This window comes from Chaetodon auriga, chromosome 17 (assembly GCF_051107435.1).
Source record: "Chaetodon auriga isolate fChaAug3 chromosome 17, fChaAug3.hap1, whole genome shotgun sequence".
Lineage (NCBI taxonomy): Eukaryota > Metazoa > Chordata > Actinopteri > Chaetodontiformes > Chaetodontidae > Chaetodon > Chaetodon auriga.
Genome location: NC_135090.1, coordinates 5994051 through 6282408, shown reverse-complemented (window position 1 = coordinate 6282408; position 288358 = coordinate 5994051). Strand labels below are relative to the sequence as shown.

At 42.0% G+C, this 288358-nt stretch overlaps 7 protein-coding genes across 11 annotated transcripts; 2 read left to right on the top strand and 5 right to left on the bottom strand.

Annotated features, from left to right (window-relative positions):
• Window positions 1–14140: 14140 nt before the first annotated feature.
• Window positions 14141–42072, top strand: slc66a2 (solute carrier family 66 member 2). Of its 2 annotated transcripts, XM_076754453.1 has the most exons (6): window positions 14159–14461; window positions 14716–14942; window positions 15648–15781; window positions 19039–19089; window positions 29543–29759; window positions 39655–42072. In XM_076754453.1, the coding sequence occupies exons 2-6, from the start codon at window positions 14734–14736 to the stop codon at window positions 39863–39865; spliced, it is 822 nt and encodes a 273-aa protein (XP_076610568.1). In that variant the 5' UTR covers window positions 14159–14461; window positions 14716–14733; the 3' UTR covers window positions 39866–42072. The 2 variants fall into 2 exon arrangements, with proteins under 2 accessions (XP_076610569.1, XP_076610568.1); XM_076754454.1 differs by lacking the exon at window positions 19039–19089 and having other exon boundaries at window positions 14141–14942.
• Window positions 42073–43774: 1702 nt separating this feature from the next.
• kcng2 (potassium voltage-gated channel, subfamily G, member 2) lies at window positions 43775–71204 on the bottom strand. The gene is made up of 3 exons (XM_076754452.1): window positions 70640–71204; window positions 63584–64484; window positions 43775–47278 (listed from the first exon to the last, which is right to left on the bottom strand). Exons 2-3 carry the CDS (start codon window positions 64370–64372, stop codon window positions 46451–46453), a joined length of 1617 nt encoding a protein of 538 aa, XP_076610567.1. The 5' UTR covers window positions 64373–64484; window positions 70640–71204; the 3' UTR covers window positions 43775–46450.
• A 19170-nt stretch (window positions 71205–90374) lies between these two features.
• On the bottom strand, window positions 90375–153476 carry ctdp1 (CTD (carboxy-terminal domain, RNA polymerase II, polypeptide A) phosphatase, subunit 1). 2 transcript variants are annotated; one of them, XM_076754572.1, is made up of 13 exons: window positions 152966–153476; window positions 151339–151422; window positions 150416–150509; window positions 149877–150005; window positions 149009–149159; window positions 147901–147991; window positions 147358–147524; window positions 142413–143471; window positions 139226–139367; window positions 138854–139084; window positions 135982–136135; window positions 121189–121424; window positions 90375–92529 (listed from the first exon to the last, which is right to left on the bottom strand). In XM_076754572.1, exons 1-13 carry the CDS (start codon window positions 153259–153261, stop codon window positions 92352–92354), a joined length of 3012 nt encoding a protein of 1003 aa, XP_076610687.1. In that variant the 5' UTR covers window positions 153262–153476; the 3' UTR covers window positions 90375–92351. The 2 variants fall into 2 exon arrangements, with proteins under 2 accessions (XP_076610687.1, XP_076610689.1); XM_076754574.1 differs by having other exon boundaries at window positions 142413–143468; window positions 152966–153471.
• A 1714-nt stretch (window positions 153477–155190) lies between these two features.
• Window positions 155191–161462, top strand: adck5 (aarF domain containing kinase 5). Of its 2 annotated transcripts, none has more exons than XM_076754337.1 (15): window positions 155191–155359; window positions 156844–156935; window positions 157016–157165; window positions 157380–157455; window positions 158217–158417; window positions 158500–158640; window positions 158807–158920; window positions 159032–159163; window positions 159255–159338; window positions 159428–159509; window positions 159692–159770; window positions 159839–159930; window positions 160074–160326; window positions 160452–160568; window positions 160657–161462. In XM_076754337.1, exons 1-15 carry the CDS (start codon window positions 155336–155338, stop codon window positions 160757–160759), a joined length of 1740 nt encoding a protein of 579 aa, XP_076610452.1. In that variant the 5' UTR covers window positions 155191–155335; the 3' UTR covers window positions 160760–161462. The 2 variants fall into 2 exon arrangements, with proteins under 2 accessions (XP_076610452.1, XP_076610453.1); XM_076754338.1 differs by having other exon boundaries at window positions 155194–155359; window positions 158222–158417; window positions 160657–161461.
• A 53-nt stretch (window positions 161463–161515) lies between these two features.
• cpsf1 (cleavage and polyadenylation specific factor 1) lies at window positions 161516–173208 on the bottom strand. Its single transcript, XM_076754336.1, has 38 exons — window positions 173030–173208; window positions 172111–172275; window positions 171989–172016; window positions 171753–171886; window positions 171577–171657; window positions 171292–171443; window positions 171043–171189; window positions 170758–170897; window positions 170515–170625; window positions 170310–170403; window positions 170139–170226; window positions 169788–169943; window positions 169602–169653; window positions 169449–169522; window positions 169283–169357; window positions 169090–169170; window positions 168665–168760; window positions 168373–168546; window positions 168129–168270; window positions 167854–168032; window positions 167456–167595; window positions 167184–167364; window positions 166882–167088; window positions 166678–166767; window positions 166443–166589; window positions 166178–166330; window positions 165915–166031; window positions 165500–165590; window positions 164938–165022; window positions 164169–164310; window positions 163934–164086; window positions 163646–163822; window positions 163277–163343; window positions 163144–163191; window positions 162903–163058; window positions 162113–162242; window positions 161830–161968; window positions 161516–161751 (listed from the first exon to the last, which is right to left on the bottom strand). The coding sequence occupies exons 2-38, from the start codon at window positions 172252–172254 to the stop codon at window positions 161704–161706; spliced, it is 4419 nt and encodes a 1472-aa protein (XP_076610451.1). The 5' UTR covers window positions 172255–172275; window positions 173030–173208; the 3' UTR covers window positions 161516–161703.
• Window positions 173209–173672: 464 nt separating this feature from the next.
• Window positions 173673–183034, bottom strand: parp10 (poly(ADP-ribose) polymerase family member 10). 2 transcript variants are annotated; one of them, XM_076755294.1, is made up of 11 exons: window positions 182918–183034; window positions 181482–181657; window positions 180877–181119; window positions 180536–180766; window positions 179413–180440; window positions 179062–179274; window positions 177184–177304; window positions 176079–177092; window positions 175537–175670; window positions 175289–175463; window positions 173673–175204 (listed from the first exon to the last, which is right to left on the bottom strand). In XM_076755294.1, exons 2-11 carry the CDS (start codon window positions 181654–181656, stop codon window positions 174906–174908), a joined length of 3633 nt encoding a protein of 1210 aa, XP_076611409.1. In that variant the 5' UTR covers window position 181657; window positions 182918–183034; the 3' UTR covers window positions 173673–174905. The 2 variants fall into 2 exon arrangements, with proteins under 2 accessions (XP_076611409.1, XP_076611410.1); XM_076755295.1 differs by lacking the exon at window positions 182918–183034 and adding an exon at window positions 182543–182618.
• Window positions 183035–185242: 2208 nt separating this feature from the next.
• On the bottom strand, window positions 185243–241900 carry LOC143335705 (CMP-N-acetylneuraminate-beta-galactosamide-alpha-2,3-sialyltransferase 1-like). The gene is made up of 7 exons (XM_076755282.1): window positions 241625–241900; window positions 208387–209046; window positions 205318–205511; window positions 192018–192197; window positions 189978–190023; window positions 188985–189104; window positions 185243–188852 (listed from the first exon to the last, which is right to left on the bottom strand). Exons 2-7 carry the CDS (start codon window positions 208675–208677, stop codon window positions 188679–188681), a joined length of 1005 nt encoding a protein of 334 aa, XP_076611397.1. The 5' UTR covers window positions 208678–209046; window positions 241625–241900; the 3' UTR covers window positions 185243–188678.
• Window positions 241901–288358: the final 46458 nt, after the last annotated feature.

Sequence of the window (288358 nt, the reverse complement as noted above, 5' to 3'; positions counted from 1 at the left end):
GTTTTTTTTGTTGAAGACTGTGGGGATGTGCTCAAACATGCTAAACTGGACGAGCTGCAAGGAAAAATGTGCTTAGATAAAGTTTACGCTCTTCAGCAGAGTTTGGATGCTCATCAAGCAGCTTTCACAGACCACATTCTGACAGAGACAGTGTTCTGCAGGTGAGTTTTGTGGTGAGCGAGCTAACAGCTAAGAAGCTGAAACCTCATTCAGAAGGAGAATTTGTGAAGGAGAGCCTTGTTGCTGCTGCAGAGCTGCTAGAAGCAGAAAAAAGTACCATTGTCAGTTTGTCTGGAAGCCCTGACTTGCAAACTCAGTAATAGCAAGTGTCTGTGTGATTTGACCTTCATGGTGGACATTAACAAATACCCCTCAGAGCTGAACCTCAAGCTCCAGCAGCTTCTCTGCTCTCTGCTTTCAAATGTGAGAATCACTTGAAATGAAATTAAAACTGCGGCAACAGGAAAGAGGAAACACTGAGCATGTTTCTACTCTGCAAGAACAAAAGCTGCTGTGACATCTGAACATGCTGCTGAGTGTGAAACTCCTTCAGGCGTTTGGTGACAGGTTTCAGGACATGAAAAGTAAACAAAAGGAACTGAACATATTTGCTGTTTAATGTGGAACCAGCCCATGAAAATTGAAATGGCCCTTGATAAGAAAAAGGTTCCCCACTCCTGCTTTAAGGCATCTTTCACTTAAGACACTTAAACTACGACCAAGTCTACTGACTCTACGATGTTGGATGCGGAGGGCCTGTGTCCGACCTTTTCTGTAACTTTCCAAAACCAATGATCTCACATTCACAGCCACATCACATTGTGATTGTTTCAGCTGCGGGGAGCTGAGAAAGGAGCCAGGGTTTGAACTCAAGCTTGCTTTTTTCATTAGTCACATAACTATTTCTGTCTCCTTTCAGGTGCACAGCCAAGTGCAACACAATGACTGAGCGCCTGAGAAGACAGCAGGCAGACCAGCTCATATCAGAAATTTACTGGACTGAAATAGTTTTCAGTGGACTCTTCACTGACTACAGGAAGGAAGCAATAGTTTCCTTGTTGTTGTGAAGGCCTCTGTCACGCTGTAGCTACAACACCTAACATCATTATTTATCTCACGTGTTTTCCTGGGTTTTAGTGTGTCTCTGCCGGATGGAACTGCCATCAACACTGCTCTTAAATATCCAGCATCACCTTAGGCTTTCTTCACAGATATTTCATATTACATGAACTTTTTCTCTTTCCACTTTTTTTCCAGACAGCAAACGCCGCTCACCTCTCTGTAGATGGAGTTCGCTGGTGTTAATGACCCTGTCTTTTAGCAGACCAATGGATGTACCACCTTGGGCACTGAACCACTTAATCATAAGGGGACAAAAAGGGAGCAGACAACAGGAACAGATGAAGTGTGGTGGTGGTGGTGGTGGTGGGGGGTCGGCAACCATGACGATCACCTCGAATTGGACAATGATTCCACTCTGGTGGCTTCAGAGAGAGAGCAGGGAGAGGAGGACGAGGTAGTCTGACAGATCCTTAATTAACTGTGGTAATGAGTAAGAGAGGAGAGGGGGAGGAAGATGGGCGGGAGAAGGTGGGGAAACAGTAGGATCCTAAACACTGTAATGCATCTGAAAGGCCACTAATCAAGCAGGCCATATGCCTCATTTTGTTACCGCTGCTACGCCTGTCAAGCTTTCCATCCACACACATGCAGTTTCCAGTGATCATGGCAGATTCACCATAAAAACACATTGTTGGGTTCTTGATTTCAGAGAGGTACAACAGAGGTAGACTAAAGCAGGCTTCTCCATAACGGCAATTGATTGTGTTTTCTGAAATGACAGTTGTCGCTGGCAGAATTTAGCAACTGTAACTAGCTGGCAAATGAAGCTAATGTTAGCTCCAAGCGTTGGGTGAAAAAGCTTCCAGCGTAGCCTGTAAAGGGGTCTTGAATACCCGCATGATGGCTCCATAAGTGACATCATGTTGAAAGTATGTTCCAGGAAAAAAGTCAGTGTCCTCACCAGCTGACGATCCCATGAGAAGACACTGAAATAAAGAAACAGCACTGTTCTTGTATTCCACTGTAGAGCCTGTTATTCATAATATGAGGAGGGGAAATTTAGGCTCACACTATTATTTTGTTCTAATATAATCCTCCTTGGCTGCTTATCTTAAATACCTGTGAGTACTGAGAAAAGGATGAACTTAACCTTCTCTCGGGTAGCATTTGCTTGGGTTGCTGAACTGTAAAAGCTTGGAAGCTAGGACAGTGGGTAATAAGCTATTTAGCCAAGCATGCTACCGATAGCAGCTTACATTAGAGCAGTTAAACACACTGTTGAAACCACCCCATACATTTTTGCTCTTGTGTTTTTTCTGTCTTGTGGACTGCAGCTCCATGTGCACCACTTCAGCATGAGGAGAAATCCAAAGCTTGACAGGCCTTCCATGCCCAGCTACAATTGCTAAGATATGACTGGGCACTCACTGTTCATGGGAGGAGTTTGGCAAATGGTCAGTTGTAGGTGTTAATGTCAGTGATGGACTATTATTAGAATTTCAATCATTTCAGCGCAATGCAGAATTTGAGAGGAGTCAATAGAATGGTATGCAATGGTTTGTCATTATTAAAGTGCAAAATTACTCTGATGTCAATATTATTGTAATGAATTGACTGAATTGACCATTATAATTAGAATAATTTGATTCCCATGTGGTGTCAGTGTCCTCAGAATTTACTACAGGGGGCACCAGAGGAGGTGTGACAGGCAGTAATGGCCAGCATGGTAGACCAGCTACCGGTTCAGTTACCTGAAATGACTGATATTATGTCACCATTATAAATAGAACAATGTGATTGCCATGTTAAATTAATATCCTTAGAATTTACATTCTACGGCAATATGTGCCTCTCGTGCAGATTTACACATGAAAACAAACAAGCACACATACACACACCTGTTCACACACATGCTTTTCATCCCCCTGGCATGTCTATTTCCAGAATGCCCCCAACCTGCACACACATGTCGCTGCCTCACACGCACACACGAGCGCACACAGACACGCGCGCAGATGCACGCATACCTGTCGCAGGAGAGCACACACATTTCACTGCCATGGCTACCGTGAAGCTGACTCAGTTTCCATGGTGACAGAGACAGGGTCGTTGCTGGCTGCTGATCCCCAGGACACACCCATTTGTCAGTAATACAGAGAGAGGCACGGAGAGATGGGAAATGAGACAGAGAGCTGCAGACAGAGGAATGAAATGATGAAATAGCTGAAGAGAGGCAAATGGAGAAAGATGAGGGATAAAGAGGTAAAAGAGATGGCAGGTTGAGAGGGGAATGGGAGAGCACTTCAAAAAGAGGGAGAGAGGAAGTTGGACATGAGGGCAGAACAGATTGAGAGGAGGGTTTGAAAAATAATGATTAAAAAAAAAACTGGTGAAAAGTAAATAATCACAAATATGACAGAGTGGCAAACTAGACGATAATCGGTAAGATTTAAGTAAAAGTAAAATCATATAATAATACTCCACTAGAAAGTACATCCTCCACCATATACTTGCATTAAAACTTCAAATGTGTCCATCATCTGCATAAACATTCTGTGTCCTCACAGAGATGCATATAATCTGCCCGTTCCTGAGTACATTTTGAGTTTGCATGCATATACTTGACACTGGGAGTTTTCAAGTGTTTAAGTTATTCATGGTTTTGTACAAATCTTAGTGATCTAGAGTAGTGAGTTCCAGCCTTTTTACCTTATACCCATTAAAATAAAGCAATGTCTACTTGCAAAGCCACTGTTGTGTTTCACCGTTTACACAACCAAAATGCACACATTTAGAGAGGACATGAGATTTGAGAAGTTAAAGTCTTTAATTATGACTGAGAACAGAACTGATGATTTAATGAGGAGGACTTGATGGGGGAAGTAGGCCAGACGAGTGCAGGCCAGACGCAGACAGACAGGGAATGGACCGAGACAGGTGAGGGCAAAGCACCTGAGCACATGCAAGAAACAAGAGTCAGGAACGCAGGCAAGCAGTCAAGGAACAAGAGCAAAAATATGCAGAGGCATTTCCTCAGTTGTTGCCACAAGGATGAACAGACAATTGGACGAATACTGAGTGGAGAGCTGGTGCGTTTACATACTGTGGTGGCAGGTGAGACTTGATTGAATGATTGAGTGCAGCTGTGCTCAGGGGAGGAGGAGGAGGCCGAGCCCGCTAAATCCATTAACAGCATGTAAGGAAAACCAACTTAACATAATACAATTAGTGTGTTCACATTAGCTCATAATCATTTGCATTTGCTTTGTTAGCATTAACTAAAAACCATCCATCCAGCTAGAATTGATTGGTCTCACCTGATTATTGTTTTGCTAACCTGCTATTTGTGCTCGATTTTAGATAGACAGATGTATGTTGTTTTTATACTGTACATGACTTAACAAAGCTTCTGTTCAAAGGAAAAAAATGAATTTGACATCTTGGGAGACACACTTGTTTGTTTTCTTGCAGAGATTTGATGCCACTCTCATGTCTGTACGCCAAATATGAAGCTGCATCCACCAGACCGCTATCTTACCATTAAGACTGGGAACTGGGAGAAACAGCTAGCCTGGCCCTCTTCAAAGGAAAGAAAATGTGCCTACCAGCACTTCTGAAGCTCACCAATTAAACCGTTATATTTCAGCTGTTTAATCCGTGCAGGGGGTTGTGTGCTCAACCGTCTCTCTTTCATCCAACTCGCAGCAAGAAAGCAAATAAACGTTTTTCCCAAGATGGTGAATTTTTCCCATAGGTTTCTTTTTCCTAGGTCTTGTGACAGATTCCTTCCAAACAGATGATATTTCCCTCCTGTGTGTAATTCATGAGAGGTTGTAATGGTTAAAATATGAAAAAAAAATGCATTGCCATTTCTCCCCTGCTCCTCTGCAGACCCTTTCTGTTGGAGATCAGTTTCTATTCCTGTAGATATAAATGTTTTACAGCAGACAGACGGTGATGTATGTTACAAAGGCCCTAAAATAACTGCTGGGGTAAATTTAGGCGCGGCTCGCCTCGGGCACAGCAGAATAGAATAGAATATATCAATGAGAGCTGGGCCCTCGGATGAGCTGCGACTCCGCATTTACTATGACAAAGATAACAGGTGGTGGTCATTTGTGATTTGTTTGTGTGTGTGGAGAGAGTGAATGAGAGAGAGCGAGAGGCGAAGGTGACAGGGATTTTCATTTCAAAGGCAGGCAGGAGCACAGCACAGATTAAAGCACACCAGGAATCAAAGGGCCTCAGGTGGTCTGCAACACACAGGTGTCCCCCATATGTTTGTGTGTTGCTGAAGAGAGAACCCATCTATTTTTACCTTATCTCTCCCAGCACCTTTCTTGGTCCTTTCTCTCTCTGGTTCGTCTGTCAGGACTTTCAACATGGAAGTGGTGTTGTCAGAGATGAAGGACAGCCTCCCATAGACGAGAGGTGCTCCCTGTGCACGGCCCCGTCGACATCCACAGAAGATACGATGTTTGAGGAACCTTTTGTGGTGTGCAGCACAACTGCCACTCTTGGTAGTGCTTGTGCAACTGCTGTTACTGCTTCTGAAGTAGTGGAAGGCAAATTCAGACCTCTACTTAAGTAAAAGGCCCAATGAAAGACCATCTTACAGACAGTAAGTATAAGAGCAGAAGAATTATAAATAACATTTGCTCAGATATTAAACTCATGCACATTGTTTTTGTACTAATAAGGGTTATTTAAATATGGGTTTACAGCATCATAACCAGTAAATAACAATTGTAACAACAAACACTCCAAGGAAATTTGAGGAAGTCAAACTGTGTCACCAGCCAACCTTTCTGACAGTGCAGGGGTCAAGGGTCACCCATGAATTTGAAATAGCAAAAAAGGGCCACCGAGGATCACCATCAACAATGACACCAACAGAGTTACAAATATGAATGCAGCATTTTAATGTTCCACCTGGTTGAAAAGGAATTTGATCTGGTTTATACACCTGTGGTCATCTATGATTATAATACATCATATTTTAGAAGATGATATTTTGAAAGAAATGAATGGATGAAATATGCAGAAGTAGAAAATAGAATAAAATGGAAACACGAGTAAAGTACAAGTCACAACATGCTGAACTGCCAACAACCACCACATCAGATTGAGGAGTGGAACTGACTAATACCTGGTGTCCATTGTTTCTCATTGTCCTGTCTCATGGGAACACTGTCTCCTGGGTTCAGCAAGGGTAGAGTGCAAGTGCAGGGGCAAGTGTTGTGCTTGTCTCTGCTTGGCGGCTGCATCGCTTCTTCCACATCTGACCAGGCTGGGTCAAAGTTCTCACACAGGATGGGTAAAACTGAGAATTTTCTGACCTAACAGCAGCTCTGAAAGACTGACTGCAGTAGAGGAACAAGACGTGGGCCTGTATATCATCAGAATCCCTTTTGCTACCAATACAGCACTCTGTAATAATGCAGACTAGATGTAACGTGAAAAAAAATCTGTAGTCTCTGGAGTGCTCTGACCCCACCACATAAGACTTTCTCTTGTACCCACACAGATTTACGCCTACCTTTTGCCATCTGTCTGGTACCTTCCAGACAGTGCGCATGCATGTTCATTTCACACAGCTGTGAGCTTCTGTTCTCTCTGATTTGCTTTTATTATTATTTCGTGTGAAATTCTTGGCCATAGCCCTGACTGGTTGGCTCTTTCTCTGCAGTTCACTGACCCTTGGTGACCATTGTGAACCTTTCTATTATCTCTGCTCTAATAGAGGTGGGAATCACAATGCGGTTACTCCTGACCACTAAACCATCCAGTTCTGTCAACATTCCTCTTATCGTGAAGATGTCCCTGACCCTGACCCTTTTCCTGGCCAGCCTGACTGGATGAACTGCCTCACTACCTGGAGCAGGGGTCTGTGGCTGCACGGTCTCTCATCACTTGCATTTTCTCTCATGTAGCCAGGGTGTGGATAAGGACTGACTGAGTCCTGAATTGTTGGACATGTCAACCCCAAAGCACTGGACCCTTTGAGTATCAGCTTCTGCTAATGTCTTTCCTGGTGCATACAGCCCAAAAGCACGAGTCTCATCAGCAGCCTGTAGCACCTTATCAGAACACTGTCATGGTCTTTACTGTTCATTAAGGGTACTGGGGTTTGTGGTCAGTGATCAGTTTGAGAACATGTACCTGTTTGGACTTCAAAGTCCTCACATGCCCAAACACTAGTTAAGTATTCTTTCTCTCTTTGATCAAACCTGCTCCTTGAACATTTCTGGTGTTCTTGTTCTCCCAAATGGGAGTCGGAAGAAATCATACCTCCCAATCCTTGTGCAGGGGAATCTGGTAAAATCTACTGGAAGCATCCAATGATGTGAACACTTAAGATGCTGAGAGCACTGGCATGATTTCATCTAATGATATCACAAACTTAACCAGTTTCACTGCACAGTTTAGCCTCTTTCAGTCTGTACAGCACTGGATCTCTTTTCTGTTTAGGAACAGAACCATAGCAGCACACCAATCTAGTAGACAGTATACATGTGAGCTTGGCCCCTGGACCAACAAAAGGTGTTTCTGCAAGACCCAGTCTGTCGACTTTAGAGAGTGTCAGGAATCACATCTGCCCCTGAATCTATCTTAAAGGTTAGGTGTGCTTTTCCACCATCAAGAGTAACAGTCTATTTATCCAGACTTGCTTCCTCATTGACGACCCCAGTAAACTGAAACTGTCCCACACTCACCGTGAACTTGTTCAGTATTTCGGAATAATGCACTCCGTGCAATTATTCACAGTCCTTACCTGGACATTAAAGAGAAAGAACTGTTATGTTTGACCAGAAACTGTCACTATATGGCTTTCACCAAAGCCACCCAGCTTGACATGTTGGAAAATAAAATAAGCCACTATACATGCTACATCATCTCACATTGTGTCTTTACACAGGAACGTGCGATCATAATGCGAATAGAAGCAGCCTGTACACAGTGCACTCTCTGCCATCAGGCTGGGTCAGTAATGTCCAGCAGATCATTTAATGGCAGGAGAAGAATGGAGGCAAAAGGAGTGTGAGCACTGGGAGACAAGAGTGGAAAGAGAGCTGAGAGGAGGATAACTACAGACAGGCAAAGTGAGAAGTGTGAATGGATAAAGTAGGGGCTGTGTTAGTACATGTCCTTAAACAACACACCTTTTAAATGTATACTTTTCTCAGCTCGTCCCTGACAGAGCTGACGCATCTCCTGCTCTGATGCATAGCTGTTTACTTTAAATACCAGCCTGATAGATTGACATTCTCAGCCGCCCGAGGCGGCCTGTTTTTCCTTACATACTGCACAAATGCACAAGCATCATCATCATCAAATGTGCACTGTCCACTGCATTTTCCAGCCATATTTACTGATGTCTTTCCCATAGATCTAAATGCAAATGTCACTTTTGTCACTGTTTCTTGATACACTAGCCAGTGGCCATTGATGCCATCAACTGGCCCTGCTAAGTATATTAGTTTTCCTTTAATTTGCAATTAGATAGATAGATAGATAGATAGATAGATAGATAGATAGATAGATAGATAGATAGATAGATGGTGCAAGGATCCATAGATAATGAGAGAGGAGAGGAAGCCACTTTAGACTATTGACATTTACTTTGTGTTTCACCTCGTAAGTGAAGTGTGCAAAAGTAGCATTAGGGAGAGGGAGAAATAGGGCGGACAAGTGTACACACCCACATGCAGTCACACACACACACACACACACACACACACACACACACACACACGCATGCAAATTCATCCATACTCCCTGAAGTGCTTCCCCCTATCCAGCGCAGAGTGCTAACCATGCAGACAGCCATTAGAGCCTCTCTGCCCCTCCCTCCCTCCCAGAGGAGAGCACCCGGCGTGGGCCACAGGGCTGAACCTCTCAGCCTCCCCTCTCTGCCAGCCGTGGCTCTCCACACACCCACTCAGCACTCCACCATGGGGAGAAGAGTGTGTGATCTCCATTTACCGCCCCAACTGCTTGAGTAGTGTTGTGCAATGCTAAAAGAGTCTCCGTCGCTCGCACCCACACTGTTCAAGAACGGAAAATACCAGCTTGACACTTTTTTCCTTCTCCTCTCTCCCCAGTCTTGGCTGCCTCTCAAGTACACAGGGCCATGGGCAAACACATAAATACACACACACACACACACACAAATACACTTAAATGTACACAAGCTGACAAGTATGTGCTTCAGCACAGGTTGCCATAGCAACACGGTCATCAGCATTCTTGCTCTTTGGCTTCACCGTGCGTGACAGTGAGCCAAGTCAGTAACTGAAGTGCACGCACACATGCACACATGTAAGCTCCTCTTTACATGCACATGCATTAGCACAGCATGCGTGTTCAGTTCACACAGATCCGCGCATGCATGAGCTGTATTCTCCTTAGGACATGTGTGACAATGTTAGTTTTATTCATTTGTCATATATCTGCTGGTCTTAAATTGTTTTAAAATGTGAAGAGAGCAGCGGTGTCAACATTAACAAATACTGCCATCTGCAGCACAAACACTGGGAATGCATCAACAACCAGTGACCTCATAACATGTTCATTATTTGACTAAAAGTATGTGAACACCTAAAAATGACTAAAAAAAATGTGAATGTATAATATCTCTTTCCGAAGTATTGAGTACTAATGCGCTGCTATAACCGCCTCCACTCTTTGCTTTCAGGCTTTTCCTCCACATGTTGGAACTGCAGAGATTTGCTCCTATTCGTGCACAGGAGCATTAGAGAGATCCATCACTGATGTTGGGTTGGGTGATAAGGTCTGCTTCACAGTTAGTGGTCCAGTTCCTCAAACTGTCACCACAGAGTACGCTATTTATCACTGTATGCGGTAGCTTTAAGATTTGGAACAAAGGCGCTTAACCCCAAACAGTGAAAAGCAGTGGAGTGACACAAGTACACAAAAATATGAGGGTTGTCCAAATACTTTTGGCTATATGCTGTATTATTAGTATTGTTGTTGCAATGAATGCTACATCCAGTTGAACAAAACTACTGTTTAATGAATTCTCATACACAAATACAGGCATTAACAGGGCACAAAAACTTCAGGACCATGGTCAGCAACACAAACTCTCAGCAGTGAGCACATGTGACCACTAGAGGGAGATACAGCTCCATGTGAGCCGCACTACGACCACCAAGAGGTCCCAGCGTTTCCTGTGTGCGCTTTCTCGTTGGCGCTAGAATTTTAATCCAGTTTAAGGGTCTTTGAGGAAGACACTGAACCCCAGTTCTCTCCTGGGAGGCTGACTGTGACCCTTGACCTTTCTGAGAAGTGGAGCCAGAGAAAAGGAAAGTTGGGCTTATCTATAATGCTAAATGATACATGACAAACAGGCATTTACTTAATCACATGAATAGAGAAATGTCCTCTTCACTAAAGCTGTTAAATTTACTCTGACATCCTCTCAGTGCAGGTGTCTTTGTAATTAGTATCTCAATAAATGTTCTATGAAATGTCAAAAAATAGTGAATAATGCCAGCTAACATTTACTAAAGGCCAAGGTGATGCTATGAAATAGCTTGTTTTCTTCTACTATCAGTACAAAACCCAGGGACACTCAGTTTTTCATCATATAGAACAAACAAAATCAGATAATCCTCAACACGATGTAATTTCTAAAAGACACATCAGCATTGTTTTAAAAAACCTTTATTTGGCTGTTCCATGTTAAGTTTGGTGCACAGTGATCAGCAGTGATACACTCCAGGATCTACCAACCATGAAGTCGATCTGAAGGCTAATCTGAGTCTACACAATGTGCATTAAACAGTGGTTACACAGGTAAGAGAACAAAGGAAGACTATGACATACAGCTGTGTGTTACATGCTATAATATGCTCAGAAATTGCATAGATGTGATAAACAGCAAATTCTCCCAGATATCCAGATAAGTTTAAGTCATCAAACAATACTACATCATTGCTCGCAGTGTGTCCACTCAGGAGAACACAACTATTCAGACCCCTGTAGTGCAAATGACACAAGATCAGATATGAATATGATGAAAACATTGAATTTTGTTGAGTGTTTGACCACTAGAGGCACTGTAGAGCACCAATGCATTGTTTGCATGAGGACACACATCCACATGGTGTGCACCTATGCATGAATGCAGGGCAGTTTGGGGCAGTAAATGGTGGAAATGTGCCAGTAAAATAGGAGGAGACCACAACATGTGCACAGTGCCAGTTTCAAAACATTAAAAAAAGGCTTTGAAAATATTAAATGAGGTAGTAAATTGTGTGAATTGTGTGAAAAAAAAATGTGTTAACTACACCTCAAGGGTGCAAACAAGATTTTTTTGGTTAGAAAACACTGAATGTAAAGAAAGCAATGTTTGTTTACTTCTCTACTTGATAGCATTAAGCACCTTGGTCAGCTTCAATCTGATTGGACAAGTTTTGAGAAAAAAAAATGTTACAAAAATAAATAATTTGTTGACATGGGATTCCAAGGCTAAACTTTAAAGCAATATGTCAACTCAGAAGTCCCATTTCAAGATATCTGATGAATGTGTGGAAGTTTACAGTCACCACTGAAGTGACATCACAGTTGGCAGAACAGCTGGAGCGGGCAGTCTTTGGATGTTACACAGCGAGAGCTCAGCCGACAGATGAACTGCAGGCCGGCTGTCACTTTGAAATGGCCTGCTCCTCCATGCCAGCCTGTGTCATGAGCTCAGCCACGTTCTTCTCAAGGTCATCAATGCGGGTTCCCATCTCATCTAGTGCGAAAGTAAAGGAAAAACTGGACAACTGGACATTTTTAGATTGACCTTATATCAATGATCAACAGCAATGTGTATTATACCACATCAAGAGATGTCATCCTAAGAAAAAGGAACTGTGCCTCTTAAACTCTTTACCTTTCCCATAAGTGTATTGTGGACAACATATAAATTAAAGGGTCACACGGAGAATGGTACAGAACATAGTAGTGTGAACCACACTAGCTATACATACTGGTTTGGCCAATTTACGTTTTAACATGCAAAATTAGAGAAGCACATGAACATTAGCATCTTCACTTGGCGTGGACCTCTGCTGTGGTGGACTATGGTACGTATTTTGTCTGGACAGGTGACATTCACCTGCATTCACGCCTGTGCGACGGCACCCTTAGCCTTAGTACTGTTTAAGTTTTTTCACTCACTTTTTTTTAATATAAGCTGAATTTGATAAACGAATATCTCAGTTGCAATATACGGACAGAATGAAGATCCCTTAGGTTTACAGAAGTTGAAACGTAGCGCTTCGAACTACGTACGAACGCCCCCCACTGGCCGTTACCACGTGTTACCACAGGTGAGTGTTTAACGGGGGACACAGCTTTGATTAGCAGGCGCTCTCAGGTGGCATGACAGCTTCCGGTCGCGACCGCAGACCGCTCCTTAAGCTCCCAGAAAAGGATATTTTTGGACTCCAGCTGTTCAGACACAGCCTGGAATCTGCCTTGAAGTCGCTGCATTGTTTTCTCCATCTAAAGAGAAAGAAAGACGACTGAAAAAAAGTATTTTACGGGACAGAGTATTTCACAAGACACATCGAACAAACTTACCGCCTCTGTCATGTCTGCAGCTGCTTTGCTGTCTGTTTTTGACATCGCTGGAATCTAAATGTCGGCCATATAACCTGACCACGTTTGCTTATTTGCTTTCACTGGGATGAGACAACGAAGATAAGAATCCCAATTTAGCTTCCCCTCTGAAATGTTAGCTGTAACTCCCATAACTTTGCGGTAAGTTGAGTCGTCAGAGTGAAAACAATGTGACTTCCGCTGAGGGAGTGTTCATGATTTCAAAATAAAGGTCACTTGACGAAAAGCTCGCTCCAAGAATACAGTTTTGATGCTATCTGTTGTTACATGTACGTTTTGGTGATATCAAATGTAATTATTCTAATATAACCTTAAGACGGGGAAATGGGTTTACAATGATGCAATAAGTGTCGGTACCTATTTGATTAGTCTTCTGCAACACGCGACGTTTTAGCATGTTATTATGAAGGTAAATGTTACCAAATATCCGGTTTCGTGCCGACTTACTATGACTACCTTGACTTTGGCATCCGTAGCGATATGTATGCATGGTTGCATATGGGCAGAGCATTTTTGTTAACTCTTTGTAAACCGGATTGTCCTGTCACGCAGGTCACTGTGTGTACTGTGTGATGAGATGAGAAGGAACAACGCCCTGTCCCCAAACTGAAGCTCTGGTGTTTATATAAGAGATTATCCTGGATAATAGTGACAGATGAGAGATGAGAGGTTGTCTGCCATGAAGGTTGCGTAACGGCCATTAAGCCTTTATAAATCTTTATAATCTGGATTTTGTGTCAGTGACAGTCTGTGTTCCCTCCTGCTGAATATGTTCAGATTTTACTGTGTAACATAATTAGAAATGCCCTTTGGTCTGAACTGCAGCACTGGGTGTAATTTGCATGGCACTGATGTGATGTGCAAAGCAATAACACAACTATAATAAACCAGGTGCATGAAATATTTAAGATGTAGCTTTACTGTCAGAGCAAAGATCAGGCAGAGTGAGATTCTTTTGTTCCTTTTGGCCCCTTCTGGAATGGATGTTACTCTTCAGCATATGTTTTTTACCTGCAGCAGGGCCAGATTACCTTAGAAGAGGCGCCCCATGGCCCTTCCTCATTTCATGGGAACTTTAAAGTGTTTTGGTGCATAAAGATATAGGAATTCAGCCATCATTCATTGTATTATTTACCCTATGCTTTTCCTCCTGTGAAGTGTCTAAATGTCTTGCATTAAAAGGGTCTATTGCGCAAATGAAAGCAAGAGCCAGCTGACAATATTTAAACACATATTCAGTGATATATGATGATATACTAATTTTTCAAAGGTAAAGCTAAAAAAAAAAACATATATATTCATACTGTACCAGACTGCTGTCACAGTAAAGCAGCAACATTAGAAATCAGACGTGTCGACCACTCACACGCTAGCTTCAGGAAGTGTGTGAACTATCTTGAGTCGAATATCTTTGTCGTAACGCTCGACGTGTGACGTTCCAGGAAGTGTGGGCTCGACCATAGAACAGAAATACACTGAATATCGGCCAGTTACTGAAGAAACTACTGAAATATAGGGAGTCTGTACAACAAAAGCTGTTTTGTTTCAGGCGAATTTCAAGGGCATTTATACTATTTCAGGAACGTTGGGAGTTTCCTCTTCTCAGTCTAGAGCAGCCTTTCGAAACAACGCCAGCTAGCATCAACAGGAGTGGAGTATCAGAGAAATGAGACGTATGGAGCAGATCAGTAGCTAACAGCTACAGCAGCCTCCTCCAGAGCAAACACTTCGGCTCCCTGTGTTGAACGCTGTTATCCTGCCGGTACAGTAACTATCACATTGATGCCCTCAGCTGTTGCTGTAACGTGAGCCCCGAATCGTCGTTTCTGGCTTGTGATGGCGTGGCATTAGCCGCTTCTTTGTGTCATCCGTGTCAGAGCTATGCACGAGAAACACGGATGTTACTCTGGTTACACTGTCAAAGTTGCGAGGAATCCACGGAGGAGAAGCACCTTATTATAGTCTGCATTGAGGCAGTGGCTGCTAGCTGATATCACTTCACAACTTCTCGCCCAGGTGTTGACTGGTGAGCGGATGAAGATGGAAGATGAGGTGTTTGACCAGATCGTGACCGTGTTTAACAGCCTGGTGTCGTGGGTCGCTGCCGGGGCTATGGTGTTCGGTGGGGTGGTGCCCTACATCCCCCAGTACAGAGACATCCGCCGGACCCAGAATGCAGAGGGCTTCTCCACCTACGTGTGCCTGGTCCTCCTGGTGGCGAACATCCTACGGATACTTTTCAGGTAGTAAATCATGCCTTGCCTGTTGCTGCAGTTGACTGGTGACGAACCTCCATTCAAAAATCTGTCAATTTAATACTCCTTTGCTTATCAGCCAAAGTATATACCTCACTGACCAAGACTGAGGATGTTTTAAGAGTCAGTGGGATGTTCTTTAAGATTTGGCTTGAAAGAGATCTTCTTAGATGCTCCCGTTGCATTTCAGCTTTAAATGATGTTCTTGTTTGTTGCTGCCACCTGATAAAGTGAGGGACACAAATTATGAGCAGCAGATGAACCACGCAAACAACTTAACTCTGACACAAATTCACTGAATAACAGCTGCTGCTGGAGTGGATGAATGCTCAGTCAGCTAGTGGTTGATCTTAAACTTCAACTGGACTACTAACCACATATGCAATGGCACAGGCCTGATAAACAAAAATAAACAAAGAGCTGGAAGAAAACAGTCGCTGAAAAATACGTTTTCTTACCCACCAAACTGCATTCTACTGCAGCTATTGTTAAGACACGCCACTGAGCAGCTTTCACGTAAGTATCGTTTGTGCAACTAATCTAATGTAACAGGTCCTTGGTGGGTATTTGAGAGGGAGGAAAGACACAGGGGGACTGCATGTGTGGTATGCCTGGTGCCGAAGCTTTCACTCAGTTTCACACCTGCCACATATTACATGTAAGTTCACCCATTCGTCTGTTTTTCTCCATCAGATTTGGCCGCTACTTCGAGACCCTGCTGCTGTGGCAGAGCATCATCATGATCGCCACCATGCTCATCATGCTGAACCTGTGCACCAACGTCCGCATGGCCACTGAACTCAACACCAAAAGACGTTCCTTCATAGGTCAGAAACCCTCTGCGGGGCCTCCTCACAGTGCAGATAAAGCTTGTTTACATTCATAGTGTGTGTGTGCGAGAGCATGCGCTTTTGAGTGCAGCTTCAAATGTTACGTGCCTGAAGTAGAGTGTGTGTGTGTGTGGGAGTAAATGGTGAGACAATGTGTGATGGAGATGTGTTTGTGTGTGAGAGTATAAAAATATCTTGAGTGCAAGCAGGAGTGTGTGTGTGTGTAGGCGGGTGCGTGTGTTGAGCGTTTGAGAGAAATGTAAGTGTGTGTGAATGAACGTGCACGTGAGTGTGTGAGCGTGGTGTTAGCAGGGCTCCTTATCTCTCAGTGTGAGTGACCACCGGGTCGCTCTTTAAGTTGCTCATGTTTGAGTAATCCAGTGAGAACCTGCTTCCACGCTTTGCACAAGTGTTGCAAGCGATGATCAGAAGTGAACTTGGCTCCTGAACCAGACTGCTGATTGTTGCCTGTGACATGATGTGCACGACATGTTTGTTAATGGATGATTCCAAAGGAATTCTCAAAAATCAGCCTCTTAAGGAAAAACACTGGCACCTCAAACCTGTAAATGAAATAGTTTTCTTACTAGGGCTGTACCGAATGTCATACTTTAGAGCTCTCTGTGAGAATCTCAGATGAGGTATGAGACTCACGAGTGTCCACACTGAAGGCTGCTGAGCCACAGAACACGTTGGAGTCGCTCCAGTCTGCTGTGAGTCGAAAGGCGAGGCAGCAGATTCAACTGAAGATGCAAAAACAACACAGTCTTGTGTTGTGTTGAATGTTGATTTAGAATTTGAAGGTCAACATTATGAACAAAGCTTCAAACTTTATTCAGTTCAGCCCTATTTTCTACTGCTACCATTTCAATGAGTAGGCAGGTGCCAGTTTCAAAGAGTTCATAGATGCCTCATTTATTCGTCCAGTACTAATATTGATGATCAGACATCCTGTAATAATACAGGTGGTTTAGTAGGGAAAATATAGATTGAAATGTTTAGAAGGGCATTTTTTGTTGATACAAGTACTTAGTTTGCAAAATAAATAACCAATCCACATCTGTGGGATTGTTATGTGCCCTGAAGAAGCAGCTGAGATAGAGAGAACTAGTCCAAAATATCCACAGTCCAAAGCCTGCTGCCATTTGCAATATAGTGAACAGAAACTGAGATGCCACTGTTCCTGGAAACAGAGCGTGCCTTTCATAACAGCCCCAGTCACGTCAAGCCAAATTTAGTTATAAAAGGCCAGAATCGCAAATCACATGTTGCCTGAAGGGGCTTTACAGTCCGTACAACATACGATACCCTCCGTCCTTATTAATGTCCTGTGAAGATATTCAGCGCCATACATGCCGACGCATCAGATCCTGTTGTTTCATGTGCATCTTTTTGTACATGAACTGACAAGACCAGGCCCTCTGTGCTTTTATGTGTCACGTGTTGTATGCGGTGTGGGAGTTTTCCACCCAGGCATACTGTGTCCTCCTGCTCCTGGACTGCTCCGCTCTGCCTCCCATCCCTGTGGCGGTCTGAAGACAGCGGACGGGAGGACACTTGAATAATGAGCGCTAATGTCCTCAGGCTCGGCGTCACATGAGAAGATACAGAGGAACAGTGAAAACTCTGGAAGCCAGTAGAGAAAGCACTAAAACTGCAGTCTGCTTTCAAAGAGCAAAACCTGGATCCTCAGGCCAGTCGGCCATGTTGGCAGCCAGGGATTCAGGCACAGTCCAGCATTGAAAAATTCATTTTCCAGACAGCTTCGAGACACACTTTTGTATTGAATGCTATGCCATGGAGGTTCTTTCTTTGTGTATGTTGTTGTATCTATTGTGTACAAAGCAGTTCTGATGCCTTACAGTTTTGTTAGTGGAGAAAAGACACAGTGCCGGTCAGACATTTCAAAACTTCTGTTTCGGCTGAGCTTAAAGGAATAGTTTGACATTCTGAGAAATGCACTTACTAGTAGAGAGTTAGACAAGAAGACAGTTATCAGTTTTATACAGCCAGAGCTAGCAGCTGGTTTTCTTATCTTAGCATAAGCAGAGAGTTAGCCTGTCTCGCTGTCACATTATATCCTGTTTGTTTGACCCAGACAAAATCTCAGGACAAATATGTAGAAGTTGTAGTCTCACAGGGTTCATGTGCAGGACTGTTTCATGGCTGTGAGTGGTAATGTCATGAAGTCAGTGTGAGGCTATTCCCAAAATGTCAAACTATTGCTCTGAAAACTTGGTTTCGAATCGTCCGTTTTTTTTGTTTTTTTTGCAATACCGTCTGTATAATTAAGAATTTACCATTCAAAAACTGAAGCTGATCTGCTTCGTCAGGACTGTGTGGGCGTGCTCTGACTAAGTGACAGTGACCTGGCCGCAGACCAAACCACAGATACACAAATCTGCCATCTGAAATACCCAAAACTCTTCAGACCGGCAGAAATTTTGTCCGATTCCCAAAAGGAAGGGACGTTGTATAAAACGTGGATAAAAACAGAACGCAGTCACTAAACAAGCTGTTACTGACAGCAGTTTTCCAACATGTCCCTCAGTCCATGTAATGATATCCTTCATACAGTCATGTGTTCACAAAGTGGTGAGCCTCGCTCCATCCTCGCTTATGAACAAGTCAGTCTTTCCAGGATGCCCCTTTATACCCAATCATGATACTCTCACCTGTTACCAATCAACCTGTTTACCTGTGGAATGTTCCAAACAGGTGTTTTTGGAGCGTTCATCATCTTTCCCAGTCTTTAGTTACTGCTGTCCAAACTTGTTTGAAACATGTTGCTGCATCAGATTCAGAATAAGAACATATTTACAAAAATCAATGAAGCCAATGAGGTGAAACATTCAGTATATTGTCTTTGTACTGGATTAACAAGTTATCACATTCTGTTTGGTTTATGTTTTACACAGCGTCCATCACTCGTAGTAAGAAGCTGATTGGGAAAATATGTTTTCAGCAATACCAAGAATATTTGAGCTAAGTCCTTAATGAGTGACATAACTTACGAGGGGATCAGACACTCAGTCGTTCTGCAGTGTCTCTGATTACTCGCAATGACCTGAAATGTCTGACCGACTGTCGCACAGTATCACAAAGCCATGGCCAACACCAGTAACCTGAGATATTATGGGTCACCTCCAGCTTTGCTGAAAAAAATGAAGAAAACCAAGCTCTTTTTTTTTTCTTTCCCTTCCTGTCCCTGTTGTTTTTTTCTTTTCTTTCTTTTTTTTTCGTTTTGTCTGTAGCAACAGACAGTAAGGACGAGGAGATCAGAATCCCTAAGAGGCTCTTTCTGGGTATGTACAGAACTTACTGTGTCTGCCATGAAACACCAGTCGTAGCTCATCTGCCTCTCCATCTCTGTGTGTCATGCATGATGCCCCCCCCCCCCCCCCCCCCCCAGCCCAGCCAGCACTAACCGATGACTAACTCCACCTGCCACATGCGCGGATGAAGCATGATGAGCCCATTTCACCCGCATGTCGTCCTGTCGTTGCATTCACGTGTGATTCATGGAACATATTATCTGTCCGTCCACGGTGGATGTGATGCCGTCATGCATGTTACGCTTCACCCTCACTGCGAGTGAAGGGTCAGCTTTCATTGGAGAACCTGTGTGGATGTGATTTTGCATGTGTTATGTAGATGAAATGACAAAAGCTCATGTATTGTGAAGTCACATAGACTTTACTGTAGACGTAGCTTGTTGATAGTACTTACTGACATCTCATAGTTCAGGTTTTTCTAACTGAATGCTTTTGTTTCTGTGGTTTGAAGTGATTGATGTGTTTTTGTGTGTTCAATGGCCCTTAAACTGGTGCATGCTGATTTGATCCTACCCTGGAATGTGAATGCAAAGCATCCTTTAAATGGCTGATCTCTGCAAAGTCAAATGCTAATGACGTTTAATTGATGTTGTCTTCTAACCGGCTTTTTTCAAATCGTACTTTTGAGAGACACTTGTAGCTGCAATTTCAACAGGAAGCATTGTCTTAACACACCCACACACGTTGTTATCTGTCTTTGTGTGCGTCTGTGTGTGTGTGTGTGCGTGCAGCTGTGCATTGAGGCAGATCTTATCTTTGTACCATCAGCAGTTTGTTGTTGAAAGGGTTCATCAGTATGATTTTTAACTGTGGTCGTAGTTACAGTTCTTACACAGTTTGAAGCTTCCCGAGAGGATAATGACAATGAATTGATCCTTCTAAGAAGTACTGTGTGTATCCAAAGCCCGGTATATCTTATCCACCTGTGCCTTAGAGCTTCTTTGTTGTCCAAAAACTATTAAAACATATCAGTTTTCATTCGGATCAAATGGGCTCGGAGCTGAGTGGCACAGCAGAAAAGGAAATAGGAGAATACCTTCAGACAGACTAATGCATGTGTTGGTTTGGATCTTCTTAATGAATTTGTTGACTGAAACGGCTCACTGTGGGTTCAAACTGTCACGTTGTGGTCAGTGATGTCACAGCATGAGTTGCTCAGCTGCTTACAAGCCTTTTTCACAGCGCATATTTTGACTCGTCACTGTTGGCAAAGCGTTGTGTAATAATGACATGTGATGTAAAAACATTAACGACGGCGCTGCTTGATTCACCCATCCTAGTAAATAAGGCCGCTCGCTTATGGCAACAGTCATAACCGGGATTATTTTGATCAATACTGGCATCACAAGCATTTATCACAATTACTCATCGACTTTGGAAACATCATGCATTTGTTGAACAAAAGAGAAACATCACACTAAACTCAAAGGATAGATTGAAAGCTTAGCTGGCTGACCCAGTTCTTAACAATACACCGTATTTACTACACCCAAGCAGGTTTCTATTATGGAGTGAGTTCACACTGGAAAAGTGACAAAATAAGTGTGCTTAACAAACGTCAGTGTGGGTGAGCTGTTTGTGTGCACTGCTGTCACACAATGCAGTACACAAAGGAAATGTAGAGACGACAAACAGCTGCAAAACATGTTAAATCAATACTTTTTTTGTTGAAGTTTAACAGATGGTAGCGTTCTAAAATTGAAGTTGATGTTTGATGATGCGCGTGTTGTATTATTTCCTGTTTGTATAGAATTGTTAAGTATGTTGATACATTCTATAAAGCACTTAAAAGATTATATGGTGCACACTGTTTACAATATAAGAAGGGGCTGTTGTTCTGGGTTTGTCCACCAGATGGCAGTAAGAAACAATATTTGTATGATGTGAGCTGGCACATGTATTCTTGGCTCAGTGTGTTGTAATATATTAAAAAAAATCTTCTTCTTGGGACTGACTAATGGACACTAGGTGGCTTGTTATTGAAGTGCTGTTTTGTATCCTTTTATTGGATGTTTTCAATCATTTTAGGAAAAGCAGGAGCAGAGAACCAGAGCCAGTTTTCACCAGGCTTCTGTGGTTCAGCCTGCTTGTCTGTTTCTGACATCTGGCATCAGCTGTTTTTGCCCACATGTTGACGCTGGCTTTTCAACGCCGGGGGCTCGAGCCTCTGTGAACGGCCATCGATCAGTGAGCTCTGCCAAGCGTCATTAGAGCTGACAGAAAGCAATGTTCTTTCATCGCAGCTTTGCTGGTCTGCGCCTGCTTATTGATCCGCTAGTGGAAATATCAAGCATAAGCATGTCGTCTAACGATAGAAGGATGAAAACACCCAGGTAGAGGAGGGAGAGATGAGAAAGTGCTTTGCGTTGGTTAGACACGCGGCATCACTTAGAGGCCTGGAGCAACTGTGGTAGGTGTCAGGGCGGATGCAGCAACGGAAAAGCAAATTATAGAGTTAACAGAATAACATAGAGCATCAAACCGGTGTCAGTGTGCAGCTGTCGCGTGGAACAGCTTCACATGGTAGCTTTCTGCAGTAACTCACAGTAGTGTTTAGTCAGCAGGACAAAGTCTCAACCCATGCATTTCTTTGATTATTCAGCCTGTTCCCTTTATGTCTAAGCCTTCATCATATGTATGCATTGTGTTGTCACAGGAGCAGCGTCACTATCTCAGCAGGCGCTTCCATCAAACAGCTGGCAGTTTGTATCCAGAAAGAAAAACACAGTGTAGCCGACTTTTAATAGAACTTCCCTGGGCGGCCAAATAGGGCTGTGTAAGAATAGATGTGACCGACTGTGAACATTATATGTGGAGAAATTGTACTTCATAATGTGTAATTCGCTGATAACATCGTGGGCTTGAGAGCACGCAAAGGCTCAAAGACCGCCTGTGGCGCCTCAATCACACTCACAACTGGGGCGGCTGTGGCTCCAGAGCGGTCGCCCGCTAATCAGAAGGTCGCTGGTTCGATCCCTGTCCTCGGCAAGATACTGAATCCCAATTTGCTCCCGATGCTGTGCCACCAGTGTGTGAGTGCTTACTGCTCCTAGCATTGTAGCCTCTGCCACCGGTCTGAATGTGTGTGTGAACGCTGTAAAGCGCATTGAGAGGTCAGGAAGGCTAGAAAAGGATAAACGCAGTCTTATTACAGCGTGTCCTTTGTTGTCAGCTGTGTAGTTTCACTTTCCGGATGGGAGAAATCGTGGCGTTATAGCAGCTCGGTGTGATTTATGTAGAAGACTGCCTGCTGCAATCCTTTAAGGAGATTAAAAGATCAGATCATTTGGCCGTGTCACAATCTGAAATGCTTGCGATCACTCAGGTGGAGGTAAAAGGGTTTGGAAGGAAAAAGTAAGATGGAATATCTGTAGAAAAAGTTCTGCCGGTGGCTGTGGAGAAAGTTTCACTTTGTCTAATGTGTGCATGAGGCAAACTTTACTGTTAGTTATTTTGAGGACCTGAAAGAGGAAGCTCTGATTGGATTTTTCAAAAATCTCCAGCAGCATTTAAATGAGAGCCATCAAGCAGGGCTCTGCTCCATGATTGAAAATCCTGTATGCAAACTTTCAGGCTGCGGCTTCAGACTCTGGGCGAGCTCGCCTGTTTGCTCCAGAGGCAGCAGCTCTTTCTGTCACAACCACACTCTCATTCACTTTTTCTCACAAGTAGTTTTCGGCACTTCAGCTGTAAGGAGCCTGTGGATGGAAGTCTGGGAAGGGACACAGAGGACAATATTCTCAGAAAGGTCCGCCATAACTGCTTATCCTTTAGGGTCCTGGAGCCAATCTCAGCTGGACAGACAACCATTCACACTCACATACGCACCTATGGGCTGTTTAGAGTTCCAGATAACCTACCCAGCTTGTCTTTGTGCACACTGCCTTGTTGTTGTGAGGTGAAGGAGCGAACCTCTGCACTACACTGCAAAGCAAGTCAGCTACCCTCCTTTAATACCTTATCTCTGTTCATGTGGATGATGTACTCTTCTGAGACCTCTCTTGGCCTCGGTAACCGTTGCAGATTCTCCTCCGTGACAAGTCTTGGATGGAGCTAAACACTGGCATTCTGTTCTGTCATTAATGATAGACGCCAAGCTCAAAATAAAATTCTGTGAAATGTTCCATTGCTTTATTTCCAGTCCATTGCTTTTTTTTTTTTTTCTCCCCAAAAATCACTAAGCAACCAGGGAAGTACATTTGCCAAATTATTAAAGTTTTGCATTTTCAATCAATCAGAACTTTTGTGGTGGAATGCAGACGTAAGTGTTTTTTTATCGCTCCCATTAAAAGTGTTTTCCTGAGCCTGCCTCCCTGATCTAAATGACTGACTCCGCTCTGAAGATAGAAAATCACAGTTGAAACTTTTGGACAACTGGCTTATTGGAAAAGCATCCACAAATTGATTACCTTTTTCCCACAGAAAGTCAAATCCACCCCTGCGCTCGTTGTGGCGCGTTCAAAGACGATTTGATTGATTACGCCACAATGGCTGAGTGATCCCACAGAGATGTCGGCCTAACGGTGTTACATGGCAATACAACAGATTTCACTTTCTTTCTAACGTTTGGTCATGACTCATCGTTCTTTCTGGTCCCATGGGGGTCTGTACCTGTAACTTCATTTGGTTTGTCAGCTCGGAATAAATCACTTTATCCTGTAGGCGCAGTTATCTGCCCCCAAAGGGCAGGTAGAGACCTAGCTTTTAGCCTCAGTCCCTCAATCAAAGAAAGAGCCTGGCGTCAAGGTGGCAGGGCAGAAAAGTTGCACTGTTTTGGCAGTGAAAGCCTATTAGTCATTGTGAAGTACCTCCCTGTCTTAGACTTCAGAAAATGAAGCTTGTTGGGAGTCTGAGGTTCAATTTTCCGGGTTGTTATAACTGTCTTTCACAATAATGTTCCTGCTTCTCCCACGGGTGCTTTTGAGTGACAGCAAGTCATTGTTTCAGCTGCCCCCATAGACAATTCCAGGACCGAGCTGAAGTTTGCAGGGAGCAGTTGGTAAACAAGAGACTGAAATCTCTAACTCTGACCTGTCTCTTCCTACACATGTACCACAACTCTGTGGGACTTCAAACCGAGCTGTGCACAAGACGTTTGGCCACCACAGGGAATCTATTGTATGCAGCTCCAGCCTGTTCCCACACAGTGCTGCCGCGGCTGCCACACAGCACAGGCATTAAAGAGGGGGAGCAGAATGCCCCGGGGTACACGAGTGGCACAGCAAGTCAGAATGTACAGCTGGCGTACAGTACTGTGATAAACATCCCATCATGGTCAGTGTGAAATGATTTGACACGCTGCAAAATGTTGTTTTTTTGCATTTTGCTGCAGAGTTGAAAGCAGATTAGTGTGCATCTTCAAAGCCTGCGCACACAGGATTAAGAGATGATGACACTACAGCGCTGGCGTGAAGGAGCGTAATTACTAAAACATGAGGCTGAGACGAGGCCTGCACAAATAATTGAAACACGTCAGAAGAACAACCTTTTTAGTCGGAGCCAAAGGTGTTCATAAGAACGGCGTTCTGTTCTTTGTCCCTGTCCACCAAGTGAAGTTGCAAGATGGAAGATGGAAATTTCACGCATTATCTCTCCTCCTCCACTCCCCACGTTCTGCCGGCAGAGACGGGGTGGGGCGTGGGGGGGGCGGGGGGTGAAGGGGATGAAGAAGTAGGGCTTAATCTTTTTAGTTTAAGAACTGAAAATGGAATCTTGTAGGTGATCGTGCTGCGCAAATGTGTCCCAGTGTTGATTGTTCAGTGCTGGCCAAGAAGTTTGAGGTGAGGTGTTGTTAAATAGGATTTAAAAAGGTAAGAAAAGATCTACATTTAGAAAATTCATTCAGTACAGTTTTTAGGAGCAAACTACTGTTTATTAAGATTCATCCCAAAGTGGAGTTACGTGTTAGCAAACATATGCTTGTGTACTCATTCGGTGGGCGCAGACCCACGCTGGCATTCATTCTGCGTTGCGTGTTTGGCCACCTGACAAGTCCAGTACTCGCTCCTCTTTTAGCTGTGTTTTCGGTGCTGTTTCAGGTGTTAAAGCTAACACGCTAACACTGTTTTGTCTAGCCTTGGTCTGTACTCCCAACGTCTGCTTAGGTAGAGCTAACAGTATGTAACCCTGTGAATGTTTCCACGGCTCCTGATAACTGCTGCTGTGTGCGTCTGTTCTATAGCCAAGCTGGAGCCCAGTGGAATCATCACTCGGAGCCATACGTTACATGTGTCATATGTTCAGTTTTGTGGGGGGTTTTATTGGTGATTTCAATGTTTATCTAGAAAATCAACAGATGAACATGTTAACAAATGAACAGTCTTGCCGAAAAACTAAAATAACGCAAAACAAAGAAGAAAAGGTTTGTTGGGTAGTTACCTTCTTAGTAGTACATCCATTCTCACCGTTTCACCCAGATCCATTGTCCTTTCTGTAGTCTTTATGGTGGTATGCATCCTGAATAATTTCTCCCGCTTTTCTTCATCTGTGCTTCTTCAGTCTTAAACGAAGTGTCAGTTTTTCCATTATGTAGCTTTCTTTTACTATCTCGATCCATCAGTCCTGGGTGGAGGGATCCACTTTACTCCATGTCCTTGAGGCGCAAGCTATTAACAATATTTTAACCAGATACCCATCCCCTACTGCCACATGTTCTTCAGTAGAATTAGAATTACACAGATGGAACGCCATGTAGCTCATAGGGAGATCATATTCTTGTAGTATCTTTTGCAAAATGTTGCATACCATTTTCTAAAACATTCCATGTGAGTGATTTGCATCCCATGCTCCACTCTCTGCAGCGTGGTGTATTTATGTGTAAATGTTTGCTCTTGGCCCGCACCACATTTTTTCCTAGGTTGTTCGCACATGACATTGCGTCTCAAAATGCTGATGTTTTGCATCATTTACGTTGGCTCAGATCGTTGGCTCAGATCGAGACAGCTGAACATAAATGACGTACCCTGTCTTCTTTCAAGATGATTCATGTCTTTAGTGGCGTTTCAGCAGACCTTTGCAAGTGGTTAACCAACCATAACGTAAATGTCAACATTGAGTACCGCGGCGCTGAAAGTTTTTGTTGCTTGGTTGGTTAAGGACAATAAAAGCTACAGTGCCTTGAAAAACAAAATAACAGTCCGAGGTCGTCGATCGAACGACGTCTGAATGAAGAGGTAGTTATTATATCTGCTGCCTCAATAGCAGCAAACCTTTCAGTTCAGTTGAAAAATCATTGCTCTTCATAACATAAGGGTCACATCCAACATATGTTCAGATTTTCTGTTTATACTGCTCTTTTGTAATTTCACCTAAACTTGCCATCCATTGCCATTTTCACTTCCGGCCCTCCGTCTGATTTTAACGTCACTTGACTGCTAACAACCTATTACCTCCACAAGTTTGAAGTTCTGAAGTTTGTCAGTTCTTATCTGAAATTCTTATGGTGAACTTTTTATATATATTTAGAATTAGCTGAGTACTTATTTGTCATTGATTTTTGATACAGTGTCGATATTATAATTAAAATATTTGTTCTTTCGTAACAAGAGATAATAATTTGGATCACACTTCTATTTTGATTTCCTTCTTATCGTAGTCCCTGAGTTGGAGCTACCTACTGAATTCATGCTTACTCAAGTCAGATTCATATTTCATATTATTGAAACTCTCCAGCTCCCCATCCTTCTCTAAAGAGGATGGGGAGCTAAGCCCCAGGAGTATAGTTAAGTGTTAGTATCTGTCTGTGAATTTTCATTTTCTATCCCAAAAGGTGTCCACAAGAAGTGATTTATTCAGTTGTTCAAGGAAGGTTATGACATCACCAGCAAAGAGTCCTGTTTTACGTTCTATGCCTTTTACCGTAACTCCTTCCATTTCTTTGTTTTATGTTCTGTTTTGTGTGAAATATGGAGCTGCTCATGCCTTGAGCAGGCAGGTTGGTGTTGAAGGCTGCTCTGTTGCCCCTGATTGCTTCCCACTGTGTTTGGCTGTTATCAGGCAGCGCCAGCCTGGTGCTAGTTGGCCCAGATTCACGGCCCTCTGGCTCTGCTGCCAGCAGGGCTCCACAACCACACCAGGCATCAGCAGCCACAACACCCACAGAATAATACACTGCTGTACAGTCCACATAACAGCTCTCAGAGGATATTCTTGGTGTTGATTATACTCAGATCAGAAATACATGCCCTGTCATACCTTTTAAGAGCAGTTTGCTTGTCTGTTGTTCGACACTGTAAGGCTTCGGCGTGGTAAATTTAGGTGTATAGAGTGTGTAGTAGGCTGGCACAAGGCTGTGACCTGGTTTGAATTGCTCTTTGAGATTTATCCGGTTGCATTTATGGGATTTGTTTAACTTGTCTGTGAGAAAGGAACAATTAGATTGGCCAGGTTGCCTTGCACGCATACGTGCCTGCCATGCATATTCATGGAGAAATGCCATCTAAATGTCAGAATCGGCCACCATTAATTCCTCTAATGAAACAATATTTCATGACATCATGAGCTCAAATATCATAAATGCCCGCTTTCTTTTACTTCTGATCTTATCAAGTCTTGAAAACAGCAGATTTGTTCAGTTTGGGATGGTATTTAGTGGTGAAATGATTCCAAGCAGTGCTTTTTTGTTTCGCTTTATCTACTGTGCAGGCTCTTCTCTGGAGGCCTATGCACGCCTATACAGAAGGCCTAGATGTGCCTCTCAGATAAAGAGAGCCTCATTTAAACGTGATTAAATGAATCGGCTCTATTGCATTTGAGGCTTGTAGAAATCCCATTTAAGATACAGCAGCGCAGCAACATCTTTCACTCACAGCCATGATTAGATTCCCGTGATAAACTCTCGCACATTAAACCAGCAGCTGCTGTACATGCATGCTTTTTCACGGCCGTCATACCGTAAAGATGTGTGCCGTGTGTAGAGGAAGTCAGAGGTAAAGATCAGGTATAGTCAGGTATAGGGTATAGGCATCAGGTATAGTTAAACCAGTGCCTGAGGCGACGCTGCAGCCTGGAGAATATTATCACAGCATGATTAGTATTGGCTCTGTTGTTTCTTACAGGAAGCCAGTGTTGCTGTGATTGCATTTATCTAATCATTTCCTTGGGGAAAGGGCGCAAAGGAGAGGTGTTAGGGCAGAAAACAGGGCTTAAATCATTCATCAGTGTCCAGATTCCCACCCAGCCCATTACAGCCGTGTGGAAGATGCTGTAACCTTGGCTGGCTGTCACCCTCCCTCAGGGGCTTTTCAGCACCTTCACTCTTTCTCACAAAGCCTCCTCCCACAAGACCCTGAAGTTAGACGCTTCTGTTTTCGGTGAGAATCTGAATGAGAACGAGTCCAAATCGCGTGCAGTTCAGACGGCCTATTTGCGGCAGTGACATATAGTTTTTTTTTTTTTTCCGACTACGAGAAGGGGATTGTGGGAGTCGTGTGAAGATTTGCAGCTCGAGTGTGAAGTTTGTTAAAGGTGTTCACAATAATCGAGTTTTTGCTTGCTTTTATCAACTAGATACAGCTCAAAAAAGAACAGACGGGATTGGTAGATAATTATTTCCCGCAGTGCTGGAAAGTGAGACCGGAGGAGAGCGGGAAAGTATGAAGGAGAAGTCTCACAGCGGATGAGCTAACCCGAAACTGAAACCAGAGTTTCATACTCTATCAAATGAAGACTCCAACATCTGCTGTCAGTACTGATGACCTTTTCCTCCACGCCTTTCCCAACATTTCCTAATGTCAAAAATATTTTTGAATATTGACATGCAATATAAAATGCATATTATAGTTCCACTTGTTTATGTAAATTCTGACATTTCTACAGATTAGAAAACTTATTGGGCACATCCACGCTCTGGAGAGGATTAACCTTTTCTTATTTTAATGCTTTTTCTTAGTTACCACTTTCAACAGAAACTGCTGACTTGGATCGTAGCAATCAAATGCATCATGTTTGATCCTTCGTGCCTGGTAGAAGTCCATGTCAGTAGCCACAGACGACAATTGACCATACAATTATACTGTCAAATGAATGGACTGCCCCTTTCAGAAACATAACTATTGCCATCTTGTTTGTTTTTTGGCACAACTCTACTTCAGTATTTTTGGATGGATTGAATATTGCGTCCTCTGGGGACCACAAACTAGACGTTGGACAAGTTTGCTTGTCCCCAAAATTCACTTTGGAATGAAACTCTTTCACTGTGAAGTGTCTTAAAAAGTACTCCTCTGTCTTTTTTTTTTTTTTTTAGAACCGCTTTGCTCTCACTGCTTTTATTTCCACAGGATCAGTGCTCATCAAGTTCTGTTTGTGTTGCTGTGCCAGAACTGGCCAGCTGGTTTGGAAAAGTTCTCCCTTGAGTGGCTAGCTGTTAAAAAAACATTCATTTCTGTGGACTCACTTGTGGTTTCGCTTTGTCATGCACCTTTAGACTTTGACTGGAACCACTTCTGGTCGTGGAGTCACTTCGTGGACTACTTGCAGTGCGTGCTGGCCTTCACGCTGGTGGCGGCCTACATCACCTACCTCCTCCTGGACTCCGCGCTGTTTGTGGAGACCCTGGGCTTCCTGGCCGTCTTCATAGAAGCGATGCTTGGCACACCGCAGCTTCACTGCAATTATCAGAACAAGTCCACAGAGGGCATGAGGTATGGCATTCATCATTTCATTTTTGTTTTTCATCATCTGCCCGACTCTTCATCAGAAATAACCAGTCAAACGATCAGTGGAGAGGAGAGTGGTTTGATTATTGGTCCCTCAGCCTCATTAGGCTCGGTCACAGGATGTCAAACAGTCAGGTAAACAGTTTTAACCCAGCTGTGTTTCTCCGTGTGCAAACAGCAGGCGTCACAGTGTGTTTCAGGTGCTCACGTATATCCATTTAGAGCCATAAAACTGAGTGCGATGGAAACGGAGAGGGGTGATGGAAACGGAGGGCGGTGCAACAATGAGCACCTCTGCAATTTTATAACTGAGCTATTAGCAGGACGCACAGTTTTACTCTCTCTGACTGTGTGCACATCATATTTTCACATCACAAAACATTCAAACGAAGTCTCGCAGGTAAAGCGTGAGTCTCATGTAGGCTGATGTAGGAGTTGAGTGCAGCAGCTCTGCAGGTTTGCTGGACTGACACTGACCAGGCAGAAGAGCGAACAGTGCACTTCTCACATTGGAAGGTAAGAAGTAATGAAGGAAAGACATCAGTGATAACAACGTTGAGTTTATAAAAACATCTATAAAGTAAGGAAAAGCATAAAACATTACAAATTCATATCGACCTCCACCCTAGTGTACTCTGTCATGTTGTGCTTTCTGATTGGTTGGTTTGCAGATGTGGGTCATAGCAGCAGTCACATTGTGGGAATTTGCTCCTAAATTCCTGGCGCTGTCAGAATTAAGCTGCAGGCTGTCTTTGGTCTCCAGACCTCCAAATGGGCCACTTGGTGGACGTGTCTCCTGCTGTAAACACACTTTGAATGCTGAAAGGTTATTTACTCTCACTGTCTCTCCTCAACTATTTGGGCCTTAAGAATAATTGAACAACAGTCAATCAGATGCAATCAAAACAAAGCTGGTTGCATCCTTCATTAATGATGACATCTTTATCCTGATGAGGACTGTTTTATTTATGAGTGCCACTTCCATCACGGGCAGCTCTGAGGGTGTGTTGACCTGTAGCGCGCACTTGTGAGTAATGGCTTGTCTCACATATGATCATTAACACTGACACGTGCTTATTAAGTATTTCTGACACCTGTCGAACAGGAAGTAAAGACGGGGCTCCTGGTGACTATTGATTATGCTAACATGACAGTTGGCTCTCTGAAGTTTCTCTGAAATCACTGTGGTAATGAGGGATTCTGTATCTATTGCTAATGTATCATTTTGGATCATTAATGGTGATTGCATCAAGTCTGAGGCCGTAATTATAGGCTTTGACGTAAAATGGATTTTTGAGCCATGGAAACTGCTTTTCAGAACAGCATGCACAACCTTAATTGTATAACACCCTCAAAGACCCCAACAGCACCACGTGATTCAGAGTAGATGTGAGGCGAAAGAATTAAGATAAAAAGAAATGTTCAAGTTGAAAAAGTCATTGAAAAGATGAAAGTGATAATGTATGTCTTAAAAGACTGTCCACAGGACACACAGGCCTGATAAAAAGCTCTCTCACAGTGTGTGTCCAGCACCAGAGCAGTGTTTGTGTGTGTGTGTGTGTGTGTGTGCGCGCGCCCCCCCCACACCTCTCTGCTGGTTGGCTTCCTGCAGCCGACAGATAACAGGACTCCAGCAGGGCTGTCTGTCCACTTAACCGGCCATGACAGCTCCCACACTGGGCTTTGCCATGCCCTCTCTATCCCATGCCTTATAGGCTTTTATTTTGTTTCTGCGCTTCCCGTCCCAACCGACACTCGGTCTGCACCCTCACTGCCCACCCGGCTGTCTAAATGATGTGCTTACATGTCGCGTCCACCCTCAGGCACTGCTGCATCAATAAGTCTGGTGGATTTCATCATTTACTGTGTGATTTACTAGTGTATCTGACTTTTAGGTGGTCCCCACTGTCCATGACAGCTTCGTGGTTTCTGTGGTTTCCCAGAATGCATTTCAGCAAACCCCCCAGACAGTGGTTTTCAGTCAGGGTGGACATATGAGTATATATAGATATGGATAGTAGCATGGGAGTGTGTCAAGGATCACAGCCGTAACTTAAAGGTAAAAGGCAGCATTTCTTTGGGTTGCAGTGCATTCTGGTCTATTTCGGCTACAGTAGAGGCATCAGTGTGTTTGCCACATCCATGATGGACTTCTTCCTGTATGATTATTTGAAGCACTTTCATTCTGCAGTCCTGACCACATAGCCCAAGGATTGCCATTGACGTTTTAGGAAGAGCCCAGCAATTTTGTGCTCAGCAGCAGCAGGAAGTATCATGTCTGCGGTCTACCTTTGACCAATTACCCATGGGGATAAAATGCACCACCAAGCAGCACAGTGATGCAGGAATCCAATACACACTGGCCAATAGCGGTTTTGAATCACGTACAGTATTTTTGTGTGGATTTGATCATAAATGCTTTCCAGGATTTTACAGTTTAAGTTTCCATGTGCATAACTTGCTAAATTCTTACCTTAAACTTAGTTGTTTTGGCAACATTCTTACTTTTGTGTACATTTTTTACACATTTTCTCTCTACCTCGACAAAGGGATTTTTGACAGCATTATTTGGTTATGACCGTTTTATATTAAAATGCAGCAGTCATTAAGATTCAGTGATAAACATATACGATGCTGTGCTGCTTTGGTAAATGCATCACAGTATGTACGGTGAAAAAAAAAAATCAAAACGTCGAGGAACATCACAGGTTGTGCTGAGAGTTTTGCAAATTGAAATTCCAAAAAAGCAAATTGGAAAATACACTGTAAGACCCAGACAGCGTGAGACATGAAGTTTCATGTCAGCTGTGCTTGTCAGATCCTTTGTCTTACCGTGCGTCGCGTTCAGCCATCAGACGGTGCAGATAGAGCTGCCACAGAAGGCAGAGGACATTGTCATTTCCAGTTCTGTTTATTGTTTGTGTCCTCTCCTCCCTCTGTGTGCAAAACCTGTTGAGTCTGGCAGGCTGTTGCTAGGTTACTTTACCTCAGCGCTCAGTTCAAGGTTTCTCTGTGTGTGTGTGTGTGTGTGTGTGTGTGTGTGTGTGTGTGTGTGTGTGTGTGCAGGGATAGGAAGCAAAATCCTATAAAGTGAGACTATTTTGAAAGCTGTGCAGTTTTTTTTTTGTAATGGAAAATATTTTCTTTTAAAAGATATTAACCCCAAACTTTGTTGCAGAGTGATGTGTTGAGGGTATTTTTAAGCAGAATGAATGAATTTGTGAATGAGTAAGCGCACGCATGCATTTTGCGGAGACAAAAACAAACAGGAAAGCAGAGGGCCCTGTCGTGTAAGTGCATGGAAGGAGAAATAATCAGATTCCATGCAGCTCGTCTGTGGGTGAAAACATCACGCAGACTTCCTCCCAGTTAAATGACCCAGCCGGTGTGACCCCACTCCAGTGTCAAGACGACTTCCAGTGCTTGCATACAGTAGGAAGCTTCGCCACCTTATACACCCTCCCCAGCAGGCCGGGGATGGAGTCAGAGGAATGAATCATACTGGCTGTCGTCAGTGTGTGTGCACACCAGTACTGCATCATGACACACTGTCAGACAGGCAGCAGCAAAGCTGTTTTTAATAATTCACTATGGATGGACTTCGGGGGGGGGGGGGTGATGAGTCCTGCGTTGGAGGTGTTTGTCCCAGGAGGATGTAGCTGAAGGTATTTGGTATTTATCTGATGTAAATCACCCCCAGGTTCTCTGTTAACCTCACTGATGCTGCTTGACACCACTGACTGTTCTATTACCATAACAGGTCCTTCGAGGTTTGCTTTAGTGCCACCCATACATTGTGCATGTCTTGATAGTCATATTCTCAGTCTTTGGCTTTTATTTATTCTCTTTGGCTTAAGATAGCCATGTTTAACTTTGTTTATTGCCCTTCCACTTGTTAGAGCCACAGGTGGAACCAAATATCCCCCATATTCAGACTGAATTAGTGACACCCGCTTCCTGTTTTGTGCCACAGGACAATCCAGTTCTTGAGCTTTGTGCACCGACCCAGGGGCCCTGGACTTTTTGCAGACTCTGGTTATTACACTGCACTCCGATGCAGTTATCAAGCCCAAACAGCGAACATATGGTGACTAGCAGCCCAGACCTCTCATTTTCCAGCTCATTTGAACCTTTGAGGAACAGAGAAGAGGCAGAGTAGAACCTCAAAAAGGACAAGAGTCCTGATTCATTGAATTGAAAACAGATATCCAGCAATAATAAATGGAATTATGTGAAATCTGCTGTGGAAGGCCAGAGAGACTTCCTGTGTTGTCTGGAATTAGCTTGTTTGCATCCCATAATTAGTCGCCGCAATTTGTCTCAGACATTAATTTGAATTTTAATTGGTTTTCTTGCTTTTAGTTAAAAAAGTGAAACAAAACTCAGGGCTCCTCGTGCTGGCTGTGTTATTATGGTCCAATTCTCAATTCTGATTATTTTTATGTTTTTATTTTTTGTTTTTCATTGTAAATCGACTTAATTAAGAAATCATCTTGAATCTTTTGAACGATTTGAAAGTGGATTTTGGACCAAGTGAAACCATCTCAGCCAGTGCTTCTGTAAATACAGATATTTTACGATGGACATTAGGCAGATGAGAGGTGTGTGCGTCCGCGTGTGCGCAGTGCGTGGGTGGCGAACGGGTTTCGAAGTTAATAGTTTTCAGGCTGCTGCTATTATTAGCTGGTCCGGAGCTCGGACAGCCAGCGTCACATGCTGATACTGACCAGCCTGCCATAAAACAAATAAAATACAACACACAGACGAACACAAAACAGGGAGATGGGATGTCCAGACAGCCAACTGCAGCCTTTTAAGGCTGAGCTGCATCCCAGTATGCTAGATAAGAGTGCCAGAGCCTTATTTAGCCTGCAGACTGCTGTCCACACACACACACACACACACACACACACACACACACACACACACACAGAGCCACGTGCTGGGATGGATCTGTATTGACTGCTGATGCTGCCGGGCCGTCACCCCTGTGGCCGAGTGCATGGTGCTGCTGTGTGTAACATGGCTGTAGAACAGAGCAGCTCTGGCTCCCTGCAGCTGGAGGACCTTCGGATCGTCTGTCCCACCCATCCTCCCTTCATGTGCTCACATCCCTCAGGGGGCTGATTTCTCCTCATCAGGGCAGATGGAAATAATCTGTTTGTTTCTCGTCCTCAAGGGGGAAAATCCTGTTGAGATTTAGCAATGGATGTGAATCTTGTTTTGTGAGGGCAGCGTGTCTGCATTTGGTATGCTGTGTGTTTTTCTCATAAAACAAATTACACAGAATTAAGGGAAGGCAACAGACAGTACGGATGATGTAGGCTGAGGCCACAAAGAACTGCAAAATGAATTTCAAAAAAGAGGCATCTACTCCATGAAACAAAAGAAAAACTAATCTAAAATTCTGTGTTTATAAGAAACCTATTGCAAGCGCTTCATCCACAAAATGATTGTGTTTACGTTCACAGACCCTCAATATTTGAAGAAAATTGAATGACGAGTTCGAGCGAAGGCACGGCGAGAGTTTCAAGTCCTTGCCAATACTTGAACAATGATACATACTTCTCTGTCTGTATCTCCAGGTCTGTGTGAAATGAGACATTATGAGACCGCCAGGGTCACCCCTCACAATCCAGTTTTCACCTCCATCCCTCTTTAAAGGACACGTTCACTTTTTTCAAGTGTCTTAAAAACATACACACATGTCCATAGGTACATTGAGTGTTTTGCATTTTCAATTTTTGCACTGAAAAACTTGAATGGAAAATCAAAAATAGCAGCAGATGAAAACATCAGGTCTGTGCGGAGAGATGAGGAGACTACAACCTTCTTTCACAGGCAAGGATGAGGCGAGGGTCACCACTTTGTGAAACACACGATTGTATAAAGGATGGGGTTATGCAAACGGTGTAGAGCTTCATTCTTCTCATCCCATCAACGCTGTTCCTCCCATATACCTTTCCTCTGAGCTCCATAGTAATTCCCCTGGTGATACCTCCCAGTTTAAGTCCAGGTATTTTAGTAAGAGCACGATGATTCAGCGTTGGACTCTGCTTTACCTCCTGCATGTGCTCACTGCTGTGGCACGTAGTCTAGAAGCAAACCGAGTCACGGCTAAGATGAGATTAAGAAAATCTCCTGTATGCACAAACAAAATGAAGTAATACCAGCCTTTAGTATTAATTAACATCAACTCATTAACACACAACAATGATAAGGTGATGACATGAAATATGAATTTCACTTTGGTATTTAATGTAACTTAGATTTTGTGTAAACATCAACACATGAAGCAGAAGACTAAAGAAAAGAAGGGAAAAAAAAACATTGATCCAAAAATAGTTCCATACAGGTAAACAGCAGGTTGTCATGCTACAATGTTTACATAGTTGATTGCTTTTGATTGGACAATGCTACAGATATTTCCTGGCTGGTCGTTACTGAGAATTAAATGCACAAACTAAGTAATGGATTTAGGAATAGCTCGTACAGCTCAATCCTGTCCAGCACTTGCACTGTAATTCGCCTGGTCTCATAATAGCCCGTACTGTAAATAAACCAGTCTGCTTTAACCTTCAATATGTCTTTTCTGTACTCAAAGCAATACAGGAACAAAGCCGGTGATGCTGTACGGCACATCTGCAGTGTCTGCTCCAGTGCCGCTCTGCTTCTCCACCAGCATCACTTCATCCCGGAGCGCAGCGTGCTTTCTCCCTCTATATGTGTCTCTCAGGAGACAACAAATAAGTAGCCAGACATGTTTGCACCTTGTTCCCAGTCCTCCCTGTGTTACCTCTTATTAGGGAACCAACACAGGACTTGATCAAACACTAATCCTGCCTCTCTCATCATTACCTGCAGGTACACATCATCATAAGTCAGACAGCAGCAGCTGAGGGGGCAGGGGGAAGAAAGGGAGAGAGGAGTGTGGAGGGAGGGTCTCTTCCCACAGAGCTAACAAGCTCCTTACTGAGAAAAAGAGTGTGAGGGTGGTAGGCAGGGGGGAGGCGAAAGCACAGGTATAGAGAGGCGAAGGCGCCGGTGGAAGGAGGTGGGAAGATGAATGGACAGGCAGGAAGAGAGAAGTGCTGGAGAGAGTGGGCTTATGAACAAGAAAAAGTATGCGAAAATGGAAGCCTGAAGGGACACTCCAGAGATGCTGCAGGGAAAGAGCCAAGAGAAAGTCAGAAGAGAGTATGAGGAAAACAGCAAGTTTGCACAGATTGGCCTTAGAAATGAAAAGGGCTGAGGTGAAGCTGGAGACATGAATAATGCACGAGGAGATTTGGCTGTGAGGCTTTGCCCCCGACGTGGTGCGACATGTTGGGGTTACACTCAGCTCTGCTGGGGGGGGTGGGGGGTGGGGGGGACACTGGATTACCTCTCATCCATCCTTTACATCTGTTAAGAGGCTTACAGAAGCGCAGTGAATCTGCCAACACAAAGACTCATCCTCTTTCCTCCACCATGTTTCACCTGCTGCAGGCATCCAAGCTCTGCTCTGTTTCAGCATGTTCCTTCACGCGACACAATTCAGCTCTGAATTTATGGACGGCACTTGCCCCCACCATGGATTAATGATCATGACCCTGTTATGAGATTATAGCTGTAATTGATCTCTCTTACATCAGAGGAATATTAAATTGAATACATATCAGATGTGGTGAAATAGCCTCCGGTCAGCTGTTGAGCTGTCGAGAGAGAGAAAAAAGTCATCAAACGGGCTAGACTGATCTTTCCATTACTTCACCACACAACTGTAAATTCTCATGCTTCAATTGAAGGCTCATTTCACTCGAATTACAAAACAAACAATTAGACCAATATGTGATTGTTGAACACATCAATGCAAAAGCATGAGCATTAATCTGCTGCTACCACAGCCTCCACTCAGCTCCCATTCTGCCCATGAATTCCAGACATATTGAGCACTTGTCAACTTCACGATTTGCATCCAGTGCCAATGTTAAGTGCCAGTGCAGGAAGTGGTGCGGCCTGTAGGCAGTCTGGGTGAAGAGTCGTGTGGTGGATAAGGGTTTTTGCTACATCGGTCGTGACATGAGATGTGTCAGGATCTGTGACATTGATTGATCAGTCTCATTGTATATTTCCCTAATCGTTATCAATGGCAGCATGTTTACAAGTTGGAGAAAGTGGAGACGAACAGCCCAGTCAGTCACAATTAAGAGCGGAGAGTCACTGCTGCAAGACACCAAGCTGAAGTGGGTTTGATGGGGTGGTGACAGGTATCTCGAAACCACCTTGCTGTACGATAACAGTGGGGATAAAGCAACCCTTTAAATTCAGTAGAACTTGGCTCGGTGACAAAAAGCATCTCCTGCGAAGCTTATTCAAATAGTGCTGACCAACCAAACCGACACGCTTGAGTGAAAGGATTTCAAATGTCTCAGCATGTGTTTGTATTGTTGTAGGCAGCTTGCTTTCGGAAGCACTTCTGAAGGGTTCTGTGTGTTTATGTGCGCACACGGGTGCATTGTAGACACAGTGCTGGCTCAGTCCTTTCTTTGCCAGCGTTGCCTACACATATCTCTGCCTCAAGCAAAAAAAAAAAAAAAAAAACAGTCAAATACAAGTGAGCTCTGCAGAAGCACAGCAAGCAGCAGCAGTTTTAATGGGACCTTAAAGGACTTTTAAAGGCGATGTCCCCACCTTTCCACAGCGCAGTCGTGCGCTGTTTCTTTCGGACCAGTACATAAAGTTGTGTGTTTGGAGCTCGGGGCTTAGTTCTGTCCTATGCTTCTTCGACTCTCATTAGACTCTCTTTTCCATCTCATTACTTCAGTTCACAGTGCTTCCCGGTGCAGCGAGAGGACAAAGCTTGTGCTTAAAGTAACTCATCCATCTCAAATCACACGGGCGCTTTTCTTCAGTCGGCCCTGAAACAATAACTCTGTTATTTAACTGTAACTCATTCCCCGGATTGTCTCATGAGCACCTCTGAACAGCCAGCTCAGTGTGTACCGGAGACGCTGGCATGTGTTTCATAGTTAGAAATGTGCCACAGGATGTAACGCTGATGAGACGCCTGCACCCTGAGAGCATTCATTATTTCAGTTTCCCATGGCTGCTATTGTGGCAAATTTGCTATTTCCTTCTTGACTGAACTGATTACATTTTTCTGACTCCTCCGAATGTCATTAACATGAGCTCTCGGTGGCAAAATTGAATTTAGACAGAGCAAAAATGTGTCAAAACCAAGTGAAAAATGTATTTAAAGTGCATTAAAAGGTCTGGTCAAGCAAGATGTGGTGACAAATATTCAATATGAAACCCATAAATTTGTAATTATAAAATAAATGATCTCACAAATAATTAGTGATTTAAATTATTAGAACTGTATTATAAAATGTCATTACATCATTCTTATTCTGATTTTATTTGTTGAGTTTTACTTTTGAACATGTTTTATTTCCAGAATGTTGCCAGTTAGCCTCAGCTAGCAACAGCAATGCCAAAGTCATACTGACTCAACCAAGTGGAGGCTAATTAAACACAGTGCATGCATTAGCTCTAAGTTGTTTTATGTAGCTTAACAAGAACTTAACAAGACTACACATGCTATCTACCTAGCCACTAACTAGCAGTGCTAGCTTATTAGCTGTGGGAGAGTCAGTGTTTATGGCAGCGGTTAACGTTAGCTAACACCACGGTCATGAAGCATGACAATCTGAAATAAAACGTGACATCTGCCATAAAATGAACTCCAACAAAACTGTGATTTCATCGTTGTTTTCATAATACGGTTTCCATAATATAATGAATTGAGTTTGTACAATTTCTGTTTTCATAATGAGTTTGAATAAAATTGCATCAATCTTCTTTCATCATCATCCCTCCTCTTCCTTTTTCCTCCCAGTGTCAAGATGGTGCTGATGTGGACCAGCGGTGACACCTTTAAAACGGGCTACTTCCTGCTCACCCAGGCTCCTGTGCAGTTCTGGACATGTGGCCTGCTGCAGGTCTTCGTTGACTTCGCCATCCTGTTCCAGGTCTACTACTACAGCCGCTACCCACAGAAACCCGTTTCCCACACCGTCTCCCACACCACCAGTGCCAAAGCCCTCTGAAAGCCTCTGCAAGCTCCCCGAGGACATGTACACACTCAGACACACCAGTGAGGAAGCACTTGTAGAGGCGCTGTGGGCATGTATAAACATACACGAGTACCAAAGCACCTTGAGATGATGCAGGCTGCTCACCCTCACTTCAGAGTATACATAAAGACACATACACCCCCATAAATAAGACATGAACATGCACAGACACTCTGTGGTGTTGGTGTCTGCAGCGATACCTGAAGCACACTTGTTCCAAACAAACTCAACATTTTTGCTTTATTTATCCCGCTGACTCCTCAATGCGACAGTATGCTTTTGTCTTGGAATGCAGACTCGACTAAAAGAATATATACTTCAATCAGCTTGTGCATGTGGAGAGCATTATGCACATGAATATATACAGTCTATAAACTGCAGATGTACGCACTGAAAATCCTCAAGGATATGTTGACAAGCTTGTCTTGTCCACATTAGCTGATGATTGTTGCATGGACCCTCTGCCTTAAAACACATATTCAAACATGGCTTACCAGCAATACACAGTAAATGTATGACTTCATCAAAATCTTATATATGTTACTGAATGTACAAATTTTTTTGTAGTTCTTCCCAACTCAGTGGAGAAATGCTGGTCAGTCTACCACTTGTTGGACACATGGTTGCTATGTGCTGTGCCGCAGAGGCTCAATCTTGCGGGATAACACAGGAATCAAGCTCCAAGACACTAGAGGCAATCAGTCTTTACCAAAAGAAGACAGAACTCCAGAGGCTTGGCAATGCAATGTGTTGGCTTTTAACAAACAAATGGTCATTAAAGCGGCATTGAAACTCATGGAGTCATGAGAAAATTGAGCTATGTTAAAGATACAAGGGCTGTCTAATCTCTGAAGTGTGTATCACTGGAAGCAAAGTGCTGGAAACATCATCAACATCAAGACCAGTGTTCAGGCGTCATGGGCTGTCAAAAGGAGAGTTGCCAAGAGTTTTGGACTGAAGCTCTTGATGACATTTTGTATATAATTTTAATCATTGCTAGCTAGCTACAGCTAACATCTGCACACTCTGTACATTAACTGTTAGGGGTGTAATAAGCACAGTCTGCAAAAACACTCCAGTGGTGAACTTTGCACAAGTAATCCCAGGCAAATATTTGTTTCACCCTCAGTCTGAACACAGTTTTAGGACGAAAGCAGGATTGTTATGGAAAAGATGTAGCTCGCTCAGCAAGTTCTTAAGCGATCATTTTGGTTTATTGTGGTTATTATTGCCAATAGAAATTACTGGAATGATCCTTCAAGAGACGTTCACTTTAAGCTTCTGAATACACTTCGCAAAATCATATCTGCACTTCCCATCATATCATCTCTCATAAGAAATGAATTTCCTGGTCAGAGGGAGAAGCAGCCACACAACACAGTGAACATTTTCTTTGTTATTGTTGTTGTTTTGTAATTTTTCTCTGGGGAGGGAAGAAATGCCAAACCAGGAGGTGTACGACTGTCAGCCCTTCAGTGAACTGTGTACCAGAGCAGACCTGATTCTGTCCTTTCCCTCTCAGCCTCCAGAAATGGAAAGTTCCCTTTTGTTCCAGTGGGACGTAACAGGAGTTTTCTATGAATATTTCTTTCCTTGCTGTTAAACACACACACACACACACACACACGCACACACACAAAAAAAAAGATATGGTGGAATGACTCTTTGGTCTCTTAGTCATGGATGTGCACTACTTTTTGTGCAGCCACCAGTTTAGTCACCCTATTTATTTTATTATACTTTTCATAATCTTCAAATGCCAGTGTAAGATAGCGGATGCCTGTACTTTATTCAGACAGTGGTGAGTGTGACAGTTTTATATGGATAATGTGATGCCTGACCGGGACTGTTTAATTCCATGTATTCAATTTGACTTTTTTACTTTGTGTTTTGTATCACTTGGTTAATTCCTTTTATCACGCAAAGGTATTTTCCCACAGAAACTGCCAACTTTTTTTGGTGTCTTATTTGTCAAATCCACACATTTAGTTTGTTAATGTACCAAAAATATTATTTCCACTGTTTCTTATGCCATTTTTACTATATTTAATTTTTCTATTAAACTACCAATTGTCCACCTCAGTTACTAAAGACATCCATCAACACTTGAGGCTGTTTAAAGTTTTGTTGTGGATATAATGTGGCATTGTCATACAATAAAGAGGACATGGAGAGCGCCATGTTTTGCTTGACAGAGATGTTTATGTCAGTTGTCCAGACATCCAGCGCTGCTCCCATCAGCGGTGCAGCTCTGGCAGATATCAGTTGTCAAAGGAAGCTTAAGCCCCACTGGCTGTGGTCCTTCTTTGGGCTTTGAGCATATCTAAATAATAAGCTCATAAATTGTAATGTACTGAGATTTCCCATCATGCTGTCCACTGGGACAGAGAGGAGACAGTACACAGATAATAGATGTAGATAATAGACGTACCAGCCAAGGGATGAAATATATAGAAATATATACATATACAGTATATATATATAAAACAGTAAACCACATGGGCCCTAACTGACAGACAGGTATTTAAACTTTATCTCCAATTTACAGACAAGGTCAGGAAATCATAAACACAACCCTCTAAGTAAAAGTCTGCCTTGTGCTCAGTGGCTCAGGAGTTTGAGTGGGTGTGAAAGAGCTTCCCTGCGTGATCAACACTGTAAAATGGCTGGAACTGCCTCTCCCCTGGTGCCTTGTGCTGTGCACGTATTAGCAGGCGCACCTCAAATCTCTTCGCCTGTGTACCTCTCTGCATCACGCATCAGATCATATTAACTTGCAAGAACTTCATATATTAAGCTCAGTGACTGCAGTGCTACCTGGAGAGACTGTCTGCAGCTGCTCCGTTTTAGTATTTGTTTGAGCTTGTGTACTTAAAGCTGCACTATTACTTCTCTATGAACAACAGATTATATGACTATAATTAGGTTAGATTTATACAAATGTTTCACTTTTAAAGTTACAAGTTAGACCAGGATGAGGACTACCCAATGTGTTTGGCAAACATAACACTATCTGAGACAATGAGTTTGGCCCCGAATTACTGAAGTGTAAACTTTCCCAAATCCAAAAAAGAACACAGCGCTAACGTCACCCTAAAATCTGACATACTGTTGTAGCATCAGTAGATTTGCTAGCTGTGAACAGCATCAGTAACCCTGCAAAAAAATGTACTGTATTTGCTGCAGGTTGTGCGCTAGTTAGATGGACATGCTAACATTTGCAGCATATATTTGAGTAGATAAACTGTTTAATCAGCGCGTTTGGTTTAGCTCTAGGCTAAAAAGAGAGGCCTCATTCTCTACACTCGTTACAAACTGTACAGAGTATCACCTTACTACAACCCCAAGAATATCACTTCTGTATGTGGAAAAATGTGAAGCTTACATAAGCTAAATTAGCAACTAGCTTGTGAACATAGTGCAGCATTTAGCAGTTAAATAGCCAGATAGTTTGTCTGGCATTTACAACCAAACCAGAGCTAACAGTCAAATAAATATTGGAGTTACTTTCATGAGGTTGTCAGAAACATGACACCAAATTAATACTAATGTTGCTCAATGTCTGCTGGATGTGGACATAGGCAAGAGTTAGCTAACATCTGTATCCAATCACTCTGGAGCAAGAGCCTGATTTGTCCTGTCTCTAAAACTTTCAAAATATCCTCTCATTGTGTTGTTACTGAAACTTTTGGCACTAGAAACGTATTCTGAAGCCATTATAGTCTGTATGAATGTCTGAAGATCACGGCCATAAAGTGAACTCAGCTCAGGCTCTAGATTTCCCTGTAGTAGCGCAATCGTTAGCTTGACCTTGCAATGCTAACAGTGTGAACAGGAGAAGCCATTGCACAGGCTCCCTGTAGTCTAAGTCGAACATTTCACTGAAGCACTGACAGTATTTATTAGATTTACAGTGCATGAAGCCAACATCGCTACTGGAAACAGGATTAATTTATTATTTATAACAGATGTGGGGAAAAAAAAAAATGAACCAACCAGCAGACAAACTAATTTAGAATGTTCAAGTGCAGAAGTACAACACGCACTCTTGCAAATTTCAGACCGTCCTTGTGTATAATAAATTGTTAAGTCAAAGCCTCTCCACATGGGACTGTGTTCATTATAGTCTTTATTCCATTTTTCAAAAGAGGCTGTTCCTCAGGCTATGGATTCATGATGCAAAGCACAAATCCATTTAAGTTGGGTTTTTCTTCAAATGATGCTTCATTGCACCACCCGCTCCTCATCAAAACAATATTTTCATTTCTTAAAACCTAAATATTGTAGATATAATAGTGTTCTGTGTAATGTTTCCATGCTTTTTCACAGTTAATCCAGTGACTGCGATTCAGAGTTGGCTGACAAAACATCACCTTATGGCATATTAAAAATATCTAGACCTAATTTGCACTCTCCAAGCCCTTGCACTGCTTTGATGTGTTCCAACTTGACAACAATTTGGGGAAATGGTTTTTAATGTGTCACTTCAAAGTACAAGCCTCTCAAGTCAAAGAATATGAAGTGCTGTATTTTCAATTATGGATATGAGGAAATCCCAGACTGTGAAAATTATTTGCAATATCTGAAATGGTTTTTGACTCGAGCATTTGGGGTCTATTGCTTTCACTGCCTGAAGGAGGATGCATAACATTTGCCTGTTTGAAGAGAATCAAACAGTAATTACACCTCTCCATAAGTGCCTCTCTGACTGGTTTCATTTACATGAAAGAATTACTTCCAATTTTTCGGTTCATTGGTCACTTTACCCCAATCTGTGAGAGGATTAGCGCCAACATCACCTCCATCTCTCAAACAGATAACAGCAGCTCTAACAAGTGCACATTACACCTTTAGAATCAAGAATGCTGAGAAATCACAGATAATACCCAAAAAGAAAATGAGTGCAGTAATTGTAACTTTGGCTGGTTGTTCACTATGATGACACATATCCTGCCAGAATTGTGTAAAGGCTAAAAGACACAAAAATTCAGCAACAAATCACATTTTCACATGGAAACTGCACATTGTAAGCATTTGCTTTGATTGCCCCTGATTACTCACAGCCAATTTTATGGAGATCTGGCCATTAGTATTTACAATCCAGGACAAATTGTGACCTGGTGATGGTGCTACACAAAGGTTCGGGAGGTCACCACAATCAACAGGAGATACCCTTTTGCAAGTATGAGTAGCCATGCAATTTGCATGGCAAGTACTCTTGACCAAAGTTTTGCACAAACACATATACATTGATCAGCCAGAACATTAAAACTACCTGTGTAACATTGTGTAGGCCTCCATCATGCCGCCAAAACAGCTCAGACCCATCAAGACATGCATGCAAGAACTGTGAAGGTATCCAAACATTAGCAGCAAATTGTTTCAGTCCTGTTTCGATAAGTGGTTTGTGTCAAAGTATCATTCACATGAATGCCAGGACACAAGTAACAAGATGATCAATGTTATTCACTTCACCTGTCAGTAGTTTTAATGTTGTGGCTCAACCTACATCACCATTTTTAAGAAGGCAACAACCAAAACCAAGTTTGTTGTCTTACCTCAAGACCCCTTGACTAGCTTTTAGTATTACTTGGGTGTTTTAGATTTATGTCCAGTGTTCCAGTGTTTATGCAAAGCTATGCTAACTCCTGGCTGTAGCTCATATTTCATTTACAGATCTGAGAGTGGTGTCCATCCCCTCCCTACCCCTCCCCACTAATTCTTTGCATGAAAGTGAATAATTACATTTCCCAGAATGGCTGATTATTCTTTCTAAAGCATGAGCATGTGCACCAGACAGCGCTATGTAGTAGAGCCACATGAGTGTGACACCCGTTGCCATCATTTGCCACTGAACAAAACGTCCCGACTGTGCAGCCCTTTGACAGATAAATTAGTTTCGTGTTATTATGCTGGAGATTAATTAGCTCTGCTTCAATGCAAATAAATGTGCTGACATCATCATATACATGTGTGAACCTTATATAACAGAGCCCCAGGTACAGTAAGTTATTTGATTTGGCCAGATACAATACAGAGTGAATGGAGATGATATTGCACATCAGTAATAAACTACATCGTCTGACATCTCAGCAAACTGCTTTATTTTAGACAATCCTCTCAAATGCAGCTACATCAAGAACATTAATTATTAGTCTGTGGTCTGAATAACAACGTGTGATGTTTTGGTATTATTTTTCCCTTTTTTGCACAGACTTATCTCAAGTCTGAATCGCAGTCAGTGAGACTACTGTCTCAGTCACTTTTTTTTCATCTCATGTGATTTCAGTTGTTTAATCATGAATACTGTACTGTTACCCGTCTTTTAAAGTCCAATTTGTGAAAAAGAAAAAGATCCCTGCAGCTTCTCTGTAAAACTTAAGAAACTCAGATACACTCTGGTGTGCGAGCGCTGCACACGATCAAAGCAGAGACCTCAAGCTCCAGAGAGGAAAATCTCCTCCCTGCTGGCAATCCTGCAGCTTGTCAACTTTGAAGTCCCAGCTCTGGGTGTCGCGGCTTCCTGGGCTGCCGTTTGAACGCAGGCAGACGAAGCAGCTAAGTTCGCATGGACGCCCTAATCCCAGCAGCCCTCTGAAGAGCCAGAGACTTCCTCTGCTGCGCGGACAACCCTGCAGCCTCCGTGATGCCGTGGTAGCTGTCTGTCTCTTGAGAGTCTTCGCTGTTCTGGGACTTGGTGCTGTCCTGCGAGTCCGGCTTCTGCCTCATCGCCCGGCTCTGTTCCTCCTTCAGTTCCAAGTAGGAGCGAGAGAAGGTGTGAAAGATGGACGTGACGGGGAAGGCCATGAGGAGGATGCCGCTCAGGATGCTGCTGAGCGCCACCACCTGACCGGGGATGCTTCTGGGCACCATGTCTCCGTAGCCGACTGTGGTCATGGAGATGACAGCCCACCAGTAGCTACCAGGGATGCTAGTGAACTCCTGCTTTGCACCCATCTCACTCTCAGCTAGGAACACCAGTGGGGAGAAAAGAGCCATGGCCACACAAAGGAACAGCAGCAACAGGCCGAACTCACGTGTACACCTCCTGACGGTCAGACCGAGTGTCTGCAAGCCTAAGGAATGGCGGGCCAACCTCATCACGTAAAAGATCCGTAGAGCTCGCAGGACTCGGAGGACTAACCCCACCTTCTCCAGGTAGTTGTTCCCTGAGCCAGCAGGTTTTCCTCCCACTGACAGAGAGTCCACAATGAGGGTGATGTAGTAGGGAAGGATGGCCACCACGTCGATGACATTTAGAGGCGTACGTAGGAACATACACTTGCTCTGTGTCTGAATGAAGCGGAGCAGGAACTCCAGGGAGAACCAGGCAACACACACCGTCTCCAGCACAAAGATGTTATAGCACCTCTGGGAGCACTCACCCTGCACAGACAAAAAAAAAACACATAAAGACAGACATTAAGGCTTGTGTTACATTATGCACCAGCAATAACACCCTTCAGTGTGCAAGATATGTGAACTCCAAAAGTGCTTTGGATAAGCGTGACATGACGACGCAGCGTGAAGTCAGTAATTAAGAATCTATTTCAAAGCCTGCAGTTTGATTCGGGGGTTCATCACTGACAGAGGAGGTGGACGCATTTGATCTCACAACAAAAAGGTGATTCTGTTCGTTCACAGAACAAAACACAGCGGAGAAGATGCTGAGCGATTCGTGAAGTGTAAAACAAAGGCTTTGATTGTCTCACAAACCTCACTGACTTCTACATCAAACCGGAGTGATCAAAAGGTGAAAGCTGTCAGAGGTGTAACAGTGTTGCATAAGAAACGGTTTTACCAGAGCCAGTCGTAGATAAGCCTGGACGGAGGATTCTTAAAGCTACCACAGATGAAATATTCTCTGTTGTAATGATAATCTATTTTTTCAAGACTGCTGAAATGGCGTTCATAAATATTTGAAAATATAATTATAAGAGATTACTTGGTTATTAAGTCAAAGTCACCCCTGCAGGAGACTTCGAAAATGCTTTTCATTTTTCTACACTTACTTGAGTCTTATTAATGAACACAAATTATTCTTTGCTTTATTTGTGTCAGTTAATTATGTGTGGATTAATTAAAATATGAGGAAATGAAGCAATCAAGCAGAGGAAACTTTCTTCAGACTTTTAAAACTTTGAAATCATTCCTCCTTGGAATCTCCTGTAACACAGCCAAACAGGTATTTCTGAAACAGTCTTTTGAGACTCAGCCAGCTGTTGCGTTGCGTGGCTCAGACTGTTGAGGTTGTGCAGAAATATACAGTGACATTAGCAAGTCGTGAGGATAACAATTACATACACTGTGGTTGAGCAGGTTGTCTCCAAGTGTGAATGTATAAGTAGACCCTTTGCTCAGTCAACAGCTCTGCTCCATAGAGACGTCATTCCAACTGACCGCCCTCAGAAAAAGTCCTCCTCTCAGATTGAGCCTCATCCATTTTTCAGAGTATACACTTAGTTTTGCATGTAGCGTGGTTTTAGCCCTTGAGCCATCAAACTAAGCCCATCAAGGACCATATAAATCACTGATCAGCAAAGCTGGAGCTGCAGCTTTTCATGCAGGAGTTAGTTAAGGCTGACAATAAAATGAGATAGAATAACAAAAAATAGTGATAATATTGAGTATATGGACAGGGAAAAGTAGTCATCGTGATCAAAAGTGGTACACATCTTCCAGCTGATTGGTGTGCTTTGTTCTTTACTGATGTCATTACTGGCCATTAAGTTTTTCCACTGCCAGTAAAAGCAGAGATGTTGTGGTTGATCATGCTCAGCAATTGCACCCCTCTGACAGATGAAGGTAGCTGTTTTGAGCATACCCTGACCTTAACTGAATGTAAAGTCTCAAACACCGGTTTGAAATAGGTTCCATCCCAGGTTTTGGGAAAAATGGCAACAGCGCTTCTGTCCGACCTTCACTGTGTGAAGGTAGCTTGTTGTAATTAAAACCCATCAAGCATTACTTGCTTTCTTGGTATTATACATCACCTAACTTCCAATCCATGATTTCATACATTTTAATGAGATAAAATGCATAATTCAATATAAAAATTTGAAACACATCCATAGAGTACCTAGCAAGCAAGGAATCTGCAGACGTGACACCAGCTGTAGGGCTAACCATCAGCCCTCATCTTCGTCTGACGATGAGGTGAATTGCAGTGACACTGTGAGCAGACCTTCATGGTTCCCAGACTGTGTTTTCCAATGGCTTTGCTAATCCCCTGACTTCTCCTCTGGCATCATCATACCATCAACTTTTAAGTTCTTGACTGGAATATCTTGACAACTATCAGATGGATTGCTGTGTGAGCTGGTACACACATTCACGGTCCCCAGTAAGCTTGGTACATGCTGATGTGAGCATCTAGCTCAAGGACTGCCTCGAAGAACCACAAGCATGGCTGTAGATTCTTACTATTGTTGAAATTATATTTCATTGACTATATACAACAGCTGGTCAAAAGCGCTCAGGTATACAAGTGAGGTGTCACTGCAGTAATGGAGGCTTCCACCTATGACCCAGATAAACTGTATCCACAATGTACACACTTTAATTACACAACACTGAGCAGTAAACACAGAGCACGAGGACATATGGAATCTTATTTTCTCGCATGAGAAAGCCTCCATTGACTGACGTCCACAGTTAAATTGAAATTAACAATAGTGAGTCAGTTATCTGCCTCAGCACAGCTCCATATGCTAACAGGCAATAATAGTGTTATTTTGAAACATGAAATGATAAAATAACTGAGGTTAGGAGCACAGATTGTCAGCTTGGCTTTGGGGGGATTTAAGCCAAATTGGATCAGAAATTTCCAAACAAAAACCACTTTTTGTTCATCTTCTCCCTTTAAGGAATGCCAAAAACATTTGGACAGATTATAGAGGCAACAGTGCTTTGCTGAATATTATTTTCAGTGAAACAGCCTCTGCTCAGTCTGGGGTAAAACATCTATCTGCTCTTTTGCTGCACAGTCTAGAGCTCATTTCGTCAGTATCATATTTTCTGTGCCGTCTGTAGCCTCTCACACGCTGGGTGTCTGGATTATCAATTCACCTCCACCTTTAAAGCGTCTACAAACGTGCTTTTCTTTAAAACGCTGAAGCTCGGCTGTCGCAGCGTGGCGATTCAGATTTGAGCTGAAATCCACCCTCTAACCACATGCTGTCGTTTCACATCCAAAGCAATACGAGTCTGAAGCCAAAACAAATAAACGTGCTGCTGTCCAAATCTGGAAGGAGCTCACTCGTCCTCACAGGCTAACCAGTATGTATCACGCTGCCTGTCTTTCTGCTCCTCTGCGTCCACATGGGAGCCTGTCCGCTTGTGACACACTTGCAACCGATAGCGTCCCTTTCCTTGAATTTGACCAGTATTTAGATTGTTCTCTGTCACGGGCTTTCTGGCTCACTGGATTTTCCACTCCCTCCCCCCACCCATTCTCTACGCTGAAAGCCTCTGGTGTATGCGCACAGGATCAAATTAAAAGCACACAATTATGCTTCTCAGCGATCAGGGGACTCTGACCCCGTCACAGCTGAAGACAAGCATGTAAACCAAACAATGCAAGAAGCGACGGCTCACCTCTGATCTCCACTCAAAGCTCGGAGTGGGTGTGATTCACACACAGGTGGACATGGAGTGCTCCTGTCTCTGGCACACCAATGCTTTTAATGGACTTGTTAACTGCTCTTATTTGTTCACCTCACTGGGTTCTGCTGCGTCCACTGAGTGTGTTTGTTCTGGACTGAGTTTCAGCACTTTTCCCCCTTCTTCCAGCAACCATCTTAAAACGCTTCTTTACAAAACAGTAATGTTATTACAGAACAATGACGTGATTGTGTGTGACTCCACAGGATTTTCAGGTCAAGCAACTTACTCTTTCCATAAATGGGAAGAGGAGGCAGATTGATGAAGTCTCGGCTGTACCTTTAGCACTTCTTGTGTCTCTAATATTTGAATATAATGTGCAAAAGCAAAGAAAAAAGCTGCACTAGTTTTTAAAAAAAGTGTGTTTTCTTTCATGGTTGGCACAATAATTGGATGTTCTCACACATGAAGCAGTCAGCTGCTGGGCAAGCTATGTCATAAATATTTAAACAGACTGAAACCGGTCACATACAGGATGATAAGAGCTCTATTAGCAACAGCTGGTGCTGCAGATAAAGTAAATGCATATACAAACAAAAGGCTGCCGTTACCTCTCCTCATTTCTCTTTCTTACATGCTTTACACAGAGACATCTAAGTCATCCATGTGTGGATCATTAGCTGTGATGCTCCATGCTAAAACTACGTAAATGATAAGCAGGGCACAAGCATTATTGCCAAAGTGAGAATGTGCCACAGCTCCAAAACAAAATACTAAAATAAAATGGTTATCTTCTACGTTGACCCCCGCCCCCCCTCCAGCTGTGGAAGCCAAGTCCAAATACTGACTAACCCCAGTTTGTGCCTCTCACACAGCTGCTGGTAGCAAGTGCCGGCAGAAAGATGAAGTTTCACATGAATGAGCAATTTATTCCTCCTCTACAGCAGTAAACATGACACATGCGCCTGCTGCTAACTGTGCCTTTTTCAGGGCTTAACAGGATATTGAAGGCCGATGAGCCGCAGACAGAGAAACAGCATGGCTGCAGCTATGTACGGACACTCCCCCACAGATACAGACACTGACACTGAAAAGCCTCACGTAGTAGAGCTGCTAGCCCGAATACACAGTACACAATATACTGTCTCCCACACAGTACATGAGAGATGCTGGCTGGAGTAGACGCTGCTGTGGGCTAAATACAGATGGCAGCATTCTAACAATGACAGTGTTATAATGTTGATGTTTAGCAGGTAATGATGAGCATCATCAACATTTCCAGTTAGTGTGTTAGCATTTGCTAATTAGCAGTGCACAAAGTTATTATATTATTATTGAACCAGCAGCAAAACAGGAACTCTGCTCCGTCTGGGAAGGTCACTATGAGAGCGAATTCCTTTATTTCCATCACATCATGGTGGTGTGTAAGACGATAATGGTGCACAGGTACAAAATAATTATAATGCAAATGCACAACTCACACACTTTAACAGCGTTTGAATTCTGGTTGCAGTTTTTTTCTCACAAATGTTTGTGTGACTATTTATAGCCCTGCAAAAGACCGATGACCTGTCCGTGATGTACTCTGCCACTCACCCAGTGCATGCTGGGATAGCCTCCTGTCCCGCACAGTTAACAATGTATTCAATAACCATTAGTGCTTATTTAACCTCCTCCATTTCGCCGTCAGCACAGGACTTCATGCCTGCCTCCTGCGTGCTTAAACGCTGTCAGTCAATTATATTTTTCTATCCTCGTCCAAATCTGTCTCCCGCAACCTCAAAATGACTTTCAACTTTCAAATCTGTGACACTGAATGTTGGAGTTGAGATTATTGCAAGTAAGTAGGATGCGTGGGAAAGTGGCAACGGAAAATCTGAATGGCAGGATGGAAGAGAGAAACCTGCCTCAGGGAGAAATGTGAGCGGATTGAAGCTTCCTCCAGCAAACCGCACACAAATGATAACAAATAAGACCAATGTACCCACTAAGTTCACGTCTTAATGACCTGCTGTGGCTCTAATCATTTCTGAAAATGACCAAATAATAAGATCTTATCAGCCATTCTGCCACTCTGCCTGTACAGAACAGGCTGTCTTAGCTTAACTTCCTCAGTATTTCTGTGTGTGTGATTAGGATGCAGAATCTTGATGAGCAGGGAAAGTCAAAGCCAGGTTGAATAATTACATAATCACGATTACTTTGTCTGGAACTTTTTAAAGATTTGAACAAATATCATCCTTGGCAACGAGAAGAGGTCTAATCCACCTCCATCATGGAGATTAATCCAATGTTTTAATCATTCAGGAAATGTATTCATTATATCAATACCCTGAAAACACTGCTATAACTCTCTCACAAGGGGCACGGGCCTCGACCCGAGCACTTCTGTTGCTTGTCAATATGTTTTTATTAGAGTCGGCTCTTTGGGGAGGCCAGCGGAACTTTACAACCCATGCTCTCTCTTCTTCTCCGCCGGACAAAAGCATGTTTTTATTCCTTTCAACCTGCATTCTGCAAGCTTCAGCAGCTCTGAGAATACACAGATGCTGTTTAAAAGCCACTTATGCACGTTCACACACACCTGAGTGCATGCATGTTACCTGTGACCAGTGCTCTGCTAAAAGCTGGCGCTGTGTGTCTGCACTTTTGGACACGTTAATGCTTTGTTCCACCTGATAATGGTATAGTTGAATAGCTTGCCATCCACTTCAGCCTGCAACAATAGGAACACTGTGTCTATACGCACACACTGTTATTTATAACCTGTTCTCTGCTGCTGTGACAAGCCAAATTCCCCATGGGGGTCATTACAGTTTCATCTGATCTAGCCTAATCTAAAGTACCACTGATATTGATGGCTGCTGCCTGACAAATGTATGCTCTCACTCTCTCCCTGCCCTCCTATGTTAAAATACACCTCTATAACTGATAGGCAGAAGTCGTCATAGAGGGAGTAACCAAGTAAAAGTGGTCTGGTTAACATCTAGTTCTGCTTCTTTACTGCTAAAGTTGTTTTGGGGGTTTTTTTTGTGATTTGCAAGCCCGATTCCAAAAAAGATGGGATACTGTGTTAAACATGAATAAAACAGGAACACGACATTAAACTGCTGTCAGTGAACGCAGCTCGTTTGCTAATGATTGCCTTCTGTTTTAATTTCTGTTTCACACAGTGTCCCTGGAATCAGGCTTGTAGCAAGAAGTCAACTCATTTGTTCCAAACAGCTCTTACACCTCAGTTTCTACACAAAGCCATTATTACAGGCAGAGTTTATTTGCATTAACATTTATGAGCAAAGCTCATGAGGCTCAGTTGGTTTGCAAATGATTACCTTGAAAAAATAAATAAATATATATAAAGAGCAGTATTCTTAAACAGAACACTTGGACACAACTTTAAAGCTCAGTTTCCAGGGACTTCAAATCCTCTCGGTTTTCTGATGAGATTTGGCACAACCATACGCTCATATCCCCACAGAATCATCCGTCAATATCCTTCATCTAATCCACACAGCACAGCGCTTCCTTTGTGGTTACACCGGAGGAAATATTTTTAAAATACTGGGTATTTCTGGACATTGTTCCAGTTAATGGCAAACAGACGACTCTAGTTGCAAATGTTGGCTGATGCAAACGGTTACAGAAGGATTTTTTTTCTAAAACTTTAAGTCAGTGGTGTTCCCTCTTCATGTGTTGAGAGGCTGTTCAGCCGGGTGTGCTTGCAGCTCCACAGGGAGAAGTAATTAGAGCAAGTACAACTGAAGCATTTTTCTGTTAGCAGTATGTAACCTCAGGCATGGACAAACACATTATTTAACCTCTTTTACTCTCTGTTTCTCAAATAATCCTGAATCCAAATAAGAATAACTGAACTGTGTTTACCATCAACAGTTTTATAAAGTGTTCCTGAGCTCCTGTAGTGATATCCTTCATACATAGACTGAGTCTTTCCAGGATGACTCTTTCATACCAAATCATGAAACTATCACCTGTTACCAGTGAACCTGTTTACCTGTGGAATGTTCCAAACAGGTGTTTTTGGAGCATTCCACATCTTTCCAAGTCTTTAGTTGCTCCTGTCCAAACTTTTTTGAAACATGTTGCTGCATCAGATTCAGAAGAAGCACATATTTTTTGCGGCTGCATTAAACGCTGACCACTAGGGGGCAAATCAAGTCCAAAAAAACTCATACACAGCCCTCAAACACCTGGAGACTTTTGACGGCCCACGGCAGCTCGGAACACTAAGGCTAGCACTACCTGTACATACATGTGGATGTCTGAACAAGCACTATAACAGTATTGAGTCATTGATCCGTTTGGACAGAGGAAGACAAAGTGGGCATGTCTGCTGATCAATTCATCTTAACTCATCAAGATATCAGGAACACTATCTGTCTCCAAAGAAATGCAGCCGCGTGGTGCCCATATGTGCTGGTCTGGTCTAGTTCACTGAGTCCCTTGTTAATTAATAAAACTATTGACATTGCTAAATGCAAGTCGACATCACAGAAACAAAGCCCCTCCAAATAGCTGCTGATTGCAGCTTGATGTTAGCTCGGTTGTTGCCAAGCTAATTTACCTTCAGACAGCTCAGGACAGAAGATAAACGTAGGATTTCATGGTTTTGTTTTTGTCACAGAACAAATGGCACAAATTTGAGAATCAACATGAAGAAACTTATGTTTCTGAATAATTCATATATTCTGATGAATAAATGGTGCTGTGCAGTTGGGGAACTTTGAGTGAACCTGTTTGAACTGACATTACCTGCTCATTTGCTTTAGGTAAAGTGGTGCACTAAGATTTACAGCAACAGCTTTAAGACCCATTTTATACTGCATTCAATTTCCATACAGATATGTTGGCACTTCTCTGTACCTCTCACATTTAGAAACTGTCAGTAAAGAAGGTTTGCTAAAATCTTTGCATAAAACACAACAATATTCCCATGTGGATTTACAGTTTGTACTTGGAAAGAAACCATTCCTCGACTCACCTGAAATGACTCATTGAACACTGGATGAGATACACAAATCATCACCACCATGACGGATTGCTCCGTGCATGAACAGCAGTAAGTCTAGCTCACAGTCTGCAGGAATGAGTGATGTGCGCCTCCTATTTTCAGCACAGACTACGACAAAATTCTCTCTATTTTGCCCCAGCATTTGCACACATTTCTCTTTCACCCATCCTCAGCCTCTGAGCTCTGGCTCCCTGTTCCACTGCAACAATATATAGCTGGGTGAGAGGTGTGCTTTTAAGTGGCTGGGATTTACATCAGAACTGAGCATACAGGGCTCTGAGGCATGAGCAGAGTCATTGAAAGGTTAGAGCCACAGCCGGGGCTTTCGCATGAGATAAATGGGACAAGAACGCAGTTTTCAAAGATGCTTACATGAACAGAGTAAGCAATTCTGAGGGAAGAAACTGACAAAACACTTGAGATGTTTAATCCCCTATTCATCCAGAGAGTGTGGAAGAGGGACCATGAAATGTGAAATGCAATGTAGCTTCTTTTTTGTTGTTTATTTGTGTGTGTGAGAGAGGGAGGGTGGCGGGGGGGGGGGGAGGTCTCCAAGCCACTGAATGCTTCTCAAGAGCCACATTAGATTAGACAGCCAGGCTAAGTGCTTTCCATTGCAGGCGGCTGCTTAAAAACTTCTGCTTGCTGCCCAAACTCGCTGTGGCTCAAGTGACTGAGTGCATAAAGATGTCTGCTTCCTGGGTTTGGGTTGCATTGCCCTCCTCTTTCACAGTGCAATTTAATTTAGGCCGGAATCCACATCTTATATGGCTGACGGCTTCACAACATGACTTCATTTACTGGCAAATAAAAATGTGGAGATGCTTTGAGCGTCTGACATGATGTCTGACCTAAAGAGAATTATCGCCCGGCTCTGCTCTTCCCCTCAGCTCTGCCAAGCATTTTAGCATCTTTCAGTCCACGTTTTTGGTTTTCTGGCTCGCAACTTTGCTGTTTTTGTTCAGTTTCACCTCCCTCATATGATTGCTTTCACCCAAAGTAGCACAATTGAATAGGAGAGTTGCACCATTTGCATAGACTTCTTTTTTAAATGGAGAATGCAGAAGTGACACATTGTGGGGCAACAGACGGATCAAATATCTGAGCAGTTCCAGCACTGAGCCCCGTTCATTTTCAGTGTTTCCCAAACACACTCGCAGGCTTGTATCCAACAAGGTTGTTTCTCAGTTAATTCAGTCAGTTCACACATCGTCTGTTAGACAGTGCGTCAGTGACAGGTGATAAGATCAGCAGCATGAATGTGGATGATCACAGAAAGAGTATAACTGCAGACAGCTAATTATTTCATATGTTTTCCTGTTGAGGAGCTGACATGCGAAACCATGGCAGACTGCCTTTGACCTTGCAAGCCAGTTATCTACAAAGCATCCAAAAAGCAGCAAGGTATGTAACTGTCAGAAACAGCTCTCTGTACCCTCCAAAATAAGTTGAATCAATGCCTCCGAACAACAAAAACTGAACATTAGGACCTTCATGAAGGGAGGATTTACTGCAGGACTGTTAGACGACATTAGTTTTAGCTCTGTTTACTCACAATTGTATTAATGCTCACAGGCTTCACAGAAACATGCCAATATTGTATAGTTTAAGAGCAGTGGAGTGCAAACACCATACCCCAGACAGGCTCTCCTCCACATTTAGGCTAATACGTAATTATTGTATATGTGCCAGGCAATTAGGCTGAGCTACAGAGGCATTTACACAGCCTTCCTTTCAGCCACTAGTCTTGTGTGTGTGCATGCATGCAGTCCCAGTCCCAAGACTGCACGGCCTTGTGCTCCAGGGACAGAAGACCTCTTAATGAAAACAACCAGGGCACGTGGAATTGCACTCACGCTCTCTTGCACTCAAAACAGTTTTTTAGGCCAGTTGCTTGTGCATAACAGTTGTTTGATAGAACACAGTGACGGATTTCAGCCGCACACCACAACTCCTCATGTTTATGGCTCCCTGAGACTAATAACAGTGAAAATGTTCATTTTATTTCCCAGAGAACATGGATTGTAGAATAATGAGAACGTCACAGAAATGAGTGAAAGGTCTCACACTGGTGATTCGAGCTTCCTCCGAAAGAAGCACGTGTACACTGTTGCTTAGGAGACACTGTGATTGTTCAAAGTGTCCCTGAAGAAAGTTGGAATCGACAGTATTTAATTTCCTCTTTGAGGAGATGATAGAGAAGTGTTCAGCTCAGTCATGAATTCTGTTTTTATGAAGTTTGCGTTTTTGTTGACAGTTGGAAACGTGTGAATTATTACTGAGGTCATGGTTAAAGGTGGGGTTGTACTGAACTACATTATACTGAGAGGTGTTTCTAATTTTTTTGGTCCATCCTATTTACATACATGAGAGGTGCAAAAAATCATAATCACCTCTGAATATGATGCAGCTCAGTACATCACCACCGACACCTATGACCTCCATGTTAAAACATATAACTGCATTAACACCTCTGTAACAGCATAAAATACCCTGAACATTATAGGCAACATGAAGTAGAATTTATGGCCAAACTGGTGTATTGCATTACATTAAGTTGTACAGGTGTACTTAATAAAGAGGCCACAGCATGCAGAATGGATTGTTTCTGTGTAGTTTCTTTGTTATTAGGGAGATTGTTTGTCACCAGACCCATCCGCCTGGGGTTGCCTTGTGGTAACTGCTGACATGTTGCCAGGGATTAACCCCTGATTCCTGAGGGTGAGGCACACACCTCATGTCCACAATGTCTCAAGTTGAGGTGTTCAAATTCTTGGTTATTTTCAGCTCTGTCCTTCATTGGATTTGAAATGAAACAATCATTAAGAGTTGAAGTGCAGACCTTCAGCTTTAGTATCATAATATATAATTGAATTATTATTCATATTGAGTCATTATATGTAATGTAATTTGGTCATCAAATTCAAAGAATCTCCAACCCAGCACTAAATGTGACCATTTTATTTAAGTTTAAGGAACTTGTCCAATAACTTGTGGGCTTGTGATAGTGGCAGTCTGCCAAATGGTTATAATGACTACATGGTTCACTTGATGCATCTGAAAATACCCACAACCATAAGATGAGAGTTTGCACTTGAAGTCCATCACCATTACTTAATTTCAGATTCTGTGCTGGAGCACAGAGGCGAAATGAGTCATGAAAAAGCCCAAATACTGCAGGTGTGTACTCTCACTTCTGTCATCTCAACTTCAATCAAATGTACATTAAAAAAAAATAAAAAATACTTCCAGTACAGAGAGAGAAAGTTCTCATAACACAGAATGGCCCATTTCAGAATGATGTATTATATTACTGAATTAGAATTGTTCCTATATTAATACATACATTACTTTAATGTTTTTTAAACAATTTATATGGCTGGATAGCTTCATTATCTTATCCATAATATTACATCATAATTTATTTGCCATTTATATTTGTGTTATTAATCTGCATCTCTAAAGTAACTTCAGTTATCAAATAATTGTTGGGGAGTAAAAAGTACAATATTTACCTCTGAAATGTAATGGAGTAGAAAGTGGAAATACTCAAGTAAAGCACCTTAAGTTGCAGCACTTGATTAGTTCCTTTCCACTACTGTAAACGCATTCTTCAATATGGAAGCAGCCACTCTTATCTCCAAAATTAAACACAGAAAAACTGATTAATGCCTCTCTCCACAACTCCTCCTACATTGAATATAAGTGCAGCCAATGACAAACAGTAATCAATGCACATTATGAGCTAATATTGACTGAAAATTGCTGCAAATATCAGCACTCTCATTTCCCTCCATAGCAGGCAGCGGTTTCCAGCAAATAAGCTCTTCAAACCCACTGTGCACCACCAGCTGCCCAGCGCTAAGCAGCAAAGCTAGCAACCAGCTGGTGAACGTAGTGGAGCATTTAGCATCTTAAGAGTGAGACGTTTCTCTCTGGAGATGTTGGACACCAAGAAGAGAGATAACAGTAGAGTAAATGTTGTACTGACCTTTGCTCTGCACGTTAATCCAACTTTAAGTGAGCATGTTGATTCATGTTTGTTGGATGTGTTATTAATCCACAGTCTGCTGATAAATTAGCCATATACTTTACATTTTTAAGTCTGTGTTGTGTTCAAATCTTGTTTCTGCTTCCCCAAATTTGCCAAAAGAACAGTTATTACAGGTTTAATTTATAGTCTTGAAGCTTTAGAAATGCAGTGGTATAATTTCAAAGCTAAGAGGTCACCGCAGATTTAGGCAGGTTTAGCATTAAGGCACTGTATCTAACACAGAGAGCTGCTGACTTCATACTGCCAGCACTGGAGCGATAACTGAAGCCCCAAAAACATTATACATAACACACCAACAATAAATTACAAAATGGGTATCTGAAGAAATGATCATTTCATTAGTTTCATCAGCATAGGGAGGATCTGTGCAGAGGCAAAGGGCCGGCTATCCAAGCTAATGGATATTAGGAAGCTGTGTAATGGAGGAGGATGAGTGGGCGGACTCCACTGAATGTGGTAATTAGCCAAGGCAATTCACCAAGTTGAGCTGGATTCATGAAAGTGTTCAGACAAATGCTTTGCTTGACATTTAGCGTGAATGAGGACAATGCATGAGGCAAAGCCAACTCACAGAGCACATCCATAAGTTTTCAGAGTGCGGCCAAACACTCCACAGCCACTTGTGCGCAATGCCTCGGTGCACAGAACGGCTGCTCACAATATATCAGCAAGGAATAGTAGTCAAGTTTTCTTCTTGAAGCATTGTGATGAACCATGTCTTTTTTGTGTTTGATATTCATTTCTGTGCACCCTGATCAATAACCAGCTAACCGGAGGTTGTAAACAAAAGTGCAGTACTTTTAGGATAACATCATGTTTTAGTAATGTGTCTCCTCATATTAACAGATTCTGATGGTACATTTTGTTTTGATTTGCCGTCTCTAGTGTTTGTGGCAGTTAAAGGACAGTGTCAGATTGCAGTTTGCCTCCCTTCATTGTCTATTGTTAGGTTTTCCAGGAATGACAGCCACCTTGTTATACCCATAAACCCTTGTGTTTTCAAGGTTGCCTCCCATAGCTGCTTCAGGTTAGGTTCTCCTAATGAACTCCTCACTCACAGAGGAGGAGCGAGACTCAATTATTCAGGCATCTCTGGGTGGTTAATTGGTGCTCCAATGACATTTTTTTCAGCTGTCCGGAGTTTGAAGCATTCACCTGTTGCTCCTCTGATTCTAATAATTGAAGCTGCAGATTCATCCAGGCATGTAATGACGGTCGACACTTAATTAAAGATAAGATAGGACTATGTTTAAGCTCGTCTTCGTTCAGCTGTCACTCGCTTTATTTTCCTGATTGATTTTCCCTTTGAAGCTCATGTATTTCATGCCAACATCCCCCGCCCAGCCCGCTGATGAAGACATATCTCTGACACAGGGAGAAGCTGCGGGGCTCTTGTTTAATCATACTATGGTCGGCTGATGTCATTCAAGGGGTGAATTAGTGCGACACAAAGGCGCTCTGGAGACAGGTCTCCAAAGCTTTGTGAAGTCTCTGAGGCAAAGGCGGACATGAAAAGGCTCTGGAGGAAGACGTCGTCAGCTTTAATATGCTTTTTTGCTCCACTCGTCACGCGCTGTGACAACATGTGTAGTTAGCGGGAACAAAAGCCTGAGGTAGAAATCTTTCTCTTCCTGTAAGATGAAAGCTAAACGCAGCAACAAGTGGATGTCCTCTGCTCTCACTTTCAGACCTAATTAGAGACAAGAGACTGTAAGTTATGAGGATTATCATTTTATGGCAAAATTTCTACAGGTCCAGCTCTGGCATATTAACAACTGTATTTTTATTTATTGTCGTTACAATGCTTGGTATAATCATATTCAGATTATTTGGGGTATAAGCTGTGAGTGAAATGAAAAGATTGATACCAACTTCATGTCTGTGGTTGCAGTCAGGACATGGTTAGCCTTTAGCTGGTCAGTTTACTAAGTAACACAATGTATTTCTTTTAATGGATTATGTACATAAACAGAAATGTTTCATGATTTTAGGGGCAGTTCTGTGGTCTAACTATTCCTCGATCAACAGTTTATCCACGAGCCCAGTACTTGTGAGCAGCATCTGCAGTTACGCTGTGGGTAGCCAGATCCTGTTGGTGAGGGCACACAGACATAATGGTGCCAAACCTGGGGACAACACTATTGGAATTCCTCCATCTGTTGCCAACTTGGCCATTTTCGCGATTTAATAACCTTAAAGACCTTTTTTTTGTGACTTTTCTTCAAAAACAGAGTTTAGCAATAACTCTAACAACTTTATGGACAGACATTAGCAAGTCTTGAAGAAGTCAACCAGAGACATGAATGAGCTGTGAACATCAGTCAATAATCGCCACTGTTTATCCATTGATACACGCGCACACACACACACACACACACACACACACACACACACACACACACACATTATAGTATATGCATATATACACATATGAGAGAGACAGAATCTTTTATAGACATACAAATTGATTTGTAATGATATTATTTGAATTAGCACAAGCTATTTTCCAGTGACTTTTGGAGTAGATAGCTACTTTCCATTGAAACCAGTTGACTGGTCGCTGCACCCAGTCTGTAGCACAAAACTAAAATGACAATTTCCTGTTTTTACATGACTGTTCATGTGAATTAAACATTGAGCTTTAGAGTTGTTGCTAGCCTTTTTTCTTTTTTTTTTTTCCACTGGACAGCGTCAGGCAAGCTGTTTCCCCTTGTTTCCAGTGTTTTGCTAGGCTAAGCTAACCATGCCCCGGCTCCATTAATGCAAAGACATGAGACGTTGATCTTCTCATCTCTAACAAAGAAAGTGAATATGTGTATTTCCCAAAATGTTTAACTAGTCCCAGTTTTCCCTTCGGCAGTAACACATTTTCAGTTGTAATTCATGGTACAGTGTTGGTGTATGGTGCACAGAATCTATGCCCTGTCACATCAAAGTTGTTAACATGATGCTCAATATTTCAGGCTCCCAATTGTTTATTGGTCAGCTGGTCCAGATAAGGTTTGGGTAAACAAGCCTTTAACTGTACAGATTATGGCTTCATGGCTACAATTTGCATAATCATCATGTTATATAACAATAATGAGCTTATTTCACATTCATTTGAGCTTATTTCATATTCATTTTTGGAAGCAGGTCAATTAAAAGCAACTGCATGGTTAGAGTATCTGTGGGATACAGAGCTGAAGCTCAAATCCTTAAAAGACTACTCATTTAAAGATGTGTGAATGTATAGCTTTTCTTCTCATTTTCATGTTGTATATGCACTGTCAATTATCGCATACATTTGGGAGAACGTGAATCTCGTGTGGCTATGAAGGAATGCATGCTGCAGAAACAGTGAGGGGCTACACAATAATCTGGTATTCCAGTGAATGTAGAGGAAGCCTCGTTGTCCCTGAGCCTTCGCCTCTGTCTCTGTCACGATGATTTACAATAAAGCCCAGGAAGACTCCGCATGTGGGCTGCTGCATCAACATAATCTGAATTCTACTGTAGCAGCTGTACAGCATTCACATCCCCAAGGCTGTTGTGAAAAAGAAAAGGAATCCTGAGACTGGAGTTCCTTCATTTTAGAGTTATGTGTCTTATATAATGCCATAATCATGAAAATCTGCTCAGCGTGTGATGGTTTTAACATTTGTTGTGCGGCGAGACAGAGTGAGATCATGCTATTTTTCTCCACAGGAGCCATAATATCTGATATTACATCACTGTCTTTATTTCATTTTTCTAAAATTGTAATTTGATCGTGTCTTACCTCCAAAATTCAGAGATGACTTGTGTAACCTCTGTGTGAATGGCCATGGTTGCTAAATGATTCTGACGCTGACTGCTGCTGCTTTCGCTGCATAAAATGAATCCAATCTAATAAATGTCAGGACGTCTTTCAACAAACTAAATATGAGGAACCAGATATGAGTTTGGACTTTCTGGATCATTTAAATTAAAAGTGAGTCTGTAAATAAGCCAAAGAAAGTAATTTTTGATTAGTGCGTGAACTCACCCTCTCCTCTTCCTCCCTGAGGTCTGGCATGGTGCTGACACACAGCGTCACAGCAGTAATGGCTACAAATAACACTGACAGACAGGCGAAGATCTTCCCTGGCAGGCCAGAGTGGGGGTTCTCCACCATGTCCCTCAGTCTTCGCATGCAGCCCCCTGTATGGGTCTCTTCCTGTGGCCCCACTCCAGGAGGCTGCTGGCTATCTTCACAGGACTGTGGCGAGGCGAGCTCGGCATCCTCCTCCTCGAGCCTCTGCTGCTCCTTGTACTCCTCCTGCCTGAGCCGCAGCTTCCTGAGGCAGCACCAGTCCAGGTTGTTCTCCTCCACCCCCCAGTACAGCAGCTCCTCCTGGAAGGACAGGGCGCACATCTCCCTCAGCAGCCGCAGCTTCCCTGCTGCCAAGAAAGTGACAATTGTGCGGAAAGCTAACGGACTTCGGTCGAAGAAATACTCGTTGCGGCTGCCGTCATAGTCATCGCATACGTCCATGATTTCGGCCTCGTTGCTGCAGCTGCGCAGCTTGCCCAGCCTTGTCAGGGGGAACTCCTCCAGCGTGGACCAGGGGATGCGGTATTTGATCCCCCCCACGTTAATAATGGCTGCCCCGTCAGACAGACCAATCTCATCTCCATCCTGTTGGCGGGGCTGAGGCTGGAGCAGGAGCTGGGCTCGCTTGTAGAACAAACCCTTGTTGGAGGTGACCTCGTGTGGGTTCTCCACACGGTTGAAGCGGAAGGTGGTGAACTGGTGTTCAGAGCTGCCTGCCAGGAAGGCCACCTCCTGGTACATCACTGCCACTCTGCTGGGGGACCCTGTCCTGCACAATGCGATGGGAGAGAGGCTTCACAGGGTGTGTGAGGTGACTTGGAGTATGTCACCCATTCAGCAATACGGCATGTCTCTGTGGGACAAAAAAGACAAGCCACCAATGAACCAGTGTCTATAGAGACATTTCACAATGACAAGGCTCCTACTCTCTATTAAACAATCCAGACAGTCAGTCCATGAAAGGTCTAAAGGCATCAGTATGCCTCAGACAACACGCTTGTTGGATGGCTGAACAATGTCTGATACCCCATCTTTATGATGTAGGAATTGAGGCTGCATCCAACATTTTTTTTTACTTTACATAGTGTGTGGAGGTGAGGAAGTAAGCAGGGTTTGAGCCTCTCTTTCAAGCTCTACTGTATCTCATCCCTCTCTCATGGCCTGGTCACAATGTTGGTCAGCATTTAAAACACATAAATTCATTCCAAGTGATACCAATACCAATACCAATCAGCTTGATTGGTGCATTTGTCAATGCACGTGATAGCTCTGACTGTTGTAAATACTCTTGCCTTAAGATGTGGTCACACGAAGTAGTTCATTCTGAGCATATGCCGGCCTTAACTGTGACTTCAGTATCGTACTGTCAGGCTGTGTGAGGAAACCCAATCAAACACAGTAACAACATGTTGTCTTCACACAGGAAAACTAGGTAAACTGCGTTGAAGTGATCCACAGCATCCAAACATCTTGGCTTTTAACTACGTTTTTTGCTCGGCTGAAAACAGAACACTGTTCCCACAAGCCAAAACAGTCAACTTCTCAGGAGTCTAATGACAGTGGGAGCTCAAAGAAAAACAACTCAATGCAAAGCTGCGGCCCGAACCCAATGCAGGGAAACTAATAATGTTGTTTTTCCATTTACTGCATCACCAGGCTCGAGAATGAGACAATTTAAAGCACTGTGTAACAAACTGTGGGAAACACCAAAATATTGACCTAATTACAACACAATGAGCCAGATATAGTGTGAACACATTTGAAGTAAACATACTCCGTGTTCAGTGTTTAACATATGTGGTAATGGTTTATTCATTTTTCAGTTCATATGAACACACAGCTTCTGTAAAGATGCACTGCTCAAACCACGCTTTCCTGTCGACATGGAAAATGTAATTTATTCTGACGATCAAACAACTACTGTCAGCTCTTCTTAGAGTGAGGCTGTCCACTTTCCAAAATGAATGTCATAACATGCACAGCCATCAACCGAATGCACTTGGTTACATTCTACATACATGCTGAATGAAGTATTTATGTGATAAAGGACAAGGAGTTGGAAGGAGTTTCTGTGTGATTTATGTACTTTTGCTGTTAGCGGTGAAAGCATTTCAGACATATTGATGGCAACGACAGAAAAATGTATAAAAGACACCAGGAGATAACACAAGGAGAAAGGGAGAAACTTCAGAGAGAAATGAAACGATTTCCCCTTGGATGCATTTAATGGTACTGTCAGAGTGAAATGAAGGAGAGAGAATAATGTAGAACAGCTGATCACACTCTCTATGCTCATGTATTTATTTTATTTATGGATGACATTCTGTTTTTCCCGTGCAGAAAGTCTGTCCAGTTTTGGTGATTGTAAGATGGGTTTACATGCTAATGCTCACATTAATAAATCATTTACACAAACTACATTTTATGTTATGTTCTCAAACATCCAGAACCTCTTTGCTTCTATTTTGAGTGATTGAGAATTGGCCTTAAATATAACAATATCAAATCAGCATCTATGTACATATATGCATGTTGTATTGGGGGTCAGGCGGCTCTGGGTGCCATTGAAGGGATGTCCTGGTTGATCAAAGTTCTGCTCTAGAGGCACAGCAAACATTGCCTTTTAACCTTTCAAAATGAGGTTGGAATCCAAAAAAGCTAGATCAAAAAAGCTGATGATCAAGCAAAAAAAGGCTTATGTAATTTACAAGATTTTGACTTGATCGAGACAGTGACGTCCAGCTGCCTGCTGTTTTTGCTGAATCAGATCACTCTCTGATCAAACAATAAAATGTGTGACATCTAAAAGCTATTCAGATTCAATTACACCTTATTTGAAGCCATGTTGTCTTAACAAGCTGAGACATTTCTTGTTTTATTTAACATGGGCATCTGGACGCAAAATCCAGAGAACTCAGGCTGCAAGTATAGCAACATGCCAGGGTTGCTTTGCCCACTAAGGATGGTTGTAGAGGACCTGAGGCAGTGGAGTCGATGTAGGGAGGCCGGGCACATCATCACAACAAATTAAGAGTGAGACCCCTCCAGCTATCCTCAGAGTTTGCTCCTCTATTGTGAGACCAATCATTTTGAAACTGGCCGCTCTCCGAGGGAGGGGGTCAAAGAGCAGCACCTCTACAGCGACTCAGCAAAGTGCCTCTGACAGGAGCAGTTTATTGAGCGTGACACTGCACCCCATGGCTTCAGGAGCACACAGAGAATGAATTCAAGCTATAGTGGAGGAGCTCCACATAGGGGCAACGTGTCAAATAAGGCTCATTGAGTCATGGAAATTGCAAGATTAAGCCTTTAGCATCAGGACTGTGGTCTACAAAAGTGTGTTTGGTTTAGTATGTTTAATCCTCATTGAGGGAATTGTTTGACATTGTGGGAAATTTGCGTATTGCACTTAAAGGGACACTCGAGGTTGCAAGCAAAGTCTGATATATTGCCTCTAGTGATGTCACTCAAGTCAGTGTCGGCTGAGGCAGAAGAGTTTGAAAATGAGAGAAATCTGGGAATGTGGAGTGACCAGACTGCTGTAGCCCACTCATCATCTCTGCTTGAGGCTAGCAGCTTAAGGCTACATTGGCTGCTGCTAGCACAACACACCCGCATCTCCAACTGAACTGTCTTTGGTTGAGTTGCATGTTGGGTAATGTAGGTACCAGATTTTGACAAAGAAGGAGAATACACGGACAGGTGCAACAGGAGAGTGAGGTACAGTCCTGAGAAGAGGTCTAAGATGGCCAAATAACTGAAAACACATGAGGTTGGGCCGTGGGGGTGTAGAATCTTAAAGTCTCAACTTCAATTTTTCATCGGAAGGCACAATTTTGTAAATAAGAGGGCTATATTATGCATATGTTACTTCATCCTGTTCCTACAGTTATTTAGGAATGTATAAACATACAGTAAAAATGTACTTAATGTCGCATCTAAAATGATACTTTCTGAAATACCTGAAACGTTTCTTCTCACGCCCTCGGATCTATCGTCAGACAGCATGTGGGGAAGGGGGGACGCTGCAGCAAGTCAGTAAAAAACAAATACAAGCAGGGCTTTGATACGCGAAAACAAATCTCCTAATGTATCAAACCAGGCCTTTAATGCAACAATTTACCAATTACATGTGATTCTGAGTGAAAAATTGCTTTCATTTCAAGTACTTCACATCCCTCTCATCCTCATTACACAGTGAGTACAACATATGAGGTCATGTTCTTTCCTTTCATCCTCAACACCAGAGGCTTTTGTGACCTCTGTGTGCTTCTGTTTCACATGCTGAATCCGGATCTGCAACAAAAGCGTCAATTAAAAACCTTCCCTAATGCCTGTTTCCTTTTCATGAAGCTGGGGGTTAAAGATGCTTCCAAGGTGGATTTAGAGTCACCTCTCTCTCTCCTTCCATCTTCAGGAATATTGGGCTACCTTAAGATTATGAAGTACTGTTGGACTCTGCATTGCTCTTTTGCCACCAGTTGCTCATGCAAATATAATTTACATGCCTCTTTGCATAAATCTGCAGCTAATGCATCACTGATACGTCTGCAACCCACATCCACTCCATCTTCATCTGCATGAAAGGCCTGAAGCAGAAGTGTAATTTGGGTCACCGAGATCTTGAATGACACTAAACTACCACCTGACCTGCTGCTAAATCAGACTGATTGGCTCTCCTCAGAGCGACTTTTGTCAGTGACAGCCTGCACTCAAAAATATGAGGACAATTAAGTTTCTTGCAAGCAGCACAGCAATCAGCAGCGAGAGAACGATTTTTATAATCTAGAGTGACGCAAAACGTCTCTCTTGAACTGCAATAATCATGGAAGGAGTACTTCTCAGAACATAATCACATACATAATAGTCAGAGGGACAGAGATGGAGAGCACATTTTAGATTGTGAATCAAAGGAACTGATGATTTTGTAGACCAGCCGGGTTTCTGTCTCACTGAAAAGACCCTTTATTATTGATTCTGGTGGAATGTGCTAAATCAAAATGAGCCATGTTGCCATCCATTATTCCTTTACTAAGAGGAGTGTGCAATTCATCTTTTAAGTTAACTCCTTCAGTGCTTTCTGTATGTATATTTAATTGCTGAAATGTTTAAGTTATAATAGTGTGATGTGCTGGAGGTCCTGATTTTGACCCGCTGCTGTTGCAGATATTTAGCACAAAAAAAGATTAAGGCTTGGTAAGCTATAAAAGAAGGGTCAGATCTGGACACAAAAACAGCTTAGTTAGGTTCTAGGAATCATGATTTAGGTTAAAATTAGTACTTTGGTATAGTTAGGGGCCTTTAATTGTCACAGTTACAATGCAGGGTGCTGTGACTTGAACATAACCGCTGTTGTTTGGGGGAATTCGCTCAAATCACTGATGCCGTGTTTCTCAGGTTTCTCTGGACGTACTAAGAATGCATGAAGTCAGTTTTAAGGAAAAAGATAGCCTCCTCACTTTTGCATGGACCCACCCGAAACTGCTGAAGACTTCACAACTCAACGCTCAGTCTATCACGCTTGACATCAGCACTGCTCTTCAGAAGTTTCAGAAGTACCGTGACAATCTCTAATTGAAAATAAAATCTGCGCGCTGAGCCTGACAATCAGTGTCAGTTGATTCAAAGGCGTGGATTTAACATTGTGTGAGACAGGGACAGGGAGATAATGGGCTGAATAAATTGCTGGAAGGGATAGGAGCTATTTGACAGAGAGGCTGAAAGCGGAGAATGTGATGTTTTGCATGGAAGCGGTTATTAGGACGAAGAGTTTAGAGATCACAGCAAAATACAAAGAAGTAGAACAACAGACGCCTACTTGCAAACACATGAAGAGCGTGGCACATCTCCCCTCTCTCTTCGCTTTTCTCTGTTTTACGCTCTCATTATGTTCCAATGCATAAACAAAAAGTAGAGCACTGGCTTCATATCTTGAGCCTGCAGGTTCTCTGCCCGGCAAACACTTTGCTCCCATCAGCTCACCTTCAGCTACAGAGGAGGAATAATGTGTGAAATAAGCTGCTGTAGTATTTGGTTGCGAGGCAAAGCTGATGCACAGCATGCTGAAAACCACAGCGATACAGAAAAAGGCTGCCATATTCGGCGCAATCTGTTCTCATTAGTTTGTTCTCTGTGGTTCCAAGGGCCCACCGGTGTGTGCTTTGATATTTGAATTCACTGCGCAGGAGAGACACGAGCATTCGTCTCTACACATCAACAGGTTAATGATCCCGGCACAGGGAGGCAGTGACATGTACATATGGACAATCCATACAAGAGAGCAAGAGGGAGGTTATCGTGGAAAAGCACCACAGCTGTTAATAAAGCTAGTTTAGTTAAGATGAAACACCTTCACTCAAATTTAGACAGACAAATCCAACTATCTGGTGTTCCAGAGGTATGCTCTGTCTGATGAGGGGAAGCCGCTCTGACACTGCTCTTCCCCAGACAGGATCACATTTAAAGTAGAACCGTGTTGGGAGTCAAAAAACTGAACATAAAGCAAAGATGATGACAGGAGTTCATTCAAGAGACATCCCGGAATGAAAGGAACAACCTATAGTAAAACGGTAATGCTCCCCATAGTACAAGTGTAACGCAATATGAGGTGGAAATAACATTAAATACCACAAGGACACCTCTGGAAGCACTCAGGGTCCATTCAGGAACATTACAGGACTGTTACAATAAGAGGGAAAACCATCAGGAGCTAATAGTAATGCATAAAAAATACCGTGAGGACATTATAAAAACATTAATGGAGAGCCATTAGCCCCTGCTGGTTTCCCCTGTAGGGAAATCAATGGGATATTACAAAGAAATTGAAGAAGTTTGTCCCATGTATGAAGCAGAAATAGACCGAGCTTCTCCTAGAAAAGACTTGGATCCAGTGTGCGTAATGTTTTCCTCAAGGCTCCGAGCGTATTCATTCATTTCGACCTCTGTGTGGCCTTACCAAAGCAACAAAAACAAGCAGTGGTGAAAGAAATGTACAGTTTCTAGACTTACCCAGAGTGTTGTTGAGCTCGTGTCCATCTGTTTCAGCTCGCTCGCGCGCTCGCAGCCCTCAACATGCAGCATGCCTTTAAGTTTTCCACGCATACGGTCCGGGACATAGTGGTTCAATTAAAACTGAGCTCAGTTTCTGCAGCGCTCACGTGTCGCACGGAGTTTGAATTGTTCCTCTTGACGGTTTCAACATTTGAGCACGTTTGATTTTGAGCCGCTCGTCCGGCAAGTGCCAAAAGAATTATTTTGTCCAGAAGACACGCCGAGGAGGCAGACGTGGTACTCCACATCAACACAGACTCCGTCAGACTGGTCCTCTCTCCTTCCGAGGCGACGTCGCAGATGTTGTAGGTGTGTGTGTATGTGTGTGTCTGTGTGTATGTGTGGCTCAGAGCAGGTGAAAGGCTGTTTCCAGCTCACTGGTGGTCACAGCGCTCAGACTCCTCAGGTGCGTCCGGAGCTGCGCGCTCCGCGGTGCGCTGCGCTCTGCCAAACTGCGTCTGTGGGAAACCACGAAGTGCTTCAGAGCGATCTCACAGCGTCAGGGGGAGCGTTTCTTCTGTATGTCTTCTCACTGCCGGCAGACTCTTCATTATTTTGCTCCCCTCGTGAATTATTTGGACTGTGTTTTCCTCATCGCATTCATCATCTGGCACCAAAATCTGCTTATAAAAATATGTCTGGGTTGTAAAGTTTATCAGTGGCATACGGCTGATGTTTATGTAGGTCATTTTAGCTCAGCTTAATGTTCATTTTTTCATTTTTAAGTCATTTTTAATAAAATATAGACATCAAATCCATTTGCTTTGATGATTTTTTGCTCTTCAAGATGAATTTTTGGAGAGATTCACAGCTTCCCAGAGTCTAATAGGCTGGGCCATGCACAGTGTGTCAGTGGGGTTAACACTGTGGCTGAGGCATGTGCCACACTGGACACAGATCCACAGGCACAGCTGAAACAGTAGGTGTGGCGTTGCAGGCCAGCAGCAGGCTGCAGCTGAAAGCCTGTCTTACTGGCTGGAGCTTCTCTTTAATTTCAGCCCGGTCTGTCAACACGACGTCAGCTCGTATTGAAAATGAGAGACAGCAGAGAGAATAATAGCAGGAGTCTGATTGATGCCAAAGTAAACAGTGCTGATGGCAGTAGAAGCATCCATTTGCAGGGTATCTGGTTTTGTTAAATGACTGCTAACAGCTTGGGGTGAAAGCTGCAAATGTGGTGACATAAAAAAATGGCAAATGCAGATTTTAAATCCAACTGTAACAACGATTTTTAAAAATAGAAAAAAAAATAGAATCAAGGACAAGTTATTGTTTTTAGGGACTGCATGTTGCTTTCAGAAAAAACACCTATCAGCAGCATGTTATGATGTGAAACTCATTCATAATTCATGCTAACCCATTCATCATACTGAAGTGTCCTTGAGCAAAAAAGCAAACACCCTCCAGCTCTGGAGGTGCTGCTGTGTGGCTGTGAGGTTGACCTCTGACCTTCCCGTAAAAAAGCAATGGAAAAAAAGGATTTCCCATCAGAGAAAAAAATCAAACTTTTATTGACTGAACTCATTTTTTAACAAAATCAGTCAGCATTTAAAGTGCAGAGTCACCATGCAGCATGGCCCTAATGCACTTTATCATAGGTGTTTCTCAGTTCTGGTCAGGTGTGGTGGAGGAGGGAAACATCTAAAACATGCAGGGCAGGGGTCCCCGAGGACCGGAATTGAGAGCAGACAATACCACAACAATAATGGTTACAAATTAAAATAAAACTGCCATATTAAAAAAAAAACATTGTTAAGGGGATGTTTGAATATAATACGAATAAAGATGAAATAAAACTACCATAAAACGTCAGTGTTAAAGGGGTGCAATAAATAATAAAATGAAGCCCACTGATTTTTTGTTAACTGAAGGATTGACCAGCATCTAAAAGGGTGTGACGGTGTCGTATATGGTGTAATTAGCTCAGATAAGTAAGGTGGTGCAAGTTTTTGTGAAAAGAAATGCTAACCAGTGAAGAGAGGCTGGGGTGGGTGTAGTTTGATCAATTGCTTTAGATTCTAGCTGCAGCTGAAAACCTCTAGAAGCACAACTATGAATACCAGAGAAAAGGGCATCACATTAATTAAAACCGGAAGATACAGATGCATGGATTATGGCTTCAGCATCACGCAGTGTTAAAACAGCTTGACTTTTAGCAATATTACGAAGACAGAAAATGCTGTCTTGTTATAGCTTACACATGAGACTGGAAGGTCAGACGAGAATCCAAAATCACTCCAAGGTTTTTGATGGTTAAGCTGTCTGAAATAATACAGCCGTCAGTGCTGACACTCAAATTTGTGGGAAAAGTCATTTGTATTTGCAAATAATGTCAATGGGAAGCATAAAGACAGAAAAAAAAGCACAGGGCCATAATATACAATGCATAATACAATGCAATGCGACATAAACTGATACAATCTCACCCTGTTGAGTATGCACCTGCCCTTCAAACTTGATGCTTGTACTTTGTAAATTGTCTTCTGTTGAAACTGACTTGTCTTTTAGTCCAAACTGTCACAACTTTGGATTACAACAGAAGTTATTTTCTCACTCGACAAAACTCCAACAACAGAGTTCAGAGGACATTATACAAGTATTTTTACAGACTGAGTAGCACTCTGAGTGACTGGTGAACTGACATATGTTAATTAAACGGAGAACCCCATTAAACTCAACAGAAACTCCCAGCATGCCCTAAATCTGAGCACATCTGCCTCAACTGTATCATTACATCAAGGCCTATAGCACAATTGGACACAATGATGTATGTGTCATTAGTATACTTCAAGTAAAGCACCTGCAGCAACCTGTGTGGAGTGTAACTTGGGTAGTGGGAATTGGCCAGCTGCATTTCCCATTAGCTTACATTCATCATACATTAGAATGTTCATCATCATCATGAGAAGTGACCTTAAATAACTTTTACTGCGTCAATTACAGGAAAATGACAAAAGCTACAAAACAATGTCTGTTATGCAGCAATGTCCTATCCAAAGTTTGTTAACAGTACTGTAGCCATCATAAGATAATGGTCATACCAGTCCAAGTAGGACTGTAGCAGCAAAAATCCCGGGTGTACTGATTTAACCAAGAGTGTGCTTCATTAGTTATGAAATCAACTTTTCAAGTACTTTTTAATGTGAAATATTGTACTTCTTATTTTTCATTTGATAAGTTGAGTTACTAGTTACTTTACAGATTCAAATTATTAACATAAAATATGATCACCCAATAAAATATATTATTATTAGTAGCAGTTTTAGTATTATTATTAGATGTTGTATATTACACACAGAGGATATGACGACTGGCTCCAGCAATAAAATTATATGTGTGTTAATCCATCAAATTATAGATTATAATCGGATAACATAATATATGTTATTCTCAATGGGCCATTTCGCACAATGAGTACATTTACTTTTGGTACTTTAAGCACATTTTTACCTTTGCACTTTTACTTCAGTTAAGTTTTGAATACAGGACTCTGAGTGCTTTTGCTCACACACACTTTAAACTCATGCACTGTTTTTAATTTTCAGTGAGGATATTCCTTGTAAAATATAGATTAAACAAATGAAGAACCACAGAAAGTATCAAGTCTGGAGCTTAGCAGAACAAACATGTTGAATCCTGCACCATCTGTAGGGTAATCCTGAGTGGAAATATCCTTATACAAGTGAAAATTAACCCAATGAGGAGACTTTGGGGAGAAACGACCATAAAGATTTGATAGTAAGAGATCCTTTAAATTTGAGGAAAGTTAATTGGACTTTTTAATGGAGAGGGGATACTCACACTGTCAGCAAAAAAGAAACCCTTTAGAAGTCCCCTCTAGGAGTTACGAACTCCGCAAGTATATTCATCTCTTTGTTTGTGTCTCTGGGTGTTTCTACAGTTAATTCTAGCTCACATTAAGGTAAGAGATCCTCCCAGGCTGCTTTTGTTGGCCGACAGACATTATTAATCTGCCATTCGTTCCCTTGTACTCATCGCTCTCACAAGCCAGACTCCAGACTCTTCCTGTCCCAGCATGTGAACTGATTATTCTCAGTTCACCTCTCTTGACAAAATGAAACTGGAAGTTTGTTATGTAAAATCATATTTAATTTAGTCAGGCCGCTACAGTAGCTTTTTATTCATTACATGAAACGCTTACTCATAGTATATATTCAAGGTGGGCAAAAAAAACATCAACACAATGAGATTACAGTCTGAAGTTTAAGCAACTGTAAGTTACACTGATGCAGCTTTTAGCCACTCTCCAAAGCTCCTGACATTGATTAATTACCATGCTCCAAATACGCTGCATCAGCCACATGGGTACATATTTGACTTCCTCAGCTTGCCCCCACCCACCCACCCTCTATGGGGGGACGAAGTGAAAGGGCCGTGAGTAACGAGCTGCTAAGCGATTATGGTCACATGCTTCCAGCTTTGCGTCCTCTCAGGCCTGAAGCTGAACTGGAGCAAGAGAAGAGCCCAAAAAAACACAAGGCTTTGTTTTCCCCACAAAACAGGACTAAGAACTGTGGGTTAATGAGGCTTGTTCCCACTATGTGCACAAAAACGATTCTTGCTCTTTAAGGATCATTAGCTGTTTTTGTTTAAGGGCCACAGAGGGCTGCTCATGCTGGAGTCATTAAATGGTCAGTGTCAATGGTCCTCAACCTTTTTTGCATCCCTACAGCCCTGTCAGATGAACTCAACGCCGCCTTTCATGGTCCAAATGTGTTAATTTGAATTTTAGATTAATTACACAAGTTATTATAATATTGTTTTCCTACAGCTGAAATGTCAATTTATTTGCAACGTGTCATCGTCTTGACCTTCATCGTGCAAAAGGAACATGGTCTAGCACTGATGTGTTGCCACTAAATGTTTTCGTTGTGTGCAGAAGGGTTAGGGTTAGGGCTAGCTAAATGTTAGCTATCTTCCATTCATACCTATGAAATTCCTTGAATTATTTCATAATTTATTCATTACTTTTAAGCTATTTACTTTAACCATTTACTGATTATTGTTAGCTTTCGCCAACTATTTCAATTATTTATCCATTATTTTTAACTACTGTCACTATTTCAACAACTGAATCTAATTATGGGTAATAGTTTGAACTGTTTATTCATTTTAACATCAGCATAACTTTTCCACTTGCTGTTCAAACACTCAATCTCAGCACTAGCGTTCAGATGCTCGAGATGAAATTGTAATGCTTGTACCTCATGGAGTGGAAGTACACCTGGTTGGGAATCACTCCGACCCAAAATGCTACTAATGAAAACTCATGAACTTTATGGTTTGTTGTTGCCATCCAAACTGCTGAAAGCAGGTTAGTGTTTTTAATAATAGTGCTGTTTTCCCTCACAGGATTGATTAAATATTGTTTGTGAAGGCTTTCATTAGGTCCTGCTGGGAATATTGATCCACTTTCTCTGCACAGTAGGTTCTTTTTCAAGGGCACAGCAGCTCTACCTGAGTAAACACATGCAGCCTCCATGCACAATGTAAATTATGAATCAGTTAATACCAGGTTTGGCCTCATGATTATGACCTGCAGTAATAATGAGATGCTCACCTCGTGGAAGATCTCATCATGACCTGAGGCCGGCAGAGAGGGCTTCAATATTAATGACACGAGCTGTTGATGTGTCTGCCTGTCAGTCCTCTGGGGCTCATCTCACAGCTTGTTGATCAGGTGGAGCACAGACCTTGAAAGAAAAAGAATGAGCTCAAAGTCTGAAACAGACTTGTCCTTGTGTATTGTCAGTAAAGTTGCTGATGTTGTCAAAATTCACAGATTAAGTAAGTCTGGTTTAAGGTTTGTTTCTGGGGTCATTTGGTCCTTTAGCTTGGTGTGTTTGGGTCAAATGAAATCAACTAAATTGGACTATGATGGAACCAGAAAACAAAAGTAATTTCAGAGACACAATGAGAAGTCTAAAACATCTTCTTCCTCCAGGAGAACCGCTGAGCTGTTTGCAAGGAGTGGGTGGCACTAACAGTGGAAGTGACCCCAAAACACATTTCTGGGTATAAAAACATCTGACTGTGTTCTTTCTTTGGAAAGTCGATGACAAAGAGTTCTATAGTGTGTGGTCAGAGTTAGACTGCAGTCTGAGTTCTTTCACCTATGTCTATCTCAGCTGGATGACTTCTTGATATTGTTGTGGCATAAAATGTGTTGAAAAAAATGTGGAACAGTGGTGGGCCACGTTCTAATGATGCGGATTCATTTGAAATCTGGAAAGAATCATTTGATACCTGGCTTGAATGATGATTTTCTTAATACACCAAGGTGTTAAACAATGTTTCAGGATTGATTTTACACATTTATTTAAATCTACGTTATATTGCCCAGTAGTGCCAAAACTTTCTCGAGTTGACCCAATCTGGTTTTATTTACATTTCATTACTTTAACTTACCAAGTAGCCTGATGGAAGTTAGAGCACATCAACTTTCTGAAGTGTAAAAAACACGCTAAGGTTGGTTAAAAACACTTTTTTTTCCCCACTTCTCTGTCTCAGAATGTGACTGGATGAAAGGATCATGACTGTAATTAAGGTATCAGAAAGTCGAACTAAATCATGACAAACATTTTGAGAAACACACAAATTTGCTTTCTTGCTGAGAGTAGATGAGAAGATTGATAAGATAAGATAAGATAAGATAAGATAAGATAAGATAAGACTTTATTGATCCCACACCAGGGAAATTAAGTCATTACAGCCAGCAAGCGTTGAAAAAAGCATAGTATAAAGGATACAGAATTAAAAAAATCAATATGTATATTTACATTATGTACAGATTATAAAAAATACTAATATTCTTATGAGAAAAACTATGGGAGTTATGAGAGTTTTTTTGTTTTGATGCCACTCTTGTATGTGTACTCAAAAACAAGCAGCCAGCTAGCTTAGCTTAACATAAAGATCCTGAAGTCTCCACTTGTTGCCTGGCAACCACACACTGATTAGACTCCAGGAAGTTAGTGTGCTCAGCCAAGCAACAGACAGGCATGAAACTGCCAGTAAAACCGCAACACATTGATTTTATGGCTCTTTTTTGTAGAGATAAGAAATATAATGTATTAATAAGTGTGTTGACAAGGTGCTGAAAGGCAGATATTGATAGCTTTGGACAGAGCCAGGCAAGCTGTTTGTCTATGTTCCAGTCTTTGAGCTAAGTTAAGTTAAGCTAACTGGTTGCTGGCAGTAGCTTTATATTTAATGGTCAGGCATGTCAACTAAAGCATTAATTCACTGTTATTTCCCGCAATAATGAATGAATGCATTTATCTTTCTTCCTGTTAATCCTTGTTGGTGCAACTTACATCCAAACTACATTATAAGTGCTAATGTAATGTGACTCAGGTAATTAATGCAAAGTGACAGGACTTATCACTGCGAGTGCAGTTCGCAGTGCCGTGCTGCCACAGGGAAAAGAAGCACCTTCAGTAGACAGTACAGTACAGCACAGCAGAAACAGAGATCTAAATACAAATAAACATGCAGAAATCATTTGTCAAACATAATGGAATAGAGTGGTTCAATTACTTTTCACTCTGAAGACCATGGTGAGACAAGTAGTCACTGGGGCAACAGCTAATGGGGATCTGAGCAGAAATGAATCTGTGAAATAAACGCTTATACAGAGTGGAAAAAAGCCAAATGTCATCTCTGAATGGCATTCATTCCCACATCAGCCTCACAGTCATTTACCTTTCTGACTGCATTTTCCTTTAAGTGAAAAGATATATTCCTCCTTCTGCAGATAGTCTACCTCTCCAACATCAAGTAATCATTATGGAAGAAGTCTAATGGTCAAATCGTTTCAGAAGAAAAGCACTTTAGAGTTGAATAAATGACATAAATGCATTCCACTGTGAGCACATTTTCCCCTTTTTCGTGAATGTCATTTGACTTTGAGCAGAAGATGTGCTCAGGAGGTACCAATCAGGGTCAGACCATGTCAATAACAGGCAGCACGAAGTAGCTGGATCCTGCTCTGAACTTGCGCATGGTGATTGGTATGCTTTTATTAATCCATATGCAACATTTAAAGAAGCACTAGTCAACATTTCCATGGTTTAAAAAAAAAAATAAATGAACCAAATAGCTATGTGTAATATGAAAAGTGTCACTAGTAGTGACAAACACTGAGAATTATCACCCAATTCATCAGTTCCCCTGAGCTGTACAAAGCTTTTTAGTGTCTTTTTAGCTTATTGTTTTGGTTTGAAATCACCCAATTTTAATAATGCAGTTCAGCCTCATTGCTGTCATATATAGATATTATATCCTTTATATCCAGCTGCAGCAGACAGCTGTTTTCAGCCAAGAATACTGAAACCCACTGTATGCTACATGCTCAGCACCTAGCTGGTGAACAGCTAACTGAAATCAGGCATGCAGCCTTTATCAAGTATTCCCAAACCTCTGGTTTCCTCTCTAAGACAGTATCTATAGATATCAGGGAAGCCAGCTCACTGAATATTTTAAAAGAAAGCTAAAAACTTATCTCTTCACTTAAGCCTTTAACTAGCCATCACGTTCTGCTCCAGGTCTGAAACCTTTGCACTTTTTTCTCATAAATGCTCTGTTGTACTTCTTATAAAAGCTTGTATATGACTTGATGTTACTTGATTTTATGCATTCTAAGTACTCCATTTTTAACTTTATTTTACAAATAAAGAATTCTGAGGACTTGTGCAAATAGCCCCCACGTAAATGAGAACACTGGTGGTAGCTCTCCACAGTCCCTGCTTTGTTTATAATGCATTTAAGTTATTCAAGACGAGCGTGTTTACTGAAAAGAAGGTGCAAAGTGATAAGGATGTGGAATTTTGACTCGCTGTTGTAGGTTTGCTTGGAAAGAGAAATGTGGATTTGAAGGGGATAGAAGTGTAGTCCAGTTTACAGTAATATCAGTGTTGTAGAGTGTTTCATCTGGAGTGTCACAGATAAGGGTGTTGAAGAAAGTAAATAATGTAGAATCTCCTGGTGAGCTTTCTTCATGGTATCACATCCCATCAGAGAACAGGCCTTTCTCTCTCTTTATTCGCCCAATCAGGTTGACAAGTGCTCTGCTGCTGATGTGCAATATTGAAGAGAAGGGAGCAGAACAGAGGGAAGAAAATCCCACACCAACCGCCATCCTACAATGCTGTGACATTTTTTTCCCTTTATGTCAATATCATGTCTTCTTCAAATGGAAATACATCATCTTTACAAAGCTCAGAGGATGAATCAATTCCTCTGTCCACGGCAGACAGAGCTGCAGCAGCAGAACTTCTCAAGGCTGTCTTAATGGTGCCTGAATGCTCATTGGTGTGCATATCGTGCACATGTGCATTAATATGTGTGTAATCAGATTTGCAGGGAAGAAGAGGGGATTTTGAATTCGATTTGAGCATGTTTTGATTCGATTTGGAGAGAAACAGGCAGGAGAGGAAAATGTCACGGTCCACCAGGAAACACAACAGCTCCAGCATCTAAAGAACAGGGGAACACGGCACGCACTGCGCACTTTATATCAGCTGTTCTACCAGCCCGTCTTCAACTGCAGCAGTCCCACGGGTCAGAGATGAAAAAGGAACTGCGTGCAGAATCTGACATCTCTTGTCAAACAGTGCGCACAAAGAGGAGGCCTGCCAGCAGCAGAGAGCAGCCTCAGCAGCAGCTGGATCTGTGGATGAACCTCTGACTGCTGACAACCTGGACTGCTTTGTTTAGCGCACTTCCCTGGCAGCAAAACAAGCTTAATGAGAAAAAAAAATCCATCCACTGCCAAAACATCTGTCTTAACAATGCTCATACAGAGCTTTAAAGACTTCTTTTTCTTGAAATAAAAATGGCTTTCCAGTGAGATAATTCCCCTTCCTGCCAGTGCAGCAGTATCAGGAATTTTGTGGGTTTGAGCACCAATACTAACATGCAAAGACGTACATGGATTTCACCATAATAGCAGATTCTCTTTCCTTTTTTTAGGAGATTGTGGGACTCACGGGAGACTAAATGACTGGACAGGCTGGATATAATAGCAGTGTAATGACATGATAAAAAACAAAATAAGAATATTAAAACAGAAAAGTAATCTAAAAAACATTCACCAGAGTGGTTTTAATGGAGCAGAGCGTTAGCTCAGGCAGCATACTGAGGTTGTGTTTGTATCAGCTAATTAGCACAGCTTTTTCATTCATGCTTCACCATCAGTGGCTAATTCATAAGCTGCTTGGCTCCCGGCTGACTAGTCACATCTAATCACATTGCAATCGGTTTATACAGCAACATTCATAACCCAACACTTCTCAGTAATCATTCAGCTGATACCTTCATGTGCAGCTGCTGCTCCATGGAGCACCTCAACCTCCACTTCATATGCTGAGCTTTTGGTGTTGCTTTAACTAAGACGTAATGTTCATGCATGCGCTTGTTAAGTGGGACTCACTTCTCCAACAGAATCCTTGTTCCTGCCTGGATTCCGTGAGAGCGCCATCAAATCTTCCAGTAAATCAAATTGTGTGACTATTCATAATAAACAGTACATTCCTGACACAAATAGATCAAAGCGAACACAAGCTGTGGTGCAATCAAACCGCAATCATATGGAAGCAAATCCATTCATATTTTCAGCTTGTGAAAAAGTGTTCACAAATAAGTTCTCAGCCTGCAGTTGTATGTTGTCTTTTGTGGTCATGTGTGAATGTTGTAGAAATATTTTCTGCTTGGGCAATTAAAATTTGTGCAGGAATATTTTGAACAGTGAGGTTTCACAAAGTCTGAGAGGCGGACACACAAAGTTCCTATCTGTCTATGTGACACTGAAGTAGAAAAGCTACAAACTAGAAGTTATAAGCACAAATCATGACCCTGTTTTTACACCTGAGCTGACAAACCAATTCGCATGTTGCCCACTGACGATCCAATCAGAGGAAGCCAAACCATCCAATCAGGGGGCAAAAGTCTCTAACAGGTTCATTCTGTTTACGTTTTCCTTCTGGAGTACACTGGAGTCAACATGGGAAACTTTACCCCCTGATTGGACAGTGATTGGACAGACAATCACTTCTTCTCCACCCAAGAGGTTGGTATAGCAAGTGTTAGCATGCAAGCTAAGATGGAAACTGTGGTAAACCTTACCGGCTGAACATTGATGTGTTAGCATGATGCACTTAGCTCAAAGTAGCACTGTGCAGCCTCACAAAGTCACTTGCATGGCTATAAACTCTTGATCTATTGATGAATAGATGTAAATAGAAAATTAGACTGAGCACAGATGAGCCAACAGTCTACCACTATGCAAGAATGATTTCGGTGTCATATACTATGTTGACTCTATGCACTCAGTGTTATTTTAGAACATACAATGTACTCTGATGATCACAGTGGAGAAGAGTGAACAGTGATTTAGAGATTTTAGGTCAAAGTTCTGTATATCTCAAAGTCACATGGAGGGATGTCTGTCCAGCCCAGCCTGTCAAAGCATCTGTGTTGAATGCCCTTCATCATCAGTGTGGCTCCAGTGTCACAGACAATCAGCAAACAGCAGCAGAGAGGCGTGCAGGGCGGATCCTTGGGAAGGAACCAACTACCACATCTGTCACCAGCTGCAGGAGACGTCTCATAAATGAAGTGGGCGTCAGAGGACGTCAGTCTCCTCTCAGAGCAACGTTCAGGTTTACCTACACCTCCCTTTTCCATCCGTCTCTGTGTGACACTGAAGGACGGTCAGAGCTGCACAGAATACAGCACGGTGATTTGCAAACTGACAGCTGAAAAGAAGCAAACCAGTTTTGAATGTACGTGTACCAAAGTTATCACGTTAATGATTTTCGTGTTGTTTGTTTTCATGTTGTTTTCAATTTTTAAATGTTTCTACAGCAAATTTGAAGATTTTATTCCCTTTGCCAAGCCAAACAACCTGTTCTCTCATTGGTCAGAATTGGCTGGCTTCACCTCAGCTCTTCCTCCTCTTCCTTTCTTTCTATTTCATTCTATTTCAGTATGGAGCACCAGCAGTGTGTATTGCAAATTGTTTTCATTGTGTCGATGCGGTTAATGAACAAGTGTTCATTAAATGAAGAAACATTCAGTTCCAGAGAGCATCTACACTGTGACTAAAAAAAAAACCTCACGATGCATGAGATCTACCACCTCTACACACTTGCACAGCAGTTGTTTTTCCAGACGGTGCATCAGGTAAATTTAATTAGACTATCTTTAATCATCAGGCAGCATGTTTCAGGGTCAATTGTGTTCTGACTGCAAACAAACCCCTCCAGTTCAAGTGGAGGCGAGCTGAGACCCCCCTCTATAACCCAACTCTGTTTTCCCTGTCATCCGAGTGCGACTGCAATGTTCACGTACGCCGAAGTGAACCGAATGTGGAGGTGAAACACACCAGAACTAGTCCAAACAAGCTAGGTACACCATAAGAAAATAGTACACATCACACCTAAACATTAGCATGTTAGCATTGTCATCATAGGATGTTGATACTCAGCTTTAACTTCACTTTAGCTTTGAGCATTTCGCGCAAAACACCACAGCATGCCTGCAGACTCTTCGTCTTGTTATTTAACGTCTTCAGTTCTGTCATGTAGAATGACCTTGAGCTTCCTGTGCTTTCAAGAAGACACAGAGCAATAACTGAAATAGAAAACATGAAGTTATTCTCAAGTGCACAAACAGGAGTAATTCCTCCTCTCATTGTGCGTCTACTTCAATGCCGCAGTCTTAAAAGGCCTGAACTCAGATGAATGAAAAAAGGCCAGTAACGCAGCATATTTTCATGAGGGTAATTGATACTGAACTATGTAATAAACCTGCAGTTAACAAGACGGTTTGCAGCTGTTGCATTTAAGAGTCATAAAGTGTTTTCTTAGAGCAAACCAATAACCCCTGCAGACATCAAGGCAATCAGGCCTGAGCACTAAGCATGACTTGAATTGCTGGGGTAATAATAACGTGGTAAAGTCCAACTTCTGCTGCACTAAAGCTACTTCCTGCTTAATTAACCCTGGTTCCACGCTTTTCTATCTCTGGCTGAGACATGAGAGAGCACACAGGGGCTCCCACTGAAGCCCGGGGCCACTTGCATTATGAGGTCTGTAAATCAAAGAGGCACGGATGTGTAATTTTTTACTAAGTCACCAAGTTTTGTTTTTTTTATTGGAGAATTGTTCCGGTTGTGTACCTGCTGCTCCTTTTGGTGAGGATGCAATGATAAACCTGAATTAGCAATATATATATCACTTCCAATATGACAGTCTCATCAAATATCAATGTTTATATCGTCAAGGGTGTGCAGTGAACAGTTTAAATGAACTCTCCTATATAGGAACAATAGGAAAGCAAAAGTGGATCATGCATGGGTGTAGACATGATTGGAATATGTATGAGCCATGATATTGCTGATCTGGCTATCTAAAGGATTGAGGATCTGTTTCTATCTAAAGGATCCAAGATCGGGAACCCCTCACTTACTGATCCCTTGCTAAGCCTCATATCCCACCAACAGAGAGGGCCAGAAGATACAATGGGCTCATCGAAAAGCTGTCAAGTGACCCAGTTATCAACATCGGTGCAAGCAGTCGCATTTCACTGCCACAAATAACACACTCGCCATTAATAAATCCAGCACACTCTGAAGGAGGTACAGTAACCAGGGATCGGCTTTTTATTCGCCGTGAGACTATGGCAACAATGTTTCCTCTGGAAACAAGTCTGGTTGTGTCTTTCAACAGAAGGCTTTCTTTGAACAGTTGATAAGAAGCATGTACTTGTTGGCATTATGCTTTTTTTTCTTGTTTTTCTTTTTTTTTTTTGTCTTGCCTCCTACGTTCTGCTCCTCAAAATCTGTTTATTTGGTTATTAAACATCATGTTCGGCTCCATCTGTTGCAGAAAATGTCATCTTCTCAGAAATCTTACATGCAACATGAATGAAAAAGAGCTTTGTCAACTGGGTTTAATGATCTCAGCAGTTTTCAGTGCAATTTCACCTCTTTTGCAAATACTGGTCTGCAGTGACGTCCTGTAGCTGCATTGGGATGAGGGAGGAAATCTTTTGAAATAAGTTGATTTGCATCATAAGCAGTTGAAATAATCCACCCAATTATGACCATCTTTCATACATTTTGAGAAAAAAACAACAACTTTAAGGCTCATTTCTGGACACAGTGACATGCTAAGATGGATATTTTTGCTCTATAGGAGGCTCAGTCAAGCTTTGTTTCTTTGCAAAGCCCCAGTTGAAAATCCCTCTTACATAAACTGTGCATAATGACACACAGAGCCATGCAGAAAGCTGCAGTACAATAAAGTATAGATGTCTTTGGTGTTTTCAGAAAAGAAGCTGGAAAAATCAACAGAACATGGCAATGGACAGAAATACCCAGGGTATTAGTGAGTGCTGTATTTCTGGAGGAACGGAAATTAGCTGAGGTGTGAGATTTTGATTAATATTCCCAGTCACTAATGACTCAGGACCAGAGTCTGATAAGAGCTAGATCACCCCGTGAGATGCATACGATGTGGATATATGAAGAAATGTTCAGTCAGTATGATTTGTTGCAATCTTCCAGTGTCTTCGCTTTTTATGACACTAATTTATTGAAGCAGTGAAAAAGTGACAGCAGGAGGAAATATGTTCATTTCTTGCTGACGCTTAGATGATTTATACCACTCTCATGTCTGTACACTAAAAGTGAGGCTCGTGCCAGGAGCTGATTGGCTTAGCTTGGCGTAAAGACTGGAAGCTGGGGGAAACGGCGAGGCTCTCTCCAAAGTTCAAAAATAGGTCTACCAGCACCTCGAAAGCTAAGATGAACATGTTGCAGCTTCTCTTACTGCACCTCTGGACAGGGCAGGGCTAGCTCCTGTCTTAATGCTAAGACACTCAGTTTGTCTAATCGTCCACTGGTTCTAGCTTCACTTGTAGTGTACAGACGTGAGAGTGGTGTCGATCTTATCGTCTAACTCTTGGCACAAAAGCAAAAAGGGTATTTCAAAAAAAGGCCACACTATTCCTTTAAAGCATAAGGCCATAAAAAAAAAGGCTCAATTTAATGTCCCCACTGAACGAGAACAATAGGACACTGCTAGCAGCGGGTGATGGTTAGCACTGACCTGGCCCAATTATCAGCTCTACATTTCTTACATTTACACATCTTATTAAAACAGTGGCACTCATTTATTTCTGGAACCTATTAAAAATCAAGTTTATCCGTAACTTTATTGACCTGCTTTAAAAGTGGGCTTCAGTCTGCCAGTCAATCTCTGCCTTGGCTTAAAGTTACTCTGAACAGGGACATATCTGTTATTCTGAACATGCCCTCGAGCACTGAAATCACAAGTCTGACTTGATTTATCATGTTCCATTATGCAGCTTTGAGCTCATGCTGTTATCTATCTTGGTAACTTGCACAGAGGATGACTGATTGTCATGCTTGTGGACCTTGTGTAAGGACTTTCCAGTAAAATCATTTCAAAGATTTTGAAGGATGGCATGGCTGGAAACAATCCAGTCAAGTTGCCATTGCTCATTTGTCGCAGCTCTTGATGCTCACAGTAACCTGTAACCTAAAAAGGGATTTACTGGATTTATTGGTAATTCAAAATGAAATAAATGATGCTCTAATCTCAAGTGTACGGGCAGGTTTGCCTCATTTATTTTCATGATAAGTCACGCGTATTTAGCAGAGTCAATAACTGTGGATGCTGGGTCCTGTAATGACTTGCTAAAATCAGTCCTTCATTCACTTATTAATGGAAGCTCTCACTGATTTACAGCCACTGTCACCTCCCCCTGCTGCCCTACATACTGTACTCTAACAGCTGCTGCATGTCTGCACTCCGGTAATGAAAGGTGTGAAAGGTTTGGCCAACCTTTGATCTCAGCCCTGTTATTATTCTTCACCTTGTTTCACATTTAAGATGCACTTGCATGACTCAAGATGTGGAAATCCACTATAAAACACATGGATGCTCCACAGTCTTGTGATGGGTAAAGCAATGGTCACATCTACTGACAGATCCCATAAATAAGGAAAAACTACCTGCATCATACATATGTTTCCATCCGCTTGGTTTATGTGCAGTTTCTCTAAAATATGGCAAAAACATAAATAAATTTAATGTTTGGCTGAAGTGGAAGAGCTGGTGCATCGATAAGAACTAAATGTGACAATGCGCGATGGAAGCAAATAAATTATGACATAACACAAAATATGTGACTTAAACGTTCACTGAAGCTGCTGCTCTGCAGGAGTGATGAAAAGTAGCATCAGAGCCGTGAGGAGCGATGAAGAGCATGCAATCCCTCACAGTCACGCATGAAACTAACACAAATCTCACATTTATGAGTACCATGTTTGAGTGGAGCTCTTTTAATTACATCATATTGTTGCACCCTCTTCTCCTAACATTTGTATGACAATAGTAAATGAAAAAAAAAAAAAAATCACATTTTCTTTTGCCAATTATCTGGAAATTCTGTTAAAATTTACACTACATTTGGATGGAAACCTGGCTTATGAATGACCTGCAGTATAACATGATGTACTATGTGGCTCCCACTTATCAGCTACTTTAATCCATATAAATATCATGTTTTGAGCTTTTTTTTTTTTTTGAAGTGGGGTGCAATGACATTAGGTTAAAATAGGTTACAAATATGCTTACATTTAGACAACATTTCACTTAATAACAATATAACATGCAAGTCAAAAGGCAATTCCAGTAATGAGAAATTATCTCCACCAGTTTTTCTGAAAATGTTACACTAAACAGAACAAGCCTTCATTTATTTTAATGAACAGATGTAAAAATCGCCAAGGTGTTTGGGATAGAAAGTAGCCCAAATGATCACAAACCTCCCTAAACTATGTTCGCCTTGCCGATTAATAGAAGCTAACCAAAGTGGCCACCAAGTCTGGCAACACGGCACTGACACACACACACAGGGAAGGTAAGCAGAGGACTCTTCTCTCTGTGCGTCCTCCACACACACCCTTTTTCTGACGCCCATTCCTCTCAGTTGTCACTAATAACTTGGCAACGGGGCTGATGATAATGGCAGATGTTAATTATCATGATGGCAGTCATAATGATAATGATGATCGGGACGATGAATATCATTATTACTCAGCTCTTGATTATTATCCGTCAGTGTATAGAGGTGCATATTGTGTGGAAGTATGGATGATCATGAAAATGATGGTTATTACATCCTCCTGTTTCTACACAGTAAAACTGCTGCTTGTGATGCGCTACAATATTCATTATGCTCTGCTCAAATTGATCCTTATGTATAAGAGATGATGATCAGTCGAGTTTTATTGCAAAGAGGAAAGAAATATGGTTCACCGCAGCAACAGTATGTTTGGTGATTTGAGAGTGAGAGAGGATGAAGACAACACCTGAACATCCTGTTTTCATAGCTGCTTATAATCTCAGTGTGATTTGTTGTCTTCACGTGCACCCTCACCTCTCAGGACCACAAAAACAAGCACATCATGGAGGGTAACGCTGCAGTACAACCATCACATCGCAGCTGACACCTCTGTTAAAGTGGGTAGCCAGCAGAAGGTCACAGAAATGGCTAACAGACCCTGAGGGTTCCTTTCTGCTTCTTCAAAGAAAGACGACATTCATCAGGACTGGTTCCTCTCTCCAGACTCAGTCTCGTCCTACTGTATCAGCCCTGAGCACAACTACTCACACACACACACACACATACACACACACTGCAAGTAGAGCAGAGATCTGACCACATGTGCCATTCATACCGAAGCTTCTCATTGGCTTCATGGTCAAAAGAGAAATATCAGGCTCAGCAGAGATAAGATCAGAGATATGAAGGTTTATCCTTGGGAAGGTACCAGTGGGAGCAGCTGTCACTCAGCAGTGAAGAAAGCATTTTTCATGTCGGCCAACCTTTAGCATAGGACGTCTGGAGGAAAGTGATGAAAGATCTGCAGCCTCGTCTGCATCTTACTAAACCGCTGCAGGAGCGTGGATTCATTCAAAATAAAGCACACGACTTCTTTCATCTCAAAGTCCACAAACAAGCTTTTCCCAAAGCTCGCAGATCAACTTTGGCAAACTTAGATATGCGCATTTGCAGTATTGATGAATAACATGTTGTCCTGACAGTGCTGACATTGAAGGGAGAGCCTAGCTGCTTGGTTTAAAATGGAGGTATGCCAGTGGATTATGATGGAGCCTCCTGTCTGATTTTGAACTCATATGTAACCAAGCAAAGCAAATTGTCGTTTGAGTCTCTATATTAAAACCAAAAATCAAAGCACAGCTCCATTTTCTTCCTTAACACCAGCAGTCAGTCACTCAGAGACTCCACACACCCACGTTTTGCTTCCCTTTGATTATTTTGGAAGATTGCTTTGAGCTCATTTTGTGCATTTTAGATTCGCTGCAGCACGGACATCGCAGTGCACTTCCAACACAGCTGACAGCTCTTTCAACGCTCTGATGCATCCATGTCGGATTATCCACTGGAAGCAGCCCGTGGAAGTGTTTGTAGGTGGCGCTTTTATCTTTTTGTGTTCAGCCACTAGTTGTCGTTATCGCTGCTCATGACGGCCGCCCAGGTGTCACAGCATTTATTCCCAGCACGCCGCAGCTGATGCTCCCCCCAATGACACCCATAAAAACGTTTGCCAATAAAAATGTGTTCAACTGGCCTCACACCAGGTAGGAAAAATAACATCATTTTAGGTTTGTGGGCTGTTGAGTTTTTGATTGAACAGAGGTCACGCTTGTTTTAGATCATGAGTTCTCATATAAGTTATTTTAGTGGTATATGCTGAAGCACCTCCGTGCATCATAAACAAAACAGCTGCAAAACTGACATTTACTTACATTGAAATGTGGACTCAAAGCACTCTATGAGAAGAACTCACCCTGGAGGAAAACACAGCTCTGTTCAGCGCTGTTTGCTTTGGCTTTTAAGACAGCAGATCATCAGGCGTTCTGGGAAAGAAACGAGCGACACAACGGAACCGCTTGAGTCGCGCCTTTAAAAACTTTATGACTGTGATTTATCGCGCTGCGTCCTGTGTAACCACCATCACACTGGAAGATGATTCGCTTTGACTGAATGACAAGATAACCGATGTCTTTTGGATGCATTTGGGTTAGGCTACACCTGACTTTGAATACAAAATCCCATTGTGTTTGTTCCTAAAGAAAAGACAGTTCAGATCAAAATGGCATGCTTTTCCCCAGCAGATATTATTCTTTCAGTCTTTCTTTTCCTTCCTGCATCTAAAAAAAAAATTTGCAAACTGATGACTCGTCCTCTCTCCAATAATGAAGCCGCTTGCCTCAGTGTAATAACAAGGAAATAAAACATAAGAGGTTCTTTGCAGGTTGCAACACATTCGCTGCACATGTATCAACCCAAGCGGCAAGATGGAACAAGGCCTAATGGTTCTGGTATGGTTTTCATGACACAGAGCCCATTAACTGAGTAGCGTGTCCTGGTGGGAGTCTCATAGCGGCACACACATTATGATTCTGATGTTTAAAACCCAGCAATGAGGAGGCAGTAAGAGGCTGACGGGCTGAGTATGATTTCGTGATCAGGGAATAGTGGATGCAGAGAGGTTTTCATGCATGCCATCCTCTTTGGGATGTACAAAAGAACAACACTAAATCCAGCTGTGTTACTTAGAAACATCTTTATTTAATGAAAGTATCTTTTCCCTCAGGGCGAAGTAGGAAATGGACTTTACAAATACTTGACATGTCAGATGTGGGGTTGAAACGCACGATAAAACCATCAACACAAACAAAAGGGCATGAGTGCCACGGTGAAAGCAGCATCGTGATGCTGTGTCAGGTGTGGTAGGTGAAGGTGAGGGTAAACCATTTAGTGGGCAGAGATTCAAACAGACATCTGCTGTCCTGCCTTAGGGCAGCTATTATTTGTGTGGCAGACGAATCTTTCACCGTTCAGAATTCTTTTGAGTGAGTCAAACACAGACTCAGAGGTGTGGGTTTGACTCCAGAGAGACGCCAACATTAACAATGAATGTATGCAGCCTTGGTACAACATATACTGTATGCTCCATTAGAGTGTCACGAGGCAACTCTGCATGGTGGTGGTGTGAAAAGACAGTGAGATGGAGGCGTTTGATCTTCAATACACAGACATCCTGTAATGTGTGATGTCAGTGAAACACGCCAGGCTGGTTTAAACCAAAGCACAGCAAAGGGATGAGATGCTGGTGAGTCCTGCTCTATCTGCCAGTAACTGAGGTTATTGCCTCCTCTGGACAGATGATGTTTCATTTGGGCTAATTTCAGACATTTTTATACTGTACAAGCATCTTGCCTCATGCAGATTTAAAGGGTCTGTTCTCCCAACTTACCAAAAAAACTATTCTCCCACTTACCTCTAGTGGTATCTAACATGCAGATATTTGAATTCAAGAGTCTCTCTGTAGAATCAAATGTGCCCATTACTCTGGATAACCCTTGTCAAAGCTTTTCACTGGAGCTACTGCAGAGTTAGTTCCAATGAAAACACTTGAGGGCCTTTATTGGATCATGGATCAACAGGGACGATGATTCCAGAGAGAGATGTTGGGCTTGAATCTTTTAAATCTAGTTTTTCGGACACACCTGGTGGCCAAGTGCTAGAATAGATCCTTACTCGAGGACCCTGACAAAAGAGTTGAATCTGGCTGAACTTCAGAGATGTTTAAGTCAAAATCTGGGCAGAAAAAAACAACATCTGCATTAATTAGATAACACTAAAGGCAAATGTGTGTATGTATGTTCCCTTTTTTTTAGTAATTTGGGCGAACCTACCCTTTGAGGCAACAGGGCTTCACAAGGTATAAGCTCCAGTGTAAATAAGCAGAGGCTGAGTGAGTGTCTGCCGTTCTGAACTGTACAATATGGACAGAAGAAGCGAGTGGATAGGGGCGACAAGGTGAGACGACACTTATGAACCACATGGAAATTAACACAAACTGGGAGTTCGGCTGGATTTGGTTCACGGTGGTAGCGCACCCCAGGGCTGGTTACCACAAAGACTGACAGGCATTATGTTATCAAAAGTATGAACACCATGAGGAGGAAGAAGTGACTCCAGAAAACACATTCAAACGTCTAGATCGGCTGGTAGCATTTATGACCCTAAAAAACTGTTGATGCCAAAAGAAAGTCCAGAGGAAAATATTTAGCTGCACGCCTTGGCAAACCTATTCCAAACTCTTTGGCATGAACGACCAGCGAAGTGTACGGTTCATAATATCACTTCTCTTTTTTTTTTCTTCATCGATATAAAAATTGAAATAGAAAAAAGTAAAACAAAAACCTGTATCAAACGTCATGTCTCCTATGGTTTGTTATCTTACAATAAAATGTTAACATCAAAGTGTTTTATGCCAAAAAGGCCATATATCAATGCTACAAAAAAAATCTAAGCCTTTATTTACACAGCAAGTCATTTCTGTACAGGACATTCATCTTTATTACAGCACACACTCATGGCTCATACATCCTAAGTACACACTGATTCCAAAGCAGAAAAATAGGATTTTTAGGTACCACTAATGGGACTGGGGGGGCGGGGGCTGCGGCTGATTCTTTTGCTGTCCTTTTCCTGTGACTGTGTCCCTTCATTTGTCACGTCACATAAAGTCATTGAGCTCTGCCTCCAAGGCAGCCGCCATCTCGTCCGCCTCGGAGCTGCTGCCACCCTCCTCCTCGTTGGAGTCCTTAGAAGACTCGTCAGCGGATTCCTCTGCCTCCTCCTTCTTCTCGTCGTCGTCCTCCTCCTTGGCTTCATCATGCTTACGTTTGTGGCCCCTATGGAGATAACAAGAGATGATTCAGAAAGAGAGCTGGAAACCTTGAACCTGTGGGACTCCTCTGCCTCACTGCAGCTGCCTGAAAGACGATTTCTATCATCAACATCTATCACTTTTTTTTTTGTTTTGTGACAAGACAGAATGAAACCAGAGAAAAGCCAGGCTCGCTGTTCCCCTGTTTCCAGTATTTGTGCTTCGCTAAGCTAACCATTGCTGGCTGTTGCTTCATATTTAGCATACACACATCAAAGTGATATCAACCATCACATCTAAGCAAGGAAATGAATATATACACTTCCAAAAGTGTCAAACCATTGTCAAAGAACTTTTGGCTTTGATCGTTGCTGTCTGGGTACATCTTGGAAGAATAAGATAACGAATTGGTCGTTTGCTAGCTGGCTAACCAAGCAGCTAACCTGGCTACCTGGCATGTTACCTCGGAGGTAGATCCCTGTGTAGTTAGCTGCAGTTGCTAATCCGGTATTCTGCTTTTGTTTGGACTCCTATTTGAGCTCTTATTTAAGCTTATTTGAAAAGCTTTGGGAAGCCTGTCCAGCTTGTCCTGTTTTGCTGGAATCACGTTTCAACAAAGGACATGGTGGGTGCAGCGTTAACATGGCCCTTAAGTCAGGATAGACACAATTATGAGAGATCAAGGTTTGCAAATACCAAATTAATTAATAAAATACATAAATAAAAGACCAGTTGTTTATCTGGAATATGAACGTATACTCTCCCTTTAAAAAAGACAACATGAAAAGAAAGGGACTGATTTGCTATACTGCTTGTTCAGCACAGCATGCTCCCTTGAGCAATGAAATTAACAAGGGCTTGTTCTCCATACAGACTGTATCCAACGTGAAGCTGCGCTCCCCCCAACTGAAGACATTCACAAAGCGAGGAGATGTGAAGGCCCTCCAAAGTTAAAGAACAAAGCAGTGCTGTGGTGATGAGGGAATCAGAACAATTGAGAAACCAGGGACACGGAGATGGAGGAGACATGAATATAGAGACAGAGGGAGGACTGAGGTAAAGACGCTTAGGAAGAGCAAAGAGGACGAGATGAGACATCTTGGGGAAAAGAAAGTGAGTTAAATCTCATAAAATTTAAGTGCAAATGAGGCTCAGGGTGCACTAAAGCTCCAGCCACTCTTGAGATGGTCACATTAAAATCCAAATGCTGTGTCTCAGTAACTAAGTTATTATGGAAACAAGCATAACCTCCCAAAAAAGAGGCCTTTGAGAATGAAACAGGCCACAGACATCTGGGATTGTAAAGGGATCGTGGGACCGGGGACTGTTTGAAATGCTTCTACACCAGTGATGGTACAATGCCTGAGTTTCAAGACGCATCCCAAACAACACCTTACTTTGAAGAATACGAACGAGAAGCTCTGAAACGTTGTCAAATGTTAAAGGAACAGTAAACATTTTTAGGGAAACATGCTTATTTGCTTTCTTTCCGAAAGTGACGTGAAAAGATTTACATCACCCTCATGTCTGTGTGTTCAGTATGTGGTCTGGACGTGGTTAGCATAGCTTAGCATAGAGCCTGGAGCCATGAAGAAACAGGCAGCCAGTCTTTTAGCTATTTCCAATGGATGTGTGGTAACTACTTCTTGCTAACAACAGCTGAGCGCAGCTTTGCGAGGTCACAGTGAGGTGGTTTGTCAATTTTAGATTCAAGATGAACCCAAAACAGTGAGGAAAAAAAACATAAAAGCACACATTCCTAAGATGCTAAAGAATTCTTTGCTATGGCTGCAAAGATGCCATCTCTCCTTCCACTCCATTCTAGCGTCTCCATGACTTCCTCTGCAGAGTGGCTTATTAGCATGATGCTAATGAGGTGTGTAGGGGTTTTGCGTGGTTATTGTGGAGGACTGACACCGGCTCTGCTGAGAGGGCCCCTCTCATTAGACGAAACTGCTGTCAGACAGCCTCGCCAACCTCCCACAGCAGCGGGGCTCTGGTTGTGTGTTCATGAAAGGTCAGATGTCGGCTAATATCAGCAGAGAGGCTCTCTGACATGCCAGTTACAGTGGACCCCTGCAGACTGTGTGGTATGTGTGGGAGGAAGATCGGTGTGCTGATGTCACAACAGCATGGCTCTGACAATAAGTTTAATTTTCAGAGCCGCACGATCAAGGCTCAGCGGTCAGAGGTTAATGTGAGGCTGAACTATTATGAAGAAAGGTGAGATGAGCGACAAATGATTATTTATTTGGCATCAATGTGAGAAAATGAGCCGATACACCACCATCAGTGATACTGTTCCTGCGACCTGGGCTGGTTGGTGACATTGTGCGAGTCACTACAGTTGAGTGTGTGTATTTATACACATGGAGAGGCTGAGTAAAAACTTGGTGTGTGTGATTTTTTTAATTCACAGCTCGGCATCTCTCTTCCATTTTCAAATATTAGCAGTTGACAAAGTGGAGTGGGGATGAGTCCTCCACTGGTTTTCTGCTTCGCATCATTACATCCAATCTAAATCCTAGTCTATTATTCCAGCCACACACACACACTCTCACACACACACACACACACACACACACACACACACACACACACACACACACACACACACACTGCAGACACTCCCACCATGTTCACTCGTCAGCTCTAAAATGGGCTTCAGTTGTAATCCACATTAAGTGGTTTCACATGATATTGAATTGCACTACCATAAAAGGAGCATAAAAAGCCTTTCAATTTTGTTATTGGATTTTTTTTTGCCTGTGCACCAAAGTTTGGGCTGTGGACCATGTCCTGAATTGTGAAACAGGTATTATGGTCAGTCACTTTTTATTGAAATCTGGAAAACCAGCAGGCCTCTAAGTAGAAGAACATTTTGCCAATCGTCTGTGTTCTCTTGGCACAGCGTCTATCCCAATCATAGGATCGCTGTTTACATCGAACTGATGTTCTTCGCTGTTTGTCTTCTGCCAAACTGCCAGAAACCCCTGGAAAAGGTATCAGGATTCATCATGTGGGCACTGTGAATATCTATATCAAATTGCATCGGCAGTCTCATGGTCGTCAACGTCATGGTGGTGCTAGAGGAAAAGTAGAAGGAATTACCAGTGTTGGTAGGTTTCATCCTCTGGGGACCATGAATGAATGAATCCATCCAACAGTGACTCAGATACTGTATTTCAGTCTTGACCGAAGTGGTGAACTGATGGACTGATACTGCTGTCCCTGGAGCCACCCTGCTAGTGTAGCTCAAAATGATTTCTGAAGAGTAAACAGTAGCAGGACAAACAACACGTAGACATGTTCTCTTTGATGACAACGCTATTTGAATCCAAATGTTCCTGTGAAAACTGTATGCATGGAGTTCTCAGTATGCAGGCACTTGTTCTTTTCAAATATAACAGAACACAATCAACATCACTATCGCTGAAGCTGAACTCGAAAGCAGTCATTACCATTTCACCTTTCCAAAGGCCTGAGGGGTTTGTGGGTTTGACATATTTGCCCTTCAAAGCTCTCAGTATAGTCCAATAGCCCATTCTCTTTTAAAGGAGTACAGGCCTATTGTTTTGTGTGCTGTGTGCTTTGTGTGTGTGTGTGTGTGTGTGTGTGTGTGTGTGTGTGTGTGTGTGTGTGTGTGTGTGTGTGTGTGTGTAGCAGGGAGGCAATTGGGAATCCAAAAGGAGAAAGACGAAACTGAGAAGGTTCAGCAGCTTGAGGGCCAAAACAGGTGAAAGATTAAGACATGCAAAAGCTGTTTGCTCTGCAACTGAATGTTTCCACATTATTTTCTTTCATATATTTACTGGGATGATAAGATTTTTCCTTATTAGTAAATCTCTCATTGGCCAGTAAGGTTGCAGATGTGGCTTTCAAGGCCAATCTACTATCACAACTTCGGGGGACAGTTGCTAACAATGCACTTTTAAGCGTTAGGGAGGAACTATTGACTATTGGTTGTATTTTTCAGAGAGAGAGGATATACGACAGAGGAACACTGGCTCCTCCAGTAGCAGTTGTAAAATGCTGACAGTTAAATAAATGTAGCCAAGAGTGAGGCAGGCCCTATGCCCTGAGAGAGGGTTAGGGTTAGGGTGGCACTGTTGTTATTTATGTAACTATAAAGACCTTGATTGGAGTGAAAAGTGGAACCAAACAGAATTAATGGTGAAATCTCACATTTCAAGCTCTCTCCAGATGGTTTGAAATTATACTGAGGCATGGAGCAAAATTCTGTCTCCCACAAAATGCAGCAAATGTCAGTTATGAGGGCACAAAAGGTAATAATGTGTCTATTATTGTAGTCACAGATGTCGAGGTCATTACTTTGAGATGTTATCTCCATGTACTGTGGGAATATGATTGCATTAGGGGTGTCAAGAGGACACGCTGCAGAGTGCCTGCTGGTGCAAAAACAGCCTGCAGCTACACCTGCCTCAACACATCATTAGAGTTACATAGTGATACATAATGATATATAAGTTGGGAAAACTGCACCTGCCCCAAGTGGAGATGCCTTTTTATCAGACTGTGTGTTTAATGCTGCCTGAGGGAGGATTCAGAAGTTGGGAAAGGACTTTACAGAATGGTACAGACTACAGTTTAATCTTGTGATGCAGCTTTCACCACTAATAAAGAAGTAAGCTCTGACTGAAGTCCAGGGCTGCTGACTCTACCCAAGGCATCCCAATCTAGGACTGGTGAGGAAGGAGGCAGAAAAAGCCCCGTAAAAAGCAGAGACTTCAAATGCCTCTGACATCTCCGCTCACAGCGAGAAGGAAGGAGGGGTTGAGGGAAAGACGGAGTAAAAAGGCAAATGGAGGAAATTAAGTGTGAAAGAGGAGGAAGCGGAGCATGGAATACAGAAGAGTGAGGTAATGAACTAAATAATGAACTCAGCTTCTAGGACCCAGACCAAATTTTCTTGGTTTCTTCAGGTTTCCTCAGGTGTTGGGAGGGTCAACATCCACAGGTCTCATCACAAGAGATCGTACTTCAGCAATGACGCAAATAACTGACCATGAAGAATCCTTCCACACCACACTCTCCATCCCATCCTCCCTAATTAGTTACAAGAGCAGCTACTGTCTCAGAGCCATTTCCAAATGGGCTCGATTTTTACTGTTGACAAGTTATTGCTTAGAAAATGTCGCCCAACAGGAGCAGAAAGGATATGACTCACCAACGCTTGTAACCTCTGTCGTGTATCACATCACTCCCTTTCCTCCACAATCCCATATCATTTACAGCAGATGTGTCAAATGCAGATGGTGAGATATATTCACTCCCATCCCTCATGCATTCTACAGCTCCATATGCAGAGAGGCGATAAGCAGCACATTTAAACGATTGTTTTTATGTCGACGTTATCTTTCCCTGCTCCTCATTTTATAGTCTTACTATGAAAACTGACAAACAGGAGGATAATAGAGATAGTTGTGGGGGAGGGGTGGGTTTTATGAGGGACGTGTCCATTTTGCTTTGCTTTGTTTCAAAAACAGTCTGACTTTAAACAGTGTTGCAAGGAAATGAGGACAGACGTGCAACAACAAGCACTCAAACAATGACTGAGTAGTTTTTTGAGCCCATGTGCTTTTAAGTCCCACTTGTGACAAACACATGTTGACAAAGACTCTGCACGCTGTTCAAAGATTCAATGAGAAAGAAAGCAGCATTGTGCACAACTGTAGTCAACTGATCTTAAGCTCCTCTGGCCATGTGGAAGAGGTGGTTCATTGTTGCTTTGCATTACAGAAGTACAGTATAGGTCCAAGTCTTAAGTCTTAAAACAATACTCACATATTATCATTATCATCCTTTAAAGTGGGTATGGTGAATGTGTTTGCAAACATTTGCCACTCAACAAATACCAGTCCGATTTTCATCTCCTATTTGCTCTGTCTCCACCAACTCCCGAGGGACGTATGTGGCACAGTGGCATCAAAATTTACTTTGAATATTTATGTGAGTAGATGAGAAACAGCACCATGCTAAAGCGTGGACACCATAAGAGATCTGAACTCTCTCTTTTACCAAGGTCTCAGCTTGTTAGTGCTATGGCTTGCTCAGTCATTGTTAGGAAAGGTCAAGTAATGCAAATCTCAAAGCTTTATAAATACTCTGACACCTCAAACCTAATTCCAACAGTAAGCAGCCATGGGCTCCTCTAAGTTGAGGTCTGGAGGACCAAGAAAAAAAGACCCTCTAGAAGATGTAGCAGACTCTGGGGTGGTGGTGTACTGTTCAACTGTGCAGCGACACCTGCACAAATATGACCTTCATCAGAAGAAAACCTTCCTGCATCCTCACTAAAAAATTCATGGTCAGTAAAATTCAGCAAAGTTTGCAAAAGCACATCCAAACGAGCCTGGTGTATTTTGGAAACATGTCCTGTGGACTGATGAGGTAAAAAATAGAACTTTCTGGCCTCAATGAGCAAAGGTATGTTTGGAGAATAAAGGGCGGAGAGTTTCATGAAAAGAACACCTCTCCAACTGTCAAGCACGGGGGTGGATCGATCATGGTTGGGGCTTGTGTTACAGCCTGTTGCACTGGGAACATTGCACTAGTAGAGGAAAGAATGGATTCAATAAAATACCAGCAAATCCTGCAATCAGGCATCACACAGTCTGTAAAAAAAAGCTGAAGATGAAAAGAGGATGGCTTCTACACCAGAATAATGATCCTAGACACAAAATCCACAACAGACAAGAGGTGCAAGCTGAAGGCTCTGCCATGGCTCCCACAGTCCCCCTACCTAAACATCACTGAAAATCTGTGGATAGACCTCGAAAGAGCAGTGCATGCAGGTATCAAATATCAAAGAAATGTGTCATCTTTAACTTAACACTGTTTAGAAATCAGGTCATCTTTCACTCACTTAGCTATGAGCTACTTTTGCATGCCACTGCACTTAAGCTGCTAAATGCTCCACTGTGTTCACCACACAGTCGCTAACTTTGTCTGCTGTTTGGTGCTGGGCTGGAAGTATGTGGTCGGTTTATTAGAGGTTTTTTGCTGTTTTTTTTTGCTGCCTGCTGTGTCTGGTAATGAGGTGGATGAGAGAAGTGAGAATGAACCAAAACATTACAGCTGGATGCCTCAAAACCAAAACAAAGATCCTAAAAACACTCAGAGGCATGTTAAAGCTGTCAAATACATACTGTTGGAGGACACAAGAAAAGACAACGCTTTGGTTGTACAGGCAAACTGCAGTCTTTTTATTCCCGTGGCCACTGACCTCTAATTGATATTGGCTGCATCATAAGGAATAATGGGAAAGTCTATCCCATGCAACTTTAATGCGTCATGGCTATTATTCATATGTGAGGCTTTAACCCTTATGGCTTATATTTAATTCAATGGCGGGAACTTTACATCTAAATACAAATGTCTTTCTGTTTTTTGGTGTTGAAGTGCTGTGTTGTGTTGCAGTGAGCTGTAATATGGTTGTCATACATTACTAGATTTACTGTTCCACTAAAACTAGTTGCTGTGTGTACCTAGAGATTTGGTTTTTGCCTGCAGTGTGGCTTTGACATAATTACTATAAACAGCGAATGTAACATTGATTTATAATACTTAGGTTTGATACTTGCAGGGTGTCACAGATAAAACAGCCAACAGACTTTTCCCATAAAATAGAGGTAAATTAAGGTGACAGTTTCACTAGACCGCAGACTACACGCATATACAGAAAAAAAACCCTTGCTAACAGTGAAGTCCCAGAGCAATGAGTGTGACAAAAGTATGATGCAGTATGTCAACTGTGTGATTCACTGTCAGTGTCATTTATATCTCCCCTGTCAGCCATGTCTGCATCAAAACAACCCCATCTCTGGCTCAGCCACAGGCAGCGGAATCAGATTAAAGCCCCCAGGCGTCCTTTCATATAAGTTACTTCTTTTCTCTGTCTGTTTACTGGCAGCACCAGTTTTGACAAGGCTATAGGGATCTTTTCACAGGCACTTGAGACTGATTTGGACTCCAACTCTGGACCCTGCCGCTGGTTCAAAGAGCAGAGGAAAGAAAAGTATCTGCCGGTACTTTTTACAGGTTAGCAGGGTGGGGCATTAGCTAAAGACACTATCCCATCAAACAGAGGCCTCAGAGTGTCAATAAACAGCCATAAAATGTCCAACCGTACTTGAAAAAGTACAGAAAACTCTTGAAAGACAAAATGTTTGACTCCAAGTAGTTTTTAATTTTTTTTTAAAAAAGGAAGTTCTGTTTGGACCAGTTCCAAAGCTCCTTAATTCATTTATAACCTCCGTGTCTCTGCTCATAAAATATTTGAGATGAGTTTTTTGCTTTGGGGTTTTCCGTCTGTACACTCTGCCAAAGCTATGCAAACAACCCTGTTGCCACTGCTGTCTGCCTTACCTCTCATATCTCCCACATATTAAAGCCTACTCGGGGAAGATGAAATGACAGGTGACACATAAGAGCTGGGCTAAAGAATGAGATTCAAAACAGAAGAGTGAAAATTTGATGCCTCTATCTGAAGCTCAGACAGCTCTGTGGATTTTCCTGCACGTGTGCCCCTGATGGCAATGGAAACTCTGGCAGTGTGAACATCACACAAAATAATCAATGTGTATCAGCAGAAACAGCACGCATCACTTGATTCATATGTTTGTTCTTTCATTGGGGAGTCTCGTGTTCGTATGTTCAGCCCAGTCAAATGGAAAAATGCAGTTAATAGTTAATCTATGTACAGGCAAGGTGTCAAGAATCTACTCACCAAGAAAACGGGAAGCGTGCCTTAGAGAGGAAGGATGGATGCTTTGGAAAGAGTTTTTGGATCTATTTTGTGACTGGAATGGAATTTGGAAAGCTCCTCCCAAAGCCAGAGAAGACATACAACTGTTTTCACAGGCTGAATAGAACTCACTTTGATTGGTTGACCTAAATCCGGAGAGCACCCCCTTTAAAGAAACAGTTTGACATTTCAAGATATACGTCTGAGTGATACGAGGGTGTAAATTCAATCCACTACAGAGTGCCTTAACAAATTCCACAATGGAATGAAAGAAGTACACAAACTATGAAGCTGGAGGCAGCAGGCAGTTAGCTTAACATAAAGACTTAAGAAGGCTGTGTGAGCAAACATACTAAAATAGACATGATCAGACTGTATCATGGGCTGTAGTACATCCACTTTCAATGCCGCTTACTCCCTGATTTAAAAGACAAAAATCAGAAAAATATTACGATGCATTATGACAAATGACGACAAGACTTTGTTCCAAACCAGAGAATAAGTGAAAAATGTAACTTTAAAATCCAGAAATCAACATGATTGACATGATGGGTGAATTGAGAACCCAATCAGCTCCCTGCAGAAAGTGATATTATGGGAGCGTCATGCAGACTTATCGTCTCATTGAAATTTCCCTTTAGTTCACACAGTGGGTCTGAGGTAATTACGATACTGATTGACACCATTAATACGAATATGTACACCACTGTCTGAAGCAGGACACCTGCTGGGGCTCAAAGCCCTGATGGATGTTGTTTGATTGGACATGAAACAGAATTGGAAACCTCTCATCTAAGAGTTGAAGCAAGAGAAGCAGAGATGACAAAAGGAATGGTCTTGAATCAGCTTTACATTACTTGGGCTCATCAAAATGAGGCATATTCTGCACTATGAACACTGGCAGCTCAGATATCTGCGTTCAAATAAAACTCACAGATGAAACCGTGAAGTGAAATAGTTTTTTGAACGTTAACATGAAGGCTTTACGAAAAAGCAGCAGAACAGCCTTAAAACCATGATTACATTGATACTCCCACCTTCTCACCGCCCATGTTCTCCACATCAGTCCATGCAGTGGGTGGAGAGTGCTGAGCAGTGTCTGAGCTCAAAGCACTTTCTCCCAAACTGACTAATTGCCCCACTATGACGAGGTGGCTCCTAATGAGGTACTCTTCCCTTCACACCTCCATTGTTGGCAGCTGTCCACTGATGAACTTCATAGTCATCTATTTCTCAGTGCTGAGCCCTTTGCAGAGACCACACCGCCATTCAATAAGCTGTGGTTAGCATGGAGGCATATGTAATTTGATAAAGTTGTGAAAACAGGTTTGAGCTTTAAATTTGAATTCAGAAAGAGACCGTTTTTTGTTAAATGATGTGGTTTTGGCTGGTCCTGTTTTAAAGAGCAAAAGTTACTGAGGGAGTATACACTAAATGAAAGTGAATGGAGCAGCACAGCTAATAACCTATGGCAGCCTCCCCCCAAAGGTCAGCACTGTCAAGACGGCTTGCAATGCAATTCGTCAACAGCGCAAATTCATGGGTTGAAGTTCACCATATTTGAACTGGTGTGGATTTATGTTTCTCAAATCCAGTAATCTGATCATTTGTTTCTATTAGAACAAATTACAGCTTTGTGCCCAGCCAACCTTAAACTCCTAGATATATTCCTCAGCGTACTACCTGTATCGCATTTCATATCCTCATTGGTACCTGAAGCTACAGGCTCACACCAACGCAGCCCCCCTGTGTTGCTTTAACACAATTCTATTTTCAGTCTGAACGCCCACTGACATTAAACCTCAGCCCCTTTTCTGGACTTAAGATCACACAATACAGGATTACTAAGAATTTGGGGTCGGCATGTGAAAGCCTAGGCATCCAAGCCATGGTGTATCTAGGCCAGGAACCATGTCAGTCAGCAGCCTTTTGACTGACCTGATACCTTCAAGAACCTAAAGCAAAGGCAGCTGCCATGGACATTTCTCACAAAGTAGTCCTTCGTACGCACTATACACCTTAACCTGTTAAAGTCAAAGATATGGAGAGGTGATTAAAGTTGAAAAATGAGCATATAAAACCTAAAATAGCAAATGTGTCTCTTCCTCTTGCAGAAAAAACTTATAGTATACACTTTTCTGTATGAGTAAAAAATAGCTTGTGTATGTGTGCATAGGTGATGATAAACAATGGCTATTAACAGGCCAGGCTTCCCCTGAGATGCATCTCTTTACTTCATAGTGAGATCAATCTAAAACCAAGAGCAGAAATAGAAAAACTGCTTGCATCACCAGCTCGGCACCACGAGCCAGGAGGGAAAAAACTGGGTCAGATTACTTGCAGTTTTAGTTTTTCCTACTTTTGTATTCCTCCTCTTTTCATATACTGTATGTGAAAAGCGTGAGTAAGCATTCCTATTGCTCACAACCTGCCCTCTCTGGCACTGCTGGGCCGTGTTGATCAGGGACGGGAAGCGCCGGGATCACGGTGCCGTTTCTCCGTGCTGCTTCGCTGACACACACATACTGCTGGATTCAGTGCGCTCACAAGGGGCAGCCGAGCAAGGCGGAGGGCTGCAAGTGTCTTTTAAACCTGCGTTACATTCATAATCCTCCCTTCCTGCATGTGGCATCTATCAAAGCACCTCTGGGATTCAGGTGTCAGGCTTTGTGGTCAGACTAACAGGACAGCTGGGTGTCACTGGACAAAACATCCAGTGGGCCAGATTGTTAGATCTGACTCCATGAGGCCAGACAAGGCTTTCAAATTATCCCTCACATTCACACAGTGTTGTGTATCTGTACTTGTGAACACCTGGATTTTAGTTTTGGTGTCACGGAATAAACATTACAACTCGTGCCAAACACTGACTGATGGAGCACTAATATGGTCAACTATGTGAATGGACTGTCACATATTATGATGGTTTAACATCTCTGGGAAAACAGGAAATACCACCAATACTTTTGGTCTAATAACGATAAAGCACGACCCTCCCCAACAGATACTTGTCTGGAGTACACTTGTCAAAATGTCATAACATTCCACAAAAGTTATGATTATTTTTGCAACTATGAAAGAACTAATGGAACAACAACATCCTTTAAAGATTTCTGCTGTACAGTCTCTTCTCATTTAAATGGCTGCCTTATTAAAATGACACATTACAGTTGGTATGATCAGGGTACAGTATGTCACTATTAAGCATTTAACAGTACTGAAGTAGTACTGCAGAAAAGTAGCTCATGCACGGCTTTAATTGGAACATTAAGGCATTTAGGATGTGGTTCACTAAAACTCTGTTTTTGCAGGAATTTCTGGTCACACTCACTCAGTTACATGCATTGCCACCTATGAGCTGCCCAACCAGTCTCATCTATATTTACTTTATTGTAAACCACTTTGTAACGACGCCTTTAAAGGTGCTAAATTAATGAAGTTTAGTATTCTTATAATCTATCATGTCATCTGTTGGCCACATGAACAGCTCCACTTGAGCACTTGGGGGTTAAGAGTCTTCCTCAAGGGCATCTCAGTGGAGATGAGAAAGGAGGGGCAGGTGCTGCTCCACCGCTATTGACATTATATGGTGAACAGCCCACAAATTGTCTGAATCCCAGTGCACACCTGCCAACAATTATGTAATGTGACCCCCACACTAATTGCAAACCCCCTCTGCTCTTAACACTGCTATTAATCTAAAAATTAAACTGAAGCCATGATACTGAGCCTAGATAAAAATAACTAGCGTGTTGGAGCCTGACTGAAACTGGATGTTTGACGCTTGTACTGATATCAGTATTTGAGAGTTTATATAGTCCAATAACAATATAAAGGCCAATGGCTTCAGCCTGGATTCATATATGGGCCATTCAGCAGCCAACATTCCTATACAATCCTGTAAGAGTACACGTGTAGAGGAACCACTGTTCATACACTCACACTCTCTCGCACCTTCCCTCCTCAATTAATCTGACAGCTGACCTTATAGTGACTCCAACAAACTTCAACTCACCTTTCCAGCAGCGGTTTGTCTGAATACAATCTCTGCGCAGCACGCGAGAAGGAAACAGAGGCTTTGTTCACTGAGAGGACTGTGCTGGCTACAGCTGCTGACGAGTGTTTGTACCTGACAAATCATATAATCACAGAGGCCGGTCTAACAGACGCAGCTCTGACTGCGTGTCATAAGAAACAGAGTCAACGCAGCCAGCTGTGTTTGGATATAAATCAAGTGGCGAGGAAAAACTGTTTGAGGTGGCAAGCTAAATTCAATTAGACTGTTTGTTTCCACCTGAATAATTTTCAGCTATAATGGTAGACATTTAATTAATCTACACAAGCGTCAGCGTGCCCTGCAGCAGAGGACAGATCTGAAAGCTGTGACTTCAGAGAAAAGAGCAGATGACAAACAATGACACGTTTATCTATGAGCTGAAGACAACAGCTTCCATAAATGTAAATAGAATAATCTGAGCACATACTGGAGAGATTCAGTGCCATTACAGCAGTCTTCAGGGTATCAGCCGATCCTTAAAAACAATTACCCACAACAGGGCCCTTGGGTACAGACGTTCTAATTGGAAAGCTCATGAAGTCGAACTTACAATACAAGCATGGAGATAACAGCCTTATTTTCCCCATTTATACCCCATCATCTTCTCCAGTCCAAAATGCAGACTGAACCAATCCCAACCACTTAAATGTAATGAACATCATGGTGAAACTCTCAGTAATTCTTTTACATTTAACCACGTTAACGAGCTTTATGCTGCATGCCCAAACAGTGGTCTCAGCATTAGAAGAAATGCAGCTCCAAACATGCATTTCCTGACTTTACCCTCATATATGAAAAATGAAAATAAAGTAGACTTTGAACATAAATGTATTTCTATGCACAACTGTAACTTCTCATTGTTGCCAGTACAAAAGGTAAATCTTCTAATTCACAGGAGAGAACTTTATGGCACCAAAAATTACCGCGGAGAACAATTAGGCAAAAAAATAAACCCTGGTTGATAGTTTGGGGAAACCTTGGTTCAATCAAAAGACACATGCCGCAATTGAAGAACATTCTCCTGTTATCTTTCGTTCCCAGTCTGCCCACGCACTCTTTTTGACATGAATTCCAGATGCGATCTAGAGTCTGAAGATGTGTGTTGAAGACCAATAAATCCAAAGGTGTAGATGTGGTTTCAGAAATGGAGGGACGCAATTCAGTCAGAAAAATACTACAGAAGAAAAAAAAAACAAAAACAAAATGCGTTACTTCTTTGCAAAGATGCACATAAATATATTGTGCTGTCTTTAACAATGGCAGCAAAAAAGAGAGAATATGCCACATGCATGTAAATTATTACATTATTACAGCACTGATGCCACCTAAAATCCCCAAATACTCTGTGGACCTCTTAAAACACTGAGAAACAGAGGAAAGCAGTCACAGAAAGCAAAGCAAAGATGCATATGAGCTGTGTGTCTCAGTCAACGGGCTTTCAGCTGTAATGTTAACTGAAAGACGCCCTCATTGTTTATATGCATGCACTGTTAGTTTAAATAGAGCAGTCACTGTTGGGAGAAGGTTTTAGAAAATTGCATCTCTTACTCATTTGTCACAAAACACATAAGACTAGATGTGTAGGCTGCCACACGTTTTATCCAATGGTTTTGTTAAATCAACTCAGCAGGAAAAAAAGAAATGACAGCTTGCAAAGAAAGCCAACAACTGGACAGCAGAATTCGTTTGACTGTAGATGGATGATTGGTGTTACACTGCTTAAAGTATAATGGCCACAAATAACCTGAGGAGGAATAATTAAGACGAGCAATAATTACATAACAGGCTCTGTGAAGCAATTGAGACTTCACACTGAATGATTAAAAGCTGTGGAACAAGGACAGACATTTCATGAGAACATGGGAGTCAATACACCAGCTTTTCTGTTCATCCCCAGTATCAGGGCACAGCAGAATAGATAGCCAGCTCCCCACAGAACTATAGCCTGCAGAGGAAGAATAAAAATGTACTGGGGTGGGAGAAAAGAGCAAGGCAAGACAGAGTGAGAGGAAGAAAGCGAGAGAGTGCAATTCACAGCTCACCAAGATGGGCTATATTTTTATTTTTCCCTTTCATCTCGGTCGAAACACACACTGAACAAAAGGCTGCACATGCTGATGAGACCAACCAGCCCGATGATGTTGTTTGGGCTCTGCTGTTTGGTGAGGAGGAAGATGAGCAGTGGGATTTAGATAATCAGGTTTTTCAGCGGTTCTACACTATTTTATCCGACCACAAAGGCAGTGCGCTTTAAGATCAAGGTGAAGTTTAATCAATATGCTGATTAGGTGATCAGAAATATGCTCTGCCTCATGAATGTTTACTGACAGATGTGGAGTGGAAATATTTCTCAAGTTATGTAACAATGCCAAAGCTGAGATGTTTTCCCGCGGCATGGCAGCTGTGAGCACCATGAATGCATCACCAGCAATCACGGCGTGTGTGTTTATGTGTGTGTGTCTGTCTCATTTGTCGAGCAAACACGTTTTCAATTTAATTCTCAACAATAAATCTTGCACCGAAAGCGTGAAGCACCACTTATGCTCAGGACACAGTGAAATCAGCTGAAGTCGTACTGGCTCAGCCGTGAGGGGGCCGTTGCATTGCAATTTGATGACGTGATGAATGTCAAGTATGGTAATTTAGTGTAGCTGAACAAAGTGTTTATTGAGGAAAGTTGACACTGGGGAACTTCCACAGTGTGAAAGCATCTATTATTTAATTTGGGAAATTTGAGCTCTGGTGGGTGGTCAGGCTCCACTGCAAACAAACAAGCCATCGCTGACGGACAGCTTACAGGCAGCAAGATGGCAGTGAGATACAGGGTGGGTTTCAAGACAGAGGGATTGCTTTCCACTGTGTGCTGACCTTTAGCTTTAAGGCATCAAAAAAGGCATTTAAACATATTACAATGTTTGGTGAGTGTTATTCTAAATACAGTTCTATCAGCTGCAGGGAAGCATGTTAAAACAAGCTGACTTAAAGTAAAGCATCATTTCAGATGTCCCAAATTGACTTCTGATTAAGTCCATTTTGCATAATGCCTCAGAATTGCAATAAAAGAACTGAGGACAAAACTGCCTCGTGGAACCGATGGCAGTACTGTAATAACTCATTATTGTAGTCTGAAAAAGGCTTTGAAGTGGCCTTTGTAACAGCCCATTATACCACTGATTAAGCTTTAATGTATGTATGTATATATATATTGGCTCTACTTGAGTGACAAAAATGAGAGGAATCAACTGCTTTTGCAACAATGTGCTGGTGTTGTATGTACTGCAATATACTGTAAATGTAAATGTTAAGTACATTTGTTTCAGTGTCCTATGTTTGTTCACAATTAGCATCAGAAGCCTCTTCATCATTACTTACTACATTACTAAGACAGCATTGACTGTCAGCTATGACGGTCACATCAAGCCAGATCCACAAAAGGTACTGATTCAGCCACACTCGTCATAAAATCTCCTCCAACCCCCAATAAAGTTTTGCCAATACTGCCCGTCTCCCTCACTAAGCTTGCTATGCAAGGCGTCCTTAATGTAGTAGACAGCAATTCACCACCCAAACAGTCTCCCATGAGGTAATAACTCTCTTTATGAACACCTCTAGTGTTGCGTTATGAGCCTCTGGGCAGGCTAGCCCGCCAGACTAGCTGAGCATTCACAGATACTCATGTTATCAGAGAACATCGGTTACAGGATAACTAACAACAACAATAATAGGTAACTTCAAGTTTTGTATAGTTTTTCACCCTACCTGAGACCCTGCACATTTAGCTTATTTGTCCAGATATCACTCTACATCCACATATAGAGAATAACAATCTCCAGAGTGAAGCACAAACTGTCCCCTGAACAGAAAAGCAGAAAGAGCTCTGTCCAATTAGACTGTTAGATCTTTTGCCTCTCTTCTCCCTATGGTTCTCTTGTATGACGCATCAGAGTGGCTGGGATGGCAGACATGAGCATGCTGTATCCAGCTCACTGACGTCATATTGGATGGTTCCTAGAAATGCAGTTGAACTTTTTCAAAGAGTTCTCGGTGACACCAGTATAAAACTCTGAAAATCGATTTTGTGGGTCCTGTGCTGAAGTGACCAGATGAGACATTGGTGCAATCAGACAGAATAGTTTCACCAGCCCAGGTCTAAATCTTCACCAAGCCAGAGGTGTATAGACTGAATATCCTGAGCTCTCAAGACAATATTGAGGTCCAACATTTTCCGCTGGAAGAAAATCTGCACTTTATCAAAGAAAGAAGAAAAAAGGTGATGCCAAGTGTTGTCTGGAGAATGAATTGGCCTTCCTTTGGAACCAGGGGAGATCTGAAAGCAGTGCTGAAATGGGAAGATAAAGAGGATTTGGTTCTAAATGAGATTCAGTGTATGGATGGGGAGGCAGTTTTTCAGTTTGTCTTGGTGACTTTGATTTGACTGCTTTGCCTTTAGTTTATGACCACGAGAAAGAGAGATGCTCTAACATCAGGTCTCATCCTCCAGGCAAGCACACTATGAACAGATTCCTCAACCAACTAATGCCTCTTCTGTCAGTGAGCAACAGTAGCTAACGTGTAATGCAAGGGAAATAAATGATTTCTGGAGTAATCTGTGAGATTCTCTTGATCCTCCTGACAAACTGCCCAATGTTACAAGCAGTTTTACTCTAATGAATCTTGGGTGCCAAGAACAACAGGCTGCTGGTTAATACACCCTGCCCAAGAAATGCAGTAATGATGCCAGCCATAAGAGAGATGACAAATGAAACTGGCGGGAGAGAACAGAAAAATTACCCTCACACCATGGGCCACATTCATCAAAGTGTGCTGCATTACACTGCCTGCAGTATATCCTCGCCATCCGACGTACGCACCAGTTGCAATGAGGTATGGACTCTTCTTATATAACTTAAGAGACCGGGAGGAGTTGAAAACCCGACCAACAATTTACATCCGAAGTGGAGCCAACACAGGGTGAGATTTACATGAGTGGTGACCTTGGTTTGTATATGTGGTGTAGCAGCCTTCCTTGAGCCTACAGCACACTTTGAGAAGAGACTACAACTGTGTCCAGACCAACTGACACACCAATCTGCCTTGTATTTCATAGTTGTATAACGTCTCCAGAAGGGCAGCAACCACATTTTTAATAAGTAATGTTACTGTGCGTGGTTGGTGACAAAAAAAGTGTGCAACCTTTGCAATTGAAACGTTAGACTAAATTGCACCGTGTTGGTTAAATGCACGAGAACTTGGTAATTACACCATTTAGCTTTCTTCTGGTGAGCTAAAGGATAAAATGACTTAATAATAACTTTGCAGAGTTGTACAATGCTGCCTTATAGTGTTTTGCCGTCTGATAAGCCTTTAAACTCATCAGTGTTGTCCCAGAAACTGGTCTTTCAGGATCATATTCAATCTTTTCATCAGCTACAGAAATACTTTTTTTTTTTTTTTTTTTTAATTTAATCGAGTGCCATTTTCAGTCTGAACGCCTGCTCATGACTGCTGCCATCATTTTTATGGCAGAAATCCTTTCCGTGTTCTGACCAAAGTCCAACTGCTCTGAAAAGTGAGCAAAAACACACAGGCCGAAGCTTTATACACATAGCATGGGCACGAATGTTATTTTTGAGAGTGATGCATTCATCTTATACACAAGCTTGTCTGATGACACATAAGCGAACCTTTAAACAGAGAGCTTTGTTCTCATTTCCGAGCAGGTGTCTGCTGCAGGTATCTGAACGAAACAACAGCACACAAGAGCGTGACAGGCCATGAGAAATCCCATGACTGTGTGTGAATGCATAAGGGAGCCCCTTATGTAGAAACATTGATGTGGAAGCTTTGATAAATCATTGAAATTTACCATATAACAAATACTGCAAAGTCAGCACAAACAGCACATACAGGAGCACTGCTAAGAATCTATTATGGTGCCGGAGGCAGAATACCGCACACCCCATGCTGTGTTGTGTTCCCTGTATTTTAACAGCACTGGCACATTTATTTGAACTCAGTTCTAAAATGTGCCTCAAGTTTATTGCTGGGGCACCAAGAACGTCCACTGAGAAAAAGTGGACATGCACCATTATGTGAAACATTTCCCGGGGCGCCTATTACTCACAACAGCCGCAACGTCTACCTGCAGAGGCATGAGCTGACAAAACACCTGCTGTAGAGCGACATTTACAAGAGCAGCTGGTACACGCTGTAAGGTCACTCAGGACTGTGGTCTCGTGGCTTTTCTTTTCCTTTTATGATGCGGAAATCTTGCTCTGAATCAGATTCATGAGAATGAAATATTTAATGGATAGTTGGGTTTTTTTTTGAAGTGGGTTTGTACGAGGTACTTATGTACAGTCAGCGCATTAGCTGTTACAGCCATCGTAGAAAAAGGCCCACCTAACACAATAAGTTGAAGTGACCACTGTATTTAGATTTATATTTTAAGCACTTTACCTTTCCGTCAAACAGCGGTTTCCTTTGATATGTTTTCTCAACCAAATAACTTCCGTATTCCTCCGCTTGCACAGTTCCCAGTGGTCAGGACTTGCTGTTTCTCTGTTTTATGACATCGTAAATGGAACATCTTTGAAATTTTGAACTGTCAGAGAGTCTGACCAGTTCGCAGATGAAAAATGTGAGCAGCATGAACAATTAGTCAACTGTTAAATGAACAAAAAATTATAATTTGTTAACAAAAATTGATTGTTGGTTGTACCGAACGCCCCCAAAAGCAAAATCTTTACTTATGATTGGGCCAATTCTAATGCAGAAGAAGTTGAGAGGATACTTTCGGCAAAATTAACTTTATTGATCCCTAAGTGGAATCTGGGGCACTGCAGCAGCAAACATTAGAGAATGATAGAGATATTAAAACAAGTAGCAAATTGCTGGGTGTCATCTTGGTTGAAGTATGGAGGAGGAGGCTTGCTTCATTACCAGTAGCCTTCAAAAAGACTTACCTGACAGCCTCCAGGTCTGTGACTGTGCTCCTAATGATTTAAGGATAAATTAGTCCAGAATAAAATCCTCTAATCAACACCTTACCATCCATACCCTCGCTCCCACTGGAACTACTGGCAGACAGCCCTCCCAAGGCTTTCCCAAAAACTTTATACGCAGAAAATGAGAGCATCATCTGTGTTTAGCCTTCACTGGAGTCAAAAATCAATTGAAAAGCTTTATGCTACGGTCCAGCGTGTAACAAGAAAATGAGTGGCTATGGGTGAGAGGGCAAAGAGGCGGGCAAGTGACAGCGTGAGAGAAAAAAAAACTGTGTCAGCATCTTGGTTGGTCTAGGGCGTTTTGCTGCTCCGTGTTTCATTCATGTTTAATCGACTCTCAGACTGAAGCACCTCTTTGATATCACACAGCGGGTGCAGTCAAAAAGGAGACATGACTTCACGCTCTGCCGCCCTGCTGTACGTCTATCCTTTGATTAATGAGAGGGCACAACCTGATCACTGGAATGTCTAAAAGGCCCGTTCTCAGACGTAGCTGAGGGATTGACTGTCTGTGGAGGAGCACGGTGAATGCTGCTGTTTGAATAAAGTAAGAACGACACTCAGAACATAAGTGTGTGTGCTAACATGTATGTGTGGCTGTTGCCCAAGCAGGGCTGACAATGCATGAAGTGCAGAAATCAGGAAATCAGGCACCCTCGGGTTCAGGAGAGAGCCAACAAAGAGGGTCAAAGAAGATGAAACGCATTCTGAATTTTGCTGTGTGACATCCTGAATGGTAAAACCTTCCAACTCAACTCATCTGCCTCCTCCATCACCTCCGCTCCGGCGATGTTATCGTAACATGCTCACTCGAGCCGACCAATTTCACACTTTCATTTTTCCCTCTGAAATAAATACACTCTGGAGGTACAGGGTGCATGAAAGACTGGGCGATGGGGCATCTGAATGAATGCATATCACCCAGAGACACAGGAAATTAAAAGTGAGCAGTGCACAGCAGACGTGTTTGAGCAGTGAATGGGTTTAATCGCTGTGAAAGCCATGGCCGAAAAATGGGTGATGTAGAACATTTAACAAAGGAGAACGTATTGAATGAGGGAACAAAATAATGGTGAGAGATGGAAAGATGATAATTAATGAGGGCTTTACAAACTTAGAAAAAGAAATTTCCCTGATATGACAAGCAATACAAACCAAACCATCCAATCCCAAAGAACGACATACATAATGGGCTTTTTCTTGAACGTCATTTCAACTCCCTGGCTATCGCGTTAATCAGCTGCCTTAATTTTATTCAAAAGACTAGATGGCAGATAACTGTTTCAAGTGGTTTCTGTCTTTCCTGTCCTTGTTTAAGCAGAATCTTTATCAACGAGGAAACAAAAGAAATCATTCAATCAATTGAATCTGCTGACGATGACACTGACTGCTATTACATACACTACGGGGGCGCTCATGGACACAGTCAATTGCGATAATCTTAGTAGTAAAAGTGCAGCAGTACTTTGAAGTAAATCCCAGAGCCATGCCTCAGATGGCCCCAAAAGTTCTACACACTAATCCTCAACTGGAAACCTGTGTTTGTTGTTTGGCTTCAGCTCCATAATCTGCAGTATTCAGTCTCAGAGCCTCCTCTTAATGAACTGAGCGCAGTGCTGTACAATCCTACTTAATGTAAAACTACTTTTTATAAACCATACCTAAAGACAAATGGCAGCAACCACAGTAAAAGCCAAAGCTGTAAATCCATAAACTTAATCACTCCATAAAGGACACAAGTGATCCACCCTGGCTGAGAGCTCATATAGAGTGACATTTTAAACCACTTGACAAAGACTTCCTATGCAGTGTTTGAGCCAGGACTGTCTGGAAGGGGGCCAAATGAGCCCATTAGTACTTTTTCTAGGGGTCACTTCTCCATCCAAGAGGGACAATAAATAATACTGTGAAAACTGTGCTACAACATGGTACTCAAATTATATGAGAATTGATATTGAGCATTTCATTTAGAGGCAGGATGTAGTGGCAGGACATCTTTTGTTTAAAGGACGTCGCTGTCGAAATGGCTTGCTCTGGCTCAAACCCTGCATATGGTCTGAGGCCGTTAAGTGAAAGCCCTTAAACATTCTGTGTGGCGACAAGTATATTTTAATCTTTGGCCATTGCACTGCTTCTTGATTAAACCCATTTTCTCAATGCCAGACGAAGTGTCTGGTAGTCACCGTGATCCAGTGAACATAATGTGCAAATGATATGCATTTAATTGGTATAATGGATGATGACTGAAGTGTCATCCACAGCAAAACATATGGGAAGAAATGAAAGTGGAATCTGGTTCTAATCCCTGCTGCTGAATTCCAGATTTTTCCCAATGCATGTGCAGTATATGCACAGAAAACAGCAAGAAAAGAACAAAAAAGGGGGGCAGTCCCTTTGGGTTTGAAAAAAAAAAAAACAAGGTGCCTGCCAAATGAACGTAATATAATGTAACATCTGCAACATCTGCTGACATCTTTCTTATTAGGGAAATGAAAAAAGAAAGAAGTCTGAGGGGGAAAAACGCTTAAAATCCCAAGTGATCCAGTCTTCATTAAAAGCCTACACATGCCTTGTTAGATGCACACTCAGTGTTGCAGTTCCTGCCAGGGAGGATTATCAATTATTCATACCGTTCATATTACTTTACGAATAACTTAATTTGAGGAACCTTCTGTTTGAAGGCTGAAATTTTACGGCCCAATGCCTCCACTAATACCTGATGAGACACGGGCAAAAAAAAAAACAAAAAAACTACAAAACCCTGTTAATGACTACAACCTCTGTAATGTGAAAAACTTTGAAGGCACTTATTCTGACACAAAAATCAAACCTCTTCAGCCTGACGAGTGCACTGCAGCAGTGGCCTGAACTGTGACTGCACCGCCGAACCAGGATGTGACAAGAGCTTCCATGAGATGGTGGGAGATGTAAGTTCATCCACCTTTTATAACCTCCTCGTTAAATCTTAAATTTGATAGGGCCCTAAGTGCCACTGCTCACCATAAATCATTTACATCAATCCAGACTGACAGCTAATGACTGCCAACACATCCACAAGTGGGCTGAAATACCAGCTGGCTGGAAATCTTCATTTCTGAATTATAGAGATGCATTGAAGTTGCATTAAAGCACTTCAGTGTGGAGGAGCTCAGGCAGGAGCACAATAGGCAGAAAGTTAAGATGGTTGGGGTTGAGCAAGTTCAATGCTGAACTCTCAGTAAACTCTTCCTTTTGCTCAGCAGCTAATTACAGGAGGCAGTAATGGAAGGATTTATGCTCAAAACACATTAGCAAGGACTCTCCCCTGCATCATACTTCATTCTCAAATACAGCCACTGTTTTTACTTACCTCCCCGATGAAAGCACCCTGATGTATCTGCTGAAGATGCTTGAAGACATCTTGACAAATCTTCAATCATCCATCTTCTCCTCACATTTTGTGTAAGAAGATAGAGAGTGTAATGGCAATGCAGCTACTGTGCAAAGCATCGCACCGTTTAACTGTTAAATTTGTATTCTATTCAGAAAATGGAACCTAGTTAGCATAGTTTGCTAATGTTAGCACTAATTTCCGCTAGACATTCTATCCGTTGATGTAATTTCAACACCTGCTGCTTCTGCTGCTATCTGGTTCAATGCTAAATTGCATTCAGTTGTACTGGATGTCAGGGTATACGTAGACTTTCTGAAACCAAACCGAAGGCTTTTCAAGACCTTTTTAAGACCTCAACAAAGGAACCGTAATTCCCTTTCCAGAAGGAATAAATACACATTCAGTTTGAGACTGAGACTCAACAAGGCCAACAAAAACAGTCCTATTCAAAGACCAAGCACGACACACAGCACAGCTTAATCCTGTTATTTCAGAGTTAAATGTAATATAACCTTAAAAATCACTGAAGGCAATACACTGATTAGGATTCATGATTAAGATATCGTCAGTGGTGGATTTTTCTATAGTGCTGTAGTGGGAAGTTCGCTGAATTTTATTATAAAGTCTTGCTTTCAAACACAGCTTTGCTTGCTGAAACATAAGCCACTTATTTATCTTTGCCTGGAATACATGTGAGTCCTCCCAGTAGGTACGCTTCTATCAAACTAAAAGCATTTCCTGCAACCATATCACCACTTCTGCTGAATCGCTGTCTTAGCTACCTTAAAACACACACATTATAGAGCTAAAAGTGTGGTTCAGCCTCAGATTGCACAGATAATTACACCGAAACAGCCTGACTGCCATCACAACGTCACTCACATCACAAGATCAGAAAACAAGATCACATGACAAACTACGAAGCTGATCATCATGACAGAGGACATTCCAACTGAACCACACACACACACACACACACACACACACACACACACACACACACACACACACACACACACACACAGAGAGGGACACCACTCCCTCAGACACACATCTGTAACTACTCCACACACAGAAGGCTATAAAATAAGGACAAAATGGCCCTTGTGGCTTACATTTAAATATGTAACGTCAATATACCGCGGTGTGTGCCCTGGAACGTACCATGAGGCAGAAAATTGATTCATCAAAATAAAGAACTTCAAATTGGCAAAACAAAAAAAGGGGAATCAGCCCGATGCAGATTCATTTTGGCCCACCATGCTTTAATGGATTTAAAGAAAACAGTGCACGTAATCATTCAAGTGAAAAGAATTGTGGGGCTTATACGGTACGTTCAAGAAGCGGGCGGTGAATATCCTTTTCACAATGCGCAGGACGATAAATCATCTTTGGAGCACCTTTGTTGAAGCTTATTACTTTGATTTGCCTCAAACTGTGGTTGCAAACACTGGCCCCTGGGACCCACAGTGCTGCTTAATTTCTACTAAACCAGATGTTAGCTGCATAAATGTATCAGAAATGTATACAAGAAAACCAATAAATCATATGAATGTGGATATGGTTCCATTTCCAGTCCAACCTTTAGTGTTTGTAAATGGATTACGGCAGAATGAGCAACGCCGGCGATGTTTTCACTTTCGATGGACATATAATAAAAAAGTAAGGCACGGCTTGGAGTGAGGTGCTGACCACTGGAAGCAAACATGAGAGTAGGAAAAAAGCCTTGTGCACTCTGGCTTCAAATGTATTTCTCTATTATGGTGATGACTCAGGCTTTCCTCAAGATCAACAGTGATTGGCTGACCCAGGCGCTGGTATGTAATACAGGCCACACCCTAGTGACACGTCTGATGGTGATTAGATAAGCAGCGTTCACCCATCAGCCAATCACAATATTTTAAACACACAGTGACGGTAGCTACAGCCAATCACCAAACTTCAAACAAAGCAATCAAACACTGTGTGTCATACCTCATGTGGAGATTTGAATATTATATAATATCCTCATTTTAGATGAGAAAGGCAAGAGCAGATAGTGAATGATGGCGAGAACAAAACAGAGACATTCACCTCACTACAGTATCTTAGCAACAAGGTGTATGTCTGCTTTGTGCCAAATATAAGAAAGTGGTGAAGTCAGGGATGGAGACTGACAGAATGGCAGCGATTAAAAGGCACAGTTTGGGCTGGCCTTTATATCGCCGTCTCCAAAGCCACCAGACTCCTTTCACCTGTCGACCACTGCCTCGACCGGTTGGTTTGTCTGCGCTGACAGCGGTACACTGCTGAGCTTCATGCACAGCTACTCCTGCTCCCTTCTAAAGTGAGGGCACGACGACCGCCATCTACTGTAGGTAACGCCCTGACTGTGGATAAGTACTTCAAAAATCCAGAGGGAGTGAAGGTCCCACAGAGTCACGTCTAAACCAGGAAGCAGCCATACGACGCACATACCTCTAATGGCCTACATGGCAACAGTACGTTTAAATGCTTTTCTGTCATACAGGAGAATTACATTAACGCAGTCTGGCAGACACTTAGGTGCATGTCAGACTTTTTTCTTTTTATGCAACTCCAGTGCACGGCTTTAACACTGTGTTAACTCTTTACAGAACACACAGTGTAACAGGAAATTCAAGGTAGGCGCTCACCAGTTAGATAGAGGATTAAACCTCATCTTTGCCATTTGATAAAAGCTCTGATGTGAAGAGAAAGTGATTCATATGGCAATGATGGAGTGAAGATAAATGTGTTTGGAAATCTGCTAAACATGCAAATGGCGATCTGTAACTTAGCCTATGCTGCATGCGCAGTTTGACATATTCTCACTTCTAGTTGTTTTAATGACATTTTCATATTATTTTGCTGTTGTTAAAGGGGCACACGTCTAATTTCATACATCAAGTTTGTCTTGAGCAATGGTGAGGGGTAACAGAGATTTTATTTTTTCACAGGGAGTCTTCATAACAGCCTGTTCCTTGAAGGAATATAATATATATGGGATGCGTAATTGATGAAGAAATATTTTTAGTCTGAGTATTCCTATAAGAAAACATTGTGGTTTAAAATAGACTAATTGTACAAGACAGCTTGCAAGCATGTCTTTCCTGCTTTTAAATGTTTCATTTTTATGTTGCTCTTATGGCACGTAGGGACTGTAGTTCCTTTGCACTTCTTTTATTTATACAGGGTTTCTACAGTAGTGCGTGAGTTTGAGCAGTGGCCGGGTATGAATTGGTGCTGTGTTACTAAATTAGTGCATGATACTGTTGATTTAAACCCATTTCTTAGTTGGGCATTCTGAGACAGACAGAGGGCACAGAGGAGACTCATGTCCAGGTAAGCCGTGATATTATTAGACTACGTCACTGGTGTCTTTCTGTGGACGGAAGACGTCAAGCATACACTCATCGTCTTGTGTCTCAGGGTACCTAATCATGTGCTGCTCCTCTGTAACACTGCACAGACTGGAGTTGGGCTTCCACAGGTTTCCAACAACAGCTAAACAACACATGATGGTGTATTTCAGGTTCGACTCATTACCAGCAACCAAAGGTGTCAGCCCAGGTGACAGATGGACTGACATGTCCACAACGGGAAGCAAGGAGGAAAATCATCATGCTGCTGCCTGCTCAGGCCCAGGTAGCCATGGACACTGAGTCACAACCATGACTATATGGAAAAAACACAAGAGATGTTTCTGAGAGCATCTCGGGTGAAGAAAAACACCCCACACAAGGTATCTCTTATTTTAAGCTCTGACAAACAAGTGCTGAGGCTGAACATGGACTTACAGGCAGCAAACCTAAGTCTGGAAGAAAAGGTGCAGTGGTCCAGCATTGGGTAATTAGAGAGGAGCTCAAGGCTACAGGCAGTGACTTTTTTTAATTCAGCCAACCAATGCGTGACAGCTTTTACTCTCTGTCTATCCAGTGAAATTGGGGAGTGAATATGTCTTTTCCCCGGCCAATATGTGGACTTGTCAAACACAGATGACACAGATTACCTGCTGCATGGCAATAGTTGCTGGAGTGGCGCATTAATATGATGTCCAAATTACAACAATCTTATTCCCAGCAAGACTTTTAGCGGATGCCTGTTGACGGTGCCCAAACGGCCAGAGGAATTGCATTGCATTGTGTTTCGCTGCTGAGGGCTGCAGAGCTCTCACAAAATCCTGCACAAACTTCAAAAATTGTGCCCATTGGTCAACCACAATGGGATAATATTTACCTTGAAACTCCCCCTTTTGTCCAGCACATTGAAATATAGGACACGTGGACTGGCACCACCATCACTGGATAAAGGGAGACAGCTTCTATGTACTGTAAATTCTTGAAATATGGAACTGTTGCCCACATACCTGATGAAGGCCAAACAGATGTAAATGTCAGAAATTAAATACACCAACAGTAAGTGAGACTTTTCTCATTTCTTCTTCCTCTGATGCACCTGTCACATGTTCAGCTGTGCAGACTTTTTCAATATGCTGGAGGACACTAAATTACTGTGCTTATGAATAAATAAAAAGGTTATTTTTCCACTGACCAACCCTTCACAGAGCAGAACTGCATTATCTTGCCTAACCAGATAAAGAGCATTGATAAAGATCAGTCCTCTTCAAAGGCACCACAGGTGTCAGGTGTGATTGAAAATCATCCCATGGTGCTGTTGTTAACATGCCAAAAACATGCCCTGGCCAAGCTCATTTATGTATGGAACATAGAGATCATGCAGTATTATGCAAGTATGTTGCAATCATACACCAAAGAAGTAACTCTAGAAATGCACATTATGTGTGAGAGGATTAAACAATGACAGCCATGATGAACGTCTTGAATAATGTATTTTTCTTTGGTCTGGACTAAAATTTTCTGGGTCTATTTCATGCTCTGTACTCTGTCCATGTTTTCAGCAGAGAGAGGCTTGTGACTGCACAAGGTTTTATTTGCGGAAAAGTTCAAATGAATCATATTGCAACGCTAAGGATGTACAAACAACAACAAAATAATCTGTCAGCAGAGACTGAATCAAACAGCTCGGCCCGCCTTCCAGCAATGAGAGACTCTCATGTGCTCACAACTCTTCGGCTACCTGCTGTCTGTTTGAAATTTGTCTCCATGGCAACGGACCAGACCGTCTGGCTTCAGCATGGTTGCCCTGATTAAGTTGTGTGTTATGATCATACTCATCGGAGCATTACGACCTGAAAATATGAAGTACCTTTGCAAGGACTCTCGCTGGATTTAGATTCTTGCAAACTGCACTTTAAGTTAAGCGTCCTTCTCGTCTGGAGGTGTTTATGCAAGATATAGAGGATCAGCAGTGAGAGGGGAGAGAGCCAACAGTGATGGCACTGAGGTGCTGATAAAGGAAACATGTAATAGTAAATATCTGGGCTAAAGAGAGACAGACGGAAAGAGAGTTCTGTGATATCCCAGTGCAAATGACTACACTAGATAGAAAGTGTGTCTCACCTCTGCACACCACTCGGCAGACTGGTTTCAGTGGATGGTGTCTGGATCCTCTCCTCCATGACCAGCGCCTGAGGACCAGACCCTCGTCCTGCTATTTGTCCAGCTCCTGGCTGCTGCTGCTGCTGCTGCTGCTGCTGCTGCTCCTCCTCTTCATCCTCCACCTCCTCATTACCTGGCTTCTCTTTCCCTCGGCCCTCGCTTTCATTGTCGCTCTCCTCACCTAAGATGTCGTCCACCTATTTTTGGGGGAAACATGAGGAAAAGGGAGTATTTGTGAGATATTGTATAAGTGTATCAATCTTCTCACCCAACTCTCTAAGCCGATGAGCGTAATTGGAGGCTGATACCAATACTGATATTTGAGTGTTTAACATTTTTGGAATGATTTATTGGCAGATATTCCTTCTTTTACCACCCTGATTCCAAACATTCATGGGATGCTGTGTGAAACATAAATAAACCCTAGCCCTTGCCAAGTATTGCAACAACAGAGATTGTGGACACACTAAAACAGATGTTTAATATAATGCTGCTCAATGCAAGACCACAAACTACCAGCTCAAAACTAACCACCGAGTTACATCAACTCTTTGATGCTGAAAGTCTAAACTAAAAGCAAACATTATCCGGAGTCATAAAATGAATCTTTACTGCACAGCTATAGCAACAGATAAAACACTGACTCGGGGTTGATGGATGTAGTCCATCCCCCTACAGATGGAATGATGTTTGAGGTAGGCTAATAAACCCATCACATCAAATTTATACCATGAGGAAACAATCCAGAGCCAAATATAACAATGCTAATCTGTCCAGTGAGACACTCTGTCAGCGACAGAAAGCAAAACTGTCAGCTCCACCGGCCCATCACTCTTGTGTTCTTTGAGCAGCTCATTATTTATAAAGCCTAAAGGTTACTGACCATTTAGAGCACGTTACCCAACTGACAACCATGAGATAAATGGAAATCTGAGGTGAATATTGCCATTGCAAATGCGCAGCATCTCATTCATTAACTCATTAGTAGCATGTAGCTGAGGGAAAACTGGGATTAATGCAGAGGGACACTCTCTTGGGGCCAGAGCCAGGATCATTACTGGCAACAAGCCAGGCTCATTAAGGCCTTGTTGTTGGTTATTTGGACAGCCAAAGGGCGCCTTGGTAAAGGCAGAAGGTAAGCGTGCCTGAGGCAGGGCTGATCTAGAAATAAAAAAGGAACAAAAAGCTGAACGTGTTAGGTCGATGTTGGTTGTCCTCCAATTCCATTTGCTGCATCAAATTTAAATGAGAATGCCCCTGCAGGGTACCGACAAGGGCGGGATACAGATAAGAAAGGGGTTTTGTTTGTTCCTGAACCGTCAGCCACACACAATTTAAGATTTCATCTCAAAAAATAGTTCTTTTTTCCCACTAAAATGTTTCTCTTCTCATGCCATTTTCCCCCTTCACTGTCTCCCACAAGCGCTAACTGTGACAATTTATTTGGCCTTGCTTTTGTGACAGCTGCTAAAGACTTAAAAGGAGGCTTATTCTTTAGTCAGTACAGTGAAAATATAAAGAGAGCTGAAGATAGACAAATTTAAGGGACATAGGTTGGCTGCAGACAGCAGATTGGCCTACAGAAAAAGTGTCCATATAACGAGGCAGACAGATATTTAGAAAAACTGGGCTGAAAAAGACATTTCAGGTCAATAAAACAAATATTAGCGGGTTTTTCCATGAAAGATGAACAAGCAGATGCATGATACGACTCAAGCATTTTATTAATGAAAATATCCTTTTTGGTCCTGACTGACACTGAACTGACTCGTGCAATATCTGAGGAGGCGGGCACTAAAAATAACGCTTATACTCCAACGGCCACGTGACAGCCAACCAGCGGGAGATCAATTTTGTTGGCTGTTGCTTAGCGCCATCTGTCATTTGAGCACTCACTTTGTAACTCGGTACTTTATTGAGTGGTAACTTGAATCAAAGAGTATGAAGCGCTGCGGTTACAGCACTACCTGTTGTGAGTTTAGACACACTGGTCATTTGCCATAATCACAACTGGACCCATGAAGGGGAGACAGCTAATGCTAGCCAGACCGCCTCCTCTGAACAAGCTGCCTACGACTCCACAGATGTTGGAATAGTACATGATTGTATAAAGTACTGTTCAGTGGGAGTCAAGACTAACATTATCAAGCTAGGCTAACTAGCTTTCCCTTTTCCGAATATCATTTTGCATGTATAAGCTACTTAGCATAGGTTGCTAGCTTCGGTTTTCCTAGTGGGAAATGACAGATGTCTTGCATCACCGGTGGTCCATAACCAACACTATTTGGACTTGGTGAAAAGCCAGAAACACACCACACATGTTGACAGTGTGTGTGCTAGCAGTGGCAAAAGCTAATTTCTGAGCACAAAATAAGATTAAATTATAGGGCAACATGCTTCCATGTTGTGTTCCATGTTATCTACTACTGGCAAATACCTCTGAGGCGCTGTACAGTATATGGCCAGTGCAGCCATGCTTCTGATCACAACCCTTTAAAAACCAGTCTACAGTTCACTATGTCAGGAAGGGTCTTATAAACTTGGCAGATATGGGAGCATTAACAATCCCCCACAAACCGCATGGCAAACTTCCCACAGCATCCGTCTCCTGCTGTAATCAAAGGGCATTTAAAGAGCGCACCATGAAACTTTTCAAAGCACAGCACGGCACCCCCTCAAAGCCAGTTTACAGTCAGGCTACTGGTCTCATCACGGCGAGCTGCAAATAGAGTTTAGTAAAAGTGTAATTCCAGGGCATAGGATTTATTTTTGGCTAAAGGCTTCAGTTGCTACACTACTGTGTTAAGCTCTGTTTGTAACTACCCTGTGGTCTGCTGCGATGATCTATCTGTTTCAAGGAGGGTGTACTAGATGTAGAGCAAACAGGAAACAGAGGACTAAAAGATGCTGATTATCACATGCCTAAAACAGAATATATTGGGGCTGACATGAATTGGCAAGTGAAAACATACATCAAGCTCAGTGAAAGCAGATCAGGCATTTCCTGTCCGGCAAAGCTATTAAGATTTCACTTCTAAATCCTTGACATTGATATTTTAACTACGGGCTCAAATCTGGCCTGAGGTGTTACTCCCACTGAAAGATTCATGTGCAGCAAAAAGAGCCAACAGTCATTCATTTTAAATGAAAGACGGCAATTAGGAGTAGCTGGTACTGTGGGAGCAGTGAACTGCTGCTGCCCACAGCAATGAGTTTCAGCTCGTGCTGAGGCCAGCTTGAAGAAAAACAGCAGACATTACAAAGGGCTTTGATTAAGCTCCTGCAGTCACATCTTACTCTGTACTGAACACATTCTTCAAACTGACAGATTGGAGCCTTAAAGTTTATTGATGTTTGAGATTTCCATTTTTGTTTGACCAACAGTCTAAAACCCAAACATGTTCAGTTTGCTATACTGTAAGACAAGGAAAAGCAGCTCATCCTCACATTTGAAAAGCTAGAACCATCACATATTGAGCATTTTTGCTTGAAAACGTACTTGGTTGCTGATTCATTTGTTGTGGATTGACTAAACAACTGATTACCTAATCCTTTCAGCTCTGGTGCAGGTTGAAATTCTTACTTGAATAGTAACCAGACAGTCATACTTACACGCAAGTATTTCAGAGTTCAGGGAGAATTTCAGCCACATTATTCTAAAACTGAGCAGTTTATGTATTAACACCACGTAAAGAGCAAATAATGCAGTAAATTCCTGTTTACTTTTGTCAGCAGAAGCTATGACAAAACAGCGTCTCCACCTTCCAAACTGTGTGTTGATTTAGCTGCTGCTGACAGATTTATTGACTGAATTCATCTACAGTCTCAATGACAATTGGACAAGAAGCTGCAACAAACACTCTGGACAGACCATGAACACAGGAGGCCAGCCAGCCAACATTTACATAAAGGGTTAGCTGGTGTGGGCGGATATGGTCGGAAGGGGGCTTTGTTGCACCTGTAACCACACCCAACAATGATGTCACGGTGTACAGACACACCCTGAACAACACCTCTATATCACTGCACCAAGGTGAGAAGGTACAAAAACAGTTAAGAAGTGAGTGACACAGCCTGTGAGTGGACAGTTAGCTGTAATAAGACCAAGCAAACAAGATCGACAGACAGAGCGGCTCCGTTCAGACAGCCAGAGTTCAGGCAAGGTGACTGTATTTACTAATGAAATTAAAAGTCTAAAACTAGATGCGAAATGAGGTGCCAAAATGAACCTGGCTATGAATAGCACAGATCTATGCAGAGTGAGAACATGCAGCAGATACTGCCAGCCAACACAGCAACCGGCTGCATTCAGTAAACACTGCAGAACTTCAAGTTAGCCAAGTGAAAACTTTCAGGCATGCAAAGGAGTTTCTCCCCCAAAGTTTCTGAAGAGCACAGGTTCAGCTCAGGTATGACTTTAAAAGAAAAATATCAATGTCTCAGTACATTAAAATAACTCGGAAGAAACACAATGGTATAGCTGCCAGTAAAATCCACAGCAGAAGAGGAGAGGCAGGATACCATTTCCATCCAGCCAGTCAATCAGCACTCATTGTCCTAACCAATTTCTGCTTGCGCTGAGTTATTGTACAAGACGGAGGACTGCACAGGGAGAAATTTACATAGCCAATTCCCACTGAAGGGGGTTTATAACAAGCTTTACTCCCTGCCAACATTACTCACTTCATCTGCGAAAGGTAGTCAGGGGTGGTAATAGGGCAGACAGTTGATTGCTGAGTGGAGTAAGACCGTTGACGGGTCATTTAATGTGGGCTCAGAGGAAGAGACGGGCTTTACGTTTATAAAGGAAAGCTAACCTGACACTCAGGGGAGGAGCAAATGAATGCAAATGTGTGAGAAGAGAGGGAAGACATGAGGACATAGTACATTACAGGCAAGAGAAAAGTTAAGAATTAAAAAGTAGTGGGGCGGGCAACTCAGGAGCACAAAGACCTCGACCGCCTCCTGCTCATCACTGCATTCACCTGAGCTGTTCATTAGCTCAGGGTCACATCAAAGACCAAACGCCATACAGCCTGTGAGTCAGGGCCAAGTCCCATTCTGACGGGAACAATCGCGAAAGAGAATCGACATCTTTACTCCACCTCTGCCTACTCCTACATGAAGGAGGCACTCAAACGCAGAAAATACGACCATCTTTTCAGAGCAAGAATTCTTAAGCGGCTCTGCAAACAGGAAGACACTGGCTTCCTTTCACCGCCGCCTCAGAAAGATGTGCTGTGCTGCAACTGAGGTTAGTCAAGGGTAGTTACATAAGGCTGAATTGAAAACATGACTTTGCAATGGAACAGCCTCAAACATGAAACACTTCAGAGTTCATTCAGAGACTTTAGATATTCAGAGATTTTTATATCAATGATGCACTTTTCTGAATCTGTATGGTTCAGAAAAATTCCCCGACCAGAGTCGTCCCGGTAGCGTGGATGAGAAAGCGGACATCTTGCAACCGTCAGATGACTGAGGATATTTCTGTCAGGCTGCCAAGGACTGTGTCCAAATGGAAAGCAGAGCAGAAGGAATATTCACAGCGCTCCACGTTTAGGGACAGACGATGGAGCCTGCTTTGGATGATGGAGTGGCTTGTCTGGGAGCAGTAATTTGCTGCTTGTGTCAGCGTGATGGTTGACTGCAGCTGACTGTGTAGAACTGGTTTGATATCTTGTAACTCACCGCTTTTTAAACTGTGGCTGTAAACCTGTGAAATGTACGAGCATTTTCAGGACCATGGACAGCACCACATCCTCAGCTCAGGGCGGCAGACTGATCATTTCACCCTCACTGCTGTATTTTGTCATTTTCTTAAGCAAAAGTGCCAAAAACTCACTGGTTCCAGCTTCTTAAATTTGCTGGTCATTTCTGACAAAATATCCTTGGATTTTAAAACACTGGTTGGAGAAAACAAGTGATCCACTTTGGGCTTTTGGGAATCAATCCCCTACTACTCATCTGCTCTGCAGCGGCCTATAAAAAGCATCAGTTGCTGTGTTTTATCTTGGTGGACTCCACGCCAAACAAATGCAATTATCACCCTGGCATTTCTACATTCCACTGCCTTCATATCTTATCAGAGCCGGGGCCTCGATATTGCTGCCGTCTGTGAAATGTCGAGCAGCACTCGCATCAGGCCAGGGCAGCACGGTCAGATGAGACGGCGCTTTGCACCAGAGTGACCGTGAGACTTTACTGCGAGGCAAAAAAATTAAATGAAGCTTTTAAATCAACAGAAAGGGTCTTCATGAGCGGAGTCAAGTCCTTCAAACCATGAGTTATTTTATATCTGTGGAAGCTCTGTTGGGACTGCAGTGACTCTTCACACTAAAGCTGTAATTACAAGTCTGATGCCCCAGAGCAATAAAGGCTTTCATATATTGCATACTGGATTTTTTTTTGGTATGTATTAGCCATGGCAGGATACAACACCAGCCAAAACACTGTCCTGGGATGCAACCGACTAAAAACACTTTATCACGCCTTATTGCAAAGTCTATACTTCTCAAACCTCTTCAGGGAGTCATACAGCAACATGACTTTAAGAGGATTAAAGAAATACTTGGCCAATTCACGGAAGGATGAAAATGAAGAGATTATACATTCAGTTGCAAAACACCACTGTCAAGTAAAGACTGTCACACAGACACACGAAAAAGTAATGCAACGCTATGTCCTTTTTCTAGTGATGGCGAGATGAAGCTTCTTGAAGCCTTCCAGCCAAATGGTTCACAAAAAGGACACACAAACCCCCCTGCTGGTCAAAGATTGTTAAACTGTTTGGTGTATTGTGGATATGTAACATGACAATACAATGGAATCTAATATTACTTGTCAAATGTTTATCAATAAATAATTGTGTCAACATCTGAATAACTCATAATGACAGGGGAACAACTGTTTTCAAACTGCTGCAGTGTTTTAACAAGGTGAGGGGCAGTGGATGTGCTTGTGAACATGAAGAGAGCAGTGAATCTGATTGTGCAACTTAAGGACTTCATTACTTTTTATTCAGAAACTAAATATGGGCTGGGTCCAGCCACATTCCCCTCATTATTTTCATGCAAAGCATGAAAATGCCTCAGCATGGATGAGGTGTTGTTGTTGTTCCCCAATTCTGCAGCACACAACAAACACTTCACCTTGGATTAAAAGAAAAGACAGTGAGAAATATAGTACACTGCACAACAAACATAAAACACATGTAATAATGTTACTGAAAGCGTACTTATTTTACTGGGAGAGATCAGATCAAAATGTTCTTACATGGGGGAAAGTGCTTTCTTTCTCACAGGCTCCATCAAAACAAACACCAGTATAACAAAATGCACCTCGATGTCACACACAAAGCAACAAATCGCCAACACTAACCCACGAAGTCTGAGCGGATCCATTGCGGTATATATATATATATGTTCATAAATCGCGCCAATACTCAAATCAATTCTTGAACCAGCGTCATCAGTGACATCACTCGCCCTGAATGACACAAGCATCGATATGCGCTTCACTAAACACTTCCAGGAGTTCTCAACACACGCTCAGAAGTGTCGGCACGGTACGACTCATCACTACCTTCTTCATAATATGACAAATATTCCCTAATAAGGTCTATATTCTCACGCAGAAGCTTGTCCTCCACAGTGACTCCCAAGGATTATATTTCACCAAAGATGCCTTAGATCAATACCTGCAGGTGGAGGGAGAGGGCAGATCACTGTGACTGATGACTGTATTAGATCTCCTATGATCCCAGGCTTAATGAGCCGTGTCTCTGAGGGCTCCTATGGCGTCACACGTGTCACACCATTACTGACCTGTGTCTAAATCTTCCCCTGCATAATAATCAATCACTTCTCATTAAGTCATGTTGCCTCAACTCATCATGATTTCATTTCATTTTCGTTTCGTGAGTCAGCCGAGAGGTGTTGATAGATCTACTGTCCCACAGAAATGAGGGCAGCTGCAATATTAACTGCAGCCGGAGTTCAAATCCAGACGATTTCACATTCACATTCAGCTCTATTAATAGTGACTTGTGTTTTAAGTACTAAAAATGTGTTTAAATGGCCTATTTTAGAACTGAAATGGTGCAAGAGCACAGCATTGGATTACTGTGTATGCTATGCAAATTAAAAACTAAATATATAATTACTTTCACATTCTTATTACATATTTAAACACAGGACTACAGTCTTCTCAGTAAGACTCATCATAGATCATCTCATGTTAGACTGTGAGTATTTTACATGGTTCGCTTCTAAAAAGAACCAACGATTTCTTTAAAAGCATCCTCAGGCCGTCCTTTTGAGATTAACATTTCATCAAATGACTGCCTGTAATGTGCAAGGTTTGCTAGCACTGTTAATCCCGCTGGCTACAATTACCACAGTCTGGAGCTGTGTATTGTTTTAGCCATTTGTTTTTCCTCATAAGGGCAGTATGGGTGAGTCTCAGTTTGTCCCTGGGCACAGTTGTCAGATTTCATGTGCATTGCAACTTCTGCATAACTAAGGTATGGTTAAGAAAAGAAATGGTAGGTAATGATTAAAGGTCCAGTGTGTAGGAATTAGGGGGGATCTATTGGCAGAAATACAATACAATGTTCATAATTATGCTTTCATGATGCACCTAAAACTAAAAATCAAGTCGTTTTCTAAAGAGTCCACCACACTGTTCTACAGTAGCCCAGAACGGACAAACCAAACACCAGCTCTACAGAGCACCTGTCGGGAGTTTCCTGGTCACCGGAGGCTCTCCTACACACATGGAGGGGGAGGGTGAGTGGAGAGGTGTTCAGTTGGTTGTGATCTGCAACCTCAGCACTTGATGCCACTAAGTCCTACACACTGGTCCTTTGAGCAGATTGTAGAAATGGTGAGAAATGAAAAATGTCTGTCTGACCCATTGTGTGCCACGTTGTCCTGCCGATAAACTATTATTGTTCTCTTTGCTAAACTCGCTCACTGTGCAGAGTAAATAATCATGACAACAAACCATCTGAGTAGTAATGTGTGGAAGCATTTTGAATTCAGCACCATAGATGAAAAAAGGGGATAAAGGTAAGGCTGTGTGCAGACTTTATGAACTGCCTTACAGTGGCAGTGTTAGAAAGACAGCAATTGGATGTCGTAGTTCCGGGTTGTGTTCAAATTACTGTGAGCGAATATGCATCAAGTCTAATTTGTCCCGACTGAAGTTTTTGATAAAGTGACATTTCTAGAGCAGACTGCTACACAGGGCAACCTTACCAGACTAATACCTAACAAAGGACTGACAATCCATACGGTGCATTATCGTGTTCATGAAAGATAATCCAGCCAAACCAAATCGTCACACAGCCAACAAGGGAACAGCGATATCAAAGAAAGGTCACACAGCTGGTACACTGCTGCGATTCTTTGCCGGGCAACTCTGCACATGTTGCTCCAGGCAAACCGGCACATACCACCATGTAACCATTGGTGACATTTAACTGTGAGGCTGTCTACCTGACTCAGATGTGTACCTTGCTCCAGCCAATTAAGACTGGTTCTTTCCCTTTGCCCAGAACATCTAGAGTGTTTAAAAACTTGACAGACTGCCCTTTAGCTAAGGCATCCTGACGAGGATGACATTTGAAATACAGTGTATCTACAAAGGACCCTTCCATCAAGTCAATTTATTTGTTTTTTCTACTGTGCAAAGGATGGTGGACAAGGATTTAGTTTTACTTAGGAGAAGTAAATAGTCTTTCTCTACTTTGAAATTATGGTGATGTCTGGCAAAAATTCCTCAGCCTTGGTGGTGGTGAGAGTCTCAAATTTATGAACCATTTTCTATTTCACACAGGCGTCATCCAAACAGGCTCCGATTAGCAGATTAGCCACTTATAGTTATGTATCTACACATCGAAATTAGACACATACATATAATTCATAAAGAAATATCTTTCTTCCTCTCTTCGACTGTGACATTTGTTTGAGTGTGTGCATGTCATGTGTTGGCAGTACACATGCAATGGTCATAAAGAGGAGGCAGGTTGAGGCCCAATGCAGAACTCTAGTAAGAATTGATAATGACCGAAAATGTGCCTGAGATTTTCATTTTGAATACATTACAACACAGAAAGTATGTTTAGGCCTTCAAAATGAAAGAAAAGAGCTTTTCCCTGAACCAACAGAGGGGACAGTGGCTTTTTATGCAACACAAACAACCAGCTGGGACAAACCATGATGAAATCTTCTCCACTCGCCGGTGAACTTCGCTCAGCTCTACGCTCAAGCATTCAAAATGTCACATTTACACAATAAGTGCTGATGGTGTTTTGGGAACAATGCCCAGTGTGAGCACTGAACACCTCATTAACCAGCTCGATCTTCAGCGATGATAGTGCTACATTAGCAAGAGGCTGGCCTTTAATTAAGATTAAAAATTAATGTCAAGTCCATGCTACCATGACAATGGCTTTTTGCACAATAGTGCTGATTAACAGAAACATAAAAGCAAAATGCTTTGTCACTGAAAGTGTAGATGAGATAAATGATGTAGTTCTGGCAAGTTCCTACTACAAAGTGTGACAAAAGAGGCTCGATAGATATTGTCTCTGTAGGAGTTAACAGAACATGAATAATTACCACATTAGTGACATTAATTCTCAACTTGTTCATGATATGAAACATCATCATAAGAGACGAACCCTTCTACAGTTAGGAGACCTCCATAATTTAGACAAGAAAACAATCAGTGTTCGGCAAGATACTTTCAAAAGTGAAGTGTAAGATATGACATATTAATAACATTACACACACACACGCACACACACACACCTCTTGTCTGCTGAAAGCTGTCGTCACGGTCAACACTTCCTATCTACCGTGCTGATTCTTAGTGTAAAACAGCTTCTGCTCAAGAACCTCACTGATGGAAAACCTTAAAACATTTAATGTATCCATGTGGTCAACAGTGAATCAAAGCTGGCTCTTCCAAAGGTTTACAACATATTGTTAAGATTCGCATGTATTCTTATAATTCTGAAGAATATGCCTTTTAAATACCACATTGTCTCCTTTTATTCTCCAATAAAAGAGACACAGGGAACATTTTCCAGTCCAAACATCCCAGCTCAGACAAGCATACAAAAGGCCTGACCCAAGTGCTGACACAACGTACCATTTCCAGATTAATAATAGAAACACAATTTCCAGTTTGCTTCCTGCCGCATTTATCAAAATGTCTAATAAGCACAAACACAGACGTGATCTTTAAAAATCTTGCTTTTGCCATGGCTGCTGTATATGAGCTGTGCCAACACACAAAAGCAAAAGTGTAATGGATTGATTATGGATTGGATGCACCTGCTTGAAACTTGCCCTATCAGTTTGCACCATAATGTTTAATTAGCTAGCTAGTAATATTATATTGGTAAATCTGTCCCCTTCATCACTGTAAGCTGCAAGAACAGAAAGCTAGATAGGTGTAGCGAACAGCTGATTAAGAGTATTTAACAGCCAATATGTGTCAAACTTCAAAGTCTCCAGATATGGCAATAGTGGGAAAATACTGTGGCAGATAGCTTGAATCACATCCACCCCAAGCTTCAGTATTACATCAGTTATTTTACAAGTTAACGCATGAAAAAAATCAATAGATCATGTATTAGCTTCATCCTCAAACACTCACAAGACATTTTATGATCCTGTTACTTGAAAGCTTGGAGATATGGATACACAAAAGGAGAAACGTTAAATAGCTGGCTTTGGGATGGGATGCAGCCCTGTATCTTCTTTAAACACACAAGTGTAGGAGAAAAAAAAATCTATTTCTAGAAAGGCATGGCACAGCAGTTCTCAGACTGAGCATTCGCCTGCAGCTACAGAGTTATTTAACCTCAGAATTCAACTGAGTTAATAACTGGGCAGACTGCTTTGCTTTCCAGTGACAAGAGTGAGTTCGTAACTTAAAGCAGCTTTCTAGGTGATTTTAAGGGGAAAAAAAGTACTTGTGTGGTAGCCAATGCAGAGCTGCAATGACGTATTCCCATTATATGAAAGAGAGACAAAGTAATTACCACCAGCCAAAATGTGACCTCTTCAAATATGGCTCGCTACATGTCATGTCCCACTTGAATGAGCCACAGAGCTCTTTCTTTAGAATTATCACCTGCTGAGAGGTTCTTGACAGATTTCAAGGATCTACTTTGCCCATGTTCCTGCGCTGAAGCATTAGCAGAATTCAGACTCCATTAAAGAGTATTATCCAAGCAGGAGGTGCAGAGCTCTCAGACATTAGTAATCACGTCACCTGCCTTGCAAGGATGGAAAAAAAAAATAGAAAATGCAAAATGGAGACAGACATGACAGCATAAGGATTTAAATAGGAGACTGGGCAGCGAGCCGGAGGTATAAGAGAGAAGCAGCATTGAAGGGTGTGTTGCTCTGGTGATTTCACCGCTGTGTACAGATCTCAATGCACATTATTTCTGTCATTAAAGTGAGCTGAAATTGCACACAGGCACAGGACGGCAGCCTACCTGACACAGCACCAGGAAATACAACGAGGCAACAAAAACCTGATGAGAACATCCTTGCAGCCCGACCACACAAATACCCATAATACTTATCTCGCAAAGCAGATGTCACTGTATAGCAATTGACCCCTAACCTTGGTCAACACAGCAAGCAGCTGCTTGCAAGTGGTTTGTATAGTGAATTGTTTATTGTGGTGTAAGCGAGTAGTAAGTGCTGAGTGTGTAAATAAAGACCTCATTCTAGCTCCATCAGCACAAGAGAGCAGATCACAAAGCTCTTATCAGACAAGTTAAGAACAGGAAAAACGGATCGAAAGAGAAGTCCAAACAACTCCTTCGTGCGGGAGCTTCAAATCTAAGCAAAACATTCAACTCTTTAGAAAGATGCTTCCAGTGGCATCGACAAAGCTTGTTTGATCGTGGTTACTGGCACAGCTTGGCCCTTCAATGCAGAGCAATAATATAGCAGGTGGATGCACTTATCCCCTGCAGTGAGGTTGCAATGGAAATCTAAGCATGGAAAAACAAGAGCCACTGCTGAGATGAGAGGAATGCCTGGGTTACTGTGCATACAGTCTTGCAGTTTTTCTTACAAACCACCACCACCACATAATATCTGTCACTGGAGGCAAATAACAAGCTACTACATCTTCCAGACTGTCTTTTGCAGTGGGGGGGTTTGATTTGCCTTTCAAGCAGTCCTATGAGGAGTTCTTTCTGAACGTTTTCTTCATCTTCCAGGCTCCAGCTTGACCTCCACTATTCCTGTTAGCTGCCATTTCTTAATTACTTTACAAACTGAGAAGAAAAACTCCCTGAAAACACTTTGCTATCTTTTTTAGCCTTCTCCTGTTTTGTGGGCATCAATTATTTAGCTCGGCAGCTGCTTAGAGAAGCCTGTGGCTCAGAGTATCTACAAAGCTCTTAAATTTGCATCACCTTCCTAACAATGACAGTGAACAAGACATAGCACTATCAAGGTGAGAGACCTTGGTAAAAGTTATTTGAGAACTCTGATCTCTTGGGTGCCCAAACTTTTACTGGACTGGATCGTCTGGACCCTTGCCGATGTGACAAGACCATTTTTGTTGGAGTGTTGTCCATTGGTGGATTACTATTACACGGCGATTTGCTTCACATTTATCATCGTTGGTTGTCGTTGCCATCGATTGTACCTACTGTTGTGACTGTATCTTGAAATGGTTAATGGAATCAAAAGAATTTGAGCTTTCTGGTGATATATGGCATGAGTACAAACTTAAACGTAGCAGCTGTGTACATAAACAGGCGGAGCACTGGACACTAGTGTTACGAGGTTTTCATCAAACCAAACACATCAGGTGTCAAAGCACACAAACATAATAGATGTTCAAGGCTTTCTGAACATTTCTACTGCTGCTCTTCATCTTCTATTTGTGAGGGCAACACAACAGTAGTTGATGGTCGGGCTGGGTGATAAAATGATCTTGATAGGGGCACAGCAGATATAGACGCGACAACATCCATTTCCTACCGTAGAGCATAGATTGAGCTATCGGTAAAACAGCTAAACGTAGATGTCCTCTGGAAAAAAGGAAAAATAATGAGTGGAACAAGGGGCACAATGAGACTTTTGCCTCTCTGTACCTGCACTCTCTGTTGCTGCCTGTTTGTATAAGACGAGCTCCTCACACACGCACCTACGCACACACACAGTGGAGAGCAGTGTAACTTCAGAGCAGAGCCAACAAGGAATGAAACAGCCTTTAGGATAGACTTTACTGGAGTCAACGACAACAATGCTCATTATACATAAGTGCAACAGCAGGGAGACGGCAGGCTTTGGCCGCTCTGTTTGGAGTTTCGTGCTACCCCCTCTTAATCCATATCCAGTTTGTTTTACATGTCGTTCTTTACGGTAAAGCTCTGAAAGTCAACTTGCATTATCCTCAAAAGCTGAGGAAATTGCTGACAAAAAGGTAGCATGACGTCAATAATATGGAAGTGGTTTGGATATCTCAAAGGGGACAATCAAGAGCTAAGATGGTCTGCAAAACATGCTATTGGTTGGTGCGAACCATTACCTGAAAAGGTACCACCCCAGCGGCCACACCATTATTTTAATTTGTATCGTTTTCAGGCTTCACTCATTCTCCTGATCCTCTTCAAACTGGCAGCATCATCAAATTACATAGTGATCAGTGTCGATATGGATCAACATGGATAAAACGATAATGCCCGCTTTAAAGGTAGCTCACCTCTTTGTCCATGCTCTCTAGATCCTCCTTGCAAAGTGTGTACAGAGGCATCGTCTCCGACATGCTCGGCTGTCGCTTCCGACGGGACGGTCCCGGCTCCTCGTCGTCTTGGCTGGACCCTGACGCGTCATCTTGCTGACTCTTTGAAGCTCCCCTGGGGTGCAATGACAAACAAATGAGCATAATGCAAACTGCATTAGTGAAGCTAAATAGGTGCACCAGCTGGCTAGTTAGGTAAATAGACAGAAAGATGAATATATTGTGACCCAGATACTGACATCTGCTGTATCTATTTATACTATTAATACCATCAGTAGCTTTAACCCAGCTGTTTAGACTTGCCTTTATTTTTCTATTCTACTCTTATTTTATTTGTAGTAATCTGTGTCTTAATCTTCCTAAGTCTGTATGCTTTTTTATTTCCTAAAGCACTTGATGCGTGTGATGATCTGCTCTTGAAAAGTGCTGTATATAATTAAATTACTAACCTTGTATAGCTTCAAAAAAAAAAAAGAAAATCATATCAAAATGTGGCAATTGTGTGCCTCTTAATCATATCAGCTGATTAAATGGATTAAATAGATTGAACTGACAAATCTATCATTAAACTGAATAAATCAAGAAACTTGCTTATATATGTAGAAATGAAGACTTCCTTACATAATCTAAGTAACTATTTACTTTTTTCTTTCTTGTTCTACTTTTGCACTCTTGTGTTGAAGTACATTTCATGTGAATTAAAAGGGAACAGCATCGATCTGCCAGTCTGTGGATGAAGAGCACAGGGTGAAAGAGTGAAGGTTGAGGCTTGAAGCCAACCATGAGAAGTGCAAAGGCTTCCTCTCAAGAACAAGCGCCCTTTAGATGCCAATCTTATGCAAGTGGGAAGGTTCCATACTTCTTGGCAGTGCTTAATTGAACAGATACTCTTTGGTGATTAAATCCAAGCGCATGCAACTCTCCCTGACTGGCCAGTAAATTGATGGCTACAGTTTGCTTATATTCCTCTAGAGTTCTGTTAAAAACAGTGGGCCACAGCCCCAATGACAAACAAATACACAGAGAGGACGCACTGTTTATTAGCATCTGTGAGTGACAGATGAATGACAAATGGAGTGGAAGATCACAGAGGTGACTTTGAGGAGCTGTGAAGCTTTTCTTGCACCTGTCACATCATTCTAGTCAGACTGGAGGTGGAAATTAAATGAGGATAGGACTGGAAAATCAAATATTTAGATGACTGGATGCGTATACAACATGTTTTTAGGCTTAGTGTTTTGTACTGCTGGAGAGAGACTTTCCCCCCTGGTCGTATAAAGTAGCCTGAATTTTATTGTGCCTGTATTTACAACCAAACATGCAGATAAAAGCAATAAAACACAAGCTTGGAGGCTCGTCTGGGAGTTACACTACACACTATGTGGCTGTTGACAGGTTTCTGACGCCACCAAATGCTAAGAACAATCCATACAAGAAAAGGTTTGTTGGTGGTGGTGGTGGGGTGTTATGGAGCCTCAGTTGTGAAAGAAGCTGCATGTCTCCACTGGGGGTAATTCCTGTCAATTCAAAGTAGTGTGGCACTACACCAACAGCTGTTTCACTTTATAGGAAAGGAAGGGATGGACCTGAGGCCCAGAGGACAAATCCGTACGTTTAAGATCTGTTATGAGTGATTCTGCAGTCAATAATAAACACAAACATTGCTTACTATACACTGCTGTACACTAATGTCTTCTGTGGCTCTGGAGGAGCTCTGGGAGGCATTTACTTGGCAGGAGGATCAAACAAAAAATACAATCAATTTGCATTATTGGAAGTGTAGTTGTGTAGAAGCATGTTGAAGCTTGACCTACAATAAGGACTGAAAGTCAGGATACCTTGGGGTGCTTTCACATCTCACCTATTCAGTTCAGTTAAAGCACACTCTGGTGCATTTCCCTGTGTAGGCTGGTTCATTTGGGCATGTGTGAAAGCTGTCAATCAAACTCTGGTGTAGCCCACACTTGGAGAGGTGGGTCTTAGTTTTGGCTGTATAATAATTCTAATAGTGCTTATCATTCACCCTGAGCTCTGTGTGAAACCATGAATACACACATGAGGCACAGTAACGTGATGCATGACCTGCTGTCAGACACCAGAATTTGATGTCCTCATGTGGGTCTGCATGATGGGCTGGTGATGCAGGATAATAGCCTTCAAAAACTGTCCAATCCATGTGTCACCTGTCAGACATGTTTATCTTGGTTCGTTTGCAATAAATAAGTGTGAATACGTACCACACCAGAAAGAACGAAGCGAACTACAGGTGTGAAAGACATTAACTGTCTGCTGAAGCGCAGGTCAGCTGAAGAATCAGTGGACAGCACACTTATGTTGTAAACATGATAAATCCATGATGAGTCCTCGTGCAGTGCTGCTTCTCACATGTTCCAAATGTCAATACCTACCTGATCATATGTCTGTTCTGGCATTGCATGATTTAAAAACACACACAGGTCATTATTAAAACTGACTGATTGAAATATATTGTTGAAATATTCCTAAAAATACTTTGCATGGTTCTTCCAAAACCTTTAGGTGTTTCATGATTCTCCAAAACTTTTCTAGGCTTGGATGGCAGAGTTTGACATCTGTTGGCTCTAGCTAGCTAACACAACATGCGTGATTCTAGTGAGAAGTGGCAATGATGGCAGTGATGACACACAGCAAGACTACACAAAATTAGCTCTTTCAGGTAGAATGACCTTTGCGTGTCCCAGGACACACAGGGTGAAAGCACAGAACTCAATAAGCCCTCCAATATCTAGTTTTATATCATTGCATCAATATTACACATTATCATTACATTGCTCTGCTCCAATCCTGCTGTTACCTGAGACAAGACTCCTCTCTCTGATCAGACAGCAACAAGGAGCCTGATGCCTGCATGTAGGGCGATGGCCGTGACACCTGAGGGCCCCGGCGGATCAGCTTGCCTGTGACGGAGTCGTAGGTCCGAACCTCAGGGGCTGGAGGTTGAGGTCTGTGGTGGATGGCAGCTGGGTGGAAAGCAGGCTTCTGCAGGGAACCCACATTGTCAAGGAATGCTGCTGGACTGTTGCTCCTTCAACAGACAAGAAAAAGATCTCAGACTTGGAACTGTCTTCAGGAAAGACTTTGATGTATTGTAGGGTTTTATTTAAGTTCACATCTCCTACATTTGGGATAGACTGTAGGACCGTGGCTCATTAAACAGCTCCTTTACCTCGGCATCTTGGAGTAGTCTTCCTTTAGTGGGTACAGCTGCTCCTCCACCCTCTCCCAGCGCTCCAGACAGCTCCACAGCCAGTCGGGGTTGACAACATGGAGGTGCTTGCAGCCTTGTGCCTGACGAACCTTCTCGGTGCCTGGGTGACAGGAATGAGACGGTGAAAATGAGGACAGCTTTTGACCCACCAAACAAAACTATTACCAAATACGCTGTGCTGAATAAGTTAAATCAATGATCAGACTGTCTTTCCTTGAAGAGAAAGGAGGAAAGAATTGTCCGGTCAATATTATTAGAGAGAAAAAAAGATTTGTCTTCTGGAGTCACCGTCCTTTCACTTCTCTGCCAGCTCAATAGTTTTCTTGGAAATCCAAAAAGCCATGCTTTGTTCGGTTTAATCCCCAGAGAGTGGACAAGAAGAGCTTCTAGACAAAGAATGCCTAGAAGCTCATTAACCCCAGGTTATTTTCGTCATGCCTGGCTAACCATCACATACTGTTCACATATTGACAGCCAGTGTTTGGCCACATCCCCTCTTCAGTTGGTATGCTGTGCCTTTGTTGCGTTGTGCTGCTGGTCTTAAACTTGCAGAATTCTAAAAGAAATGCTCTTTAAAGTATTTAACATAGAGAGCAAATTTAATGTGTACACAAGAATTAATTGCTCTCAGGTTTCATTTACTGGGCCCTATGATTTCTGTGATGTGCAACCACATCAGCAAATGCACGATGCACGCTCATTGAAAACTTCGTGGCTGTGTGCAAGGAGTCAGATATTCTGTTCGAAAAAACTGAAAAAGCTACGTCCGTTTCTAGTCACGCATTGCAGACAAGGAGGAGCGCTGCCTGAACGTGACAGCTACATCCACCAGGTTACTTACCCGATGTGTTCGGGCTGGTTATGGAAGCAGTCCTGCAGAAGATCCATTTCATGAAACACAGTGCAATGCTATGTTATGATGTTCATTCAATTCAATTTTGAATATTCTCCCTGTAAATTTTTGAAATTTTATTCATCCATTCATTCATGGGGGTTAACCCCTAACAGCAGACAAACTAAGTACTACTTCTGTCTGAACCGAACTGACAAACCGACATCATGATCCATACAGCCATTCCCTTAACGTGGCCAAAAAAAAGTGCAACAGTAAGGGAAAAGAAAGTGCTTTATCATCAAAAAAGTAAAGCAAATCATTTCTCATATCAGTTCTCTGAGTTAAAAACAGAATCATTCTCTTTCTGTGTGTCCATCCAAACCTGTGTGTCGGACACAACAAGGGAATTAATAAGGTTTGGATTGGTGGAGAGGTTGGAAGGAGGAGGGCAGGGTGGAGTAGCAAGAGGCTGCATTTCTGTGCAGCTTTTGGGTTACAGCTGTGTTCCATGTAATAAATCAAAAACACACCTTTCTATAAATAATGTATAAATGCTAACACTAACTTTTTGGCTGCCACTATTATTCTTCTGCACATAAAAAGTTCAAATGTGTCCACAAAAAAAGGGAAAGGATCCCACCAAAAGTCAAGGCATAGAACTATGCATTTGCGTGACATGGACCTGGTTCATATCTGTCAAATGTGCTCATCTGACAAGACAATGGGCATTTTCAGCAGCTCTTTCCAGCCTCAGCGGCATACTGTTCCTACGGGCCAGATTCAATCTTTGGCTGATTTTTCTCTCCTTCTGATGTGCAAGAGGAGTGATTACTGAGTGCTGTTCTCAGCCGGGGTGGCTCCCACGACAACAGAGCCGCTTCCTGTGCTTGTTTCCAGAAGGTAAACTGGATTAGCAGCGATGCAGGGGTGAGTCCACTTTTTGTGTTCATCAGTTTCAAAGATGAGTGCAATCAATATTGTTTGTTTCTCGTGAACTAGCAGAAAATGTAGGAAACTAGGATGCATTTCTGCCCGCAACAGAAGCAGCTGACAGTATGTACTACATGTACATGGAACAGGTACTACAGCAACCAATGGGAGTTACACACGGTGGGTTGGGCCCAACAAGTCATTACATTATAATCAGCCTCAGCATAATAAACATCCAAATGCAAGACCAGCCTCCACATGCTACATATTAACCAGTTCTTTTGATTTGAAGTCCTTCCCAATTAGGGAAAAAAAACCACACAAACATAGCCTCCAGCATTCACGTGGTTCTCTAATGTCAGAATGCAACTGTGCTTTCTGTCAATCAAGTGGGCCTAATTATAGAGAAGGAGCTGTCTCAAGCAACTATGCGCAAATCAGTTTCAAGCATTGTTATCTAAAGCTGCATAAATCCATTTTTGTCCACTAGTTTTGACCACAAGCTGATAGGTAAGGAGCACAGAGGTCCAGATTTACAGTGATCCCAGCTTTAAATGCAGGGGTCATAATCTTGAAGATTTTCATCACATTAAATCCCATTTTGATTCTAGCTGTAATCTGCATTTTTCTGCAACAGCCATTCAATCTATTTCCAATCTATAAATATAATCAATGTGAACACAGGAGGCTTTATTGGTAGTGGTGAAGTCCTGTGCTGGATTCAGATTGCCCCTCTGCATGATGGACTCACAGGGAATGATGCATACATGCAATCAAGTACAATTTCATTTTACTGACATCAGCCTCGCCATTTACTGTTCGAGCTCTATATATCATACCAGAGCTGTATTAACTTACTGATAAGCTAAAGGAAACATTCCCTTCCGCTGCTGCTTCAGTGGAGCCAGAAATTGAACCAAGGTCACACTCACACTCTTGTTGTCATATGTTAACCAGAGTTCATCACACTGGCACACACCTTCCTCGAACAGACGACCTCTGAGATATCGTAATAGTGCTGACAGTGTATTTAATCTCAATTATCTCTGCTCAGCCAAACTTTGACAAGGCTCAGACACACAAATCTGCCAATATGTCGGTAGGTCTGGCATTTAAACGAGCCTTGCATGAATTCTAGTCTCATTAGCAGAGCATCACTTGCATCAGCTACGAATGATGATCCAGCACACAGCTCCTAAAAATACCCCAACTACATTCAGCGAAAGGAACAAAATGAAAATACGAAAGTCAGAAGAACCCTCAAAACTGAGAACTGGTCAGGCTCTAAAAAGGATGTGTTTTAAAAAACTGTGAGAGAATAACAGCTTAGAAAGATCAACTCATTGTCAGATATGACAGCACACACGCGTTTCTACATACCTGCTCTTGCTGCAATGAGATGTGTCGTCCGACTGGGATCTTGGGAGCTAAGAAGCAGACTCTTGCCAATCTTGGCCCCCAGTGCTTTGGCGTGGTAGGACTCACGGGTCCTCTCCATGGGGTAGTTGGTCGGGTACAGGCCACTGAACACTATCGTCGTGCCCTCCAGCGTCTTGCTTTTCAGCTCTGGGACTATCTTGCGAATGTCCGGCATGTCAGAGGTCCCCTTCTTCAGGTAAGCCTCATAACGTGCGTAGTACTCTGCGTGGATCCTTTCCAACACCTCCTCCAGGTAAATCAGGTGATCGTCCTGGTCATTATCAGCTTCTTCTTCCTCCTCCTCCTCCTCATCCTCCATACTCTGGTCCAGCAGCTCCTCTCCCATTGTGACCCCAGATTGTTCACTATTCTGGGACTCTGTTTCTGGCTCTCTTCTATCTGAGCAGCCATTACCCAGCTCAGGGTCTGGGAGAAGAACTCCCGAATGTTCTGCTGCATCAGAGCCGGTTTCTCCGTCACTTCTACCTCTGCTGTCCCCTTCCCTTGCCCCATCCGCATCACCAGGCTCTTGCCTGACTGCTTCCTGTGCAGATTTCTTTGCCTGGCAAGATTTGCCTTCACTATCGCTCTCTGATGAGGGAGGCTTTTCTGTAATGGAGTCATTGTCACTGTCACTGGAAAGGTCAAAGTCCAAGTTATTGCATTCATGGCTCGGTGCTGAAGAGTTTGCACTGTCTTGTGCCTCTCGTGTCGCCAGTGTCCTGTTGCTATCATCTTCCTTAACATTTGTTCTGTCGCCCACCTGAGTTTCCCTTGACCCCACCCCAGACTCCGCATCGGTCTCAGACTCTTTTGTTTGTCCCGATTCATCCTCCACAAGCCCTGTGGGATGTGTCCGTTCATTTGTTGGTATTCCCTGAGAAGCTGGAGATGTTGTGGACTCTTCCTTTCCAGAAATGTTGTGGTCTTTCGTCCTTTTCCTGGGACCATTATTTTGCTCATCGGTACCAAGTGTCCCCGCTGGTTCTGTGCTCTCTGCAGATCGACTTGATGAGCCTCCTGCTGGAACAAGACAAAGGGATCACACAGAGTTCAAGGACACAAACTGAACTCATTACTATAAAATGTTATTCCATCCCTCTTTTTCTCAGAAGACATTTATAGGACTTTTTATTTCATAAACAATAATTTTATTTCCGAAATGGCCTTTTTCTACACCACTTTTCATTTCATAATGTCACTTTCATGACATTGGTGTTGTCACTGCCCTCTCGCCTCTCAGTTAGCACAACAACTGCTACTAGAAAAAGCCAGTCAGTACCTGTTAAAGGAAGCAACTATCTATGTAGCTGTAAATAAACAGTACACAGACACAATAACTATTTATTTAGTTTAACAGCATTGTAAGCTTAGTTTATTACTCATCATCAAAGAGTCAGTTAACAGCAGCAGCTAGCTGTGCAATTCAGAGTGACCTCGGCTGTGTGTTGATTGTAAAGATGTAGCTCAGAGAAAGACTCACAACTCTGTGAAGATTACAAACACAGACAGAATTTCCCCTTTAGCTTTCAGGCTTATCTTAAGGTACTATGTCTGTGTACTGTTTGTATTTAGAAAGTACTTTATCAAACAATTCACAGCAGTAGCCTCTAGTTGGTGGATTCAGAATACCAATTACACTGCTGCTGCTCTAGCTAACAGGAGCTAGCTGGCTACATTTGGTTAAATTGGGCAGGGGATACGAGATTGGCTGAGAGGTGAGAGGGCAGTGACAACACCATGACATTATGATATGTATCACAAATGAATGATGAAATAACATTTCATACTAATGAGTCGATGTTAATAATTTCTTGAATTATTTCACAAATTGTAGGCTCAACCAGTTGGTAAAAAAAGAGAAACTGAATGTTGCTTCCCTTCTTTACCCCCAATAAAATGGTAAAATAAATTTTGTAGATGTGGTTTATTGTATTATTTTTATCTTTTAGTGTTTTTCTTGTTTCTTTTAGCACTAGTTTAATCATTTGTCTACTCCATATTTTTTCCATTTTCCCATTTTCCCCTTGAAACATTCAACCACATTTGCTACTGTTCTAAGCCAACTACACTGTCTGACTAAATATCAGTGAAGTCAACACTGTGACAAAGGAGACAGTAAATCGCACATATTTTTGAAATGTAAAAGATGAGACAATAAGGGCTTTTTTTCTGTCCTGGTTGTTGATAAAGGGAAGAGACGATAATATTATGAAGACAGAAGCCTGATGTCTATGAACTTTAATAAGTTTAGCTAAATATTTTGTCAGCATTGGCTTGTACTGTTTCAAGAGTTTGCACAGTGATATAACAGCAGTACACAGTATATGGATGATTAACATTACAGGACCTGAACTGGCTGTTGCTTTTTTATGTTTTGAAGGCAGCTGACAGGAAGCTAAGGAAAAGAGGAAAGCTTTAGATTTCACACCTCCATACTGACAAACTTAATCTCATCACCTTTGACCCCTGTGATAATAGAAAACGGATTTTGAAAAAGTCCCAAATTACAGTGATACATTGAAGTGAACTTCAGGGCCCAAACTTCTAGGTAGAAAACTTGATCTACCAGGATGTGTGCAACACCGCTTAACAAATACCTTTTGAGCTGTATCCACCTGCTTTAGATATCGCACACTATTTGACACCACATAACCTCACTAGCAGTGATGGCTTTTCACTGTGCACTTAGCATTAATGCACACTGGGAGGTCTGTGACCCTGTGATAATAAACCTCTTAGCAGGAACCTTCCTAACATTTCACACTGCTGTGTTCTACCCAGTGGGCAACTCAGATTTTAGCTCATGGGAGAGCTGCTCTCCCTGCCCCCGTTGAAGAACACCTCTTGGTGTAAAATCTTTTTCTACGGCAAATCAGAGTCCTCTGGGTACACCGAGTGACTCCAGTGCAAGTGACTCTAGCTAAGCATGAAATAAAATCAAGTGATAACCTGTCAACAACACAGAATAATCCACAAGACATCGGCACTGATACTCAGACAGTCAAACTTGACGAATAAGAATTGCGGTTTTTCGAGGCAAAATATCCTGTCATTTCTGAATGAGACGGCTGGATGGACAGGAGAGGGCAGCGAAATAATCTGAGGAGGCAGGGCATGCTAGAGCACGCACGGGCCAGTGGAGACCAGCCTTCGGAATACCAATGCAGCGACTGACTCGACTGTGTTAATACGTTCTCAAAAGCAAAAAACCCATTTCAGACTTGCACTGTTTGCAGCAAGTCAGTGTGAGCTGTAATATTGACTGTGCATTATGAATAAATCAACCAATTTATTTCATAAAGTATCCATTTCAGAAATACACTTGCGACTTTGAATAGTAATAATAAAAATACAGTAGCTACCACCAAGGGATGATAGAGTAAAATCCTTTATGTAAATGAATGTCGTTGCTGTGATAGAGGTTATACTGATTACTGTCTACTTAAACTACTTGACATACCAAGCAGCAGGAGAGCTGCTTGAGGCAAAAAATTTCATATGCCATCATTTGTATTTGTATTGGACCAAAACTGAAGCTTGTGTCTTAACCACACAAAACACTCTGTGCTATCTTTGCATTTCTCAACAACATAAGGGCCATTACTGAGCCCGGCAGCTGTTGTAACATGGGATCAGTGCACAACCAGGAGTTATCATTACTTGATGTGACAGCCCAGGAGTGGGTGTAAACGAGGGGGGTCCTGCAACAGTCCCCAAGGAGACACACTGGCTGGCTCCAAGCAGCTTTGTTTCTTGCTGCGGTAATGATGAGAATAACAGTGAGTGTCTGAGAGGATTCCCTCTGTGAGTTCAACGCAGGGGGACACACAGAGGTCACAGTATTGAGCCCTTTTAGACGGCCTATCCGTGTTCATTGACGGATGCCTCTGATTCACAATGAGGTGTGTGGACAGAGGTGTGTAGGCTCATCGTGTGAACTCAGGATTTTCATCCACACTGCTCGCTGAATGCAGTGTGGATGAATATTCATAGTCTTAGTCCTGTCTAAGTGGCTCTCTATAATAAATGATACATGAGGAACCTTAGCGTTTACCTAATATACAGAAAGTCTGTTAACAAAAATGTTAACAGTATTAGAATCTCTTCCCCGGTCTGTTACTCTGCAGCTCTCAGATCCACTATTAAAATGTTAAAAATCCTCTTTTTATTCCCCTTATTGTTTATTTATTCAGGTATTCAGATCTGCACAATTATCAACCGTATTTGAAAAGAAATTTGTGTGGTTGTCACTGAGGGGCTTTAGTATGTATCTATTGAGGTTCACAAATATTCACTTTAGCTACAAGCTATTTAGCCAGACCTCGTTGCTTGTCTTTACCTTCTGAAACAAAATAACTAACAAGACCTCACACTTACAGCTGACAGACAATGGAGAAAAATATGTGTATGTATATATATATAAGCTCACAATAATAAGTCTAAAACTGAACACTGGAACCGGCGTGTTCTCCAAAAATTATTTAACAGCGCTGAGACAATAAGTGAGGCCGCGATGCTTCACAGATGAAAACTTCATGAACTGCACTGCATTCTTCAGTTGGCACAGAATTGGTCCTCTCATTGCAATCCACTGAGAAGCTCAGACTCACAGTTTACTGTACTGTTGGTCACTGACGCTGAACTCTGACACCATTTCCAACTATGTGAAGGACTGTAAAATTCATCAACTATGGGCCCAGGATCAGTGAATCCACTGGACTGACTTGCTTGTTAACTTCAGTTAGTGCCTCTCTCATGGTAACGTGCACAGCTCTGGAAGCTACTCCCTGGACAGGGCATTCTCGGCAGTCCGTTTGACCCTTACTGTTGTATAAACTGTCAGCAACTTTGTCGTTACGTGGTCTTTCTGTTAGTTCTTATTAAAGATGCGTGGGCACTGTACCTTTCTTTGCTATCTGAGCTTCCCGGGATCCAGGAGGGGCGTTGATATCCCCCGTGCCCTGGAAGTAGGTGTATTTCTTCACAGTGATGAGGTTGGGTGCAAACTTCCACACATCCTCTCGGTCATCGATTATGCAGACCATCGAGTCACCACAGGGGAAGAGATTCCTGTCAGGAGAATCAAGCACAAGACACTAGTAACACTGCTGAGGTTTTTGACAGATGTCCAAACTCTTCCAGATACACGCATGAAGCCATTATTTATCTCTCTTTGGCTGTGGTGATGCTGTCGTGACAGATTGCGTGTTTTGTTATGAATCAAAATAGGCAGACCTTCAGTTTCTTAGATCATCTGTCCATTTTTTTATTTGCAAAGTGATGTCATGGACAAGCTTTCATGAGTGACACTGAAAGAGAATAATAGATCTCTGCCCTGTGTTTGTCCACAATGACAATAGAGACAGACTGTTCACGGTACAAAGGGTCACAGACTAGCTAGCAAGGATTGATCTAGAAGTCATCTTTAGCAGAAGGTAATCCCCACCTAAGATTCCCTGTCTTGGAGAAAGGATCAATGCATTCGTCTCTGGAAAGGATCCGATGAGAGAAAAGCTTCTTTTCAGGATCCAGAAAGCCTAAAATAAGGAGAGACAAAACAGTAAAATGAATCAAAACGATGCATATTTGAATGCTAAATCTGAAACGTCCTCTGCAAGGCTGCAGGAGGTGCTTCTCTTGGACTGAAAACTTGAAGAGTACAATAAACTACAGCACGTGCACTTAAATATGCGGCATTATTTCTAAAACATTTCTGTGACACATTAACAAAACTATCCTCCTACAAAGCACGTTCCCTCATTTGAATACATTCTCACTCCATTTTCTCACAGAATCGAGCGTTGAAAAAATACATTTCTCAAGCTTTCTTACTATGTGTGAAAAGAAACAAACAGTTTGATGAAACCTTGCACAGAGACAGAACAAGCACGCCAGGCCACAGTCTCAGACGTCAATAGCTTGAGCGCTGCTCTGAAACATGCCAACCTCCTTGCATCAGGGCCAGTAGTAAAATCCAATTCAAAGTGCATTAAACATTCATCATATGGAGGCAGAACAGTACTGGACTGGGGCTATTATATACAGTATGATGAAAGACTGCAGCCTGCATACCAAAAAGACAGCACATAAACACTCTACCTACACTTCAATGTAATTCAGCCTTGAATCATCTTTCCTTTACAGGGAAACCAACATCAGTCAGCTCTCAGCCAAACGCTGCCTGGAAATGGAAGGATTGACTTGTGTATCTGCACATTTGGAAGCAAACTAGCCAAAATGTTAATGCAAAACATTAACTGGCTTCATGTGCATTTTAAAATTTAGCACCCCTGCTGCTTGCAAGTGATACACGGAGGAATCAGATGCTCATCAGTGAACCAACACAATATCAGTTGGAACACTGAGCAGACACTTCCCTCTTATGGACACAAACAGGCAATGCAAGTGGAAGACCAAGAGTCTCCCTACACTCAGACTAGAAACGCTTTGCATACTGTTGCATTTTGATAGGGATAAAACTAACTGGATTCAATGTAATCGGGGCTTATAATGATGGAAAAGTGCTGTGAAATGTAAAATAAAGTGTCCATTACCGGCAATGGTGTGTGCATATAGTCGGCTCCCGAACGTGAAGACGTGTAACTCATAGAGTTTGGCAATTTTCTCCAGGAACTCCTTGCAGTGTGGGCGTAGTCGTGTGTGGAGCATAGGCTCTCCTCGCCCGAGCTGGAAGTGGAAAATGCCCTGGAGGAAATAACAAGAGAGTTAATTACAACAAGATCCGTGAAAAGACAAAGATTCAGACTTCAATGTGTGCTTTTAAAGTACACTTTTTCAAGAACTTCAGTTAAAAAATGGTGATTGAGACTGAAAACTGTAAAACACTTTAAGGAAATCGCTACTCGGTCATGTTTCTAAAGATACCTGATGTGACCCTGACCTAAAAGTGTGACAATTACAGCAAGTACTTCATACACAGTCACTTTTATTGAGGATTTGCCGTCGTGCTGTCAAACAGCCCTTTGATCAAACTGTGGAGAATAACTCTGAATCCATCCACTTCCTGTGTGACATGAACACAGACAGGCTCAATTGTGCCTGTTGGAAACCAAAAGGGATTATAGCTATTCCAAAAGGCCACTTTAAAATGGAGTGAAACGCCAACTGTCATAGAGAGAGGAGAGGCTTGTTTAAATATGAGAATAAAGCACTTCATTTCAGACCATCTCTCCTGAAAGGCATTCATTGCGCTGCACCCGCTTGCTCACACGCAAAGTAGCAGAAATAGTTGTATCAAGGGTGAAAAAAGAGAGCTGAGAGAAACGTCCTGATCCAGGCCCACAGTCACCTCTGACATGTTAGGCTGGTATCAGGCTTTCAGGTTACAAAGCTCATAGACTCTAAGGCTGCCTCTCCATCACAGCAATGACAGTACAGAGGAGTGATATGACAGAATAATACCTTATTGGACATACGCTGGCAGTGCTGTTCGGTGGTGTGGATCAGTGTCTGGTCCAGATCCACCATCAGGACCAGCTTTTTGTTGCGGTGGAGTCTCTGCTGGTCTTCTCTGCCCAGCTGTTCTGCTTGCTGTTGGAGTGAATAAAGATAATGAATGCAATATCAGCAACACTGAGCAACCACCACTGTGCTAATTATGTATATAATCATTTATTAATAAAGCCTTTACCACCGTTTTGCACATGGTTTCTTCTTTGTAAGCATGTCATCATGTTTTTGTTTTGATTCTGATTTGTTCTTTTGCTGAGGCTAAAGCTTTTTAAGAAGATTTTCAACCCTGAAATACCTGACATTTCACAGGAAACAGTCCATAGGGAACATACTGGAAAATGTTCCAGAGACTGGGGGCTCTGTGCTTCTAAGAGCAACGCACGCACACACACACACACACACACAGGACCTACAATGAAGTGAATGTGAAGCTCTGTACATCTGCCCTACTAGCCCAGTCTTCCAGGTACCTGCATCACATGACTCACCTCTGAGCTGACCATCAGCTCGGGGACACTGTGCACCATGGAGACAGTTGCTGTGGAGATGGGAGTTTGCTGGTTCCCATTCGTGCTCTGCAGTCTGGGAGGGAAAAAAAAAAGAGTGGGAGTTATGCATTTTGTGTATCTCTTAGGTCCTTGAACACATTGTGACTGAGAAGAAAAACGGCTTTCACAAACATGCAAATCAAAATTTGTTTGGCTTTGCAGATGATAGCAGTTTGACTTGAGCAAACATTAGCAGTGAAACACAGAAAATGCTCCGGTAGGCAAGTCATTTGGCTGATTGTTGGTAGTGCTAAACTGCTTCAGACTTTTTCTTTTCCTTTTGTCTAAAAATTCATCAAACATACTATCAAATGGCATCTGTAAAATATGTACAATACCTTTAATAACACACACTTCTCCCTCACAGTAATAACATGCAGGCAGAGTGTTTCCTCACATCAATAAGATCCACATAAATTTAGTGTGTTTTAGATTCTAACTGTTGGCTGAAAATTTTACACGTCTGTCAAACTGACACCAGGGAGAGTGCAGAGTGTGAGCACGTGATTTATGACCTGAGTTGTACTCCGCTCACTCTGCATGATCTCTGGTGCCCCCTGATGGTATTAAATAATACAGAATCCCCCACAAATAACTTTGGGTCAGATATATTTAGCCAGTTTTAAAGGCACAGCAATGTAAAATCCTTACAAAGACCATTTATTGATCAGCTCTAACTTGTTTTATTCACTAAATGATGCTGAAAATGTCACGACTGTGAAATTGTAAACATCAACCTTTACACTCTTCTGAGCAATCAGCTCAGTGCAATGTGAGCAAAAGCACATCAGCCTAAGAGTAAACAGGAAAATGGAACTATACATGTTTCTATTTAAGTGTAAGAAGTGTTTGCGGTGCCTTACTGAGTCAGGTCCTGGCCACACTCAGCACATAAACCCTTCATTACTATTGGATGGCTACATTCTTCTAGTCTGACGATGACACCCCTGGAAGAAAAGGAAAAGAAGTGTGAGCACTTGATGGTACACCAGTGATTTCAGTTCCATCTTTTGGCAGGATTCTCATTAAATGAACATTTGCTTTGCTGCATGCAGGGCTTGGGTATAATTGAAGTTTAATAGATGTTGTGTTTGAGCACTTGTACCACACAGATTAGCTGTGAGCCACAAAACTATATGTTAGTGATTTATTTTGTGTAACTGGCAAATGTTATTACTTCAAGAACAAGTGTAAATCCAGTCAACAAAACAGGTTTGCATTTACAATAATGAATAGCTCGGCGTAATGCACACAGTGTCGTGGTTTTGTAAACAAGACACCACAGCTGGTACTTCCCTGTTAAAAACATTACAAATAGCTAACCTGTCACTATTCTGTGTGATTGTTTTGTTGCTTCCCTGAGGCAAACGCTCTCCTTCGGCTGCTGCTGCTACTGCAGACCAAAGTATCTCTTTTCCACCTGATATTTAAAAGCGGTCACTTTTCAAACAAGGTCCACGTTGATATTATTTCAGACTGAGGACACTTCACTGCCACTACAAGCAGCGTGGATTTTCAGGAGAAGTCAGGAGTAGGAGTTTACAAGGAGCACCTGAAGGCACCACAGAGCCATTCCTCTCCTCTCGCGGCACATCATTTTAACTTTTGAATCAGAGCTGTTGAAACTCACTTAAACCAGAGAGGTGTTTCAGAATGTTCATATGAGCGCAAAGGAGACCCCTTACTTTTGTATTAGGTCTACTCCACTGACGCACGGGACAATTTAAAGACGAAATGCAAAAACGGCAAGTGGAAATAAATAGTTAAAATATGTGCTGGTTACAGCAAATGCATTTGTTCCCAGGCAGCTGCTGAAAAAAAAAAAACATCTCCTGTTATTCTGAAATAATAGGTAGGCAGGCAGAAGTAGGCATGACAACAGCCGTCTCAAACTCACGGGAATAGCAGCAGATTTAAACCAGTCCTCTACCTGTCAACCGACACGGCATGTACACATTTTTTGCACGCGACGGACGGCTGTGTCAAGGCTAACACAACGAGACACCGCTACAGGTGATTTTGCCTTCAAAATAAAAGCGTAGAAATGTTTTCCCTGTAAACTTAATTGCCTACACTTCAAAGGGACAGTTCTAGAGAAGATATAATGTTTGCTTAAACTCTGTTTACAATTAGTTTTGATTTCTACTATAAATACAAAGACCGAAAACGTCCAGAAAGAGTTTCTCTGAAAAAATAACCTTTTATTTTGAAAGTTATTGCCAAAAGTCTCCTTGTTTGTTTTGACTGACTTGACACTGATAGAAGCAAGTGCTGACTGATGGTTTGAGTACGGCTAGCAAACAAGCTAACGTTAACTTAGCACCAGTATATAGCAATGTTAGCTCGTTAGCTAGCTAACGCTGCACTGTGGGTGAAGTCAGTAACTGGCAAAGCGGTACTAAAACTACAGGTGACATGGTGCTTGTAGCCTTTCCAGGCAGGGGGCAGGTCAGCAAACACTAGTTAGCTATAGCAAGCAGAGTGACTCACCCGGGAGGTATGACTTGTCCAAGTTGACAGCATAGCTCCTTGACTACTCCAGCACGGTCCGATTTCACCTTCTTCTCTGGCAGCCTGGTAGCCTCTGTCCCCTTCTCCTGAGGTATGGGGGCACACAGTGCTAACACGGAGTCAACGTTAACAAGAGACCCGGGTTTGACTTTCCACTCCAGAAGTCGTAGAGGGAGAGCCCCGGTCGGCCAGCATATATCTGCCACCTGCATCACGGGGCCCTCCGCTGCTGCACCGCCGCCACCACCGCCAGAATCTGCAGGAGGATCCTCCATCTGCCCTGCACTCTCAAAAAATCCCTTTAGTTTTCAGCAACGGTCCACTCAAAACGTATCCACTAGACCTCGCAGCGCCCCGTGTATCATTAAAGCATGCACACCAATAGCATCAAGAAGGATTAAAACAAATGTGCTGCCGATTTAAACCCAGTAGCTTCCACAGACAGCTATGTTCGCTCTTCCCGCCCGTAAACAGGAAAGCGCAACACTGCAGCGACACGGGTCGCTACAGCATCCGGTAGACCGTGCAGCCCTGAAAAACAGAAGATTTCCACTTAGTTTTCAAAATAAAATCCTTATTGAAATACTTGCGTCATGTGGTTTACTGAAACATATTAAGAACTACAGCTTCACTCCATAAGTTATCTCATTATCCCATTGATTATTCTAAGTGCCTATTGTTTCTGAAATTGCCTGTATATCTGTTTGTTTTTGTAGAACTGGACAATTTTACAACTTTTCTTTTGAAGGCTGATCCATGTTTCCGGTTTCGTTCTAGGTGACTTGACGTTGTTATTAATTCTCGACACTGACAGAAATGCACTTGCGACAACCATAGAAAACATGTCTTTATAATTGTGATATTGTATTATATTATAGAAATAAATCCCAGCAAAATCTGACTACATTGGTAATCTCCAATCGAGCTATTCGAACCTTTTACTTGTTTTTTCTTTGCTTCAACTTTTCATAAAGCTAAACCCACAGAGACCGAACTGATGTAACATAATGTAACTTTGAAGTAATACTATTGTACGCTCTATTATATCTCATGTGGCACGGTCGACGGTAACAGGCTTATCTCCCCATGGGTGCGTCATTTACTATTGTACTATCTACAGCCTTACTATTAAAGTGCATTTAAGGCCGATGCAAGTTTATAAAATATGTTCCTGGGTGGGTCAAATTCATAACAACAACAACAACAACAACAACAACAACAACAACAACAACAACAACAACAACAAGAAAAAGAAGAAGAAGGAGAAGAATAAGAATGAATACCCTTAAGGTCATATACATTATTTGTGTCCTACATGAGAGACTTCTATCAATAATGGCGTTTATTTATTTAGTTAGTTAGTTACTAACTCTATATGAATAGCAAGTACAATAAACTGGGCAAGGGCATGTCTCGAACCACTGGGCATAATCAATGACGTATCATGCCGGTTCCTCCTACCAGAGAGTTCGCCATCAAGATACTTTTCTGCCCACTCTGCATGTCCACCCACTGATACTGAACAGATTTCACTGAACATCACCTGCGGTGTCCCCAGTAAAGAGCTGCACATTCTGACATGGGCAAGTGCAAGTTTTATACGTTATACATAATTGAGAGAGTCAGGTGACTTTCTTTTGTGATATCCATTGCACATACACTGAGAATGGACTTGTCAGGGAAGTACAAGAGACATCTTGTGTCTACCAGTTAAACTTTTGAAATGAACAGTATTTACATAGCCAATTCATAGGTGTTGGGTTTGTCAACAATCTAAGAAATTTTAACCAAAGTATATCAAACACAAATTCTCATTTATGTTAGTGTTTTTTTATTATTATTATTTTTATTTAAAAAAAACAAACAAAACAAACAAACAAACAAAAGAAAACATGCCTGGATAAGATCTCTAAGTGATCACAAAGGAGAAATTCAACATTAAAGCAGCGGACAAATGTATTTTTAGAAGGAAACTGATGGAATCCATGCAATAATTCAGTAATTTATTTACCACATGAAGGCAGAAAAAAAAATAGAATTGTTAATTGACACTATCAAATGATGCTTTCATTACTTTTAACCCGTGTTTTTTAGTTGCATAATTAAGCTCGCACTGACTCCCGAAACGTATTTAGTCCAATGAACAAGATTTATACGAAAGCGGAAGTAAGACAAGACGACGGGGGTGCATCCTCTCGCTCTGTGGTAGTTACTCTTTGGCTAAACTAATAGCATTTGGCAGCAAGTAGCTCGTGATAATTGGAGGAGGTGGAACCAGCGGTTGGTGACATACTTAACGCTTCGTGACAGCGAGTCATTGCAGACAGCGGAGCTGGTTTATCAGGAAATATGACGGGGGAGACGAACAGAGTGGTAAACGAACCATACTTCTAAATTATTTTAGCTCGGTTTGACCGTGACGCTACGTGAAATTAGCTAGTTGACCAGCAGCTAGCGACATGAACGTTAACTAATCAGCTGACCGCGTTAGCTTAACAGTCACCAGGGCGAGGTACAGACTAACTAACTGTACAAGCTAGTACTGTTAGTCGACTGTCAAATGAATGTATTCGTCATGGTTGCGGTCTGTAAGTTATATCCATTCCTGTTGGTAGCTGTTACATAGGTTAACACGTGACAGACAAACGTGTCCCCGTGTGACTTCTAATCATTCTATGGAGTGTTTTTGAAGCAGCGCGGATCATATCAGGCCAGACAGATCCTAACTATTCCTGCTGGTTCACTGCTGTCATTCACTGTGGCGATGGGAAACAGCCCTCAGCCTTCTCTCTGCTCGGTCTGTGAGTGACAGAGTTACTTTGATATTTCAGGGCTCAGGTCCCTGACACCACTGCTATCTGGAGATCAATTTGTCAGCAGTGGAGACATTTTGTCCCTCAGATTCAGACAGCGAACAAAAACACCGAAGTACCCTGGCTGGTCAATTTGGCCTTGATCTAGACCACCCCCCTTCCAGCACACACACACACTCACTCTCTCTCTCTCTCACACACACACACACACACACACACACACACACACGCGCGCAAACACATTCTCCTGCTGTTACCCAACACTATCTGGTCCTGTCTTGCGAATATATGACAGATCAAGTCGATCGATCAATATTAAGCAGTAACTGAATTGCTGTAACATTTTTTTGTTGCAAAAAGGCCCAAGTTCCTGCCTCTAAACTGCTTTTCTTTGATTGATTTTATTCTAAACAGAACATACTTGCACTATTAGTCACATGACATGTCACTGTGTGCTTTCATAAAAAAAAAAAAAAAAGCTGCGAGGCCTTTTCAACATTTTCTGATGTTCATTAACAAAGCGCTCAGTCGAGTAGTCGAGAATCAATCAATGGAACGGATCAGTGGAAATAGTCAATAGTTGCAGCCCAAGGAATTAAGATCATCACAGCAGCAGAAAGCTGCAGGATTCTGCAGGGAGAAGTCATTAAGAATATGTTTTAAAAATATCATTGTGTTTTGGTTTTGGTTTTTTTTTTGTACTTTGCACAACAGAGCAGGAGCTGCTGTTCCTGGTCAAAAGTCAGCGAAGGGAATCATTATTTTACTTGGCATTAACTCACTGATTTTCTCTGTTAAGATCACAGAAGTGACTGTCCTGAGAAGTTCAGCTGACTTGGCCTCTGTCTGTGTAGACTAGGACATGAACTGTTTCATTGCGGCCTGCTCATCGTGACACAGTTGACGTGCTGTGTATGGACATGGTGTCACTTGACTGCAAAAACACTCCCAATCATTGTCAGGGCTGCACTGTTACATCTGTTACATCAGTCATGATGTTATTTTACTCTTAATATTCATATTCATTTTTTTTTCCCTCTGTAGTTGCGGCTGTGTCTGCACCACATGGCTCTGCTCCGAAGATACCCGCATCCTGGCCCCTCACTCCAGACAACCAGATCCTTCAGTTCACTCAGGTACCAAACAGCAGGCAAGCGGTGAGCACAGGTAAACATGCTGAGGTCGCTGTCTTGATGCGACTGTCTCCTGCTTCCAGGGAAGGAAAGCGCAGAGGGCTGTTATGGAAGACACTCGTTGGCGTCTCTGTCGGCGTACCTGTGGCGGTGGGTGTCCAGTATGCTGTGTCTGCACCAAGAGAGAGGAGGAAGATGAGGATTGTGATTGAAGGATTTGGTCGCTTGTGCAGGTTGGTCCACGTGTGTCTGTGTAGCAGATCTGCTCGCATGCTGAGCTGATGGCATCCGTTTGTCAGAACATTCCTTATTGACATTTTCAACAGAAGCCTCAGATGTAGAAAGCTGACATTTGGTACAGTTCTACTTTTAAACTAGTCATCAAATGTAGCTTTCCCAGTGCAGCAACCACTGTGTCACGTTCCCGTCCTCTCCGTGTGTCCTCAGGTCTCTCTCTGTGGGAATCTTTATCTCTTTGGATTACTGGTGGACCACCAATGTGACTGCCCGTGGTCTCGATGAGGTAAGTTCCATGTCATGAAAATGGTTCGAGGTAGGTTTAATCAATACAGCCGAATGTGATTTTCACTAAACACGGAGGGATGCTGGATCTTTTCAGTGTGTTTGGTTCACTTAAAATGTCCGATCACACTTAATGTGGCGTTTTCATGAGATGAGTTCTGTTACGTCTTTGTCACTCCTGCACTTTTAGGCAAATTTGGCTGAGATGATGCATTCTGGAGCTGCGTTCTCTGCTATTTTGAAACTTTTTGGTTTTCCACGTGACTTTGTTTGTATTTAGCTGGAGGACAAAAAGGGGCCGATCTTGGCACATATTGAACCCGAAATCACTTGATAGTCATTTAACAGAGTAGTTGACAGACTAAAAGTTAATCGGCAGTTTGTTTTCTGTTTTTATGTCATTGTAGAATGAGTCATTTCATTGGTTAAGATTTGGTGACAGGCATTTTTTTCTTGCTACTTTCTGACAGTTTATACGCAGTTGTTCTGAAAAATGATTGACAGAAACAACACTAATGAGAGTAATGAGTCACACTCCCCATATGTTCACAAATGCCTTTCATCGCTTGTAGAATCATTCATTAGAATCCTTCATTTTTATCATTTGCTCAACATGGTTCAGAATGTCCTGTCTGAGATGTAACACATCGCTTTCAGTGATTAACACAAATATTGTGATATATGTTGTCGTTGTCCTGTTGCCTTCACTTCCTGGCTCTGTTTTATGGACAATCATGTCTAACTGCCGCCCTCCCATGCTAGAGCAGCCCATCCTACTTGGCTGAGATGTCAGCCTGCCACCAGAGAGCAGCAGAGTGCATGGTGGAGGGGGCCGTAAGGAACGGCGGAATATACATCAAACTGGGCCAAGGTCTGTGTTCCTTCAACCACCTCCTGCCCCCCGAGTACATCCGCACCCTGCAAATCTTGGAAGACAAGGCCTTGAACAGGAGGTACAAAGAGGTGAGAGCTGCAACACAAACAGGGTTCAGCGAGAGAGAGCACAGCGTGAAATTTCTCAGGACTGTGCTTGTGTGTGTGACAGGTGGATGCTCTCTTCCAAGAAGACTTCAACAAAACCCCAGAGCAGCTTTTTAAAACGTTCGACTACGAGCCCATCGCCGCTGCCAGCTTGGCTCAGGTGCATAAGGCAGAACTGTTTGACGGGACTCCCGTCGCTGTGAAGGTGAGCCGAGGTGATGGGAGCCCAGGAAAAGGTCATATTAAAAAATATCTTCTGCATCCTACATGAGAATGAAGTCCAGTCATGAATCTTTTTAGCTCTTGGACTGTCCAAAATGTTCAGCATAGTCCTTCAAAAGCCTGTTTTTGTTCACCTCTGGTCCCCACAGGTGCAGTACATCGACCTCAGGGATCGGTTTGACGGCGATATCAGAACACTGGAGATCCTGATGGATATTATTAAGTTCATGCACCCCAGTTTTGGATTTCGATGGGTTCTTAAGGTCAGAAAACAGCTGGATTTCTTTGTTCACCCACTGCATGTGTGGGGCGAAGATGTTGAGCTAAATATTGAGTTTTGACCAAATCAGAGGATTTGAATGGGCTTTCTGTAGGACTTGAAGGGTACGTTGGCTCAAGAGCTGGACTTTGAGAACGAGGCCAGGAACTCTGAGAGGTGCGCCCAGGAGCTGAAACACTTCACTTTTCTTTCTGTACCCAAAGTCTTCTGGGAGCAAACAAGTAAGGTGAGGTTGTTATTATTAATGGTACCAAATGACCGGACTTCCATCCTTTCCTTGGCTAAAGCTTTGTCATTCTTCCCTCCCCCTCTCAAAGAGAGTGCTGACAGCAGAGTTCTGCCACGGCTGCAAAATCAACAACGTGGAAGAAATTAAAAGACAAGGACTAAGTTTGAAAGACGTGAGTCGATGCCTTCTGCACAACACGCGATCACCAGAGATCTCACAGAAACGCTGCCTGAAACATCTCATCACATACTTGTTTCGCAGACTGCAGATAAACTGATCCGAACATTTGCCGAGCAGATATTCTACACTGGTTTCATCCACGCCGACCCTCATCCTGGAAATGGTGGGTACATCTGTGTGCTTGAAATACCAGAGAGATGTTTAAAGGTAATTCAGAAACTGTGTTAATATCACATGGTTTGTCCACCGGGGAGCACTAACATAATAAATATGTACAATAAGCTATCAAAGTCTGACGTCATCAGGCAGGTCATCCCATGGTATTCAAAGTCTTTCTGTCTGCAGTTCTAGTGAGACGGGGTCCTGATAACAAGGCGGAGTTGGTGCTCTTGGACCACGGCTTGTACGAGTACCTCAGTGAACGGTAAGAGTCTGTTTGGTAAATAGCTGTGAGAGTGCTCTGTCAGCTGTAACTGTGACCTTTTACCTTAGTGACAGAGTGGCCCTTTGTAAGCTGTGGAGGTCCATAGTCCTGAGGGATGAGGCAGCAATGAAAAAGTACTCCAATGCACTTGGGGTCAAAGGTGAGGACACTAACCCTTAATGCAGCACGCCAATAACTGTGTATTCCCGAGGCGCACGATAAATGTTTCACCCGCTACATTGTGAGGTATTGCTGTGGAACAATAAAGCAGTTATTCTATTTCTTATCTGATTTCCTCCGCAGAGTACTTCCTCTTCTGTGAGATGCTGCTGCAGCGACCCATCAACATGAAGGAGCTGGGTCTGTCCAACATCCTGAACCGCGAGGAGACGGCCTACATGCGCGAAATGGCCAGAGACCGCTTCGAAAGCATCATGCAGGTGCTGAAGGCCATGCCTCGGCCCATGCTGCTCGTCTTCCGGAACGTCAACACGGTCCGAAGCATCAACATCACCCTGGGAGCGCCGGTGGACCGCTACTTTGTCATGGCCAAGAGGTGGGTGGAGCCGCTGGCTGTGTGGGGAGTGTGCTGGAGGGTTTCATGACCTCAGCATTTCATAAATTCTTGCTCCAGCTCTGCAGAAACAGACTGAAAGCTGATTAGTTTCTTTCTGTTGGTAGTGCGGTGCGAGGCTGGGGGAAGATTCAGGCAGAGAGGACGGGGATGCTGCCCCGTCTCTGGGTCTTCCGCTGGGTGAGGACGACGTGGGAGGGCCTCAAGTTTGAACTGGCTTTGAGGTAAACACTCAATTCAGTCTTTTGCCAGTAATGCAAATCGTGTTTTGCGATTGGAGCTGTGAATATTAATGACTCGTCTCCTTTTTAGATGGGAGATGGCGGCGATGAGTGTGACGCGTTCGTTCCTGAGCCTGCTGTCGTACTTTGGTCTCATATCTATGGAGGCAGACATGTACGAGTACCTGAGATAGCACACGCATCTCCAGCTCCGGAGGAACGGAGAACAAGGAGCCGTCCCAAGCACGAGTTCACGCCATCCAACAGCAGGGAGCCTTTCACGACCGCAGCCGCTCTGACAGGTGCTACTCATGGTGCTGCTCGAGCACGAGCACTGTTTCCACACCAAATCATCCTCAACTCTGCCGTCAGACATGACGTCTTCACAACTGCAGGACTATGAAGCATCAAACCCACTTCACAGTAGAGTCCCTACTGTTTTTAATTAATGGAATTATGTTATTGTTTTAGTCTAGTCTTAGCACATCACATTTTAAATTCACATTTGGGATATTTTAAGCTGCAGTTTGCCTTAAAGAAACTGCTGACATCTATTTGTAACAGCTGAAGCATCCCGGCGAAGCAATATGTCAAATAGTCAATATGTTCTCCAATTAATGTGTAATAACTTGTAAAACAAGCCACACACAGCAGTGTTCAGCTGCATCCCCTCTGCAGTGAGAGCGAGTGTGAGCTCCTCATGAGCTGCACTGGAACATTTCAGTGCTTTGAGTGTTCGACACTGCAGCTTTAAATCCAGATCAAGTAAATGTAAACCTGTCAAGTGTTCTGAGATACAGGAATGGATACAGTTCACTCCTCGCAGGTCCAGTGTCACCTCACCAAATGTTTTAAAATGAATTTAACAATGTTAATAAAATACTCTACCTCCTTTTAAAGGCCTTCCTGTCTTTATCACCTCCAGCTCAAAAAACACACATGGACTGTGGAAATTAGTTTTACTCATTTTTGTTTTTATACAAAATATGCTAAGAAAACAGACTGCTCTCTCTCTCTCTTTTTTTTTTCTCTCTCATCAAACAAGTAAGAAAAACAAATTCGGTCTGCTCAAAGATGGCCGTAACAAAACATTCAATATAAAACAGCGTTCAGTGGACGAGACGTGGGAATGTGGCTCTCAGAAATGAGCTGTTACTCTGTCGATTTCCAGAAGGTCATCTAGGATCTGGTGACGAGAGGAAGAGAACATTTGAGTAAGAAGACGGACTTCACTGCTTCCTTACTCTTCTCTTTGTGTACTTACTATATCTTGAGTGGTGCCGATCTTCTTGGCCAGCTCGCTGCGCTCCATCGTGCTGAGGTACAAGTACTTGTTGAGGAGTTCACCGTCCAGGATGTTTCTCACAGCGTTCTGCAGGCTTCGTCTGTCACTGTGCAGCATCCTGGACCCAAGATACAAAACACTCACATCACACTGACAGCCAGACCGAATCTGTCACGCATACTGAAGACCAAAACAACTTTGCAGCCTTCTTTGTAAATAAAAATACAAGAAAAATGATCTCATACTGTCTGCAAATACAAACCTGAAGGCCTTTGGGTTTAGACCTGCGTGATGAGGCAGCATGGTGGTGAGAGCGTTCTGCAACATCAGCAGACGACGATACGTCTTCTCCTGCATGGGGAGGAGCAGGCCAATTCCTCCGTCCAGAGTTGCTGTGGAAACCCCCCCCACAAAAATAAAAAAATCAACATTTGGCTATTTGAAGCTCTTTAACTTCTTTCCCTTTCCATAATACTCCCCTCTATGAACCAGTCTGCCAGCGTTCCAATTCTTCTCATACATTAACCACAAGTAGCCCTTCGCTAAACCCCTCCTCTGCACTGTCCAATCACAGCTTAGTAACTGCGACTCGGCACCAGCAGGCCTGTCGAGCTTTGCATCTGTCTCCGTGTTGATACAGTGTGCATGAGGCTGTGAGAAGAACAATAGGGCTTCTCAACAGTTTAAAGGGTGGAGTCTTTTCTTGTAGACTCTGTCTTCATCTGTTGTTTTGGGAAAGGTCACACTCCAGCAGCTCCAGCCAAACGTGCTGATTCCTTTACATTTATCTAAATAATGGCTCAGTCCTCAAATCTTTCTCTCTTGTAAAAGTTAAAAACACTGTTTGAATGTTATGTTTGAAGAAATAACTATTTTTAATAACATGCTATGAGGCAAACTAGCACTTCACTGAAATACACACACAATGCTGCTCAAGGCTGACATTCCAGGTATTTAATGACTGTATGAACCCTGATGATTAAGGATAAAGTCACCAGATTCTAATGAAGCCGTTAGCGATGACGTGCGAGCCAGGAGCCTCGGACTCTTACCAAACCACGTGATGTGCTTGTTGTCCCAGGTCAGCGCCTTTTTGCTGCCGCTGTCCAGGGCTCCTCTGCACGGCATCCGCCAGAAAGTGTTAATGTTGGCTCCGGCGTTGAAGTCAGCTCGCCTCAGCAGCCGCATTCCTCCAAAGCTCTCCTTAGCTGCAGACACAGACCAAACATGACATCACTGGATGTGCATTTGAGACATCACACATGCATAATGAGTTCCAACAATAGCACGTACCTTCAGGTAAATACATGTAAACGTAGAGGTTCTTGTCTCGATCGGACACTGAAAGAGAAAAAGAAATGTTTAATATGAATGCATTTGAGCAAGTTTGATTGAATTTACTTCCAGCGTCTATTCTAAACATTACCCAAGAAGCCAAGCTGGTTGTTGTCCACCATGAATTCGATGCTGTACACCTCCAGGGGCTTCGCATCCTGTCACCAAAACAAGAAGAAAACAGTTCAAACCCAACAGACAGAGCCTGCTCTCCTCAGGAGGAACACCACCCAATCGAAACACCCACAGGAGACACACCATCCATCCATAAACACTCCTGTGTGTACTGCAGGTTAGAGTTAGCAAATACGACACTTAGACCTGATTATAGAGGGAATGATTACATGTCTGCAATCATCTTTGCTGCCTCACACACTGATGAAAATATTCTCATTAACAAACACTCCCTTTTCTAATCACGATACAGTAAACTGACGCTTCAGTGGCGCCGCTGCCTCACCCTGCTGACGAGCGACAGCGTCTTGCTCTCCTCCTGGTAGCGGAGCAGCGAGATGCTCTTCATCAGGTCGGCGGCCAAGATGAAATTCTTGATGCTGAACATCTGGTGGATGTAGAGCTGAGTGTCGATGAAGGCCATGCCCGTCAGGTCGTTGTCCTTCAGGACCCACAGGAAGATCTGCAGGAACGTTGAGGACGTATTTACACGCCATATTAAGCCAGTTTGTGGTCAGAAATCTACACAGTGAGCTCATTTCATTCCAGCTCTGTGAATGGTTGTAGCTCTCACCTTCTGTCCGATGGCTGACACCAGGTATCCGTTGCAGTGGCACAGCGCTGTCACCGGTCCCTTCTGCTCCTTCTCATACAGAACCTTGAACTTGTTCTTGGTGAGGGGCTGGCCCGGCTCTGGCACCACCTCAATCACGTCCAGGATCAAAATCTGAGCACAACAATCAAAAGCGCAGCAGTCAGCGGATGTTTTCTTGTCTTGCCTTCACCCTTTGGTACGGTGTGCTGCTCACCCGGCCCCTGCAGGTGACCTCCTCCCCCTGCATCAGGCAGGTCCCTGCTGCGATGTAGCCCTTCAGGCCAGACACCGTCTCCTGACTCCTCAGAGCCACCGTCTTCATGCAGGTCACGTGTTCCCACTCCTCCAGGTCGATCCTTATGAGAACAGATATCATTATCGTTATTAATGGTCAATTAACTAGTTAATTAGCAGTTTGTGGTGCTGTTTAACAACTGTTTCTATCATACTATGAGTTGGTATAATATTTAGTCGGGTTTCATATGAATTATATCCTGAATTTCCTCATTTTACACCATTTAGTTTTACTGGAAATGATAATAAAATGAACATGTCAAAACAAAGAGGGAGAAGAGGGCAGACTTGTGTGCTCCGGCTCCTCACAGCAAAGCACACACACAGTGGTCGGTAATGATCCCGCTGAGCGACTAAATGACCATGCACTCAAATGACCTGACATTTCCAACTGACCCTCAATTAAATGAGGGAAAGCAGCCATGTGAGACTACACTAATCGTCCACAACTTAGAAGAAATGACCCAAGATTTTCAATTAAACTCGGCGATTCTCTCAAGTCGGCGCAGAGCCTCCGCTGGGACGACCCTGTGCGGCGAGAATGAGAAAACTAAAGTGCCACGTGCTTGTGTGGGCCTCTTAATTCACAGGTGCTTGATGTCTATTAAAACAAGGCTTTCTTATTGATTTTTGCAAGGTGCACTCTTGTTTTCCAAAGGGGTGCGATATAGAAAGAAAACAGCATTTACCGGGTGTTGGGAATGGCCTCCCAGCTGACCGGAGAGATGAGCTGGATGGAGAACTTCTCCTGCTGAGGATTGATGTAACGTTCATCTGCAGGGCGACAGAGGAGAAACAGCATTAATATCCCCACATATTTGTGTGTTAATTAAACAGCCAAATAGGATTACAAATTGGTACAATGGGAGCCTTTATTAAGTTTAGGAAGTGACCGGATCCACTTAGTAGACAGCAAGTGGAAAGCTTTTCGTAACACTGATGCTTGTAATGCATCATCTTTTGTTAGAACATCTTTGCTAAAACTGATGGATGAAAGGTTGAAATGGTGGCTAAAAGTTTATTACAAGCTGAAATAGTGAGCTACAAGTAAAGGATAAATGGTTGAATTAGTAGAAAAAGTGAACAAACAGTTGCAATAGTAGCTAGAAATAATACGATATTTTATTATTCATATTTATTCAAGGTTGGTGCTGCTGATGAACGGGCACTTGACTTCACCTGATAGGGCTCTGTGTGTGTGTGTGTGTGTGTGTGTGTGTGTGTGCGTGCGTGCGTGCGCTCATGTCTGACCTCGCTCTATGATTTCGTACTCCTTCTCCTCTCCAGTCATCCTGGGGATGCGTGTGCAGGTCTCTTTCACACTGGTGCACACAGCATACACCTAAGAGCCAAAAAGGCAAAAATGGCAGAGAAAAACTTCACATCAAAGGCTAATCCCTTCAAAGTCACCCTCATTGATTTTTTTTTCTCTCGCAGTAAGAAAACTTCGACGCCAGAGGGCTTTCATCCCAAACTTTTTCAAAGAGTCTCAATCGATACGCTTTTATTCTGCATCGCCTTTACGCAAGTGGAGGTGTGTGTGTGTGTGTGTGTGTGTGTGTGTGTGTGTGTGTGAGTCCAGCCGAATGTGTTTCGGTTTCAATTTGTGTCACGTCGCTGCTTTGGTGCCCCTGGTGCTGTGTGGGCTGAGTGAGAGGAGGCTTGCCTTGGATTCAACGTGGTAGGAGACGTAGTGGACGGTGCACCTCAGTGGGATTTTTCGGACTGGCCAAGGGGCATCGTAGGACAGATAGGTGGGCAAGACGCTGATCCTCAGCTCTCCCTGTGGGAAACACACACACAAACACAGTAAATACTGTATAAGGAAATAGAAACAGGAGAACAGAGAAGATGCAATCTCATCTAAATGACTGAAAAATGTTTTTGTTTCACGTCAGAGTGGAGAGTCCCCACGCTGACAGTGGGTACCTGTTTGTTGAAGTAGAGGAAACCTTTGGGGCAGTTGATGTTATGGAAGGGTGAGAAAGACTCAATGGGGCCATCGATGCTCATGGGGTGAAGCCTCATAGCTCCGCGAGAGGTGACCAGCATCCAGTGAGGCGACGGCCCACAGATGAACACCTGCTTCATCGAAGTTTCTTGGTTAATCACAGCGATTGCATGTAAAACTCGTCACTATGCTGGTGGCGTGATAAGAAGTTGTAAAATCTGCTTCAAAGTAAGCCTTCCTCACCCCTGAGTATCCAGAGATGTCCTCAAAATATCTGAATCGGGCGATCCGGCTCTTCACAGCTCCGCTCTCCTCGGTGGCTCCGCTCTCTGCCTTCTTATCTTTCTTCAGCTTTGATTTCTTCTCTCTGAAGTTGATGTTGTGGGGCACCTGCGCGGAGTAACGTAGCACAGTAAAGACTCGCCTTGTTCAACCTTGACGTGATTTAGTCCACCTTCGCTCGGCTTTGAGCTCTTACTTTTTTGAAGCGCACTTTCAGGTTGTTCTGCGGCTGCTGCTGATCATACGGGAACGCTTCGTAGATCAGAAGCTCCTGTTCCACGTGGACCTAGAAATCATTCCGTTTCAGTCTTTTAATTGCTTGTTATGAAGCAGCTGACAGTGAAAGACAAACAAAAACATGAATGGACTCAGCATGGAGGGCCTCAGAGTGAAATCTCACCAGTAAATATGGTCTGCTGTGATTGTTGCCGAGCGAAACCAACGCCACCTCTTTGACTAGTGGGATCTCTCCTTGACGTGTTACTTCCTCTTTTTTACCATCCCCTTGTGTTGCTGATTGGCCAGAGGAACTGTCCACCAGCACTCTCTGACCAACTGGGAAGTTCTTCACCAGGAACACCAACCGCCAGTCTGGCAGCTGGTAAATCTGTTGATAAAAACAAGATGGCAAAGGAAGTACAGACACAGCACTGAGAAGCGGATTAATATGGCGTGTGTTTTCTCCTGAAATACCCCCCATACCTCCATTACACCATTCTCCCTGATGATTATGCACCAGTGGCTGGGCTCTGCTTTGCTCGCGCTTCCCTCGCTCCCAGAAGGCCCTGCTGCCCCGTAGCCGCGGCCCATTTCCTCCTTTGAAGGCGCTGCACTGGCGTTTGAGTCTCCATACAGCATTTCCTCCTCGTCATCCACTGTGTTGCTACACACACATTTCAACATCAACCCCTCCGTGCATAAAACGGACTTATCGCGGCCGGCTGTGTGCTTCGGCATGGAGGTGGTGCTCCTACCTGAGGTCCTGGATGATGGTCTCTGCTTCAGACTGGCTCCTGATGAAGGTGTCCTCTTTGACCGAGCAGCTCACTTTGTTTTCCGTGGTGAACATTCCACTCACATCTCTGTACGCGCACAGCGTGATCACGCGTGACTGCTGTTGAATGAGAGTCATTTTTAAACAAGTCAATTACCGCTCCAAGCTATTTAAGTGAATTATGTGACGCTAGTTTCTAAATGAGGGAGCGTAATTATGCTGTGCATGTGCGTGTTGCCATTACTGGAGCACAGAACCGAACAGAGTGACATTGCTGAAACAGCAGAGCCGGCCACTCTGGCACGAGCGCTTCAGTCTGGCCAGCAGGGGGCGTATCTGTCAAACGAAAAGCCTCCAACAGGGTGGGATTTTACTCACGGTGGGAATCTGTGGTTTCTGCAGGGCCAGACGGTGTGTCTTCCCCATGTATGAGTCAGTCTTCAGCACAAACATGGTGACCACTCCCTCCGCAGTCATGATGACCACGTAAGGGTCCGCCACGGAGCAATGCACTATGGGGGAGCCCAGGTCCACGGGGATGAAGTGGAGCTGTGTCACTGAGAGCAGAATTGAAAGCAAGCATGTCACTAAAACAGGTTACTATTTCTCACTCCTGGTTCACTTTATTTAACCACATTTTCATCCAATCTCACCTCCTTCCAGCAGCCGGATACCCATAGGGGAGACCTGGATGATGTACTTGTTGTCGCCGATGTTTCCAGCAAACACAGTGGGTCCCTGGGTGGCAAATCCACTGGTGTCTAGCTCCATGATCTCCTGGCCTGTCTGAAGGATCTGCACAAGAACAGGTTTAGTTTAGCTCCATTAGAAAACAGCGTGATATAACTGATTTGTTCACATCAAACTTGCGGGATGTGAGATGTGTCGTGTTTTTACCATGGTCGAATCCTCTCTGCTCAGAATGAGGAAGCCGTGCTTCTTCGTGTCATCCTCCATTTGAGGCTCCGTCTTCTTCTCGTCCTCTTTCTCCTCCTGGTCCTTTTCTCCCTCCTGACCATCCTCACTGGTCTCTGTCTCTGCCCTGTCCTCTGAATCATCACTTTTAACAGCCTGGGAAAGAAGTAACAAGCATCTTACTGGAAACTAAAGGAGCTAAAATAAAGGAATGAACATGCTGAACATTGGTGAGAGGGACACCCTGAAGCTGGTAAATAGGAATACACGGTACTTTTTTGTCTTCCTTGACTTCACTTGAGATGACTGTCCACATGTCGTGGCAACCGGGCAACTCAAACGTAGTGACCACTTGAGGTCGGATGCTTCTCTGAGGACAGAATGGAAACAAATCAAAGCGCATTTCCAGACTTCTATATGCTGCAGGCCCCACAACAACACCTTGGTGTTACAAGTGACTAAAGTGTGTAAGAAGCGTGAGCATGTCAGCTTGTGTCTGGGGTGTTTACAGGCTACTCCGTCGATCTCTGAGGCAGCCCTGGTAGACCCAGACTTCACTGTAGCACCATCACTGGACCTGTGGCAGACGGCCCTCACGACCACAGGTTTTAGGACGGTGCTGTTTATCATTTATCATGCACAGATCTAACCAGGCAAGCATGCATTAAGACAGCACATTGCATCAGCGGGAAGATTTACCTGAAGGACAGAGAGTGCGCCGTTCTTGCCGTAGCCAGAACACACTACAACCTCCAGGTCAGGTTCGGGGTTGCTCTGGAACTGTGGGTAAGATGAAGTCAGAAAGCTCAAAATACAATTCCTGAGAAGGTAAGTAACATCGGCACTAACCAATCTGCAGACAGAGACACTGGCAAGTGTTTTAAGTGTGTACCTCTTCAGACAAGAAGGCAGGTTCACCCATGGAGGCATTTGCACAAGGTCCAATGTTGAGTATGCTATCACACACCTGTATGAAACACAGTGAAGACTCTGTCACCTTCCACTGAGATCTGCATTTACAGAAAGGGCAATAAAGCTGTTGGGATTTTTTTTTTTACCTCAAAGGAGTAGGTGGCCAGCTGAGTGCCCGACTGGGCCTCACTTCCGTACACTTCTATCTCATCCACCTCATCTGACAAAACATAGAAGTTAAGTGAAACACAGATCGGCTGATCACACGCATTTCTGGCACAAATAAAACTGGAACATACCCGTCCAGTTGGAGGAAGATTCTACTCGCTTCTTCTTGCTTGGTGGTTCTTCCTGAAATTCATCAGATACGATGATTTAGTTTAAACATATTCTAACCTAACTGCTGCAACTGCACAAGCATGAAGTTCATGAAAACAATGATGCTTTTTCTGCTTCACAAACAAAAGGCTAAATCACAAACTCACCTGTTTATCTTTGTCCTTCTCTTTTTCTTTTTCTTTGTCCTGCTTGTCTTTGCCCTCCTCTGGTGGTGTCTCCTGAAGTTTCTCGGTGTACTTCAGGAGCAGAGAGTTTCCGAGGCGGGAGCCCAGGAAAAGGTAGCCAGGCTCCATGGTAACCATCTGGAGGAAAGCCGAGAGTGTGTTTGTTCTAAATCCTCTAAAAGTCTTTGTATATTCAGTATTTACCGCATACCCAAACAGATCAGCCACATAAAACGCTGTTGGAACCATTCCTTTTTTTTTTTTTCTTGATTCCTTATAGAGACTTCCTGTCTCATCAGACCACTGTTCCTCACAGTCAGAGGCAGAACTTACGGAGGTTGTCAAGACGCTGGCAGCAGCTTTGTCAAAGTGGAAAGCCCGGACACTTCTCATGCCGTCAGTGATGAGGGTCAACACGTAACTGCAAGACAACGACAGTCAGTGAAGACTCGTAACCCGTCACCAGTGCTCATGTGCATTCTGTTGGCAATTACAATGACTCACATTTCTCCTCCTTTCAAAGAGATGACCATCTTGTCATAGGCAATAAAGTCGGACTGGCAACAATCGAGTGTGATCTTCACTTCATCCTGTACACCTGTGTAACCAAAACACGTCATCCAGTGATGAGCTTCACATGTCAAACACTATGTGAAGTTCAGATATCAAAGACACAAGCACACGAGTGTTTTCAGACACTAATGCTTACGCAGAGGGAAGGCTGTGGTCCCGTTTGTCTGAGAATTGAGAGAAACTCCATATGGTGGAACGCTCTGGTTCAAATACAGCAATGAATTCACAGCAAACACCACCACACCTCCTAAAAAAAGATTTCATATGTGATCACAGAAGCTGCAACACCAAACACTTGAACAACACGATATACTTCCTCACAGAGCGGAAATTCATATCTATCAGACTTCTGACAGAAGAGAGAATTCACTGGGCTCACCGATTGGCTTAGGAACGGCCATGACCTGCGTACAGTCGAAAGGTAGATTACTGAGAGACCAGATGACAGGATGAACCTTCTGCATTATGTTGAGGGAGATGGCAACAATGCTACAGGTGTCCTGACGCACAGCCACACGCCTGGCAGATGATGAGAAAAAGAAAAAAGTCAGATTTTTTTTCAGCTATCAAAGGCACTGCTTGCAATAGCAGCTTGGTCATCACATCTACTGATCGAATTTAAGAACCAAAAATGTGGCTGTTATAGCTGATAACGTGGACTGACCCAGGCCACGTCTGGTTGGGCTCAAACAGGGTGAGCAACGTCGGCTCATAGTAGCCATGGAGGAACTTCATGTCGATGATGTTTAGCAGCTTCTCATCCAGCTCACGGACATCAATGATGTAGCTGGGTAGGAAGCTGGATTTAGGCCTGTAGATGAGATACAGAGACAGACATGCTCACAATTAGACAAGGTTCGGTGAAGACACTAAGACATTAACGAGGAGAATACACAGTGGACGGCAGGCGTACCCTTCTCCAACTCCACCCTCCTGTTCGTCAGTCAGAGTGTCCTTCCTGAATGGCAGCACCACAAGCTTGGTGCCATAAATGAGCATCACAGCACAGCGATTCTCTGGATCTACACGGACAATGGGGATATGTACATTCTGTACAAAACCGTCCTGAAAATGTAAAATGAGGGCAAACTGGTTAACCAATTCATACACATGCATGTCAGCATTTAGACAGACAGATGCTGCGACTGAACACAGAGTTTCCTCATATTTACTGTGCTGTTGTTTCTACTGTACATACTCTGAGCTCTGGCTCCTCAAAGTAGTGAAGAGACAGCGTCTTGAGGTCATGTGTTCCGGGGTCATACTCCACCACAGACAACTGGCGAGAGAACAAACACACACAGAGGTCAGTCAAAAGGCTTTTAAAAAGTCAGTTAGGCAGTGCACATAACTAAAGTTAATCACTTGTGCTACCTTGGCATCTTTGAAACTGAGAAGCAATGCATCTCTACTGGCTCCCACAAGCTGCACACTGGCCATGGACATGACATTGCCAAAGAGAGAGAAGGATGCCACCTGCTCCAGCTTCTCTTTCCGAGATTTGGAGTCTGTGGGAGGAGGAGAGAGTGAGGTCGGACCAAAAATACATTCATTAACTTTATTAAATTTGGCATAATAATCTGTACTTTGAGTACGACATGGAGACATACCTGAAGACTTGTCAGCCTTTGATGTACTCTGCAATAATGACAGAAACGTTAGATGTAACACAAATAGCTTTTTATGGTTGTATGTCAAAATACAACACAATGAAAGTTAACTGGAGACTTACTTCCACATCGTGGATTATCCTGTAGACAAACAGCTGAGATGTTCCAGCCACAACCAAATTCTTCTCCTTGTTGGATATAAAGTTGCAGTACACAGAAAACTCCACTGCAGTGGGGGTGTGCGCTTGTCTGTACACAGCATACATCCTGGAAGAGTACCTTCACATCTGACGGACCAAAACATTCACGTCAAGATCTCCCCATCGCTTTAAAAGCTACTACTTAGATACACAGAACAAAGCAAACATTTATTCTTCTTCATCCAAAGTAAACTGGAGAGGCTAGTGGCAACTGGCTAGCACTGCGAAACAATGCTGAACGAAGATTTAGTTATTTAGTGAATTTAGTGGGAAATTGAGCACACCGAGCTTTATTTTGATTCCACAATACTGGTACTGAAATATACTGTACACCTTCAGATTTAGAACCTGGGATGTGCTACGCTATCATTACAGTAAACAACTTGGTGAATACTGCCCTCATAGTCTGTTTATATAACATACATATATACATTTGACTATCTTAAGACGTGACTATTTAATACAAGTAATTCAAGCAATGCTGTAGGATTCATGCCACTGATGAGAAAAGACGCATCCATGATAAACAACCGCTTGCTAGCTTTAAGCTACCAAAGGTAACGCTAATTCTAAGCCTTGGTAACTACTAAATTGCTAATCCCCTGTTAGCTAACGCCGATCAAATTAAAACATGCAAATAGCACTATCCATTCAGTCATGTCATTGTGACTAGTGTGACTCCGCCAACAGTTAGCTTCATGACATGAAAAGTCCTTAACGTTAGCTGTTAGCAATGCGCTAATGTTATTTGTAGCTAGCATATTAAGCGTGCATGGCACAGCGCCTGCACCCGTTTTGTTCGCATGTTTTTGCAATTTCTGAATTAAACTTGTCAACGTACCTATATCAAACACGGTATCAGAGTCTGCAGCTTTATTGCGTCTTCTTCTGTTTACATTTAAGGTGTCATATTTTGTGGGTTAATGTTACTAACTTGTGCTAGCTATCCAATAGCCAGGTAAGCTAGTGGTTAAGTGTTGTGGAAGTGCCAGTGTTCTTCTTCAGGTTCTAAAGCAGTTTGCTTCAGTCTTCTTCGCCTTTTTTTCGGCGGACTAGCTGCTCTGAGGTGTGCTGCTGCCCCCCACAGTTCAAAATCTTGTTAGAGGCTGAATGCACGTGTTTGTGCTTGCGACCTCATTTAACAGAACTGTTTAAAATTGTTTCACCAATGGTAAACAGCAAAGATTAGAAGAAAAAACATCAAAAGATTCTGAATATTAAACTTAGATTGGGTTTATGTTGCTTCAGTGAGCTTTGAAAAAGGAAAATGTATTACTGAATTACTTTTTTAAAAGTGGTAAATTATCTTTTTAAATTCTTCTCAGGTTTAAACTCAAAAAGTCAGATGGTTAGTTTCACCACAGATGACTCAACTTAATTCACTGACTCAAATCAATTTACCGCTAACCTGGGTCAAGTTGAGCCATATGAACACTCTCAAATGATAGGAGACATCCTGTATTAAAGATAGATGAGGACAACATAAGGTTATCAAGGTTGTGTTTTCTTTAATGTTTTCTAAAACAAAACAACAACATTTTAGAGCATCTGTAATAAAATAAAAAAAAAAAGTAGCAAACACACTCTTGGGCAGAACTTACAGACGTACGAAAACCAAGAGATGTGTAATCAAAACAGGTCATTGATGGAAAAGGACTTCCAAACAGGAAACTGGAAGATGACAATCAAGACCCATCATGCTTTCTACACAACAAACAAAGCTGAACTCACAAGCTATTTTTTTTAAATCAAAATAATAATACCTATTCCATTAAAGTGCACACCAGATGTGGATGCTCCAGGCTTAAGATTTACAACAGATTATAGATAGCAGCAAATCAGCTGCATTACGATTAGGGATAATTCTGATAATTATCTTCTCAGGCCTAATTTTCTGTCTCTTTGTCAACACAATGATCACTTTTTCAGTAGTATTTTCATGGCTGGATGTGGAACTGCTGCTTTTCTAGCACACCAGTTAGTTACTGCAATTACATTTAGGAGTTAACTTTTCTCAAAAAAACCCCTGCAGATCCTGGACAGAACAGTAACTTCAGGGAAAGTCAAATAACTGAACCAAAAGCAAATAAATACATATATAATATAGGCAACATTTTCAGATCAAATCAGACTGTGTACAATTTTGGTAGTTACAGTTCAGCAGTGGCGTATTCAACGCTGTCAGCAGACTACAGAATGCCAAATCAAAACTGTTATATTCACCCTAATACAATAACATGTATGCAGGGAAATCAGGAACTAAGTGCAACAGAATTATGGTTTATTTTTAAATCACAAATACAGCACACTTTATTTGCTTGCAAGTTTAAGCAAGCCCAATAAAGATTGGAGTGTGGTGTGCAATCCCAACAAGTACCAAACTGGCTGTTACGAGCAAAATGTCATGGAATAACTGCAGAGTCCCAACTATTAAAAGACACGGCACGATGAGCCTTACTGTGCTGAAAGGCCATGTTTAATGTTACTTCATTAAAACGTGCTTTTTGGGTTCAGCTGTTTGAGTTTCTCTCAATCAGGCTTGAGTGACTGATCAGCCGACCGCAAACAACTTGACGAAATCATGATCATCGAGGCAAAAGTATCAACTGTACACACAAACTTATCAGCTCTTTACAAATCAAATGCACTTTTTTTAATTAAGGCAGGAACATTCAAAGAAAAGCAGTCATTTTCATCTGACGACTCGTCCGCTTTCCTCAGCGGTGGATTCTCTGGCATGTGATGAGATATTCAGGGAAAGCCTGCGTGTCGTTGAAGATGACAAACATGTTCGGCTTGGTGATGTCGTCGGTCACGCTGTCGTATCTGAGGGGTATATTACCAGTCTCTTTCAGCGGGGCCGCCCTCATCGAATGGCAGCCTTTAGTGTAGTCTCCCGTTAGAACCTTCGACACGAAAATGAACTTGTGTCCATCTGCGTTTGGGGGTGAGTACTGATCATGGACAGACAGCGCAGAGTTGACAGCGAAATACACCCCCTGACCATAGACGGTGGCTGCGTAGAGAAACCAAAATGTCAGAGACTGACACCAAAGATGAGACAAATTGAGTCATACAAGCGGTGGTGCCAAAAACATACCATTCTTTCCACAGAAGCTTCTGTTGAATCCATGAACACAGATCTCCTTCACGCTCGTCTCACTTGTGCCGTGGTAGAGGGTCCGTTCGACTTCCGGATACGTGGCACGCTGCAGTACGCTCGCCTTCTTTAACTTGTACTGGTTGTACAGCAGTCGATTCATGAGCTTCTCCACCTGGGGGAAAACCTCTGCGTTATTACAGCCTGACCAAGTCATTTGCTGAAAATGATGTCGCTCATTTTCTCACCTGTATGATTCTGATTTTGCTGTGGTATTCGTGAATGGTCTCATAGAAGCTCTTCACCACATTCTGAAATTCATCAGAGTCCTCATCGACTTTGGTTACTTCAGGCAGGTTTGACAGCAGAGAGTATTCCTCTTCTGTGAACAGAGGATTCAGTTTTCATCGTTTAATTGAGTTCATAGATTCGATTTTGTTATTTATCAGTTATCAGTAAAATGGAGTACAATATCATGAATTTTCCCACAAGCTAACGCTAAGCTAGCAGAACTTACTTAAGTTTGACATTTAGTTTGAAAGAAAAAAGTAAATGACCCAAATTTACCAAAAAGTCAAGGGTAACACAATGAAGTCCATTGCGATCCTCAATGAAAACTTGGCGTCTGTGTTAGCTAGCCGACTTTTTTAGCATTAGCTAGCAAGCTAAAATGGTGCAATCTGTTATATTTTGACTTGTTTGCCCATCTTTTACTACAGTTTGTTGGTTTCAAGGCTTCAAACATCATATCATGCTGCAGAAAACATAAGCCAGTAAAAAGTTCCTTTACCTGGCACATCCTCACCCAAATCCCCTAAATTGACCAACTTCCTGGAGATTTTCACAGATTTCCCCGACCTAATGTTGCATTCTTGCATTTTTTCAAAGTCTATGGTGTGAGGCAGATTGTCTAGCAAGATATCAATCGCCTTCAGCTTCATCCGCCAAACATTCTCGATGAATAATGTAGCGTCGGGCGAATACGGAGTCGTGTCTGAAGAGACCGGGTCGTGATGCACCCACTGGACGGTTTTCAGAATTTCCTGGTCAGACACAAAATTGGACAATTTCTCCAGCAGCAGCTTCACGTCACAGAGTGCTCCGGTCACAAAGTCCTTGAAGCCAGAAACAGTGATTATGGTGCCCTGAACCTGAATCTCGACTGCGTGCTTCCTCTTGATCAACTCCAGACACTTCCTGTGGTACTCGGACATGTTCTTCACAGTCCTGTGCTCCAGTTTCTCCTCGACCTGTCTCTGGCTGACCTTCTTCCCGAAGGCTATGTCCACCCGAATCAGGTCACAACTATAACCTGCAAACACATGTAGTTGTATGGTGTTGGCTGCCTTGATGGCGTCCTGTAAAGAAACACTGATGCCCCTCTTCAGCTGGTCAGCATGGCGGCTCTTGTCGTTACTACTACAGGATGCTTCATGTTGGATCATTTTCTTGGACAGCTCCAAGGCTTTTTGCAGCTGTTTCTCCTCATCCTCCATGGACCAAAGGCTTGACTCCATAGAGTACTGGATGGCTAGAGACATTTGGGCCTCTTCTTCAAGGTCGCTAGAAAGGTCAAGAGGTCGATCATTCATCTGGAGAAACCCAGTCACAGCGTTCCCTTCAGCTGAGGGCTGGGAAGTACCCACAAATATCACATCAGAGTCTTGGTCTGTCAGGCTGGTCGGATCCTCGGCTGTGTACAGGTCCATGTCATCCATGTCATCAAGTTGGTCTGAATTGGACACACCCTCCTCGAGTCTTCCATCAATGGCTGAGACGATTCTCTTTGCCTCCTCTAAAAGGCCTACAAAGAGGTGAAAGCAGACTGTTTGAGACTGCACAGGAATATGAGACATTATTGAAGCTGCTATTAAAGTTAATGAATTATTGATTACCTCTGCCTGCAGCAACATTATCATCAGTTTGCATTGAATCTGATTTTGAGTCCTGCCCATCCAAAAACACTCTCTGGAAGTTTGTGTGGGACATCATGGTCCATGCAGTTTCAAAAATGTCCTGAAATAAAAAATACAATGTTTCTGTGAATGCAGAATGTTTCTGCCACAGGGAAGCTTGAATTCTTAGTCTTTATTTGGAGCCCCATTAGCTGCCAGTGAGGAAGCAGCTCTTCTTCCTGGGGTCCACACACAACAAAGCTTAAAAGATGAAACAAGACACATAGCGTAACGCATGTAAAAACAAAGTGGTTCAAATCGCCTGAACATAGCACAACCATAACAACATTAACCATTCTCCATCTGCCAGGAGCAGATACGTCGGGAAAACAACCCAAACATGTTGACAATGGACAGATTGCAAATACATTGAGTATAACTGGTCGGTGGCCAGCTTTATGCGCGTTCCAAAATGACTTTGTTTTTGCATACCGGGTGCAATTAAAAACACATTTTAGCAGACAGACAACAGCTTTTTTCACATGCTTGTGAAGAAGTTGTTGTCTGTCATCCACATGCCAACAAATGTCTCCGCATTTTCTTTTTAAAGGATGATTTAGCTTTCATTATGTGAACATTATGCATCATATATGCAAATAACTTCACATTTACATGTTAATTAGCAGATTCTGACTTAATGATACAATAATTCTAACAGTAAAATAACAAGTTTTCTGTCAGGAGGGTAGGAAAAGGTATGCAATGACCACAAGCAAAAAATTTTGGTAAGAACAAGATAAATAGACAGGTTTTGGTTTTTGTGCTGCTCTTTGGTTCACTTCTGCTAAAGCAGAGTCAGAATGATCTCGCTTTGTTTTTTTTTTTTGGCTTTTAAACCAGACGGGATTGTACTTCCATGGCTCACCGAACAGTGATAATATATTTCATTAAAACTGCTGGCGGCTGTTTATTCATTTGGTGTCTTCAGTTAGGGTGTGATTCACACGAGTGTGCCGAGGCATTTTTATCAGCTAGCGTACCTGCAGTGCAGTAGCTCATTAAAAGCGAACGATCAGAAATAGATCAGGCTTCATAAACACACAGTGCCATTAAAGGAATAGTCTGACATTTTAAGATATGCTTATTTGCTTTCTTGAGAGCTAGATGAGAAGATCAAGACCACTACTACACCTCTTTGTAAAACATGAGGCAAGCTGCCAATTAGTTTAGCTTAGCACAAATACTGGAAATAGGTCAAAACTGCTACCCTGGCTCTGTCCTTTCTCACTCATTTGTCAATTCTTGGTTGGGCGCTGTGACTCTCTCCGCATCCCAGCGATCACTTCCTCTAACACTAGGAACATTTTCATTGTGTGGTAAAGCAGCTGCAAGAAGGAAATGAAAATTTGTCTTGCTCTTGTGAGTGCAAGGAACCTCTATCAAGCTATGAGATAATATGAGAGAGAGAGCTGCAAAAGAATTACACTTACATACTACGTTGCTAGAATAATCAGTGCAAGTCGAAGAGCAATAAGCAAAAACAGAGACTACATGTATATATTTGCATTAAAAGTTTGCTGTTGATGTCAGATTTTCCAATAAGTATTCAGTCAGTAAACAGTCCCCTCTCCTCATACTGTAACTGAGTTATAATGGAACTTCAATGTTATTTTGACAAAAATAAAACAAGTTGATTCCCATACAAGCATTCCTGGAACCAGCGGCTGGAGGCTCAGAAAGTGCATTCATCAATCCTAAAAATTAGTATGCTTTGAAAACTGGCCAGCAGACTCGCTGAAGAAGTTGGACACAGCTTCAAAAACAAAAAAAACACAGAGGAGTTCAAAAGGAAACTGCTTTGTTCCATCCTTACGTTACCTGGTGCGGCAGGGGTTCCCATGGGACGTGCTTTGTGATGATATACACCTGAAACTTGGTCTCCATCTCTTTCAGGATTCTCTTGCACTCCTCATCGCTTAAAAACCGGGTCACTCCCGGAGCGTTTACTGTGATGGTTCTGGTGCAGATAGAAGAGACGATACCTTGCAACACCTCCTCAGCCATTTGACAGGCAACAGCACGGCCATGGATCTATCAGGTACGTAAAAAAAAAAAAAAAAAAAGAAAGAAACAATCTGATGAGTCTAGGGATTTCATATACGATGGTAATGAATAAAACAGGAGCTTGAAAAGTGCAGTGCACTCAAACATCTCTGCCTGTACACACACCTTTAACCCACAAACATCCTCTGCCTCGAGCGGAAAGATAGACACTTGGTCCATGTCGGCCAGCAGCTGATGACAATGGACCTGGATGTACTTCAGCATGCCCGGCTCCATCGAGATGACTGTGTCCCTCTCAATGGGCGTGGTGAGAAACTGCAGGATTGCAGTCTGCTTCTCACTCTCCATCCCCTTCAGAGTCAACACATCAATATTCCCTCCCTGCTCTGACACCTTCACAGAGGAGAAACCCAGAGCCTGCAGGAACTCAGACCATTCTCTGCAATAAAACATGCCTTCATACTCTGTGTCCATCGGTATGCTGAAGTGACCCAGCTGGGATTTCAAAAAGCTACATGCCTGGTTAGCCGAGTCCTGGGATACTGAGGTTACTACAACGTTACAGTGTGATACGGTGTACATGGCCGGCGGTGATCCAGATTGATTCATGGTCTGCAGTAGTCGCTCTTTCACATCCTTTCTTGCGAGGAACTCAGCCTTTTCCGGCTCGAGGGTGAAATGAGTCTCAGCCATTTTGCCAAAGTAGTCCAAGATAGAGTGTTTAATCAGCTCAAGCGTTTGTCTGTCAGCACCTGCCACGTGCACACCATCATCTTTGATTTGCATGGTGAGATTTGGGTGAGCCTTTTCAATGTCCCGCTGAAGGGAGCTGAATTGAAACAGAGCAAGTTTTACCAGGTCAGTGACAGGAATATGACTTGATAGCACATCTTCGTCCTCCATGTGATCCTCCATGGCTTCCTCCGCCACCTCCTCTACTGCCTCACGGGCAGCAAGGGGCTCTGAGGCCGTCTGAGAGGAGGACTGGCTGTTTGCACTGACCACCATGGGAGCACTCGTCTGCATCTGCGTATCACTCAGATCCTCTGAGTTTCTCTCCGTTACATGTCGGCTTCCAGCTCCAGAGTCTTGCGATGTTAAGCTTTGTGTGGGTTGAAGAAAGTCGAAGTACGGCGTCACGACAAGATCAGCACCTTCCAGTTTGTGCGGCTGATCCAGGACGAGGCCCACGGCTGATAAAAGACACAGAGACAGACCTTTTGTTTAATAAAGAGCACAACCATGAAACAACCAAAGTATTTAAAAGGTCGTTTAACACAAAACTTACAGTCATAACTGACAAAGGACACCTTGGCTGTGCCCTCTGAAAGCACTGTGACCTCCTTCACCTTCTGATTTCCACCTCCCCTGCTCTCAAAATACAACGTGAGCATGTCTGGAGCGACGCCAGGGTGCAGGTTCTCCACTAAAACGGAGTCAGTTTGCTCAATCTGTTCGAGAGCTACCTCGGCCCCATCGAGCTTCCTTTTGGAGATTTTAGCACTGAGGTTTTGGAAATCTACAAAACAAAACACAATACAATGAAATAAACAGCACCATGAAAGAAAATTCCAATTTGGAGCGTTTGGAAACAAAAACACCAGCATGTTTTACGTGCACTCAACACACCTTTCGAGAGGGGCTGGCTGAGGTGAATGAGGATGAAATCTCTCCCCGGCGAGGGATGCAGAGTGTAGTCAGACACGTTCAGCCCCATCATGTTCTCCACGTAGAGCTCTATCATCTCAGGGCTGGTGCTGGGGTTGATCCCTCGCAGCAGCAGTCTACACGGGTCCTTCGAGGCCGGCTTTCTCACACTCAGCTCCACATTATGCACAACGTGGTGCCCTTTAGACAAAACTCGGGCTGCAGCTGTTGGAATGAGCAGAGCAGAAACAAAGGCGAAGTTCGCTCAATGTCTTGAAGGAGAATTTTCTGAAGTGCAGTCATGCTTTGTTTCTAATTCAGTGCTTGTAGAGCTAAAAAGGAGTGGTGTTTAAAAGCTTTTAATCTCTTAGGGAGTTTGGTCAAAGAAGAAATTGTACACCAGTGTTGCCAATGATATTGTTTTTGTCTCCTCTTACAGCTGTCATTATGTTTTTTGTTTTTTTTGTTTTTTTTTTTAGAAATTGGATAATGAACATTTTGAAAGCAGATGAGGCTAAAAAATCCCAACCACATATGGCCATACATGCAAAAATATGTGGACAAATGCTCTCTAAGTAGCCACTTGCCTTCTGCCTCTTCAAACACCAGCACGGCTCCATCGCCTTTCTTCTCCACAGAGACCAGTGGACCTCCCCCGGAGCGCCGCTTGTTCTCAAAGTACAGAGAGAGCAGCTCCTCGTCCACTCCTGGGGGCAGCGCCAGCACCTCCACCGTCCTCTCCTCCGGGCTTTCAACAGGCATCCTGAAACATCCAAACTCACACAGGTTAGCCCACAGCAGCGACGGTGCTTTGAATCATTTCTTTACAGCTTCCTTGCTCAATGTGAAAGCTGCAGTTTTGCAGAAGAGCCCACTGTTTGCTCCTCTGGGGTCAGTGTCTGAGCCTGATGGGTAAGACTCAAAGTACTGGTGACAAAATGAGGATTTGCTTCTGTTTTCTGAGTTATACTGTATGCTACTGTAAATTAAACATCTTCTAGAGCATTATATATTTAGTCCATTGTGTAAATAATGCAGGCCTACATATCCCACACGTCAAACTCCTCATATCAAGACATGACAATGGAAAATCACAAGATTTATCTCAAATCTATGAGCATGAACTTTACATTTAACCATGTCAGAGGTCGTATTCGGATACAGAGCTGAACACACTGATAATAAGATAAACCTGTGATAATTACTGAGCATAGTAACACAGTTCAACAGCTATACTGCAGCTCAGTCCCGTACTTGAACTGCTTTTAATTTACATGATTTAAAGATATATATCTACATTTATTATACTTCCACTTTATATGCATTACAGCACATCTTTATACCTTTCAAAGTACAATCATGGCCAATCCCTTAACACATGGGAGAGACCACACGATTTGTTCTCGCCTGTAACCAAAGACAGAATAAGTCTGAGCCGAAGGTCTTTACTAATACACACACAACATGTTTAGTTTCACTTTACCACATTTTACAGTAGAAGCCACAATTCTGCTCAGTTACACTTTATTTTTGAGGTACACATATTCACCATGAACTAGCTGCTTATTAGCACGTGTATTAGAATCACACTGGCTCTTAATTAGTCCTTCTAAAACACTCAGTAATGCCTCATCCTGCATGAACGTACACTAGGCCATTTCTTCGTGTTTACGTGGGAAGAGTTTGGCCATGGCAGACTCTGGCCTTCCCCACACTGACATGTTCACAGCCACCTGACAGGAAGCTCGGCCTGAGCAACAGCTTCGACATTTCATGAGCCAAATCCAACGACAGAAAAACCTTTTCTCAAACAGAGCCAGCGTAGCGCCCTGTTTGTGTTGATTCACTGCGGAGTAAACCTCAACTTTACGGAGGTTACGTTTACCCCAACTAGAAAGTGAAAGCAGAGGCTCCAGTGGCCATGTTTGGACTGTGAAGCTGCAGTTTTTATCGCTACTGCCTTTTATTCTGTCCACCGAGTGTGGAAATACACTGTGCCGAAGGACTGAGGAGGTTCGCCTACCTGTGCTACACGGAAGACATCTGCTCAAGAGGATGGTTCCGTCCAAACGGGCTGAAGTGACGCGCAACGCTTCCTCGTTGTGCTGCTTTACGATCAGCAGGGGGCGCCATCAGCTGCACGTGTTAAAGGGGAACCGACAGCTGAGGATACAACAAGCAGTAACGATGCTGTCATGTCGAGCAAAAACAGCAATATCAATAATAATAAGGATAATAACATGGAAATTAAATAAATATATATATTTAATTAAACATGTATATAAATTAAAATCATTATAATTGAGAAAACACTCTCTCCAAAAGGTCTGTGTTTATTTACACCTTTTTATGACCATTTTCTTTTTCTTTCTTTCTTTCATGTCACATCACGACAACGACCTGAAACTGTTTTTGGCTCCTGTTTCCAGCAGTCAAGAATAACCTCAAGTGATCAAGTGTTACATCCCACCGATTGCCTTGATTTTTCTGCTAGTGTTTCACAGTGGTGGAAATAAAAAGTATATTAAGTCAAGGGCTGACTTCTACTCCAATAGACTTCAAAGGGAAATGTTGGACTTGCACTTTTAATCCACCACATTTTGTTATAGTTACTAATTCCTTTGCATATTTAATTAAGATTTCAAATACAAAACAGATGATAAAAGCATTAAACATGATGCATTATTATAGAAACTATCCAAAATATTAATAATACACATTCATGCATCAATAATAATCATTCAATGGTGTATTATACAATGGTGTGAACTTTTTTATTCTCTCATATTTTGTCGATAATACCATTGTGCTCTTCCAGTAAGAACAAAATTCTCAATGCTGGACTTTTACTTGTAATGGATTGTTTTTATATTGCACTGCTGTTTGAACATGGTGCCTTGTGAGCATATGAAAACGTCATTGCATATACTATTTCATAACTTCAACCGAAGCACGTTTTTTCACCATATAATTATGAGGCTTGTCAAATCAGACAGCAGAAAGTGCTGTATGGAGTTATATAGTAGGAGAGAATGAGGCTCTTGAGCACTTACCTGCCTTTTATGACTCAAGTTATCATTTGATCAGAAGGCCATCCTGACTAATTTAGACTGCATTGTGTTCAGCCACTTTTTATAGTGTGGATGCATTCATGCATGAACGTGCATGTATAGTACATCAGCATGCAGTTGTGAACTCATTTTAAATAGCCTTTATATATACTGTCTGAGTTCTACATACAATGGCTGCAAGCCAAACACACGGCCATGCACTGTATCCTGCAGCTTTTTATGATAAGCTTATATATGCTTGATCAGTTCTCCATACTCAATGTTATTTTCAATATAGTTGTACTGCATATATAATGAGTTAATCCTCAGACTGAATGAGACCCTGCATACATAGGCATTACTTCAAATTATTCTGCATGTGTGAAATGGGATGAAATGGGAGGCCAGCAAGTTCAGATCTACCTTCTATCTCATAAACTAGAAATGTTTTCATCTGATATGTATTATTGATTAACATGCCACACACTGAGTATTAAAATAAATAAAAAATGTCATCATTATGTACTCAGAAGAAGCTGATCAGTGTGCAATACCCAGCATATTGAATTTTGCTTGGAGTGTTATCATACATTGGATGACATGTAAATAAAGTAGAGGCTGAGCTGACTCCACACACTTCAATGCGTTCTGCATCTCATTACCTTTCCATGTCATTATGATGAACTTATATATAGATAATCAGCAGACCAAAGGGAACATGTTGAAATCTTAATGTAACATGTACAGTGCTTTACAGTGCATTATATATAAATAGAATGCGAGTGAATGCACCCATTGCCTTTAATACATTCTATATCTCATGATAACTCCCACACTGTTCATGCCATTATTAGTGTAGATGAATGAAGGTTGTGTCAATTACAATGGACAGCCATTAAAACTATGGATACAAAAGTATCAAGTTTATTAATAAGAAGCGCTCGCTGATTCAGCAACCACACTAATTACACTAATTTGTGAAAATGAACCAGTTTCCCCCACAGCAGCCACAAAACAGCTGTACTGTGAAGTCAAGCTGTGTGAGATGCTGAGCTGCGTCTTAATGAACAAAAAAAGCAAAGAACAGAAATGTGTAGCAGCGCTCCAGAAGCCAATTCTTCAGAGATAACAACTGCAGTTTACTTCCATCAGATTACATTACATGTGTGTCGTGACGGTATCACATCATGTGTTTATGCTTAAATTATCTCAGCAAGAAATGAGGTGACATGAAAGCAGAGAATCAACAGTTTTCTTGTATTGTAAATAGAAAGAAGAAGAATAACCTCGGGAACTTTGGGATTTCACACATTTTTTTAATCATTATTTTAGAGTGTTGGTTGTAGCGTGTAATGGTGGATTAAAGAATTTTACCACATAGAGAGGGGCACTCAAAAGAACACCCTCTCACTAATTGAAGCTGACAAATGGCCATGTTTCAAATTTCATCCTTTAAAACAAAACAATTTAAATGATAGACATGAGATGAATATCTATGAGCAAAAACACAATCTTCATAACAGCAGAAACCAGAGAAATCCGTTCAAAGTTGTTGCCATGGGGCATACAATCTTGATGTATTTTACAAACAATTACTGGCTAGAATCACCGAAATATGATGTACTTCCCTTCAAATCAAAGACATATTTTATTCATAATTATCCACATTTTCCTCTGTGAAATTAAAGCATTTACACTACCATTAACTTCCAAAAACTGGGATGCATTTAACATGCCTCCACTGTTGCAGACTGTTGTGTTTCAGTGGGGTTCATGTATGCCAGTCTGCATGCAAGCCAGCCATCTAAATTACAGCTTACCCACACAAAATCTGCATAAACTTCTGAAATGCATTATTTATAATTAATTAACCCCCTTGTCCTTTTCACACATTTTAGCAAAAAAGAAAGAAAAAAAAGGAGCTTCAGTTGTGTTTTACCATACTGTGGGAGCCCACTGAATAACTGAATAATGCAAGATTTCATTATCCATCTCTCCCACACAAGTCAGTACCAGTGACCTTCTTCAAACTACCAAAAATACACTATGAACATAAACATGGGATTTTGTGAAGGTGCTTTTGTTGTTTTTTTTTTTTTTTAAAAAAAAGGATTTTACATAACTATTCAACAACAAAGACCTCAACTGGATGGAAAAGTAGATCAAATACCGGTGAGTGACAGACTTTGTATTTATGTTTGAACATTAAACAACAGTTTTAAAAGTGTCTGTTCAGATTAAATCATCATTTCAGTCATGTCATGGACAAATCAGGTGACGTTAATGCTGATGCATGTTCGTATCCACTAGGTGACAGTGTCCCCTGCACAACAAACGCACGCCACTGTCATCTACAAGGTGGCTGACAAATTTGAATTGAACAAATATTGTGGTTCCTCCGCTTATCAGCCCGCTCTCACGTGGAGAGAAAAACCATCATGAAGACACTGACCGGGCAAATGTCCCATTATGTTTCAAGGCACATGGAGCAAATCATAGCCTATTAGAGAAGCACCACCGAGCTCAATTCCTGATGAATGTAAGACTTGCAACATTTCAGGTCAAAGATTTGATGGTGAAAATGATACCATGAGGGCAGGATGGAAGTGTCTGTGGTTCTTGACGTTATAAAGCATTTAGTATTCAGACATAGACATAGTTCAGCAAGTGCAGCTAATAATTTCAAGCCTGGACAAAACATTGTGTTTCATCAAAACTGCAGAGCCAAAGATGGTGCTATCTCTACCCTATAACCAACATTTTGTTCTGTGGCATATACAAAAACTCCCACTGACAAAGATGGTTATACTGTGTGCATCATGCATATGATTCTTTAAAAGTGACACTGTATACACCACAAAAACATGAACTTATAAAGGTTACTGACAAATATAGAAATGCTTGTGATTGGAATTACAATACAGCACAATTTGATGGTGAAATTAAGCGGTAAGAAAAATCACACTGAAGGCACTTCACAGCCACTTTTCATGAAAAATATATGTCACAATGTACATCTAAAATGTGTAGTACATCATTGATTTTAATGATAAGGCACCCCTGTATAGGCTGTTTCATATGTCAAATTCCCATGATGAATGATGAGTGTCTAAAAGGTGATGAAAAACCTCCATAATCCTTGATTTCTGAACCAGTTTTGGTGCTGCCTCTGACCCTGCTTCACCACTGTGCTGATAGCTGCAGCTCCAGGTTCAATTCTACAGTCCTAAATAGGACTGAGAGTCTGTAGCCATGCAAGCAGCTCTGTGACGCTGTGTGCACTGAGCTAAATGCTAGCATGCTAGCACGCTCACAATGACAATGCCAACAAGCTGACGTGAGGCAGGTCTAATGTTTATCATATTCACCACACTCGTGTGGAGTGTTAGGGTGGAGTGACTGGCCAATGGGCTGCTAGCATGGCGATAAAAGTACAGAGGAAGCATTTTGGGTCACTGATTTTAGCATTTTCAGACTCAATATGTCCAAATTTCTCTCTTTGTTGACTTTGGTTGACAAAAAATGTATATATAAAAGATTCAGTTGAATAGAACACATCAACTAATAAATATTACAAATTACATTATAGAGACTTATTTGTGTTGTGTGGTCAAAACTTTCTAAATGGCGGTGGGGGTGTGTTGGAGGGGCCTGAGCATTTCTAAAGCCCTGGCTACGGCCCTGTGGGTACTCTATGTCACATTACAGTAAACTATGTTCTTTGGGCCTGATTTTGAATTGATTTTGACTGTGGTCCTATATTTTATAGCTCCAATCAGACGAGCAAGATACGAGCGGCTCTGTAGTGCAGGTAGTTTTTCTGACTTTGGTCAGAATGGGTCAGTGTGATGATGATGTCTCATACCTGCCATTAATACAATGTAAAACACCTTCGCTGTTATGGTGATAATTTATCCTGAAGTGACATTTACAGTATAGTCAATGGTTTGTTTTGTTGTCAAGCTCATTAAAATGCCTTTAAGTTTGCTGCTTGGACTCAAACTGCTTCCATTATCCACCTTTTAGATCGGTGGACAGTGGTTATATTTATATGGGACTCTCTTCCTACATAAATGACAATGATGAACTCTGCACAAAATCCCCCTCGCTATGTCTATACATCAGCAGGGTAATATGGCACTTTGTCTGACTACTGCTGTCAGCTGGGCTTATTTTGTGTCAACAACCATTAACACACAAAGCTTCAGTAGCCACAGAATAGAAAAGAGAACATTGAGAGTACACCTACTATATAATGGTACTAAAGCTTTTTATGTATAGCATGCTTCATAGTATTGTTTCTTCTTGTCTGTGTGTTTGCTCTCAGAAACATGTGAGTGGGGTTCACAGGTTCTGAAACAAGTGGCAGTGCTGCTTTTGCCTTCATTGAGTTGTTGAATTGTGAATCATCGGGTCTCTGTACAATAGAGAGTACGGTCTAGACTTGCTCTGTATTAAGTGCCATGAGACAATTTTTGCTGTGATTTGGCGCTCTATACGAAACAAACTTTAATTAACTGAATTGAGACAAAAGCTCTGTTGGTTTGTCACTGAGTGAAATTTCTTAAACAGTAGTTGAAGTGAAGAAATGAACAGAGCAGAAGAATTCATGTGGGAATGTCTTTGGAAATAATGGCAAAAATGTACTCCCTGTGTGAGGGGAAGGGAAAATAAACATTAGAAGGATGTTGAGGTTCATTTGGTGGTCATCCCAGTGCACATATGGGCTTGGTATCATCTGCCTTTAAACATTCGGATTTTGTGCTTTTCTGCCAGCAGCAGGGTGACATTATATTCGTAATCTCCGTCATGGACTCCTGTGTGTCGGAAAGCCCCAGCCAAATGGTTCTTCTCCCAGTAGTGGTGCCAGTTTCCATACTGGTCTGCGCCGAATCCAAACACATTGACCTAGAGCAGACGAGGAATGAAAGCATCGTGTCACAAGCACAGGAAAACATCATCCACACGAGCTCCATACACTTATTTCTCTGTGCATTTTACACATAACTTCAGGTTCACTTATACAGCAGGTCAGCTTACCTCGTCACAGATGTGGACAGCAAACAGTAATGTGAGGAAGCCAGTGGAAGGATATCGTCCATGACCCTCAAGCCATGACTCATAGACGTATTTGAAAAATGTGGGACTGTAAATCAACACCTGCAAAAGAGTTTCCTTTGTAAATTCCTGAGAGGAAAAGATTCATTTCTGTGTATTGGAGTGCTTTATTTTACACAGTGTGACATAAATGACTCTGTACTGAAAAAGAAATATCTGGAAGAAAGAATATTCAGCATCAGCTTTTCAACACTATGTACTGTCAAAAGTATAGTGATGCTTGGAGACCATCGTTCTGGGGCTGTTAGTGGTTTGCACAGACCCTCTTAGTTCAACTTCAATTCTTAATGCAGCAGCAGCAGCGCTGAGATTGAAAAGTACAAGGACATATCCTGCATTTCAAATGTTAGACATAAAAAACTACAAAAGCATTATCTGCAAAATGTCTTAAAGTACCACAAGTACTCAATATGCAAAAACCCTATTTTTGGAGTGTTATAATATTAATAATACATTACATGTTGGATATTATTTGTGCATAATGTAATTTGTCCATGTTTAGAACGTAATATACTATTAATAACAAATAAAATAATAAAAGCATACAGTAAATAAAGTGATGTGACACATTTTGCAAGATCATCACATTTTGCATGTAAAATCTTAAACTGGAGAGTAACTAGTATCTAATCAAATCAAACAAATGCAGTGCATTAAAAAATACAATATTTTCATAAGTAAATGTACTCTCCACCACTGAAAGTTTCCACTAGGAATCAGCATGTAACACTTAAACGAGACGGGCACACTGGTGTCAGTAGACAGTAATTAATGCCCATATTTTCTTCAACACCGATACGTAAGTTCAGGTGTCCACATACTTTTGGCCTTGTAGGTATTGGATGTATTACGTTTTGATAAAAGAGATACAATCAATTAAAGATATGAAAAAAGGTGAGCTTGTCTGTAACTCACCTTATCTCTGTTTGCCTTTATCCTGGACGGAACAGGTACATACGTGCTGTAACACAAGAAAACACCAGCGGCTTAAAATCTGGGCTTTGCCTTGAGAACCGCTGAAATGCTCTTTCTGCTTGTTTGTCTACAATGTTTGTCTGGTATCCCATCCACCATCGCAGTATGAGCCACCCATCCGTGATTTTAATCGCATTTAACTGGGGACATGTCTAAAAATAAATACCCAGTGTCTGTCCTTTTCACAATTGTATGAAGAAAGCTGATTACATCTCACGGGCAGATTTGGAGGTCTACACATTAACATATGCTCGCTGTCAACGTTTTTTTGCTTTTTGACTCATCGCATGGGAGCATGCAGTGCAGTCGTCGTTCCAGGTTGGTGAAGAGACTGCGAAGTTAAACCATGAAACCGGGCGAGGAAAGGTGTGTGCAACTCCCACGAGGTCACTCATGAATTTGTTTATACAATTTTCAGTGAAAGAGGTAAAGGAGCTGATAAAACATATCGAGCTGTGGACGTGCAAATTTGAACTCAATGTAAATTCTCCCCCACGCCTGTGCAGACTCTGTTGAAACCGAAAAGGGATGGCATACTAATGGCTGAAATGAAAAGTAATGACGAAATGGTAAGATACAAATGTTTCCAATTAAAGCAAGGTTTATCAAGGCTATTGCCTCTGCCGCAGTGACTGCCATTAAAATTCAAAGATTATACAGACCGGTCTAATGCCATTTAGAAATATGCTCTGCACAATATATGAGCCCAGCTGTTCCTCTCCATTTTGTTGGTGAGTGAAAATGAAAATGACCTGTCATGAGTCCGCTGAATTAACGTTAAAAAGTACATCCTTTAACATGCACAGGCTTTACATTTTTGCATAGAGAAGTGCTTAAATTGGAGTTACTTTTCAAAGTCAGGGATTTGTGGAGCAGTCCTGTGTCTCTTCACACAGCCCTGTCCTTTCATTTTAGTTCACAAGACTAGAAAATGTAACAAAATAATTCACAACACTCAGTTAAGATGTAATGGCTGTTGGGCTAACGCTGACATTACTGCCAGTACAGTGAAATTTAATGATGCAGAATGATTGCTTTGGCAGAGTTGGAAGACAACTGCATATTTATAGGAAACATTTGTTTGGATTTACACGTCCTGCCATCTAACATGTTGGTGCGTTTGAGTTATTGGCAGTGGCATTAATTGGCTTCGTTTTTTTTCTCTGGATGTCCAGTAATCAAGCTAATGATTCCGGGTCACTGAGAATGAAGCAGCTGAAGGTGAAATTTACTGGAAGATTAAGACTGAGTGATTATCCTTGTTATGGCAATCTGACAAATAGGAATACTGAGTGAGTGGGATTGTTAGAACAATCTGGTATTTGGAGAGTGTAAATGAATGTGGGAGTGTGACACATGCATGATGCACGGTAATGCGTTCACAGGGCAGTTAAAGGTCTTGAACTCTTGTTTCATTGAGAAATTGACTTCTAAATGAAGCACCTCTGCTCTTCATGTTTCCAAATGAGAATAAAAGCCCATTTTTTCACCATTTTGAAAATTAGAGAGCCTCTTGTGGATGTAGAATTTGTCTTACTTGGTAGAATGCCAACAAATTCATTGTAACAGTGAAAAACTATACTGACTTCATTTTAAGGATTTTAAGGATTTCTGCTTCGAGGCATGAGACTAAATGATGGCCACAGAAATCAAGCTCATACATCTATGACAGCAAAGTTAAAAAAAAGAAAAAGAAAGTTCGCGGACAGTGGGTTTACCCCACATTTTTTGCTCAAATAGCGACCCAGTGTGGCTGGAAATGAGTTTGAAAGTGAAACAACATGGCAAAGATGTGGGCCACCAAACCAAAACAATGAACTGAAAGATGCTAAAAAGCTCTATAAAGCTGAGGAGAACTGCAGTGAGTAAGGCGATGTGTCTCTAGGAGCAACACCTGTCGCATCACACACACTCATTTGATCCAGTTGAAACATTTAAATATAGATTAGTGCACCTTTAACATCTGATTAGTACACTTACTGTTTAATGGTACCGGTGGTCAGAGCGCTAATGATCCACTGCAGGTCCAGAGTCTTGAAAGGGATCAGCACAAGATTGGTGGTGTTGTCCAGGTCAATGGCACTTTCTGGATACATGAGATGATGTGTTGTTCTGGCGCCCACATCCGCCTCAAAACCATTGGTGGGAGCCTGGTTCATTCTGCAGGGACAAAGAAGCAGGCGTTCGTTTTTCTAATATTCCTTCCCTTTATTTTCCCACACAGCTCAAATTGAGGTTTATTTCACCCACATGTAACAGAGATGGGAAACATTCATCTTGTGTTCTACTTATACCCATAATCTACAAATGGGTTAATTTTCAGGAATCTTCCAAGTCAGCCAAACCACACAGCACCAGCTATGATGACTGCAGAAAAAAAAAACATATAAATATAAAGACAGAGACAAACAGAAAGCACAAATTGCCCAGCTTTACCATGTTGTGGACATCCAAACACCAATTCAGAACAATCCGGTGTCCATTTAGAGCTCAACAATTACAGCTTGGCAAGCTAGGCGAGGCGTCCCTATTATTATGTCCAACAATACTCACTCAAGCTGGAGCTGTAATTGGCAGGAACATAGTTTGACAGTAGTAGTTGGTTTGTGGAAGGAGGTGACACATACAGGAAAAATCACAAGGCTGACCACCCGTGTGGCGACCATCACCTGTTTGGGCACTCAGGTCTGAGCAATATCATCTTCCTCATTACAGACTCTGAGATGACAGCTATATAACAACTTGACATTTTCAGCCTGAGCCTGTCAGAACTCAAAACGACCTCCAGCAAGAGGCATTTTACAGTTGATGGGATTTTTTTTTCTTTCTTTTTTTTTTTTTTTTTGCTATTCCATGCTGCAACTTTGCAAGATGTAGCCTCTAGCATTTAAAATGTCCATGAATGAGTGCATTTGGAAATAACTCCATACTTAACAATTAACAATTCATCAATTACCACCAAAATCTTTCATGTTTCTTCCCCTTTTGTTCTCCATGGTAATGCTAGAAAACTTGTTGCAGCTCTTGGGCCAAAAGGCAAACCACATAATTCAATCAATAATAAAAATATGAAAGTTGTTGAGTTTCATCATTCAGGTAAAGTCACTTTTTATTTATACAAACAGCCTATTTGCAATTTGTCTCAGATGGGCCCAAGCCTGCAATTTTCTCCATGCAACACCCTCTATCCTTAAAATGAATTTGGCACAGGAGAAGACTCAAGAGTCAAGGACATTTTTTTGTGCAAACTGAGGGCAAAGGAGGCATCCTGTTCACACAACACTGCTACAGCAGCATCCGATGACATTCATTGGAGTTCTGTTTCTGGCCATCTGTTGAATGTAAGTGCAATACTCACTCTCCTTTTAGCTCTATTTTTGATCTTCTTCATCATCCTAATGGACATATTTTGAGCTCTTAAGTGGCTAAATGCTCGCCTGCGTTCACCTGCTAGTTGCTAAATTTGTGTGTTTGATGCCGGGCAGATGTGTCACAGTGGGTTTATCAGACTTTAACACTGCAAACAGCTGTGTGAGGCATCCTGAAACAAAGCCGCTGTGAGCAGAGAATGAGAAAAACAAGTTGAGAGGTTGATATGTGAACCAAACTAAGAATGTAAATTAAAAACATACATCAGCTCATAAAAGCAAGAAGGGCATGGAGACATGATGCACAGATGTCTTGAATGCAAAAGCTAACTGAAAGCTTCAGCTGTGAAATGGTAGGAAGGCCACTCGGGCCCAGAGGAGGGAAGTGTTTTGTCACCAGTAATAAAGCTGCTGCACCAGATGTGGTTATGATCAACACAGCGCTGATTATTGTGTTGCTGCAGCTTCAGTTGTAGCATTCTGGGGGAAAAGAAGCAGTACCTTGCAAACTAACAATGTGTCATTTTATGTGAATACATCTTCAGAACTCCCAGCACAGTCCAGTTTACATCAGAAATGAGGAGAATGAGGAGAAACAGCACTCTCCATTAACAAGTAATGTGCATCATTTCCTCCGAGCCAAACCAGGTTCATGGCACTGAGTGAGCTAAAGCTGCAATGTACGGAAGAAGACACTATTGACAAGAGGTTTTATAGCGCAATAGCTCAGCAGAAAAGAACAGTTTTTGACAGAAATACACTGGCTGATTTTCTCCTTTAATGATAACTACAGCTTCTGGGAATTAAGGGAATTGCTCAGCAAATGGATCCCGCCGTCCAGGGCCGATGAAAAAGTATGGTAGCGCGGCCAGAGGAACACCATACAACATATTAAACAGCATAATGTGACGAATCCATCACTTCTGCAGTAGATTCAGAGATATTCTACTGTAACACTACATTACGCTGTGTTTGTACTTGCAGGTAGTTTCCCTTAGACTCGGCTTTGATGGAGCTCTATGTGATGCTCTTCTCAACTCACACGCAGCAGGAAAGCAATAGACTCTGCCTTGTTTCTGTGATCTTTCTCTGTTTTCCCAAAAATGACCAAGCTATATTTGACACCATACACACCAGCGAAAAAAGGCGAGGCCAGTTTCTATTGTGGAACGGCACAAAGTTGTCATTCAGAACAACAGAACAGACATGTTTTTGAACATTTTTGAATTTTTTTTACCCACTTTTCATGTTACTCTGACTGTATGGATCATCCCATTACTCACTGCAGGGGTCAATGCTACGATAATGCAAGTCTGTAAGGGCACTCAAGAAGTTAACTTAGCAGTTAAATGGATTCAGTGGGCTGCTCGTTCACTTAATCTTGTGGGGGCGTGCGGTGTCAACTGCTCCAAGGAGGCGAATATTTCAGATTGGCTCTAATCAATATTCAACTTCTACTCTAAGTCCCCTCTGGCACTGGAAATGTGTACCAGATGGACTTGAAGTAAACTGGAGCAGATGTATTGAGGCTTTGAAAAGGCCATCTCACCAACAAGATGGTTTGTAGGACAGGAAAAAAAGGCTTTTTACCTGGAATAAACAGTCAGAGAGTACATAATACTACATAATAGGTGAGATCAAGAATGCCTTTAAGACAGATATTCAATTAATCGTATTTAAATGTTTTTCATGCATAAAGATTTCGATGTGGGTCTCTGTTATAATAGTTTAGAGGGTCTGTAATACCCTACCCAAAGCATGCAACAAGGACAGATGACTCATTCTCAGTAGAGGATTGAAATTCATAGTTTTTCCTGGTGACAGATATCTTGACCAGTGATTTATAGCAGGACTATAGGGAGGCTACAAGTAAAAAGCGTCAGTACTTTGAGCATCAGCTTCACTCAGCTGAAGGGACTCTTAAAAGCTCAAGCTGAAGCACTGTTATGTCTGCACATATTCTAAGTCCTTCGTGTTTTTATAATTTAGATGTCTGTGGGTGAACACGACCAAGACTCTGCATAAGATCAGAGGGACTGCACCAAAAACATCAAGGACTTCACTCCAGATAAAAAGAAGACCATGCATTAATGAAACATCACTGAGCCAGGTATTTTAATTGTTTAAAAGGGTGGTTTGGGCCTAATGGAGCACACTTGTCTGTGTGGATTATGGGCTGCAGATGTGATGTCTATGCAATGTTTGATCTAGTATATTGACGTCAGTGCTTGGTTATTACAGATAGAATAAAAGTTTGAATTACGGTGGAGCCCCTAAAAAAAGACCTGAGCTCCCATGAAAGCAACCAAAGTTCCAGTTCGGGAGGTCTCAAATTAAACCAAATAAACTCCAATGTGCCGGAGTTTTAAATGTGTGTGGTCAGCGTGGCTGACGTTATCTTGCCAGTAATGGATAAGACTGTGGGCTGCTTTGTGGAATTGTTTTGTGTCTTTGCTAAAGTGTGTATGGATTTGATGTCAGGTAGATCAGTGAACAGTGACCAGGCTCCAAACTGGTACCGGCCCATGGGGCGTTGGTTACTGGTCCACAAAGATGTTTTCAGAAAAGAACTGACATCTCCTTCCTGCTCCACCTCCTGCCAGTCTGTGCACTTACTGCCAACCTTAATGCTTATGACCACACACTTCCCCCAAAACTAAACCTTCGCAGAGAAACACCTTCCAGTAACACTTATTTCGTGGTATAACACTTCTTATAGAGTGGTGGCAGTGGCTGATAAGGCAGCGATAGCCTCTTTCTCTCCCTCCTCATCTCATACTATATATATTTTCTGTCTTTCTTCGTGTTTTCTGACTTCTTGATGTGAGTCAAACACTAATATAAAACATGTAAGGGATACATTTTAAAATAGGTCAGATCATATTCCCAGGACTGACAGCAAGCTGGTTATCCTAAACATGTTGTCAGCTGGTTGTTATTAGCTAGCAGCAGCTAGTAGTTTTGAATGTGTGGGTGCAGGTCAAGACATCATTTACGTTAGTCCTGGGCTACCTCAGATTCTGGCACATTTCATTATGTGTATTGATATTAAATGTCTCCTTTTTGACATTTGGTTTAGATTAGAGGAACATCTGCAAACTGGCTTGATGTCATCAGATTCTTACATCAAGGCAAAGTGAATCACCATCATTTCTAGACCAGTTGACTATTTTTAGATCTCTGAATTTCCTCACACCTCTCCATTTCATTGAGCCACTCATAAAGGTCTGGTGCTGTTCCTCCCATGTCCGTATAGTCATTCCTACTGATGGGTTGAGGCAACACAAAATGACGAGGCCAGATATCAGCTAACATGAATGCAAAATGTCAAGATGATTAGCTAAAGTCAAACAAAATGGCAACATCGTTTGATTATCAGACCATGACAGGGTGACCACATTTTCAAACTACCTGGACCTTTAGTTGTACCGCACATTCATCCACACGGACATGTATGCAATTATACACACACCACAGGCGTTTCCATCAGGGTGGGGGACAATTATTTCTACACTTAGCACACCTACCGAGCACACCTTTCAACACCACGGACGCCATGAGAGCAGTAAGCCTCCTGGAGTTCTTTAGAATAGACAGACTTTCTCTTTGGCATGCCAGCTACCCATTAGCATACTGACAGGTTCTGTCAGAAAGAGCCTATGACGCTTGACTATGATGCACTGACTAGCAACAGCCTTGACAGCAACACATTGATTGACTGACACACATACAGACAAACCAGCACTGGATTCAGACGTGTGGTCCATTGTTTGTGTTTTTATATTGGATTTGGTATAATGAGTGGGAGAGAACATCATAAACATCTATGTAAGCTCTGACAACAAAAGTAGTATTATAATTATTATCTTAATTTTGGCGAAGGCTGGGATTGAAAACTGGGACATTTCAGTGATTTACAGATATCTGTCAGGACTCCGAACACTCAGTCTGAAACCAGGACAATCTCAGATGAACCTGTCTGGTCACTGTAGGCTATTGATCAGTGGGTACAGGTTGAAAGATGTCTGTCTGTGGAGGCTAACTAATTGATGAGAGCTACATTGCTTCTGCTTACGTCTTCTTATTTTCAGACAAATCAATGTTCAGTTATGACATTAAAACATTGTCTGAGATTTCTGGCCTGTGCACTTTTCTCTCTCTTTTTTTTTTTTCGTCTTCTTGAAAAGTGAGAAAAGTGAGACTGTGTTGCTGATGTGATTAATGGAATCTTTAATGTCAAGGCTATTTGCCTGCCAGCAGGCTGCTGGACATTATTTGTCTAATTATTATTCATTTGCTTGAGAATTCTCAAAGCCATGAAGCACAGTAGTCCATAGCATGGCCCTGTGCTTCAAGGTGCAGCCAGATCATGCTTCAACACTTCAAAGGTCAGTGGTATTTCAGCAGCCTACTGTCTCATTTCTTCACAGGCTCACGAGTTTGCTGCTGTTAGCGCTGCACTCCTTTGTAAGCCTGACTTGTGTGTACATTCTCAAAATGCCTATGCAGTTCCGGCTGACTAACAGTCATGATGAGGAATGAACGCCGTGTACATCTTTATCAGGTAAGTGAAGCAGTGAGGCACAGAGTCTCAGGTGTGGTTTTAAAGCTTGAGACTTTGCAATTAACAGGGCGAATACAAAACCTGCACTCAAAGTGGCACTCAAGGTTGTTTTGAGAACACTGTGGTACTCTGCCTGTTTGCTGTAGACGGTGTGGACTGTTGAAATACCAGCAGCCCAGCTCTGTAGACCAGGAGACCAAGAGAAAGGTTGTCTCATATACTGTAGGTGGGTAGCAGCATGTTGCAATCAATTCTTGATCTAATAGGTATCCAGTGAAAAGCTGGAAGAGTAAACCCTATCCAGTTTGATCAAAAGTTTAATGTTAAGCTCTTTGCCAGCCTCCCAAGTAAGATAGCCAACAACAAAGAATGTCCTTTCCCGACTGACTGATTGCTCTTAATTAAACACACATGCACAGCCCTCACCATGCCTTAAGGCTCACAGCAAGGAGCTCTCATCTTGCACAATGTGGGAACACATAACGAGTGCTCCCTCACACTGTGTAGCACATTTGTTCAGCATTCACTTAATGAGTACGTCTGTAGTTGGGCGAACACACAGGTTTTGCTGACATTTTGGGTGCTGTCACCTTTGTTTTCACCTCCAAACGAGTGGTTTAGTGCCCTGCTGGACTCATTTGTAGCTATGTAGCTGCATCTTCAGTGAAAGGATTGATTGCCGGAGCGATGCAAAAGTTATAAGGCACAGTTTAATTACATTTTCCTCTAACAAATACTTGATTTTTGAAGATTTGTGCTTGCCAGAAATCCAACAGGCTACACAGAGCAGCCAGAATTAGTAATGCCAGCAGCTTAAGTTGCCATTCATGTTCTTCTTTCTTTCACTCTGTGCGGTATGAAATACAATCTAATTAATGCACACGTTACATTTCACTCAGCTCCGTGATCCATCACCAGCAAGAGGACATAAAAATACTCAGCAAGACACAATCTTCACTGCTATGTCCATATATTGTTATCTTTCCTATTCTTATGTTTGTTATCTGGGTGAGCAGTTATGCTAAGCTACATTAGACACAACAAACTACCCACTCAAAAAAAATAAATAAAAAAATAAGGTGCAAGTAATGCCACCTGAAAATGATCTGCAGTTAAAGAGGCAATCATTCTAATTCATGTTAGAAGATGAACATTTGATGGATGCTCTTAGGTTAGCGTGGGTAGCTCAAGTGGCAATCAAGCCCCTGCACTCTATAGCAGATAGGTGAGCAAAGGACAGGACTGATTGCAGAGTGGATTGTGCACAAATGAAAAAAAGTATTAATTAGAAATTTTAGTAAAGGTGTGTCTTTGAAAGCACTATTACTTTTTTTTCCTCTATAATACTAATGATAATGTTAATAATGCTAATGCCAGTAATAATAATAATGAGAAATAATGCAAAAACAAACTTCAACACTAGAGCTCTGTTCAAGTGTTAGGGCACTGATTACAAAGACCAAGTGCAGCTTATCTGTCCTTAGTCAGAGGTTGCTGATGCTAAGAGCCAGTTGTAAGGATTCTGGTCATTCGTGAGCCCTCAGGAACGTATCATTATGGTAATAACACTCTCACAAAGGAAGGACAAAGTCATTTTCTGAATTTTGTAAACAGGGTTAAAGGACATCATTACTAGTTGCCTGGCAAACCCAGAAGACGGCTAAAGCTAGAAAGCTTGCGTATTAGTTGTGAAAATCCTACTTTTAAAGTCCATTTCCAGCGGGAATATTGAGTCACCAATGTGACGTGCCTACCTATTACATCTGCTGGCTTTAAGATCCATCTTAATGAAGTTATTTGCAAGGGCTTACATCATCGTGTAGAATATGAGCTTGACTGATCCTCAATTCAGCAGAGTAAATATGAATGATGAGACAATCACATAACCAGAACAGCCTACTTCTCTCCAAATAAAGTACGCTGGTGTACCCACAGGGAATACAAAAGAACTGAGAGGATGTGACTGCATATGATCAGATATTCTGTGATTGAAACAGATGTGGGTGATTATACTTTTGTAAAAATGTGAGTCCGTCTTTGTCTGGATTCTGAGACTTTTCATTTAAATGTATTCTGGACAGAGTGTTGCCCTCAAGCATGTTGCTCCAGTTTTATGAAATATGTATTCCACACCTTAGTGTTAAACTGCTTGTTCCGGTGTAGCCAGGGTGACCTTTTGGCTCAGCACCGTGGCTTCCAACCAAGAATGACTCCAAATGTGATGCTCAGGCAAGAATCAATAAAAAGAAAACAGCATATTACCAAAGCATGCTTCTGCAGGAAACTATTCGGCTAATAGTAATAACTCTTGTCTTGGTGCTGTCCCTGTCATGTGGTAATTGAATTGCTAGACAATGCCATGCGGCTGTCGCAGCAGGGGCTGGCAAAAACAATGAGTGCAGTAATGTGGCTTTATATGGAGGCAACATGTCACAGCAGGATGACAGAGCCATGCTGGGATAAATTAAGTGCCATACAGCAATACTGCGTGAAATTTGCTTTCAGATATTTCAGTGGTGCCCTGGTTACCCTCTTGATAAGATCTTCATGTCATCCACATCACCATAAAGCTCATTTGCCATCAATCATGACAGAGTGACGAGACTCCGTTGACTTTCCAAACAAAATCCAGCTGTTATTCTCAAAAAGTGCGTGTTTGAACAGAGCCACTCGCGTCACTGCCAACATAGCATTACCACAGCTATGTGCTCTCCACTCCAGAGCGTGATCACTCAGGAGCTGGATCCACTTAGCTTGAGACAAAAATATTCTTTCCGCCTAGAATACATTTAGAAATAGATTTCGAGAGCTGACCGTCTAATTCATCCTGCACTTATCCTACTGACAGCAATACGAAGGAGAGCCAGCTGGACGTAACGTTGATGTTGACGCTGATATGCTTGATGTTTCTGTCCCTCCTCCGGTTGCCAGAACATGGATGACGGGGGACTAAGTTACGAGTTTGAGAAGCAGCACATCTTCTGTGATCCATAGCTCCTTTTTGATAAGGATAACCTCAAACAGGACGAGGTTTGGAAGGAAATCTGGGAGCTGTTGGGAGTAACAAGAAAGTAAAGAAAGCTTGAACTTAAGATAACTATGTTAGCTATGAATAAATAACTTAGACACTCAAAAAATCAAAAGCACCACCCATGAAAAAAAACAACAAAATTAACTCTGTGTCTATTGTATCATCAAAATACGTATGTAATGACAGACATTCAAAATTCCTACAAAGACAGCAACAGCGAATCTCAACATAAGCAACTTGCCTAGCCTACATACAGTTGGCATCTACTTTACAGACACATTCTCACTCATTGGGATGCTTGGTCAGGACCGCTTGGTGTTACTTTTTAAGGTAGATTTTCAATGTGCACAACTCCGTGGTCAAGCTAGCAGTAATAAATATACAACATCCAGTTAGTAATGTCCACTTAGACATTGCTGAGAACAAGAATAAACACTGTTATGGTCTGTCATGGTTTTGAGTGTTAGTTTTCTTATTTCCTGTTCTATGTTGAAAGTTTACCTCATGTGTCAACTTTTGCTTTACTTCCTGTGTTTTCCCGCCATTGTGATTGCTTGATTTCCACCTGTGCCTCATCAGTCCTCCCTCCCAGTGTATTTAAGTCAGTGTTGTCCCCTCTGTCTTTGTCAGATTCTTGTCTCACCTCATGTGTCTGTATTCCAGTCGGTCCTGTGGGTCTTCCCTGTGCTTCTTGAGATTTTGGACTTGTGCTTTTGTTTGTCACTGCACTGCTTCTTTTTTCCTTTGTTGGATTTGTACTTTTATTTTGGTTTGGACTCTCACCTACCTCACCTCCCCATGAGTCTGGATTTTGTTTGCATGTAATTTAAATAAATTTATTAAAGTGCACCAGTTCTGCCTTTGTTTAGTCGGCATTTTGGTTCAATCCTTGGTTACCTCTGTGAAACTTTATGACACAATCACATTTTGGTTAGGCTGAGGGCCCAAAACCACTTGCTTAGGTTTAGGAACAGATCATGGTATGGCTTAAAATAAGTACATTACTCATGTGCATTAAGGTATGTATGTTATGTTCCTTCACTTCCAAAAGAAATCAGTCTTTGCTTTGTTGGTGTCCTGGATGAAAGTCCTGTGCTGGACCCATCCAACAACCCCAACCTCCTTTACAGGTGGACTTTTCTCTTTTTATTTTATGTTATTTGACGCATAGGGAGTGAGAACAGGCTGTCTGTAGGACTACCCTGCTACAGGGATGCCCAGTGCCTTAAAAGCTGACACCAAAGGGTGTAAGAAAGGCTTGATTCTTTGCATCAATCAGAGGATGCCTATGGAAATGTGACAGTATTTGAAGTATTTCGTGTGCACTCGAGTATTGTCACTCACATACTTATCCTCTTTGGTGTGTTTTCCTGTATGTTGCATTAAATCTCATTTTCCTCTGCTCTTATGTTCATGCTATATTTACACAGTTACTGTTTTGTCACTCCCCTCACCTTTTGAGATGCACTTTCCATTACGCTTAATTGATCTTGATGTGAGACAAGCATCCAGCAGGGTGGTTTTGCTTGTTGCTTGTTTCCTCCTTATCTGCACTATGTACATAAGCGACAAGAGTAACTGTGATTTCCTATCTCTGTGTCTTCAACTCTGTAAACTTTGCTGTATTTTCACATTTACCAGATAAAAGCATTGACTTTGTGTCTAAAATGTGCTTTTATCTGCAATCAAGTACTAATTGGAAATGGGTATGGTGTGTACCTTTTTAAGTTTCCTTAAGATGTCCAAAAAATGTCCAAGTGTATGCATCTGCCTTTCAACTCGTATGTCTTAGAAGAATAAAAACCTAATTAAAATCTAATTTGAATAAATATGATGACTTCGTTCTTCAATCAACACATCCTTAAAAAATAATTATTCAAAAGCCACAGAGCTCATTTGTGTCTGTCAAAGGCAGATGCAAAGGCTCTTTTCATGACTCAGATCTATTTGACCACTTCAATCTGCTGAGTAAACAAGAGGCTTTAGCCGATAGGCCAATACCGCTCAATATTCATAATGGTCTAAAGGGGGCTTTAGAGGATCTCTGTGAATTGCATTGTTGATATTTGACAGGCAGTGGTTTTGAGTTGCTGCTCACACCCACACTTCCTGTCATTTCTGAGCTGATATCTTATCAATGTCATTGGTTTCAAACATTTAGTTTAAAAATGTCTGTCATCTGCTGTCACGCGTGATAAGTATCGTCTACATCATCCTGCTGCCTCCTTAAGACAGTCATTTCTGTGCAGATACAATCTCACGACGCTGAAGAATTTTGATTCTTATATTGTACTTGTAGTAGATGATGCGATCTCACACTCTAACATTATTTAAAATTGTTATGTAATATTCTACGAACAGTTCAGGGGAATACGACTCCACGCTTGAGGGATTAGCGTAGCATGCCCTTGCAGCCTTTAACAAAACCTGCAAAAAGACAGCCAAGACTCAAACCTGTGACTTGTACAGCCTGGGGATATTGCATGAACATTGAACTGTCTGAACAGGACTGTTTGTTTACCCTTTAACGTCCAAATTAGCTTTATTTTATCATAAAGCCAGCAGTTTTGCAGCAGAAAGCATACCCACAACCCCTCAGAGAAAATCTCCTTGTCGTGTTTTCCATCTTTTCCAATTCATTCTCTGCGGGGCTGCAATTGGTGTGACAGATAACGGGGAGCGACAAACTCTTGTTTTCTACCACCCTAAGGCACGGAAAAAACACATTTGAATACTCAAACTGTATTGTTTTTAATCTGCTGCTTTGTTCAGATACATCTCTCAAATGTTTATCGAATGCAGAACAAGGGTCTGTGAAGTGAAATCTCCGACCACACCTCTGAGCTGAGTGTAGGCTGGGACACAGCAGAAAGACAGAGGGGGAGACAGTACATAGCCAGCGAAATGAAAGCTTTTTCAAGTGTTAGTGCTTCTGCATTAATAACTGATTAGACAAGCAAACAAAGCATTGTTACTTGCATATAATATAAGGAATGTGCTGTAGCTGATTTGATTAAATACTTAAGACTGGATCAGTGCTACAGGAAAAGCACACTAGCCTAAAACTTTGAGCTAAAACTAACAACAAATCTATAAAAAACAGTTTTTGTTGGTCCAGTTAGTTAAAGCTCACTGTCGGGTCAAGATGCTGTGATTTGCATGTCATTTGTCCTGTCACCTCTCTACTGTCCAGCCTTAAATGAAGGCAAAAATGTCCTAGAAAACACCTGTTAAGGTAGATGTTAAGGACAATTACAGTCCGGGCTAAAACTGCACCTTCTTTTACATGAACACTTGCCAGTTTTCATAATCTTCTATTACAGTGAGTATCATTGGGTTTTGAATATAAGAAGAGCTCAGATTGAGTTATACATCTGACATATGTTAGTTATCATTGGTTGCATGTACAGTTTACTACCAAGTGGGTCTTGTTTTTGTAGATTTGACCATCATTCACATTGGTAATATAACTGTACTCACAAAGTTAATGAATGACATCAGGTTTTAAACCCCCATTTTAACTGAATTTGTTGGAAGTTGAATGGAAAGTTGATGACCCAACTGTCAGGTCCAAACATGCATCACTGTTTACATACTGACATCCAGATTCAACTTTGACCTGCACTTGCTGTAGCTGCATGCACACACATTTTTCCTGTGACCTGAGGGCACAGCCATAGCCAGGATTTTAGAAATACTGAGGTCACAAGTCCAAATTACCAAACATAATCACATCTCCATCCCATAAACATTTCTGACTATCCACCAAAACCACTTTTTCCACATTTTCTTTATTCATGTGACTGTTCGACTATAAATCTGTTTGTAAAGTGGTGATCTAAATGCTGGTTCAAAGCCCTCTGCACACTCACTGAAATACAATTTTGTATATTGTTCATAAACAAATACTACATCTTCTGTAGTAGTCAAAGTAGTCAAACTCAAAGTAGTCAAATGATGTGATACTAAACAATAGCATAATGAGCCAAATTTCAAGAAAAAAAGCAGAAGACATGACTCAGTTGTCGCAGTATAAGAAGTACTACCAACATTTCAGGCTTCATTTTTACCTCCAGACAAAGAGGTTTAGATAAATAAATAAACAGTTGTCTTGTTTACAACCAGATCATCTTCCTTGCCCTGTTTCTTTGTTTGCATTTTTTACTGTATTTCCAAAACGTCAGGATGTACTTTGGTGGGAACCATGTCATTACAGATAGAAATTGACAGTGACAAAAATGAATAAATGTCATAGCAAATGTCAGAAGTGTGTGACTGCTATTTTCAGTCACACCGCAGATTGGCATGCTAACTGACCTTATGATGAAATCACTGGAGTCGATGAGACCGCCATACTGGGACCCTTTCAGGTTCCCAGAGTTTCCCACCACGGAACATGTCCTGCAGCGGTCGGGGCCGGCGTCCATGTAGAGCACCTCATCAGGGATGACCTGGAACAGCTCCTCCACCACTCCGCTGTAACTGGCCGGCTTCTTCTCTGACTGCAACCACTGGTGACACAGCAGAGACAGGCCTCAGAGAGAGCCACGGCTCCGGGGCCACTTTAAGTAGAAGTGATTGAACAAGGGCAGCGGAACTCGAGACACCGAGCACATTTCTGAAATAACCTCAGGGGCGGCTTAGCTTCGTCTGCAGGGGCTCTTTTAGCCTGGCCTCCTTCTGGTGGCTTTGAACTCGGAGAGACAGCAAATAAATGCAGGAATGTGTGTGCACTGTATACTGTTACATATTGTTCTGTGGCAGCTGGAAACAGGACGGATACAGAATGTTCTGCAACAATCTCTCGTGAGTTTTAATGCAGAATTTTACTGACTCATAGCCTAAATATTTTTGTGGAGGCTTTTCCACCTTACCAATACTATTCTGAGGAAACCATTTCCTTACCTTTTGTGAACTTCATTTGACACTGAAAATGGGCAATAAGTTATTATTGATAGAAATATAGCTTTTCATTGTAAGACTAAAACTCTAATTAGGTATAAACCTTAAAAAAACCCCCACATATTTTCTGTCTAATTAGAAACTCTCTTTGACAGAAGTCACATTTTGTTGTGTAACAAATGTAAGTTTTCACATGAAGCAAAGAGACCGGGAACACCTGAAAGGTCACGCCCTTGTCTTGCAGCAGCACAGGCCGAACCATCTGGCCGGGCTATCGTTAATAAGTGACACTTGCCTCATCAAGCTCCCTGTGAGAAGCATTTCCTGAAACAAGTAGTGACAGGAGGCAACCTTGCAGTAATTTTTCTATTCTTGCCTCTAATTGGACATGGTGTGAGGTGAATGTGGGAATACCTAAGGCACTGGATGCCTTCCAGACCAAGGCAGGATAATTGTGTGACATAAATTTTGTGAATAGGCTTTTCTAATTTAGAGAGCTGTACTCTAATAATGGGAATTACAGAAAGTACAGTATATATTGGTTGGACAGAATTAAATCAAGGCTGGTATGTAGTTAGTAATATATGTGACATGAAATCTAATTAACAAGAAAGTGGATTTAAACAAGAGATCCTCAATAAAACACTAACAGCTATTGTATCTAACATTTCTGGGATCATTTTAAAGTTTGGTGTGATTCCTGTGGATGACTGGCCAAATGTAGGTGGCATTACATCCATTAAACTATTTTCAGTGGAGCTCAAATGGAGATTGATATGAGGAAAAAGGTTTAAGCTGCACTAACAGTAAATACCAAGTTTTTGTGTCAATCACTCCAAATCCAAAGGTTTTCCCCTCAAGCAGCCATTTAACAGTGACACAGAGCAATCATACAGGTGACAAAATCCATCATGGAATAGGTAGAGATATCAATTCCTCCACTGATGGCAGTGTCAGGCAGCAGTGTACAAATAAAAACTGGAGAAAAATTTGTCTTGTACTGTACATTTGCCAGATAGATATTTATCTTACTTCAACAACTTGCAAAGAAAAGGCTGAACACGCATTAACATATTGACTCTAATTCGAAAGGAAGGTTTTTATGAAGCAATACCACGATGACCAGAGTACGTGACTGTTCAACCATTAAAGGCACACTCCCGTCTCATAAAGTGGGTGTGGTGAGATTTGAAAAGGATTGGTCAAAATTTAAGCAGCAGAGGCAGAACAGACCCTCAGAGATATCCTGGATTTACTAGTCCACAGTGTGAATCAAGCTCCAGATACACTGGATCCTACGCTTCCCATAATGCAACATAATAACATCAGCAGGGAGGCTTAGCTAGAGATCTCAATACGTCAATATTATTATTAGCCTGTACAGTTTAGTCTACCATTATAGGAAGGATAAAAGAAATAGTTCAACATTTTGCCTACCAACACCTATAAAGCTCAATTATTAATTTGTTATGGCTTGTTTATTGTCACCATGATGTTAGGCAACCAGTGGCGACTCCAGGAAGTCGCTGCAGTGCCAATGATTAACAGAACCACAACACCAATCTCTGTGTTTATTGAGTTTTAGACATTCTAGTAGGCATAATTTGTTAACTGTGGACAGAACCAGGTTAGCCGTTTGTTCCCGCTCTCAGTCTTATGCTAAGCTAAGCTAATCACCTGCTGAACCTGGCTCTATATTTGGTGTACATGTTATTGGTCTTCTCATCTAAATCTCTGCGAAAAAAAATCAGCCAACTCAACTCTGGTCATATAAAAGCCAAAGGTAACTGCAACGGGTTCATGTTCATTCTTTGAGGGCTGAAGAAAAGCATTCCAGGAAATGCTGGTGAGGGGGCTGTAGAAGTAAGTACACCAAATAAAAGTAGAATGCTTTATTATTCAAGCGGCAACCTCCAGGGCTGAAAAATAAAGCCAACATGGAAGTGCCAAAAACTGTAGTTCCTCAAACGGTGATTTGTGGCTGGCTCCAGAATGAATCAATCCCCATAGACCCGCGTATTAAAATGCCAAACATTACAGCAGAAATAAAACTGTTTACAGCCTCCTACAAAAAATGGTTTTGGTCTCTATATCGAATCTAAAAGTAAGTGAATGGTTATAGTAACACCTAAACATTCAAGTTATGGTGGAAAATATCTTTCTTCACCTATAGACTGAAAAATGGTGAGAGTGAACAACACTTTCCATATCCACCATCTCACTTGTTAAATGTGAACAAATTGTGCGTGGGAGCTTGCTTCACAACTTGATCCTGGTGAGGATCTCTTGGATTTGAAACAATCAATGTGGCAAAAACAAACACTTCTTGGGAGCATTACAGCAGCGTGTGATCTCTGTTCTTTATTCATGTTCTCTTCAGCACCTCATCTGCTCCCGGGAGCTGAATGTGCATGTTTTTTTTTCTTTTCAATCCTCTGTAGCAAAGCATCACAAAACCCCTGAAACACACCCTGAGAATCTTACCTGCCACCATTTAAAGGTTTCATCGGAGAGGACACTGTTCTCCCTGGTCATCAGAGGGTGGATGGACTGATTGAACCGCTCAACAAACCAGGGGTCGTCCTCCAGCTCCGTCATGCACTGTCGACAGGCGCACAGCCCTTTGGAAAAAAAGTTGTCTGACAGGCGAAAAGCGTACTTGAAGAAGTACAGCGAGGGGTCCCGGAAAGTGTAACTGAACAGGAATGTTGTGAATATAATGATGCAAAACAGCAGAAAAAAAGTCCTGATTTTCCTCCGCCTGGGTAGAGACATGACGTTGCAGTCAAAATCAATTCGCTGGGAACTTTGGGAGTGCAACGGACCAAAATAGCATCGTGATAAATCTAGAGTCCGGAAGGTGTGAGAAAAAAAGCAACCCTGTTGACCACATGGTGCAAGAGGCTGAACTTTATCACTGCTGTCCAATGAGCACACCCTGTTGTTCTTATTTGTCAGACAAAATGTCCTTCATAAAATCCATCGACGTGTCTTTGTGGATCCATCTAACCAAAAGGAAGGTTGATCCACTCATCCGTCAGCTGGATGGTTCCGGGTTAATCATTCATCCTTTTTTACTGACCACTCAGATGTTGATTCTGCGAAGTCAGTGACTGGTGTGTCTTTCATTCTTTGATGATCCACCTACAGGACATGTTAAAAGGAAATGTTAAAAGGACATGTGACAAACACACTCGGACAAATGGGGAAAACCATCCTATGAGCCACTAATACTGTTTCACTTTAAGTACACAAGGCAGTGTAAAATTTGGTTAACCTGAGATGAAATGAAAGTCCAAACCCATAAATCATTGACAAACTGTCCAAACTGATGCAGTGTTACAGTCACAAAAAGACACTCACAAAGCGTACACTTGGGAAACATTTCACAGTCATTTTCCTCTTTTGATGGTCTTACCCATTCTGCCACTTTCAATGCATCCATTAGACTGTCCTACACCAGTAGGTTATATAACTTAAATCAGCTATTTCTAACCTGGGGTCCTTCTGCAGATGCCAGGGGTATGTAGAAAGAATGTGGAGTAGATACACACATACAATCTGCTGTACCACCTGAACATTATGTGCTGCCATTGAAGGTGTGGAAACTAAAAGGATAAAAGCTAAAAATAAGTAAGTATTGGTATAAATGGTTGAAATAGATGAAAGTAATGGATACTGTCAGTGGTTGCATTAGCTAAACATCCAGCTAGTGTGACTCCAAGATAGTAAAATGAATGCAAACTAAACAGTGACTGTTCAACTGTATCAAAGAATATTTGACCAATACCCACTTTTATGTAATTAATGGTGTTAAATAGCATCTGGTTTGAGATCAGTTCAATCCAACACCTTTATAAAAAGGCAGGAGTTACGAACTCGAGTTCAGCTTACAAAAAGTGTTGGGAACCACTGGTATAAACTGTGTTCGAGCTACTATAGACTATTCTATACAGTTAGTCAGAAACCAGCAGGTGAGAAAATTGCCAGAATAAAATGGAGTAGGGGAATGTTTTTTTTTTTTTTTTTCAGACCCCGGCTTTTCATGACTGACAAAGCAGGCAGACCTCCTGGGGCTTCATTTTCAACATGAAAAGGCCACCTCTGCTTTTAAACAGGGCCTGGGTTTCATTCTGATGCGCAGCTGTGTTTAGGATTCCACAAATACTTCTATATTTAGCTAACAGCAGATCCACGCTGGAGATTAAGCGCTATCATATCTGCACAGGGCGAGAAATGAAGAATGAACCTAAGACAACATGCTACCTGCCCTTTGCTCTTAACAATTTCTGAGTGAGCCGTCTATATAGAAGATTTGTGGGAAACTCCATTACGACGAGAGAAAGGCTTCGGGTCTTTCCTGATTAGAAATTGATCAGGTCATTCAAATTCCACCCTGGAGGGAAGCAAAGAGGATTGGGTTTAAGACTGACTGGGAAAGACTATGCAGCGACACAGCTTGCCTGTTGATTTCATTCTCACTATCAGAGCAGAAAAACAAACCGTACAGCCGTTTATCAGCAGCACTGACACAGGCCAATGCACAGGAAGGCTTATAAGTGATCCCGTCTGCTGTTTGGAGCTCCGTAACTCACAGCAGACTGCAGATTTGCATAAAGCCCAAGGTTGGTTATTGTCTAAGGCAGCAGGTTTGACAAGGATACCTGGGGACACGTATAATGGACACTTCAATGAATATGCCTACTTCTATAAAGCAGGCTGTTGACTCCACTCAGTTTGAAGCCCCGTGGCATTAAGGGTCCAGGTAGATGTGAGAGCAAGCAGAATACATTCTCAAACAGGTGGCAGCTCCCCGCTTTTGACAACACATCGGCCATCATCTCGCTCCCCTGACCTTGTCCGACTGAAGGCTGGCAACCTTGCGCTGATCAAAGTTCCCTAAGCTGAGACAGCAAAGCGTCTGTTCACACTTCAGAGAGGAGGGAAAGAGGAGGAGAGAGAAAGAGAGGGGGTGGAAAGCAGCAGTATGTGAGCTGTGATTTTCACCCTAATCTTCAGTTCTGAGAAGTCATCAACTTTGCAGGCTGTAGTTACAGTAAAGTGTTTTCAGTTTGTGTTGTGTGGAAATTGTTTTTCTCCCCGGCTTACCTCTGCTACTTGAGAGCAATTTGAGAAATCAGAATTCTGCAGTTTTGAAGACTCCTATGTATTATGTACTTGAGAAAGGTATTTCTGCTGAGCCGAAAGAGTATGTTTGCTGAGTTCAACCAGGCCTCTCGGCAGGACTTAACTCTAAGAAGTAACCTTGGCACTTGACACAGACATGCACCTCTTTACATAAATAGGACTCCAATTCAGGATGTTGGCGTCATCTGCGAAAATGCGCCTCACGCACCATGTGACAAATATCACATGAACACTGTGGCTCCATAGCGGTCCTGTCATGCCCTAATAAGTGGGCTGATAACAGCCTTGAAATGCACAGAGCTGCGGTGATGGGACCATATTGGTTCAAGTCCCAGGAATGTGCATTTGCATGTGTTTAATTGGCCAATGCAGTGCCTTGCACCATGACTGCGGTTATGATAGGTCCAACTTTATTCCTGGATGACCCTGTGTTCTTTTGCTGGAGGCTTCCTCGTTAGCATAGCCTGCTTCAAAAGAACGGCCTCCTTCAAATGAATGATGAGCCTGTGCCTTTAATGCAATTGTGCAATCTGAATGTGGTCTAAAGAGGAAGGCTGCACGAGGAACATTTACATAACGGACACCTACTGCATGTTTGAATGACAAAAATCCATCAGTATAACAGATACTGATTCTGATTCTGAGATGTTACTTTTGCCATGTTTAAATTGGGCTTCAGAAGTGCTTAATGTAAAAATAAAGTAGCCACACAGCCGGACTTCGTAATGTGAATGATATTATGCCAAAGCTAGGGTTAAAAAAACTTGAATCTCTGATATATCAACATTCAATATCTGCACCAGACAGGACGAGTAAGAAGAGATGTTAAAGGCAACACAGGAGAAATCCAAAGGGGATTCTCTGTGAAATTTCTGCTCCATAACTAATAATATCACTCAGCGAATAAAAAATGAAAAAGCTCCAGATTTCACATTTGATGGCATCACATCTGTGACTCTTCATGCTGCAGTCTCTGGCTTTGGTGAGGAGTATTTCATTAGCGCAGATATTGACTTTCAGTCAGTCCTTTATTTTGATAAAAAAGGGAGGCATGGTTGTGTTTCTTTCTCAAGCACATAAAGAGGATTCTATGGGCATTGAGAGACTGAAAGGTGTGGGCAAGGTCTTCTCACAAGATTGAAATAATTCTGAGAAATGGTTGTGAAGTCAGAGCACAGACATGAACATAATACTGGGTCAGACGTCAGATGAATTTAATTAAAGTGAGGAAGGACTGTATAAAAAAACGCACACAGACTCAAACACAAATACTTTTTGGGCTTTTAAAACTGTGAAGCTAAAACCATGTTTACTATGAAAACTTCAGTCTTTTTTATCTTGTTATTCTTCAGCTGAGGGTTTGTATGTTTCTCAGAGGGCTGCAGCAGCGTGTGACCCCTGGTTTTATGAAACCCTTTCAAAATCCAGAGGACAAAACAGGAGATGCAGAGTGGCCAGATTTAAAAAGCACCTGACATTTTGAAGGTGAGAGGCTTTATTTTTTCCCCAACATCAATGTGTTTTTTTCTACTTTTTCAAAATGCTGTGCTTTTCTATTGATGTTTACACGTCTTGATTTGTGTATGAGACCGGCATTCGCACATAGGTCATCAGAGGGAACAAACCAGACTTTATCATCAAAAACAACATTTGCTCTGGTTTCAAATGAGGCTGGAGACCACTGCAGGCACTCTTACTTAGGTATTTGTTAAAGGGTAAAGCTAGTTTTTATTGTCAACAAATCCCATTAGAAGACCAAAACTTGTAATAAGCTGATCTTACTAACAAATAAGTCTCTGTAACAAACGCCAAATGCAGTTTTGTCCCTTTGTGCCAGCCAAAAACAACAGTCTACGGCTATGCTGGCGGCTTTGTGCGGCTGTAATTACACACGGTGGTAATTTGAGCTAAATACAAGCGTTAGCCTGGCAACACAGTTACAATGACGGCACTAACATCGAGATGAAGCAGGTTGCACTGGGTGACATGTTCCTTCATTATGATGAACATGGGCTCTGACTCAATTGCGCTAATCAGTCACTGCTTTGAATGCTCACTAGCATACTAAATGTGTATTAATCCACTCCTGAAAATAGTCCCAAGCAAGTGCTACGTTTTCTCCTGTTCATCATTCCTCTCATTGTTTTCTCATTGTACAGGTTCCCAAATAGGCCTACGATATGCATTTTGATGTATTTTGGGCATGTGATTGGATAGCCATAGCATTTATAAGACATCTCATATGGTGTTACATGGGTAAGTTGCTACACTGCTACACAGCAGCAGGCATTCATCACTGATCTTTCCATTTACATCATCCCCTGCTTCTTTTATGTCCTTCTTGCAGCTAAGTTTACTGTTATTAACATAACTCCAATGGACCTTTACTCGTTTGCCCTGGCTCAGCAGCTTATCATAGCTCTAATTTTATTATTGCAAAATTGTATTATCCCACCAGTTTGACATTCTCTCATTGCATTTCCACTGATTACTGCAGACTCTTATTCGTCACGTCCTTCACACCCATCCATGTACCTGTAGTTGCCAGGAGCAATAAAGTCTCCCTGGTGTGTTAACTCCCTGTGAGGCTGCCTTATTCACTTCAGGCTGGTGTCATTGAATACAAGCACAGAGCACTGCAGTCTGAGACGAACCTTCACACTATTACTCTGAGCAATTCCCCCAGCTCCAACTTACCATTTTAAACCCCTTAACATGCAGTTTTGCCCTGTTTCCCCCTTAAGTAGCTTTCATTTTGGAAAAAATAATCTCATTCGACCCGAAAGGTTCAGATATATATATTCTGTAACACCTTCTTCCCCATTTTTCACAAATTCTCTGTTTTTTTTTTAACAATGTTTACATGCTCAGCACATGTTTGTAATGACTCACTGCTGTTTATAATTTAGCTTAGTACTAATGCCCAGGCTACAATATATGCTGATCCATAATTAAATGTTTATTTAATGCTGTCAAGGTAGAATCCATCTACTATCTGGGAATTTATTCACAGTTTTTAAAAATGCATTTAAAAATACAAAATGTCAAGGAAATGAAGCTCTGCACTTCTACTCAATGATTAATCACCTCTGTATCGCAGTCACAGTTTTCAAATAACAAGACAAGAACTGATTTTTAGATTGTAACTTAACAAGAAGTGAACGTTCCAGCCGGCGACTGTTGATTTATCCGCTATAATGACAACTGCTGCAAGCAATGGAGGCCGACTCAACTGTAGTTAATTAATGTTCATTCTATGAGTTAACAAAAGAAATCTTGGCTGTTGCCTGGTTAGTTTTCCTCTCTTCAGTGATGGTCTGTTGTAGACTACTTAACCAAAGATGGTTTTGTGGAAGAAAAAGCATCATTTCTGATGTTCGAAAAGAAAAAAACAACAACAACAAAGTAGCAGGCTGTGTCTTTTAATATAGGACAAACAAGCAGGTAGCTTGACAGTTAGCTGACAGTGTAAGCGAGTTGTTGGCATCTTCTGGTCAAATTTAAGCACATCATGTTATTGTTTTAAGCTTACCACCTTGAAGCCCTTCAAGGTTCAAAGTTCTGTCTAACTACATGTATTTCATCTGATTCTGCAGAAACAATAATTGTTATAATATGTGGTATAATCATGTATTGCGTAATACAATGTGGACCGAAAATACAGACCTCTTGCTTAAATCATAAAAAGTAATTTACATTGCAAGTGCAATATCAGTCAGAAGATCTGTGGTTAGATATTTTCTTTAATTTGCTCAGCGCTGCTTTGTGCTGTGTACTCAAGAAACAGGCACAAAAGGAAGAAAAAAAACATAATGAAGCCAAGAACCATATATCGCACGCACGATACAATAGCAGGGGCACAGTTTGGAGCCTGCAAAGCACTTGTTCTACCCAGCTCGGATTTTCAGACAGGAAAAGCCCCTGATGTAATAAAACCAAACTCAGGTAAAGTTAGATGCGGCTCCAGCTGCCCCCCCCTAAAATTGGTTTTGATGTTTACTCTCAAATGGAAAATCTCCAACCATTTTGCATGCAGTCAAATGTTTTTTCCTGCACTTCCACTGATAGCAAGGTGGACAGAATGTAAAGCAGCTTCGATTATTGATGTGTGTTGTGAAGCACGTTCTCCGTCCAAAATGAGACGTCTGTCCCATTAATCATTAACAAAGCGGAAGACGTGGGATGCGCCTGATGGAATGAAATGGGAAGCCCATTTGCACATTTGTCAACACAGAATACGTGTTCCAATGATGCTGGTGATTTTTTTTTTTTTTCCAGTTCTCTGTGTTTTTATCTCTATTTTTTGATGAGGCCATTTTGCATGCAGACAAATGTTTTTCCTGCACTTCCACTGATAGCTAGATGCAGCCAGGAAGAGAATGTAAAACAGGCCTTGGTATTAATGTGTTTTGTCAAGGAAGTTCTCCCTCCAAAATGCGATGTCTGTCCCATTAATCATCAGCAATGGGGAAGGTGTGGGCTGCCGCGAAATGAAATAAACCAGTGCATTTGCATTTTTGTCAACATAAATATGTCTACCATGATACTGATGACTCTTTACGTTCACTGTATTTGATCATCGACTTTTTACAGCAGTTTTACACCAGAGGAATACATTTTCCGCTTTATGAAGATATGAAAATATGAGCCACAAAAGGAGATCAGAGAGTTACACAGCATGTTTACTGAATGCTGACTACACATGGTAACAAAATAGCTTACAGTGTGGAGGAATCCTCCAAGGATTGATGAGGTTTGGCACACAATTCAGAAACATGTTTCAAACAGAACTGTTTCCAAGTGCGAGTGGTCTTAAACATCTGCATGGCACAAGGACGCTCTGTGTTTAATTTCTCAAAATCTTGTGGGATATCAGATCTGTCGCTACAGTTCATTAAGAGGGCATTTTTAAATTTTTTTTTTTTTTTATTTCTGTATCTGTCGATTTCTCCATCAGTGTCAGTCAGTTCCATTGAGGAGTTCAGTCTGTCTCTGATCTTGTTCCAGATCCACTTCTGCATTTGGAAAAAAATCCACTTCTGTCAAGAAGAACATGAAAAGCACACTGTCCTCTCCAGAGATTGAGCGCATTGGTTGTTTGTTCAAACTTAAAAGAACCTATATTTATGTTCAGTACCATGGCGCAGCAGGAAGTGGTGTGATGTCCTTACAGTGGAATGAAAATGAAGCATGTGGATGATACAAAGTGTTTGACTTTGACACAGAAGACTGCAATTTGCATCATGTCTTCTACCAACACTCAGTAATGGTTTCCTTTTCACTGTAGCCTCAACCAAGGAGTTTTTGTTGCCTAATGTACCCAAAGCTTAACCACAGGGGTGGCAGAGCAGGCACAGGAAGTATGTTTTATTGTTCAAGTATAAATACTCTGAAGGCTGACTCCGACCCTCCGCCTGACAGTCACACGTTCAATCAGCCCAGTGACCACAGTACTGTATATTAGTGGGGAATTGATATTGTTGTTGGTCAGTACCAATGAGTCGATCAATACCTGTTTGAGTGCTGACATTTCTAGCTTTCACAGCCCACTTTCTAGCTTGACTCCCTGCCCCTATGATCCCAATCTTCTCTCCCAACCTGTTACCTCCAGGCTCCGCAGTGAAAGACAGTGCCAGAAGTGAGTAACACACCTAAGCCGTACCGATTAAAGCTCTTCGAAGATCCATCTTTCATATTAATATTGAGTCATGTAATGTGAAAGGTTGCTAATGCTACAGAACCCACAGAGAATCAACGCTCTAGAAGCATGTTTCTAAGGACGGTAATGTCGGTCTGTCCACCACCTTGATCCAGACATCAGAATCCAGGGTCAAGCAACACAAGCACTTTGGCTAAGGTCAGAGAAAGGTCATGACTGATGCTGACTTGCTCTGTATTAAAATGTAATAATAATAATAATAATAATAATAATAATAATAATAATAATAATAATAATAATCTTTATAGAGCACTTTTCATAATTCATTCCATGTTCCAAAATGTGTCACAAATAAAGCAAAGTAAGACCGAGAAGTCATAAAATCACCAGGTTTTAAAAGAAAATAGATTAAATAAAAGTATTTGGTGTATAAAAACCAATATAGATTTTTCCCCTCCCCAGCCAATAGTGATTAATAGAATAAACCAAATTGGCTGATTGGCATCTGATATCATTCTTTTGTTTGTTTGTTTTGTTATAGCAGTGTTTTAGGTCAGGTAACCTCACCTTCACATGCTGTGTGACTGTACAGGATGAAATAAAGAATAACAAAAAAAATCAGTCTTGTTGTTTGTCTTGTTTTGATATAATTTTGCTATTTTAAAAAATGGGAGCGCTAAGCTTGGGAAGTATTATTGTATATATCAGGGTATTTATAATGGTATAATTTTCAATACTGTCAACATCCAGATGCTCTTCAAATGGTCAAACCATACTTGACTGTAGTGCTGTTTGCATCACACTGAATTGCTCAGCCCTCTCTGTCTCTCTCTCACAAACACATCAGAGCTGTCTGTGAATTGCCCCCTCTCTCCATCAACACTCCAGTCTGCAGTATTGTCAACTTGGCAGCTGTCTCACTAAATTTAGCGACTTTCTGACCTTCTTAGTGACTTTATTTCTAAAAAGTGTTTAGCGATGATGCTGTCCATGGCTCCTATGCCAACAGGGTGGGCTAGGATCTCACTCCCTCTCCTGGATGTGAGGCCTGTGGGGCAGGCAGGGGGACGCCGCATGCTGCAGGATTGGGATTTCAGTTGTAGTGAAGTATTAGCAAAATAGAGTACCTACAGAATACACAGAAACTTAAAAAACAAACGGGAAAGCACACATGTTCAAATACAAGTTGGTACTGAAATAGAGCCTTGACGAGTAAACACAGGCTGGTCCTAGAAAAAAGCTTGGGATTAAATCATTTGCTTTTTTAACACATATAGTGTTGAAGTTATAGTTATAAACTATAACCAATTAAATCTTGCTCCCATCTATTATCGTTCAGCTACAATACTTTTTTGCAGATGTTTCACAAGACTTTCAGGGAAGTCACAGTATCCTGCCAGCTGAGCAGCCTTTATTGCCAAACAGATGAAAGAAGTGTTGAGTTGGCATTAATGACAAAAGCGGCAAAAGCAACTTGAAATGGCAACAGGGAGCACTCATTAAAATGTGCCCTAGTAGTAGTAGCCTGCCTCAAGTGTCTCAATTCCACAATTTTTTTTTTTTTTAGTTTTGGAGGAACTCACCAACACTGGTGGACTTCACATGTAGCAGGCTGCTACTGACTTCTTGTCACTTGGATGGATTAGTAGCAGTAGAAGTACATGGCCAATGAAAAGCTCTTGAGCCAAAAATGCAAATGCCAAAACGGTTGAGGTACTTTGCATGCTGTTCACTATAACGTTTGTCTGGCCTCTGCTGTTAACTAGCTTTCTCATGTCTGTTATGAAAATTATGGGAGCCAGTAAATGAGGAGGGAGGGATGGGGGAGACGGTGTAGAGGCTTGTGTAGGGGGAGATATTTTCTATCAGTGTTGTTGCAAATTGTACTTGTCCCCAAGAGAAACTAATAAAACCATAAAATGGGTAATGGACTTATAAACATGCACTACAGTATGTCTTGAGAAATCACGCTCAAATGATTGTTACTACACTGTGACATAAATCTCAAAAGAAACACAGGATATCACTGTAAATGTTTTTTATGCTCTCTTTTCGCACTCAAAATCGCCTACATCAAGAGACCTCGACAACTTTTTAAAAACTTTCCAAACTTTATACATCGAGAAGCCTATGTGCAGGGAGCAGATGGACTTTCTGGCAGACTTTTCAGTTACAGTGTGTGGGATTAAGACAGACTGCATTAAATAACCTGAACCTCCTCAGGAAGAACAGCCAGCTCTGCCCTGTCTAATCTATTGCCACTGTGCTATCGGACCACTGCAGGTTGTTAATAATGTGAACCGTGCCCCGAAAGTAGCCTCGACCGGGCTGCCATGTGGGATGGACCCTGTGCCTTCTGGCTACGCCGGAAATCCACCAGCAGCTAGTTTGTTTTAGTCCCAGCATGATGGCAGTGCTGGGGTCAATAAGTGGTGGACTCTGTGTCAGTCAGGGATAAAATCAGTTAGTCAGGGTCTAACAAATAGTGCATTAACATGCAATATAACACTTTTATCAACTAGCTCAAATCACAGCAACTCTATTACATCTAATCCCCCTCTGTGGACCACTGTGGGTTGAGGCTGAAGAAAACCAGCTGCCATTACTGCAATGACATCTCACTCTTAATCCACTGTACACTGTACCTGTATGTGCAGCAGATGATAAGATGTCCATTAAACACCGTCAAAATAAAGGTTATGATCTAACAAAAAGCATGAGGGGTGGATGTAGCGACAATTAACTGATAAAAATGAAGGTGATTAAAACACACATGAACTGAAAAAAAAGGCAAAAATAAATGTAAAATGAAAAATGGAGTGGGAAAGTGATTTGATTTAAACAGTCGTGACATGTTTCATCATTCATCCTTCAAAACACAACAAGGAAAATGGCCTCAGAGAGTCTCAAAAAATAACTGAAAAAAGTGTAAGCTATGAAAATTGCTTATGTGTGAATAATAGAAGTGATGAAATGTAAAATAGAGTTATTAAATTGTCAGTTAATTTGATAAATCTGATTGACATTTCATTTGGAACAGTGTTGCTCTGATAATGGACTGTGTTACTGTCTGCTGTCTGCCATTCATCCTTCACACTACCCAACTGACATTTAGTGTTTACAGCTATTTTTGTTGCTTCCACGAACAATTTAAATCAAACACGCCCACTGACTAACTGAATTTAATAACAGTTAATTAGTGTATTTTGTTGCAAAATGCTCTGAATATATTGACATGTATGATTGCAGTGAATCATTTCCAGTGACAGACACACTGTGTTCACTTAGAGACTATTTTCTAGAGGAACACAGAGAACTGATAGAGAGCTTCATCACACGGCGCAGCAACAATCACCAGAAGCTCAATATCAGCAGAACCAATGAGCTTGTGTTGGACTACAATGCTTCAAATACGGATGCTGCAGCAAAGAAGCAATAAACTGTATAAAATGGATGCTTCACACACATCTTCAACCCAGCAGCACAGAAGATTTACACAATCAGCACAGTTTCAAGATGGACACCAAGATTAGTGTCACCAATTCAAGATATGGCCAAATGTGAAACATGGTCACAATCTGCCCTTCTGTTTCTGAGTTATGGTGTTGAATAATGGCTGGAAAGGTGTTTCTGCAGAACATTATGATGCCAGAGTGAAGTTGACCTTTGACCTTTTGGATATGAAATGTCATCACTTCATCATTTTATCCTGGGAGACATTTGTGTGCAATGTTAGTGTATGAATTCTTGACTTAAAATAATAATAATAATAAAAAAAAAAATGTGTTGTGTGTTGTCACCATGATTTTTGACCTTTGACCACCTAAATCTGATCATGTCATCTTTGAGGCCAAGTGGATGTTTTCCGCCAGATGTAATGAAATGCCCTCCAGGTGTTGTCACATTCACTACAATCGGACGGAAGTCAAACATTGACGCCGTTCGAATGCCTGGAGGGATTACATTACTGCCTGTTTCAGCAGTGGCGGTCTTGCGAAAAACTGGAAAAAAACGTTGAAAAGAAAAAACCTTGTCTCCATTAGTCACTTGGACACAAAACAGTGGGGAAATAGGGTTCATAATCTGATAATATTTGACCTGAATTCCTCTCATTTGTCCGGGACATTGAAATGTTTAGGACACGTGGACCGATGCCAACAGGACACTCTGCACACATCATCACTTTCATTGATCAAAAATGGAATATAGGGCAAGCTGATTTTCCCGCTTATGGACGTAATGCACAAAAATAGATATTTGTATGTTTTTATGAGAAGGAATAATTGAACGTCACTTCAATCAGGAGAGCCAAGTGAATGAAATAAAGATAATTGTTTATTATGACAGATGATCCGTGATAATTAAGTCTCATCAGAAAGTCTTTGGCGCTCAGACTCCACAGGGAGATTTTCTAATCGAGGGGCATCGCCCTGAGCAGCAGCTAGATAAATCCCCCCATGGGGTCCAGACACTGGCGGCGGTGGCTGATGACTCTGTTAACTGATTGTTGATAAGATGAAGCTAAAGGTTTGCGAAGACTACTAACGGTGAAGGTGTGTCGCTGTGGTACTGGATGGATGTGACCAGTTGATATCTCAACTGACAGCCCCAGACAATGACAGCAGGAAAATATGAGCGAGCAAACATGAGAGGAGTGGATGCGGGATGGAGGCCAAAAAGTGTAAAAGAACAGTCCTCCTGATTGAACTTTGACTACAGCTTCACTTCTTTGTTTGCTGAGCTGTTGCCATCACGTGCGGTGAGGTTCATGACTGGTGAGGAACTGGAGTCAGATGTAAAAATATATGAACCCAACATAGAAGCTTATATTTCAATTTTGACCTTAACTGGAACATTTAGTTGTTTTAAAAGCTTTTTAATTATGCTTTAATCAATTCCACACTGTTCAACAATACGATAGCAAGAAAAACAAAAGAATATTTAATTTAAGGTCAAATTCAACATTTTAGAATTTAAATTTGTCTTTTTTGCCTGATCTCTCTTTTTTTAAATTAAAATTGAACACTCACTATCTCCTCATAATGAATATATAAACCATAGCAAGTTTTTTTTTTAAATTACATTTTAACAGGTGAGACACTGCCTCCCCTGCCTCCCCTGACCCCACGTCATTGCCATCATGTCTTCCTGTGATTGGCTCAGCAGTTGCGTGCATGAGTGTGTTTTTCTTAACCATACCCACCATTTTATATTCCACATCATCCAACTGTTTTGCACTTTGCTCCACCACACCTACATGAACCAAAGTGACACGTGTGCATTGAGAAGCCAACACACACTCCCCAACTCAGTTTGCAAGTTTGTTATCTTAAAATGATAAGGTGCCAAGTAATTCCTGCTCCACAGCACTTTCTCCCATCCATGCTGTTATTTTTTTTCCCAAAGCCTGTGTCATACCTAATTTCACACTTGTGTTTTGAGTCTGAATAACTTCCGCATTTACATATCTGTCAGAGGGGGCGACCCAACACCTCTCCGCTTCCACTGCCAGAGAAAAGGTGCTCATCTTGACTCTGCAGGAATGGTGGCGTCGCAGAGCGCAGCATACAAATCAGCAGGCAGATTTGTCTACACAAATAAAAACTGGTATTGATCAATACATTTCATAACCCGCCACAGACATGCCATGGTCATTTTCTCCTATGGAGGAGTACGTTTCCTTAAAAAAATACTATACTTCATTTCTCAAAGTCAGTAGCTGAGGAATAAACTGAACAACAAAGGATAAAAAGGATTTATCAACAGTGGCTAATGCTATGGGCACCTGAACGTAAATGCCAGTATTAAATAATCAATAGTTTCCTGCACAATCACTGATAAAGGCACCCAAACAATTACTGCACAGGTGCATACAGGTTTCACTGGAATAACCTTTACTGATGAAAAATGCAAGATGTTTCTCCAACCTACACGAGCTCACACCCGGTCACTGTAGCCGAAAACCATTTTGTGCTTACACATATGAAATTTATAGAGCCTCTCCAGGTAGTTTAAACTCCAGCTCAAACCACTGACAAATCAAAAATGGCCCCAAAAGCACACAAAGACTGGCTCTGCCTGGAGTATTCTGGCCTCTCTGAAAGTCCCCCAATACTTTGAGTGCCTTCACTGTTAGGGCAACACCTCCATTGAGATATATGTAATTAGTGCTTTAATTGTTAGGCAGCTGTATGCACAACCAAAAGGTCATAATCAATAATGAGCAGCATTCTGAGAGCTGTTATTTTCCATTCAGGGGCCAAACCCTCAAGCATTGTGTATATTTTTGAAACATGAGCCACACAAATACTAATTATCTTCTTTTTCATATACACATAGAAAAACCAAGGGTTCAAATTTCTTGTCTGAGTCCAGTTCCTGGGTGGCTGCATTGGAAAGATGCAGAAGACCTGCATTCATAATATTACTTAAGTAAAAGTACAGAAGTACTATCAGCAAAATGTACTTAAAATATCATGAGAAAACGTACTCATTATGCAGAAGGGCTCTTTTCAAAATATTATAGGACATTATATTATTGCTTTTAGCATTACCAAATACATGCAAGAGCATTTTAATGTTGTAGTTTTTCCAATTTGGAGCCAATACCGTTTGTAGATACTATACAAAAATGTGTCAAATAAATTTAGTGGAGTAAAAGGTGGCTGCAATATTTATAGTGTAAAGTGGCACAAAATGGAAACAATCAAGTAAACTGAATGTAGTACTTCAGTAAATGTACTTAGTTACTTTCCCTTGCTGCTGTTTCAACCAATTATTTTCTCCCTCCATGTGTATCTGATAGAAGAATGGCTCAGATCATACATCCTGCATTTTCAGCCGTGCAATTTCAGATGCAGTTTTGTGCTGTCACAGTGATCAGCCTGCAGCCATACATAAGGTTCAGCGGCTATTTGGACGCATTTACAACACCAACTTTCATATTTTGTGCCTCTGAACAAGAATGCCATGCCAAGTATAAATTGCATGAGCGTAAACATTGTTTTCAGTGCTGCTTTTCATTCATTTTACTCACGTAATTTCTCTGTGCCTACCTTCAGTAAATCACGACAATACAACCTGACTGTTCAGCGCCACAAAAACGGGGAGCAAATCCTGAGTAAATACTCCCCTGTGTACTGTATGTACATTAAGGTGCCATATCAGCTGTCTTATAATGCTAATGCAACATCACTAGATCATCACGGAGACTGAAAACGCCAACTCAGGAAAAAGTCAATATAAAGTGGCTCTTTCCTCAAACGTGTCCTCATTTATCAGGAGGTGTGGCGCCTCCACAGAGACAAATGCAGAGGAATCCCACCTGACAGCAGACTTTAGGAAGCCATTCAACCATTTAATTACCAGTCCACCGGATTGTTTTAAACTGTGTTTGACATCTTGCTACCTGGATGACTAATATGAATCCACACAGACCCTTCCTAAAGTCATCCTTATTCTCATCAATGTTAAGGCCTGTGACTGGGTTCATTAGAGTAGTTTTTATGGTGTAGTTAAGATCTAGCTCAAATCAGAGATAAGAGGACAAATGAGATAACAGGATGGTGCCCCCTGGAATGGTACCATCCAGAGCCTTTGGGCAAGATAGTCTGTAATCCAGGACACCGCGGGGGCATCCACCTGGGCCGCCCACGGCTTATCCCCCTACATGGCTGCTGTTAAAGGCGCAGGGAGAGAAAGAAAAGGTCCTCGCAGTGCTATCATAGTCATCTAAATGGGAGGAAGAACTGTGGAGCAGCTGGGTGATGGCATCATCCACCAGGGGATGAGCCTGGAAGGCAAACTGAAGGTGGGGCGGAGGGTTCAGAGAGAGCCTCAGGAGGGGTCTGGGATAATCCAGGAGAAATGCACCACTGCTCTACAGTCGCTGAGTATATTCACATACACTCAAAGAATCAATGTTAACCTGATACGGGAAGGACTCGGACTGCAATATTATCATTTAGATCTCTTTATCTGGGTAGTTTAAAGGAGAAGAAAGCATTGCACAGAGTAAGCAGATACTGACTCCAAAAGAAGTTTCTGTCACAGTGTGGATACAAAACAAAGCTAGGTTTTGGCTGGTTCGGCCATTTAGACCATTACATCAGTTACATGAACCCATGAGAAAGCCAATTCATTGGATTAAAATTAACACTGGTCAAACTGATTCCAACAAATGAAATGCTGTGTTTGTAGAAATCTGCAGAGGGACACTGGAGATGTTCGATATCTGTTTACATTACAGGGTCCAGAGCCATTAAGATTCCAGCACATTTTCTTTTCTTCCACTACAGCGATATGGGAATCCTTCAGCTTTCTTTCCTTTTCCCCTGCTGCAGCCTTTTTCATGGGTCCTGGCTTTGTTTCCACTGCTCTCCACCTGCTTTGATGAAGAGTTCCTGGAATTAAATTAGGGCGCTGCCCAGTAGATGATAGTCGATGCAAGTTCCTGGTATTTTCAGGGGTTGCCTGCATTGCTGTCCATCATGATCAGTCAAGCAGCGATAGAGATACAGACACCCAGCCGTGTACAGGGAAAAAAATAAATAGGTGAAAATAGAAAAATAAAGGATCACAACGCACACAGAGGAGCAAATAGGAAAACTACTGCAAGGTTTGACGCTGTGGACACCACCCCAGGCAACAAACAGCACGCCCCCCCAGCAGCGTCCCGGATTTTCTGTCAAAATCTCGTGTTTACGCAACTGTGAAAGAACATAACTGACAATATCAGGACCAGTTTTTTTACACTGCTGTCTGTCCCACAACCACTTAACTCCACTTTTCTACCAAAGAACACATAAAAATAAATTGACTGAAATTGAAACGAGCTGCTATTAGCTTTTTAGTGAAGTATGTCTGAATCATCCATACTGAGAACCATTTTGCAAATTTGCAGCATGCAAGCTGCAATTTGCAAAATGACATCAATTCCTCTTTAGCTCATTTTGACATGAATCACTCAGTGCGCACAAAGCAAACAAAAATGAGGACCCACTCATAGAAACAGCTCCTACTCGGAAAGGTCGAAAGGTCTTTTCCACCAAATGGTATAGCTCAGCGGGACTCCACTGTACTCGCTGTTTTTTCTTTTTCCATGCGGAGAGCACTTGGCAGCGTTACTTCTTTTGTTATCACCTGATTGGTCAGAGGGAATTGTCACTAGAATCGTTACTCGTGCTACACAGGACCGCGTGACACCTGCCATTTTTAAATAGCCAAGCCACCAGCAACAGCGACCGCAATTTCTTTTACTCATTCTACCCAGACAGGTGAGCTGAGCTGATACGTAAAGGTGACGTACGCCATCTCTTCGATATCCTCCGAAGCTGTCAGTTCAGCAGTAAAGTGCACAGTGCAGGAAACAGTTTGTCATTGAATAAGGGCTGCAGCCTCTCCAGACCAAAGTAAAGCTCCGTGTTGTTTCTCTACTGCTGGAAAAGTCAAGGGGGTGCGGCATTGCTATGACAATTAGCTACGAATCCCGCCTATGTTGAGGGAGTGCTGTCTGCAGAATCTGAAGAAAAGTACCCGGAAACAAAAGCGAAAGTCGAGTCGAGCGGCTAAAAACTAATTACATTAGAAATATTGAAAGCTGAATCGAAGTGCTTTCAATTACAGATTCAGAGGAACTCAAAATTGATTGGCAGACTCGATGCTTAGCATATTCGCTAACTGCTACAGAGCCCCAACCCTATTGATGGAGAGTCTAGTGCTGTCATCAATAAGTGACAAAGGTACTTCACACTGGCCGATTTTAATAAAAACACAGACTACGTTCAATATTCTCTACTCTGTAAGCAGCTGGTGTGACACTTCACTGCTACATCTTAACTGCAGATGAAGCATCATCAGCACAATGTCTCCGCCTACTCGTTTCTCCTTTCACCTAACTTTCTGCTCAGATAGAGTACTATGCATAAATGTCAAACCAAAAGTCAAATAAATGTATTTCATTCTGTAGCCCGGCAGAATGTGCAAACAGAACATTTTTTTATGGCTGAGCCATGGGACTGTAAGTGCAGGTTACAGGATGCATTTCCACCCATTTGATTTCTCCAGAGCTCTGTTGTCTTTTGACAGACACTTCTCTCGTAAATGGGGGATCAGGACAGGGCTGATACCTAAATGTTGCGTTGAAGACCAGTGTGCTTTTTACACATTTCTGTGTAATGCACTGCTTCCTCTTATAAAGCAAATGTCCCATTACTTTGACTAACAAAATTATTCATGATGAACAGTGAGTAGGTTCGTGCTACTGCGCTTTGACTAAGTAATATTTAAATGTCTCCTTTTTAGATGTGTCCTGGATTCTCTCCTCTCGTCCTTTAAAATTTCAAAGTGCTCTATGTAAGTGGGAGAGCTTTATGACGATGCCGTGGACTTTTTACTAAAAAGAAAATTCCCAAATTATTTTATTACTCTGCCAGTTTTTGCACTGAAATCCCTCCTCTAGCTGTCAGGCTCTTCTGTACTGTATGCTGATTAAAGCTGACAAGGCTGATGCTAATAATTGGGAAATATAAGGAATCACATGAATATTTAAATGAGAAGTGCATTGTTAGTAATAATAATGATCAGCACTCTAAATAGCTCCAAACATTGTGAGTGGCTTTTCATGTCAACGAAAATACATTAATCAATCTCTGTAAACAGGCAGGCAGCCACAATTCATATATCCAAAGATGACAAACCAAAAACAAGCACATAGATGAATAAATAAATCACTCTTGTCTGTTATTTCTAACAATACTACTTTTTCAATGTCGAAGTCTTATCAAGATGACAAATAAACACTTTTCCAGAGTGCTAGCTCTGTTGTAATCGCTCTGGATAACGACCCGCATGAGTAGACATGTTGTCCTCATCACGCACCTTGGATCAGGGATAATTCAGCAGCAGCAGCAGCATAAAAATGGTCTGCAGAACATCCAGTGTGTGGTCAAAGCTCTACTGAGACTCATAGGCTACATAGAATCTGAACTTGAAAACTAATAAATGTCTCTCACATTCATCATTATTGACAACAAAGTGAACAAAGAGAAGCAGATTAACCCAGTAGCTCACTAGAGCTCCCCGGGGAAAACATCCCCCCCAACCCATTTTTCTCTTTGTGTGTCTAACATGCTGCCTTCATGTACCCGTTGAGTACAGTGCACGCAGCTGGCTACACATGAAAGCTTTATTACACTTTTCCTTCAGCCCCAGAAACCAAACAGTGCCCCTGTGAATACTACCTGGTCGCAGGTTTGCTGTGTGTCAGTTGTCATTTTGATTAAGCACAAAGTCATGTAGGAATCACACAGTGGAAGATTCAACGCTCAGAATTTTACAGCTTGATTTGACACCAGGCCCCTATGCAAGACAGGGTCTCTACTTTATAGCCTGATGGGTACATTTGGTTGCAATGCCTATTAATGAGAAAAAAAAAAATCAGATAATGATGTAATCATGTTTGACAAGGATCCCACAATTTCATTTTTTATTTTAAAGAACTGTGACCAAGATATGTTCTGCATGGGACATTCTGAAGTCCCTCTAGCGTCGCTCTGAGAGACTGCACACAGCTTTGTGCTAAATGCTAACTTCACCATGTGAACATGCTCACAATGACAGTGCTAAAATGCTGTTGTTTATCATTTTAGTTCAGTGCATTATCATGCTAACAACATCATCTAATTAGCACAAAACACAAAGTGCAGCTGAGGCTGATGGGAATTTGATTAAATGTCATTCAAACACATCACTATACACGTAAAGGTTTGAACCCGCTGGTGGCGCCGCCACAGGAAAAGCCAGGGGGTCACCAGAGTCATTAGGCTGCATCCTCTGGAGACCATGACTTTTGTGCCAGTCCATCTCGTAAATATGAAGTTATTTGACATGCAGAGTGAAACCTTTGATCTGTGGTGGCACTACAGGGAAAGTCAGGGGATTGCTTGACTTCCCTGGGACTTCCAGGGATGAGCTGGATTTCCATAGTTCATAGTTGTTGAGATATTTCACTCTGGGCCAAAGTGGTGGACCAACCAACCAACCAACAGACACTGCCATCCCCTGCTAACGTGGCTAAAAATAACCATGTCAGTGCTCTCTGGTAAGCAAAAAATGACATAGTGACACTAAATGTCCTAAAATATAGAGTGTTTGGTGCACTTTCTTATTGCTTATCAGCTGATGTATTTGCATAAGCTAATATCGGTCATTATATTGGTCTCATCAGTCTTGAGACACTGACTGTGCTTGTATTCAGCAGGCTAACTTGTTTACAGATTTCCAGCTGAAGGCTTTGGGTTGGAATGTATTTATTTTGCTTCTTGTCCTCCAGATAAATGTAGAGCACAGGGTGGGTGGCCGTCTTTGTTTTGATTTGCATTCGTCACTGTGTGCTGTGCCTGCAGGGGGTGCTATTTTACATAAATCTTACATAATCTACCTTTGAGCTGAAAAGAGGAATTTCTGGGGATTTCTATCAGCAACAAAATATCAACTCCAAGTGCAGGCCTTATCCTCTGGAGAGGACAGCTTTAATATTGAGCAGGAAACGTATTTTTTTCCATTTTCTGTCAGCGGTCTCCGTCAGGCATGCCGTACCTTCCTGCAGTTCATATATCCTGAGTAAACGTATCCCTCAGTGTACTCTAAATAAGTATTCTGCTTTTAGGGTGTTTCAAAGGTTTCGGGGCGCTGGCTGTGAAGGTTCCAACTCGAACCCTCTGAGGCTGCTCTCCGGTGTTCTAAGGAATGCTTGCCTTTCCACTCACCTTAACTTTTAATACAACTCCAAAAGGCATCGGAAATACTTTTTAAATCTATAGTCTCCTGTTTGTTTGTGTGGGTTTTCAGTCCCAAGCAGCCCCGGGTTCACAGCGATGCATGCTGATGTATAGCAGCCGCACATAAAAGTTGTACCTCTGCTGTGTTTTAGGCTCTTGTCATAAATCCTGTCCTCATAAAATATTAACCACGCTGATGTATGCCGTGGTTTTATATTATGAATCAGCCTGAAAAGGAGAGTAAGCTGTATTCTGCAGATAAAGCGCTGGGTTAATTTGAGTTTACGGCTCATCCCTGCCACTGGTATACACAACTGTCAACACTTCAAATCACTCTAATGTGCAGTGATCAATAAGTAGTCATGGGCAACAGGGAGCCGTTGCGGGTTGCATGGTACAATACTTGTGATCATGCCTTGCGTGTATGAAAATACAAGATCAAAACAGCAGTGTGTCTCTCTGCGCTGTTAATGTTGCCGAGGCAACAGGAATATTTGAAACATCCTGATGGATGTAAACATAGTTCATTAGTTGCACAGTCTGTATTAATTAATTCATTGTTGGCCTTGTAAATCCATCAATTAACATCAGTGTGATGTTAGTGGCTCTAGAGGAGGCTGAATCTTGAATATTTGGCTTCAACATCCGACCTCTCTGTGTTCATTACACTGATTAGCAGCCCTTGATATGTGTGTTCTTAATTGTGCTGCTGTGCATTTGGAAAGTGGACAAGGCCGCTTATGAAACACATCTTAAACTAGACAGATACGATTGTATTAATCCCGTACAAATGGAGAAGTTTGGTGACGTTATAGATTGACAAAAACCAGCAATGAATGCATCTTAGTAACAAGTCTTACATGTGTATCCAAAGCCTGATATCTTATTCTCTGTAACATAGAGCTCCACTGTTGTCTTGAATCTATATATCTATGTCTAGCTGCTTCATGGCCTTTTATTTAAAATACTGCCAGCCTCACCCTTTAACTCATACACCTTTTATTGTGTTCTGCATGAAAGCAATGCACGACTTCTATGCCTACGCTCTACATCAACACGGTACCACTGATATTGTCCTTTCAACAAAGGCAATGTAAAAAAAGAGTAAGGCCTTGTTACCTTTTGCAGTTCTTTGAACGGAAGGCGAGGAGAAAAAAAAAAAAAAAGACGATGCTGGACAGACGCAGACAATACGGTCTGCTCTGTAGCAAAGTTCAAGTCGATCTCTTTGGCAGCAATCTCAGTTAGGAGTACAATCTGCCGCAACGTGAAAATACTGCATGTAAAATCCAATAACATTTAGAAAATTATCTCATCTTAAGATACAATATCCGCTCGGAGCAACTACAACAATATTAAACATCATTATGGCTGTGTTCAGTCACTGGCAGCTCTGGGTTAAGGCTGGGGAAAGATCATGATCTTGAATTAATACCGACCTCCTCTACATGACTTCTATGCAGTACAGAAGCATCGCTCTTTATTTGAATTTTAGAAAATTCATAATTGGTAAAATAAACAGTATAAACTTCTTTTCTTCGACTGGATGAATAATTTGCTGTTTCAGTCCGTGTGGTATGTTTGAAGCCTCTGAAAACAGCTACCCTTGAACCTTGAGTTAGAATTTTTTTGTCAAACTGCTCCTTTCAGGTCAAGTAAGAACTTTCGTTTTACGAATTTGAACAAATGACCAACGCTCTGGTTTTTTCTGATGAGGAGGCTGTAGTAAATACAGTGTTTTGATTGTAATCAGCAACTTAAGAGTCAGTCGCAGCAAAGCTTTTAATCAAATGTGGGGATTTTCAGATTTAAAGGAGGGGAAACCTGATGGGAGCAGAGGGTGCTGATAGATAAGCAGATGTGCATGAGAGGCTTTTATTTACCAAAAAAAAAAAAAAAAAAAAAAAAAAATCCTCTCAGAGATCAACTCCATCTATACTGTAATAATAATAATAAATGGTTTCTTTGCACTCAGTCAGCCTATACATCTTCTATAAGGACAGATTCCATAAACGTCAACATATTGACTGTCACAGTTCTTGTGTGTTATGAAACAGGCACTCACCCTCAGGTCATGTGTGAATGGGAGAACGTCTTTCGTGAGAGGGAGGCCGTGCAGTCAGGAAAAGCTTGACTGACTGGCGATTTTCATTTTGCTTACTTTCATCACATTCACTCTGGTGGATAACTACAAAATATTAAGTCTCCACTTTTCGCGCGCTCGGGAGGCAATGGGGGCAATAAAATAAGTTAATTCCAATTTGGAGAGAGCGAAGTGAAATTGTCAGGGTGGATACAGGAGATCACAAGCCACTGGAGATAAGGAAAAACTCAATAATGGTGGTATTATCCTTTAAGCTGATTACCAGTGCCTATGAGATGTCTAGGCCTAATCTGACAAAGAGATTGTGTGTGTTTACTTGGATGATGAGAAAGTTATACGTGTGATTCACATCTTTGCTGGATCCAACCGTGAAGAAACTTTTTTTTTTTTCCTTCTCTAAGGACTCGGGTCATTTGATTAACTGGAGGTGAGGGTCTGTCTGTTTCATTTCCTTCACTCTGTGTTCTTTTCTGCAGCTGGGCTTTGACAGCAGCATCAGTGACACAGACAAATTTAGCTGTTTGATCAATGAAAATGAAAGCTACACAGCCTGAAAGCCACACAGGCAACAGTTTGTGCTTCCATTTGTAAGGAATGAGACGGAGCCTGTCACGCTGTGAAGCTCAGTGGGTGAGTCCAGCACAACAGTGAATCAAAGGTGGAGTAACACAGCCAGCTGCAAATTCAACTCTCCATCCGAACTATACCACATACCGTATATTAGCACAGGAGATTTAAAGTGTACTTGTTTAACTTTCTACACCCTCCACAGCACGACTGAAGCTAAAATAATGAAAGTACTTCAATCAGAATTTCTTTAACGCGCTCATCTCGAGAAAAACAAAGGGTACATTAAAAAGTCATATTATTTGAGATCCAGTAATGCTTAAGATTACAGCCTGTGAATCACGCTCTCATTTTGTTATAGCTACTGTACAGAGCACACGCAAATTATTACTGGTATCAGTACAAATATGTAAATACGAGGAAGGAAGATAAGAGGTGAGTGAATACGGTTGTAACATTTAAAAACAGGTTTAGAAATGAATTGTCCTGAAAGGATTTAGGTACATAATATTACTGTGCTAAGCTACTGTGGTCATATTGTTCCACACCTGATGTTTATTAAGGTGTACAGAGTCTGAGGCCTGGCCTTTGTTAACAGTCAGATGAAAAACATTACACAGGGAAGGAAGTGCCGTCATGTCATATCCTACCAAGGCTGGATTACCAACAGAGGAACTGCTGCAGGGCCCCAGACTCCCAGAACCAGGTGCCCTGAAAGCCCCAGATTCACAGCATGTCAACTGGTTTTTGATGCTTTCATTGTTTGATATTTTGCACCAATAAAGGAATCGCCTTAACTGTCCTGAATGTTTTGGATGTATTGTACTGAAGGATCCTGTGTTGTAAATAAAATAACCACAAAGTAATATCAATTAGAGGTTTATATCATTTTGTAAAACTTAAAATCAGTGCAATGCTGACATAATGGATTAATTAATGGGCACTGATAATACACATTGCACTGTATTACACATGGGGGTCAGTAGGGGATGTAATTAGTGCTGCATTGATGGCAAACAGATTCAAGAGCAAATTAAAACAGGAGCAGGTCACAAAACAGGGATATACTGATCAAAATGGGAAATCTAATAGAATCTTCATCCAGGTAACCTCCCCCATACTAACCCATACTTCCAGAGGCATTTACTTCTATATCTTTCATCAGCTCTTCTTCCCTTTTATCTACATCTTCTACCGGTATTTAATCATAATATATAAACCATTGGCCCCATTCTTGAATTATTGAAAAAGGCTGAAATTAAAAGAGGGGCATAAGAAGATTTCCAACTCCATTAAGAAAGCCTGACACACAATGAAAACTGTAATCACAGACTGGAGGTAATACAGCAGCTGGATCTCGCCAAGATCAGGAGGTTCCTCTGAGATGAATGACTGTGCAGAAAGAAGCTCATCAGGGAAGAACAGAGGCCAGCAGCAATATTAGCAACAGTGGGACGTACTGTGCACATGAATCTTCCCACTCCATGGATATAATAGCTCATTTGCATGTTTGTAAGGTTTCTGGGCTATGCAGAGCGGTGGCAAGACAGACTCCACTTTCCCCTAAAAATAACATCCAGTCCATCTTAATTACACAAGAAGATGATGCAGAATGATGCAGGAAGGCGTCCTGGGGCAGACAAAACTTGAGTTGGAACTTTTTGGTCTGATGCGATTTAAATTGTGATTAATTTCTATGTCATTGCACTCATATTCCAGGAAGCTTCCCGTCTGTATTTGTAGTCTATGTAGTATTAAATAAGATACATTAGCACCAAGCCTAATGAACAACTTCATCTTGTGCTACATTAATGGAATCAGATAGAATAAAGCTTGTTGTTGAGCCCCTCGGAGGGATTTAAACCAGTAGTTTTCTGACTGCCTCACATTATATTACATTCGTGGTACACCAGCACTCAGCAATATTCAAATGAAGCAATAACATTTAAAAGTGGAGTTACATTTATTGACAAAAACTGCATGGTTGGCCTGTTGTGCCAATAATGACTGCTGTTAAGTCACATGTGAAAATGTTTCCACATCGGACAGATAACAGTTGATAATGCCGTTGATAGCTCTGCACCGTAGCTGCCTGAGCTAACGTTAGCGTCAGGGTGCTTCACAGCTCTGGATCCTGGGAGTCTCCATCCAATTAAAGATGATGAGTTTAAATGATAGGATGTGCTAAAGCAATATTTCTGCACAATTCACTTATATTCTTCCTTGTCGAGAGTTAGATGAGAAGATCGATACAACTGTGGTGTTTGCACAGTAAATATGAAGCTGCAGACAACAGCTTAGCTTAGCATAAAGACTGGAAACAGGAGGAAGCAGCTAGCCTGGCTCTGTCTAATGGGTAATAATATCCACCTACCTGCTCCTCTGAAAGCTCACTAATTAACACGTTACGTCTTGCTTGTTTAAGTGGTACCACTGTTAAAAGGATGCGTAGTGGTTTTATGGGAGGTTGTGTGTCAGTATGTTTCTTTTCTCTTCCAGACAACAGCCGGGAGATTCTTTTTTGTTGTTTTGCCAGCCCACACAATCAACATTAATTAACTACAGCTGAGTACATTTACAGGTGACACTTGTCACTATAGCTACTAAAATCACTTGGTGCAGGTTGTTGATACACTGTTAGTTTGTTAATTATGCAAGTCCCAATTAGTGCACTCTTTCAAATCCAGATTTGGACATAGCCCTAAGGCTTATGTTCTTCCATGAAGCTACTCTGGGTTTGACACCATGTTTTAAGCACAATGAAAAATGAATAAATGTTAAATAAGAACATACAATGCCATGGGCACCATTCACCCTACACAGTTCAGCAGTGTGCAAAGAGGAGCTGAGTGAATGACCCTGGTTCAGCATGTCAATAAATAAATGACTGCATGCAAAGCTACTCGCAGATATTCTAACAAGAGCATGCATTACAAAATGACTGGGAGTAAGCTAGCTCCAGTCACCAGCAATCAATCAGTAACTGTAAATGCAATGCTGTGTTCTAGGTGTGCTGGTGCTGCGTCATGCTACAAGGCTCGACGGGAGCTCTGGTCAGGATACAGGCGAAGATAAATGGCTCCTAATACCAAGATATTTTGGGAGGGAGATCTGCTGCCCTCTGGAACAAAACACAATGCTGGAGTCAAAGAAGAATTCCATCTTTCAACTTGACAGCAAACCAAAGCGCATGCACAGCCAAAACAGCCACCAGCTGAGATAAAAGGAAGGTCTTTTTCCTGGACTTTTACATTTGTACAAACAGAGCGTGGAGGGATCCAAGGAGAAGTGTGCAGAGAGAAACGCTTCAGTCTGAAGAGAGGAATGGGGAACAAATCCGAGATTCATATGGTAGAAACTCATCCAAAAAGGTCATGGTTGTTATCAAAGCAATAAGTGCAGGGTGTTCACCATTACATAACCAGGACTTTTCTATTTTTAATACATTGTCAGAAATTAGCTGCCTTCCATTTTTACCTTTTGCTCATTGCTTCCACATATCCAAATGAAAATGGAAAAATCAAGTTTGGTTTAATAGGTTTTCCTTTCAGCCTTCAAGGCAATAAATACGAGAAAATTAGACAGAGCCTGTAGACTTCTGATATCCATGTTATATCCACACAGACGTCAGCCAGATGTACCTCCAATACTGATTACAGAATTACTGAAGACAGTAATTATTCATAACCATCACAGAAGCCAACTAGCATGTGTGCGGTGCCCTGATGAAGACCTGAGCCCATTCTACTGTGTTCAAGGACTTCCTTTGGAAGTTTAGGCAGAGTACCACACCAGTATACTGTGCACAGAAAGAATGCTCAGGGGATTAAACATACACAGTAATTGCAGGAAGTTTAGAGCAATGGCTCATTCTCTGTATTATTAGTTACAATCTGATCTCAGTGCAAACAACTACGTCAACGTGAATATGAGATGTATGGAAACGCACGGCTTTTTTCGAAGTGAGTTTATTCCCTGTATTTGTCAGAGTAAAATGAGATTTTTGTGCATTAATGTCCTTGCAGGTTTAAGTGTGGAGCTGGAGTCAGGACGTGATTAGCCTGGCTCTGCATAAAGACTGGAGCCAGGGGGAAACAGCGAGCTGGGCGTTTCACGATTCCTGTGCAGCATCTCCATCTGTAGCGTGTGTTGTTGGGTACAATCCGTGAGCGAAGTTTTGCAAAGGCACAATGGTACCAAAACTGGAAACCTCGCTGTGAACGCTTCAGGAAGCCGCACACAGTCAACCCCAGCTATAAATAGTTCCAGCATGTAACTCTCTGAAATCACAAGTCGCCACTTTTGTATTTCTGTATATATGCACGTTAGAGACACAGAAGATACAAAGTAGCAATTTTATAGTCAATTTTAGAGGCGTTAGGAGCTATGCTAAGCTAAGCTAAGCTAAGATAAGCTTAACACATCCTGACTCCTGCTTTGTACTTAACGCACAAGCAGGACTGATATCGATCTTCTCAGGTCGCTCAAAGCAAATAAGAAACCCAGAAAATGTTAAATTATTCCTTTCAATCGAAAGTGGATTTAGATGTCTAAACCATTCTGTATTTTCCCACAGAACCACAGAAAAAATGCCCAGTTGAAAACAACATTTCTGCATTTTTTTTTTTTTTTACTTTCTGACAAAGCGTTCTCACTGCACTCCTGCTTGTATTAAAATAAACATCTCATTATGTGGCTGAATCTCAAATTTGGCTTGTCTCAGGTATTCTAAGTGCCCCGGCAGTTAAGCAAAGAGGAGTATTTACATTTCTCCCGCTCATTATTCCTGGAATGACCTCCAGAGCAAAATTAAGCTCCACTCTGTAGCTCTGTGGGTCCAGTCAAGGAGAAGTCCTTTTCACAGAATGGCGCTGCTGTTTTCCATAGCATGTTTAATTAATGAACTGTTATTAACGATGGTAGCAGTGGCGCATTAGTGGACTTAATGGTTCCACTGTCAGTAATTATAGCAGTGATTGCCCTGTTTATTATGATTAGTCTGTTATAACACAGTGAACTGCTATTTTTTCTATTCCATCTGACCTTTCTATTATTCTATATTTTCAAATTGTCTTTTGCAGCTCAGTTGTTTCCCACTGTTGCTGAATAACTGACTAAACATGAGCTGCATACGCTGAAAACGAAAACTCTCTTGGGTAAATGTATATCGCGTATGTAGGTTGAAACACATGCTGCCAAAGCTCAAGGCCTAAACAGAACAGTTCCTGGAAAAATAAACTACAACAACAACAAATCACACAGATCCAGATCATCCTCTGCTCTGCTGTACCACGTTAACACATTCTGCCTAAGGCTGCAAACACAACACAGTTACGACGCATTTCGAAGCTTTTCACTCTGCTCTACCCATCAAGATATAGCACACTGTCTAAATCCACTTTACATTTCAAATTCCCATTGTGATCAGAGAACAAAGGGATGACACATACGGGAATTAGAGTGAACTTTAGATGCTGGACACAATGCAACCCTATTGACTTTGTGGTGTGAAAAGACAAAGGTCTTTTGTCCTCCAGAGCACAGCGATGCAAGGCGCATTTTATCAGTTTGTTTGTGTCATGCAAAGGACACACCTGTTTGGCCTTTTGAAAGGACATAACATCATGATTGGCATGCTCTTTGAGCAGTTTGTCAAGATTTATGAAGGTCATGAGTGAATTTTCTCCCACAGCAAGATTCACAACACCACTCTGCATCATGTACATGTAGAGGAATCTCACACAGAAGACTCTGAGCTCCCAATGTCAGTTTCCACTTCATTGTGAAAAGCAGCTGCACTATCTCTAGATTAAATCACTGTCTTTTCTCCACAGTTTCCCGCTCAGTGTTATTACTGTGCTGAATAAAAGACTTAATGTGGATTCTGGTTGAGAGTGAAAATCTTTTGCCGGAATCGATTTTAACATTCATCTTTCTCCATGAATAGAAAAATATACTATCATGATTGTCCAATCATCCTTCATTTGCCTTGTACAGACAGACGCTGAAACAAACACTAAAAGCCGTTCTGATTCCAGCTATTATTCATATTCACGGGCTAAACTTGTTTTTTCCCCACAAAACACAGGTAAACAAACCTGCACAGGCTGCGCGGACTGTTGACGCGCTGTCACACATCACTTCCCCTGTGGTATTAGAAATCTGAAACAAAGAGGTGAGATCTACGATGACGTTTGCGTCAAAAGATTCCACTAATTTCTCTGAACCTTATTTTCATGCCAGCTTCAAAGGGCTTGTTAAGATACGCAACATATAATAACCTTTTACTGCCGTTTTGCAGCTCCGCCATCCTAACAAAGTTGGCCAGCACACTTTGGTCTCTTTTCTTCTCTTTTCCTACCTCTCACTCTTTTCCTATCTGTCTTCTTTTACGAGGCTATACCCACATAATGCCAAGGCCGACGGTTTTGCTGGGAGCACCTGGTGAGTTAAAGGCTAGGCCAGGTGGTACACAGCTTTGACTGCCAATTAGAGCGGTGACCATGTGAGAGCTGCCCGAGATAACTTCTAATTAACAATGGACCTCGGAGGCATAACAATTAGCCTTTCCTTCAAATAAACCCACAGAAAGGATGCCATGTCAAGCCCACTCACAAAATCTTTTTTTCCATTTTTAGTTGCCAAATAATACCCTACTGAGGACAAGCAAAGCAACTGAAAAAACATGCAGCATGTAACACTAATCCTGAGCAAAGCCTTGGAGAGCGAGAGCTTATGGAGGGCGTATATATTGTAGAGGCGAGTCTCTATTTGAGCAAAGAATGAAGGCATTCCTCCTGACAAGGTCGGAGATGCTGCAGGCCTGTCAACACGACTGTAAGGAGAATAAAAGGTACAGAAGACGCTTTACATTGATGATGACACTGGGCAAACTGCGCCGACGGACTGATGCACACTGTCAGCCTAACTGATTGTACCATAAAACGATTATGACAGCGAGGGGACAATTTGTGGAGAACGGCTCAGTTTGACAACAAAGTGATGAAAGTCAAGGATGGTGCATGTGTCTGTCAAAACAGGGGGGGGAAAAAAGAGGGGAAACTCCTGAGGATGTTGTGATATGGAGATGCATGGTTGTGTATCTGAGCTGGCCATCAGAAGGAAGAAACATCTGCTGCACAGCACAGCGTGGTTTTACATAATGCATCCATCCCTCTTGAAATGCACCAGCTGTGGATTCCCTTCCTATGCTCCTCCAAAGGCACCTGCCAATAAGTATTATCAAACAAGCAGTCGCAGATAAAAGCCACGCAGTAATTTGACAAGCCTAATTGCAGGAGTGATGTGTAGTCTCGACATCGCTGATTGCTCTGGGGAAAGATTAAGACGGCAATCACAGGATGGCTTTCTTTGTTACAGAGGCAGTCCTGTTTAAATTGTCATTTTGCGGTCATCGGCGGTAACCTCACAAGTGGGTAAACTGTAGCGAAGAGGCAGCAAGATGCTGTTTTGTAAATGCACACATTCAGTAACAGCCATGTTTTTCTTCACGTGTGCTCAGACTATAGGAAGTCTGCTCATGCCTGGAGCAAAGAAAAAAAAAAAAAAAAACGAATGGTGCTGAGGAGTTTCTTGGAAAATAGCCAGGATTGTTAAGTGGAAACAGAGGGCAAATCAAAAAGCCAGGGAGAAGTCCAAGGGGAATACTGTGAAGGAAAAAGACTGCCTGTGACCGAGCCGAGGGGCCTGAACAAAAGACACTAACTATTAGTGAAATATACTTGTACACGCTGCAGACACATGCAGACCACCACCCGAGGGACTGGAAACATTTCTGCCATTGCCGCTGCAGTCTTGGTTCCAGACCTCAGTGGAAAGCCGTGTACTTAAAGGGTCTGATTGGGTCTGTGGTGAGCCATGGGGATTCCTCTGTCTGGAGCTGGTAGTCTGAATGCCAGAGCTGAATAACTGATTACAGTAAAACCCACGCCGACTTAACTCAGCCTTCACGCCACTGCAACTAAAGACGAGAGGATATACCTCGCAGGAAAGATCTTAAAACTGGAAGTTGGATCGTTAGAGAAACTTGCACAAACTTTGAATGAGATGTTAGGCGTCCTCGTGGAATGCTATACATTTCTATTCGGCCTGGCGCACTTTGAAGTGGAAACAGCAGCACAACTGCAACTGCAGTTTCATCAGACTTTTCCTCGCAGGATGTCTTCATCTGGCTGGCAGCTGGCGAGAGTTGCCATGATTCACAGTGACTCACTGCTTCTTCCTTGCTCTATTGTCAAAAGGAGCCCACAAAGGACTTCCTTTCAGAGGAATCACACAGATCTTTTAAATGTATATGCAGATGAGAAAAGCCTGACTGAAGCGCACATTATCGGGATGTTACACATTTCTCTCAAAATAGCTGCTCTGTCTTTCATACTGTAAAAGATGACAATTGCTTATGGCAACTACAATTTCCAGAAGTAATTGGGTTCCTTGATAATGGATGCCACCAAAGCGCCCCATCTCCATCTCTGCCACCCTCCTCTCTAAATACTGCAGCGCGGTCCCCCAAGGTCACGCCATCCAATCTGATTGGAGATGTGATGAGGAACCGGCTGAGCTAATGTATTCCACTTGCTTATTATTTATAATGGTGAGGAGAGGTTTGGGCGGAAAATTAACCAGCAGACACCTTCATTAGTAAATGAGGTGACAGCTCATATTAAAATACACAACAGAGGGGATCATTTCAAAACTCATAACCCATAAACCTGGAGTTTACTCACGCTGGGATATTACACTGACAATGAAACACAGAGCGATTCAGGTTTACGACAAATTAAAAGGGTTTCTGTCAGCCCGAACCGCTGCTTCCAGGACATACACACCTCCTGCGATGTGGACAGCACAGATATCTCTGCTCTGCTGTACATTCAACAGTTGCTCCAGCCTGGTCCACAGCTGAACACAGAGGATGGTACACAGGCTTTTTGAAGTCAGAAAGCCGGGCCAGTGTACGAGTTAAACCAGCAGCCCCCACCTCAGAATCTAAAAAGCCAAGAAATCAAAACCAGCCCTCTAAAAAGAAAAGAAGTTCTTCTCAACATGATGCGAGCTGGTGGCTGCACGCACTCAAAACAGAGCATTTCAAAGAGAAATGAGCGCAAACATGCGCACACTGAAACCTGAAAGGCAGGGGGGGTGAATTATGAAAGTCGCCTCATTACAAGCACTGAAAACTAATCCTACAAATCTGCAGGTGTGATTTAAACAGCAACATGCTGGATCCAGCATGGAGGCACGCAGCTGCTTTCTACCAAACATCCAAGTATTAATATTTATTTTTGCAGAAGAAAGTTACAGTGCAACACCTGGTCAGCAGCACTTTAAGACTTTAAGCCTTCACGTGCGCTGCTCTGTTTAAAGCACTGAGATTAAAGACTATAATTAGAAAATAAGGTGACAGGAGTGCGGTGCGTGGGGTTAAAAGCAGCCGATACTCACTTTAAGTCTGCGAGTGAAGTCCCGTTCGCTCCGCGCGGTGCGGCGGCGGAGGACGAAGAAGCGAGCGATGCAGCTTGAAGGCTCCAATTTAAGGGGAAAACAAGCTCCAAACTGGCAACCTCACACCGCTGCCTGTTTTAAACGCGAAAACAGCAAGAGGAGGGTTACTGCCCTCCTGGATCGAGCGCATCCGTGCGTTTTTCTCCGCGCAGAGGGAGGAGGATGGGAAGAGTTTGTCGCGTACACCGTTACTCGCTCCCAGGCAATGAGAGGCATGCATTACAATTCCTGAGCGCTGACCATGAGGGGCTCAACGCTGCTACGCCCCTCAGCATCCTCACTCACACACTTTCACATCAGGGTTTTTTTTTTTTTTTTTTTTTTTTTGGCATGCGTGACCAGGTCCTGCTGTTAGCCTCCAGCTTATTGCTGCAGGGATGAACAATAAGCTCCAACACACCAATAATTAATCCATCCTCATTTATGGGCCGTTTTAATATATCGCATCCGCTTCTTTTACTGGAGCTGCAATATGATTAAACACACATAATAAGTGACTATTACAAGCTTTGATTGATAAAACTAATATTGTAGCTAAAATGCTGCTGTAATATTCCCATAATATCCCCGAGGGGAAGACGTTAAAGGCCTGCTAAGTTGCACAATCTTTGATCCATAAAATATTTGTGGACCTCTAATTTTGCTGACAGGATCACTGCAGCTCGTTTCCATAAGTGCTGCAGACTAATAGGATAATAGAGGTGAGTGGTAGCTTAACTGCAGCGAGGTGAACTCACGCAAGCTAAAGTTCACTCAGTCCTAATAGCCTCAGGCCTGCAGATACCTGTTGGTCTGATTTATGCTCTTGGCCAGGTGAGTGCTTACCTCTCTCCCCCTGAGGCCACTAAAAAGCATTTAGTGCTTTGTATAGAATGTGAGTGCTTTATAGAAACTGCCAGCATTGACACTAAATCCTCAGCAAAGGTTGATTTGTAACTAATTACTCTTGTCAGGGTTTTATCAGAATAAAAAGTACTCTAAATAGTATTTCAAAGCCTGTGGACACCTGAAAGAGTTTGCCAGCACAGTGAGGGAGCGAAAGTGCAGGAATACATTATTCTGGTGTCCGTACAAAGCTTGAGTCTATGTGATTGAAGCCGACTGGCCGTTTTTTTTTCTTTTTTCTTTTTTAAGAAACATGAAATACTTTTCCTTCAAAAAAAAATACAGACAAACAAACCTGCAGCTTCAGAGACTTTCTGAACGCAGACAGGAACAAAATAGATTAACGCTGGTTAGTCATTTAAATCAGTTACCAGAAAAAACATACTGTACTTGATTAAAATAGTAATATACTAAGATGAAAGAAAGTGCATGGGTTGCTTAACCAGACTGTGTCTTGCATCAGTGTTACTTTGGCATTGCAGCCAGATGCACATACATACACTTTTGCGGTATGCCCCGAGGCCCCGGACCCCAGAGGCCCCTGAAAGCCACCGTTTGCATGCAGATAAGTTCTTCATTTGATAGAACATTTCCTCTCTGGTTGAGATTTGCATGCTGTCTTAGGTTCAACAGATGGGTGGGCACTTGGCTGGATGGGAACTTGACAGGCCAGCTGAACATACAGGGTGGAATGATGGCTGCTGGCAGTGTGCGTGCGTGCGTGTGTGCATGTGTACGTGCATGTGTGTGTAGGGGGCTGATGGGAATAGAGTGTGTGGGGAGGTGCAGACAACATGGTTAAACTGGGAGTCGGGCAATGGAAACAGAGCTGAATTGAGAGTGATACACTCTGGAATTGTGTTTTTTCTTGCTTTTGGCAACACTTGTGATGGTGATGGTGTTGGTGGATATGATGGCATTTGTTGCCATGGTGTTTTGCACAAAATGAAGCCACTGGCTTATGGTTTCTTGCATTTATCTACTGTCAATTGTTATGGGAAACAAATAAAGAAAAAAGAGAGAATAAGAGCATTTTCCTTTTGCTACGCCTCTCACAGCACATGGACAGTTTGCAGCGATAATGAGAGGATTTTCAAATCTTAACCGATTTTAAAAACATGGGAGACCACAGACATAACAACAGATTTAATCATAGGAACACACACACCAGATGATTCGGTCCAGACGCAGTCCCACACACTTGGCTTTCTATACTAAACAAGATCAGAGTGGTAATTCTAATCTTGACCGAGAAGACAGAATCAACATTGCTGATACATTTTACAGCACGAGCCAGATGACGCTTCCCGCTCAGCTCGCTCTCGCTGGCCATTGAGGGTTTCTGCTTAACATTCCATCACTGTTCCTTTCACATGACAGGATTTCAAGAAAGATTCAGACTCTGATACAGTTGGTAACTTTAAGATTATGTCTGTAAACTCCTCACACTACAGGATTGTTTGGGCAGATAGCCGAATCTGTTCACACTAGCCTCGAATTGGGAATACCCCCGCGCTCGTTAGCAGGGCGAATCAGACCCAAAACTTGCCCAGTTATCTTCTGGTCTTGGACCAGCATGAGGCTGATTTAGCACTTGTTTTTTTTTATTGTATTATAATGTAGAGCTCATCACGCAAGATTAGGCTCGTATTTCATTCAAACATATTATTAATCCTGTTTATCCTGATCTTACATGCTTGTCCGTATTCCTAAACATTCAACAACGTCCCTGTTTCATTTTTAACGTTACAAAAGAGAAGGTTCATAGGATGCGGACTGAGTAGTGTTTGTCTAACATAGCTCTATCTTGGATAATGAACTTGGCTTTGATTGCTGGAGTGTAAACTTCCTCGATCCAAAAGAACAGGACGGACCTGCTAACGTGAGCCTAAACTGTGAAGCATGCAGGATCGGCTTCCACACAGTGGGGAAGTAGAACTTTTTATGTGGCAGACTTAAGCACAATACAACTTTTGTTAGCTGAGGCTCAGTTCCATTAAGTAAGTTGTTCACAATACCAGGACCTTGGAACTGGAACTAAATGGAAAACAGTCATTTTTAATGCTATCAATGACTTTTCTTCCTATCACATGGCAGAATGTCTGCTGTGAAAACGTTTGCTACACAGTGGATGTTCCACTCATGAAGGCCTTTTTTTTTTCTTTATGTAATCCATAACCCAATAACAATATGTAGATGGTGAATGATGTGCTGCTGGGCCTTGGAAGTAGCGCTTGGCTGGACGTGCTAAGGTTTTCTCCGGCTCACACTTTTGCTGTTGTTTTTTTGGTTTTGGAAAAGGTAAAAAAGGCTCTACCTCCCAACTCCAAACGGTTAATATTACAGCCCCATGCGCACTGCTTCAGCATGAGGAGAAATCCAAAGCTTGACAGGCCTGCTAGAGTCACCGTTGCTGAGCTAAGATTGGACGATCGCTGCTCAAATGAGGGGTTTAGCAAACTGTCAGTGAAGACATTATGTATATGGCAAACTTGCTTTGAAGGTTACTTTTGCAAAAGTTTTCGGAATTTAGATTAATTGGTCCATTCTTCGATTGACGGCCTCGGCTGATTTATTTTTCAGAGGCATGCCTTTGTCCCCAGGTCATGAAATTTTAATGTAGGGGATAATGTCAGCTCGTAATTACAAAAAAGGGGCAAGATTGGATTTGTGCACTTTCTGCAGCGCTGCCAATGTTACTCTGAAGGCACGGTACAGGCCAATCAATACTGTGAACATTAACAATTCTCTCCAAATGCTAGCCTGGAGATGTTCAATTAACAATGAATGGAAGATAGATTTTGTGGTCTCAAACTTTGTCAGGATTTGTAACTTAAAATGAGTTTTATTTCTTTTATTATGTCCATCAGTTGTGAATTAGGGAGTGTGTTTGCCAGAGAAACAGCACAGCTCGCAGTCAGCACTTTCATCATTTTATTTTGCCGTTAGACACCATAGATTAAAAGCCAAGACAATATTTTTACTCTTGTCTCATGTCAATGATGTGGACCAAAGCTTCCCAAGGCAAAGGAATATATCAAATTTGCAGTGTATTGATACTGCAACATGTTCAGTCGGCTGAAACCTTGTATGACCAATTGTTAGGAAAGCTGGATGTATATTAAGAATACTTGCAGATTAAAGGGATCAAGGTATTCAATTAATTTTGTATTGCCAGCCGTTTTTTCCATGTTTGATGTTGGTACAGTGACTGGCAGGTTAATGAAGCAAGTTAATTAATTTCAATATCTGGGGCACTAATTTTGGCTCATTTTGAACACCCTCACTGTTTGCTCTATGGGAGAATGATAACAGATGGAAGCAATCATTTCCAGTGAAATAAATCTAAAAAACATGTTCTTTACTGTATGCAGAGTGGGACACCATAATAAAAGATTCTCACAAGAATGTGTTTTTTTGTTTTTTGTTTTTTTTTTACACAGAGAGTGCGATGCATGCTGGGCTTCAGCTGCAGTATCTGTGCGCCAAATAGCAATATCTCCCAGCATGAGGCGTACAGCCCTCTGGCAATATCCTTCTCACATAGAGCCAAGGTCACTTGGCTAACTACAGTATCTCATCTCACAATGCAAAAGGATTACCAGTTTGTTTGGCTTCTGTCTGGTGGGGAGGCATCTTCACTATCGCTCTACTTCAACGGACCCTCCATCATGAAGGGCAGTCGACTCCAAGGTTGTTTGCCCTTCATTATTCAGGGTGTAAAATGTTGCTCTCATTCCCACTGTTGTCCAGATGCACACCTAATTACACCTTTGGAAAAATGCACGAGGATGCTTTTTGGCTCTTCTCCAAAGATGGGTCTTTCACTTCCTCCTACTCATCCCTTCTCTCCTTCCCTTGTCCAGAAGTGTATATTCAACTGTAAGGTATTCGGTTCATATTCATTACTTCCTCTTAGTAGCTTAACTTTCTCCTCCAGTCAAATAAAATGATCAGTCTTTGAACTGGGATGATAAAAATGGTCTCTAAGGAGAGAAATCCACATGGCAACCTTTTCCACAGATTATTGTGGAGGCACTTAAAGCTTTGCTGTCCTGACTGTGCAACATTGCATCAGTGATCCGGAGTGAAAAAAAACGTCAGATTATCCAGCCAAACTTTCAGTCAGCCTTGCAGTGGCAAACTACTCAAGATTTGTAGATACTGTGACAAATAAATGAAAGTTTGTGTCACATAATTGATTGCGTTATTGGCATGTTGCTGTTTTGTGGCCCTGCAGCCACGGGCAATTAGGATTAGACGGTGTGAGATATGGAGAACTGAGTGTTGTGGCCCTGAATGTTGCCTCTACCAAATCAGCAGCAGCTCCACATGAGAGTGAAGACCCCAGGAGTATTTTACAGAGCGGATTATCAATTCACCGCTGGTGGAGAAAAACTATCTCTCCACTGGGAGATGCCGTTATTTCAAATCTTTGTCCAATTATAATATGCTTGGAGGGGCAGTGCGTGTGTTGGCGTGTGTGTAGGCATTTGTGTGGGTGTGTGAGAGTACACATGCAAGACATGCAGGCTGATTGGGCAGGTTCGAGAGGACTGCTGAGGACTGGGGATATAATCAAAAGTAGCTAAGTGTTTGCAGTCGGTAGAAATAGTTGAGAGCTACAGTACATGACTTCTGAGGGGAGATGAGAAGCGGGAGGAGGAGGGTGTTGGAATCCGTCTTGTTGATGGAAAATCATAATCAAAAGCATTAAGAGCACTGGGGGTGATGACTGAAATGCAGCCTGTAGAGTCCATCTTAAACAGCAGCTGTGTCTTTGTGTCATCTTGTGAAAAGTGATTCAGTAATGGCCTCGCTTTTGATCCACCAGTCGTTTTTGTTCCCAAAGTCCACTGTTGTCGATTTGCGAAAGTGCCTCAGCATTGGATCACAGCGTGGGCATCAGATGGGTTATTGGCATGGTGTGACACTTGGCCATATCTTTGCCTCTTTGAGGCCAAATTGATCGAGTAGTGTTGTTTATTATAGTGGAGAGCAAAGTTCATGGAAACTTTGCAGAGACTTATTTGAGAGCAATGTCGAAATGAAGTAAGGAAAGTCTTAAAAGCCTGCTAATGGTCTGTAGAGGCTGCAGTGCTTTACTCATCGTGGGGCTGTGAGCTCATAAAACTCTATAGTAATCTGCCCATTGGAATATGATATAATCGTGTGAGAGGGAGACATTTTTGACTCAAGTTGGAGCAAGAAGAAAGCTTCATGGTCAACATCGGTTTAGCATGTTAACATGCTAATATTTGCTAATTAGCACTAAACACAAAGTACAGCTAAGTCTGAATGACATTAGCAGATATTTATAATCCGAAGTTTTGGGCAAAGTAACATTCAATGATGGCGCCAGACAAGAAGGCAGGCGACCACCAAAGTTATCACAATTCATTCCATGGCTAACATGAATGTGTGTAGCAAATTTTGTGCCAATTCATGTAGCAGTTGTTGAGATGTTTTATTGGATAAGTGAAAAGTTACGCTACAGGAAAGGTCAGAGGATCATTCACTCTGGGGACCATGAATGTCTGAACAACATGTCATGACAATTCATCCAGTAGCTGTTGAGACATTTTGCTGTGGACCGATCCATTGACCAACAGACCGACAAAACAACACTGCCATCCCTTTTTTTTTAAATAAATAAATAAATAAATGTATCTGCCTAGCTGCTTAGCCACTGTGCTGTATCAGAGAAGAACAGGAAATTGAGGATTACTTGATACGTGACAGTCATAAACATGATGGAAACTATGTGAATCACTTCAATGACTCATGTTTTAAACAGCGCAGCGTCTGCCAAGATTGTCTTGAATTCACAGACAGAGCGACTTCCAATTACAGGATGAAATAACAGAAATAAATTATAGACCAATGAAAAGTTTAAAATTAAAAACCTTTGCGCATGGCAGGCCCACAGGTTGTCCCTTTATGTGGCCCCAGTCAGTAGCACCCGACCGCCTCCTTCCCACCACCCTACATCACTTGTCCACTTTGTATTTTTGAACTCACAGCAATGTTTCATGGCGATCTAAGAATTTGATTTCAATACACAAGCCGGGCCACAGTTATCACTGAAGACCAGGAAGTCATGATTTGATAATATTTCTGATAATTTGGGTTTTCTAAAGGAGAACTTAAGAGATTTTGCACATCAAAGTCTATTCAATACTGCATAGGTGGAAAAAGATGTATAAGGGCTTCTGTATCTCCAGTGGGAGTTGTGTGGAGTCTGCTAAATGCCCTCAAGTGATCACTTGAGTCAGCACTGGTTAGGGCTGAACACTACGAGTCTGAAGCAGAAAAAATTCTGGGGGTGTAGAAAGAAGTGAGCTTACCAGACCGCTGTAGCCCGCTCCTCGTCTCTGCTGGAGGCTAGCAGCTCGAAGCTACGAGTCTCTGACTGAACTGTCAGTGGTTGAGTTGCATCATGGGTAATGCAACCTTTTGCATAGAATGAAAAAGACAATATCTCAGGTTCCTTTTTATTTTTATTATTCCTATTTTTTTTAAATAAATGCGATGTTCACATTAATGCATCATTACAATCCAGTAGCAATATCCAGCATGATTCTAAAATGGGCCATTCTGCATAAAGAGTACTTGGTGCTTTAAGTATACTTTGATGCTAATATTTTTGTACTTTTACTCAAGTAAAATTTTGATTGCAGGACCTTTACTTTAAACAGAATATTTTAATCTTTGGAATATCTGCTTTCATCAAAAGAAAAAATGTGAGTTGAAATAGTGGGCTGCTAAGCTATTAACCTATTAATGTGCAGTGTGTGTTCACTTACTTGCACATCCTAAAGTGCATTTGAACAGTGATGGGTACAAAACGAACGAGCTGCATTTCCATTTTTTCCTTTTTTAATGTCTTTTAACTGAGGTGAACAAAGTGACTGTAAGTGATTTCCACCTGTAGACCCCAGTAATTAAAAAATCTTGAAAAACAGTGGAATTTTTGACATGATGGAGGCAAACGTTCGACCTACAGACGGACTGTTGGTGTGACAGACTGACATCATCGTCACCATCTCCAGGCCCTGCTGCTAACAGGGCAGAAAAAGAAAAAAAAAAAAAATCACACCAGAGCAGCACCCAGGGCAAACTGATAGATCTCTTTCTTTTTTATATTGTATGATGAAATAAAAATGTGTCATCAGTTGTCAGTCACGACCTCAGGAATGAATCGTGTGGTACAGAAATGCAGCGAACATGAATGAGCTCGTAGAGGAAACGGCCTGGAATAACCAGAGCAAAGACACGGTAAATTAGCATTTGTGCGTTCTACACATTTTCAGGTCTGATGTCATATTGTTTCCATTTATAGGCGTAGAAAAACATCACTGCTGCTTCCTGGAATTTTCCCCCACTGTTATTTTGACAGTAGACAGAATGTACTATGCAAGAAGGTAACAGTGACAGAACAAAACAAAATCACTGGGACACACACACACACACACACACCCACACACGCACACACACACACACACACACACACACAACCGCCCCACGTACCTGAGGATCAAACAACCAAAACAACTTTGTGGGGATTCTGAGACCAGATGCCCCCACAACCTCCCGCCCCCTCCACCAACATCTCTTCTTTCTCCCATTTTTTTTTTTTTTTTTGTGTTTTCTTTCTTTTTCTTCCCCCAGCCTGTTTTTCTTTCACGCTCTCAACTTCTTAGCCAGAGTGCAGCGGTGTTGCTGAGGTACTAACAGGCTCTTTTGCCAGATTGCTAAGAACTTCAAAGTGTGTTTGACATGTACACTTGGGAGGCCCGCACTGGGAGCGAGTGTGTCTCACACTGAGACCTGAGGACGGGTCTTAAAAGCTCCGTGTGTGTCTACACTATTAACATTCATAGGAGCTCGCACTTTGCTGACTCCTACATGGCTCCTTTGAATTAAATATGTGTCATCTCTGTCACAGCAGTAATATACTGTAGCTTACACTGCAGCGTCTGACTGACGAGGACTGTTAAGACAAAGGTTGTATGGCCTACATATCAATTAAGGAACTCTTTCTGGCATTTCATTTGGCATTTGACTCACTGGAGGCACCTTTTTGTTCCGGCTGCCATGTTTGTGTCTGTCCTTTTTTAATTTGAAGTGCCTCGTCTTTTGGGAGAGGCATTGAGAGAGCAAGCTTTAATTTTTCCTGACAGCGACTGTTTTAAGAGGGAATGCCTTTTCAGTATTTAATTTAGCACTTCTTCCACAGAACATGACAAGTCTGCATTGAAAATGCTTCCAATCCTCTCAGTACACTTGAGATCTTTTCATTTCATCATGATACGCCGGGGTTTTGTTGGCTTGTCTTTTTATCTTTCCAGCCCCCACACTGACTAGTCACAAGACTCAATTTATGACAATGCTCAAGAGGGCATTAAAAAAACGGGAAGTGTGGGGAAATGGATTAAAAATGGGAAAATGTATGAATGACTAATGAATTCAATAAACACGGAGATATCAAGAAATCGTTCGATCTAATTTGAATTTTGTTTCATGTGACGTGTACTAAAGACAGATAGCAAAGGAGAAACAGAGATTGACAATTTTTCAGATCATAAATCGCCCGAAGATGTTGAAAAAAGTGTGTATATACACCATGAAACTAGAGCTATCAGGCTTGTGGTGGGATCAAGGATATAACAAATTAAAGCAGCTGGCTTTTTATTCTTGACAAATAGGTTTATCCTGATCAATACAACTGAAATATGAAACAATAAGAAATGCCTGTTGTATTGGTTGATTCATATTCTGTGCCGATGACATATTGTGCTGTGTTGTGAGTGCACTTAAAGGCCTCCGTGCAGGACATCAGAGTTTGTGTCTCAACCAATTTGTTGCAACAAATTTCACATTACACATAGTCATATGATCCACAGTTAACATAAAATATTGATTAGCGCAGCTTTAATAATCTCCTATTTGCTTTGCAAAGAGGTTGGAGAAATCCAAAAAATGTTCATGAATATATTTTGTGGTTTTGAGGAATCGACCAATATCAAGCCTCTGTCTGACAGTAGGGTTGATTTTTCTATCTTTCTATGCTTTCATAATACACTATGACTTTTACATGAAGTAAGCCCCATAATGCAGTCAGAGATAAGTAGTTCCATCATTCTTAGATGTCAAGGATGTGTGTCAGTATTTCATAAATGTTAAATGAAAGCGTAAAATTTAATTAACTGAAGAGAAACATGGTCTTTCAGCACATAATGAAATAGACGGCTGTAATGAATGTGTTTTATAAGCATGTCTGTGGTAGTTGAATGTTCTTGTCTGGGGTCTTTTCTGCATGACTGGATCATGCAGAGAAGAGTCATTATTTCCCCTGTTGAACACCTGACTCTGGAGTACAAACACTGCAGGAGAAATGGTCAACAGATGACTCCGCTCGATCCTCTTTTCATCCCCATAAACACGAATAGAACAAAAAAGAAAGAATGAAAAAAAAAAAAAGGCTTTGAGCAAAGAATTTAACAGTGGGATTCCTGCAGGTATCAGCAGACAATGGCCATCGTTTTGTTTGGAAATGAAGCGAAGTCAAACATGAGTGCTTTTGCAGGATTAAAATCCTTCAGTCAACGTGTGAAAACTGCTGAAATAATGTCGTTTTGGTATGTATTTTATTCATAGAGTCGTACTCCTGTTGTTGAAATTTGTTGTTGAAGCGTTTAAATATTCCTTTTGAGATCGACTGTGTGTTTCCCATCTAAAAAGGTTTTAGGGAACAGCACAGATTGAGACATCTGTGTCAAATATGAAACAAGTGCAGTAGTCGCTGAGGAGGGCCTGTCTGGTCTCCGCTTACCTTCCTGCAGGATGACATTTGCATAAAAGATAATGATGTGTGCATCGCCCTGGGAGTCATGTTGTCCTGATAGCGCTGCAGAGGGGATTGGGCAACCTGGTGGCTGCTGATCATAATGTGTTTGGACCAATCTATTAACATGACCACCTACCACCTAACTAGATCTGAAAAACCAGCAGGGGGAGATGCACACGTCCCCTCACTGCTGAAGGAGTTCACTCACAACTATTCTCTGCTATAGGAACATTTTCATTAAACGGTGTGTCGTTTGCATAACATTATTTAAAGGCTGGCATTGAAAACACATCAGTCTTTCATCTTCAGTAGAAACCAGCGGTCTCAGGGCTGAGGGCCACAGACAGAGCAGGGAGCTCGTAAGGTATTGTGGGACTTTTGGTCTTTTGATGGAAGGTGTTGATAACAAGAAAAAGGCAGAATAATGCGAGCCTCATGCTTTAAAATCTGGAATTGTGTTGCAATGAATTAAAATTGTGCAGTTTATCATGAATCATTCATATTCAGTAGAGCTATGTTGCAGCTCCAAACCCCTGAAACAATACTTTGTAACATCTTCAGCCATGCTAGCGGGGTGGCTCAAGGGATGGCAGCATTGGTTTGTCGGTTCATCCGCCGCTCTGGTCCAGCTGGAAACAACCAGTGGATGTTTGCTATGAAACTTTTTCTGACACTCATGGTTACCGGGGGATGAATTCTACTGACCTTGATGGTCTCTTTCCTGTAGCGCCACCATGAGGTTGACATTTGTGGTTTTTTAGTCAAAGTCTGAACAACTATCAGATGGATTGAAATTTGGTTCCAGTATTGAATTAACTGTGACAATTTTGTTCTCTTAACTTTTGATCCCCTCAAGCACCATCAGGTCAAAATGAATTGAATCAATTAGTCCAATACAGCAAAGCTAATGACATCCCCATCAGCCTGAGCTGTGCTAAACTGTTGACTGTTGACTGCTGTTGACTCAAAAGGGTGGTTTTGTTGTATTTCGTAGCCATTTATTTTTATCACAAAATAATACTAATCATAATAATCCTAATGATACTAATAATAACATCTTTCATACAAGAAATGTAGCTCACATGCACCAAGTGCTTCACATGTAATAGACATAGAATGAAAATAAAATTATGGATAGAAACTTAATTTGAAATAAGATGGAGAATAAAACCCAGTTGATAATGATAGCAAAAATGTGATAACAAAGAAAATGCTTAAGATGGAAAACAAAACCACAGTGTAATAGTATTAAAATAAAGTTAAAAAAGTGAGTAAGTAGAATGCATAAAATCCTGTAAAATACAAATGTAAAAGATGTGCACACAAACGTTTCAGCCCTGTATCAGGAAGTCATACCTACTGAAAAGTTAAAGTGAAGGTTTTTAAATAATGAATCAATCTGAGCCACTTCAGGAAAGCTAAGGTCAAATCTTCTGACACATAAAATGACTCTAGAACTAGAGAGAAAGGTGATTCACATAAACGATGCACATTGAAATGCAAAAAATGTTGCAACAGTCAGTGAAAATATGCTGCTGAGGTATAGAAGATAAGAGAAACCACTTCACTTCAACATGTTACCTTCTCACCAGAGCTGAGCTGCTACTTAAGAACTGCTTTCTTACTGTGTTGCATGCTTTACTCTGTAAATCACCTTGGATGCATCTTTTTGTAAACACTGCTACACGGCTACAGTAATTAGAGCAGGCTTTGGGAGGATTCAAGGCTCTTCCTCCTCAGATACTTCCATCGTGGGCATGCCCATTAGAGGTAATTGGATTATTTCTACTCTGTTTATCTCTTAATTCCCCACATCTGTAGTTAGGTGGGGGTGGGGGTGAGGGTAGACTGGATGAAGGAGAAGCACAAGATCGCACCAGGGGTTTATGGGAGTATTCTCTCAGCGGGATCTCATCCCAGCCTGTCAGTCTCTGGGGAGCCAGCACTGAACATGTGAACTAGAGCCAAGAGAAGGAAAGACAAGAGCTTATCCATCCTCAATTATACACCGTGAAGCAGAGACAATGCCACGCTTTAATGTGACTATTTGATCCCTGTGACACAACACAAATGATAGCAGACATCGTTACCCTCTGATCAAACCAGAGATTCTAATTTTTGTATCTCAGACATGAGGGAGCAGATCAATAAAGTGTATATTGTGAGAGAACACAATCCAAAGTCATTGATTTTTCTCGGTATTCCATTGATTTGGCGGGCTAAAAATAGTGTAGCTTTAGCATATCACAGCCAAAATCAATTCATCTTTTCTTCCCCTCTGAAGGTTTTCTTTAAGTGCCAGCCTCAATGGGAATAAATAAAGAATGTGTTTTCTCCTTCTTCGTTACCGTGTGTTGGATTTTTGTGTACCTGCATATTTCAGCTTCAGGTCCACAAGTGTGAAAAGTAATCCCCCCAAACCGTGTAATGTTGTCACACTGCTTGACTTCCCTTTTAACTGGGAGAAGACGATGAAGCAAGACCTTGGCTTGCAAATAAACCGCGGCTACCAGACTCCCTGAAAAATGCATTTACACACATGCAGGCATGACGTTCAACACCCCCCCCCCCCCCCCCCCCCACACACACACACATACACATATACACACACATACTTTTTTCACAATTTAATTTCACTTTTGTTTGTACATTCTTTGTCTCTCATTAGTCGAAATTTCCTCCAGTGCTTCAATGCTGCTAATTAATTATGCATTTAGACACAACTGCAAAAGCAGCCTCTACATCACAATAATACATTAATGATCTGCATTTGCAAGATTGTCATGTGCGACCTACATTTTTTTCTGTGATTATTTCTTTGCGAGAATAATTATGCTGTAAAGCCTGTTCGTACATTAAAATCGATCCTCGCTGTGATGTGCTGAGAGACTGCAGCAGCAGCAGCAGCAGCAGCAGCAGCAGCAGCAGCAGCAGCAGCAGCATCACTGGGAGGGAAAGCTCTGCCACAGGGCTTGTTGCAAAGTCCTTACACAACTTATACATAACAGCCCTTTTTACACAACCATGACATAAACATTAGTCACTCTACCTCCCCATCTGCCTCTTCCATCCATTTCATCACTTAGCTCCATGCCATTGTCACTTATAATAAAGGTCCAGATCTGTACACATCACAGCCTGCTCTGGTGACCTTTTCTGAAGTGTGCAGTGTGTGACATACTCACTGCTGCATGATTCCTGCATGCCAATCTGCCCATTTGTAATAGCAAAATTAAAGGAGATTGCAAGGTTATGCACAATGTCAAGAGCGACGAAGAAGCACGGGAGAGGCTTCTTACATCGGCTACATCTTTTGCTTTCAACCTTGGAAGACCTTGAAGTGCTATCCCTGCTTGACTGGCAGCTAGAAAATAGTCTTTGGTTTAAGATGACAGTCTCAAAGAGATATGAAAGTGGGAGGTATGTCTTCTCCAAGCTCCTTTTTGCATTGCGAGGTAGAGCCTTTTGAGTCACAATGAAAGCACAGGACACACATTGTTCATTCAAGGGTAAACAGAAATCAGTTTTTATGCAGTTTGCTGTTTCCAAGTATGCAAACAAAGGGGATTTTTTAATAATATGACAGCATCAACTGCAGCCCTGGGCCACATGCTGCACCTCAGTGAAAGCACAACTCGCAGAGAGAACTCAATCCAACACTGTAATGTCATTCTCACTTATTATAAATAGCATCTTCATCGGTTCACCAGTCAACTGATTGCATGAATTACATTCCCAGGAGTAATAAAGGCATTTGCATCGGCCTGGTTTACACAGCAGAAAAGGGGGATGTCGATTTTTTTCCCCCCCTTCTCGTTCTGTTGCTGCAGTGAACTGCCTCGGCGCTTCCCATCAGTCCCAGCTCCATCCTCGGGCGGCACAGCTGTCCCCATCCCAGCTTCCACTTTGTCAAAGCGCTAATTCAACACCAGGAGCTGACATTTGGCTACTGTGGTCTGTCTCCTAACCCATCCCTCCCCCTCTACCGGGCCTGATGAAATCTCATTAGCTATCAAAACACTCGATAAACAATGTGAAACTTAATCCCGTCCGATCCAGTGTGTAGCTTTGGCTGTGTTTTTCTATTTGCTCCCGAAATGGGTTTCACAGATGGAGAGCGCCAAGGTGCATCGCCGACTGTCTTTGGGTTTTAACTCCACCGTGAGTCAGTGTCAGCGCTGGAATAAATGTATGACTGGAGGCACAGGTGAGCTACACAAGGAGAACTGTCAGCATATCCAATTTGATGTATGGCGTCTGTGGCTGTGAACGAAATTTAGAATATCAAGATGGGCAGCATTGATTTTCTCTGTCTGATATAAATGAGATTCACAGTCTTTTTTCTATATTATATGTTATTGTGTTATGATATATGTTTATCTGCATTTCACAGCATATATCTACATGTAGAAATCACAATGAAGGAAGGAAACTCTTTGTGAAAATGTCTCCAGATGACAGAATGAAATTGCTCTGCTTCATGTTTATTAATTATAGGCGATATATCCTCGAGCTGGGAGGGGGGGAAAAATACAATTTGCTGCACCACAGGACAAGAAATTCTTCCTTGGGTGCTGTGGGCTCAGTCTAGTTTGTGGATTCAGCGTGTGTCTTTCATTTTTACAGAGAGAAAACTGGGAGGGAGGAGGATCTGAGATTCAATTTACGGACAAGATGGAAAGCCAACACAGATGTCAGGAGTGAAAAATAGTTTCAATTGACAAGTGAAAGAAGTTTGCAGTGTTGGGCTGTGATGGTTCTGGCAGATGGGTTTCTGTCCTTGCCACTGTGTTCCAGCTGACATGCAAGGTCCCTGGCTGGTGAAATCCTGCATCGCAAGATTGTTTACTGTGAGACTGTCTTTCTTTCTTTCTTTGAAAATCCTACAGCACAACAGGTTGGAGGGACAAGAGGAATAATTGATGTGTAGCATGTGCATAATTTATTTCCCAGCCATCATGATCAAAGCAGTCGATGCCACGCTGTTTTCCACTGCACTGTTAGACGACGAATGTCCTACCTGTAACGGCGGAGTCTGTGAGTGACAGAGCAGCTGTAATCCATGTCTAGAATCACCGCCTGGAATTCACTGATATTCAAGGATATTGCATAATCAGTGCTTGTTCAGCAGGAAATGAATAGCGAGGCTTTCTCATTCCAGTGGAACCAAATAAGCCTTGAACGATTTCCATAAATGAAACAAACATTCTTAGGTATTCAGCCCCCTACCTCTCAAATTTTATATTCTTCCCCGTCAAGGTTTGTTTATTTTTAATCTCCCCTGTTAGCCATCATTTTTAACCCCTCCTCCACCTCCTCCCTTATCGGGGTGGAGGTGGGACATGTTTACCAGACTCATTCAGTCACCTGAGAATCCAGTGGAGTGGCAGGAAGCATCGGCCACCAGCTGCAAGTAATACATAAAGATGAAGTGAGGAGACTGCCTTTTGAAGACAAAACCAATTACTTGAGCAATTTTCCGGTCAGACAATGGACACAGGTCATTTCATATCATTTCATGCTGATTCTCCCAGAAATATACCTGATAATATAATATATAGCTGCTTTGTGTGAAGGCACTCACCAAACAGAGGCGAGAGGAGAGACAAAGACGGAGAGAGCGGGACGCATGCACTAGCATAACATGAGCTTATTTTTAATGGATTCTCTCGCATCAGTGGATGCAGAACATGGTGGCAGGACCCCCATTCATGTTTTATTTGTCTGTGCTGGCTGCAGCTAAAAGTGCGTGCTTGGTAGTCAGTTCACAACTGACAGCTGCGTTATTATTCTGCTATTTAGGATCATGATGCATTTGTGTCAGATCTGTGGCAGCATGAGGGAATGCTATTAGAAATTATGGATTTATTTTTCATGTATCACCTTCAAACTGAGACATTTTTTGGGGCCTTGGAAGCGGCTGATAAAATATCCATCTTAAAATTTGTCACCCCCGTGCCCTCACAACCAGATGTTAGTAAGTTGCATCAGAGTGCAACAATGTACTAAAGGCTACTGAAACACCAGAGTTTTCTGTAGTACAGATGATAAGTGGTTAAGGAAAAGTGGCAATATAAGCATGAGAACAAGTTTTATTTTGACAACCATCAACCACAAATTGTTCCAACTCATCACAATTACACGCTTTAAGCTTTAAACAAACTCTTACTAATTACAAATGACTGTGTGTGTGTGTGTGTGTGTGTGTGTGTGTGTGTGTGTGTTTGTGTGGGTTATTGTTTGAATTGGCGTTTCTCCTTTTTTCTCATATACCCCTCTCCATCCACTGACACACATGCAAACAAACACACACCCTCACACACATTACTTTGCTGACTGACCCCTGACCTCCGAGCTGTCTCTCAAACTTGAGTCTGGGATCGACTCTTCTTGACTCTCCTCAAGCTCACTGTCAGTGGGAATGGCTTTAACTGTTCCATCGTGTTCCTTCAGCCCATAAAATGTTCTTGTGTGCATTTCCTGTAAGTATCAGTAGACAGTAAAAGAAAAACTCTTACTATGGTCCATGTTATGCATCCAAGCACATCTCCACACTTCAGCGTGATATTGCCTTAACAAAGGTGGTTTAACTGCACAATATGAAGCTGAGACAACGAATAAAAGACAGTTTTATTATATGAATAACAACAAATAAAGTCTTTAAACAATGAAACATGCTCCTTTACACACATGAATATTTATTTCAGTTATTTCAACTTAATCATGTTAAAAAGTGATATTTATCTTACCACCTCAGCCCCTCATTCACTGTATATATATATTTTAACAAAATAGATGGGCGGTGGTTTGTTGCCTGAAGGCAGCACTGTGCCATACAGGTTTAAATCCTTTGGAAGTCACATGGTTTTGATCAGAGCATCTTTTGCTCTGTAGGACACACACCTGACTCGCCCAACTTGAAGCCTCTGTAACTGATGAAGAGCCAATGTGGACGTGTTGTAATGAAATAATATTCTTAAAATGGAACATTCTCCACTGTTGTGAGTCCTTGTGAAACAAAGTATCAGTTTGTTTTCCGTGTGAGACAGTGAAGCAAGCTAACAACACAACATCAACACATTATGTGTCCACCTAAACACCTCAGCATTCCTCTGGGGTCATCTTTCAGGTGAGCTGCTGAAAGTGAGTCCTATATTCATTCTTCTTTTTGAGCTATGCCTTGGTTTCTGTCCACTCCTTAGAAAAATATGTGGCTTTTTAACCGCTAAAAACTCAAAATGTGTTCACCAGCTAGTAGCCAACTTGACCTGTTTGCTGTTTGGTGCTGGGCAGGTCAGACCACGGTGGGTTTAGCAGAGCTTTTTCACAGAAAACAGCTGCATGCTGCTGAATGAGGTTGAGAGCGGTGAGAACAAACCAAAACAGCAAAGCCTCTGGGCTGTAAAGCCAAAACAGTGGGATGAAAGACGGTAAAATATTCTGCAGAGTTGAGGAGAACTATGGAGTTGGCTGATTATTCTTTGTGAGCTGGTCACTACGAGTGACCTCTTTCACTTCAAATGCAGTTAACATCAGCATAAGCATTCATTTAGAGTTGTTTTTTCTCGTAGCGTAAATATAATATTCTCTCTCCTTCTTGCTTGTTTAATCTCCAGCAACTACTGGGAAATGAATTTGGATCTTTAACTGCCACATTCTAATTTCCTCATCAGCTAGTTGTTATTCTTTTGGTGCTGGGCAGGAAGCGCACAATGGGTTTATCACAGCTTTTGGGTGAAAAAGCTACTACTATTACTTTCTACTGCAGCAGGAAATGGGATTGACGGCAGTTGCGGGCTAAAAAACCACACAATGAGAAAGAAAAGCAGCTAAAAAGCTGCATAAAGCTGACAAAAAAAAGCTTTGTGCAGCTTTAATGTCTCATTACACTCACATGTTGCTGGCTTGCCACACATGCCCACTGACTGTATTAACAACAGCATTTCACACTGCCATGCACTCTCCTGGTGTGAATCCCATTGCATTGATACTGTAACCTCTGTTATTGGGCTTTGCCCTTCACTGTCTTAAGTGATAGAGTCACTATGTAGATGGCCCCATTCTGGCAAAGCAAGTCAGTGGATCATTAATCATCTATCAGAAGGGACTTGGCTGGTATATAAGGTTATAAAAGCCCAGCCAAAGCTGATGTGGTGCTGAATGGCTGAAGGGTGAAACAAACCGCAGCATTTCATCCGAGCGTACAGTATTCTAATGAGTATATACGATGGGAGATGTATTTCCTCACGATCATGTGTTAAGTATCCTGAAGCTGTTTGATGTTCTTAAGCTATGACATGCTGTGCAGCTGTTACATTTCCCGTAATTTCACATCAACGTGACAAATGCTTTCTTTGAAAAAAAAAAAAAAAAGAAAGAAAGAAAGAGATTTGGTACTTACCTCTGGAGGAGCAAATGTTCAATTAAACACTTCACAGTCTGGGGGATTTCACAATTTACTCTTTGAGAATTTGCCATAAATTTGCGACAGAGATGACTGGATATTTCCTTCAGCTATTACTGAGGTTTCTTAAAAAAAAAATAAACAAAAAACCCCCCCCAAACAAACAAAAGAAAACATCCTGCTTCAATTTGGTAGACTGTCTTTCCAGATTTGGAACATATAATTCCGTCTTTGGGCCCATGAGCCATCACCTGCAGAGTTAACGCGCTGTTTTGCCTTGATTTTCATATTTCACTGCGGCAGGATCAGGAAAGTAATCCACTCTCCTGGGGCAAATAAGTTCACGTCATGTCACGGTGAGCTCCATGAAAAATGAAGATCCAGCACTAAAGTGGAAAGTCACCCTTAAAACACTATCTGATATATAATGTGGATGATATGCGACTGTTAATTTTAAGAGTACAGTTATAAATAATAGGCAGGAGCGCTTCAAGTGTCCCCTGAGCCTGGAATTAAACTGGCTCGCTTAATAACTTGATGATTAACACATTCATAAGGCTTGACTGCGGGCTCCTTGCAGCAACATGGCACATTCATAAATACTGATTTATGACTCGTGCAAGCCTCATCTCTAATGAAATGATCATTTGTGACGGACCATGGAACAATGTGTCAAAACTGTTTGGCTAAATGAAAGAATAAAGGTCTTCCTGTCACTGAACATCTCCAGCAGAAAAACATGGCTCCAATTTCCAGTTTGTTTTTTGAGTAAGTCTCCCATCCTTTATCACCTGCTGCTCTTCTCATCCTCCTCTCTGGTCTTAGACTGATCAAAGAGCTGCTTCATCTTTGCAGCTAAGTGTGTGCGCATGCATGTGTGTCCTCCGGTCGAAACAGAAACATTACATTTGTCTTCCATCTCCTGTAATGTGTCCTGACACTGAATATAAGTAACACTGTGTTCAGTATTGTTAAGACATAGTTTTCAGCTTTCAGTGAATGTCGGTTTGTCTTCAAACAGAGCAAAGAAAAACGTTCTGCTCTAAATTTCACTGCATCCTGATTGCAGCAACCTCACACAGTCAATAACACATATATGATTTGTGTCATGTGACCTCAGTCTGAATCATAGCACCAGACAGAGAGAGTTAAAAGTGGCCCTTGCCATCCTGAAATGCTGAATTAATTCTCCCTCTATAAAGCCATTGGTGAAACGGTCACAGCACTCCTGGCTCTGACCTTGCATCAAGCGTCTCTGCAGTAGCCACCACCACTGCACACTTATTAAAACCTTGGCTCTCTTTTGCCTTTTCAGCCTCGATAACCTTCATAGCGTACCAACATCAACGCACGGATGACACAATGTGCAGTAAGCTGACTCATTTTCATTTCCTCATCCTGTGTATGCAGGACCACGCTGAGTTTAAGGTCTTTGTTATTGTTCTTTCCCACACGCGAGCCCCTTCAGGAGCTCGCCCTGCTCTGAGCTGTACAGGGTATCGGCCACATTTTAGTACTCTGTACGCTGAACATGATTTATTACCTCAAAATGTAATTGGCAAAATGAATGAACAGTTTGGAGGAGTGTTGTTATGTCACCTGAAATGATGAAGATATCAAAGTAGATTTTGACACAGATCACCTTCACAGAGTCTCAACGTTGGGTAACACAGAGCGACAGCCATACTAACAACTCCAGGAGGCTGTCTATGAGCTAAATGCTAATATCAGCATGCTCACTATGACGAGGCTAGCTCTGGTGTTTAGCAGCTTAGTTTATTATGTTAAAGCCACTCTATACAGGAGTTGGTATTTGTTGTGACTGGACACCCTCAGCTTCAGAACGCACTCTCTCGCCAGCGACTACAAACCAGGCTGACATTTCCCCTTGTCTGGCCTCTTGCTTGGTCACTCTCTCTTTTTCTATTCTTAGCTTCCTCTGTAAGCGTCCTCTTCGGTCTCTTCACCTCTGCCATGATGCCCTTACTTAGAAGACAGAGCTAAAACCCATGTTTGGTTGTGTGTGAGGTAGTGCAGTAAAGCAATACAGGTTCTTGCGGGAGATCATAGCCAACATAACCCAAGATACCTGGTATAAGAATACGTTCAGGGTGTGGAGTGGGAGGCAGGTGAGGACCCCCGCCAAACCTCCTGTTATGAAGAGGTTACAATATGTTATAAGGTGTAATGTCTTCTATTGATCTATAAACTGTGAGTGATGTTGAAGGTACAGTGTAGTTGCAGACCATTCGCAGTCATCCTGTCTCATATGAATGTGGTTTCAATGTAGCTTACTTTCCTATCATTGACATCGTTGTCATGGCGACATTACCTGCTGCAGAAAGTGTTGTGTGTTGTTGCCGCTGAGTTCACACGTTACCATTAGACCGGAGAATTTAGTATCAGCTCCTCAATCGCAGATACAGAAAGCGTCTCCTTTTCCCTGGGACACAATAACGAGTGTAAATGCAGCTGTGAGAATAAGTCAGAAATAAATATGGACTAACTGTCTGAGCCTGGCCCAATCACAAGAGATGTGACGTCGATTCATTGATTAAATGTTGACTCAAAATCTGACGTGAGGACACCTGCCCTATAGGATGCACCCATGTGGCTAAAAAAATGCAAACGCCCTTTATCATCTCAGCTGATATGGTGACAAATTTGCAATTAATCAAATGTCTGCTTGTAAATTGCCACACTGAGCTTGGGGGCTTTGGGGCCACCCGGGGCAAGTCCATGCTTTGCCTGAGTGATAATCCAACCTGGTGAGCGATGAAAAGCCACAGAGAAACAGAAACATACCCTCACAAACATCTGCGTAGACGTCTCTGGATGTTCTTGGAAAATGAATTAAATGAAGTTCCAGAGAAAAAAAGAAAAAAAGAATAGGGAGGATAAACACCACACAAAGAACCAGGTGCTCCAAGTGCTTGGATGTCCATCATGAATGTATTCCTGTGTAGTGTCTCACTCTTTAATGAATATGATTAGCCTTACAAACCGCTCTCAGTCAAACGAGATTAATTTAGGCAAGTGTTCAATCAGAACGATGAAATCAGGCCTGCAAACACTCGCCGCTGCCATGCCTGAATATAACGGACACCTACACACATCACAGGTTCCCTTGATTATTCGCTTGATTGTTTCTTAATAAAACAGGAAGGAGGAGGAAGGAGCGGCCTGTCTAATAATTTTCGTGTCTTTTTTTTTTTTTTTTTTTTTTTGTTTCTGCTTGTCATCACCTTGACTACAAAAGGAGAAAAAAAAAAAACGATTAAGCATTAGTGCGATGAGTTCCTGACTGCTGTTTAATTAAATGCAACCGCGATTTATCCGAAGACTTGCATTTTAAATGGAAATAGTAAAAGTTACAGTGCTTTGTAATTCTCAGACAACACTATTAGCGCTGCATCACATTACTTTAATTAGAAATTTAACTCCTTCCACGCTGCAGATGGGCCACCTGTTTATACAGACATCAAGCTTCCTTTGCCTAAATGAACCCCCCCCCCGTTTAGAATAGACGACAACAAAGCAGCTGAAGACAATAATGTCACATTCATTAGTGAAGTTCATCACTTGTTGTGATGAATGTACATGTTGTGAAGCAGTTGTTATGTGATAATTTTGTTTACAAAGATTAAAAAATGAGGGTGAGAGGCGAAACAGTGAAAGTCTGAACATTTGGATGGACACTAATAAATGTTTCTCCCCTCATCTGTGTAAACTAAGGGGCCCTAAAAAGTATTTTTTATCACACAAATTTTATATTAAAAATGTAAATACTCCATAAAATAATCTTAGATGTGCATCCAAGCTCATCAGTAAAAAGCACAGATTATTAAAGATGCAAGAGTAAATTCATGAAGAAGGACAATGCCACCCTTGAAACTCGTTATGGTTAACTGTCTTATAAAATCTCCTGCAGAAGACATTGCAGACATAAAACTCTAGGTGCTGGTTAAACTGGGCCTATTTACCCAAGACAGAGTGACGCTGTGAGTCTGTAACAAAGCTGTAATGATGTGTGATGGAGCGGGAGGTACTTCGTTAAAGTGGCTCCTTGCTGTTGTGTGCACCAAGCACCACTAGAGGGCACTGCAAGCAATGGCTGCCATCTAATCACCATTTGTGTCACAGAGACCCTGTTGAACAAGGACAGAGAATGACTGGCATGCTTTATTCAAATGACTCATAGGTCTACATTAATCCATCTATCTATCTGTCTGCACAGTATTAGGTTGTGTTAGGGTTGTTAGGTAGACATTTGCCCTCAAAAACGACTATCAACCCAGTGAAAAATCTGGGCAAATGATGGGATCCTTTCTCAATCTGCATCAGACATGTTCAGCTATAAATGTATAAAGTCTTTTAATTGAGACTACAAATATTTTCTCATCAAATTCTGTAAACGTGCTTTTTTCATTCTGACATCTTCAGCTATTGTTATGTCTAGTAATCTAGATATTTTTGTAGGACCCAAAAATGGCAGAACAAAGCACTTGAACAAAGGGAGCCGTGAACAACGAACGGTTTATTATAGACACAAAAACAAAGATAACAAACACAACCAAACAATCCTGAAACTAATGAACACAAAATCAGCCCTGAACTAAATTATCAACTACACCGTGGCGAGCGGGTAGGAAAAACAGAGAACACTGGGAAAAACTAACTAAGGTAGGAACCGCAAAGGGAACAATACACTAACAAACCAAACCAATAAACACTGAAAAAACCACTAACAAAGGAAACCTGCACAAGGCGACTAGAGCACGAACAAGAGATCAACAGGCTAGAGAAATGGCTGGAAAGTCAGGCAAGGACCATGACAATCTGGCAGCGAGGCGAAGCCGCCATGCTGCTTAAGAACAGGTGAAATTAGGGAGACGAGCCTCAGGTGCGCTGTCTGTCTGCAGCACCGCCAGGCCACACCTCCACTGCCGACACAGGAGGAGAAAAACAAGGAAACGTAAACACAGGCATAAATAATAAAACACAAAGAAAACCAACTCATAACAGCTATTCACTTTGCTATTACTAGAGTAATAAGTAAGTGTCCTACAGTCTATCTGTGGAGAATACAACATGATCCTGATGTGCCACCATTAACACAGGTCAGTGACTCATTAGCATCCAGAAGTTCATTAAATCCCTGCCAAGACTCACCTGCAATGTGAGGGCGGAGAGGAGGTCGGCTGTTTGCTTAGAGATATGAAACTAAATATCTGAAAACAGTGTGAGAGAGCACTGAAGCATCATGGACGGATCATCATGTCCACGGACCCTGGATACAAACCCTCCACTGACCCCTGGCCTCCTCAAGCACACAGAGTTTTGGTCATAGGATAACACAGAGCAACCCACAACCACACATGTCTGTTTCATTCTACACATGCATGGATGGCAAAGCGTGCATGTTTAAGGAGTCAAAACACACACCAACGGCTTTGTCAGCAGTTTCAATAATGCATGCTTTGATAGAAAGTCTGGATTTTCCTGTCAGTCACTTCACTTTTCGGATTCTCTTTTGCTTCTTTTTACTTGACTTAAAGTAAAGTCTTTCCCCAAAGTTAACTCGTGCATTAATATTCTTGGCTGATCAACAAGAGCTTGGTTTTATTATGCAGAGTACAAAATTGTATCACCGGATGAATAATTAGAGGTTCTGTGTAATAATTTTTATTAATGCCAAATTTTCCCCAAACTGAGCTATATTTTCCCCACAGCTGAGGCTAATGGATGATGTTAGTTTTGCAGGTATTTGGTCATAAATATTACAAACAACACTGAACATCGCACCAGCAGACGAACGCAGACAACCAGTGTTCGTTTCAGCACACTTCCATTAATTTCACAGTTCTCATAACTTGTTGCATAACTCAAAAATGATCACCTCCTGTTGGCATCGGAAGAGGAAGTAAAGTTGCTCTGGATTTCTGAACTAACCATTTACCAAAGTTTAGGGACATGCATGTTTTCGTTGTGATTATCATTATGTTCAACAGCTTGGTTGCATTTATATTGTTTGGCATAGCGGTGGTGTGACATCAGATAACTGCACCTCACACACTTTGGTTGGAAAAACCTTAGCTATTGCCCAGAAACTCTTGCTACAATTTATCAGTCTCTGACAGCAGACCTGGAGAACCTGAAGCCATCACTTTATCAGTTTATCACAGAGCCAGAAGCACTGCTACACAGAATGATAAAGACTGACTCAGCAGGCAAACACACCACTCAGCGGGGATGATGAGACTTAACTGATGGAGCCAAACTCTGAACGAGGATGCGAGTCCATGTTGAGTGGAGAAGAATTAGTTCACATGTAATAGATCGTCAGTTATGGAAGGTTAATTCACAGTTACTGGATTGATCGATTAATGTACCTGTATATTTATATTTATTATGTATGTGTAAAAAATAGCTTGGCCCACTGTTCTGCAGGCTGAGCAAATAGATGGTTCTGAAATAAAGATTCATGACTTGATCATTTGCTCATGAAGCGCAACAGGAATTCCAGACACATCCTGCACTAATTCATGCTTCAAATCATCACGAATCAAGCATTAGTTAAGCATCACCAAGGTGTATGATTTGTACCCTTTTAAGTGTTGCCCAAAAAAAACTGCACCAGTGCTGCACAACACAGTCTGTGAGATATTCAAACGGAAATTGTGAGCAGCTTTGTGAGATGAGAGGGTACAAAGGCAATCACAGGGCAATTATTGCCACAAATGGACTTCACTGGGATTCGAGAGTAATTAGCAAGGACTTCCCTTAACCAGACACATGCTGTCTAATTCCATCATCCATAGAGAGCAAAACTGGTGAAGCAGCCTAATTTTAAAAGTAATCTCCTGGTCCCATCATAAGCCTAGGATTTTCATTAGCATCTAGTTACTGCACAACAGCACTGCAATTACCTCTTAATTGGGGCTCATTTTGCACTTATTTATGGAATAATAATCAAGACTGCATCCTACCGAGCCTAGAATTAGGTGAAAATGGGCACATATTTAAATCTAAATAGCTGACTGAGCCTGAAAGAGGAAACCTTCACCAGGTATGCCGTTAGGACTTCGAACAATGACACTTGCAGTTGCCAGCAGCTCTGTGAGGTTGTCCTTATGCTCAGCGGCTCTTTGGGCAAAATACTACCATCAGCATGCTAACATGCTCACATTGACCATGCTAATATGCAGGTAAAATGTAGCATGGTGTCTATTTTGCTTAATATGTTAGCATGCTAACATTTGCCAAGCAGCACTAAACACAAAATACAGCCGTAGCTGATGAAAATATAATTTGCAGGTATTTGGTCATAAACCAAAGGGGTTTGATGAAGAGGCAGGGGACCGCCAGTCAGTCAGCTTTATCCTCAGGGGACCATGAATGTATTTACATAATTTCATGACAATCCAAACAGTAGTTGGTGAGATATTTCAGTCTGGACAGAAGTGGTGGACTGAGGGGCGGACAGTCAGAATGTCATGCTGCTAGGATGCCTTAAACCAATTAGTACATTTACACAACAGTGTCTGTTGTGCATTAAATTTGACCATAAGGGCACTGTACTGTACACCACAGGGCCTTCACACGATGTCACCAGCTCAACTAAGTCTGTCATATAGATGTACTCAACTTTGCTGCTCTCATGCTAATCAGCTGCTTCTCAGAGCTGATTGTGTGTGTTATTACATTTCAGTGTAGATTAACTGCACAAAACGAAATAAAAAAGGGCTTCTTAGCGAAGAATTCCCCGACCTTCCAAGCATGATACCCTACCATAAAAATAATAATGCAATCATAGTGATGCACTTGGCAAGGCAGGAAAAAATGACTAGGCCTTCGCTGGGCTCTGTTCTAATTGCGTCCCATAGATCAGGTAGACAGAGCTGGAGCCAGAACTAATTGAGCACGGCTGGTTCTCCTGCTGGACCTGGGCGATTCCCCGTCCATGACTGATGGATGTGTCTCAGAGGAAGAGCCTGGCCCTTCTGCTACCATCACACTGATGACTAACATCTGCTGGATCACACTCAAATTAACTCGATGAAAAAAAAGAATATATATATATACACACACACACACACACACACACACACACACACACATATATATATATATAACTGATATATGACTATATATGACTGGACTGATGTTTCGTATGTACTATTTAGTATGGGCCTTATTTTGGTACAATGGTAACATTTGCTAGCACAAAATACAAAGCACAACTGAGGCTCCTGAGAATGTTTTACAGGTATTTAGTCATAAAGGAATGTCTGGATTTACAATTTTTGACCTGATGATGGCTCCACCAAACATAATGGTACCAGTATAAGGGAAGTTATAAGTATGAGATGTTTCAGTCTGGACCAAAGTGGGGGACTGACTGACCGGAGGACAGATTACAGCAGTCTAAAAACTAACCTGTGTTTCAGTGAAGTCATATGTCATTAACAAGGAAATCCTTAAAGCTAATCTGCATTTATAGTTAACAATGTATCAGATGATTTTGTCTAATGTGAAAAGCCACACCAGTCTCATCATTCTTATTTCTACTGGCAGCAGGAAGGTTTCACCATGTGGTTCAGATGGCCGGGGTGAAGTTGCTGTGGATTGTGGAGGAGAAGCAGTGTTGTTCAGTGCGTGGGCTGCTCTTGGTCATTCTGCCATCCCTTCATTGAGCCCAGGTTGCAGCTCAGCTAGCTGATGTGTCTCCTTCTGTCTTGTGGAGCTCCCTGGAGCTCTCAGACACTCTCGGCATTCCGTGTGGAGACTCAGCTTGAGTCGTCTGTCTCTCTCAGCAGGCAGCAGGGTGATAACATCTTCACACACCTACACATTGAGTTTGTCACAGTTCTGACTTTTCTAACTTTTGGTGATGTCAGGAGTTGAGCAGCCAGACTGGAGCAGACTTCTCTCTCACTTCTTCCTTTCAATGTTTGCTGGGTGCTGGTCCTCAGTGGTTCATACAGCTCAGGGATTCACATGATCGCTGTCATTCATCTCACTAAAGACATTATATTACTGCTAACCGTGCCATGACAGCAGATTCCACCTAAACAGTTTTGCTCTGCAGTCAACCTCAGGAGTGGTGGTTCTTAAACTAAACAAATGGTAGAGTGAGTCACAGAGTGGTGAAGCTCTCCTCATATTTGCTTCAGACAGACTCAGCCTCTCTGGGATGCTCTTTTTAAATGCAATCATGTTACTGACCTTAGAGCATCACTCAAAGTGAAGAGGAAGCCAATCAATGCCCTTGGCTGGAGAAACACCAGCTGTCTAACATTAACACTGGGAAACGTATAAAACAGTGCATATGAAGTGACCATCACCAACTTTGATTTCATATGTTTTAATCACCTTCACTGTGTACAAAGCTCTGGAAGTCCACCACAAATCCTCTGTCATGAGAGAGAACTACGGCGCTTGTAGTGGGCCTTGTTGTTGTTGTGCCTGTTCCAACGAAGCAGGGCTTTGCATCTCAAAGAAGACATTGCTTCTTTCATTCGTCTCAACAGGCGGAATTCAGATCCCTCAAGATTCAAAGAATGTTACAAGATTGAAATATATTTGAAAAAGAAATATACATTAATTGTAGTTTACTCTAACTGCATATTTCCAAATTCAACAATCGCCTGTCTCCATGTCTTTCAGTGCAAGTTTCAGTAACTTGCACAACACTAATTAGGGTTTTGCAGTCAGCAGCAAAAGTAGCAGGAATATAAAAAGGAGACATAGACGGGAATAAAAAATACAAACTAGAAGATTAAAAAAAATCAACTATGTGCATACATTCTATACAAAAAAAGTATTACTTATATGAGGAAATGAACAGAGAACTCACTACTGTACTGTACTACTGTACAGCGCTACAGTAAAGTTCATTTAACCTTTTTATCAGATTTCCCTTAAAGAAATTTCACACATCTGTCAATATCTTAAACACAGCGTTTAATACATCTGACCTCAAAGTGTTTCAAGCCCCTCATTACTCATCATGCCACTGCAGCTTTAAGGAGTCTGCTGAGTGTACGGGGCTTTGCCTTCACTGAGCTGCCAATACCTGCAGCCCTGCTTCCTATGAAATGTGCTGATGCTTTGTGTTAAAAGGTCCAGCAACATTTAAGAAATATTCATTATTACTACAGTGCAGAATTTTGTTACGACTCATATTTTCAGCATTGTATTCAATGTGGTCCGTCTCTTATTGGATGTCTTAATCCAGCAGTTTGAGTGCAGGACTCCCAGCTTCATGTCAGTAAGCGGGTTCCCAATAAGTCTCAGCTCATTTGAAATGTTCCTGATAAGGAGCTTGATCTCCATCCTTCAGGCAACAGGGTGCACAGAACAAAGACACAGTGCATTAGACTCCTCTAAGGATGAAGTCCAAGAGTCTTCATCCTGCAGTCATTAAGGCTGAGCTCTTACAGAAATATAATACAGAGACCTGCACATCTGCACACTATCTTCCATTTACCAGGAACTGCACTTTGTTTGTCTCATATATTTAGCTCTTTATTGAGCATGGATCTTAATCTTCCACTTTTATCCAGTAGAGTGGAAGTTTATCTGTCTTCGCCTTGATCTGTTTCTTTTTAAATGGTCTCTCTTTTTTTAAAAAAAATATGGGTTTCTTAATGGAGATGTGGACTCACAAACAGGGCTCAGAAGCAGAGCAGTTGAAAGCAATCAATCATTTCCTTGGGAAGAGTTCAAAGCAGAGTTCAGCAACAGATAATCAGTCAGTGAAGGCAAATTAAGAGGCAGGTGGGCAGAACCGGGAGCAGGCTGACTGGCTGCATCACTACCTGGCATGGCAGCTGTACTGACCTCCACCATAAAGCTCTACAGAGTGTGAACAAAACTGCACAGCACATTACCAGGATGGAGCTGCCATCCATGGAGGACCTGTACTCCCTGTGGTGTGGAGAGGAGGCCAACAAGATCATCAAGGACCCCAATCATCCCAGCCTCTGTCTGCTGCGGTTGGGCACATGGTACGGCACAGTATCCAGCACCGCACCACCAGGCTCAGGGACAGCTTCATCCCAAACGCCATAAGATGGTTGAACTCTGGAGCTCTCCATCTCATTACTGTCACTTTACCAGCACGAGCCTATACTGCTTTGATTTAATGTTACTGTCTTTTGACATCTAAGCGTGTGTTTGTGTGTATGTGTATGTGTGTGTGTGTGTGTGTGTGTGTGTGTGTGTATAGTGCAATGTAGACCTAAACTGACTTTGATCTACACCCATCCAATTATACTGTTGCATCTATTTGTCTTATTGATTTGTTTGGTGCCACCTTGTGAGTTTATTTTTTTTTTTTTCCCATTAGAAGTAATTTGATAAGGACGGTTTAAAAAGATTGAAACCATTCGGCTGTGGGGCTGCTGGAAAGCAATGAAAAAAGATTACAGGTATAGTTTTCACTGTTGCAATTCTTCCTAGAAGAGAGTGGGAGAATGGTTAATTGGATTTAATAATTGGAGTATGATTGGGTTTGCTACGGTTCCCTGTGAAGTGTGAGGCTCCGTCAGGTGATGAACAAACAAATCTCCGAAAAGCAACATTGCAAAGGGTGTTAAAGAAAAGTCCAATTGACATTATCACAGATGCATTTGATAGCAGTTACAGTTATGGTTTTGATCTGTTTCTGTTGTGTTAGATTGATTAGGTGAATAGTTTATAGTCATTATGTTGCAGGCCTATGATGCCGTTAGGGTTCGTTACTTATTATGGATTCATTTGTTATCAGAGAGTTCCTGGTTTGTTCCGTCCTCATTTCTTGGTAACTAGTAAAATGTTGTGAACTGTATTATGAAGCATTAACCTGTCACTTAAAGGCTTTGATCAAAACTATTATCAGCCTTGTGCACACAGTCCTGGGGAGTGCACTGATGGCAAGAGACAAGAGGTACTGGTAGAGCAAAGCTTTTCCACATCACGTCCTGTTTGTAGTGCCTTAAAGCAATACTCAGCCAGTCCTGTGTAAACAGCCTGTTGTGAGCCAAGTCAATAAAACTTAAAGAGCAATAAAACTACAAGAGCTTTAATCTGTACGCACAGTATGTCCTTGTGCAACTACTGTTTACTGAAGATTAGCTGTTTTAATTTCAAAGAATGTGTCAGCACAGCACGTATCTAAGAGTTAAACAGTTCACATCCTGGTGCACCAGCTCCTCATAATTTATTACGATAGTGACTAACCAATAAATTCATCACGAGGCTCATAAATATTAGCTGATACATCAGCCTGTTTGGAGTGAGTAGCAGACACGTCTGACCTGACTTGATGAAATGCTGTTTAAGAATGAGATAAACCGGGAAGATTTGAAATTACGTTTGATAAAAATGACAACGTGCTTTGCACTTATTTTTTAATGCCGTTATCTCAAAATCACAAGTTAATTATTGCTATCTTGAGATAATAAAGCTTGTTTTCTCGAGGTAACAGGGTGATATATCAGGAGAAAATGACTTTATAGGATTTATAAGAGTGGACCGTGATGCACAGAGGCTGCTCTGTGGGGTCGGTTTGGGAGTTTCAGAGCAAACCATTAGAAATTTGATGAACTTTTACCATTTGTTGCAAGAACGCTTTCCCTGGTGATGGATATGAGGGTATTTACATTATGGATAGTTACTGTAAGGGATAGGCTACATGCTGTGCTGTCATCTACATGCTAGCATCAGTCCTGATCTCTGATAAACAAGAGGAAAACACCTTTTGTTTTCTTGTGATAAACACTTGGTTATCTCATTATCTCGAGCTAATGAGACAAATTAACCTTTAGTCACCAGAAAATTAGCTATGTTATCTTGTGATAATAAAACAATTAACTTGTGATCTCAAGATAAAATAAAATAAAAATAACTGCAATCAAGAAAGTTCTCGGCTTGTGTCGAAATGTTATTCAGAAATCTTAATTTAAAATCTTCCTAGTTTATTCATTAATAAAGAGCATTTTACAAACTCTGGACATTTCACAGCAACTAAAAAAGCCTTATGGCAAGGTGATCTGTTTTAATCTTTCAATCTATTACTAAAAAAACAAGCAATGATTTGGGAAAGTGGTACAAAAACAGACATTTTTTCCTCAGTGTCAGAACCTAAAAGTCAAAATTCAAGCAGTCCCCTCATGTATTTCTGCCAAGGACAGTCAGTGATAAATGACTTCTGGTCACTCCACAGGCCATGAAGCAGATGTTGGGACCAGAACAACTAATGGTATCAAGTATCCAGAGAGTGCTGTGGAGATGAAATCGCTCATCTTGTGCTCTTTCCATTCAAGATACAGGAGACTGAGCGGCTCAAAGACACCATCACCACAGCAGCTTTTTGGAGTTTGAGTGATATTTTTATAGACTATGCATATGAACATTTGTCCTGAGCATGTGCGGAGATCTAAAGTGTTCAATATTAAATGGATAAATAGGACACAGTGTAATAAATAATTATGTGAATAAATAAAGACCAAATACATTATGGGTTTGAGTAGACTGCAGCAGAGTCCTCAAAGAAGGTTTCTTTCTGTCAAGTTAGCTGGATGTCTTCAGAAGGCCTGCTGCGTCTCGGGATTCAGCTGATCTCTGGGCGGTGGAAGCTAGTTGGTCTCTGGACAAATGGCTGAAGAGGCTGAAGAGCTTTGAAGTCAACAGACTGAGCTGAAGAGCAGAGGAGGCGCGAACGAAAGAAACATTTGCTTCTTCTTGCTTTAGTCCTCTTTAAAGAGTGGCCAGCGTCCAGTGTCAGAGGAGCAAAGCTTCACCACTCCTCCCTCCAGACCTCTCTCCTTATAATTCCTTTCATTTGTTCCAGTTTCTTTCCTGAAAATTTAATAACATTTATTACAGGATTATTGCTTTCATGTTTAGCTTAACCTCTTCAGTTGCTGGAGGACACCAAACACCTTTATGAATAACATTAACAATGCTGCAAAAAATACTAATGTTCTATTATGAACATTAATTTCATTTTTTTTCATTGATTGTCATAGTTGTGACAGATACAGCGCTCTGTGCCCTCAGTGCATGACCAGTGTAGACAAAACTGCAGCCACACTTGACCAGGCAAGGCTGAGCTGAATGTGTCCGCACACACAGACATTCTTTGTCATTGTACTGGGAAACTGTATCTGCAGTGGTTTGATGAGAGTAGAGCCTTGTCTGTGGAGCTTTGGATGACGTCCTCACTCCTTCACAGGAGTGTCCTCAGGATGGCTGTTGACCTGCAACATTCAATGTGTGAATCATGGCTGTCAACATTTATTTAATCTACACACACACATCATTCATTCTCTTTCCACAAGGTGGCAGCAGGTATGAAGAAATTACTCTGGATGGAAAACAAGTTACTCCTGTACTGATGAGCTGAGGCTGTGATTTCAGTTTTCAGTGATGTTTCATTGCTTTACTGCAGTGGTTCTGCTTTCATGATAACTTTAGTGCACAAAAACAAGCATAGTTGCAGTGATAAATGATTAAAATGAACAGACCAACTGCAGTCAGTCAATACACAACATTCATCTTTTTTAAAAACATAATGACAAATGACACTAGCATCAGCATCATACAGGTTTTGTGTCCCTGGTTGTCTGTAGTGGGTCCACGTGTGGGCCAGCAGAAAGGTCTGTGATGAGCACAGGTGAGAAGTCTGCATCTGTAAAATCATCTGAGCAGAGATAAATGTGTGTATTTATGTCAGCTTCAGACAAGATACCAATTCAAAAACACATATGGAAATCAAAGACAAATACAACAACGAAGGAGTGCTGCAAATGAAAAAAACGTGCCGCAGAAAGCCGGTGGAACATCTCTCAATGAATGAGGTTAACTGGCAACAGGTCAGTAACATGATTAGATGTAAAAAGAGCATCTTTCTAACAAATAGTGCAACAATTCAAGAGTCGTGTTTCTTAATGTAATATTGAAAGAAGTTGGAAATTTCACTGTCTACAGTACATAACGTCATTCATAGATTCAGAGAATCTGAACAAACCGCTGAACACAAGGAACAAGGACAAAAAAAACAGTACTGGAAGGAGATCTTCAGGCCGTCAGACAGCACTGCACTGAAAACACATGAGGATCCTGTATCACTGCATGAGCTCAGGAACACTTCCAGGAACCGTCGTCTGTGAACACAGTCCATCGCTGCAGCCACAAACACGAGCTGAAACTCTACCACACAAAGAGGAAACCGTATAGAAACCAGATCCAGAAACTCTGCCGCCTTCTCTGGTCTCGACCTCATTTAAGATGGACTGAGGCAAAGTGGAAAACAGTCTTGTGGTCTGAGGAGTCAAAATCTGAAATTCTATTTGTAAATCATGGATGCTGCATCCTCTGGGCTTAAGACAAGAGGGACCATCCAGCTTGTTATCAGCACACAGTCCAAAAGCCAGCATCCATGATGGAATGGGGTTGCATTAGTACACAGGCATGGCTAACCTGCGCATTTGTGAAGACACCATTAATGCTCAACGATTACAGGTTTTGGAGCGACATATGCTGCCATGTAGACAATGTCTTTTTGAGGGCGAGGACAAGGACAGGGACTTTTACTTGTAACATAGTATTTCTGCACAGTGATATTTGCAAAGAGATCTCTCCTTTAGTGATTTCAACATAAGAGACGGGGCAAACTCCGCAGTCCTCATTTGGTATGAGAAGGAGTTTTGAAGTTCAGCCAGCACTAATGTGAGGCTTCAGACGTCTGAGGGAGACAAATCAGATGTGTATCTTCTAAAGTTACAGTCCTTTAAGCATGAAATTTCCTCTCTGTTCCTCCACGGCAGCGAAACAGGAACACAAAGAGGGAACTTTGTACTAAAAGGCGGCAACTTTGTGAAATAGTCATTTGATGTGTCGAACTCAAAGTGCTGAAGTCTCATGTTAGCTGAAGCTGAACTTTGAAATGGATTCTCGCACAGAATGAGCACGGTGGATTTCATCCTCAATCTCGTACAGTGAAATTACTCAAAGGAGGGATTTCTTTGCAGTAATAAGAGCAGGAGAATCGGTTCCAAAGAATATGAACATGTTAGCAGTGTTTTAAAAACATGAACTTTTCCTTTAAGGATGGAACTGGAGCCAACAGTTGGTTAAGGACTGGAAGCAGGGAAACAGCCTGCCAACTTCTTTAAGTCTTATTGGCACACTGAATAGAACAAAACAGACCAAGAAGCAGCAGAAACAGGCAAAATGAAAATACATTCAACCTCCTGACTCCAGCTCTGTACTGAACACACAGACATGAAAATGGTATTGATGTTCTCATTTCACTTCCGGCTACAAGGCCAGTCAGAGTGTTACCCAAAAACGACTCCTTCATGACATGATAATGAAGCTGTGAGACCGCTGGGGTAATCAGATTACTGCAGTGGCAAAAAGTACAATTCTGCTTGATAAGTTATAAAAGACATGATCACACAAGTAGAACAGAGAAAGTAGGAATGATATGCAAATCTATTAAAATATATTAAAAGTAAGAAGAATTTCTAGTGAGTGTCAGTTGTCATATCAGGTTTTTTAAATGTGGTTGGCATGTGTCGTATGTTCGTACAGCGAGTATGGATAATAAATGGAAGATCTTTTCCATAGTCACATGTGTGCTTTTTGCATCATGACAAATAAACTATTGAAGCTAGTAATACACTTAAAGACAGTTCAAAGTGTCTGCTACTAAAGCAGATGGGAAAAGCACAGATACCTATATCCTACGTCTATAATCAGTAAACAGCTGCCAACATTTAAGGTGTTGCTGCCTTTAAAACCTGGTTTGGAAAAGCACAGAGGAGTGCCTGCAAGAAGAATATGCAGCAAAAGAGAAAAATGTTCCTGTTCTTTCATCCTGTTCACCAGCCCAGGTCTGAATCCAACACTCAGTTTGTCACCGATTAGGAGCAGCTGCAGCTTAGATAGCGGAGGTGAAATGTCCTTAAGCAACACACTGAACCTAATGCCATGTTTGTGCCAGCATGAAAGAAAAAAGTTAAGAAAGCTGGTTTTGATACATATTTGCCCTGATGAAAGTAAATGAGACAACTGAGAAGAATCCGGAGTCCCAGAGGTTTTGATTCTGCACACATCAGGTGAGCCACACTTTCAACTCCTTCTACCTGTACTGGTGTTGATATGTTCCCCGTTGTTCAGACAAAACTAGGGTCATATCGCACTTAAGAAAGGGTCCGATATGGAAGACCGGTTCACTGATGAGGGCTAAGATTCTCCTGTGAAACCTGTGGACAAGCTAAGACAGCTGCAGCCATGAGTACTTGACCTCCACGCCAATTTGAGCAGGCACAGTGTGTGACAGCACTGAGACGTGTGTTTTTGTACAATGTGCAGGAACACAGGACGTGATTTGACAGGACACGAAAAGATGAAAAAAAAAAAAAAAAGGCAAGTATGGCAGACTGGTTCACCTATGATGGGTAAGACTGCATTCTTGTCTCAGAAAATGTAAATGATGACACTTAAGATAATGGACCAATCACCATTTTATGTGCACATGCTGACAATGCTCGCTGGTTGACCGGTTTTGCTCTGGTGTGTTTCTAAGACACGTGGTTGCTACATGGGAGTGGTTGCAAGGCACTCAGGGTGTCTTGCCACTACGCGGTACCTCAGTGACCTCTGCAGGACAGAGGGCAAAGCCTCCCCTCAGTCATCCATCACTTCCTCCTCTGCACTCTGTCTGCAGCCCAGCTCAGCACTGACAAAGCCCTGCCTCTCTCTCCTCTGTCAGCTGGTGGTTTGCCAGAACCTGTTCATGACCTCCTTGATCTCCTCCTACACCGTACACCTCTGCAGGCACAGGAGCTACAGCTCCTCTCGTCTGCTGATTCATTAGTCCTCTCAGTTCACCTGGCCTTGAAAATGGCTTGTTGGGACTTCATATGTTAAATTCAGCTTGTAACATGTCTCCACTGCATCTGTAAAACTCTGATCATCAACTTCTCAGTCCCCCCCCTCATGTTAGCACACTACAGCCTCCTGTGTAAAATGTTCAGTTTTTCCCCATCGCTGTGCCAGGATTAAACTGTCTGTCCCTCCTGCCCAGATAATTCCTTATTGCTCCATGGTGCACTGCCATGCTGTCAAGGTACTCCTGATGAGCGGCAATTGTGACGAGAATCTGTGACCTCTGACACAAAGATGGGCAAAGCTTCCCACGAACCCTCCAGCTCTGCCGTGTCCTTCAAATGCTCTCTCCACCTCCTGATTACATCTTCAGTCGGGGTCAATAGCTTTCCATCCCTGCTGTGAAAAACCTGGAAAACAAAAAACCCTCTTTAAGCTCCTCCCACACAATGTTAAGATTCTCTGCATCACTTTGTGAGTCAAACTTGGAGGATCAGACCTACTGAACAGAGAATTACATGTTGCTTATTAGTCCACTACCATCCTATCAAGACACCATTGATGGTTCGCTATGTGGACATCAGTGAGCTTCAACACAAGAGATGAGCAAAGCTTCCCATGAGACCAAAGCTCTGACTTGGTCCATAGAAAACAAATGTTCCTCTCAGCCCCTGATTATGGACAAAGCCATGCCTCATCTTTCTCAGTCTTCTGCAGGTTTGTCAGAACCGGCATGAAACCTCCACCCACACTGTCCTCATCCCGTCTCCTCGCATGTGTGACATAACTGGACCTCCTTGAGACCTCCTTCAGCCTCCCACACCAAAGATTTCACTTCTGCAATAGCAGAAGCTGCACTCCTTCTACCTGCTGGCATCATAACTCTCCTGGACCATCAACACCTCCACCTGAGTCAAAACACCCACAACACAGCACACTACAGCAGTCCCACTTGCAGAGGACCCTCCTGCCCTCCAGGAGGCACTACAGGAGCTTCTTTTCCAGTACCAGCAGACATGCAGCTGCTATATTGCATTTTTATCAATGATTCCTTTTTGAGTCATGCTTCATGATGGTGGTGATAAAAATAAATATCAACAGAAACTATTCATTGCTTTATTTAATTGATTCTTATAAATGAATTACAGTTTCAATATTTTACTATGCAAGCAGTTTACATGGTTATATTCAGACAGGTGACAAATAAAGCTTAAATGCTAAAATACACATGTGTAGATGCTTCCATACAGCCCATGAGGGGTCCCTGAGTGGTCTGATGAATATGAAAATGATAAGAATCATATGTTAAGGCCTTCATAGTCACAACATCTTAACCCAATTGAGCAGCTATGGGAGGTTTTTGTGTTAAAACTGCCAGTAAGATTTTTTGGAAGAATTGTGTTCAGGAGAACTGGCGTGGTCAAAGGCAGGCAGGTTCAGCAACGAGAGATCAGTCCAGTCAGAAACGAAGAACAGTCTGGCCCTGATTGAGTGGGAGAGCAGCCGGACTGGACTGATTGGAATGAGTCTCAGGTGTGTGATCAGGTGAGTGGGCAGGTAGGCGTGGCTGAGTGTAGAAAGGTCCTGGCTGAGCAGGAGAACAGATGAGAGGACAATGGCAGCAGGTAAGAGAGTGAATGAACTGTGGCAATTTTTAACATTAAAATTTTAGATTTTGTTAGTTTCTTCATTGGAATTTTGCATAAAGGTTCTAAATAAAAGGATTTATTGGTCCAGTATATAATTGTGATGGTACGTGTAATAATAAATAGGCCTTTCCTCGTGCTTGTTAGTTTATACAAACTGTGTTATATTGTGATATGCAGGGTCACCTGCATATGAAATGGTCCGTATCAGGATGTGAGATTCGGTCATATCACACAGCTCCAATACAAATGACTAAGCCTTACTTTTGTAGTTAGTCTCACAAAAATCTAGTAACTAAGATCCAAAATCCCCCTACCACATACAAGGGGTCAGCAACAGAACTTCAATCACCTCTGAAATTAAACTGAATTAACGATATATCCCCCTGTGTCTTTCAGAATAAATCATGGCCACACCAAAGGCTGTGAGGCAGACGTTGAGACCAAAACAACACCCCCATAATGTATCTGGAGAGGGCTATTAATTTGGACGACATGATTTGCTACGGCTCCTCAAGACTTTCAGTCCAGGGTGGGTCTGTTAATTTAAAAACAATCTGTATTCAAATCTGAAATTGAACGAAAAACCTGAGGAGGCAAAAATAACTGCGCTGAATGGACTTATTTGTATGAAATTTCCATTTTGATGACAAAGTTCCATCTATGAGGAGGCTTTTTAGTTGACTGTGTGGGAAAAGTGTAGTTTAGGGTGGTCATTACAGTAACCAATAGATTCTCCTCTGAGCAGTAAATGTGATTCAATTAAATTTTTATTGGAAGCCAGCCTCAGGATAAGGGGTGGTGTGTGGGAGTTACAGCTATTTCCTGACTCTCCAGGATCTGAATTTGAATTACCTAATTTGGGCTATATATTTTTGCAAAGTTGTATGCATGCATTAAGAAAATATTAATCTTGGAACAGAACATTTGCATATCCTCACCTTATGAAGTTGATATGCGTTAGCACTGAATTGCTTCTTTCCACACCCAGCGGAGCATTCATTTAGAATTGGCGAAGTAGTGTTAATAATACTTTATTATCAGCTCATTTTTTACTACATTTAACAATTAATGTTACCTCCAACAGGGAAACTGTGCTGTGAACTCTAAAGGGAAAAGCTAACAATAGTTTGGTGAATATTTTAATTACTGACAGATCTGATAAGTCACCGTGGAACACTGTACTGTGCATCCACTGCAGAGAGGAATGATTCATAAATGTCGGTGTAAGGGCTCAGTCTGATTTCTAACAGGCGATGATCCTCAGCCCAGCTTTCATATGTTCATGAAATGTGGCTGGGTAGGACGGCCAAGTATCCATCCACTGGCTGTGTGATTCTGGCTCTCAGCATGCACATGAGTGATGAGGCAGGTTCACATCACACATTCTGTCCACCTTTAAAATTTCATGCTCTTCCGCTGACAGTTGGTGGCAGTCATGCTCCAAGAGATGCTGATGCACCAGGGGACTGCTCAGTGATAAAAACATTAAAATGCAACTTTCAGAATATGCATAAAATAATCTCTTGAAATGCACTTTTTACAGCTGCTTGGCAAGAACCAGATGAAAAGATCAATGCCAACAGAAACAGCTGGTGTGGCTCTGTCCAGAGATAAACAAACTGGCCTACAGCATGTCTACAGGAAACTGTTTAACACGTTATATCCTCTTTGTGAAGTATGTATAAAAACCAAAGCATAAAAATGTCAATTGACCCGTGAGCTATTTTCCTCTGTTTCCAGTGTTTATGCTAAGCTAAGCACATCCTGGCCTCAGCTTCATATCCACTGTACAGACATGAGACTGGCATCAACTGTCTCGTCAAGAAAGAAAATAAATTGATTGCTTTAAGGATTACAGAGTTTAAACTACTCCCATCATCCAAACATGGTGCCAAATGTGTTGAAAAACTCCTTCTCTAGAGCTGAAAGTTATAATATGACAACAAAATGTTCAAAAGGCAAAGCACAGCACTAGATCACACAATGAAATGTAACTTAGAACACAAGGAAATACATGCAGAAATGAAAAAAGACTATTCTATTTATGGAGAATTATTCAAATTAGTACAATAAAAATGCTTTCAATGGCAACAATAAATGCAGCTGGGATTTGTGGTATGATTGATGTGTCCTCAGGTCAGTGTTTTCAGGTTTGGACGGACAGAGGACACTAGAAACCGGAACCATTACTCTGAAATGCTCATCAGACTCTCAACAGCTGAGAGCTGGACCCCACGCTGGAACACATGAATAGAAAGTTATTCAGCAACCACATGAGCAGCTACTGCTGATGTGTCTCCGTCTGTCTTTGTCAATGACTTTAACATGAGCAGAGCAGTGAACAGAGCCATTTGATTCTTTATTAGTTATTTTTACTGTTATGTATTTAGCGTTTGAGTGAGTTCAAGTTTAGGCAGGTCATTTTGTGAATTTAACAAACAAAGACTTGTCATGCAGAGGTGAGGCGGATCATGTTAGCTTCCTTTGGATACTGTGGTTCTGTGTTTACTGGCACCCTGACTGTCAGAGGAATGCAGTTCTTGCGGATATTGTGGTCTGTGGAGGGAACGGTGTGTGTTAAAAGTAAGGGTTTCATGACACTGATGAGACCACACAGCAAATAATTCAAAAGTGGGACTGGCTTCACCAGTGTAGCAAGGCATGTTCAAGGCTTCCTGGTAGGACGCTGAAAGCCACTTTCAGATGGGGAATGTGTGACATTGCTGGCTTCATCGAGCTGTTAAAGTGATGCTTTTTGTCATTTGGACATAGGTCACCTTAAGTGTTCCTCACAGCTTTATGCAGACATGAAAGGACATTCACAGAAAGCACCACACACTCACAGGATAGCTAGGACCTGATGCCTCGAGGATTCAAAATGGATTTTCGCCACTGAAGCCTGAAATTCTCTGATGAATCCCCACATACATTTTCTTATGAATTTAATCATTTATTAGAAAGCTCTGTCCTCAATGCAGTACAAGGCTAGCATTTATTCTGATGATTGGAGAAAGTTGATTCCAGTGGAGATCCTGATGGAAAATGCTGAACCTAACATGCGAGTGTCCAGGCGTTAAAGACGTTTTCTAAAGTGTCCCCAGAAAGATTTAATAATTATTTAGTCTCATGGAGTGTTGGTGGATGTGCAGATTGAATTTCTTAGCAAAAACAAGGCATGTATTGATCATATTTATGCTTCTGTATATCCTCTGTGTGACAGCCTATAGCCTTTAAAGTACACCAGCTCTTATAAATGCCTTGGTTTAGTTTTTAATGACAATACGAGCTTTCCAGAGGGAAGAAATGTGTTGGCAGGAGTCAGCAGTCAGGGCGTGAAGGTCCGCCATGAATCAAATGAAACTGTGTCCTGACCTTGGTTTTTAAACCCTCTCAAACCTTTATGATTCAATAGTGGGCTCAGTTCTATTTTATGCTGCAGGCGTGTGGGGTTTTAAGGAAGCCCCTGACAGTAATGGCATCCAGAGTCGAGCCATGAGGCGCTTTCTTAGAGTGCATAAAAACACTGCACAGTGAGCAGTTCGAGGGGACGGGGGCTGGGAATTAGCCTTGGTCAAGAGAGTTTGCTGCAGTATTCCATTTTGGTTTTGCATTTTATTTTCAGGAGTACTTCGCAGTGTAACATAAATATAGTTAAACAAAAGCTACCATAGGTGAGCGATGGAAGGAGATCTGGGATAAGCCAAAGCTCCGAAACTGCATTCAAGTCACACGACACACAGCCTTCTGTAGCATTTGATTTACAGAGAAGTCAGAGGTCCCTGTGTGCTCAGGCAAGAGCTGCGAGTACAGGCAGGCACATGTGATATGAAAGCTTTCTGAAGAGAGGCGTGTCTGTTTTTTGGCATCTCGGTGTTGTTGAGGATGAGTTTCATTTTGTGTTTCATCGCACGGTGACTTGAGGAATCATCTGTTTTGGGGGGGGGGGGGGGGGCGGGAAGTCAGGAAAAGATCCCTGGTTTGTTTTTGGTTGGCTGAAGGCAATATCTCCACTTCAATGAAGATTTTTGTCTTGGTAAGATTTAAAGAAAATGTGGCAGCTCTGACAGAGAACACTGTATGTATCCAACATCTGTCCTAGAAAAGAAATGCTTTCAAATGTCCTGTTTGTCATTGCTCTTGGTATGGTGTCCTGCACCATAGGGACTGGCCACCATATGGTGCAGGACACTCAACTAAACAAATCAATCAATCAATCAATTACTGCGGCTGTGGGACATTTTTTAAATTTCTTTTGCCCTTTACATGGAGGGAAACATGTTGCTGAGCAGAATCTCTTCAACTTAAAATTGACTCATTCACTGAATTCACTGAGTTTTATTAGCATGAGGGATGAAATGTTTTACAGTGATCTTAATCAGGCAAACAATACGTGCATTTAGTCTTAAGGTCTCATCTCCCCTTGCTGTGATGCAGCTGCATGTGGAAGTGATGTGCTAAAAAAAAAATAAAAGAATCATTTAGTGTTTCAAACGCAGGCTTTGAATTACTTTCTCCAGAATCAAACATCCAAGTAGAAGTGAAGTATAAACTTATTTAACACACATGAGTAAAAGTCCACAATCCAAGCTCTTTACAAAACTGGAAAATATTTGAATAAACACCCAATGTGGGCAAATTTCTGAAGAAATAATCACAAATATTATATAACGCACAGACTCCCACACGTAAAAATTGTGCCATTACTGCCACCAGCTATGTCACTTCATCCAGATAGTGGACATAAAGCTTAAACGGGTGAGGATGACCACATCGTGAAAGTTAATATAATGGGAATATTTGAAGTCATCGGACACAAACTGCTGCTCAATATTGACCCAGAGTGTATAACCTGACTGGATCTGCCTTCAGAAATGTATTCACAGTGAATGTCTGTTGGTATAACAAATATTTGGCAAGTTAAACTTTTTTCTCTCTTGGAGTTTGCAGAGTTGAGAACCGAAAACAAGCTTTTTTCCTATTAAGCAATAACAGTCATCAAACCTGGCAACACGTTGAACAAACACACATTTTTGAGGTGAGGGGGACTTTAATAGTTCTCTCAACGAAAACTTGACACACTCCATATGCACAAGACATAAATGTTCCATCTACCTCCATTATCCTCACCTCCATCTTTTGCCAAGTCAATGCGTCGCTTCATCTGTGCAACAGCCTCTCTGATGAGGCGTTCCTCAGTTATGAAAGTCACAAGCTCATCAGTTGCAGTCGGTGCTGATGTTTTATGGCGCTGACATCATTATCGTTATAATGACACTCCTCTTTCACGCCTGACGGGGTTCAGTTAACCTCTACCTCCGTGATCAACATGGCTATTTACATTTTTTGCGAGTTTTTCTGACGACAGGCTGACATGTGGACAGAGCAGTCTTCATGGTGGGTGTTTCATTAAGCATTTGTAGGCGATGGTGGGAGCTGACAGGACATGTTTTGAGCCTCAGATGTGTTTAAAAGTTTTTACATTATCATTTAAAAAGCATGTAAAGCTCTGGATGCACACAGTAATCAGTAATATTGAGAATATTGGTGTATGTATTTCGTTAGTTTGAATTAATCATGCTAACCACAGACGTCATGATGGTAAATAACACTGGAAATACTTTGTATTCATGTCAATGCAGCAGCATAGTTATAATTAGAGCTGAAAAACTAAATGAGATATATAATATGCACCCAGAGTCCCCCTCAGTGCCGACATGCCAAATACAACGTCAAGGTCAGTTAACCTGATTTGCCCCCATGCATCAGAGGTGGGTGTGTTGGCGGCTGCCAGAAAACACTGTCGACGGTCGTTTACAGTAAACAGGCTCGTCCTCAGGTAATGGCGGAGCAGACAAAGCTGCTGCTGGGGAGAAGAAAAACTAAATGGGGAGAGAAGGCCAGAGACATATAAAAACAAAATAGCAGTTAGTGCATTGTGGACTGTGTTCAGCATCATTAGAAACAGCACAACACTGCAGCATTACTTCACAAGACGCCTTTCCAAGAGAATCTGCTCGTCGGGGGCATCGTGGTAGCTCTGCTGGTAGAGACATGATATGTACTGTTTCCAGGCTGAGTCCTCACTGCAGCAGACCGGGTTTGATTCCCATCCAGGCCCGTTGCTCCATGTCCTCCTGTCTGTCACAGCCCTGTAGAGACAGTGGTTTGCTGTTGTAGAATAACATGTAGTCACGACAGGCTGTTCAGGACCTTGCAGTGAGGGTTTTGAAGTCGAATCATGGGCCAGGTGAGGCTGAGGCTCTGGAGGTGAGCACAGCCGTCACATCAGCAACTGACGGTCTCAGGACCTCTTCCAGGGCTCGAGTTGCTGTGTTCTGATGTGTCTTTTACTTTGGTGTGAAATGTTCCTGGCTGGGTGGAGCAGGAAAGCCATTAGTGGACGGAATGCAGCTGGATGGTTTACAGGTTATTTCAGGCCTGCCCTGAACTGGCAGCTTGGATGTTCCCTCTACCTTTGAACCCACTTTTGTTGGCTCCCAGTTGACGTGGCAGTCCAAGCTGTTGGATTTGGCGCGTTTAGCTGGTTATGTGAGGAAAAAGGTGAGACCTCAGACAGTTAAAAGGGAACGTTTCACACCAATTTTATATGTCAGAGTGAGTTTAAGAGTCAAGTGGAGTACTACACCCTTTTTTTTTCTTTTTCTTTTTTTGCTCTGTAGTTTTGTCTCGTCTGAGAAAATAACTCAAATAACATCAATTGGCTGTTTGGGTTTGGGTTTGGAGGGGACCATTCTTAAATAGAAAGCCTGCATCAGGCATGAGTTTGAAAAGACATGGACATGTACCAGGCCAACACAACCAACAAAAAACATTATTCACTTGTATTCTGGGAACTTTAGGATGTGGTGTTTTTGGAGCTTGAGCTAAACTTGGGACTAAAATACAGGACTTTTTTTTCTCTCTTTTCCTTATTTAAGCTAATCTGTCTCTCCCATGTTCACCATCTTACTTTATCACGTTAGCATGCCGACATTTTGCTTCTTACAGTGGCTCTAAACACAAAATACAGTTGAAGTTAATGGGAATGTCGTTGGTTTTGCATTTGGGTTTCCAGTGGTCCACTAGACAAATTCCCATTTTGACCTGATGATGGTGCTAGATGAAAATCAGATATCTCAGTCTGTACCAGAATGAAACTATAGAATTCTAAAGCTATGACCTCCAACCCATCAACTTGAGTTTATTTCCATCCACTCAATTACTGACATATTTCCATCCTACACATGGCTTCAGACTTAGTTATGAATTTTGAATTGCAACATTAGCTGAAACCTGATGCTTTGAGAAAAATCTAAACACTGCACCCACACAGAGTGAAAAGAGATTCACTGTAAAAATGTCAAAAATGTACTGATGTCTAATGAAAAGCTATGAACACAATCTCAGAACTGTGAAGTCCAATCTGCTGGATTTACTAGAAACGATTCAATATGCATAAACACATTAATTGGCTTTATACAAATAATTTGTTCTGGCACTGACTGAGCTGAATGAAGGGCCACCAGTGTCTGCATTACCAACAAACAAGACCAAACAGGATCTCATGTTGTTTAGACTGGCAACCATGACACTGTGACAGCAGAGAATACAGTCATTAAGCCGTCTAAGCTTAGACCTTTACTGTCACACACAACTGAAAGATGCTGTTTTAGACATAAGCCTGCTGCTAATAGGCCACTTCGCCTGGAATCTGTTCAAACTGTCAAAGCAGCTGCATCCCACGAGCATAATATACATTTCATCTGAGCATCTCAGTCCATTACACACACATGCTCGCGTTCATACTGCCCAGCAATCATCTTTGAATTATAATTATAGTTTTCTCAAATCACTTCACCATCAGTAACTCACCAGCAAGTTAAATGAAGTGCAAGTCTGACATCTAGTGGTGAATATGCGGTATGTGCAGCAGTTTGTACAGCATGATGGAAATCAAGTACTAGTCTGTACTAAATCAATTAAATCTTAATTTTCCCACTCCC

Excerpts from the sequence above, each read along its gene's own strand:
- LOC143335705 (XM_076755282.1), bottom strand. The coding sequence starts at position 208,677 with ATGTCTCTACCCAGGCGGAGGAAAATCAGGACTTTTTTTCTGCTGTTT. Across the intron at positions 205,512-208,386 it reads AAACCTTTAAATGGTGGCAG|TGGTTGCAGTCAGAGAAGAA; the intron begins GTAAGATTCTCA and ends CTGTGTCACCAG. Across the intron at positions 188,853-188,984 it reads CTGTCCACATCTGTGACGAG|GTCAATGTGTTTGGATTCGG; the intron begins GTAAGCTGACCT and ends CGTCTGCTCTAG.
- adck5 (XM_076754337.1), top strand. The coding sequence starts at position 155,336 with ATGACGGGGGAGACGAACAGAGTG. Across the intron at positions 156,936-157,015 it reads AGATCCTTCAGTTCACTCAG|GGAAGGAAAGCGCAGAGGGC; the intron begins GTACCAAACAGC and ends TCCTGCTTCCAG. Across the intron at positions 159,339-159,427 it reads AAGGACTAAGTTTGAAAGAC|ACTGCAGATAAACTGATCCG; the intron begins GTGAGTCGATGC and ends CTTGTTTCGCAG.
- parp10 (XM_076755294.1), bottom strand. The coding sequence starts at position 181,656 with ATGCCTGTTGAAAGCCCGGAGGAGAGGACGGTGGAGGTGCTGGCGCTG. Across the intron at positions 181,120-181,481 it reads GGTGTTTGAAGAGGCAGAAG|CTGCAGCCCGAGTTTTGTCT; the intron begins GCAAGTGGCTAC and ends TCATTCCAACAG. Across the intron at positions 175,671-176,078 it reads TTTGGGTGAGGATGTGCCAG|AAGAGGAATACTCTCTGCTG; the intron begins GTAAAGGAACTT and ends CTCTGTTCACAG.
- kcng2 (XM_076754452.1), bottom strand. The coding sequence starts at position 64,372 with ATGTACCAGGAGGTGGCCTTCCTGGCAGGCAGCTCTGAACACCAGTTC. Across the intron at positions 47,279-63,583 it reads TCAGGGAGGAAGAGGAGAGG|GGTGAGTGCTCCCAGAGGTG; the intron begins GTGAGTTCACGC and ends TTGTCTGTGCAG.
- ctdp1 (XM_076754572.1), bottom strand. The coding sequence starts at position 153,261 with ATGGAGGATCCTCCTGCAGATTCTGGCGGTGGTGGCGGCGGTGCAGCA. Across the intron at positions 139,368-142,412 it reads TCTCATTGCAGCAAGAGCAG|GCACCGAGAAGGTTCGTCAG; the intron begins GTATGTAGAAAC and ends CCTGTCACCCAG. Across the intron at positions 92,530-121,188 it reads CTGCCGAGTGGTGTGCAGAG|GGGCCACAAACGTAAGCATG; the intron begins GTGAGACACACT and ends TTATCTCCATAG.
- slc66a2 (XM_076754453.1), top strand. The coding sequence starts at position 14,734 with ATGAAGATGGAAGATGAGGTGTTTGACCAGATCGTGACCGTGTTTAAC. Across the intron at positions 15,782-19,038 it reads CAAAAGACGTTCCTTCATAG|CAACAGACAGTAAGGACGAG; the intron begins GTCAGAAACCCT and ends TTTTGTCTGTAG. Across the intron at positions 29,760-39,654 it reads AAGTCCACAGAGGGCATGAG|TGTCAAGATGGTGCTGATGT; the intron begins GTATGGCATTCA and ends TTTTCCTCCCAG.
- cpsf1 (XM_076754336.1), bottom strand. The coding sequence starts at position 172,254 with ATGTATGCTGTGTACAGACAAGCGCACACCCCCACTGCAGTGGAGTTT. Across the intron at positions 169,358-169,448 it reads TGGCCACCTACTCCTTTGAG|GTGTGTGATAGCATACTCAA; the intron begins GTAAAAAAAAAA and ends TGTTTCATACAG. Across the intron at positions 166,032-166,177 it reads TCCTCTACTTCAACAAACAG|GGAGAGCTGAGGATCAGCGT; the intron begins GTACCCACTGTC and ends TGTTTCCCACAG.